This window comes from Zalophus californianus, chromosome 8 (assembly GCF_009762305.2).
Source record: "Zalophus californianus isolate mZalCal1 chromosome 8, mZalCal1.pri.v2, whole genome shotgun sequence".
Classification (NCBI taxonomy): Eukaryota; Metazoa; Chordata; class Mammalia; order Carnivora; family Otariidae; genus Zalophus; species Zalophus californianus.
The window spans coordinates 89,646,333-89,934,690 of record NC_045602.1 but is presented as its reverse complement, the minus strand read 5'-3'; the positions used below and the strand labels follow the sequence as shown (position 1 = coordinate 89,934,690).

Genomic DNA, 288,358 nt, shown 5'->3' with positions numbered 1-288,358 from the left:
AGATACTCTCTGAACTATCTTTGCAATTCTTCCATAATCTAAAATTGTTCCAAAATAAAAGTTGTTCATGTACACACGTGTGAAAAAAGGGAAAAATAGGATGAGATATATGAAATAACTATTTTTAAAACTTGACCATCAAGCAGCAAAGACGCAGTGGCTGAAATAGGAAAGAAACTTGGTGCCAGGGGAGCGCGGCGCAGCCGCAGTGCAGGGGAGCCTGCGGACCAAAGCTCAGTGAGGACAGAGCAGTGCGGAGGCCAGGGGAGATCTGCAGCGTCCCCAGTCCTCAGCTGAGAGAGGCTAGGTAAACGTGTGTGGGAAAACTACCCAAAACCAGGCGGAGAGGGTGTTGCAGGCGCTCATGCAGGGCCAGGAGCCGTGCGTGCTCCCACTAGCCACCCTGGCAACCTCATAATTCACAGGGCACTGGACAGAGTGCTCAGAAGAACCTGGCCTCATTCACAGGGCGCCCTAGCCCGAGAGTAAAGGCACTCTTGTTCCCTCTAACAATGTTTGAAAGTGAAACCCAAATGTATCAAACTCTCTCTGAATAACTGAATTGTATCCAGAGAAAAACTCAAAAGCATTTACAGAAATACAAAAATATCTAGCACTCAATAAGGTAAAACTGGCAACCTACGACACCCAATCAAGAATTACCAAGCATGTAAAGAAGCAAGAAAACAGACCCATACGGGTATCAAAAAATATGAAATATTGAGTGATAAGTCTGGGGGTGGAAGGAAAGGTGGCAATGACCCAGACTCCGCTCCTGGTATCCTTGAGGAAACACACGAGGCATGTTCCTTGAGGCATCATGATAGAATTCAGGACAATCAGTGAGTCATCTTCAAGGGGAAGGATTAACTGAACGTCTTTAATGCACAAAGCAAGGCCAGATGCACAGGAAGTACCACGGGTAGGGCCTGAAGAACACTGTGTCAAGAGCGAAGGTGAGAAATGGAAGAGGGGGAGCATACTTCCACACGTGCACAGTAGAAACAGCCTTGCACACCCCACAAGTTTTCACCAGAGTGGAAGTGCGTGGGGAGGTGGGGCTGGGGCCAGTGAAGGGGGAGGCAGAGCAGGTGGAGGTCAAGGACCACCAATGACAAAAAGCTGTGAACTTGGAGTAGAATGAACTTGGCTGTGAGGTCTCCACACCCCATAAAAGCCCTTCTTCTGGCACAAGGTCATCACTGATCTGTCCACGCAGTCCTCTCCTCCTCCCTCCCTGCTCCACTGTTGGAAGAGAACCTACAGAGAGACATTGACAGGTGAGATTGTGAGTGTCCTTCTGTCATAATAGCTGAATTTTAAATAACTCAGAATTATCGACACAAAACAAACATGGGACTGTCTGTGCCTGTAGCAGGAGATAAAGACAGCTTTCATCCTGCCTGCACTCAAGCTGTCCCTGCTCCAGGAGAAGCATCCACAGTCCTGTTTCCTGCAGAGACTCAGGGCTCCCCATTTCCTGCCCAGCACCTGCTCTTCCCAGCTGCACTTCCTTCATGCAACAAGCTCATCTCCTGTGTGCAAGGCGCCCTTCCAGACCCCGCGGTAGGAAATAATTCAAGATCTGATCTTGGCCTCCCAGTATACGCAGCCTGGTTAGCTCAGGGCCTGGAAGAGCTAAGGAGGGATCCAGCCATTGAAGCCACTGGGGAAGGCCCCCACTGGCCCACTCATCCATGTCAATGGTCCTTGAGCCATTGACTGGGCTTGATGCTGATTCAGTGAGGAACAGGATGACACATACCTTAGGACAGGTAACATTTGCCCTGCACTTTGGATGATTTGGATGACTCTGGATGACTCTGTAGCTTGAACCACAATCTGTGATAAAAGTCAGCTGATCTTCAAGGGTCACCTGGCCTTGGCAGATTAGCACCAGCTGGGAGCTGCCCCCGCCCTGGACATCATGGGCACAGCAGCCTCATCCCAGAGATGCAGTTTGAGCTCAAGTAGCTTCCACAGGCACCCTGCCTGGTGACCTCTCACTGAGTCTCTCTACCTGAGGCATCACCCCTTCCCAGGGCCTGGGTTAGTCCCATCCAGAGCAGGAGGAAGGAAGATGAGCGGCCTCTGCCCACCAGTCAGGAGTCAGAGGGGCAGACTTGGAAGGGGCAGTTCTAGCAAGCCCAAAACTCAGTGACTTCAAGCAGTGGTGTAATTGCTCAGGATTCTGCAAGCTGAGCTGGGCAGTATCGGGTTTGGCCAGCAAACCTTGAGGCTGCAAATGAAAAGATCACTCCCGACCCCTTAGAAGGAGAGAGGAGAGGGCCTGGGGACCAGACGCCCTAGTGGTGACAGGTCCCAAGCCAGACTGTCTCCACCTGTATTGTGAATGTTATCCATACAACAGGGAGGAAGAAAAACAAGAAGGAATGCGAAGCTGTAATAATCAAGACAGGGACATACGGAGTATCATGGGACTAGAACAGGCTGTGCTTGTGACGGGCATGCAGACAGGGGGTATGTGGAGAGCGTGACCTCCAAAGATAAACGTTTCTCCTAAGTCAAGCATTTACTCCCTGGATGATCGCATGAGCCGCAAGGAGGATCAGGCTATTTTCAGCCCCGAAACTCCAAAGGAGGCCCAGTTATCCAGACACTCGTTCTTTGTTTTTCGACTAGTCTCATCTGGGGAGGCATGTGTTTATAAAATCTTATCTAGCCAGGCACTCTGAATTCCTAAGGAGCAGACCTGCTGGGCCTCAGTGGTCACTTGTGTGGCCACCCTCAGCTGAAAGACCAGCTGGGAACCGGACTCTGCTAGATGTTGAAACAGCTGGACCTCCTTCCTCCGCCAGTCTCAGGGCTCCCCCAGCACAAAAGCAGAGTCAGCCAGGCCTCCGTGCTTAGACCTGGAACTGGCAGTGTCATTTCCTTGGCAGTTTATTGGTTAAAGCAAGTCACAGGGCAGGGGACTACACGGGCCACGTATCCCAGCAGGCTTGGTTCATCGGGGACCCTAATGTTGCAGACTACCACAGAGCATGTCCCCAAATTTGCAGCACTCCCCTTCCCCTCCTCTCCATGAAGGCAGCCCATCCAACCCAGGCTCCCTCCTGGTCCCCCTCCAACATTTCCACTCTCCTTTGGAGAAGTTCTGTCCTCAACCTCAGGCCACTCGGGGGTGCTAATGCCCCACCTAGATCTCACCAGCCCTGTTCTCCCAGGACATAGTGGCTGTGGCCAGACTGGGCCTCTGGAATGGCTTTGTTCATCTCTGTCCATAGTGAGTCTCTTCTCCGCTGCACCCTCCTGGCTCCACCAACACCCACTGCCCCCCAGTGTCCCTCACAGAGGACAAGCTGCTGATCTCACTGGCCAGGCCTTTGCTAGGCCTCATTTACTAGAGGACAGGACCACCGGACTTTCAAAATCAACACCCTTGCCGGGCCTTGAGCTTTCCTGCTGCTGCCTGCCCATCTCATCCTCTCTGTCACCCCCACCCAGCAGGCCTGGCTGAGCAAACTGGTCCCAAGATTCACACTTGGCTCCAGAGGGAAGGTCAGCTTGGGCCGTCAGCGGAAGCGATGCCTGCAGCTCCTCATCCTGCAGACAGGCCCACACGCAGCTGGGAGCACGGCGTGCCTTTGTCTGCAGATGTGCCTGCAGAAGTCTTGCCGGGGGAGAGGCACTGGATTCTAACACTAGCTCATGCGACAGACATCTCACAGCTGATGTTTGAAAAATATTTTTCTGAAACAAGTTTTTTTTTGAGTTATAATTCACGTTACATGAAATCCACCCCCTGCAGGGCATCAAGGCTGTCTGAGGTCCAGCAGAGGCAGCTCCTCTTGAAAGGGGGACAACTCCGTGTTACTGGAGGTGAGTGCCTAGGCCTAGGCCCCGGTGTGGCCTGGGGAGCCCTGTGGGAGGGGGGCAGGGTGGTGCCTTGGGCTCCTTTTGTCTGGTAGTGCCCCCTGGGGAGTTGGTGACCAGCCCCAGTCACACAGACCAGAAGGAGGGACATCCTGCCTGGTGACCTGGCCACCCCTCCCAGCAGAGGGCACCGCTCCTTCCAGCCCAGGGACTGCCGAACAGCCTTTCTCCTCCATCCCTCCTCACTCCCTCTGCCCTCATTCCTGCTCCAGGAAGGCACAGAAGGCTTCACTGAGGCTCCCAAAGTTTTGCCCTTGGCTTTTGCAAAGGACCTCCCTGTGAAAATCTAGCTTGAGAACTGTGTTACCTTTTGCTTTCTTGAATAAAGGGCTTGGGTGAAGACTTTACTGGCTGACGTTTGCTTGTTAGAGTTCTAAATGTTTTATTTTTCATCTCATAGAATCGATTTATGCATTAGCTGGGGGCCTGGCAAGGAGAAAAAGAAAATGCCTGATATCTGGCCAAAAGTTCCCCTAGAACACCCCCGAACACCATCTCAATAGCCCCACCGCAGGGCTGCCCCCAAAGGTCCCACAGAGAACGAAGCAAGTTCCAGGTCTCATTTACAAGGTAATCCGAGGTCTCAACTGCTGCTCCTGCATTGGGCACCACCCCCACCTCCCAGTGTTCCTAGTGTTCTCCTCATTGCCCTCACACTGGCTCCTGCCTTCCTGTTCTGACACAGCTGGCCCTCTCTAGCTCTCCACGCTCCAAAATGCCCTCTCAAGGGCACTCTGAGCAGCGTCATTCAGGCGAGGATGTAATGACTGCCCAGCTTCCTGACTCCCATATATATTTGCCTTCTAAAAGGGGACTACTCTGGCCCCAGGCTTACCACACAAGCTTGTTTCTCCTCACTTCCAAGCCAGAAAATAAATTTAAAAGGGAATAAACCTGTTTCCACAAAAAGAATTGGAAGCAGACCATCAGTAAGCAGGCACGAGATTTCAATCAATTTCTGGGAGACAGAAAGCAGATGGAAATGCGTTGGTAGATGCAACAGAGGGTGGGGAGCTGCATCCCAAAATACAGGCGGATGGGGGTGAGCATGCCTGGAAGGACCCAGAGAGGCCTGGGCCCAACCATGTGGTGTGTGTGTGTGGGGGGGTCAATCTGAGAAGAGGAACCAGTCACACCCACAGGTGGGGGCGGGGGGGGTCTGGCTCCCTGCCCCTTAACCAGGAAGACCCATAAGGAACAGCTCCTATCAGGCCAGAACACATTGTGTTTTCTTTCCTTGGACGGAGAAGCCCCTGGGATAACAGAAAGCAGAGGGAAGCTCTTCCAAGTTGAGGTGACCACTCTCACCTCCTTTGCCTTGTCCTCTCTTCCTTGGGACCAATGACAAGCCAAAGAGGTTACACTATGAAGAAAGCAGCACTGACACCCAGAAACAGTACCCCCTGACTGGGGCCGTGGAGCTGGGGCTGCAGTCATCCGAGGCCACCTGCCACCACTGGGGCTCAGGAGGGACAGTCCAGCCCCGCCCAGCTGCTTCCTCAGGTCACGTGCCCAGGCCATGAGAGATGCCATGGGCGTCACAGAGCCCCTCAAACATGGCTGTAGTACTACAGTGTGACATGAACGAATAAAGCCAAGTGACAACAGAGTACTTTACAAGGACCAGAAACTTTCACCCCATCAGCTTCTTCCCCCACCACCACGGACACACACACACCCCTGGGGCCTGAAGATGCCTGTGACAATAGCAATCCCTTACATGGCACACCAACCTATCCCACAAGGTCTGCATGGCCACATAAATTCAATCCTCATTCCAGCTCCATGCAATAATGACCACCACTCTCCTCTTACAGAAAGGGAGACCTAAGCACAAAGCTGGGAGGTGGGGGAGCCTGGACTTGAACCCAAACAGTCTGCCTCCAGAGGCTGTCCTCACCCCTTGCTCTGCTGCCTCTCAAGAGCACATTGTTCACTATTTAATGTCCATGTTTTATACTAACATACAGTAAAAGTCATTGTTTTGGATTACAGTTCCATGAGTTTGGGCAACTGTACACAGTCATGGAACCACCTCAACAGTCAAGACTCAGAATAGTCCCATCACCTAAAAAACTCCCTCATGCAGCCATTTTGGGGTCAGCCCCAACCCCAGCCCCCACCCCTGGAAGCCACTGATTAGCTAGCTCTCTCTGTTTCACCATCAATACATTTTTAAGGACAAGCATGTTGGTGGCCGGGATTTTACCCCTTCCCACAGCCATTAGCCCTGGAGTCTGGGAGGTAACTTGAATAGAGACAGAGAACATGTGAGTGACAAAACCTTAGAATAGTTTTGGGCACATGACCACACAACAGAGTCAAACAAGGTGCTAGCCAAGCCCTGACTGAATAGAAAAACTACACAAAGATTCACTATGCCCCAGAGCATATGATTCCCCACATCTTCTTCCTTCCTTCCTGTCAAACGTGAACAGTGGTATCCACATGCAGAATGAAGTGGGACCCTTACCTCACACAGCTACAGAAATTAACTCAAAATGGATTCTGGACCCAAATGCAAAGCCTAAAGCTACAAAATCCTTAGAAGAAACATAAGGAGAAATCTTCACCACATGGATTTCATGATAATTTCTTAGATATGACATCAAAAACACAAGCAACACTAAGAATAACAAATAGCTAGGTTGGACTTAATAAAAAAAAAAAGCTTTTGTGCATCAAAGGGCCCAATCAACAAAATAAAAGGGCAACTCACAGAATGGGAGAAATATTTGCAAATTACATGCCTGATAAGAGATTAATATCCAAAAAATATAAAGAACTCCTATAACTCAACAAGAAAAATTTTTTTTTAAGATTTTACTTATTCATTTTAGAGAGAGAGCACGGGAGAGAGCATGAGTGGAGGAGGAGCAGAGGGAGAGGAAGAGAGAGAGAATCTCAAGCAGACTCTGCGCTGAGCACTGAGCCAGAGGCGGGGCTGGATCTCAGGACTCTGAGATCTATGACCTGAGCCGAGATCAAGAGTTAGATGCTCAACCTACTAAGCCACCCAGGCGCCCCAGGGAAAAAAAAAATTAATGAACAAAGGACTTGAATAGACATTGTCCTAAAGAAATTATACAGAGTCAATAAACAGAAAAGATGAAACGATGCTCAACAATGCTATCATTAGAGAAATGGAAATCAAAGCCACAATGTGATATCACTTCATACCCATTGGGATGTCTATTATTAAATAATTAATTTAAAGAAACAGAAAATAACAAGTGTCAGTGAGAACATGGGGAAACTGAGACATTTGTGCATTGCTGGTGGGAATATAAGATGGTGCAGCTGCTGTGGAAAACAGTCTGGCAGTTCCTCAAAAGATCAAAAATATGTAATCCAGGAATTCCACTTGTAAATGCATATGGATTCCATGTAATCCAGGAATTCCACTTGTAAGTGTATGTTTCCATATTTACATGCAATGTAATATTATTAAGCCACAAAAAGGAACAAGGTTCTGATCCATCTTACAACATGTATGTACCTCAAAAACACTATGCTAAGTGAAATAAACCAGACACAAAGGGACTAATATCTTATAGACTCCACTTATTCCATGGATCTGGAGGAGGCAGGTTTGTAGGGATAGAAAGTAGAGGACAAGTTGCCAGGAGCTGGGGGAGGAGAGTGGAGAGTCACTGCTGAGTGGTTACAGAGTTTCTGTTTGGGATGATGAAAGAATTGTAGGAATGGTGTAGAACTGTGAATGTGATTAATGCTGAATTGTACACTTAAAATGGTTAAAATGGCAAATTTTTAAAAAATATGTATTTATTTGACAGAGAGAGAAGAGAGCAGCAGAAGGAGAGGGAGAAGCAGGCTTCCTGCTGAGCAGGGAGCCCGACACAGGACTCAGTCCCAGGACCCCGGGATCATGACCTGAACCGAAGGCAGACACTCAACTGACTGAGCCACCCAGGTGCCCCAAAATGGCAAATTTTATGTTATTATATATTTTAGTAACTTTTTTAAATAACGTAATATACCAAAAAATAATTGAATTATAAATAAGTGAATTGTATGGTATGTAAATTGTATCTCAATAAAGCTATTTTAAAGGAGAGGAGGGGAGGGGAAAGGAGAGGAGAGCAAAACTTAGTGGTAACCACCACCTGACTTGAAAAATGGAGAAGGCTAATGCCCTTGACCTTTGGTGCTGGACACTTAGCATTTTGAAGCCATCAACATCTATTTTGTAACCAGATATAAAAATAGTCACCACCTTTCCGGCCCACAGCCTTGTTTACATGAGAACCAGGACCTGCACAAGTGTGAAGCCATGTTCGTGCAGCAGTCAAAGACCTAGGAAGGACAGGGGCTAAGGCAACTGCTCAGGCACCCGTAGGGTGCTGCAAAGCCTCACCTGTAGGAAGTGCTACAAAGGGTGGCAGCCAGTCTAAAGTTCTCTGTCCCCCTCCTTGCCAGCTCTGTTTCATAATCAATCGCAATACATGTGGTCAACATTATAAATCAAAGTACATATGCAAACCACCAACTTCATTATATTGTTACCAATCTACTTAAGGCATTCTATATGATGTATTGATTTTTTGAAGAGCAAAAGGGCCTCATTTCTTTACATGCACATTCTCTTCTGGACATTATCAACATTGCTTATGCACAGAGGTCAAACTGAATGAAAAATCTGGACCTGATATAATAAGCAATAAGGTCCATCGCGGGCTCTTGATTGGAATTGTCAGAGGAGGGAAGCAGAACCAGGAGATTATTCTAGTGGTCCTATGCAACACTGGACAACAGAGGCTGACCCAGCCAGAGCCCGATGTGGAAGTAAAACTGTGCCCATAGGATTAATGAGGTTCACTAGCAGAAAGATTAAGGCTTATTTTTCAGACAACTGTGTCTCCCTAATCAACTCTCAGTCTTTTTGGACCCCACTAACAAGCACACTTGCTGTGTCTGCAGAAGCCTGGACTCAAGGTCAACTGATATGATTCCAGCCTAGGAATAAGCAAGAACCTGCATTCCTTACCCTTACCCAAGATAACAAGCCCAAGACCCTATCCAGTTTATACAGGCTCTCAGAGCTTGCCCATAGCCCCTTCTCCTTGTCCTAAGATAACCTCCTGACACCAGGGGCTGAATTTTGCCTCGTTCTGATGTTGTCTCCACCCGAAGTGAATACGGGATGTATGTTATATACATGTTTGCTCAATGTGCATTTTCCATCTTATGAATGTAAGTTCAATGCCAATGATCATAAAAAAAAATGGACTCTCTCCCCCTTCAGGGAGGCAGACTCGAAGCTTGCCTCCTGTCTCCTCATTTAGCTGCCTCTCAAATAAACTCTTTCCTTGCCTGATGTTTCAGTGATTGGCATTGTTGCACATCGGGCAGATGGACTTGGTTTGGGTTACAGAATTGCTATTGCTGCATCATGTCCGCCATGGGCCCTGGAGCTCTCCGGAGGGACCTCATGGAAGCAACAGTGGCTGTAAATCATTAACTGGACCATTTCTACATGCCACACCCAGCTATCTCTCAGGTCAAACTGGGAAAACTGAGCCTTGGGGAAATTGAAACTCCTGAAGTCATCCAGTAGAGGCTGCAAAGCCTGGATACCAAAACTAAGGCCCTCTGACCTGAAGCCAGCACCTTTAACCACTGAGCACTACCTCCCCTGTGTACCCACTCCCTTACTGCATTAGTGTCCGCCACTGGTGTCAAACATCTCCAAATAGAAGTGATGAGGAGCAACGGATGAGTGACTGGAACACAGAACCCCTAGAACTCCGTTATAGCTCGACAGTATTTGTTAACATCCTTCCCAACTTGTGTATAAACAGGTAACTATTGCTCTCTTCTGCTGACTAGCACTTCTGTCATTGGAACTATCCAATCCATCATACTACCTCCCTCTCAGTAGCAAGAAGGTACATCCATGACCTCACCTGCAACTTGAAGTTCCCCCACTAAAATGGTGGGGGGTACTTCCCTGCCCCTTGCCTCTAGTGTGGCCAAGAGAATAAGGCAGAAGTGATGATATGCCAACTCCCAGCCAGGTCCCAAGAGGGCTTATGTGTTTCCACCTGCCCTCCTGTGGTGCTGCCAGGGCCAGGGGACCAAGTCCAGGCCAGCCTGCTGAGGAATCTGAGATCTGTGGAGCAGGGCTGCCCTGGCTTTGATCCCCCAGCTCCCAGCTGGCTGATCAGGCAGCAGATCTTTGAAGCATTGGTTACATGGCAACATTTGACAGGATCAGTGGTCTGCCTCGCTTGAGATGGGCACTCTGGTGTCATGCTTTCATCTCACAGCTGAGGAGGTTGAGGCTCAGAGGTGCCCAAGGTCATATGAGTTGCATGTGAAGGGGCTGATAATTAAATGTAGGTCATCAGACTTGAGGGACAGAGCACTTTGCCCTCTTCCTGCCATGCCAGAGCTCCTGAAATTACTTCTAAACCAATGGTTGTTTTTTCCACTGGAGCTTTCTCTTTCTGTTTCTCGGATTCTGTGCATCAAATCACCTGGCCCATTAAAAGCCAACACAGAGTGAAAACAGGGAAGCTCCGGAGATTGGATGGGGCTTTCTTCAAGGGAGGTGGCCATCAGCTCTGTCTATAGGATTGGCATTAAATTGTACTCTCTGGGGGCGCCTGAATGGCTCAGTTGGTTAAGCGACTGCCTTCAGCTCAGGTCATGATCCTGGAATCCTGGGATCGAGTCCCACATCGGGCTCCCAGCTCAGCAGGGAGTCTGCTTCTCCCTCTGACCCTCCCCCCCTCATGCTCTCTCTCTCATTCTCTCTCTCTCAAATAAATAAAATCTTTAAAAAAAATTGTACTCTCTGCATTAATAGGTCTTCATGGACATGTAGTTACTTGTGGTCTCCAGCTTCCCGCCTAAGCCCTGTTAACAAATATGTGAAAAATAGAGCTAACCCTTTTAAGATTTAACACCAGCTATGAACTCAATTCAAAACACATGATGAAGACATGTAGGACATTCTAAAAAAAAGTGTTTGACAGCTTGCTTCAGCTTAGGGACAGAGTCCTCTGTTATTTGTTTTTTTATACAGGCCAGGTTTAACTTTTATACTGCTAATATCACTAAATAATATCATGTGCCTTCACTTCTGAGAACTCAGGTCATTTTCAGGAGCCCAGTTCACAGGCACAAATCAGGTCTTGAAACATGGGCCAGTTCTCCCCTATGGACAGTTACCAACCTACTAAATTTCTGGATACAAGTGTGGCAAATAAAGTCAGTCAATAAACATTTCTCTTTTTCATGTCCAACAAATCTCACTGGTGTTTAGACAACAGTGGCCCAACCCTAATGTGGAGCAGGGAGGGTGGGCGACGGAGGGTGGAGGGGTTATAACTGTTCCAAGCAAACTTTGGAGCCCAGTTCCTTTTGTAGTGTTTTGTTCATGTATGGGCATACGACCTAGTCCTTCTGGCCATTAAGACATTAGGAGAAATTTTCTGTGGATTTTAAAGGAAGACATTTTTCCTCTGTGATGAAAAGAAAAGAGAGGCCAAGATTATCTATCATCTATCGATCTATCTAGCTCACCTCCCAGGTTTTCCACTTGCTCTTTGACTTTGAACATGATAATGTGGGGAGATAGTATGGGAAAACAAAGCCTGGAGCTTTGACAGCCATCTTGCAATCATGAGGCAAGAAGGCTGAAGACAAAAAGTCAACAGGATGTGGGTGGCAGAGAGGAAAGATGGAAAGAGCCTGAGTCCTAGATAACAATGATAAGCCTCTGAATCAGCCCTGGAACCATCTTCCTCCCTATTCCTTCTAATGTGAAATAATTATGTCACATTATTAAGCCACTACTAAACTGATGATCATCAATTCCTTGCAGTTGAAAGCAAACTGATACTTAGATGCAGCACCTTGTTTTATGAAGCTACCATAGTCTTGATTCCCAAACCTGAAAAGGACATTTTGATAATGGAAAAAAAATCCAGCAATATATCTGAAGGGTAATAGAATGTCCAAATTGGATTTATGAAAAGCAAGGTTAACCAATCATTTTAAAATCACTTACAGTATTTCACCACATTAACAGAATAAAAGAGAAAATGGAACCATTTCAATGGGTGTAGACAAGCATTTGATGAAACACCCACATGAGTGGTTGTGGTGGGACTGATCTGGATGAATGTTACATGGATGTGTTTACCACAAAAATTCATCAAGTTGTAACATGAACTAGACATTTTTTAATGTATGTTACACTCAATATGAGAAGCTTACCAAAGATTGATGGCCAAATTTTTCTCATAACAATCAAAGAAATTGACTAAGAAGTTAAAATCTTCCTACACAGAAAGCACCAGGCCCAGATGGTTTCGCAGTCAGGTGACAGAGCAGATGACAGAATCAGATGACAGATCTCTCCAATTACACTACCTTTCCAGAGCATGTAAGAAGAGCTTACTTCATGAAGGTGGTAAAACTTTGATACCAAACCCAAAGAACTTATAAGATAAGCTCACTCACAAACATAAATTCAAAATCCTAAGCAAATTTTAGAAACTTGAATATAATACTTAAAAACTGATAGCTTGGCAGTACACACCACAGTCCCACAGATCTGTCTGTTGCTTCAACAGTGTTTGGACAGACCAGACCCAGGGATGCCCCTTCTACCAGCCCCCAACCACCCTTCAACCTTGTTTCCAGTTGCAACCTTTGGATCCATTTTTTGGCCACCTTCTGCCTCCAGGACCAACCAACACCCTATTTTAAGCTTAGCTCCTTATTACCAATCAACCATGATCTCCCAGATTCATCAGAATTATTCCATCAAGGTAGAGGCTGCCATCAACTACCTGGTCAACATGCATAGGCAGGCCTCCTATACCTACCTCTCCCTGGGTTTCTATTTCAGCTAGGATGCTGAGTGTTTCTTAAAGATTCAAAACCAGTTCAGCAAGCTGCCCCACCCTCTGGCAGGATGTGCAGAAGCCATCCCAAGATGAATGGGGTAAAACCCTAGATGCCACAGAAGCTGCCCTGGTTCAGGAGAAGAATCTGAACCAGACTCTTTTGTATCTGCATGCCCTGGGTTCTGCCTGTGCAGACCCCCATGTCTGTGACTTCCTGGAGAACAAATTCCTAGATGAGGAGGTGAAACTCATCAAGAAGATGGGCGACCACCTGACTAACCTCTGCAGGCTGACTGAGGAAGTATTTCTTCAAAAGGCTCACCCTCAAGCATGACTAGGAGCCTCTGAAGCCCAGCAGCCTTTGAGGGGCCCCTCTGGGGTCTTGTGCCTGAGCCTCTCCCTACAGCCACTAGGCAGCTTTTTAACTACTCTGGAGCCCTCTCCCAAGCCATGGACCAAATGGAAACAATAAAGCTTTTTGCAGGGGAAAAACAAAAAACTGATAACTTGATCAAGTAGGGTTTATCTCAGAAATGCAAAGTTGGCTTAAAATTGTGGAATGTGGTTTATCACATAATATATTTTAAAAAGACATATCAAGATCATCAATAGATGCAGAAAAGGCCTTTGATAAAATTCAATACCTCATACAAGTTTAAACTTAACAAACATTCTGGGAAGATGGCAGAGTAGAAAGCACCAGGAATCTATATCCCCACAGAGACAGGAATTGCACTGGCAGAGTCCTCCGATGTAGCTATTTTGGAACTCTGGAGTCTATTGAAGGCTTAAAACTTCCAGAGGAAGGCTTGAGCAGTAAACTACGGTTAATTTTAGCCAATTTCAGCTTTTAGCACAGTAGCAGCTACCCATCCCCCACCCTCAGCCACATGGCAAACAAGATGTGCTCCTGGCACAGCTTGGACACACCTTGCAGGAACAAGAGCGGGCAAAAAGAACCCCGTCCTCCAAATATTGGGGATTGTGCTCTGATCACTGCTGCTTCTGTTCTCAGAAGTGCAGACAAAGAGGTAGGCCATCATTGTTGTACCTCCCCCACATTTACTGCAAGTCCTCCCCCATCTGGCAGAAGTAACTTCTAGGAATTTTAAAGGGCCGACACCTTTTCCCTGCCTTCATCTTTCTCTTTTTCCAATTTTAGGAGTCACACATTAAAAACTAGGACATTCAAAAGCAACTGCTTATACAGGGGAAATTAGAAAGTCACCGCACATGCCTAGGGAGACGTGAAGGCTCAGAAAAGACCTGAGAATACCTTAAGTTTATACCTCAATCTGATCTTAAGCACAGTCAGGCGACAGATTGGGCAAGAGATCAAAACTAAATAAATAAACAAAAACAAAACCCAGCAAACTCTGGGACAGGGAGAGAATCGGATTTCTGGAGTTGCCACATTATTAGATTCAAATGTCCAGTTTTCAACAAAAAAATCACAAGGCATAGAAATAAACAAAAAATTATGGATCATTCAAAGGAAAAAAAATAAACTAATTGTCCCTGAAGAAGACCTGCTGGCAGATATACTTGACAAAGACAACTATCTTAAAGATGCTCAAAGAACTAAAGAAAGATGTGGGCAAAGTCAAGAAAATAACGTCTTAACAAAGTGGAAATACCAATAAAGAAAGATACCAAAAAAGAAATTCCAGAACTGAAAAATACAAAACTTGAAATGAAAAATTTACTAGAGGAATTCGAAGGCAGATTCGAAGGCAGGCAGAAGAAAGAATCAGTGAATGGGACTTACTGAATCTGAGAAAAAGAAGAAAGGTGAACAGAGCCTAAAGGACTTGTGGGCACCAGCAAGCAGACCAGCATATGCAACTGTGGGAGTCCCAGAAGGAGAAAAGAGAGAGAAAGGGGCAGAGAGAATATTTGAAGAAATAATAGCCAAAAGCTTAACAAATCTGATGAAAGACATAAATATAAACACCCAAGAAGTTCAACAAATTTTGATAGGATGAACTCAAAGAGACCCACACCTAGATATTATAGTCAAACTTTCAAAAGTCAACAAGTATATTTTGAAAGCAGGAAGAGAACTGTGACTCATCACAAAGAGTCTTCAATAAGATTACCAGCATATTTGTTGTCAAATCTTTGCAGACCAGAAGGTAGTGAACTGATACAGTCAGAGTACTAAAAGAAAAATGTGGTCAACCAAGGATCCTATATCTGGCAAAACTGTCTTAGACCTGCCCTGCAAGAAACATTAAAGAAATCCTGCAGATTAAAATGAAAACACACTGAACAGTAACTCAAAGTCACATGAAGAAATAAAGATCTCTGTAAAGATATACCTGGGCAATTATAAAAGCCTGTACTATTGTACAGTGGGTAATAATATATAATAATAATATATAATATATATTAATAATATATAATGATATATATATTAATATATTATATATAATAATATATAATAATAATTCCAGTTTTTGTTTTCTACACAAAAACAATTATTAGTCTAAAAACTAATATCATCTTACCTTTGTAACTGCACATTTTGTTTACATGATATAAGAAACTAATGCATTAAAAAATATAGTACTTTACATTTTGGACACACAATGTATAAAGATGCAATTTGGGGAAATCAACAACTGAAAGAGTGAGGGTGGAAATGTTAAAGGACCTGAGTTTTATTGAAATTAAGCTGGTATAAATTCAAGTTAAATTGTTATAACTTTAGGATATTAGATGTAATCCCCATGGAAACCCCCAAGAAAGTAGCTGAAGAATATACACAAAGGAAATTGAAAAAGATATTTCTATGTGTCCCTACAAAAAAATCAGTGAAACACAAAAGAAAATAGTAATGCAGGAAATGATAGACAAACAAGCTATAAGGGATATAGAAAACAAATAACAAAATGACAGCAGTAAGTCCTTCCTAATCAATAATCACTTAAAATATAAATGGGTTAAAATCCCCAATCAAAAGACAGAGACTGACAGAATAGATTTTTTTTAAAACCTAACTATATGCTGTCTACAAAAGACTCACTTTAGACCCAGACACAAATAAGTTGAAAATGAAGGGACAGAAAATTATATTCCACACAAATAGTAATGAAATGAGAGCAGAGATCACTATACAATGTCAAACAAACCTCACACGCCATGCAAAATTGTTTTTTAAAAAAATTCTCTTTAAAATCAAAACATGACGAGAACATCTATGTACACAACTTCTATTTAACATCAAGTGGAGGTGTTTTGCCTTTAAAAAAATGCTTTTTAAATACGTAAGAATTAGAAAGGAGGAAACAAGTGTGTTATTTACAACTGATTTGTCTACATAGAAAACCCAAGAAAAAAGAGAAATGACAAGCAAATTATTAGAATTCAAGTTTAGCAGGGCTCTTAGATAAGAAGATCACATTCAAAAATCATTTGCATTTCTACAGCCCAGAAAAAGTTAGAAAAATAATTTTAAAAATAACAGTTACAACGTTAGAGATTAGTTAAATTTTTTAAAGGTACATAAGAATAAGTCTAAGAAAAGATATATGAGACTTTATGGGTGGGAAAATGCATGAAACTGATTTCCACTTTAAGTAAGTGGAAAACTATACATTGGAAGACCCAGTCTTGTCATGATGTCAGTCCTCCACACCCATCATCTGATGTGATGCAATCCAATCAAAATCTCTGTAAAATTGTTTGTGGAAATTGGGACGTTGATCCTAAAACGTGTATGGAAGGGCAAAGAACTTGGCAGAGCCCAGATGCTCCCGAGGGAGGAAGGCTCGAGGAAGGACTCACTCTTCTAGGTGTCAAGCTTATCATGAAGCCAGACTAGTTAGCACAGGATAAACAATAGACAACAGAAGAGACTGGAACCCAGAACCAAACTTCACATACATACAGCTTAACACACGGCGAGTGCGGCATTTCAGACCAGTGGGGAAAGGAGCCCAGAGCACCTGGTGAGTACCATGGAAAAGAGTGAACTGGATCACTACCTCATGGCATATACAAATCAGATGGATGAAGATTTAAATGTAAGATTATGATTTTAGGAGATGACATAAGGCATATCATTATGACTTTGTAGAAAAGTACAGTTCATTAAACAAGACATGAGATTTCAGACTGGTACACTGTGTTGTTATTGAAAACCATCCATCACCAGATGCCACACAAAGGTCAGAAAGAAGTCACATACCAGGAGAAGATTTGTAAGATAATATTTTTAAACAAAAAGAATTTAAAGCCACAATGTATACAGAACTAGTAAAAAAAATATGAAAAAATACAAACACCCTAATAGAAGAATAGAAAAAGACATAAATTTGCATTTCACTGAAGAGGAAACCCAAATGGTCAGTAAAACATGAAAATGTGCTTAACTGCATTACTAATTAGAAAAATGTAAACTAGAACCACAAAGAGTTACAATTCTACACCAACCATACTGAAGGAAAAAAGCCTTTAAATCTAACAATCCCAAGAATTGGCAAAAGTGGGGAGCTGAGGGGATGGGTGCTGGTGGAAAAAGTAACTGGTACAATCAATTTGGTTGTACTCTCAGCTAAGAAGGCTACGTGTTCTCTTCCCTTTGACTAGAAATTCTGTTTCCCAGAAATGCCCCAGACAGTCTCAGCTGTGCACACAGAGACCTCCCTTGGAACTCTGATTATGGAAATGGAAAACTGGAAACAGAATTGGGGAGTAAAGTATCACATGGTCACACAATGGGACGCTCCATGGCTGCTAAGCTAATGAACTTGAGTTACATGTATGAGTATGGATACTTTTGAAAATTAAATATTGAGTGAAGAACATTACAGGAAATTATGGCAAGTATAATATTCTCTATATAAGCTTTAAACACCAAAAAACTATTTTCCCAATTCCTAATAGTTGTACCCACTTGGAGGGTAGGGGTAGGAACACACACAAACGGCACGCAGCTGTACACATAATATTTTATCTTTTCTTTCTTTTTTATTGGAGTAGAGCTGACACACAATGTTACATTCGTTTCAGGTGTACAACATGGTGATTTGACAAGTGTATATGTTACGCTCACCACAGGTGAGCTACCATCCATCGCCATACAACACTATTACAATACCGCTTTCTATATTCCCTATACTATACCTTTTGTCCCCATGACTTATTTATTCCATAATTGGAAGTCTGTACCTCCTACTCCTCTTTACCTGTTTTACCCATGCCACCCATCCCTCTCCCCTCTGGCAACCAACAGTTTGTTCTCTGTTCTTATGGGTCTGTTTCTGCTCTTTGTTTGGTTTTTTTGTTCGTTTATTTATTAGCTTTGTTAGATTCCACGTGTAAGTGAAATTATAACGATGTTTGTCTTTCGGTCTGACTTATTTCACTTAGCCTACTACCCTCTAGGCCCAACCACTTTGTTGCAAATGGCATAATCTCCTTTTTATGGTTGAGTAATAGTCCATTGTGTGTGTGTACACACACACACACACACACACACACACACACACACACCACCACACCACACCACACCACATCTTCTTTATCTATTCATCAATCAGTGATCACTTGGGCAGCTTTCATACCCTGGCTATTGTAAATCATGCTGAAATAAACACTGGGGTGCATATATCTTTTCAAATTAGTATTTTAGTTTACTTTGAATAAATACCCAGTAGTGGAATACTGAACCATATGGTAGTTCTATTTTTAATTTTTTGAGAAACCTCCATAGTGGCTGCACCAGTCTGCATTCCCACCAACAGGGCATGAGGGTTCCTTTTTCTCCACAGCCTCAGCAACACTTGTTACTTCTTGTCTTTTTTATTCTAGTCATTCTGACAAGTGTAAGGTGCTGGTTTTTGTGGTTACCATCCTTTCATGTCTCTGTTGGCCATCTGTATGTCTTCTTTGGAAAAAAAATGTTTATTTGTGTCTTCTGCCCATTTTTTAATTTTCTTATTTGGTTTTTCATATTAAGTTGTAGAAGCTGTTTCCATATTTTGGATATTAACCTCTTATTAACATATTATTTGCAAATATCTCATACCATTCTTTAGGTTGACATTTAGTTTTGTTGATGGTTTCTTTAGCTATGATATTTTGTTTCTTTAAAAAATAAGTAATCTGTGGGGCGCCTGAGTGGCTCAGTCGCTGCCTTCGGCTCAGGTCATGATCCCAGGGTCCTGGGATCGAGTCCCGCATCGGGCTCCCTGCTCAGTGGGAAGCCTGCTTCTCCCTCTCCCACTCCCCCTGCTTGTGTTCCTGCTCTCGCTGTGTCTCTGTCAAATAAATAAATAAATTCTTTAAAAAGAAAATAAGTAGAGGCGCCTGGGTGGCTCAGCCGGTTAAGCGTCTGCCTTCAGCTCAGGTCATGATCCCAGGGTCCTGGGATCGAGCCCCACATCGGGCTCCCTGCTCAGCGGGAAGCCTGCTTCTCCCTCTCCCACCCCCCCTGCTTGTTTCTGCCCTCGCTAATTCTCTCTCTCTCTCTCTCTGTCAAAGAAATAAATAAAATCTTTAAAAAATAATAATAAAAAAATAAGTAATCTGAAACAAATAGGGTAAATGACATTCATTGGTTGAATCTGGGTGGCAGATGTACAGATTCTACTTCTTTTCTATACATTTGAAGTATTTCGTAATCTTAAAAATTTGTACCAGCTGTAAAGAATAAAATCTCAGTTAGTTTTGTAATCCCTCCAGAGTGGCTGATCCCTCTTCCCTAGAGCCAAAGACTGTCCCAAACATTATGAGCAAGAAACAAAATCCCCCAAAAGAAGGTGCCATGTTAGGACTAGGAAAAGCGGAAGTCAGCAGTGTAAAGCAGAATGACAGGAGGCAGGGGGGCGCATTCAGGCCCAACTCCCAGCAGACTTGCCAATTTTCACTCAGCTCTGAGAGTTTTAGGAACATGGTCAACCCTTCTAAATATAATGGTGTAAAAGCAGAAAGGGCATCCATGCAAGGAAAACCAGAGGGGTGCACTCATGAGTATGTTTATTGAAAGCTCCTGCTTCTCCCTCTAACCCTCCCCCCTCTCATGTACTCTCTCTCTCTCTCATTCTCGTTCTCTCAAATAAATAAATAAATCTTAAAAAAAAAGAAAGCACTGATAAAATGATGAACATGGGGGGTGTATACTTGTTACAAACTGATAAGCAAAAACACAATAGGCTCCAGAAGGATCCCTGCACTATGCCATCCTCTGAGGATAAGAAAATCATGGGGCTTGGCTCGTCTAACACTTCTGGGGTAAATTGCTGCCCCCTCTTGCCTGGCCTCCCACACTATATTCTCTCAAGTCTCTGTTCAGTGGCCCCAGCCGCAGCTCGGCAAGTCCTCACCTAGAGGGGTCACAGAGGTTGTCCAAGTCACCGGGTCAGAAAATGAAGAGTCCTGTGTTCAAATCCAGATACAGCTGATTCTAAAACCCATTTGTCTTCCACACTAAGCCTCTTTCTCCTGGCAGAGACCCGGAGTCTGGACCAGCCAGGAGGACCCTCAGTGACACAGGGTCCTTGGGGAACAGAACCCGCTCCCCCAGGCTGGGGAGCAACATCTTGGGGGCAGATTCCCTCCGGGGGGAAGCTGCTGCATAAACCCAGGCAGTCAGGAGTCATGCTCCCCCCGCCAGGCTGAAAATGGTCACCATCAAGCTACAGGAAAGAAGGCAGCCAAACCTCACGGATGCCACCTGCAATGAGGAAGGGGGCTCGGCACCCTGAGAGGAAATATTAGCAACAAAATAGCTCTAACTTCCCAGATTTAGGAGCTGTTTAATAGCTGTGCAATTAAGCCATTTTGAATTCTCCAGATTTTTTTTTTAAATAAAACCAACTGCCTCATTCCATTTTGTGGTGCTCTTATCCTCAAGCTGCCTGGAGTAGTTTTGGCAGTCTAATTATGTTTTCTGGGAAAATGTATTTTGCTGGAGGAAAAGACATTTTCAGCCCTGTTTATGAAGCCGTCCTGCACTTCACCTCCCGAGCTCATTCTCCCACAGGGGCAACCAAAAGAGTCCCCCTCGCCTGTGGCTAGAAGCTGCCAGAGGGGCTGCACAGTGCGTGCCCCTTGCTGGGGGTGAGGCCTTTTGCTCTGGCAGCCAACTCAGCCTGCCTATTCTCATCTCCTGCTTGTTCAACTCTGAAAACCGCCAGCTTCCCTTTTGCAAGTTCATTCCTTGCTCCTCCTTCGAGATCAGGGGCTATGTGAAGGCCTCTGGGGAGAGAAAGCAGGTCTGCCTGCCCAGCCAAGGGCACAGGTCTTCCCCCAACCCAGAAGTGGGAAAACAGGCATCCTAGAAGCTGAGAAGAGGCTTTAGAGTAAGCAGCCTGATATATTTATCCTTGACAAGGACAAGATTTTCCCAGAGAGCCAGTATTCTAGTTGAAAATAGTTAAATTCTTCCATGGAACATTTTTCCTAATAAAACATAGTTTTGCAAGTTCTAGAGCAGACATTTAAGTAGACATGAACTCCCTCCCCATCTCACACCTTAGCACCACGAGAACCTGCAGCACATAGTTCAGCTGGATTTTCTCAATTCTTCTCTAGTCCCTGGTACTCAAATGTGGTCAACAGACCAGCAGTGTGGGCCCCAGAAGCTGGTTAGAAGTACACACTCTCAGGCCTAGCCCAGAGGCCAGAATCTGCATGTTAGCAAGTCCCAGGGGAGTTAGATCAAGATGAGTGATTTTTACATCTCCTAAAGTTGAACATCCACATAGCCACAAAACCACTTACCTTCAATTTACCCTCAGGGTTGAGTCTCCTCTTCCACCTACTACATTGTCTACTCCTACCCACCTCATGGAGTTGTTGCAAAGTAACTGAATTTTGTACAGTGCTCAGTTTTGAAATGAGGACTAGGAGGATACATACCAACATCTTAACAGGGATTTTCTCTGGGTGGTGAATGATTTCTCTTTTCTTATTTGATCTAAATTTTAGTTTTTAAATTTCATGCCCTGAACGCTTTTCTTCTGTCACTACAATAAGAAGGATAGTTTATTTTAAAAGCAAGTAAGTGTGAACGTCAACTAACAGAGCATGAGAAATGGTAAATTCCTTATGGATGACCTGTTGCATTCAGCACCTGTGTAAAGAGCTGGGTCCCAGAGCCGCCTGCCCAGTTTCCCCACCTGGTAAGTGGTGACCTGGTCCCAGCTCCAGGGCCTCCTGGCCTCCGGCACACTGCTGTTCCCTGAGCTCTGGAACCCTTGAGCAGAAGCACGTCCAGGTACCCTGCTTCCATCAGCACCAGCGCTGTGGTCAAGCCAGCCCCTCCATCCCTTAGAGAGACATACTTGGCCCAAGCCACAGGCTGGCAGTTGCCGCGGTGGCCCTTCCCGCAGGAGAGCTACTCAGATGTCTTCACAAGTGCGTCCTGCGGAGTGTGGAGCCCAAGCGCTCACCACACTTAAGTGCAGGAGCAACTCTGAGAAGGAAAGGAAGCCCTGTCCCCCAGCCTGTGTCGGAAGAGCGAGCTGGCTGGGGATGGGATGTGAGCAAAGCTGGCTGAGAAAGGCTGAGCAGATTGCAAACCTCGAAAACAAACGCTGGTCTAAAGCCATGGGTCTCACAAGCATAGCTGCACATTAAATCAGCTGGGAGCTGTTCAAAGTCCTAGCAGCCAGGGCACATCCCCCTCTCCAACCAATCAAACCAGGATCTCTGGGCTGGGGCCCTGGCTTCAGTGGTTTTCTCAATGCCCAGGTGATCCCGGTGTGCAGCTTAGGCTGACAACCAGGGTCAGCCACATTTTTTCTGTAAAGGACCAGATAGTAAAGATTTTAGTGTTGTGAGCCACATGGGCTCTGTCACAACCACTCTGCGGTTGAAGAGTGAAAGTGGCAGCAGATGACCATGAACGAGCGGGTATGGCTGTGATCCAATAAAACTTTATTTACAAAATAGCCTCAGCCTGGGCTCCCGTGGGGTGTCAGTCAGTTAAGCGTCTGACCTTTGATTTCAGCTCAGGTCATGATCTCACAGCTGTGAGATGGAACCCCACCCCACGTAGGGCTCCATGCTGGGCATGGAGCCTGCTTAAGAGCCTCTCTCTCCCTCGCCCTGTGCCCCACCCCCATGCCTCCCCACTTTCTCTCTCCCTCTCTCTACAAAAAAAAAAAAAAAAAAAGGGCAGCCTCAGCCAGATTTGGTCCCAAGGACCCAGCCCACCATTGGTTCACAGCAGAGGTTTTCAAACTTGAGGAGGGCTCATCAGCATCCCCAGGAGAGCTGGACCCATTCTCACCCTGTCTGATTCAGTTGGCCTGGGGTAGGCCCAGAATTCACATTTCTGACCCGTTCCTCTGAGCTGCTGATGCTGGTCTGAGAAGCACTGGTCAACAGCCACTGTAAAGTGTATTTGACCCCAGAACCCACTCCACGATGGCAGAATGCCGACCACTCCCATAACGCTTGCCTTCAGGGAGCCACTTGGGAGGTGCTGGGGAATGGGCTGCCCTACATGATCCATTCCAGCTACCCCTCCATCCAGCCGCCTGTCTCCACAAGTGCTCCACTGGGCCAGTGAGGGGCTTGGCAAGAGAAGGAAGCCCTGGCAGCTCCCCTCAGCTGATGCCCGTAGCCTGTCCTGGGCCAGCCCCAGAAAGAATTTGTTCCATCTGAAATGAGTCCTCTCTACCCATTCGACTCAAACCAGCCCGTTTCCGGCCTGTCTGCTGGAAGGTCCGCGGGGCAGCCCTCGCCAGCCGGCAGCTCCCCGTCCTGAACTGCCTGCCAACCGGACACCCCGAGATGCCCGTCCCCCTACCCTTCACTCTCCAATACCTCCAGATGTTTTTAGAAAACAGCTTTATCTCACGGGTGGGAGTGAGAGGAAAGACCCCATAACGAGCTCACACAACATCAGCAACAGCCAAATTCAACAGGAACGATACTCAGGGGCTAGTGAGCCAACAAAGGTTTTTAAAGACTTGATTTAAAGTTATTTAAAGACAGTATTTCTTTAAAGCAGCAAAGTTGAAAGAAAGTACAGAGATTTTCCGAATACACCCTGCACCACACATACACAGCCTCCCCCGCAAAGGGTTTGCCTCATGGTTTTGTACATTCTCCGGTTTGGGACAAAGGGAAAATGACACACAGCCATCATTACAGCATCACACGGAGAGTTACACTGCCTTCACCGTCCTCTGTGCTGCTCCATTCGTCCCTCCTTCCCCGTCCCACCCTGGGCGACCACCGACCCTCTTCCTGTCTCCATAGTTTTGCCTTTTCCAGGATGTCGTATAGTTGGAATCACACAGCATGTAGCCTTTAGATTGATTTCTTTCACTGAATAATATGCATCTGAGCTTCCTCCGTGTCTTTTCATGGCTTGATAGCTCATTTCTTTTTATTGCTGAATAATATTTCATCGTCTGAATGCACCACAGTTTATTTATCTGCTCACCTACTGAAGGACATCCTGGCTGCTTCTAAGTTTTGACAATGATGAATAAAGTTGCTCTAAACATCCACATGCAAGTTTTTGTGCAGACATCAGTTTTTCACTTCTTTGGGTAAATACCAAGAAGCACAATTGATCATATGGTAGAAATATTTCTAGTTTTGCAAGAAACTGCCAAACTGTCTTCCAAGGTGGCTGCAGCATTTTGCATTCCCACCAGCCATGAGTGAGAGTTCCTGTTGCTCTATGTCCTCGTCAGCACTTGGTGCTGTCTGTCTATTGGGTTTTGACCATTCTAATAGGAGTGTAGTAGCATCCCATTGTTGTCTTCATTTGCATTTCCTTGATGAGTATAATGTGGTGCATCTTTTCATATACTTGTTTGGCATCAGTACATCTTCTTCAGTGAGGTATCTGTTGGCCCATTTTTTAATTGGGCTATTTGTTGTCTTGAGTTGGAAGAGCTCTTTGAATATTTGGGATAGCATCTTATATCAGATGTGTTGTTTGCAAATATTTTCTCCTAGTCTGTGGGTTCTCTTCTCATTCTCTTGATGGGGTCTTCCACAGAGCAGAAGTTTCTAATTTTAATGAAATCCACCTTATCAATTCTTTCTTTCATGGGTCACATCTTTGGTGTTGTATCTAGGAAGTCATCATCAGACCCAGGGTCATCTGGGTTTTCTATGGTAACTTCTAGGATTTTTATAGTTTTCATTTTACGTTTGGGCCTGTGATTCATTTTCAGTTAACTTTTGTGAAGGGCATAAGGTCTGTGTCTAGATTTATTCATTTGCATATTGATGTTCTGTTGTTCCAGCACTGGTTGCTAAAGAGACCGTCTTTGCCTCATTGCATTGCCTTTGCCCCTTTGTCAAAGACCCACTGACTATATTTATGAGGGTCCATTTCTGGGGTCTCTATTCTGTTGCATTGATCTATTTGTCTTATCTTTCTCCAAGCCAGTGAACGTTTGTCCTCAGTAGTCCTCCTTCTGAGCAGCCCTGATTCAAGGAGCCAGATCAGCCCCATCCCACCCACCTCCACGACTGTGGCAGAGGCAGCCCCCCCTGCACAGTTGGTTCTCACAGGTGTAACATGGAGTCTGGGATGTCCACAGAACCAGCTCCCAGAAAGGCAGCCCCCGTTGCCATCTCAAGTTGAAACAGGAACATCTTCGCTCAAAATCTGGGAACATTTACATGAACTCTGAGCTCTAAAAGCCCCCTCCTTTCAGTCAGTAACTCCTCTGATGTAGAGAAGTTCTTGGCTGTTAAAACAAGTTGGTCCCTCGGAAGGAGGGCATTCCCAGGGAGTCCAGCTATCAGGAACCGCATGCCGGCTGCTCTGAGGGCAGGGAGCTTCTGGCACATTCTCATCCACCTGCAGGTCAGCCACCCCCAGGTCCTGTGGATTCCTTGAGAACAGACCCTAGCACAGATAAGCCCTAGAGAAGTTACTGATAGGATCTCAATGGTCTCCTACTTTGTTACGACATAGGGGCTGGCTTTACACATAAGGAAACTGAAGCTGAAGCACATCCTGAGTAGTTGGCAGGCCTGAGTTTCACCCATTCCTCTTGTGAGACTCTAGACCCACAGATGCCCGTCGCTTTTTGGAGCACTCAGTAGGTGCTCAGTAAACAGCGGTAGAGCAGACGGCCAAGGAATGGATGAAGCATGCTTGGCTTCACCGCAAAACCCATTTTCTGCCAGTGAACTTTGCTTCCAGCCAGCCCAACAGGAGAGCTTCAGATCCTTGGAAGAGTGGACTCCCTGCTCACCTCCCTGCATTGTGGTCTGTTTCTTCCTTGTGTGTGGGAGCCAGTCCTCCGTGCACAGGCTGCCAGGCCCTGGACATGATGGCTCTCAGCAGGCAGCTATGTGGCCCCAGTGCATCAACACGAGGCAGGTGCTGGATCACACCAACCCCCACGTTCCTGAAGAGGCTCTGCAACAAGACAGAAGGGCAGAACAATATCAAAAGCCACAAGCCTCCAAGACTTGTGGCAGCAATTAGGAACACCTGTCTTCTCGCATGACTTCAGCTGATCCATAATGACTCCAGGGCAGCTGGTCCAGCAAGGTAATGAAGGGCCACCAAAGTGTCACCTCCCCACCTTGCAGAAGCATTTTCCCTTCTGACAGCCAGGCCTTTGCTGTCTCAGGCCCGGCTCAGACCCTGGGGACATCTCCTGCCTTGCGTGGCCTGGTACAGATTCCCTTTTCCACTCTCATTATGTTCTCAGTTTGCCAGGTCCTTGTCCTGAAAAGGGTCCCCTGGAAGACAGTGCAGTTCCTCATTTTATGGAGCCCTTCTCCAGATCCCTGATGTCCCCACGGCCCAGCAACAGCTTTCTGAGCTTGAGAAAAGCTGAGCTAGCTGGAGCGGAGAGCAGAGGGGGAGGGGAGTGAGCAGCCACACAGAGAACAGAAGAGAGAAAGGGCAGCAGCCTCAGACATGTGGCCCACTCTGGCCCGTTCGTGGGATGTCCCAAAGGTCAGAGTGGGGGCTGGGGCGACCTCAGGGGTCTCTGCACAGTTGAGATGTAGCTCGCAGGAAGTAACACCCCCGAGCAGCCATTTTGGACAAAACACTGTGGTTTTCTTTTACCTAGAAGCATCAAAAGCCGGTGTCCTGCCGACTTCTTCCTCCTAGCAGTGGTTCTCAGCCCTTGGCTACACACTGGGATCACCTGGCCAGCCCAGGCCCACCCAGGGGGCCTGCTGTGGCCGCTCAGGATGTAGCCCAGACTTGAAAGCCACTGGCGCAGGGCTCTCCCCCTGTGCCTGTGGGAATGCGCACCCAAGTGTAAGGGGTGGTGAAAGTGCACTAGTGAAGGCTTTGTGGGGAGACGGTGAGGGGTGAGGTGAGGGAGTGAAGATGTGTGCTGGAAGGTGGGTCAGAAACAGGGACTGGAAAGGCTGGGGTGCTGGATGATACCCACTCGTGTGGAAAATAACAGCATATCTTAGGCTGTGTAGACAAGTCCTCTGCATCCAAGACCCCACGTGTGGAGATGGCCAGGCAAGCACCTACCAGCCAGACCTTCGCATGGATTACAACAATAACCTCAAGATAAAATGCAACATCAACCACCAGAGGCACTAGGAAGCCACCTGCTGCAGGCAGATGCCAGCCAGGCACTGATGCTTGGAGGAAGAGAGATGCACGGCAACTTTCCATGCCCACAGCTGCCATCGGGCCAGGCCCCCTGCCCGCACCAGGAGTGACAGCAACTCCACAGCAAGTGCATGGAAGGCTGGGGGACAGCGTCAGTGCGTCCACAACCCCAGGAGTCTCAGAAAGGAGAGGGCCAGAGGGCAGAGCCCGGTTCCGTGCATGCCATCTGATCCCCCCAAGCCTAACCCTCAGCCCCCTTCTCTGCTTCTTGGGTCTTCCTTGCAAAGCCCGCCATCTTTGTTCTCATTCACGGGCACCCACATTCACACTGTACACAAAACATGCACCGATGCAAACATGCTACCTGCACTCACACGCACCGCACACGCACTGCACGCGCCATACACACCACACACAAGCAGATACAGATAGACCTACTCCCTGAGGCCCCCGTGTCTCTAGCTGACTCTACTAAAGGTGTAGAGAAAAGGAGAAGACTTACATTTCAGAGCAAGGTGACTTGGCACCTCATGTCAGGAAAGCACTCGGTGCTTCACCCAGCTCTGTCTCCTGCCTCACTCAGTTGGCACCACCCTCTCTCAAATCCCCTGACTCTTCCAAGGTCAAGGCTGTTCCTTGTGCAGTGTGGTTTAGAACCTCTCCATCTTCCCCTTCCAACCCACATGTTGGAGCCTTCACTTCCGCCTCAAAGTCCTCCCCGCCCTCATCCCCTGGGAAAGGAACTGCATCGAGCCAGCGCTGGGAAGAGGCTCAGCACCTCTGCAAGCCCTTCTCAGAGTGCTCAGGGCCCGTACTGGGTACGCTGCATGAGGGAGCCCACAGAGAGGCCACACAGGGAAAGAGGCAGCTGCTGGCCAGCCCCGCTGCTCCCTCCAGCCCTGTCCCACTGAGTCGCAGAGTGGTCTGGGGCCAGACCCACCCCCCAGAGCCCACCCAGGGCCTGAGAGGGAAGCGCAGTGGGTGATGGTCGCTGTTTGGGCCACTACACTCAGGATGGTGGGTTACACTGCAATAGGCCATCTCAATACCTGCAGCCTGTTCCAGGTCTCCACAGCCCTGCACAGATGTCTCTGGGAGCACAGGTAATGCTTCCTTTGACCTCACATTTCCAAAAAACAGTCAACAGTTGAAAGAAAGGGAGAAAGGGAGGGCGGGAGGGACAAAGGCAACCAGGCAGTCAGGTAAAAAGAGAAGAGAAAGTTCACTGAACTGGAGAAACTCCCAGCCACTTGCATTTGGGAAGACCTTGTCCAAAAGCCAGCCACGTCATAAGCCCGTCTCTCCTTCAGGTACCCAAAGGCCTCGAGGGCCCAATGTAGGCCAGGTACCCCTCCTCCTCACCCATTTTGGAGCAGCACCGTCCTGGGGAAGTGAAGGTCAGCTGGGTCCTGCTCAGGTCCCACACCCACTACCTCAGGCTGATGGTAATGTCCCCCTTGACCACCAGGGCAGGACATCACTGCCCAGATACCCATAGCAGACCTTCCCAGTCACCTGTAGCACCAGCCCCTGCATCTGCTGACCATCTCTGCTTCCTGGGTCTTCCCGTCCAAGGCCCGCCATCTTTGTTCTCATTTATAAGCACGCACAGCAGAGGGGTGGTTGCTGCCTGAGATATGGGTCCCTGCTCCACAGAGTCACAGCTCTTTATCTGTGTGTCCCCTTCACAAATGATGTAAACTAAATCCTGCACAACGGGCACATGAACGTGGCCTCTTGTGTAAAGGTCCCAGGTCCCAAGTCCCCAAAGCAAAAGCACAGTGGTGCCTATTCTCATCTATAATGTATATTTGATTAAAACTCACTCACCCGGGATGCACCCAAAGATTTGTGCACAAAGATGTTCATCACAGAGCTATTTATCTATATGAAAACTTACAAACAATGGGCTATACAAATGAGTTACATGCAAGAAATTACTTTGTAGTATAAAAATTATGCTTTCACATGAAAACTCATTGAAGCTACAGGTTTATGGTATGTGCATTCTTCTGTGTATATTATACTTCAATAAAAATTAAACTTTTAAAGAATATTTAATGACTTGGATAAATAGAAACAATATAATGATAAATAAGGGACAATTGCATATACAATGTGAGCCACATTTTAAATATATATAAAATGCTTAAATATACATATAAACAAGTGTGTGTGTTTGTTTATTACTGAAAGAAAACCACAGAAATATTATGAGAGATCTGTGGATAGTGAGACTATACACAAGTTTTCTTATATTCATTATACTCTGTGGTATAACAATTCAGATTTTCTACATAAAATATTATCACTTAACTAGATGGATAGATGATAGAGAAAGGGAGAGAGAGATGACAGATAGATGATATACACAGGATGGAATACTATTCAACCTTAAAAGGAAGGGAATGCTGCCATTTGTGATAGAGTGGGTGGATCTTGGGACGCCTGGGTGGCTCAGTCAGTTAAGCATCTGCCTTCGGCTCAGGTCATGATCCCAGGGTCCTGGGATCGAGTCCCGCATCAGGCTCATTGCTCAGCGGGGAGCCTGCTTCTCCCTCTCCCTCTGCCTGCCACTCCCCCTGTTTGTGCTCTCTCTCTCTCTGACAAATAAATAAATAAAATCTTAAAAAAAAAAAAGAGTGGGTGGACGTTGAGTGTTCTAAGCCAAATGAAATAAGTCAGAGAAAGACAAATACCATATGATTTCACTTGTATGTGGAGTTTAAAAAAAAAAAAAACATACAAAAAGAGATCAGACATGTGGTTGCTGGAGGTGGGGGCAATGGGGAAACAGATGAAGGGGGTCAAAGTTACAAATTTCCGGTAATAAGATATGTAAGTAGTGTGGATGTAACGTACAACATGAGGACTATAGTTAACACTGCTGTTGGTATATTTGAAAGTGACTAAGGTCACAAATCCTAAAAATTCTCATAACAAGGAAAATACATTTTTTTCTTGTTTTTTTTTTCTTTTTCTTTTTCTTTTCTTTCTTTCTTTCTTTTTTTTTTTGCATCTGTATAAGATGATAGGTGTTAACTGAACTAATCGTGGTCCTCACTCCACGACACAGGTAAGTTGGGTCACTTCACAACACACATACACCTTTTACATACATTTACACAGTGCTGCGTGTCAACTACGTCTCAATAACACTGAAAGAAAAAAAAATTCTGTGGTTTGGTTTTCTCTGCAGTTCTTCAACAGTTCTCCAGAGTCGAGGAGGAGGAGTAAAGTGCTCAAAGGGCCGAGCCTCCTGTCCCCAGACCTCCACTTGCCTTTGGCCAGCCCATGCTAGCTCACAGTCTGCTTGCTTCTGTGTGACCGGGGCGGCATGGCCCTGCCCTGGACACCTGCCCGCTGTCTTCTAAGGGCCCGTCCCCTCCACAGGGCTCAGACACCCTGCTAGTAGCTGGCTGGAATAGCCCGGCACTGGGGTGGGCCGTGTGCTACCATAGAGGCCAGGAGCCCGGCTCTCCAGCAACTAATCCAGCGATGAGGACAAAGGCTCAGCAACCAGCTCAGCCTCCATGCAGGGAGGTTCAGATTCAATCAAGATGCATTTGATCCATGCCAGGATCAGTTCTCAAAAAAGAAAATGCATTCAGAACACTTGGACCCAATTCCTACAAAGCCGGCTGTGGTAACAATTTTATCTAGAAACTATGACACTGAATCCCCAGGGAGCTCGCCCTCGGGCATGCCGCATAGCAAGCAGGGCTCGAGGCCTGGAGGAAATCACACATGAAAAATAAGTAATCGAGAACCGAGGATCTCCTGGGAGTTGTTTGAAACACGTCTGAAACATATCATTTGAGAAATGACAAGATGAAGAGCAAGAGAGAACACTGGAGAGAAGAGGGGAAGAATTAAAAAAAAAAATTTCTGAACAGAAAAAAAAGTCATGCAGATAAATTTTAAAGATTAGTTTTTAAAATGAGTTAGTAGAAAAGCATGGTTGGGCTGAGGTGAGATAAGAGTTTTATTACCCACAAGGCTGCAAAATGAGTTAAGCAACGGCACCCAGAGCTTGTAGACACAGGGACACAGACCCTCACCCATAGCTTGTGAATTCCTACAGCTTTTTGGGGAAGAAATCTGCAGTTGCTGTTAAGTTTCAAAATACACGTACTCCATGACCCAACGATCTCACTGTTGGAATTTATCCCACAGGGAAACAGCAACAGGCTTTGCAGAGCTGTACCCTCGGCGTGTTCGTTGGCTTGCTTGTGTGCTTGCCTCGAGCGTCGTTTGAGGCAGCCAGATGCCGGAAACAACCCGAAGGTCCAGCAGAAGACAGAAACGAAACTCGTTAAAAAGAGAAGTAGTCAAATCAGCAGTGGCATATTCATTCTCTGGAATATTTAGCAACCAAAGAGAATGGCTCAGATCTCTGCCTATGGCTTCCGTGGATCAACTCACGTACAGTTTTGTCTTTGTTTATTGCAACACTTTATTTTGTCCTTGATTTCCATTTCCTATGTCTGTGTTTTAATATAAATATTTCTAAAGAGGCACAGTCTTGAACATAATTTAAAATGACGTAACAAAATGGTCTGAGGAAAAAAAAAAACACGTGTTTTTGTTTTTGATGTTTTTGCATCAGAAACATCAGGGGCCATCCCTGGAGTGGATCCGACATGCAGAGGCCCACCAGGGTCCTGGCTGCGTCCATTCTCAGCCCGGGGTCAGTCTTGGCTGCATAAGTGCTAACTGTGGTTTCACTCTTCATGCAGTGCACATGTTTTAGATGTGCTTCAGGGTGCATGTCAAATTTCACAATAAATGAATTTTAGCACTGCATGTGAAATCGGTTTCCCAAATCATAAAATATAAGTCATAATTCAGTTTTTCCTGGCACAGTGTAAAAAAATGGCAAAATCTTCATCAAAATAGGGAAAAATAAAGTGCATTATCTGGCAGAGAAATCTACCAAACATTTGGGCCCCCAGCAACCCTTTCAGTTCTGTGATACCTATGCTAGCCTTAGTCTTTCTTTTTTAAATTTTTGACCCCTTTTACCCATTTCTCTCACCCATCCCTCACCTCCAGCAACCACCAATCTGTTCTCTGCATCTATGAGCTTGATTTTCCTTTCTTTTTCCTTTTAGATTTTACATATAAGTGAAATCAGACAGCATTTGTTTTCTCTGCCTTATTTCACTTAGCATTAGGGTCCATCCATGTTGTTGCCAATGGCAAGATTTCCTTCTTCGTGGCTGAGTAATATTCCATTGTATATCTATGCCATATCTTCTTTATCCACTCATCTATCAATGCACCCTTGGGTTGCTCCCATGTCTTGGCTATTGTGAATAATGCTACAGTGAGCATGGGAAGACAGAAAGCTCTTTGAGTTAGTGTTTTCATTTTCTTTAGGTAAGTACCCAGAAGTGGAATTACGGGGTCATATGGTAGTTCTATTTTTAATTTTTTGAGGAAACTCAACAGTGGCACACCAATTTACAGTCCCACCAACAGTGCACAGGGATCCCCTTTTCTCCACATCCTCGCCAACACTTGTTATATCTTGTCCTTTTTGTAATGGCCGTTCTGACAGGTCTTTTCATGTACCTGTTGGTCAGTGTACTGTTAAATGAGAAGAATAGTTTCCTGGGTCCATAGTGTGCTCCCATTTAAGGAAAAAAAAAAATCTCATGCATATGTATATGTTTGTAGGAGCATGGGAAGATGCATAGGAAGCTGCCAACACAGGTTACTTGGGGTGAGGAGTGTGTGTGTGTGTGTGTGTGTGTGTGTGTGCGCGCACACTAGTGATGAGAATAATTTAAAATCCTAAAGTTACAATCCCAGCTCCAAGAGTCTAATTACACCTCAATCACAAAAGTAGAATTAAAAATTAAAAACTTTAGCTTATGAAGACAGCATTTAGATAATGAAAAGACAAGCCACAGACTAGGAAAAACTATGCACTATGCATATGTGATAAATGATTTATATCCAGAATATATAAAGAAATACAAATCAATAATAAAAAGACAATCCAATTTTAAAATGAGCAAAAAACATGAACAAATGCTTCACAAAGTAAGATGCATGGAATAATAAGTATATGGAAAGATGCTCAACGCCATTAGTTATCGGAAAAATGCAAATTATAACCATAGTGAGATGCTGTTCTGCACCCACCAATGGCTAAAATTAAAAAGGCTGACAGTATCAAGTGCTCACAAAGATGTAGAGCACCAGGAACCCATGCACCCTTCTTAGGAGTGAACAATGGTACAGCCACTTTGGAAAACAGTCTGGCAGTTTTTTTATGAATCTAAACATACACCTACCCAATGATTCAACAATGCTCCCCCCAAGGGAAATGAAAACATAAGTCCACATAATGAACAAATTATACAAGAACATCTATAGTAGCATTTTTCATGACAGCAAAACCTGGAAAAAAAGTCTTTATACATCAACAAGTAAATGAACAAACAAAACATGGTCTGCAGGCATCCGGGTGGCTCAGTTGGTTAAGCGTCTGCCTTCGGCTCAGGTCATGATCCCAGGGCCCTGGGATCGAGCCCCACATCGGGCTCCCTGCTCCTACCCCAGAGGCCAGGCCCGCACAGACTCCAGCCCACAAAACCAATGGAAGTCAGCTGCTCCACATCCACTGTGGCCACAAAGATGCCCCCCACACCTGGCCTTCTAAGGGGCAAGATTCCTGCCCACACTTTCAAATGGAGGAAAGGGGGCATCCTGAAGAAGGGGTGACATATGCTGCACCCAGCTTCCAAGTGATGGTCGGGACGTGAACTCAAGTCCTGGACACCACATCTGTGCTCTCAAGGCCACCACCAAGGTCGTATGTCCAAGCTCAGACCCTCACATTTCTGATGCAGCAAAACTGATTAAAACTTCAGGGGGCCCTCCTGTATGGAACATGCTGGATCACTAGTTGGTGCGAACACACCCTGAATGCGCGTGTTAATCACTATCTTGAGAACGTAGGGGCCCTGTCCTCCCTCTATATTCCCATCAAGCAGAATGTGCAGAAGAATGGTTTTTTCAGCATTCAAGGTTACGGGCTCCCAAGGATGGCCAACCCGGAGTGTCTCCCTTGTAACGAAGAGTGTCCAGGCGGCAGGCTTGGATCTCCTTGGAGGGCTGGCCCTGTAAGGAGGGAGGGGCTGCAGAGAGTCACTAGGCTCAGTTGCTGTACTATACAGGCTGGCTGCATATAGGTGCTTTGTCCAGCTGGCCACTCCCGGGCTCTCTGTAGGTAAGCTCCCCCACTAGACTATGTCTCAATTACTGTCTCTGGGACTTTTCTCTGGGCTCATGGAAGCATTACCCACCCACCCTAGTCTGCTAGGGTGCACACCCTCACCCAGAGAAGAACAATCCTCTATTATCCCCTCTGATGGAGAGGCACTGCCCTCCAGCTGGAGCACATAACAATTTAATCCACTCCAGCCACCACGCAGAGCTCCTGCCTTCATTACCTCGGCCCCAAACATCCAAGTAAATTAGTCACGGGGAAGGCTGCGGGCTGCAGAAGGTAATAAAACATATTGACACTGGCAAGAGTTAATTAAAGCTTTCACAAGAATTCGTTCAAGAAGGGCTTTTGAGTTCAAGCCAAACCCCAAAAGCATGGGGAAATTAATGAAATTCACACCCATCCCCAGCCTGGCCATCTAGGTGGGTACTGATAAGCCATTGACAATTAACACAAGTTTACTCCTTCTTAAATAACTTAATTTGCAAAAGCGTACTGTGAAAGACAGCATCCCCAGTCTGCAGACAGAGGCAAAGGCAGTCTTAGAGATACACACTTGTTTTTTTTTTACAGAACATTTTCGCTTTGGGCAGAGAGGAAATAAATAAAAGCAAAGTAAGTTCATTGGGTGCACCGGTTCATTAAGGTCGAATGATGATGCCTCTCCCTGGGGGCATGGCCAGACCCCCATCTCAGACAGTCAGTGGGGCCAATGAACACCCAGGTAGAGAGGAGAGCCAGGGAAGCCACTAGGAGGACCTGATCCAGCAGCTGCAGACACGCAGCCTGCACGGGGACCACACACAGGACTGGAGCAAGTTGCCACAGGTAAGGCGCCTGCCCCACCCCCCTGCAACCAGCTGTATTCAGGGCCACCAGGAGAGGGATGGGGTGGCCTCCCTTGGGGTAAAGACTGGGGCACTCTCAGACCAGAAGCATGTTTCCAGACCCAGGGGTCTGGAAAGGGACAGGGACACCCAAGACTGTCTACACGGTTATTTTACGATTAACTATACCTCCAAGTGGCTGTGTAAGCTTAGACCAGCAATTCTCAAAGTGGGGGCCTAGACAACCTGTGTCAGGCATACTTGGGAGCTTGCAAGAAATGCACATGCACAGACCCTGCCAGCCACCTCCTGAACAGGAAGCCCTGAAGGAGTGCCCAGCCTCCGGGTTCTAACAACTCCAGGGAGTTCTGACTCTCTGTTCTTCTCAGTGTCTTTCTTCTGAATAGTCACACCTGGAAGGGCCTGCCATTGGGCCCCTGGCACAGAAGGGGACTTGGTGACAGCCAGAGTAGTTGTAATGGGGAATTGTAACAGGTAGTGAGTTTCCTATCTCCAGGGGAATTTAAACAGAAGCCAAACAGTCATTGGGCAGAGTGGAGTCCCCAGGATTTAACATCCACTGAAGCATGGCTTACTTTTGTGCTGCACAAAAACAGTAAGACAAACTGATGGATGGACAGATCATAAAGCAAATGTAGAAAAAGTTAATTGTGGAATGAATTAGGGGGTGGGCATTTGTCCAACATTTCTGAAAAATTTTATAATAAAATGTTGTGGGAAGAAATCAAGCGAAGAACTTCATGTAATAACCATCCTTTGATCCTGGCCTATGGTTCTCTGACACTGAGTCCTACCACACACACAGTGTCGTGTGCGTGTGGTAGGACTCAGCCAGCCGGAGGGTCGGATAAGTACCAGAGGCAGATTCCCCTGCAAGAGCAGAGATCACTAAAGATGGGATGAAGGTGAGGGAAGGGGTAAAACCAACCCCTAAATTCTCCCACACGAAGGGGGCTTGTTCAAGAAGGACCAAATCAGAGTCCAGGAATTGCAATCTGGAGACTTTTTACAAGAACCACAGAAACTAATGGTAGGAGGAAAGCCACTGATATGTTATCCGTGGTTCCATGTCAACATCAAGCCAAATGAATGACACCCGGGAGTTACAGATGCCTGAGGGAAGATACACCCAGGGCACATAATTAATGCAGTAATACATGAGTCACCAGACGCAGAGGGTGACTGAGGCAGAGATGCCATCTCCATCATTTAAGTCAGCAATCATTCCATGAAAAATGCCGAGAGTAAACACGGAGGCCAATCAGGGCCATGGGGCAGGTGTGTCCAGGGGGTGGTCAGCCTGAGAACCGTGTGGAGACACAGCTGTGCATGAGGGTCTACCTGGATCCCCAGGAGCTTTTAAAATGCTCATCCTCTTGGGGCGCCTGGGTGGCTCAGTCAGTTAAGCACCTGACTTTGGCTTAGGTCATGATCCGGGGGTCCCGGGGTCAAGCCCCGCATCAGGCTCCCTGCTGAGCAGAGAGCCTCCTTCTCCCTCTCCTTCTGCTGCTCCCCCTGCTTGTTCTGTCTCTCATAAATAAATTTTTAAAATCTTAAAAAATAAAATAAAATAAAATAAAATGCTCATCCCCAGCTCCACACCCAGGTCCACAGAATGGGGGTTCACTGAGAAGCAAATAGGCTGCATTTTCACCAAGTTTGCAGGGCTACTTTGATAGGCAGCCATCATAAGAACAAAGAATCACCCTGAAAGTTACCTGTGCCAGAAGCAGGTGCTCTTGGGGTCCCACCCACATCCCAGTGCCTCAGTGCTGACAGAAGGGGACTGCAGGCACCAAATCTGCCCTGAGTACTCTCTTACCCATCCTGAAACAGCCCTCAGACCATGACCCTGCAGCTTCCTGTCCCTCCAGAACACTGGCTCGGAGACCCCCAGATGCCCCATGAGAACCTGCTCATTAGCCCACCCTGAATGCTGTGTCCCCACCCCACTCTTCCAGCCATGTCTCCTGGTATGGAAATAGGACCACCCAATTGAGAACAAGCAAAACCTACTTTTTCAGAACTTATGATGGCAAGGGAGGTGAGCCACCACCTCCTGCATGTGGCAGAGACTGGGACATAAGCCAGGGAGAGGGAGAGCTTTATGACGGGAGGAAGGGAAGGTTTCAGGTTGGTCTGGGGACACTGCACGGCAGGCAGACGATTAGATAGGGCATCCCATGGGACTGGTTAGGGAAGCATATTTGCTTTCTTCTCTGGTTGATGGTAAGTTGGGTACAGAGTAGCTGGCAGTTATTGACCAAGTCTGACCGTTGGGCCAATTGCTACAGAGGTTGTGCTGGGCTTGCTGGGCTGGTGTTGCAAGCTGTGGGTCAGAATGCTATTGTCACTGACAGTCTGGCCGCTGTCTGTCTCTCCCTGCTACCGCCTCCCTGCTATGCTGGGTACACCCCAACCTGTGTCTCCGGGTCTGTTCCAGGGACTTAGCATGGGATCTTCCCTGAAAGAGAAGGACGAAGGCTGACTGGCTTGTGAGACAGCTGAGCTGGGGGCATGCCCCCAAGGCCTCCGCAGCTCATGGCCTGCCACCTCACGGGCCATGAGCATGCTCATCCAGGCGGGGATCAGCCCTAAGGTTGGCAACAACACACAGAGGTCTTCCTCTTCCTGACATACGGGGCTCACAGGGCAATGCCCCCAGAGATGCCCAGGCCCTGACCGTGAGACCAGTTTGCGGATGTGATTAAGGACAGTGGGGTGGGGGTGGGGGTTGTCCTGGTTAGCCAGGTGACCCATCAGTATAATCACATAAATCCCTAAAGGGCAGAGAACCTGGCTTTGGTCAGAGAGATGTGAAGAGGGAAGACAGGTCAGAGAGTTGCCTTCCCCCGGCAGTCAGCAGTCCCCATGTCCCTGGGATGGCACTGGGCTCTGGACACCGAGGCATCCTGCCTTGTGCCTTTTCCTCCCTCATCCTCTCTGGTGCCAACCTCGTCCAGGCGCCCAGCGTTCCAACTCCAAACTCCTGGAGCGGAGGCTTCCCCGGTAGTCCTTGCACATGAGAGCCCCATTCAAGGGGCTGCAGCTCATGGGGGCATCTCAGCAGGGCAGGTGGGTGACGATTTAGGGTGAACACACCATCAACCTCCACACGGCCCTTGGCTCTCCCAGTGCCAGGTCATAGGTCACACTGCTGTCACTCTTCTGCAGGGTGAGGCTTGAAGGGCCTTGCTGGTGACTCTAAAACAAGGTTCACTCTCAACACCACCACTCGTTCCCCTGGGCTCAGGCAGCTCCAAGAATGACCCAAAGGTCCAGGACCGCATGATGAGGCCTGGACTGGCCTCCACTGTCCCCAGCTGGAGCCACAGGGAAGCGGCATGACTGCCCTAACAAGGAGCACCCCAACACCTGCATGCCATGCCCTTGCTGGTGTTCCTCCTTTCCTTCCATGAGAGCTCCTACCTAATCATCAGAACCCAACTTCAATATCCCTTCTACGGAACAGTGCAGCCCACCTGTTAACGGATGAGTTCCCTGGGGAGCAAATGAGCCGGCACTGGGTGAGCAGGAGCCTGGTGGGGAGTGAGGGCAGCTGGAACTCAGGAGCAGCGACGGGCGTGCAGAGATGTCCTGCCATGAACCAAGGGGATGCAGGCTGCCCCTGGGAAAGGGTGCGACCCTGGCAAGGTGGCTCTCTTCAGCCAAGGACGACCCTCCCAGGGCTGGGGAAGTGAGTAGCCAGCAGTGGCCTGTGCCCACGGAGCAGCCCAAGCAGAGCGAGCATCTCACCCCTGCTCTTGCTGGGCAGTGCTGGCTATCCCAGCGACACGTTCTCCCCTGCAGGTGAGCTCCTTAGGACCAAGCCTGGGCCTTGCACACCTTCAGGACAGGCACAGATGGCGCTGCAGACAGAGCTCTGGTCTCCAGACCTCCAGCTGGATCTGACTGAGGGCATGCTGCCTGCTTCAGAATGCTCACACCTAGTCACCATCAGAGTGACACAGCCCAGTGAAGAGTCCAGTCCCCACATGGTGAGCATGTAGCAGGGCTTCTAGGGACACTTACCCATAAAACATAAGGGTGAGAGGAGCAAAGGAAACACCCCCCGTCCTGTCAGTACCAGGTTCTGCTCCTGCTCTGGTGACCAAGCCAGAGCCCTGCGGCTGGCCAGAGTGGGCAGCTGATGAGGCTGGCCCACCAGGGCTCTGAGCTCTGGAACCCCAAGCTGAGAGCGCCCCCATTCCACACAGGAGAACCATGTGGAAAGAGCTAGCAACTCTGTCCAACGAAGCTCACCAGGCTACAGACAGGTAAGGGCTGCCCGATTTGGCAAGTAAAATACAGAACACCCAGTTAAATTTGAATTCCAGATAATGAATAATTTTTAGTCCAAGCATGTCCCACGCCATATTTAGGATACACTTTTACTAATAATTCATTTGTTGTTCCTCTGAAATTCAAATTTAGCTTGGTGCCCTGTATTTTAACTGGCAACCTTAGGTAATAGGACATGCCAGGCCTTTAAGTCACCTCCATGCAGAGGCCACAGCACTGGCCACAGGGAAGGCAGGTTGTGTCCAGCCTCCAAGAACCAAGTCCACTTCAGTACGCTGAAAATGGACCATGCTTGTGCACCTGAATTCAGTTCCACCCTTTGATCTGGGCTTCCGTCCCCACTGGAAAGTTCCTCAGTTCTCCTGGTAAAAATCAGCTTCTGCACACCCCCCGGACTGGCTGGTCACTGGCAAGCACATACCCTTGATACTGACCCAGACACAAACCTGCTTCCCATCTGTGTCAGCGGGGGCCCTTCCATGTTGAGAGGGAAAAAAACCTTAAAATCCAACATGAATGGTCTTACATGGTAAGGGATTTTATACGAACTCACAACTGGAAGATCTAGCAGTAGGTGATCTTCAGGGTGGGTTTGATTCAGGGGCCGCCATGGCTGAATCTCTACAATTCTCCCCTCTTGAGTCTTCCTCCTCAGCCTGCCCTCGTGTAGCAAGACACCTTCTAGCTCTGGGGGCTACACACTGCTTTATTCATCCACGGGAGAAGGAGGGAAGGAAGGAGAGGGAGCAGGACGGAGGAATGAGAGAGAGCTATTCCTCCCCCAATTACAAAGGGAGTCCTTCAGTGGACTCTAATGGAGGTTCCTTCAGTCACTTGCCCACCTGAACCAAATGAGTTGGCATGGGCCAATCAGAACCCACTCCGTGAGTGGGATGGTGTTAGCCTCTCCCAAACCCCCTGTCTACAAGGCCAGCATGCTGACTTCCCCACTGCCCAGCCCTGGCCACGTCTACCATGATGGCAACAGGCGGCACCTTCACTGGGTAGATAAAGTCAGGGAGACAGGGTCCCTTTCGAAGAGGTTTAGACCTGAATCTTTTCTGGACCCACCTGCAGCAGACAACTCGCCCACATCAATGTATCCCCTCCCACATGCTTTTCTTATGATGTGACAGTGACACTGTCTCACTGAGACTCAGGTTTGTTTCCTATCCTCTGAATCTAGATGGCCTGTGGTTACGGCGGAAGGAACACCGTGCTCATTTCTTGGATCACAGCACCAGCATGTGGATAAAATTCTCCTCACACTCCCAACAGCCCTGGAGAAAAGTGTACACTGCATTCTCTGTGAACGGAGAAATACAAAGACAAAAAACTGTCTTGTGGCCTCACCACACAGATAACCACCGATCACTCTAAAAAAGGAAAGTACTAGCAGAACATAAGGGTATCAGAAACAAACAAACAAAAAGAAAAAAAAAAACAACAAAAAAGAACTTAAAGGTACCGGAAGTCCATCAGCTAACCCTCTCCAGGGGCACCCAGTTTTTGTTTCTGCGGTACAAAACGGCCTCTCACGCGCACTACACACCGAGACTCCTGAGGCCACCACTCCCTGCTCTTCGAGGCCTTGTGACTCTCCGGCTAACCGTCACCCTGAATGGTGTAGCGGCCCCAGCTGCCCCACTGCCTCAGTGCACTGGGCCACCATCAGAGACCCGCACCACCAAACTGATGTCTGTAGGCTGACCAGGGCTCAGCAGTCACCCCCGCCCCTCCCATTGGGGCCCAGCAAGGACCCAGAAGCCGGAGCTCCACTGCCAGGGCCTGGGCCACAGCTCTGCAGAACTTCCGGCAACTTGTCACCCTCCCTGGGCCTCAGTTTCTTCAATCCACAGTGACGGGACAGGGATGAAGTGAAGAAGCAGTCATAACATGCTGGGAAAGTACCTAGCACATAGTGAATGCTGGCAACACACTCCCTCTCACTGTTATCATTTCTATCACTAATTAATGGAGCCCTGGGACCCACTGTGCCCGAGACAGGCAGCGCATAAGGCAAGGAAGCTCAGGATTTGGAAACAGCAGGGTGGTTCAGATGTCCCTTTGGCTTCTCAGCTGTGTGGCCAGGCAGCTGGAGACAGCACAGTGTTAGAACTGGATGGTTCCGGTCACCTGAGCCCCTGGGCACAAACACAAGCTGGGTCCGGGACAGGCATTCAGCCATGAAGCCAGTACCCCCCCCAACCCCCAGGATCCCCTACCCCACCCCTCAGAGCTCCACTCTGGAGCCAGGTCTGCCCTCCCAGGATCCTGGCCTGCACCGTGGGACTTTCCCTCTCCCACCTCGCTACTCACTCCCCAAGCCCCTGCATCCCCCTCACCTTCAGCCTCTCCTCCATGAGGCCGGACCTCCCAGAATCCCAGCACCCAGGGTGAAGGCCATGGACTGACAGAGGACACTGGGTGCAAGAACAGAAAGTTGTCTTTTCCCAGGATTAAATGCAGTTGCTCAGGTCACAGGGTGTAAAAATCTGAGCCCAGAATCCACCCAAACTGGCCTTCTGACTCCACACTCATTCTCACCTCCGTGGAAACAAACAGATGTGCCAAGGAACATCAGATGTCAGATCTTGAAAGTACCCCAAAGGGGCCTGCCGGCTCTTCCTTCTGGACAAGGCTGTGGCCTTCAACTGTGTCCTCTAGAATGCCAGGACTCTGAAATGTTCCCAGAACCCAGTGTAGTGTCCCTGTGTTGCTGAGCAGGTGAATCTGCAAGTAGCCTCCTCTTGTGGGAAGAGCATTGTGGACGGTCCTGCTAACCTTAAAAATAAAAGCCACTTATCTTAACAGCAAAACTACATTTATTCAGGAATAGCAGAGAATTACAACTTGGGACATGCAAGCTACTGCAAGACCACAGACAAGTCCAATGAAGCAGAGGAGCATTATTTTATGGAGAAGAAGGAGGAAGTCAGGAGTGGTTATTTGGAACCAAAGTCTACCGGAGAGAAGCAAGAGTTCAGGGTGATGACAATTTCTTACTGGCTGACTTGTAGGGGTAGTAGATTTCTTGCAGGAGATGCAGTGAATCTCTTCTCCCTACTGGGGCCTGTAACTGATGATTTTTTTCCTGCTGAAGACTCTTCTGTTGGGGGTCTATAACTGACAACTCTTCCTGTAATTGGTGTTGAGTGGTAGGGCTCCCCCTTCCAGCTTCCCCACCCCACTTTAGTGAGGTTTCCTTTATTGATTTTCACAGTCCAGACCTCAGGTTGAGCCTCAGAGCTGGTGCCAGGCCCAGCACTGGAATAAGCACACTGTGCGACCCTAGGCAAGTGACTTTCCCTCTCTGAACCTCAGTCTTCTCATCTGTAAAGTGGGGACACTGATACCCATCTTAAAGACAATACCCATCTTATGAAGGCAATTCACAGAGCCAATTTGCTAATGTGCATGCAGGCGGTGATCAACAAACAGAAGCTCTTTTGATTATTTCCATCCACTCAACACACCAAAACCCCAGGCACTCTCAGACCTTTCCTGCCTCTGCCTGGCACCCCTGCTCTCCATAGCTCTGGATCAGCTGACCTGCCAGAGTGTAGGGAGAAGGCCACTCAGCTACCGGTCTGGCAGCCACGGGCAAACAAACCTTTGCCATGTTTTTCAAGGGATGTGGCTTTTATGACCTTGTAAGTGCCAGGAGCCATTGTCTCCTTATCCTCCCGCAGATTCTACGAGGTGTGTGTTGTGTTGCCGCTGGTCTGTAGGTGAGATACAGGCCTCAAGGGCTCCCTTCACACCTGCTGAGGTTGGACCCTCACAAACCACAAAGAGCCCAGCTTGTGCCTTTTGTGCACATGAGATTCTCAAGGCTCAGAGAGCCTGAAGTCATTTTTTTAGGACATTCTCCCTCCCTTAAGGAGGCCAGCAGCCAGGCTGGGAAGCCCACATAGGTAGGAACTGAGGCTGGCCAACAAGCACATGAGCTTACAAGGGGATCCTTCCCCAGTTGAGCCCTCAAATGGGATTCAGCCCCAGTTGGCACCTGCATTGTAGCCTGGGGAAGCCCTGAAGCAGAGAACCCAGCTAAGCTGTGCCCGATCCTGACCTGCAATTATCATGAGACAGTAAATGTGTGTTTCAAGCTGCAAAGTTTGTCGTTGTTTGTTTGTTTAAGATTTTATTTATTTATTTGACAGAGAGAGAGAGATCACGAACACAAGCATGGGGAGTGGGAGAGGGAGAAGCAGGCTTCCTGCCTGAGCAGGGAGCCCGACACAGGGCTCGATCCCAGGACCCTGGGATCATGACCTGAGCCGAAGGCAGACTGCTAACAACTAAGCCACCAAGGTGTCACTGTCATTGTTTGTTTTAGATAACTAATCCAATAACTAGAGGCATGTCATAGGATTTTGCTTGCAAACTGCAAAGGGAGCCGCAGTGGAGGTAACAAGCCACACACCCTGAGAGCAGGGTTCACACCGTCTGTGCTGAGATGTACCCCTCTGCAGTAAATTCAATGTGTTTGAATTGGCCATGAGGCTGCCAGCTGTGTCCCACGTGGCAGGAAGGACGGATGTCAGAGAGTCAGGGAAACCCAGCCACCCAGGGGCCATGCCACCTAAGCTTCCCCTCCCTCTTCTTATCCCAATGGGAGGCAAGGAAGAGCTCCCAAGAGATCCTGGGAGAGAGGGACCCAAACCTAGGTCCTCCACCAATGTCTGTACTTCCTCACATTAGACAGACACACTTCCTGCCCACCCAGCCAAAGATCCGAGGCTCCCCAGCTGTGCAGGCTGGGCCTGAGAAGTCCCGGCTCAGAGGTTCTAGCAAAACTAGATTCCAATTCTGCTTCATGCCCAGCAGAGGGATGGATCTGGGGCCATGGCCGCATCTGCTCGGGAGGAAGAGCACACGGCCTGGGTTTCAGCAAGTCAGGCTTCCCTGGCCGGCCCCATGTCCCTCCCACATCCATTCACCCCAGGGAACTCATGTAGGAGCTCTGCTTATGTGTTGGTGGACAAAGCTGTGTTCTTCACATGGCGGGATGATGCATGGTCAAGGCCAGCAGTGGATGTCATATGGAGGCCAGACAATGTCATGTGTGCCACTGAGACAAGAAGACAGGAGGTGGGACAAAATGGGTTCAATCAGTGCTTTCCAGACTTTAGGGGCCAAAAATTCTCCTTGAGAGCTTGTGAAAACAGAATCCTGGGCCCCACTCACAGGGAATCCGATTCAGAAGGTCTGGGGTGGGGCCTGAGCATCTGCATTTCCCTCAAGTTCCCAGGGACTCCAGTTCCAGGGACCGCACTTCCAGCAGCAAGGAGCGGAAGGACGGATGAATGATCACCCCTGCATCAGTCCTGGCAGGCCTTGGATGGGACAGAAATAGTGCAGGTAACACACACACACCCACACACAAGCACGTGCACACAGAGACACGTATGTACAAAAGCCTTTCGTCCAGACTCACAGAAACACACATGGACACACACACATATGAACATACAGACACATAAGCACAGAGACACAGGCATACAAATGATACACACTTACTCACAGACACAGACATCTGTAGGCACAGACATGTACACAAATGGATCAGTCAGGGTTCTCCAGAGAAAGAGAACCGATAGGGTGTGTGTGGGGATGGGGGGTGTGTCCATGTGTGTAAAGAGATTTATTATAAGGAATTGGCCCATATGATTATGGAGGCTGGAAAATGCAGACCCAGAAAAGCTGGTGGTATAAGTTCCAGTCGAAATCTAAGTCCTAAGACAGGAGAAGACTAATGCCCCAGTTTGAAGACAATCACACAAATAGAAAATTCTTTCTTCTTCAGCCTTCCTTCCTACTCAAGCCTTCAACTGTTTAGACAAGGCCCACCACAGTGTGGAGGGCAATTATTCAGTCTACCGGTTCAAAAGCTAATCACATCCAGAAACACCCTCAGAGGCACACGCAGAAATAATGTTTAACTAAATATCTGGGCCAATATCTGTGACCCAGTCGACACATAAAATGAACCATCACAACATATACACACAAGCACACACTCAAGCAGACTTATACACAAATGCACATAAGCACACTACATACTCTCCTTTTGTGCACAGTCAGAACACACTTATGTGCATTCCTACTCCAACATATGCAAAAACTGAAACAAAGGCAGGCTCATGGACACACACACATACACACAGTGAATAGATGCAGACATACACATTTACACACATGCACAAATACACACACACAATTTTCCCCCAGAGGACCCTGAAACGATGCTGCTGTAAAACAGCTCCTTCCTGCTGTGGCACTTTGTGATTTAACAGGGCCCCCTTGTGCTTTGCCTGAGGCACCAGGCTGGTGACCATCACCCACATTCACAGACAACAGGGCCGAGGCCCAGAGAAGATGCAGTAAACAGAGCAAGTCTCCAAACCACTCTGAGCTTCCCCCCGTGCTTCTGAAAGGGAGAATAACCCACAATACTAACAATAAGCAGTCGTGGTAACCTGCCACTAGAGTTGAGCAAAGACACCAATGCCACGACACCGCCTCTCCTCTAGCCCAGTCCCCTGCTGGGGATGAACACTGAACGTGGCACGTGTGGACAGGGCACAGAGCCTGGCGAGGAGATGCCACCCTGGGGCCCTTGTGTCGTGGCCACTGACAACCAGAGGGTGAGTGGCCAGGACCGACACAGCAGACCCAGCAGAACGTGGGGGCGCATACAGCAGCCCCCTACTTATTGAATGCTACCAGCTATGCGCTGTACCAAACATGCTTTGCTAATTACAGTTCTCATGACAAATCTCTGAGTAGCCAGGAACCTGGGAGGTCCCAAGAGTTTACATGGCTTGTCTGAGTCACACAAACCCAGATCTCCCTACCCAAAAGCCACTATGCCCCAGCAGGACCCTTCTGGGTAAGGCTCAGGCGTCTCCTTCCTCCTGCCAGGGTAGTCCTGAAGTCGGGGGTGGGGAGGGGCCCCTGCAGCTAAGACCATACAATATGCTCTATCCCAGCCCTGAGGATGTACACTGAGGAAGTCCCCAAACCTCGCCACAACCATGAGGGGGAAACTGAAGCACAGAGAGGCCTATCCCTCACCCAAGGTCACCCAGGTGTTAAAAGGCAGAGCCGAATTCAAACAAATTCAAGCCATGAGCTCCAGAGACCCCACTCTAACCGCTGGGCTGGGCATGTAAAGGGAAGCAAACCTCTGGGTCGCTGTCTGTTCTGGAACACCCCTGTTCTTTCTTCACCTTTGCCAGTGTGGAGCCAAAGTTGGGAAGAGATCAGCAAACACTGCTGTCTGCCAATTTCCAGGTGCAGAAATCACCCAGAGAGAGCATGTTTCCTGGCGATGTCCATTCTCTGAAATTTCAGTCTGCACCCGATTTTCCTGCCCACTTCCTAAGGGGAGATGCCCACTCACACAAACAGAGGACAGTCTCCTGCAGGGGGCCACTCAGAACGCTGGAATCATGGGCCTGAGAAGTGTGTCCTTTGGAAAAGGAAACCCAGATGATTCTGCTTTCGAAAATCCCTGCTGATTTTTTTTTAAAGATTTTATTTACTTATTTATTTACTTACTTACTTGAGAGAGTGAGCGAGACAGGGAGCACAAGCGGGGAGAGGGGCAGAGGGAGAAGGAGAAGCCGACTTCCGGCTGAGCAGGGAGCCCTATGCAAGCCCATCCCAGGATGGGGGACCATGACACCAGCCGAAGGCAGGCTCTTATTGTTGTTGTTGTTGTTGTTCAGCTAGCCACTGTATAGTACATAATTAGTTTTTTTATGTAGTGCTTAAGGATTCATTAGTTAAGTATAACACCCAATGCTCATCACAACAGGAAGGCAGACTCTTACCCGATTGAACCACACAGGCGCCTCCCTGCTAATTTTTTTAACGCGATGTCTCTTCCATGTATATTTCGAGAGTAGAAAATCGCAAAGGTTTTGTTACAGCTCTTATTTCTGCCTCCTCCCCTTGCAAATGATCTCTGTTTGGAAACTTTTATAAAGGAAGCGGTTTACTTTGTAGCCCATAAGTATTCAGGTGAGAAGCTTCTGGTCAAAATGATTCAGCAAGAAACCATCACCGCCCCCCGCACCCCCACCCGAGGCAGGCAGCCCCCACCCCCGCCCGGGGGCGGTTTGCGGGGCGGGGCCCCCCCTCTCAGCTCCCCAGCACTGCCCTCGGCCCCGGCCCGGCTGCCCCAACACACGCTGCCCTCCGCGCAGGCAGCCATGCGGCGGGTCGGGGTGCTGCTCGCCTTCTGCTGCCTGGTCCTGAGCACCACCGGGGGCCCTTCGCGAGGTAAGAGCAGGGTCTGCCCTGGGCCGCTTCATGACGGGGCTGCGGGGCTCCGGAGCTCTGGCCGCTCTCCGAGGCGAGGTCCCCTGATTGCCCGTCGGTGGCGGGCGCGCCCTGAGCTTCCCGCCCGGGTCCCCAAGGCACACTGCTGGCTTGGCAGCCCCGGGGGACCGCGCGGCGGCAGGGGCAGGCGGCTCCCATCCCAGCTGCAGCGGCCTTTGCGGGGTTCAGGGGTAGGGGGTCTGGGGCCTGCCTGTTGGGAGAGAGAAGCGCCCTCTGTCTCCGCCCCCTCCCCGTCCAGGGACTGATAACTGTGGGCCCAAGGGAGGCTCCCCCGTAGTCCCTGCAGGTACCAAGCTCTGGGATGCCCGGTGGAGGTTAAGCAGTTTCCATGTGATGCCTGCCTTTCCTGCCTGCCGCTTGCTGTCCTGTGAACTTGGCCCCCCGGGAGCCTAAGGATCAGACCCTTCCTGCCAGGCCAGCACTGGGGGAGAAGGGGAGGGAGGGCGCCGCCGCTGTGCTCCAGAAACTGAGGCAGGAGATTGGGTTACTTGCCCAACTTACACAGCCAGTGAGCACCTGTCCCGGCCAGAGCACAGAGCAGCAGGCCATGCCCTCCCATCACTGGACTCACAGGCCACGGCTGCTGGGGGAGACTTAGAGGTGGGCCACTGCAAGCTTGGCTGGGGGCAGGGGAGGGGGGCAGAGTGTGACATGGCAACCTCGTGGAGCTTCCCAGGAGAGATAACAGGTTGAGAAAGAAGGACTTTTGGGTTGCAACGGAACATAAAAGGGCTGAGGACACTGATGTGGCAATTTCCTAAGTCCTGAAGGGCTTAGGGAGGGAAGATGCCATGCGGCTCTGCATTTAGGTCAGTGCAGTTTAGTGTCTGGGCACGGGGAGGTCATGTGCCCAGAGGGCACCAGCATCAGGGGCCCTGTTGCCCCCCACTCCCTCCCAGGAAGGCACTGGAATCTGTTCTCAGGGGAGGGAAGGAAAAGGCTGTGGGAGCCATGGAGGCAGAGTCGGGGCTGGGCTGAGTTCCCGTCTGTTCAGCCACCAGACAGAGGTGCCTCCAAGCCCCTCTTTCTGAGGCCCTTGCTCGGGTCCTCATCTGTCAAATGAAGGAAGCACCAGAAGAGATTGCTTCGGAGGGGCAGTGGGGTGGGCTGGGAAGGCTACCGGTGTGGCACAGACTCGGAGCAGGGATGTGGGCAGGTGGCTGCCAAGCACCCCAGGCCCAGTGAGAATGCTTTCCATGGGCCGCCGCAGTCAGGCCTCTTCAAGGCCCAAGGGTGCTCAAGTTCTTTACGCATCTCCTGGCTGATGAGCCCCGGCTTAGGGAGGCTGCAGGTTCCACAGCTAGTGGGTTTGGGGAGTCTGTGGTACCCCACTCTCTGCATGTGAGTGTGGGCTCTGGACTTGCCAGCTGGCGCACAGGGGCAGACAGCAGGTCCGACAGGGGAGGGGCACGTGGCTTTGACGTGGGCATGGCCCGTGAGGACACGAACGGTCATCCAGCGCCACCTGTCTCTGAACTCCCCATGCAGTCCTGTTCCCGTCCCTGCTCTGTTCCGTGAGGAAACGGAGGCAAGCGGAAGGAACTTGGCAAAACAGTTGACAGTGAGTGTCAGTAATTAAATCCCAGTGCAGTTGTGACGGCAGGCTCCACATCTCTAAGGGGACCCTTCACTAAGGTTTTGAGAAGGAGTGTGCGTCTCTGTTCTGAGCATGCAGCTTCTTCCCCTGACTTGTCCCCGTGGGATGGGTACTAAGTGGGGGGCACAGGAAGACAGCGGTATCCCGACAAGAGGAGGCCGGGAAAGGGTGTCCTCAGCATGAGAGCTAAGAATGAGGGTTGGGGGGAGAGGAGGAAGGGTGTCCTATCCCTGTGGTTGTCACGTGCAGCCCCACCTGAGACCGCCCAGGGGCCAGAGTGAGGGTAGGGGGCCCCTCCACCAGCTGAGGGGTTAAAGGAGGAGGGGTGCTTCTCTTGCCCCCCAGGCAGGCCCCAGACCCCTACCCCTGGTGGCTGAACAGACGGGAACTCAGCCCAGCCCTGACTCTGCCTCCATGGCTCCCACAGCCTTTTCCTTCCCTCCCCTGAGAACAGATTCCAGTGCCTTCCTGGGAGGGAGTGGGGGGCAACGGGGCCCCTGATGCTGGTGCCCTCTGGGCACATGACCTCCCCGTGCCCAGACACTAAACTGCACTGACCTAAATGCGGAGCCCCATGGCATCTTCCCTCCCTAAGCCCTTCAGGACTTAGGAAATTGCCACATCAGTGTCCTCAGCCCTTTTATGTTCCGTTGCAACCCAAAAGTCCTTCTTTCTCAACCTGTTATCTCTCCTGGGAAGCTCCATGGGGTTGCCATGTCACACTCTGCCCCCTCCCCTGCCCCCAGCCAAGCTTGCAGTGGCCCATCTTCTCATTACAGGGCTTTATGATTAGTTGAACCTGGTTTAAACCCACCCTGCACTCCTCTGGGGCCTCAGTCTCTCTCCTGTAGAATGGGGATCTACACGCTGCCCGCAGGGTGGTAACAAGAAAGGAAGAGCTCTAACTTTCCTGCTCCCCAGACTTTGGCTGCACAGCACACACCCCAGAACCCCCGTCCCTGAGGACAGCCCAGGCCCCCTTTAGTGGGGGAGGGACTGACCCGCCCCCCTGGCCAGGGCCCCGGGCCACCAAGCCTGCACTGTCACCATCTGCTCAGCACCCGCCTGGTGGCTTCCATTCTTCCCTGAAGGAGAGGCCCTCTTTGGGATGTTTATTCTCCATGAGAAGCCTTAGATTTCTCTTAAAGAATCCTAAGAATAGATTTGACTTTCAACCTTTTTTTTAATTAAAAACGGAGCTTTTATTGTTTGTTTAGACAACTGCACTGATGAAGATTTACTGACTTGAAGCCTACATTTTAGGAAAACATGTAGTTAGATAAAAATAAACCAACTTCAGTATTTTCCCTAAACTTTTTGTAACATTACCAAAATCGCTTAGGAACTGACATCATGTGTTCCAAAAGAACAACGCATCTGAGGTTCAGCCTCACCTACTTCCACTTCCATTTTTTTTTTTTTTTAGAGAAAGAGAGCGGGGGGAGGGGGCGGGAAGGTGAGGAAGAGGAAGAGAATCTCAAGCAGAATCCCCCCTCTGCACAGAGCCCAACTCGGGGCTCGATCTCATGACCCTGAGATCATGGCCTGAGCTGAAACTAAGAGTCAGATGTTTAACCAACTAAGCCACGCAGACACCCCTCTTTCACTTCATTTTTAATTCTGTTCAATTTAAGCTAAATTGCATTTAATACATTTTATTTAAAAAACCATTAACACTGGTTACTAAGAGTGATTTCTAATTTGAGATACTAAGAGTGATAACTAATTTTTTTGTTATACTTTTCTGTATTTTTCAAATTTCCTACCCCAAATAGGTAGGATTATAACCAGAAAAAGCAATAAATGTAATTTATGCAAAGCAAAGAATAGAAGCCATATTGATCCACAGTGGGGAAAGGGGGGACCCTCTCCTCTCCGATGGCAGGAGCTTCGGTGCCTTCCTCTTCCTCTGCCAGCTAGACTACAGTGAGGAGCAGAAATTAAGCTTGCAGTTGTTTGCCCCAGTGGTTTTTGGTTTAAACTACAAATCACCCTTGACTTCGTGTGGCGCACAAGCTTAGGTGCTCGGGGGACGGCCCTCGGCCCGGCCCAGCCCCGCCCCCTCGCGTTAGGGTGTTTGTGTGCAGAGCCCACGAGGCCCCCCAGCACCACCGCCTGAGTCACAGCCACGTGGGCAGCTTGGGGAAATGCGGGTTCCAGGGCCGACCCAGCCCCACCAGCCCAGCTGCTGGCACTCCAGGAACGCAAGCAGCTTTCCTTATTTCTATCTTTGGAGGCTTTAAGCAAAAAGACTGTCCTAGGAGGGCTGGATTCTTGCAAAGGAGAATCCCAGTGCCGGTCGGGGACAGAGCTCGGAGGGAGACTCGGACCGGCAGATGGCCATAATCCTGTGCTGGGAAGGGTCCCAGCGGTATGTTGCTTTCATCGGGGCCAGGGGGCCAGGTCCATGGGGCTGCTAAAGCTTAGGGAGCCTTGCAGAGGAAATCATGAGCTTAGTCTTGACGCTTCAGCTTTGGGCCCAAGGAACCAGCTGGGGGAGACCCATTTGCCAGGTGAGGCCCTGCTTGGTCAGGCCGTGCTGGCCCTCCCCAGACCGCAAGATGCTGCCCCCCCCGCCCCAAGGTCACAGAATGCACAGAGACTCATGCCTTCTCTCCCCACTCTCAGGGCTCCTTCCGCTGCACCACACACAGGGGAGGGGAGACCACCCAGCCAGATGCCCCCCAACCCCGTCCTGGGTCTCGCACTCGGCAGGGGTCTCACGTACACAAGAGGCCATAGCAGGCGCGCAGCACCCAAGGCAGTTCCCCAGCCTAGCCAGCCCACTGGCCCTATCTAACCCGACCCCGCATACAAGGTAGTGGGTATTTCCCTCAGCCCCCTTCAGTCAGTCTCCATGCGTGGGGGACTCCTTGTCCTCAGTGGGATATCCCAGTGCAGCTTCTATTAAAGCTCCCATACTCTGTTGAATTCATGCTCCCAGCTTCCTCCCCTAAAGTTGAGATTTCTTCACGGGGGGACCAGATGGTATCTTGACTCCAGCAAAGCCTGCATGCATTGTCACCGTTATCTTTTACCACCCAAATATACTTGGATGTCTCGGGTCTGAGCTGGAGTTTGGCACTCAGGAGGTGGGCACAGGTCAGTACCCATCTTCCCACCTTACATGCTCAGCCCGGAAGCTTGGTTACCACTGCTGCTACCCACACACCCCGAGTCTCCACTTCCTGCTGCCTCAGCACCTCTGCCTCGTGCTAAACTCAGTCTCCCCAGACTGAACACAGATGCCTGCGCCACAGGTGCTCCCTGAGGTCACAGTAGAGGGAAGCGAGTGAAGTCTCAGGGCAGTGCAGTCCCCTGGGGTCCTCTGCAAGGACACGGTGTCCCTATTGGCACCCACCGCCACGACCACGTGGGGCTACTGAGCACCTGAAACGGGGCCATGCCACTGAGGAGCTGAACTTCACACTCTGTTTAATTTAGTTAATGAACTAAAACAGCTCAGCTCTGAATCATCTCTAGCAGGCTAACATTTCAGGAAAATCTGGGAGAACGTCTTCCTAAAGAGAAGCAGTTTACAAATCTAAAAACCCTCTTCCCCTTCTCCCCCCTCCCTCCCAGTTTAGATTTTTCCCCCAAAACTTCATTTTTTTTAAAGATTTTTTATTTATTTATTTGAGAGAGAAAGAATGAGAGAGCATGAGAGGGAGGAGGATCAGAGGGAGAAGCAGACTCCCTGCTGAGCAGGGAGCCTGATGGGATCCTGAGACTCCAGGATCATGACCTGAGCCGAAGGCAGTCGCTTAACCAACTGAGCCACCCAGGCACCCAAAACTTTTTCTTTTTTTAAGACTTTATTTATTTGAGAGAGAGAGAGAGCACAAGCAGGGAAGGGGCAGAGGGAGCGAGAGAAGCAGACTCCCCACTGAGTGGGGAGCCCAATGCAGGACTCAGTCCCAGGACCCTGAGATCATGACCTGAGCTGAAGTCAGACACATAATTAAGCCATCCAGGCGCCCCAACTTTTTATTTTTAGATGTTAGTTGTCCACTGTAGAAATGGACAGAAACCTAAATTCATCATGAGCCACCAACCAGAAAAGGCCACCACTCACTTGTTGCCATACGGAGCCTGTGGGGCTTTTTATGTTGCTCTTTTCTTTATAATAAAATCCAAAGTTTGTGACCCAAATGAGCACACACCTGTGCCGGGCCCGGCCTTGCCTCTCAGCCCTTCCCCACATGCCCTCCTTGCTTCGGCCATGCTGGGGCCGTGAGCTATCAAACACTTCTGCCCTCCGGCCCCTCTCACTTGCTCTCGGCGCCTCCATCCAGGTTTGTGCAGATGGCACAGCCTGCTGCTGCATCTGCTGTGGACAGACCCCTGCACAGCTCCTGCCTTGCTTCACCTGCTGCTCTGATGTTGGTCTTGCCTGTTTATTGACGGGATGTGAACTGCAGTGAACATAAGCTTCTGTACCCCCAGAGCCTGCAGGATGAGGAGGGCTCCAGAGGGGCCAGTGAGCGAGCCAGACGAAGGAATGAAGTCAGGTCCTTCTTCAGCAAGGGTCCTCGGGGCGTGGCCGGGCAATGCTTCTGTGGGGCCTGGGACCAGCGGACGTGGAAAGGAGAGGAGCGGCATGGGGGTCCCTGGTTCTGTCAGACACTGGGGGACCCAAGTGCCAGGGGAGAAGCCCCTCCCGTTGCTTACCCCATCTTTAATCCAAATATGGGCCGCCTCAGAATAGGAAGAGCATGGAAGGATGAAAGAAAGCCAGTCGTCCTCCCTCCACCAGGTGCCAGCTCTGCAGGCCTGACCCCTGTCCTCGGACTTGTACCCAGAAGGGCATGGCAGGAGGCAGCACATGAGGGGCATCGGGTGCGGATGGGCCAACCCAGGGCCTGGAAGCTGGGTGGATTCCGACAAGAATCACTGAGGGAGAGGACAGCAGCAGCGTCCGAGCAAGTGAGAAGGCAGGACATGCCTTCGGGCACTTCTCCATGGTCCACTTGTTGGGGACACACTGAGGGGCTGGGTCCAGATGGCGGTGGCCTCAAAGGCCAACTGAGGCACCTTCTACCCTCCGGGGCTGCGTCCTATCCAGAGGCTCTGCCCCCTGAAGACACGGTCAGGTTTTCTTTAACACATGCTAGAAACCACCCTGGGTTCCGAGAAAGCCTGTGCAGGCAGGTGCCGCGGGCCAGGACTACCTTCCATTCCTCACAGTACCATCCACCGTGCCTGGTCCTCAGCTCTGAGGGAGAAACCGCAAGAAGCACAACAAATGCTCTGTGGGGTGTGGGGTGGCTGGTTGAGAGGGTAGGTAGACGGCCAGGGGCCACACTGGGAGCAGACCGCAGAACCGAGGTGTGAGGTGCAACACTGGGCCCAAGGACCCTGCTCACAGCAATGTTCTTGTCTGGTTCTGTGCTTCTCTGTTTCAGATTTTTGTTCCCAGACCCTTAACCCAGATGTGAAGCCAGGATTTCCCAAAACAATAAACCCCCACGACCCAGGAGTCCTCCAAGCAGCCAGACACTGCGTTGAAAAGTTCAACAACTGTACAAATGACATCTTCTTGTTCAAGGAGTCCCACATCAGCAAAGCCCTGGTCCAGGTGAGGGTTGGGGACACCCCTAAGTGGCCAGGCTGCAGTGGCTTCTGTCTTACCAGGGGCTGACCAGCTAGTGCCCATCCATCTAGAGTGTGACCCCCAGCCGGGAGGCTGACAGCAGCGCCACAGGCAGCCCACGAGCAGCCACAGCCAGAGGCACCCAGGGCACAGCAAGAAAGCCCTGAGCCACCTCCTGTGAAAGCAAGCTCCTCCTGGGTGCAGCCACCAGGCAGGGGCCGACAGCACATCTGGAGCGGAACCCAGGAGGGCAGGGGTGGAACAGGCCACTGCAGCCGGGCATGAAGGCCATCCGCTGGCAGAAGCAGAAGGCCAGCCTGCAGGAACCACTAGACGGCCCATCAGAGCCCCCGCCCTGCCTCGCCCCACCCCGCCCCTTGCCCGCACCGCAGCCCCAAGGGACCTCTTGCCGTTCTCCATCTGGGCCGTGTCACTCGGAGAGCTTTGTCCAAACCACTGCTCCTTCCCCACACACAAACCCCAGGGGAAGATGGTGAGGTGGTCCCACTCGGACGCTAACAGTTTTTACGCATACTGGTAATGATTACCCGTGTCACAGGATTGTTGGAAATTCTTATAATCCTTATTCTTTTCGAAAATTGCAAACTTTTTTAAGAACAGCATATTTTTATGATTAGAAAGCATGTGGCAGAAAGGCAAGCTGGTGTCGGGTGGGCTTTAAAAGCCTATTTCCCATGGAAATAGCCCAAGGGTCATCTCTCTGGGGACTCCGCCCCAGGGGCCGTGGGGTCTTCCCAAGCCAGGCTTTCGCCTCCAGCGAAACACGGCAAGTTCCTGGTGCTCCTGCCAGTGCTCAAGGGCCTCTGGGAGGGGATAGATGACACTGGGGATGACTTTACTTCACCTCACTTCAATGAGGCTTCATTGAGAGACTGCAAGTGAGAAGGAACCGGTTGCTGCTGCATTCGCGTGAAAAAGGTCTATTTTGAAACTGGGGGGAAAAGCAACCACTGTTGGCATGCAGGGCGGGTCAGCACAGGCCGCAGGTGGGTGTTGGGCATGGAGGTGAGGCGCAGAGTTCTGGGCAGGAAGGAAATGTCCTCGGACAGACCCAGAGCCCCAGTCTCACCTGGGGACCGAGAACTGGCACCATGAGCAGGAATGATATGAGTGGGTAAGAAAGGAAGGGAGCGGCCTGGGTACAAGCGGCAGCTTCCCCCCGCCCCCAGCCCCCACACCGGAGTTCTCTGATGGGTCCCAGATGCTCAGCCCCTTTCCGGGAGCGAATCTGGGCATCCTTCCCCCTGGTCTCCATGCCGCCTCCTGCTGGTGAAGGAGCAGCCACCCTTCTGTCCTGGACAGAATAACACTGACCCGGCCCCTCTTTCCCGTAGATCGTGAAGGGCCTGAAGTACATGCTGCACATGAAGATTGGCAGAACTTCTTGCAAGAAGACCCAGCACCCTATTCTAGACAACTGTCACTTCCAGACCAACCATACCTTAAAAAGGGTAAAAACGAAGGGGTCTCACCTCCTCACACCTACTCACTGCTGTCCCAGCCCTCGCCCACTCCCCAGGGCTTTGGGAACCATCCCCTTCATCACCTCTCTGCCTGCAAGGTTCCAAATCTCAGTCCCAGCATCCGTGCAGTACCCAGAGACCTGGGAGAACACAGACGCAGGGCTCGCAAGAGAGCACCTCAAACCACTCCCCTGAGGAGCACAGCTCCAGGAAATAAACACCCTGGGCTTGGGGCAGGGGAGGTTAGAACAAAAGGAGCTTTCAAACAGTTCAGAAATCATATACACACATACACATGCAGGAGAGAGCAAATGTGACATCTAATTAATTTGCAAAAGAAAGTGAAAAGTATATATTCTTGAATCTCTCAATTCTGTAGATGTGAAATTTTTCAAAATAAAAACTTGGGGCAGGGGGAAAAAGTCCTAAGGAAGATGCGCACGCACCGCCCACTGCTGCAGGGAACCTCACCGCTACGGAGCCTGTCTGGGGTGCAGGCTCTGGGACGGGAGGGGGGGGGTCTCAGTGTGCCCTTCTTTGTTTCAGACTTTCAGTTGCTACACGGAAGTTTGGGTCATCCCCTGGCTCCAGAGGTTCGAGGTGCCCGTTCTCCGCTGTCGCTGACTTCAGCCTCTCAGCAACACTGCACTCCTGCTCTTTACTGCACGTGGTCACAGCCCCGCCCTGGCTGTCACAGGCCCTGGGACCTTCCGACGTAGTGGCTCACCAGTGAGCCAAAACGGAAGTGCCTGTGGGCTCATCACAGAGTAGCCAGGGTGGAAGAATGATACTGCCTGTGGTTAGAGTATGTATTTCTCATTTTCTTCTAATCTAACTAATTTTACCGATGCTCTGATGGTAATTATTCAGGTTCTGGACCCCTGAGTGAGCCCCCTCCGTCCCCTCCCACTTGATTACCTGGTGGTCCCACATCCAGCAATGAAAGCCCAAAGATCGTCCCTTTGACCAAATAATGGTTACAGCCTTGGGCAGGGGGACAAGTCAGCTATTGTGCATCTTGACATTTTGTGCATGAATAAAACTATGAATAAATATGAATAAAGAACTGACCATCTCAAAGCAACACCTGTTGCTTTAACCTGTTAAAGGGTCAGGAAGGTGAGGTGAACGTTGTGAGGGGTCCCTCTCACTGAGTGGTCTGATGAGTCTTAAGTGACTTCCAAAAAGCCCCTTGGAGGCTTCTCTGGCCTTTCACTGCCAGCTAAACTATACTGAAGACCAGAGGCCTGTGTCCACATCATGAACTGGCAGGGCAGGTAGCACCCCACTTTGGAGGGCACTCACCCTCTAGCTGGGCTTTCTTCTGACCAAGAGTCATACACCCAAGTTCTTGATGGACTTGATAATTCATAGGAAACAAAATCTGCATTAAATATGTATGACAATTTGGTATGCAGTTGTAAACTTGATCACCGTGTACAACCAAAATGAATTACCCTTTGGCTTCCTTCAGTGAGGGGAGAGCTTTAATTTCCAAATCCTCACTCATTTTTGCTGGCTCGCCTCCTTCTGGTCATTTAATTCAGGGACAGTGATAGCAACTATGCCACAAGACAATTTATTTGATGATTCTGAAGGCCACCCTTCCATCAAGATAAATAAGTCCACCCAGTGTTGTTGACACCATACATAAACAAGGTGCAGGAACACCAGGAGTCAAGAGCTTCAGACTCAGATGGGCCTCGGGACACAGCTGAAGGGGCAGGATGTTGCAGCAAATGAAGGTAGGAACCCATGCGAACTCCCAGTTGGTCCTCATGAACATCTAAATATGGCCCAGAGCACATGAAGGCCAGGCCTCTCCTGAAAATTATTACTTAGGCTTCCCGGCCTGTGGGCCCACCTGGCCTCATGGTCAGAAATGAGAATGCACACACAGGTGTGGGGGAGCAGCCTCACAGTACCTCTGCTCCGAGCTGAGTTGCATTTGAACCTCCTTCTGCCCAGCCAGGAGCCAGGGCTGACCTTACGTCTGGGGACAGAGAAGGAAGCCTCAAATCTGAATCTCCAAACTCTCAGGTTTCAACGCTAACCTATGCCCACAATTTTCGAAACATCATTTGGGGCCAGGTATTTAAAATCTCTTCCTATAAAGTAAACAGAAGTCTTAGAACTAAGACAGACCAGCTCTGGCAAAAGCCAGTTGACTGTGGGTCCCCCAATCTCAGGCTTCTGCAAACCTTCTCTACATGAGGACCTTAGGGCCTGAACTCTAGGCGACTTGAACTCTCTAATACGTCAGCTGTTTTATTATCCCCAATCTGCTTTATGTACTATACCTCACAGAAGACAATGCTTGACTTTAAATAACGCTTACACCAGCCGCAGCGGCCCCAGAAGGAAAGGGGCTGAGCCAGTGAGCCCGCGTGAAGCTACTCTGATTTCTGGAAGCCAAGAGCTCATGGGCCCTTGTCCTCCAGACACATCTGCCAACCACACTACTGCAGACGTCTGGCTACAGCTGCCTGGAGAGCAGGTCCTGTGGGCATGCTGCTTGTTCTAGCAGCCTAACTCTGCCCCTCACCCCCACCCCATGAAAGACTTCACTCTAGACCGAGCACAGCAAAGCCCGGCCTGGGAGGGGACTGGCCAGAGAGCCATTTGGTAGGATTCAAACAGATGAAACAAAACACCCACATGGAGATGGTGTAACTTACCATCGGTGGCGGACGTCAACCAGCGATGACGTGAAGTCTCATACTGCCACCCCAATTTTTTTAAGATTGTATTTATTTATTTGACAAAGACAGAGAACACAAGTAAGCAGAGCAGCAGGCAGAGGGAGAGGGAGAAGCAGGCTCCCCACTGAGGAAGGAGCCCCATGCAGGACTCAATCCCAGGACACTGGGATCGTGATCTGAAGGCAGCCGCTTAACTGACTGAGCCACCCAGGCACCCAGGCACCCCTTGCTGACCCAATTTTACCTGCGTTTTTAGACTCAGAGCTTTACTCTCAGAATGACTCTGACACAGAGGGAAGCTGTGACATCATCTAATGTTATTCTCACTGAGAAAATGTAAAGTACCCAGGATTCTAAGACATACCAGAATTAGGACCAAAGCGAAAAAAAACTCATTGTTCAAGGTCTCAAAAACTGAGCAAAACCAGTCAAAATTCTAACAGTCTTGCCCTGAGTGTTCTAGAGCTTTCCCTGGCCATGCCCCACACCTCCTCACTAGCTATACACAGACTCTCAGGGATTCAGCTCTACTGGCCCTGCTCCAGGTGTCTGCCCAGCCCAGCCCCTTTAGAGTACAGGTGGGTCCCAGCAGTGATGAGTGCCCCACCACTGTCATGGGGACCACCTGTGAAGCTTGAAACCATGATGATACCAGGCCATTCTGAAAGACTGGGAAGCCCAGAGGACTCTGATGTGCAGCCAAGGTCCAGCCCCTGGGCTGGGCAGTGACCACCACAGAGCCAGGTCCTGGGAACAGCACCCCGCCTCATCTCCCAGCTTCCCCAACAGATTCTGAAGTCAGACCATGGGTCCTGACTCAGCAGTGTGCTGGCACGGTGTGCCCAGTGAGTCTGGGCAAGTCCTCTCCACCCGCCCCCGCAAGCCTCAGTTCCCCCTATAAAAACACTATATCTCCTTCCATCAGTAAAACGTCAGTGTTCATGAAAACACTTTCTAAACTACAGACCACCCTGCAAATGCATGTTGATGATAAAAATCTCAAAACAGGGCTTCTGTCCTATGAAAGGCAGTACCTGAGTCCCAGTGGAGTTTTTGTAATAGATAATAAAGAAGTACACAATGAACGAATAGTTTGATTTAATTTTAAGAGCATGTTAGTAATTCACATTAGAGTAAATCTGCTTTATGTTCACAACAAAAGCATACCACATACTTAAACCTAATAAGGCTATATTTTGCACCTCACCATGGCAAATTACCAGCTAAAACACAGGAAATGACACGTTGAGACAGAAAGTCAACATCTAAATCAAAATCAAGACTCCTTTGCTGAAAACTGTGAAAAGCAATTTACCAGCTTCTTTGCATTGGTAAAAAGCAAGCACTAAAAAGTAAAGCCCTCTGTTCTCAAGAAGTCAACTTCTATACGCTCCACACATTTAAATTGTTTTTTATGGCAGAATGTATTCCTGTACAGCTGATATATGGGGTGCACCATCATCCATTAAAAAGTATTTAATAATCTATACTCAATTTTCTTTTCTCTAAAGTAACATAAATAACATTGAGTCATTTACCTAATACATTCTGGGTCACACCAACTGGACTGAAGCCAGTCTCTGACTGTCCTGCTGCCGCACATGAAGCCATCCCTGAGCACGCAACACAACAGATGAGCCAACCTCCAGATCCTGACCCTTTCCCCTAAAATGAGGCCAGGCCAGCGCAGGGCGGGGCTGCGGCTGGGAAAGGGAGCAAAGGGCTTGTCGCCAACCAGTGCGACACAACAAAAACGGTTTGTGTTTTACCACAGCTGTCGTTGCCTATTTAAAATATTTCCTTGTCAAGTTACTGAAAGTGATTCCAGACACACAAGGTCTTCTGTACTCTCATGAACTGCCAGGACGGAGAGGAACAGGTATCAACCCCATTCTGTAGGCTGGGGACAGGAACACAGTGTAAGAGCGACTTGCCCAAGGATGAAGCACTGCTGGGAGGTGGCAGCTGGAGGCGGCTGCCCTGGGAGGGGTGCGGAGCGAGCCAGATGGACTGCTGGTCCCTAAACAAGGTCCTGGCCAAAAGGATCCTCCTCTCAGCCTGCGATGGAATCAAACTCCAGTCACTGTTAACCTAATTCTATCAGAGAAGAAACTCCCACGCAACACCATCAGAAAAGGTTAATGAGCAGAAAGTCAATTTAATTATCATTACTACATGGGTCCCCCTGACAAAATTAGGACCAGTGTGTACACGCTTGTCAGGATATACAGCCATTTCGGGCTTGTGACACCCTAGCAAATGACACTAACATGTGCACTATTCATCTGCTGGTCTAGAGGTAAGGAACAAAGGGGTGTCAACAGGACTCCCCTAGATTCTGCCCTGTAGTACCCAGCTGCTGGATCATTCCATTGATGTGGTCTGTTCACAGAGAGAAGCCCCGCAGGTCCTCTCTGAGCTGCTGGGATCAACATGCTTCTACGCACTTTCCCAGGTCCTTGCCTTTAAATGGTTGATGGGGACTCAGGAGTCTTGAAAACCCTCTGGTTCAGAATGGGGCTGAACTGGCGCAGGCTGGGGAGTGTGAGCTATGGAAGGGACTGCACAGGATCCAGGGCCCACGGCCCACACAGCTCTGGAGAATATAGCTCTACCATTTACACAGCTCCACTCACTGGCCTCAACATACTTTTGCACTGAGCTCTCCTTGCCCTTCCTGTGCCCAACCTCCAGAGACTGGTATTAACCACATTTTATAGTAAAGATACTGAGGCTGGCAGGACAGCCAATAGCAAAAACAAGATCCCTGGACATCTCATCTACTGCTCTATCCACCAAACCCTGAGGCCTATTTTAAGTGTATGAAGACTCCTAAGTCCTAGAGAATAGAATCACTGTACTTAGGTTTTTTTAAGAGGAAATGGTTTAATATGGACTTATCTTCCCTGTGGCGTGTTATGCTTCCCTCTAGATGCAACGTCAAACCCAGGTGAGGGGTATCCCACAGGAGCCCAGACATCCAAAGGGTCTCACTGTCCACTTCCAATGTCCATGTCCAAGGACTGGCAGGTGCAGGTGAAAAGGGCTGTGTGCACAGAATCTCCTGGACCCGCCGGCGATGGTGCCCAGTGTGAGGACTCCTGGCACAGCCATGGTCAAGGCTGCTAAACAGACTGGAGGCTGAGTCTGCAGAGGAAGGGGGCCCTGAAGGAGCCCAGGTACAGGTGCCCGTCATGCTCGTGCACTTCGCTGATGTAGGAGGCCACCTGCCCATCAGGATCGTGCAAGCTTCTCCGGAAGGCCCCGCTGTCGCTGAGTTCTAGAACGAGGCTGTACCGTGGTACAAACTTCATCACAGTCTCCTGACTAAATAGCTGGGAGGGAAGCACAGTGTGAGCAGAGGTTAGCTTCTGACCAAGACAGTGGTATAAGCAGATCCGGAGTGCTAAAAACAAGACCACGGGCCCAAAATGGAGTCATTTATGCTCAGCTCCAAGTCACCAAACTGAGACCTAACTTACTTACAATTTGGGTTCGCCCAGAAATGGAATCTTAAGCCAGTCAATTACGAATCACCTGATCAGCACTAATGAGGTAATCTGCCTGCCACCCCATAAAGGAAAGTAGCCTGGTGATAACCAACCCGGGTTTTAGTCCAGTGTAACCTCCCTTGTTCCCGCTCCCTCCTGCCTATAAAAGTTTTTCATTTTTTACTGCTCCTCCAAGCTCATTTGTATCTGCTGGATTGGATTGATGCCACATCCCCTCCCCATCTTGTAAGGGCCCAGCTCTTCCAATGACAGGGAAGCTGCATAGAGCAGAGGCCAATTAAACCAGCTCACTGCCCCTGGCACAGGGCCTGTCACCTCGCAGGCCTCCCCCACTTCTGCCCCTGGGCAGAGCAGACCAAGGAGCCTCCTGTCACCTGCATCCAGGCAAGGCCAGCCTGGCACAAGGATGGCAGCCTTCCAACAGTCCTCACCACAGTACCCACCAGACCCAATGCAGGTGCCACTCTGAATGAGCTAGCTGAACCAAGAGAAAGGTTCATGGCTCCTCACATCTGAGGAAGACACGATACTGAAGCCAAGCCCACACTGACATGGACCCCAGGACATCGGGTTAAAACCAGCACAGTCTAAACCAGAATAAACGCCAAGCCCTCAGACTAGGTTTAAAATATTTCAGATGTGCGAGGTGAAAATGATGGAGATTTGAGAGCAGTTCATGTTAGAGGAAAGACCTGGACGGGTTAAATGAACATGTCCCTGCCCCCTAGGGCCCTGACAGCTCTGCTTGAGGCCAGTGTAGAGATAATCTCCACGCTGAGCAAGGGACACTCTAGGAGCCCCGTGGCTCAGCCAAGTCAAGGGCCACATGGGGCAACTGAAGGGTTTTAAGCAGAGAAACCAGAGAGTGAGATATGCAATTTCTGGCAGAGCAGGACACCAGGGAGGAAATGATGACAGTATGCTACTGCATGAAACCAGTGAGTGAAAATTAATAGGCAGATGTCTACCTTTTCATGTAGGGGGAAACAGCCAAACAACTGTAAATGTCCAATGAATAATGTCTCCTAGTCATTGGAAGGGTCCAAGCAGCCATACAAGTTGACTGTGTTCTAGAAAGTTGTATGGCAATCAAAGTTGATTAGAGCTTAAAATACTTCATAAGGCTTCCCACGGCCCATGAAATGCCACCTCACCACAGTGCCAGGTCCCCCCTTCTCTGCTCTCTCTATCTTATCCCTAAGGCCTCTCACCCCCTCTGCTGGGTTTAAGTTGCTTTCCCAGAAAGCTCTCAAATCTCCCCCCCAATTTCCAACCCCTGGTGCTGACCCTTCTCCACCCAGACTTTCTAACAGTTCTTCAAACTTGACAGACACCCTGGCTAAGGAGACAGGGCCATGGGCACCAGCTGCTGATCCTGAGACTCCTGCCCTCACGCCTAATCCCTTCTCTCCAGACCCTGCAAGCCCAGCACCAGAGGGTCTTATCATGTGCTACGGACGTACCACACCCACCCCAGGCTCTGCCCCACCACCTTTCCTGGCTGCTGCAGCCTCCACCACGCCAGGCTCTTCACAGCCCGTGGAGCCATGCTACAGGCTGCCCCCTACACGGCAGCTACGGTTGTCTCTTTAAAACTCTCTCTGTACTACATCATGCCCCTCCTGAACAATTCGTCAGGAAGCGGCTTGTAGGGCCCAGCAAGGTAGGTGTGTGCAGAGCCTGGAGCCACAGTGGCCCAGACCACGAGTCAGTCCAAGCAGGGTGAGGCAGAGTCCACACTGCGGGGTGGGCAGTGGCACAGAATAGGGCATCAGAGCCCAAGCAGGGCCTGGCACAGGCTGGAAGAGCCCAGGCAGAGTGAGGACAGTGTTTACCTGGGGACAGCTTGGCACAGGCATCCGAGCCTTTGAGGGGAAAGGCAGGAGTGTCACACGGTTGGGAGGAGGGAGAAGGCCCAGCGTGGGATGTCAGAGCCCTAGCAGGGGCTGTGTGATGGGGGACATGGCCACAGATTGGTGACATCCGGGGAATGTGATCAAACAGGTAAGAAGGGTAATAGGATCCAGGTGTTTCACTATCAGAGAAGGGAAGTGGAAGTGGAGAAAACTAGAATAAATCCTGTGGTATGGGACTGGAAGCCAAAATTCCAGTATTACTTAAGAGTTTTCAATTTAAATAAACAGATGATGAATAAATGAACACATGTGTAAACATGTATACATACACCGCCTATACAGTTGACCTTGAACAACACTGGTCTGAACTGCAGCAGGTTTACCTATATGTAAATTTTTTTTTAATAAATACAGTGCTGTAAATGTATTTTCTCTTCCTTATAATTTTGTTAATAATATTCTCTAGCTTACTTTATAAGAATATAGTATATAACACACATAACATACAAATTATGTGTTAATCAACTGTGTTATAGGTGAGGCTTCTGGTCAACAGTAGGCTGTTAGTAGTTAAGTCTTTGGGGACTCAAAGGTTATATGCAGATTTCTGACTGCACAGGGGCCAGTGCCCCTAACCCCCAAGTTGTTCAAGGGTCAAATGTATTTATCTACGTATGAATACACATGCAGATGTTCCCTGGCCTTGTCTGTTGAGGGGGACTAGGGCAATCACCTGCCAAAAGCCATGAGCACATGTAGCACCAGATCTCTTCTAGAAGGAACCCGGGCTCCTGGAGATGTCCATTACAGAGCTGGGGCATGATAAGCCTGAACAACGTGGGTTGCCACAAAGCCAGGAACTACTCCAAAAGCGGTAGGTACATGGGCAAAGGTCAAGGAGCCACAATAAGGGGCTCCCACTGGTCACAGCCAGACAATTTGAGCCTCAAAATAAATAATGGCAGTAAGAGACTATAAACCACTGAAAAAACTGGCAACCATGAGATCACACTGATGTTTACTTATTTAGAAAGTACCTCCCCACAAAATACTTAATTACAAATGGAAAAAGAGTGACTTCACCATGGAGAAGCCCGGCATTCACCACTGAACCAGGTGGCCAATGCTGCCGCCACCCATATGGGACAAGCTGACATCATGTGCCTCCTAACAGGACATACTGAGAACACAACTTCCATGGTCTTCCTGCCAGAGATGTATAACAAATCTAATCATGAGAAATGCCAGATGACCCACACAGAGGAACATTCTACAACAGAACTGACCTGTAATTGTCAAAAAGATCAAGACTGAGGAGCTGTTCCAGACCGAAGGAGAATAAAGAGACATGACAACTGAAGGCCACACCTCAGCCTGCGTCAAATCCGCGAGGGCAACTGCCCAAACCCTGATGATGACAGGGCATCAGGTCAGCAACTTACTTGCAAATAGTTCAGGGAAAGGAATTCTTTGTTACCCTCTTGCTACTTTTCTAAGTCTGATACTATCTCAAAACTAAAAATAAACAAAAATCCTCCAAGACTTCAATTACAGTTAGAATAAGATCTAGACTCTGTGGCATCTGCAAGGCCTATGGTCCTCTCCCACCGCTCTCGATCTGCCTCAGGAAGGTGTGGAGCTCTCCTGTGCCAGGAACCATGTCACTGCTCCAGCCCCTTCTCACACCTGTTGCCTCAGCTCTCTGAGCACACATTGCTTCCACAGTAATTTCTAAGCACCTACCATGTGCCAGATGCTGTTCTAGGTGCTGGGAACAAAGGAGCGAATGAAACATAACACCTGCTCTGATGGAGCATGTGTTCTGTCGGGGGGGCGGGGGGCAGACACACCACTACCACCACCGCTTCACTGTGGGAAAATGGACGTGTACAGAAAGAGAACACCTACTAAAGTCAGCTAAGGGCATTATACGCATATTTCTTTTATAATTTTTCAGCACCTAATGAAACAGAACGATGCTGTTATTCTTCCCACTTGAAAGATGGAGGAATTGAGGCAGAGAAACCACATCATCTGCCCAGGGTCCCACAACTGGCCTAGCCTTCCTCAAAACCCCTGTACAAAACAAAAACAAAGCAAAACAAAATAAAAAACAAAACCCTGTCCTTCCTCCTACTTCACCATTCTGCCTCCTCCTAGGTCACAGTGGGAACAAATGCTGGCTCTGGAGCCAATGAGGCAAAGAGGAGGAATGTATTATTTTTGAACAGACCAGGATTTTCCACAGTGACCCACAGAACTTGCAACAAAACTGAAGGCCATGGGCCAGCCTAACAGAGCAGGTGCCTACAGCCCCTCAGCAGGGCCCAGACACAGGGCCCAGCACTGTACAGACTCAGTAATTGCTGCCTGGTACCTTCCAGGGCCTTAACTTACAATTATTTTAATATATCTATTCACTATTCAATATCCAATCTCAGTTTCCAACATCTATTCAGCCTGTGAAATGGGGCTTGTTGGAAATGAAGATTTCTGCATGATGGAAGCACCCATATCAGCAGGTTCCTCATCCACAGTGCTAAACATGGGGAGCTACACTGAGGGCATTTCATGGAAGTCACTGGGGGAAAGGCTGTGTTAAGGGGTCTGTGGCTGGCCCTTGGTGAGGGTGGGTGATTTTTTTTTTGTAACGAAAAAGTTTGGTGTGCTAAGAGGTCAAAGGTCAGGATCCTATGGGGATGGGGGAGTATGACTGACAGGAAGGCTTCAGAAGGCAGGAGGAGCCAGGGTGGGATGAGGTCCGAGGAAAGTGCGTCTTGACGTGTGGCTGCAGGAAAGCATGCCTGATAACCATTTAAGGAGGAGCAGCAGTGTGGTCTGCAGGGGCCCCATCTGAAGGCCAAGTTGCAGGGTCTGTGGAGAGGGGAGAAGGCCTGAAACAGCCATCACAAAGGGGCAGGTGTGACTGATAGGACATGATGGTGAGGGTGATGGTAAAAATACCCAAACAAGGAAGCCAGAAGGGTAAAATCAAAGGGTTCAAGTGTTTCAATCTACATTTCAGGCTGAGGCAGAAAACTTGTATTAAAGAAATCACTAAAAGTGGGGTGCCTGGGTGGCTCAGCCAGTTAAGCGTCCAACTCTTGACTCTTGATTTCAGGTCGGGTCATGATCTCAGGGTCATGAGATTGAGCCCTGCGTCAGGCTCCACGCTGGGTGTGGAGCCTGCTTAAGATTCTCTCTCCCACTCTCTCTTCCTCTGTTCCTCTCCTCTGCTCACTCACACTTAAAAAAGTCACTAGAAGTAGTAAATATTATAAGTAGCACGAGAATTTTTAGAGCTCCAAAGGTCAAAACAATCGTAATTAGATGCATTTTCATTTTGTTTTTTGGAATTACAGTTTTCATAGTTACCTTAAAAATCATTCTTTTAATATAGGGTCTCTCGGATAAGAAATCCAACATAGAAAACCCAGGGTTGAAGCGAATGGTTGCCATGCTGACCCAGTACCCTCCAGAGCTGCTGGGTCGGATGTTGTCTGGAAATCCAGGCAGGTTCTCCACGAACAGATCAGCCCCTCCCTTCATCAGGCCCGACAGGTAGAATCTGAAAAATTCACCCAAGCAAGTGGTGAGCAGAGGTCCCCGAATGTAAGGAAAACTTTTAGCCAAGCACCAAAATGGGGTCCTAATCCCAACTGATTTACAACTGTAAACACGTCCACTGTGAAGGAAGACACCAGATGGTGAAAGGGGCTCTCACCAGCCCAGGGTACAGCTAGAAACAGTAGCAGGGAGCGGGCACCCCCGGTAGGGAAAGGGACCTAGGATGTGTGGTCAGCATTAAATCAAGACTCTCCCAGACCACAACTTTCAAGCAGGCTGAGATGGAGGAGAAAGAAAAAGCACCCCTGAATTTTACTGCTTCCATTATCACATAAAGGAGAAGGTGCCCTTCCCCATCTCCGATCATGTAGCTCGACACCTCCCAGCAACCTGGGCTTGGCCACAGTGAGCTCTGGCACACCCCCAAAACTCGGCAGGGGCCGCACGCACCTTCTTATCCTCGCCATTGTCATCTCGGCCACCAGGACAAAGTCCTCCGCGGGAGAAAGCTGCACTCCATTAGGGAACCGCAACTGGTCCAGTAAAACCTTCACTTCCTTGGTCTCCGTGTCATACTCTAGTAGGCTGTGGGGCGCCAACAGCAAACGCTCACGCGGGAGAGTCCGTGGCCCCTGCCACGTTGGAACCTCACTCCCTTCTGAGCCTCAGGCAGGGGGCCTGCAGAAGGGGATCCACCTCATGCTGCAGTGACAAGGCCCCTGGTGGTCCTCCGCCCAGACCTGACTCCAGGCTGGCCCCTGGGGGCCTTCCCATCCAGAGCAGACCCCAGGCATCCTCTTCCAGAGAAGCCCCCAGTCAGTTCTCTCACCAAGCCAGGAGCTGGCTCAGGACCAGGGAGGGCCCCCATGGCTCCAGCCTCAAAGAAGTCCTCCTTGGGAGGGATGACCTGAAACGGAGGCCAGCCTGGGAGATGTGACCCAGAGTGCCTAGACCACATGCTCAGATCGACTGGCCTGTTTAAATTTCATTTTTTCAAAGAGAAAGAGAGAACATCTTGTTCTGTTGTGTTGCATCCATCACCCATTTCCAGAAGTCATGAAATTCTATCTCAAAAGCTGCAATATCATGCTCAGAAACACTCCAATGACTCCCACAAATAAGCTCTGCCGAAGTCACCCTGCCTGACTGATGATCTCACCGAGCAGAAGATCTGAAATGAACACTCACCGCCCATCATCCGTTCCCTCCATGACCAGAAGCAGATAATCTCGTCTCTGCCATTTGCTGCTAGAATCCGTAAAATAAATCTTCCTCCCATCCTGAGTTATTGTAAGATCATTCACAAAGGACATTTTCCTCCCCTCAATGGGTGTCTCAGAGGAGATCAGCAGTTTCACTTCACCTGAGGTAGAAGAAAGCAAAGGTGAGGGAGGAAAGGAGGGAGGAAGAGAAGACCTGTTTTCATCTAAGTACTTGTATGTCAATAATTTCAAAGTCTCAATCAGCCTACCTGATTTAAAAGGAAAAACTAAAATGAGCTTCTCCATGTTATACGCTAGTAAATTTATTCCCTCTTCCAGTAAAAAACAGTGTTTTCCTTTCTTTTAGCTGTTAGGGGATTAATGTTTTTACACTGACTTCATTAACGGCAAAATCCCTCCTCTAAGGATAAGGACCTCTTCCTTTCACCAAGACCAAATGACTTTTAAAAATCTATTAAGAATCTTAGGTGAAAGGCAACTGTCTTTTGGTTTGCTTGAGAGAAATACAAAATGTTCCATTCATCCAGTGTTAAATACGCAAACAGTGACAGTGGTAAATTTAAAAACAGGAGAATTACCATTTATGGAGTGCTAAACTGTCTCCATGTACAATCTCATTTAAACCCTCACACGATTTCACAAGGCAGGCACTACCATCAGCTCGGTTTCATGGGTGAGTAACCTGTGCACAGAGAGGCTAAGGCACCTGCACAGTCACACAGCCAGCCATCAGCAGAGGGGGCCGCCCAGAGCCCCAGTCCACCACCCCCCATGATAACAAATTCCTGCACCATACGAATTCCTCTGCTGAAGCATGTACAGGGAGAAAAATGCGGGTAGGAAGCGGACAAAGAGCAAATGCACAGACAGAGAACAAACAGGAAGACAAGATAGAGACACAGGAAAATAAACAAAGAAAGAGGAGTTCTGACATTTTGAGGAACAGACCCTGTGGCTAAAACACAAACAGGAAATTAGGGGATTGACCAAATGGGGTCATGAGTTACACGACAGCTGATATGCACAGGCAATATTTCCAGGACGATTCAATGAATAAGAAAATATTAGAGTCTCCAGTAGATTGTATTGAACAAATTCTATTAAATCCACTTATGCACATATTGTTTAAAACATTTGAAATCATCACAGAAGGAAATAAGGCATTGTTACGTACGTTTCCAGGGATTTACTTCAAATAGTCCCTTATACGCATCAGCCACAAAAAGGGTTCCATTGGGCCCCACCCGGATGCCCAGGGGCCTCCCACAAGCAGGCTCATCATCTCGGGTTTCTAGGGAAACAAACGGAGAGGAAGCAGTGGCTGGTCCCAGATTCTACCTGTGCCTCCAAGTACCTCATCCATCCCTTCCTAAATATACATCGTGCTGTTCAGAACAAAAAAGGATATGGCATTAGAAACAGACCCATCCCCCAGTATTCCAGCCCCCTCAGAACTTATAACAACTGTCTGGTGTATCCAGAGGGACCATCTGAGAATATGGATCTGAACATATGAACAGCAACTGGTATCCAAGAATTGTGTTCATATTAGCATTCTGAGACTTGAACAGTTAACTCAGAGACATCATCAGGACCCAGGCCCCAACTCTAGAATTCCCTCAGGACCTCAGTAATCGTAAGTTTAATCCCAACTGCCTGACCTGAATACTCTGCCCATCTAGGGCCTTGGCAGTTTTCCCTCCACCTGGCTTAAAGGGAGAGCTACTATTTTATTCCTCAGTTTAATACTGTACCCTTTTTAAACCTGTGGCAATGCATATTTATTGCAGGTGTGTTCACTGCCGAGCTCTATATGCAGGGATGCTTCTGTAAGCTGCTTACTGCAGAGGTGTTTACAGTAGGGGTGCTTTCTGCAGGGTGCTCAGTGCAGGGTGCTTTCTGCAAGGTGCTTAGTGCAGGGTGCTTTCTGTGGGGTGCTTACTGCAGGGTGCTTACTATAGGGCACTTACTATAGGGCTACTTACTGCCAAAATATGGTGGAAAAGGCAGGTTAAAAAAACAAACGTAGAGTATGATTCCATCACAAAACCAGAGTACCCATGAACAGAAAGAGATCTGAAAAGCTATGCCCTAAAATGTTAAGTTATATCTGTGAAGGCTCTGAAGTGACTTTTACTTTCTCCTTTGTACCTTTGTACAATGAAAATGCATCATTTTTACAAAAGCATTCTAGCTATTAAAAAACAATAACTACTAAGAAACCTGTGGGCTACCAGGTTTTAAACAGTGAGATTCTTCTACTCTAATTTCCCGAAACCTGAGTGACATAAAGGTGTTTTCGCTCTGAATGACACTGCTGAAATGCCTGAGCAGGAAAGGTATTTCAGCGTGCAAGTAAACCAGAGCCAACTGCTCTTCCATTGCAGCACTCTGACAATGGCTATTAATCTTCTTCAAAGTGACCTCAAGGGTGAACAAGGGCTCCTATGGAATAGCAGGGGTGCAAGGCCCATAAGGTAACTGGCAGGTGCAGGGGCACTGCCTAGTTGGCAAGCTACACCTGCACAGTGACAATCAGGTACCATGAGGTCCAGGGACCACACGGCAAATGAAGAGCTGGTGGTAGCACTCAGGTCAGGCTCTGTCTGCCAAGTGGTCGGGGCTCTTCTTCTGCAAGGATGAACCTGACTTCTAGGGAAATTAAGCTCCACACAGCCATTCAGCACCTTTCTCAATGACCACAGACATATATCAGGGGGTGCTGTCACTGACTTACTGCATGGGCCTGAACCAAACTGGGCGATGGTCTCTATTTCACCATTTTCAAGTTTTACGATCCGGCCATCTGCCGTACCAGTAAACATCACATCTGTTTAAAAAAATAAAAAGGAATAAGAGAGTTACTAGATTAGCCTAAGAACTGTGATCATGCTGCCTTCTACAACAGAGGTGGCTTGTTTGTATTTTGCATCTCTAGAAAGAAAATGACAGGTTTGAAGATGAAGAAGTGATGTCTGAGTCCTTAAAAAGTCCTTAAAGCATGCAGTGATAAAACCATGGGGTCCTGGGGCACTGGCACATGGGCTTGAACCTGACATTGGAGCAAGGGTGCAGAAGACACCAGTCAGTGAAAAAAACTGTGAGGATTTTCCACTCTCAAAAAAGCACGGACTCTCGGGCTAACGCATAGCACTCAGGGACATGTGTTCATGTTTGCCTCAGGTCGATGTCTGCTGCTGACACTGATTATACCCAACTCAAGGGGAAGAACTGCTAAGAAGTCCCTTGGGATAAAACTAAAGCACATTAAGTGCTCAGTCCATCAGCACAAGTACTACCCTCAGAACAGCACAGAGACTAGTACGGCCCTGCACAAAGATGACACGCAAATTCGTGAAACATTCCACAAGTTTTGAATGTGTATGGGCAAACTCTAGGGCAACTACTAAAACAATTTTTTTAGAAAAAGTATAATTGATATGCTAAGCAAGAAGACAAAATGGAATCATATAAAATGGTCAATTAAAACTATAAAAGCTATACTTGTGGTGAATATAGCATAATGTATAAACTTGTCAAATCACTAAGTTGTACACCTGAAACTAACACTGTGTGTCAACTATACTAAAAAACAAAACACAAAATAAAAAACTATAAAAGGCAGAGAGTGAAGACAAAAATAGGAACAAAAAAACAAAGGCACAAATAGAAAACAGTAACAATTATGGTAAATATTAACCTATATCAATTATCACTTTAAACATCAATGGTCTAAATATACCATTAAAAAACAGAGACTCTCAGAGTAAATCAAAAAACATGACCCAACTACATTGTTGTCCATAGGAAACCCACTTTAAATATAAAGACACACACAGATTAAAAATAAAGGGATAGAAGAAGATATACCATGCCAACACTAATCAAAAGAAAGGGAGTAGCTATATTAATTTCAGAGCCAACTTCAGAGAAAAGAACATTATCAGAGATAAAGAAGAACATTACATATAGTAAGTGGTCAATCTTCCAAGAAGGCATAATAAGCTTTAATGTGTATGTGCCTGATAACAAATCATCAAACTCCATGAAGCAACGCTGATAGAAATGCAAGGAGAAATAGATAAATATAAGAGTTGAGGACTTAAGCATCTATCAGAAATGGACAAGTTCTAAAGACAGAAAATCAATAAGGACATAGTTGAACACAACAGCACCACTGATCAACTGGCTACAACTGACGTCTATCAATTGTTCAACCAAATACAGCAAAATGCACATTTTTCTCAAGCTCACATGGAACATTCTAAGCAAGACAGACCACAATCTGGGCCATAAAACATACCTTGTCAAATTTAAAAGAATAGAAATTATATATTGCTCTCAGACCACAGTGGATTTAAAATACAGATCAATACAGAAAGATGGCTGGAAAATCCTGAAATACTTAGAGATTAACACACTTCTAAATAACTCACAGGTCAAAGAAGAAATCTCAAGAGAAATTGAAGAACATTTTGAACTAAATAAAAATGAAAATACAACTTCTCAAAATCTGTGGGATGCAGTGAAAGCACTGCTTAGGGAGAAATTTATAGCATTGAATGCATATATTAGGAAAGAAGAAAGATCTAAAATCAATCATCTAAGTGCCCATCTTAGGAAAATAGAAAAAGAAGAGCAAAGTAAACCCAAGGTGAACAGAAGAAAGAAATAATAAATAAAAATTAGAGCAGATATCAATGAAATTGAAAAGAGGAATCAAAAGAGAAAAATCAACAAAACCAAAATATGGTTCTTTGAAAAGATCAATAAATGATAATCTATTAGCCAGGCTAACTAAGTTAAAAAGAAAGGAGATACAAACTACCAATATCAGAAATGAAAAACAGAACATCCCTACAGTCCCCATGACATAAAAGGATAATAAAGGAATATCATAAACAGCTCTATGTTCACAAATTTGATAACCTAGATGAAATAAACCAATATTTTGAAAAACACAATCAGCCAAAACTCACACAAGAAGAAATAGACTATTTGAATAGGCCTGTATCTATTGAAGAAATGAATCAATAACCAATAACCTTCCAAAACAGAAAAACCATAAGGCTTTCGCCAATGGGTTCAGTGATGAAGTCTACCAAACAATTAAGGAAGAAATGACACCAATTCCCTACAATCTCTTCCAGAAAATAAAAGAGGAGGGAATACTTCCTAACTTATTCTATGAAGCCAGCATTAGTCTAATGCCAAAACCAGACAGTCATTACAAAAACTATAGATCAAGATCTCTCATGAACACAAATGCAAAAATCCAGGGTGCCTGGGTGGCTCAGTTGGTTAAGCGTCTGCCTTCAGCCCAGGTCATGATCCCAGGGTCCTAGAATTAATAAGTGATTATGGCAATCATGCTCCTCCCTCCTGCCTCCTTCTCCATCTCCCTCTGCTCCTCCCTGCCCTACCCCACACCCCCTGCTTGTGCTCTCTCTCTCAAATAAATAAAATCTCTTTAAAAAATTATTAAAAAAAAGAAAAATTAAATTATCAGAACAGTCTAGATGAGATAGGAAATTTGAATAGACCAATACTAAGGGAGGATATTGTATACATTGTCAAAGATTAGAAAAGGCACAAGCAAGCACAAAATAGAAATTATAGCCCAACATCATTTATGAATTTAGATACAAAAATTCCAAATAAAACATTAACAAAGTCAAAAAAAAAAAAAAGAAAGAAAATACTTAGGTAATCCATAGTACCAAGAGGTTAGAGAAGAATCACATGATCATATCTACAGATGCAGAAAAGCATTTGACAAACTCCAACACCCATTCATGATAAAAACTTTCAGCAAATCAGGAATAGAAAGGCACTTGCTCAACTTGAAAATACCTACAGCTAACATCATAATTATTGGTGACAAACTTGCAAGCTGTCCCACTAAGATGAGGAACAAAAGCAAGAATGTCCCCCCCTCACCACTCCTTCACTATACTGTACTAGAAGTCCTGGCTAATGCAGTAAGAGAAGGAAATAAAAGGTATACTGATTGAGAAGGAAGAAATAAACCTTTGTTCACAGATGATATGACTGTCTATGTAGAAAATCCCAAAGAATCAACAACAACAAAAAAACTCCTAGAATTAATAAGTGATTATGGCAAGGTTTCAGGATACAAGGATAATATGCAAAAGTCAATTACTTCCCTATATACCAGCAATGAACAAGTAAAATTTAAAATTAAAAAGAGAACAGCATTTACATTAGCACCCAAAAAAATAAAATATTTAGGTCTAAATATAGCAAAATATGTACAAGATCTATATGAGAAAAACTATAAAACTCTGATGACAGAAATTAAAAAACTAAATAAATGGAAAGATATTCCAGGTTCATGGATAGGAACATTGAATATTGTGAAAAGGTCAGTTCTTCCCAACTTGATTCACAGATTCAAAGCAATCACGATCAAAATCCCAGCATTTTGTATATATCCTAAAACTGATTCTAATGTTCATATGGAGAAGCAAAAGAAGAAGAACAAAGCCAGAGGTATGACACTACTTGACTTCCAGACTTACCATAATGCTACAGTAACCAAGACATTGTGGTAATGGCAAAAAAATTAAGACAAATAGTTCCATGTAACAGAATAGAGTCCAGGAACAGACCCACATAAATTAGTCAACTGATGTTTCACAATACAATCTTACATAAAATACTGTAATATAATGAAGCAAAGATTGTATTTTCCCCAAATGGCGCTGAAACAATTGGACATCCACATGTAAAAATGAATCTAGACACAGACATTACACCCTTCCACAGCAGTTAACTCAAAATAGACCATAGACCTGAATATAAAACACAAAAGCATAAACTCCTAGAGGAGAACATAAGAAAATGTAGGTGACTTTGGGTGTGGTGATGACTTTTTAGATACAACAATAAAGGCATAATTGATGAACAAATAACTGTTAAGTTGGACTTCATTAAAATAAACTTCTGCTCTGTGAAAGACACTGTCAAGAGAATTAGAAAACAAGCAAATGAACCCAATTTTTAAAATGGCCAAAAGCCTTAGATACCTCACCACAGAAGATAGGCAAATAGAAAATAAGCATATGAAAAGATGCTCAACATTTTATGTCCATTAGGGAATTGCAAATTTAAACAATGAAATACCACTACACATCTCTTAGAATGGCCAAAAATCTAAAACACGGAGAACACCAAATGTTGATGAAGACGTAGAGCAAAAGGAACTCTCATTCATTGCTGGTCAGAATGCAAAATGGTGCAGCCATTTTGGAACACAGTCTGACGGTTTCTTACAAAACTAAATATATTCTTACAATCCAGCAACTGTGTTCCTTGGTATTTACCCAAATGAGTAGAAAACTAAGTCCACACAAAAACCTGCATGTGGATGTGTATAGCAGCCTTATTCACAATTGCCAAAATTTGGAAGTAACCAAGATGTCCTTCAGTAGGTAAATGGATTAACTGGTACATTCACACATGGAATATTACCCATCAACAAAAAGGAATGAGCTATGAAGCCATGAAAAGACATGTAGGAACCGTAAGTGCGTATTACTAAAGGAAGGAATACAATCTGAAAAGGCTACACGCTACGTGCTACATGATTCCAGGACATTCTGGAAAAGGCAAAACTATGGAGACAGTAGAAAGATCAGTGCTGCCACAGGTTGCAGGGTGGGTAGGGATAAACAGGTGGAGCACAGAGGATTTGGGGGGGATTTTTAGGGCAGTGAAACTACTCTGTATGATATGATAATGGTGGATACACATCATTCATACATTTGTCCAAACCTACAGAATATACAATACCAAGAGTAAGCCCTAAGGTAAACCATGGCCTCCAGTCATAATGACATGTCAAGGTAGGTTCATCTACCATGTTCCACTCCGGTGCTGGGTATTGATAATAGAAGAGGCTGTGTATATGTGCTGGGGGGGGGGGGGGGGGCAGTGTATATGATAAATCTCTGTTCCTTCCCCTCGATTTTGCTATGAATCTAAAATGTTCTAAGAATCGTGGAATACTACATCAAAAACTAATGATGTACTGTGGCTAATTGAACATAATAAAAAAAAGCTGTAAGAAATAAATTTTATTTAAAAAAATTAAAGTATGTTAATTGCTGATTATTCTCCCCTGCGCCCTCCTGAGGCCAGTGCCTCCAGCCCCCAGGACAACTTCCAAATGAAGCTGGGAAGCAGCGGCTCCCTGGAGGCCTCCCTGTGGTTCATACCTGCAGGGGGGTAACGGACCCCCACTGTGCCTAACCAGAAATGTCACAGAGAGAACCACCAACTCCTTTAAGAGAAAAAGGCAAACACCGGTGCCACAGAGCAATGAGGTGTCAGCCCAAGAGGAAAAGGGAGGGGACAAGAGAAATATTCTCTTTGAAAGATTACAGAAAAGATGACTTAACTCCTAGGAGTTCCAGTTTTAAATATCAATTTTGATTTTTCACCAAAAAAACAAAATTTGTTACATTAATAAATGTCAATGTCTTTTGAAGAGAAACTCGAGGTTCTACCATGAAAGGCCTATTGCTCTTACAAATTTGACTGCCAGCCAAACAAACCAACAGTTGAAGAAATGCACCAGATCTGGGTCCCACATCCAACAGCAGGGGAAAGAGAAGCGGTCGGTGCCACTGGGGGACCACCCCGCCCTGCCCATAGCAAAGCAGCACACGGGAGGCAGGAATCTACACTGCTCCACGGAAGCACACCACACGCAGAATGAAGGCGGCCTGCCACAGGAAGCTGCTCAGAAATCCTCACGCCATTCTCAGCTCTTCAGCTGCTCATTAACTGTGTCTTTTGATTCCTGAGCTTAATCTTCCTTCTCAAAGGCAGAAAATGCCCAGTGGCTAGAGACTCAAGAATTAGAACCAGACCCATGTCTAGTTCTTAGGTTTGGGCAAGTCTGAAGCAGATAGTTAAGTTACTCTTAAACATACCCACCAAAGTCAGCTTCAAACAAAACAAACAAAAAACAACAGTGGAAATACTGAGAATCATTTGTATTCTTTTTTTTTTTTAAGATTTTATTTAGTTGAGAGTGAGCAAGCATGAGCAGGGGGAGCAGCAGATAGAGAGAGAGAGAGAAAGGGAGAAGCAGACTCTCCACTGAGCAGGGAGCCCCACGCGGGGCTCAATCCCAGGCCCCTGGGATCATGACCTGAGCCGAAGGCAGACACCCAACCCCCAACCGACTGAGCCACCCAGGTGCCCCTCATTTGTATTCTTTTCAAAAATGGAATCTAGGCAAAGACAAACTGAATGAAGAAACAAATGTCCTATCAAGTAATACCTACCTTTGATAAATAAGCTAAACATCAGTATATTTTTCCTTTTTCCTTTCAATTTAATGGGCCCAACACTTTGACAGAATAAAGTGCTCCACACACATGAACTCAAAACCACCCAGCACTGAAATGACCTGTAACTCAGAGAGCTAAGGGGTCATGTCTGCAGCTGAGGAGGACAGCCAGGGCCCACCACCCAGGAGGAGCAGGGTGCATCAAGGCTGCTCTGGCAGAATCCCCCCTCAGGGAGCCTTGAAGTTCCAGGGCTTTACTCACCCCCAATATTTGCTATGGACTCTGGCCCAATAAGTTGATTTTCAAACAACCTTTCCGCCTGTTGTAACTTCGTATTTGGTTGCAGAACGCCAAGCAAGAGAGGGGGTTCTTTGAAGCTGTAAAATAATGCAATTATAGGGATTGGTCTATAAGAAATACATGAAGAAAGTGTTTACTGAGGACCTTCATGCATAACTCCCCATTCTTTGATAAAGAGGGCATGTTGCAACAACATCCTTAGTTGCCAAAAACACAAAGGTTAAAGAAAACACCATTCTAGGATATCAGAAAAGATCATAGTATAAAAAAAAATTAAAATATGATTATGGCTAATGCAAGAACTTTGTTAATCACCTGAGAGCATCTGGGGCCTCCACTTACCTGAGCTCCAGTCACAGTCCAATGCCCTTGGGACAGGATAGACCTCCTCCCACCCTCTGATTCACACGCCCCGGCATTTATTTTCCCAGTGCCTGCCCAGTCATTAAAATCCAATTGAGACAGAGGGGAGTAGTGCTGACATTTCACAGCTGATAGCCTTGCTTCCTACTTCACAGAGAAGACAGAAGGAATGAGAGGAGTTTGTCCTGGGGCTGGCACCACCAGTCCATCACCCAGCACAGGTGCACCCTGCCTCCCACCTGTCCCTCTCAGGGCCCAGCCTGGTCTCTCTCTATCCAGCTTCCACTGGGCCCTGGACCCTTCCCCCTAACAACAGACTCAGCTCCAGGGATCTTCCCTCTCTGCTGGTCCTTCACAGCCTTCAAATCCTGCTGGTGGCACCCTCAGAAGACATACATGGTCGAAGCTCTTCTCCCCATGTCCTCAGCTATCACCCTGGTCCAGGCCACCATCTTCTGGCCCCCACTTCCTCCCTTGTTCCCTACAGTGTATACCCTCAACCCAGCACCGTGCACCTTGTGAAATACAGTCAGATCACAGTGTTTGGTTCTCACAGCCCTGCAACGGCCCCATCTCAGCCAGAGCCTATGGCCTTGAGGGGCACCCTTTCCCCTGCAACCTGGCCAGTCACCTCTCTCAGGTCCTCTCCCCCTTGTTCACCCTGCCCTCCCCAGGACCCTCCCTGCTGGTTCCTGACCTAACAGGCACCTCACACCTGAAATCCTCAGTCCCAGCTCCTCTGTGCTTTGCCCTCTCCCTGAGGAGGATGGCTGCTCTGACCACCCAGTATAATACTCTAGACCTCCCCCCAAAACCCCTTACCCCACTCTATTTTTTTCTATAGCACTTAGCAGCTTCTCACTTCTCTGTTACATATATTGTCTGTCTATCCCCAATAGAACACATGGCCCATGAGATCAGGGAGTTGTGTTTTTCACTGCTGTATCTCAAGCACCTGACATACAGGAGGCTCCCGATGAACACTGCAGGAGGGAGGAAGAAGTGAAGGAGAGAGCGGAGCAGGAGAATATCTCCCAATTCCCTCCCTACCTTGCCCTGAAGCAAGGCAGTTTCCTAGCCAGCCCATCGGAGTGGGAGAACCAAGAGGGAAGGGGTGGTTGAGGCTGTGGAATGATGAAGAAGCTTCCCTGTCTTACCCAACCCCTCTCTTCCCAGCAGAGCACTTCACTTCCTACTGCCTCCTCTGAGTCAGGCATGTACTCAGGACACAGCACAATTTCCTCTGAATTAAACTCCCCCAACCCACCCTTTCACTCTACCCTGCCTCCCAATTATGGCTTTCACCTGCTTTAAAAAAAAAACACTCATGATTTAACTAGGAGTTAATAAAGTTATTAATAGTTATTAAGTTAATAAAGTTATTAGATAGGTACCTACCGAATAAAACGAGGAGTTTTATTTCCAAAGGAAGAGAGCAGGGCTGCAACCTGCATACTTTGGTGAGAAAAGCCTGGGTTATGGAGATAGACACAGCTGGGTTCGAATTCTGACCTTGGAAAGGTCAGCCCTCCCAAGATGCATGTGAAGACTGAACAACACAAACATGTACAGCCCAGGGATAGAGGACAACACACCTGATACTCAGCCACTCCCTTCTGCCCAGTCCTTGACCTTGCCTAATTCCCTATACAAAGGAAGTCCTCAAGAAATACTTGTAGCATCAACCTAATTAGTACATCATGCACCATCCCTGCCAACAAGCAGCCTGAGTATTATCTCAATAGGGAAGCAAGAAGAAAACTTACATGAGAAAATGCAAAGGACGGGCAAGAAAGGGCCCTGACTCCTGCAGCCTGAGCAGCAGAAACATCAAGGAAGAATGGCCTCAGGAAGGCCAGCCAGGCCACGTGGACCCTTGATAAAGCCCGTGAACTCATAAATTCTTATCAACTCCCTGTTAACTCCCAAGTCCTGCTAACTCATATTAAGTCCCATTAACTCCATGTATCAAATGTATCCTAGAAGAACTGACCAACAACTTCCAGAAATCAGGATGTCATATATGTCCTACCTACCACAGTCCACCGGTCTTCCAAACAAGCAAGAAAGAAGGTTGCCTTGCATGGCAGGTTTTTGACAAAGCCCTGCAACCTTCCCGGTGACTGCTCCCTAGAACTGAAATCAACTGTGTAATAATCCATTCTGGAGGGGTGTGTACCCGTCCTTATCTTTCTCTGTGATATCCTGGTGATTGCTAAGTGTGGTCTCAGCTCTCCTGGGAGGTCACGTACACCAGAGGTAGACTCTCTTGAGGCACTTCTGTCAGCCATCCTCCCACCCAGCCAGTTGGCCTGATCCTGTTCCCCAGCGCACCCACTGGTGGAGAGAACAGAGGTGCAGCAGAAGCTGGGAGCTCTGCTTTCCCATCATTGTCAATACCGCAACCACTTACTTGCTCCAGACAGTGCATTTCCCTTCCTTGCTCTTTTTGCTCTAAACAGTTTGAAAGAAGCCCTTTTTGCTGTTGTCATTAACTAACTAGATTATCCAGAAAGCCCCAGGTCAGTTTCTATTGGGGTGGGTTGAGCCACATCCTTCTACCTGTTGACAGGGATTAGCAAAAGAGAACCCCTGTCCCCCACAAAGTGTGCTGGGAGCCCCCCACCCAAGACAGGACACCCAGTATGCCCTTGGGCCTAGCTCAGCCAGAAAGACACATGGAGGGGTCCACTGACACATCAGGAATTAGAAGCCAACACTGTCATGGGTCTAGAATGCTCAGGCCTTCATCCAATCTCAATCTTATGCAAGCTAATTATGGTTTAACAGCACCTTGTACCTTTACTAATTCTAAATCCAACAACAAAAAGTTGTTCTTGTATACAAATGTCAATCTAAGGTCCGAACTGTGTCCTCTTTGTATCTTTGTATTCAGCTGGGTACCTACCTTAAGCATTCTAGATGCTGAATATATTCTCAGTGAATTGAGTCCAATATAAACTTGAGCCTGAAGTTTTTAAATTTACTTAAAATAAACTTTCAAAAGCTTCACCTCTCTAGAAAGTTTCAAGAGGAAAGGGGAATTTACTTATCAAACCAGATTGCACAACCCTTTTGGCATAAGCGCAACACTGATGTCATAAATCATCACACCATTAAGAGCCTGGCTCTGCATTACTAGAATTACAAACGTTAGTATATTTCACAGGGTCCCTAGTTATACACTATTTTTTTCAAGTTATAAGGGACCATATTCCTCATAGATGCCCACCAATGAGAGGTAACTTAGGAAAAATATTACTAATTACAAGGCTTTTGAAAAATCAGTACTTATAAAATTTAAACAAGTAACTTAAACTTAACCTTTGTGTGTGCTTTTCCCACTTCAAATGAATTCAACATAAGCTTCTCTTATTTGGGGTTTTTCTGGGTTTTATATGTCCTTTGTATAGTTTTGTTTTTGAAACCATATCATGAACAATACCATTCACATATGGTGTAACATCTGATTCCACACAAAACTCAGGCACTAAAGAAATCACAAATCTCTCTCCCTCTCTCCTAGTAGTTTACCTTTCAGATCGAATTGGTTTGTTACCCTAGACACTATCCCACCCTACCCTTGCCAAGCAAGCCCTCCCAAGAATGGCCATGACAACTTACCTGAGAGGCTGTGGGTCTATGGGAGAATCCAGCAGCAGCATGGCTCCAAGCAGGGGAATGGTGAGGGAGACAGCTAGCATCAAGAAGGTCACTCGGAACACACGGCCACTAAAGGAGCTGCAAGAGATGAAATACACAAAGGCGATCAGCAGAGGCTCAGCTGGGACAAGCTCAGCTGGTCTCAAAGCCTGTCAAGCAGGAGCAGGCCTCTAGCCTGGTCTCACCGTGAGACCACTGACCTCTGTGGCTTGTGATGAAACTTCAGGACTGTTTGCTAAGATTGGCAAACGTGTCTCTGTGCTTTTTTTTAATCTTCCAGCTGTGTGGGAAATGCTTACCAGTTATTTGCCAGATAGTCTGATAAGGGGTACCTTCAACCCTCTAGCGGAGTCTCAAAGAGGGCAAATTAAAGAACTGATAATCATAAAAATGGAAGAAAAGAGATGCAATGAAGTAATGCAAACACACTCATCTACAAAGACGTGTTTTCCAAAAGCCACTATTTCCTGGCACTTGGATTCAAAGCAGCAACACTCAGTACTGTGGGTCCCTAAGATTCACAGCTTTGGTAGATAAAAGAGACAGAGACAAATTCATGAAGCAAAGAGAATAAAAAACAACCTCCTGAGCATCCAATTCTCCAATCATTCTGCCAATCACACCACACCTTCAAGAATTCAAAGCAAATCCCAGCTCTCTGCCGGTAGAGGTCTGACAGATACTGACAGTTACTTACAAAGAATCTATACAATCACAATTCCAAGTCACCACTACTAAAGCCTTGGGAAGATCTAAAAGCTGCCTTGGGAATCTTGTGTGATGTTTTTGGACAAATGACCAATGGTAAGTAAAATATTTCTCAAACGATCCTCACATACGCCATTACTCATCTGGTAAACAAGCACATTTAGCCTCTTGCTACTTCATAGGATCATTATTTGCTTTAAGTGCATTCAGATTTATTATATACTTACATCAAGATTAACTTCAAACAAATAAAATCATGAGCTCCTAAGGTGGAGAATCTTTTTCTATCCAAAAAAAAAAAAAGCTGACTTAAAAAATATCAAGACTCACACTTAACAAACACTTCACTGAAGGGCAGTGTTTTGTTTGACTTTTGACAGGCTAGTCTTCTGCTGTATAAACCTGATTCCAGGTACAGTACATAAATGTAGGGGCCTAAGGGCCAGTCCTAACTTTCCCAACAGCCAGCTATGCCACTTCAGGCAGGTTTCTTCACACGAAGCCCACGGGCTCCCCACTATGAAACAGGGCTTTGTAACCTCAAAGTCCTGCCCAATTTGAACATGCATGATTTTAATAAATGAATATGGCAGAAAATGAAGCATCTGTTTCTACTGGGTTGAAATAAAAGGCAAGGGGAAAGAAAAACAGGAGGGAGGGAGAAGATTCTCCCCTAGTACCCCCAGAAAGGAGAGCAGTCCTGCCAACACCTTGATTTCAGCACAGTGAGAACTGTCCGGGACTGCTGACAGAACTGCAAGTTCATCCAATGGTGTTGTTTAAGCCATGAAGTATGTGGTCACTTGCCATGGCAGCCATGTAAAACTAAGGCAGTTTTCTAATTAAACTATTTTTGTGGCCTGGAAGTGGGGTGCTGCTGCAACAAATACCTAAACATGTGGAAGTGGCTTTGGAATCAAGCGGCAGGCAGAGGAAGGAAAAACGCTGAGAAGCAGGACAGAAAATCTTGTCCAGAGTTCCTTAAACAGACTTAGTAGGAAAACGGATGTTAAAGACTCTGCTAGCAAGGGCTCAGAAGGTAGTGAGGAGTGTGGTAGAGAAAACGTAATATCATCGCAGGGGATGCCTAAATCGTTGGGAACAGACGGACACTGAAGGCGCCGCTGGTAAGGGCTCTGAAGGATGTCAGGAACAGGTTATTGGAAACTGGAGGAGAGCAGATCCTTATTATACTGTGTCCTGCAGCAATGTGGAAAGCAGAACTTGTATATGATGAGCCAGGATGCTAAGGCCCTTTCCAAGCAGAGTGGAAGGTGCAGCCTGGTTTCTTCTTCTCCTTTCTCTTCCAGAGCAGGACAGCATAGGGAGCAGCAGTGAGCACTTCCTTTTGCCTTTGACATTTCCCCCTTTGGTAATGAGAACCCTATTCTGTGTCTATCTTCCTTCTAATAATCTTCCAAAAACAAAGTTTATTCCTAACTTCCTTCTCTTCACTCACACAGGGCTCAGAGCCCAAACTCTACCCAGGCAAAAATGCCAGGTCACCAGCCTTTCCTTCTTCTGCTACCTGGGAAAGGAGGTGGTCCATCCCACAGACCCGGCTGTGAGAGGCCAAGGGTGCCCAGGCTCCTGGAAGGGGACCCGCAGCCAGGAAAGGAAAATTCAGGCCAACCTCTACCTCCCAGCCCTGTCTCCAAACTCCAGGGCCACAGAGTCTTCTAATGCAACTGACCGATGCCAGCCAAGAGTGCAAGAGCACAGGGCATGAAAATGCACGTATGACATAGATCAGCTATGAACCCAACATGACAGCAGGCTGATGCAACCTGCTGAGAGGTCTGCACCAGGGGAAGGAGTAAAGGCCATAAAAAGAGGAATGATAAAGACAGTGACAATAAGAACATGCCATGCAACGTGCTTTATGTGGGTAGTGAGCTAGGTGGAACTAGGTCTCTCTCTAGTTTCCGAAGAGAAAAGTGGTCAGAGAAAGACAAGTGGGGCCGCCCACTGCCAGAACTGGAAAAGCACGACAGGGCCAGGTCTGACTCTAAGGCTGCAGTCACCATTACCACCACCACCTACCGGGGACAAGTGGATGGGGAGAGGGTGCCCAGACCTAGAGCCCTCAGAGCCGGGGTTGGAAAAACTCAGCACACCTTGATCGTGACATTATTCTGGACGTTTTGTATATGTGGGATCATACAATATGTGACCGCCATGAATGACTCCTTTCACTCGACATGTTTTGAGGATCATCCAGGCTGCAGTACGTATCAGTACGTCACTCCTTTTCACAGCTCAATACTACTCCATTGTAAGTATACACAGGCATACCTCATTTTACTGTGCTTCACGGACACTGCATATTTTTTTTACAAGTTGAAGGCTCAAGACTTCAGTGGAGGAGGTAATTGCTGATGTGGTAGAAACAGCAAGAGAACTAGAATCAGAAGCGAAGCCTGAAGATGTGGCTGAGTTGCTGCAACCTCATGATAAAACTTTCACAGATGAAGATTACTTCTTATAGATGAGCCAAGAAAGTGATTTCTTGAGATAGGATCTACTCCTGGCAAAGAGGCTGTGAAGATTCTTGGAATGACAACAGAAGAATGGGAATAGCACATAAACTTAGTTGATAAAGCAGTGGCAGATTCTGAGGGGATTCCAATTTTGAAAGAAGTTCTATCAGTGCTATCAGCAGCATCACCTGTTACAGAGAAACTGCTTGTGAAAGGAAGAGCCAATCGGTATGTCAAATTTGTCTTACTTTAAGAAACTGCCACAGCCACCCCAGCCTTCAGCAACCACCACCTGATCAGTCAGCAGCCACCAACATCGAGGCAAGACCAGCAGAAAGATGATGACTTGCTGAAAACTCAGATGATGGTTAGCATTTTCAGACAATAAAGTATTTTTAATTCAATGTAAAGGTATGTACATTGTTTTTCTAGACATAATGCTATTGTACGCTTAATAGATTACAGTATAGTATAAACACAACTTTTCTATGCACTGGGAAACCAAAAACTTCATCTGACTCATATTATTGAGATAAAAGTGGTCTGAAACGGAACATACAATTTCTCAGAGGTATGCCTGTATCACAGTTGGTTTATCCACTCATCCACTGACAGACATTCAGGTGAAAAGGGGAAATAAGGAGTTGATGCAGTTTTGGAATACAGGTGAGGTTCAGAGGGATGGAGTCTGGACCCGACAACCAAGAAAGAATTTTTCAGGCATCTTCGGTGCAAAATGGTGGTTTATTAAAGCATGGGGACAGGACCTGTGGGCAGAAAGAGCTGCTGCCCCGTGGTCTTGAGGAGTGGCTGATTATATACTCAGGAGCTGGGGAGGTGAGGACAAAGGGGGTGTCCAGAAGGACTGTCATATGCTAAAGACTCTCAGGGTACTGGAGGCCTGGTTGTTGTCAAGCCAAGGTTGTTTTTCCCTCTAATGAGGCACTAACATGAAGACAGTTGGGAGTTTCCTGGAGGAATGTTACATTCCTCCTATCACACGTCCTTGTCAATGGGCTTCAGGTTCAAAAGAAATTTAATTTTCTTTACATTTCCTTCTGCCTCAGACTCCCTTAATTTTATGGAGGGAAGGGTGATGTTAGGGCTTCAGGAAACTGAGTTATGGGTTTCCTGGAAGTTAGGCTATTGGTAAGAAAGCTTCTTCCTTGAAAATCACTAGGAAATACGTAAACTGAGGGAGACTCCTGTGCTGCAGGACTGTGATCTCTATCAGTTCACCATTTGTTTTTCCTTCAGGGCAGCCAGGAGTGTCTGAGGAATGTCACATATATCCCAAAGTGGGGGGGGTGGTGTGTAGGGTACCAGCTTCTGCTTTGTCTTCAGCTTGCCTTCTGTTCCCTCATCAGAGTGATTACTTAATAGGTACAAGATGTTTTATGGGGTGATGAAAAGGTTTTGAAACTAGGAAGTGTTGCCCAACACTAAATATCACTAAACTGTATACACTCTAAAGCAGTTAATTTTGTTATGTGAATTTCACCTCAATTTTTAAAAATGTTTAATAGTGATGAAAATGTTCTAAACTTAGATTGTGATTATTCCTTTGTGAATATACTGAAAACCACTGAATTGGACATTTTAAAATGGATGAATTTTATGGTATGTGAATTTTATCTTGTTTAAAAAAAAAAAGTCAATGACCCAACTACACAAACTGCCATTCTGAAGCTGGGACACTCAACTGATTTTAAGTGGCCTAAAGTCTTTTAACCCAAAAAAAATACAAAGTACCTATATGGTAAAGCAGGGCTGTTTACAAGTACAATTGACAGGAATGGCTGATTCCGTGGTTCTTTTAAAAGCAGAATCCCAAGAGAGACAAATGCAAAGGTGCATGGTGCGGCTGCATTGCACACATCATTCGGGTAAGGTCCAACAAGGAAGTCCATGTCCTTGAAAGGGGGCTGATGTAATCACTCTTCCCCCAGCCCAGCAGAAGTGCAGTCCCTTAGGGGAAACTGCATTGTAAAATCTTTCACCACTGAGCTGTCGTTAACAAAGGTGGTGACACTCTGGCCAAAGTGCTACTTTACCTTTTCCTTACCTAACACATCCTTCTCATTTGTCTAAGACTCCTATACTATAAACTCTCCTATACCACACTGTAGCTTACATTTTTTAATGTAAGGTAACTTTTTAATGTAAGGTTAACCTTTCACACAATAGCAAAAGGCTCCAGAAGAAAAAGTCCAGCCAGGACTGAAAGCAGGTGCTTCCAGCTAGAAAGACAGCTAGAAATTGGGAGCCAATACTTGCCAGAATTCTAGTGAATGCCCTCTTACAATCCAGTCTAAAAAGCTGAAGAAAAATTCAGAGGCCATCCAGTCAGTGCTCCCAAAGGTGGCCAGTCCCTGGACTGCCTACACCAGATGACTGGGGCAACTTTAAACAAGGCCCAGGAATTCTGATTGTGCAGGCCAGTGTGGGCCTGGGGACCCTTTTTCTCGTGCTCCCCAGTTGTTCCCGATGTGCTAGATACCCCCAACCTCGTCCAACTCCCCAACCGGTGGCAGATGTCCATCATCCCCCTGGCTGATCATGAGACACAGCCTCTACTGGAAAGTTCTATGGTCAAGTTTTACAAACACTTAAACTCCTTGAGCAGTGCTGTCCAACAGAACTCTCGGCAACGACAGAAACACAGCAACCACTAGCTACGTGTGGCAGCTGAGCACCTGGAATGGAGCTAGCATGTTATCTAAATGAGCCAAAGACGGCCACTGTGCATTGGCCCTACGTTGTTTGTTTCTTCACTGCAGGCTGAAACCCATTAGCTCAAAAGGCCCACTGGCACCAAACTCAAACTTTTACATACCTGGTTATTTTTAAAATAGCCAAACAAGCAAAGTTTTTGCCATTTAGAGTCTGCCTGCTTTGCATACTCTGTAAACTTCGCCACTGGCAATTACCCATTGATAAGACAGGGCCTGGAACTTTTAAGGCCCTGAGCTGCTGCCGCTGCTGCCCCTGGAGCTCTCTGACCCAGAGACTGACCTAGATAGAGGAGACCCCTCTTCTCCCCGCCTCACTCCCCTCCCCTTCTGGCCTGTGGCCCCCGGCTCCTGCCATGAGAGATTGCTCCCACATGCAAACCTGTCCAAGTGTCACCCAATAAAGCTCATGTGTGCCACTACCACCTCATAGTCATTTTTTTTCCTTGATCAGCCCCCCAAATCCCTCAAACTCCCTACACAGAGCGAATGAGGAACTGAATTTTTACTATTAGTCCAATTAATTTAAATAGCTACATATGGCAAGTAGCTAGCACATCAGACAGCACAGTTTTGGCTCATTTAATATTCCTTCACACACAGCATTTAATAATCAACTACACTCATGTGCCAGGTGCTATCCAAGGCCCTGAGAGGACAACAATTAAATAAAGTTTCCTGCCCTCTGCATATTCTAGTAAATAAGCAGATACCAGACAGTGACAAATACAATGAAGAAAAATACAGCAGGATCAGGATACAGGAGGAAGGGGAGGCTGGCCACACACACAGGGGTCAAAGCAGGTGACCTCTGAACAGAGACTTCAGTGAAGGTGGGGAAAAAAATCAAATACCTGGGGCAAAGCAATGCAAGCAGAGGTAACACAGTAGGACTCAACAAGAACTTGGCACGAGTGAAGAATACATTCTTTAAGGGGTTGTTTATCTTTAAGCCCCCATTCCCAAACCTTGGCCACAGAGACAGAATGGCCATGGCAGGCAGGCAGGCAGGCTGAGACATGGTGAGCGAGGGGAAGCTGCTGGAACAGGTCTGGCCCACAGCCAGGGGCAGATCCAACAGGCCCGGAAAGCCAGGGAAGTGCCGGCCAGTGTGCGGGGGCGGGGGGGGGGGGGGGGGATGTCCATGAAGGCTACAGTATAAAGCAGTTCCCTAATTCTTTTACTTGGGGGACGATGGCTGCTCGGGTCACCTCATGCAACACGTTCTAAGAAAGACACTTTCCCTTTGCTTGCACTGACTGGGCCCAGATGTGTGCCCTCGGGAGGAGCAAACCTTTGACCTCCCAGATGCCTGCAATCACACCACCCTTCATGGGCAAAGCATCCCCAGTCCTGTAGGAGTCCTTCAGATGGTGGGGCTTGCAGAACTTTCCTGGTTGTCTTAGAGTTTGTCAAAATTCCCCACAAGATGTGGTGCCCAGAGCTCAAAGCAAAGCTCTAGTCTAAACCATAACTGTCACTCCACAAAAACGGCTTTAATTGCCGTAACTGAAAAACCAGGAGATTTCACATAAAAATCTGGGTTTCCAGCTTCTCTTGAAGAAGCAGAGATCTATGAAACCTGTGAAAAGGCTACAGGGCAGGTGCACGGGGCTTTCCACTCTTCAGACAGACACACACGCTCCTCTTCTCCTGGCCCCACACCTGCTCCAGACCTTACAACATCAGGATTTTGTAAGAACTAAACCAAATGACGGATGCACGTGCAGTGCTAAGAACAGGGTCTGGAACAAGAAAAGTGCTCCATAAATGACAGGTAGCAGGAGTGCTGCTCTCCTGGAGACATCTGAGTCTGTGACTGTCTGGCAGTGGGACTTCTGTACCCAAGCTCTGGGCACATTTATTTTCGCCCAAGGTTCATTCCCGCAACCTCACAGTCACCTATAATTCTGCCTTTCCTCCAGGTTTGCCCCCTGCCTCACCTTAACTTAAACAAAGGACACTCCATTTATTCCTATCCATTTTCACTGACAAAGTGCTGCACATTCCCATCATATTCTCTTTCCCAATCTGTGCTGACACATCCAGGAAGGCCAGCAACTTCCCTTCCAGATGCAGTTTGGGAAATCAACTTGTTTGCTCCAATCCCTTGGAAGAGCCCAAAGTGATGCTCACCTCCTTGAGGACATCTGCACCCTGAAATTTCCTACATTTCTAAGGCCAAGAGAGCAATCATGTTGATACAAAGGAGTTGGCAATAACTGCTGGCTCAGCTTTGTTTTGCAAAATCCTCTGTAACTTCACCAGGCAAACCTAAAAGGTGTTCTCCACCCCCTTCTGCATATAGGACATCAGGGCCTTGAGTTCCAGACCGTGGAACAAGACTAATGACTCCATGAGATCAAAAACAACCTGTGATTTTGTGGAAAACTTATTAGCCACAGATCGATGGACCAGAGCCCCAGGTGTCAAGGTGACCCCTGAAACCTGAGAAAGTCAAATAGCAGCAAGCCCAGTCTTTAACTGATTGCACCTTGAATTTGTTGGTTTCTCACATTCCTTTAAACTGGGGCTCCCTGACTATATATGTCTTCATTCATTTTAGCATTGAAAATAAGTTAGAAACAAGTTAAGAGAGCCATTTGAAACACACACCCAAGGGGAGGGATGAGAAGAAAATGCTGATTCCTGACTCCTCATGACCACAACTTTATGATGGCCCCATCTGTCTCTCCACCTTGCCTTCCTTACTCTTCAGTCCTAAAAAGGGAAAAGGAAAATGAATGTAGTAGAGATTCTTATTTAGCTTAAAATCCTTTAGTTTATTGAAAAAGCAGCAGTTAAATTTCCAATATATTCACTCTTCAATCCTTAACAGTTATACAGAGACATTAAACAGCTATTCTCTCTTCCCAGACTGAACTATGTTCCAAAAGAGAAGGAATAGTATCAGTGTTACAATCCTCCTGATAGAGTTTGCAAAGCATTTGGAGAAACTGATGCCAAATAATAATAATTATAAATTTGCACTAGTATGTTAAAGTGATAGCCCATCTATATTCCACACTGAATAAAAGGACTTAATGACCACATTCCCCATTATAGCTTAAATACAGAAATTCAAGAACTTTGGCATAAAACCTTATTTCCAAAGCATAATTTTAAAAATATGCTTCTCAATCACTGTCCAGCTGCCAATGCTATCCGTATTCATTCATTTCTGCATCTCTTTTGACTCCATAACTCTAACTTTATATAAACCACTTCACTCACACAGACCTCAGTGACCTCAGAGGACAAACAGAGCTAACAACACATTTCATGTCAAAAGTCAGGAGATTAGCTAAGGTATCACTGGGTGTCCCTTCCACTAAAATCTACTGTCCTACTTCTGTTCTCTTGACTGAACAACATATCATTCAAGGTCTTCTTTTTCCTGCTTAGCTCATCTAAAGTTTACTCTATAGTTGTCAGATTTCTACTTCCTTCAGATTCCTTTAATTCACCCACTATATACAATGCTTTCTGCCGTACAGTGAACCCTCAAGTTTTAAGGTAAATCAAGAAGACAGTGAGGTACTAGAAATGACCACAAAAGAAATGAAAAATAGAACTGCATCAGAAAAATAAGAAAAACAACTACAGAGTTACAATAATAAATGTAGAAAAAGTGAAAACTCACTTTGAAAAAAGAGACCATTACAGATATATAGAAATGGGATCAAATACATAAGAGAAAGAGAAACACGGGAAAATAAGAACAATGTTCATGGACAGGGAAGTCAAGAAAATGTCTTAAATACACACAGTTTTGTAAAAGGCACAGTGGAAAAGAACAGCAGCAGATGATGATTCTGTAATATCCAATTCATCCTGCCATTAAGTGAGAGACCCCACAGAGAAACTGAGAAACAATGTAATTAAATCAGCCCCTCTGCCTTGCACTCAGGAGTGTCAGAGAAGCCCAACCAACAAATGCCCTCAGGTGTATCTATATGCCCTGGTTTTCAACACACTGCCCCTCAGAGCCACCGGCTCTTTCACTTCCCATGTAGAAGTGTGCGAGCAAGCCTTGTTTTCGTGGTTTCTGGTAGTAAAGCACTGTCAGTCCTTGCATGTCCATTCTAAAAGGCTCCTCAGTCATCAGCAGACCATGACTTAACAATATCCACAATCACTTGTCCTGGTTTGCACTGAAAGTCCTACGTCTTTGGAAACCTCTGAGTTTATTCAGCATATTACTGACATTTCCACCAGCCCCGGGAGTCAAATATTACCAAAATCTCTTCTCTGCAAATTGCCTTTCTAAAGCAAAACACTCCTCTCTGCTACAGCCCTCAGTCAAGTGTGGTCCTCTTATTATCATCAGTGAATACCCAGTCTGTTCCCACAGAAACTAGCCCTCATTATGTACCACACCCCTAGGCACACCGATAAATACTTCCAATATTTCTATCAACTTATAAGTCAATCAGTTCCACAACTTTGAGGTTGGTCTGCACAGGGCCTCTTGGTTCTCCCTAAAAATTCACAAGAGACTCAGGAGACAAAATTAAAGACAGAAGTTTAAGTATTATATTTTTAAATGTATGTTTAAGGATCCTGCTTCAGTTTTTAGCTAACAAAACATAGTATATGTAAATTCTGTAAGGTTCAGAGAAGCGAAGGCCAAAAATCAGAGATTTTTTTTATTAGGTAGGTATCAACTAGTTTCCTATGCTTCTCCGTCCCAATGAGGAAAAATGTGCAAGCCTAAATTCTCACAAAAGTTGATTAACAATGTCACTTCTTGTTCTCTACTTTTTCCTGAAAACCACAATGAAACTCATCACACAGCGAGAGGTGGGAAGGTGCAGAAGAGCAGGTGCAGAGAGGCCAGCTCTTCGCTGGAACACGAGGAGTGACCCAAGCATGCTTTTGGACTTCCTTTCAGCACAGTGAGAGCGGGGGACTGGGAAGACCTAGGACCGTGGCGAGGTGGCAAGGTGGTCCTCCCTCGGGGGATCGGGTACGCCAGCAGGAAAGATGGGGGGGAGGGGACGAGGGAGCTAGGGAAAGGCGAGGAAGCAACAGCTCTGTAAGCTGGGGAAGGAGTGAGGGGCAGAAAGGGGCAGATGCGGATTGAGGCGGTCTCGGGACCCCAAGAGCCAGGGAAATTGGCTGAAATTGGGCGCAGGGTGCACCCAAGCCTCAAGGACCTGGCAGGTGCATCCGCTTGGTCGGAGCCCGTTTCCTCCCCTATAAAACGAGTATTGCTCGGGGAATTAAATGGGATGGCGCCTGCGGCGCGCTTGGCAACGCATTTACCCAACTGCTGTTATTGCCGTCCCAGTGGTTAGGGAGGGTCGACCCGGCCATTCGCGGCCCACGGCCAGGGGCCCGGCCTACCTGCCGTCCTTGGCCTCGGGGGCCTGGCCATTGTCCGTGACGACCTGCGGCCGCAGCGGCCGCCGCTGCCGCAGCCCGTCCGCCTCGCTCATGGTGCGAGTGCCACAGCCCCTAACCCCGTCACTAACCGGGAGGGAGCAAGGCCGGCTCTGCGCCCGCCCGCCGCCCCGGCCCGCCCACATCCGGGCCCCGCCCTCGGCCCCGCCCCGACCGCGCGCGGAAGTGACGTCGCTGGCCCGCCCCTACTGGCAACTGGCACGGAGGCTCCTAGAGCGTGTCTGGGCGGCACTTCCCGGCGAGTGCGAGTGGGCGGACGCTCGGAGGGCCCTGAGCCAGTGCGGACGCTTCCGAGGCCCCGGAACGCGCGTGGTCTAACCCCGGGCTCGTCCAGCCCAGCGCCTGCGCTTCCTGCGTTCCTTTATTGCTGGCGGTGGGACCGCAGTAATCGTTAGGCGCATAATGGTGCAAATGGGCGGTGCTGGGCTGAGGTGTTGGCCGTTTGTGTGGGTAGAAGATGGCCCTGCTTGTTAAATGACAAAGACCCGGTTCGTATAGGCGGGGTAAAAAAAATAACGAGTTCGTACTGGAGGCCTACGAGGGCCGTAATGTCCACCTGAAAATCGTGACCCTTTACGAAACAGATCCTGTTAAGGGGAAAATTTGGGAAATATGCTGCCGTTTGGATTAAAGCCATTGAGTACTAAATCTTTTTGCTACAACCAAATATTTGACAAGGTTTGTGAAAGGGTTACCCTTAGAAGTAAAAGGGGGTATATAGAAATCATTAATTACAACAAATAAGGTCTAAGCACGAAGTGATCATTCATTTAACAGTATTTTAGTCAGCTAGGTATATTTCTAGGTGCTGGGAGGTGATGGTGAGCAAGCCACAGACAAGCTCGCTCACTTACTGAAATTAAACTAGTGAGAGATGACTTTAATCAGGTCATCATAAAGATAAATGTGAAATGTAAAAATTGCATTAAAGGGGAATAATATGATCTTGTGAGAGCATTTGATAGATTAAGAACCTGAGAAATGACTAGGATTTTGAGAAGAAACAGGATTTCCAGGCAGAGGAAACCAAATCCCATTACTGTGCATCATCTCTAGAAAAGGCATGTTCAAAATGAAGTATTAAGAATTAATTTCCTTATTGCACTTAAAGACTTCCCTGATCAAACATGTCATTGCCTTTCTTAGTGTTAGGTGGCAATAGAATCCCATATGACTGTTTAATAAGAGATGAAGAACCAGCATGAGCAAAGTCTGAAGAGTTCTCATATAAATCTAGTTCTGCAGGGATTACCATGCCTGGCAGAGATGTAATTAAGGCCTCGGCAATATTTTACTTCATTTCCTATCCAATACAACCAGTATAGCTGTTAGATCCAGGATAAAAGTTTAAACAGCACTGCATGATCTGGCCCCTTTCTTCCTGTCTGGATTTTCCCTCCTGCTGTGTTTCAGACACTCAGCATTGCTTGCTATTTCTAATTCTAAGCCTCCCTGCCTTTGTCCATATTATTCCTTCTTGTGAAAATGCTTTCCTTCACCACTTGGCCAAAACAACCTTTGTCATTTAGGACTCACTTCAAGTATCATTGCTGAAAACTCTTCCCCTATTGTGTCTAAGCCACTTTGAACATGCCCCAAGCATAAGATTTAGCTCGTTGCATTGGAATTATTTGTATTCCATGCCCAGCATTAAAGCCTACCAACCAAAAACAGCCAGGAACATACCTGTCAAAAGTAAGTAATAGTAATAAGAAGTTAGATTTATTGAACTTGTTGCAGCAAAGAAATTCGCCAGAAGGACCTGTGAGGCTCCTCAAAAATGGGGTTACAGAAGGTCCTTGAGGGGTTAGGGCTGGTGTTTGTAAAAGATGGTATTGGCAGCGATGGGCCAGAATTTGTAAACTAGGAGACTCATTGGGGGAGTCAGTGGTCTTACCTGGAACACATGAGTCCAAGTGAAGTTACTGGGAGATCAGCTTGTCTTATCTGGGAGCAAGTGGTCTGAATGAGCTAAATTAAAAGGTTTGAGTTTAGATTGTGTTGGGTGGCACAGTTTAGTACCGTTTTTCATGGTGAGATCCACATTGCTGGTTGTGGTTTGTTTCAGTTCTCTACCGAGGCTCTAGCCTAGCTGCCACCCAGTTATCAACAGGGAGATGGGATCAATGTAATTGGTTAGAACAGGTTTCTCAACCTCAGCACCACTGATATTCTGGGCCAGATAATTCTTTGCTGGGGATGGCAGGAAGAAGCTCTCCTGTGCATTGCACGATATTTAGCTGCATCCCTGGCCTCCACCCACTAGATGCCAATAGTATCCCACCTAGTCATGATAAGCAGTAATCTCTCCGGACACTGCCAAGTGTCCCCTGGGAGACCAAGATAGCCCCTGATTGCGAACCACTGGGTTAGGCCAACCAAAAGCGACCCCCACACACCCTGAGAGTGGGGATGAGGCCCATTTGCATTGAAACTCTGGCCCATGTGGAAGGCACTTATCTCAACAAATCAGGGCTCTGCCAGCAGGGAAGGAGAGGCAGTGATGCTGAGCAAGGAGCCAGTACTGTGCCTCACAGCTTAGACTGGAAATACTCCCTATTTCCAGGCCACTGCTTTTTCCCAATCCCATTCTGTTTCCATTTCTTTTGTAGATATCTCCTGAAAGCCTTTCAGGTGCTTAGCCAAGTGCTGTGACAAAACAAAGGTGAAATAAGGTGAGCCAACTTGCAGACATGTTATGATCTCAGAGGGGAGATAAGCATGATAACCGATCTAAAACAGTGCCACAGAGGAACCACACAGTGCGTTGGGGGCCACAGGGAACAAGTCCCATCAGGTAGCAGTGCCCAGAGAAGGTTTCATGGAAGAAGTAGAATTATGATGGCAGGTTGAAGGGATGGAAGAGGACACAAAACAGGCTTAAGAGGGAAGCGTGGGGTGGCCATGGATTGGTCAACAAGGGGATAACAATCAGGGTAGACTGCAAGGTTATGAGTAATCAAAGAAGAATCATCTAAAAGATGCTCTAAAGGGGTGAAGAAGAGCAGCAATAGACAGAGCGCTTCTCCCTGCCCCAAATCCAGGAAAGCAGGAGTGACCTGCTCCAAACAGAAGTTCAAGCTAAGTTGTTGTGTTGTGATAGGAAGTTCTGGTGTCAGCTCAGGTGGGAGAGTGGAGAGTGTAAAGTTAGAGAATGGAGACTAACTTGTTCAGAGTAGAAAAAGTATCCTAGAGATCATCCAGTTGCCAGACACAGACATTCACAAAAGCCCACTTAAGATGAGGGAGGGATTTATTGGAAGGTTATGGAGATAGCTCATGGAACTCCAACACAGAAAGTGCAGCCTGGCCTCACAGGGACTGGTACGAGGACCTGGAGAAACAGGAGCAGTACTCCTCTCAACCTCCCTCATACCTCACTGTGTTTTGCCTCTTCATCCCTGGTGATTCAGTGGCAAGCCTTGTTATGGGACTGTCCGTCTTCCTCTTTGCTGCCCTCTATTAGAGCTGGATACAGTGATACAGGCTAGAATCTGGCCTTGAGTTAAAAGCAGCAATCTAGGGTTTCTTTTGGCCTCTAGGAAAAGTTCCTGCTTTTCCAATAAAAAGGAGAGATAGTGTCCTGCCCTTACTTACCCTCCTCTGACTCCCAGAGTTATGCTTAGAATGGCAGTAGCATCTTGTGATGGTGGAAAATCACCCTGAGGTCTAAAAGACAACACACCAAGAAGAGAAAACCTAGGCTAACTCCTGCCAGCAACCATGTACCCCTGGGCTTCTGGGTTACATGAGGAAAGCCACCCCTTGTGCATCCAAGGCCTGGTCAGGTGAGCGGTTTGTGCTTGCATCTAAATGCGTCCTGATATGCCAGGGTTCTCTGGTTGAACATGCCCGTGGCAGGAAATTATTGCCTCAAGCCCAGCTCTCCGTGACCTCCTATTTCATGTATTCCACCAGCTAACTACAGTCTCTTTGTCCACAGTCCAGATTCCTGGACTGAGACTCTGATGCTCCCAACTTTGGTGAGGTGCCCAAGTCTGATTGCCGTGTTAGAGGACAGGGTCCCATGTTCCACTGAGCATTCAGGGTGGGGAGGACTGAGAGAGGAGACTAGGTGGCATAGGCATGAGCAGGGCAGGGCTGGCACACTGAATGATGTCTGCCCCAGTGAGAAGCAGGCAAGGGGAGAGGTGAGGATTAGAAATAAGCTGACTGGACAAAACTGCCTTAATTACCCTAATGAGGAGGATTCATAAGGTCAACCCTGACTTGGTAGGAAAAGGTGCTCATAGGAAAGACATTCACCAGTTGGCATCTGCATAGACCTAGACATTCATTATTGTTACCTCTGTTGAGAAGTGAGCTCATCTGCTCCATCGGTTCCTTGGGTAACTCGTGAATCACATTTCATTACATCCAGAAACCATTTCTTGAAAGCAACTAGTTATTTCCCTTTGGACGATTTCTGCTCTGCCTTTTTGAGCAAACGTATGCATATGTAAGTGTTTCCTTGGCTCAAGAATAAAGAGATGTGTGATTGGCTGAGGTGACATCTTCCTTGGGAAAGAATCAGCCCAAAATGAGGCTGTGCATCCAGAAGGCTGCTCAGCAGAAGTCTGGTCTACAGGAGCAAGGAGACTAGACAGTTACCCAGTTGGTGGCTCTTACCAAGAAAATCCCACCCTGTCTGCAAAAGAAGTTGGCAGGCCATCTATTCCAACAGACTGTAAACTCCTTGGTACTTACCAGTCTGTTGATGATGTCCTAGGTCAGCCAGCCCCAGCCTTCTTCCCCTTTGCTCTTTCTAGGTTTATTTAGACTTGGATTTTGGCCCTCTGGTTTCTCACCTCCTTGGCCATGGTTGGTACCTTTTGGTGCAGGCACCAGGGGCACTAACAAGCTCCTTCTCTGCTATTTGGAATAAAGACTGGTGCAGGCAGGAATTTCAGCTTCACATTTAGCAAAGGCCACTGTGAGGGAACTCCCTGGGGGTGCGCTTGGAGGGTCACAGCTTGCCTCTGGCATGGCTGATTAGGAATAAATTTGGGGGCATCCCCCCATCTCCCCATATCCTTAAGATAGGGAGAAGAAGAATCTGAGCAACTGAACAAGAGTGTAGAAACAGAGGCTTCTTTTTTTCTTACCCCTCTTTTCGTTCCAGAGAGCAAGGCAAGTGAGAACAAAAATGATACTCCGATACTTATAAACCAGGGCAGCAGGCAGGAGGGCTTTTTTGGAGACAGAAGCTCAGGGAGGTGAGCCTAGTGCAAGGAGCCACTTTTTCCTGAGTGCATCTGCAGGCTCCAGAGGAGAAAGTTAAGAGGCTGTGCAACATCTCAGACAGCTCGTTCTGAGTTGGGTCGGGGACACGCTGGTTAAGACACCCCCTGAAGCCCAGGAGACGGAGCAGCGGCTGTCGGTGCCGGCTGTCCCAGCGCCGCACCTGCTTGCATTGGTTTCCCTCCCTCCCTGTTTCACACCCCCATTCCTCACGCCTGTCCTGAGGGTCCCATTCCTAACTAAGCAAATCACCTACATGCAGGCCCTCATCTCAGGGTCTGCTTCCAGGACACTGGAGACTAAAGCAGTAAGAGATCTAGAAAATAGAAGGTGAGAAGTTCCTCAAAAAAGGAGACCAAATAGGCAAACACTATATTTGAGGAGATAATGATTGAGATACTTCCAAAACTGATTAAGATGGATATTGAGCTACAGATCCAAGAAGTGCCTCAGAGCCCATGCAGGATGAATAAAAACAAGTCAACAAAAGATAATACTACAAAAACCAAAGACAGTTGGTATTCACAGACCTAGAAATTATGTATTTATTTGGTTTAATCCTGTTATGCAGCAAAATTCCCAAACTGATGAAGGGAAAACTCACATAGCCCCAATTAGAGCTTCACTGAAAGTCAAATTGGCATTACCACCCCTTCCAAAAGCGCTGTCTCCAGGAAAGCTTCTTCTTGGCCTGGATTTAGGCTTCTTACCCCTATCCAAGATAACAGTTCATAGAGCTACCCAGATGTCAACAGTAAAGCACCTTAAAGAAATAATAATAAAATAATAAAAATAAAATGTGGTTGATATTCTTCAAAGCTCTTGCAGGAAGGGGCCACACATTTGGTCTGAGCTTGGGGGTCAAGCGTAGAGCCAGACAAGCTCCATCCACATCCCAGCTCTGCCTCTCCCCACCTCTTCTGTGAAGCTGGGATAACGGTGTCTGCCTCAGAAGGCCACACGAGGAGGAGATGGGGGGATGGAATCCAGAACCTTATCGGGGCCTCCCTGCACACAGTGCCCAGCAGTGTAATGTGACCATTACTGCTGTTCCCGATGTTGGGTATCCTGAGGGTGGTCGGTGCAGTGGGTGCAAGTCAGCTCTGCAACAACCAAGAGCTCATGTTAATTCCATGGCGAAGTCCCCTCTTTCCAGTCAGGCTGGGGAAACTGGGTGAGAATTCACACTCCCTTTTCTTTACCATGAACTCATTGCGGTGGGTAAAACAGGGGTCCAGGCTTTGTAGGAGCCGCCCAGACTGGGGCCTCTCACACCCAACTCCCGTGGCACCAGTTCAGTGTATTCTCTAAAATCAGCTTCTCCGTTCAGCGAAGGACACAGAAACCGATGTTCTCTCACGTCTAGAGAAAGGATAACCCTGGGTCAGGGAATGTCTCTCTCAGGCAAGCCTCTGCTGCTCACGGATGCAGTCTGTGACCCTGACATCGTTTTTGCTTCCTCATTCTAATGGGTGTTCCAGACCAGCGCCCACCACCAGAACTGTGTGTGATGGTGGGAATGTTGTTGTCCATGCTGTCCAATCTGGTAGCTACTGGCCATGTGGCTACTGAGCATGTGAACTGTGGCTACTGCCACTGTGGAATGGAATATTTTATTTTATTCCATTCCATTCTATTCTATATTGTTTTTTACTTACACCTAAAGAGCTACGTAGAACTAGTGTATTGGATAGCACAGCAATCTAGACACAGGTTTACCAAGCAACAGTCTGAGATGGGTGAGCTCTTAGTCTAGATTTCCTCCCTGTAATGGGTTTCCTCCCCAATGGACTATTAGGTGTTCTCTTTTGAATGAATAGGCCCCTTCCAGTTTTGTCCTTAGGATTATATTCAGCAACAACAGCATTATTTGATCAAAAACATCACCACAGGGAGAAGAGGATGAACAAAATAAAGCTTTATCTGAACTGCCCTGGTCACTATCCAAGTTTATATCCAAGCCACTTCATAAAAAGTGCCGTAACTACAAGCTGCCAGGTCCACCACACATGCCACATGTCTCTGTTGCTAAGCATGGCTTGTTGCTTAGCGACAGAGAACAGACCATCACTCAGTGTATCTGTGGGCTACAGCTAATGGCCACCCCGTTGGTGTCACAGGCATACTCACCTAATCAGAGAGAAGCAAGCATAGTTATGACCTACAGTAGGTGTTCAGTACCCCAGACACCACTTGAACACCTCCACGGCTGCAAGGCACCATATAACATGGAGTACAGATAAGGACGAATTTTCCCCGTTCCCAAGGACCCAGCTCAGCAGCTGCCTTCACCTGTACTCCATGCCATTGGCCCCTGAATGCTTAGCTAATAAATAAACACTTTGCAACCTAATGATTTATGTCATCTTGCTAGTGTTCAGATGACTTAAGGCATACTTAAAAGAGAGAGAGAGAGAGAGTTGATTCAGAGTTCCAAGTCTCATCCTTGGACCTCTGTGGTTCTTCCCAGACCAACCACAGAATGAAGGGCAAGCAGTTTTCAAGGACCCATTTCTAGCCAAATTAGGGCCCTAACGAGGAGTCACCTGAGTTTCCATGGGCTTCCCTCCCTGAACATCCCCACATATTTGGAGCATGTTGACCTCCTACCAAGAGGCATCCAAGGTGGAGAGGGAAGTCTTTCCATATCACAGCTTGGAGAAAAAGAGTACATGAGTGGTTCTAGAACTAAAATCAGAGCACATTCGTACCACCACTTCTTAAGAGTTAGGTTTTATTATACATAAACCAAGGGAAATAGAAATATATATCAAAAAAGGATGCTACGAGCTTGAAAGTTCTCAAGATAGCTGTATTTAGACAAAGGTACAAACATTTCCAATACAGATTCCCCAATATGCCAAACATTAAAAATGCACCCTCTGACCATCTCCACATTTCCCCATGAGCAGAGGCACAAAAGATTTTCATAACTCTAAATGTTACAAAGAGCGTGTACATGTAAATCCACATACTACATGTATGTATTTGTACATTCTTCCAAAATATAAAAGTATAAAAATAAAATATCTGCCTTTGTATCTAGAAACATCTGGGAAAACACATGATTGCTTCTACTTCTCAGTCATCTGAGCAGGCACACGTTACCAGGCTTTTCACCTTCCTGTGCTGTCAGGAGGTAACACAGAAATGGAGATGACAGTGACTTTTCATTCCAGGAAACCAAATTCAGGACAAGGGGAAGCAAATGCTAAGCATGTCTGATAGTACCTCTTCATGGGTTCTCAGCAGCAAGAAGGCAGGGTTTAGCACAGACTTCACACTGGGGCAGTATGGGTTATGCTCTGGGAGAGGACTGCTTCTGAGACAGCAGGAAATGACCACATCTGAGTGCTACATTCTGGAAGGATGGTTAGGGGTGTGGGCACTGGGTCTTGACCAGAGCCCATCACTGAGAGGCAGCTTGCTTGTCTTTGTACTTCTGGTAGGCACTCAGGATTTCCGTGATGACACTGGGGTCCTCCAGGGTGGTGGTGTCCCCCAGATCCTGAGCTCTGCCCATGATTATCTTCCTCAGGAGCCTCCGCATGACTTTTCCAGACCGAGTTTTTGGAAGACGCTTCACTACCTGGCAAGGAAGAGGTGCAGCATTCAAGTTTGTGTGGTACCCAGACTCCCAGCGGCATCCAATTTTGTTGGCATAAGAAGGGCTCTGCCCAGGGGATGAGAGCCTCGCTGGGGACTCAGGAATGAACACGACTGAGGTGCCAGGCCCACCCTAGAGAACATGGGGGCCTGTGGTCTCTGGTTTTATCTTCCCACAATCTAGACATAAACTGAAATCAACCCGAAGGATCAACCATACGTCAGGGGTTTTGCTGAAGTCCTTCTTCAGGCAGGGTCTGCTGGTACCCTGGTCTGCCTCACTGCTGATACCTCTGTCTCCCATTTGCTACATTTCTGAGGGCTCCCCAGTAGCAACAGAACCAAGCATATGCCATGGCAACTCATCTCCACCGACTGGCCTGGCCCAAGGTTGTTTTTTGCTGACATAAAAGGTAAGAGCTACTACTTTAGAGAAAAATGTTGTCTTGTTTAGTGTTTGAAAATTTAGCATTTAACTTTTCAAACAACCATGGTCCCCTTAATGTCAATAGCAGTATGTTAAGAGCTGTGTTTGGGGCTCTTTAACAGTTACCCATCTTTTGAAAGGGTTGAGTTCACCTAGGGGAGTTCGGGTTTCCCTGAAACTCTGGTCCAGGCCAAGAGCTTGACTTTGTATAAGACCAGGTGAGTCTGGGGCCATGCCTCCCTCAGAGGACCTCCTCTGAACCAAGGAAGGCTGTGGGGAAAATGTTAACAAAGAAAGGAGTGGAAACCTAATGGGGCTGGAAAGGTGGCCCCATTATTCCCCAGACCTGACTCCAACACAGACTCCCTCAGATAGGGGTCTGGCAGTGTCTCCCGCACTAACATCAGGAGATGTGTTCAGAAACCACATAGGGGCTAGGGAAAGCTGGTACTTTCTACATGTTTCTCTATTTAAACTCTCTAATTTTTAGAAGAAGGTAGAGACTTAAGACAAAATGAGAGGATGGAAGAATTTATCCCAAATGAAAGAACAAGATAAAGCCACAGCCAGAGGTCTAAGTGAGACAGATATAAGTAACATGCATGATGGAGAATTTAAAGTGACAATCATAAGGATACTCACTGGACTTGAAAGAAGAATAGAAGACTTCAATGAGAACCTTACCACAGAGATAAAAGAGTTAAAAAAGAATCAATGAGAGATGAAGAATGCAATACATGAAATTGGAAACAGGCCTGATACAATTAGCAGCAGACTGGAAGAAGCAAAGGAACAAATTAGTGACCTAGAAGATAAAATAATGGAAAATAATGAAGCTGAACAAAAGAGAAAGAATTAGGAAACATGAGAATAGACTTCAAGAACTCAGTGACTCCAACAAATGTAAAAACATTTGCATTATAGGAGTCCCAGAAGAAGAGAGACGAAAGGAGGCAGAAAATTTGTTTGAAGAAATAATAGCTGAAAACTTCCCTAATCTGGGGAAGGAAACAGACATCCAGATCTAGGGGGAACAGAGAACCCCCATCAACAAAAGCAGGCCAACACTAACATGTGGTAGTTAAACTTGCAAAATATAGTGATAGAGAAAAAAATCTTAAAAGCATCAAGAAAAAAGTCCTTAACTTACAAGGGAAGACCCCAAAGGCTAGCTGGAGATTTCTCCATAGAAACTTGGCATGCCAAAAGGGAGTAGCATGATATATATTCAAAGTGCTAAATGGGAACAATCTGTAGCCAAGAATACTCTATCCAGCAAGGCTGTCATTCAGAACAGAATAAGAGATAAAGAGTTTCCCAGACAAACAAAAACTAAAGGAGTTTGTGACCACTAACCCAGCCCTGCAGGAAATATTAAAAGGGACTCTTTTTTTAATTCTTTATTTAAATTCAATTTAGTTAATATATACTGTATTATTAGTTACACCAGGGTAGAATTTAGTGATTCATCAGTTTCATATAACACCCAGTGCTCATTACATCTCATGCCCTTCTTAATGCCCATCACCCAGTTACCCCATCCCCCACCCACCTCCCCTCCAACAACCCTCAGTTTGTTTCCTAGAGTTCAGTGTTTCTTACAGTTTGCCTCCCTATCCTCATCTTATATTTTTTCCTTCCCTTCCCCTAAGTTCATCTGTTTTGTTTCTTAAATTGAACATATGAGTGAAATCATGTGGTATTTGTCTTTATCCGACTGACTTATTTTGCATAACATAATACCCTCCAGTTCCATCCACATCAGTGCAAATGGTAAGATTTCATTCTTTTTGATGACTGAGTAATATTGCATTGTGTATAGATACCATTTCTTTATCCATTCATCTATAGATGGACACCTGGGCTCTTTCCATAATTTGGCTCTTGTGGACATTGCTGCTATAAACATCGGGGTGCACATGCCCCTTCAAATCAGTTTGTATCCTTTAGATAAATACATAGTAGTGCAATTGCTGGGTCATAGGGTAGTTCTATTTTTAACTTTAAAAGAGACTCTTTAAGTTCAAAGAAGAGACCAAATGTGACAAAGACAAAAAAGGATCAGAGAAAATCTCCAGACACAATGACAAAACAGGTCATGATCTCAGGCAGGGTCTTGGGATCAAGCCCAGCTTTGGGCTCCCCACTCAGTGGGGAGTCTGCTTCTCCCTCTCCCTCTGCCCCTCCCCCAACCCGTGCGTGTTCTCTCTCTCTCTCAAATAAATAAATAAAATCTTTAAAAAACAATAATAATTACTCTGAATTTAAACAGACTAAAAACTCCAATCAAAAGGCATATGGTGTCAGAATGGATAAAAAAACAAGACCCATCTATATGCTGCCAAAAAGAGACTCATTTGAGACCTAAAGACACCTGCAAATTGAAAGTGAGCAGTTGGAGAAACATTGTCATGCGAATGGATGTCAAAAGAAAGCTGGAGTAGCAATATTTATTTTGGACAAAATATATTTTAAAACAAAGACTGTAACAAGAGACAAAGAAGGACACTATATATAAAGGGGATAATCCAACAAGAAGATATAACAATCATAAATATTTATGCCAACAACATGGGAACACCCAAATATATATTAAAAAAATAACAAACATAAAGGACCTAATTGATAATAATACAATAATAATAGGTGACTTTAACATCCCACTTACACCAATAGACAGATCATCTAAACAGAAAATCAATAAGGAAACAATGGCTTTGAATGACACACTGGACCAGAGGGACTTAACAGATATATTCAGAACATTCCATCCAAAAATAAGATAATATCATGAAAAACTATATGCCAACAAACTGGACAACCTAGAAGAAATGGATAAATTCCTAGATACATATAAATTACCAAAATTGAAACAGGAAAAAATAGAAAACTTGAACAGACCAATAACCAGCAAAGAAATTGAGTCTGTAATCAAAAATCTCCCAACAAACAACAGTCCAGGCCCAGATGGCTTCACAGGCAAATTCTACCAAACACCTATTCTTCTCAAATCATTCCATAAAATAGAAAAGGAAGGAAAACTTCCAAATTAATTCTATGAAGCGAGCATTACCCTGATACCAAACCCAGAGAAAGACTCCACTAACCTTATTGTCCTACATCTTAGCCAGGCTGCAAGGGTGACCACTGTCCTCTGAGCTTCACCATGCCGCCCAAGGACAACAAGAAGAAAGATGCTGGAAAGTCAGCCAAAAATGATAAAGACCCAGTGAACAAATCCAGGAGTAAGGCCAGAAAGAAGGGGTCCAAAGGCAAAGTTTGGGACAAGCTCAATAACCTGGTCTTGTTTGACAAAGTGACATATGACAAACTCTGTAAGGAAGTTCCCAACTATAAGCTTATGACTCCAGGTGTTGTCTCTGGGAGACTGAAGATTCGAGGTTCCCTGGCCAGGGCAGTCCTTCAGGAGCTCCTTAGTAAAGGACTCATTAAAAACTGGTTTCAAAGCACAGAGCTCAAGTAATTTACACGAGAAACACCAAGGGTGGAGATGCCCCTGCTGCTGGTAAAGACGCATTAACAGATCCCCCCAACTGTACATTTGGGAAAATAAAACTTTATTAAATCCAAAAAGAAAAAAAGACTCCACTAAGAAAGAGAACTAAAGGCCAATATCCCTGATGAACACAGATGCAAAAATCCTCAATAAAATACTAGCAAATAATACATTTAAAAAATCATTCACCACAATCAAGTGGGATTTATTCCTGGGTTGCAAGGGTGGTACAATATTTGCAAATTAATGTGATACACCATATTAACAAAGAAAGGATAAAAGCCATATGATTTCAATAGGTGCAGAAAAAGCATCTGACAAAGTACAGGACATTCATGATAAAAAAAAACCCTCAACAAAGTAGGTTTAAAGGGAACACACCTCAACATTATAAAGACCACAAACAAAAAACTCACAGCTAACATCATCCTCAATGGGAAAAACCTGAGAGCTTTTCTTCTACAGTCAAGAACAAGACAGGGATGTCCATTCTCACCAGTGTTATTTAAGATAGTACCAGAAGTCCTAAGCATAGCAGTCAAACAAAAAGAAGTAAAAGGCATCCAAATCAGCAAGGAAGAAGTAAAATTTTCACTATTTGCAGATGACATGATACTCTGTGTAAAAAAACAAAGATTCCAACAAAAAACTGCTAGAACTAATACACAAATTCAGTAAAGTCACAGGATACAAAATCAACATACAGAAATCTGTTGCATTTCTAGACACCATAATGAAACAGCAGAAAGAGAAATTAAGGAATCAATCCCATTTACAATTGCACCAAAAACAGTAAGATACCTAGGACTAAACCTAACCAAAGAGGTAAAAGATCTGTACTGTGAAAACTATAAAACACTGATGAAAGAAACTGAAGATGAGAAATGGAAAGACATTCCATGCTCATGGATTGGAAGAACAAATATTGTTAAAATGTCTATACTACCCAAGCACTACACATTTAATGCAATTCCTATCAAATACCAACAGCATTTTTCACAGGAACTAGAACAAACAATTCTAAAATTTGTATGGAAACACAAAAGACCCCCAAATATCCAAAGAAACCTTGAAAAAGAAAAGCAAAGCTGGAAGCATCACAATTCCAGGCTTCAAGTTATATTACAAAGCTGTAGTGATCAAAACAGCATGGTACTGGCACAAAAGTAAACACATAGATGATTGGAACAGAATTGAAAACCCAGAAATGACCCACAACTATATGGTCAATTAATCTTTGACAGAGCAATAAAGAATATCCAATGGGAAAAAGACCATCTCTGCAACAAATGGTAATGGGAAAACTGGACAGCCACATGCAAAAGAATGAAACTGGACCACTTTCTTACACTAGACACAAACATAAATTCAAAATGGATTAAAGACCTAAATGTGAGACCTGAGACCATAAAAATCCAAAAGGAGAACACAGAGAGTAACCTCTTTGACATCAGCCATAGAACTTCTTTCTAGATAGATCTCCTGAGGCAAGGGAAACAAAAGCAAAAATAAACTATTGGGTCTTCATCAAAATAAAAAGCTTCTGCACAGTGGAGGAAACAATCAACAAAACTAAAAGGCAACCTACAGAATGAGAGAAGATGTTTTGCAAATGACATATCTGATAAAGGGTTAGTATCCAAAATCTATAAAGAGCTTATCAAACTCAACACCCAAAAAACAATCCAATTAAAAACTGGGCAGAAGACATGAATAGACATTTTTGCAAAGAAGACAATACAGATGGCCAGCAGACACATGAAAGGATGCTCAACATCACTCATCATCAGGGAAATACAAATCAACACTACAATGAGGTATCACCTGATACCGGTCAGAATGGCTAAACTCAACAACACAGGAAACAACAGATGTTGGCAAGGATGTGGAGAAAGGGGAACCCTCTTACACTGTTGGTGGGAATGCAAGCTGGTGCAGCCACTCTAGAAAACTGTATGAAGGTTCCTCAAAAGTTAAAAATAGAACTACCCTCTGATCCAGCAGTCACACTACTAGGTATTTACCCAAAGAATCCAAAAAACACTAATTCAAAGGGGTACATGCACTCCGATGTTTATAGCAGCATTACCTACAATAGCCAAATTATGGAAGGAGCCCAAGTGTCCATTGACTGATGAATGAATAAAGATGTGGTGTGTATATAGATATATATGTGTATATGTGTGTGTATATGTGTGTGTGTGTATACATACATAATCTCCAGTGGAGTATTATCCAACCATAAAAAAAGAATGAGGGCGCCTGGGTGGCTCAGTTGGTTAAGCGACTGCCTTCGACTCAGGTCATGATCCTGGAGTCCCGGGATCGAGTCCCGCATTGGACTCTCTGCTCAGCAGGGAGTCTGCTTCTCCCTCTGACCCTCTGACCCTCTTCCCTCTCGTGCTATCTCTCACTCTCTCTAATAAATAAAAAAATCTTAAAAAAAAAAAAGAATGAAATCTTACCACTGACAATAACATGGATGGAGCCAGAGAGTACAGTGCTAAGCAAAATAAGTCAGTCAGAGAAAGAAAAATACCATATGATTTCACTCATATGTGGAATTTAAGAAACAAAATATATGAGCAAAAGGGGAAAGAGAGAGAGATGCAAACCAAGAAACTCTTAATGATAGAGAACAAACTAATGGTTGCTAGAGGGGAGGTGGGCAAGAGATGGGTTAAGTAGGTGATGGAGATTAAGGAGTGCCCTGGTTATGATGAGCACTAGGTGATGTATATAAGTGTTGAATCACTCCCTTGTACATCTGAAACTAATATTACACTGTATGTTAATTAACTGGAATTTAAATAAAAACTTTTAAAAAATAAGTAAAATCTCTAATTTTCGTCACCACCCAGCCCTGCTCCTATAACTGGCCTCCACATGCCAAAGTAAGAGAGCACCTAATCCTGCCCAGCATGATCCTCTGAGTTGTGAAAACGTTTGCTGTGAGGTCTTCTGGCCTCCCCCTCTCTCTGCGGATGCAGCAACTCACCTTCCCCACCTACACCCCAGGCAACCGAACAGCTAACATCCATGTTGCTGCCGACGGAAGGGATCACTGTTGCTCATTACTTGGGGGAAGTAGAGAAGAAGGCTTACAACAAGCAGCACTGTCACACCTGAGGGCCAGGTGCCACTCACCAGAATCTGATCGGGCACGGCATACTTGGCAATCTTGGTGGCCACTGCTGATTTGAGCTCCTTCACCACCGCATCTGTGTCACCTGTGTTGTCCTTCAACACGATGAAGGCAAATGCAGCTGAAAGGAGTCAAAGGTTTGGGGTGTGTTCAACCACAAACCATCTCCAAGGCAGAGCATTGTACACAGTTATCATATATCTTAAGGATCTTTAAATCATACATTGGTGACCTGTAGCAGCTGCTTCCTTTAGTTGCAGCCTTAAAGATGCATTTCCATTTCATCCAAAGTGGAAAGTGATTTTTTTTTTCTCAAAGTGGAAGCGATTCTAACAGCTCCTATGAACATCCTAGTGAAGCCAACATGTAGATGAGAGCTCCCTTCGGCTCTGCTGTTGACTGGATGGGGATGTCACCTTGGAGGCATGAATTAACCTCTCCTACCACCCCTGTACCTGTGAAGTAGCCCATAATGTGGGCTCGCAGGAGCCACAGGAGACTGTCCACTCTTGAGACGTAGTGATGGGAACATGACAGGTGGCACTAATCTTGTGGGTACGTGTCCAACACAGTGGGCACTAGCCACAGGAGCTATTTAAATGTAAATGAAATTAAGGTTATCATGTAGTTCCTGGGTGGCATGAGCCCCCTGTAGCTTGTGGCGACTGTCCTGGACAGCACAGATGAAGAGCAAGCTCCGGCTTGGCTGGAAGCCCTGTTGGGCAGTGCTGGCCAACCAATATTTTAGCATAAACACTAAGTTTTGTTTGTCAATATCCTACCATGTTCCAGAAAGGATTAGCAGTGGTTCCCACAGGTTTCTACATTTCTTTTCAATCCACCCGGGATAATCTTGCATGTGTGGGACACAGATCCAATTCCATTGTTTCTCCACAAGAGCCATCCCAGCAGCCCTGCAGACAGTCTAGCTTCCCTCATGGACCTGCAGTGTCCCCTTGCATACATGAAGTTCCTATATATGTTCAGCCTGTGTATACCCGCACCAATCCCACCCCATCTTAATTAATTCTCCCCATGGCACATGCCACCTAACCTACTATATGTAGTTTCGTTATTGCTTGTGTTTATTGCTTATTGTCTGTCTCTCCCCTCTACTCCCTGACCCTCCAGCATATAAGCTCTATGAAGCAGGGAGTTTTGTTCCTCGCCAAGTCTGGGTCCTAATCAGACCAGACCAGACCTGACCATGGGCTCCCCTCAGTCAGACCACGTGCAAATCTAGGGAGTGGGAATACACAGGTACCCAACAGCTTTTGCTGTTGCTCGTGTGTTACCATCATATAGATGCTCAACTGTGTTAGAAATCAGAAAAACAGGGGCACCTGGGTGGCTCAGTTGTTAAGTGTCTGCCTTTGGCTCAGGTCATGATCCCAGGGTCTGGGATTGAGCCCCGAATCGGGCTCCCTGCTCCACGGGAAGCCTGCTTCTCCCTCTCCCACTCCCCCTGCTTGTGTTCCCTCTCTCGCTGTCTCTCTTTCTGTCAAAAAATAAAAAATCTTTAAAAGAAATCAGAAAAACGTCTATCACCATACCCATGATATGCACATTCCCCCCAGCTGCCTGACAGGCACTAAAAGGCCTACTGATCCCAGAGTTACTTGGGCTGCAGCTTCTGCTACAGGGACACAAGCTGACCCAAGGCCTCTGAATGTCACACGAGAGGACCTGACCCATCTCCGTCCCCTTTCTATCCCTGACTGCTCTCATGCATTTTCCAGTCTCCTTCTAAGGAAGGGGCAGCAGCCTCATGGACACATGCTTCTTACGGCAACTGAAAATGCTTTTTCAAGTATCTAAATAGGACGCCTCGGTGGCTCAGTTGGTTAAGCGTCTGTCACCACCTAATGTCTGCCTTCAGCTCAGGTCATGATGCCGGGGTCCTGGGATCGAGCCCCCGCATCAGCTCCCTGGTCTGCGGGAAGCCTGCTCCTCCCCCTGCTTGTGCTCTCTCGCTCTGTATCTCTGACAAACAAATAAAATCTTTAAAAAAGTGTTTAAATAAATGTTAAATTTTACAATGGGTTGATTTAGATAAGGTGTTTGAGTAAATAATGGAACTGTGGCACACAAATGTGACAGGAAGGCAGATGACACTGGGGCACGCAGAGACAGAGGATGGCCCTGACAGCAAGAGGCCAAGTGCCCTTCCCAGGCTGCTTGGTCAGGCGGTGGATGGCCTGCCCAGCAGTGCAGCACAGAGTCAGCGAGTGTGCAGGTCACACCAGGCCAAGTGAGTGTGGCCACGGTGCACTGGGCACTACAATACTCAGGTGACCTTGTTCCTTCCCAGACCCACCCACTTAGAAACTGGTGGACTTTGGAACAATGGGTGTCTTCAAATAAAGACGATTCTGATTATCATTCAGCATCTGCAGTGAGAACCACAGGTCAAATTCCTCCAAAAAGAATGCCAGAGCTGCACAAGGGCCCGCGCCAGGACCTGTGGACCAGCCCCTGTGGCAGGTGCATGGGGCACTGTGACCGAGCACGTGCAAGGAGACACTGTGAGCAGGACAGGGCATTTCGTGGGCACCCTCCATAACCAAGCTGCCACATGCATGTGGACAGAGGAGGAAACTCCCAAGCTCAGCAGGGGCCAAACAGGTCCTCGCTGCTTGTGGATGTGTGTCCTTAAAGGATGGCAGAGCTAGGACATTTCAAAAATCTGACCCTTGTCTAACATACATGCTATCGAGTCTCCTCACCCAAAACCTCCACATAGGACAGAAGAAAGCAACAGCCTGACCCATACAAAACCCCTACCACCCACTCCCGGAGTCAAATTCCTTTTACAGAGTGCCACAATGTGCATGAGACCAGGAATGAGAAGCACCTTTTGTGGGTGCTCACCTTCTCCTTTGATGTCATGAGGATAGCCAATGACAGCGGTCTCTGGCACGGCGGGGTGGCTAGCCTGTGCAGAACACAAGACAAAACATGCAGATGAACCGCCTGAGTCAGCACACAAGTAAATCCAAGGCCTTGTGGAGGTACCCAAGCAAAGGAGGCCCGACCATGCTCACCATCGCGTCCTCGATCTCTGCGGTCCCCAGCCTATGACCGCTGATGTTGATGACGTCATCCATCCGCCCTGTGATCTGGTAGTAGCCGCCTTCCGTCCGGTATGCCCCATCACCGGTGAAGTAGTGGCCTGCACCACAGCGGGGGAATTCAGCACCAATACCTCTGCACCAGGACCTGGTGGGGCTCCCATCCCTCCAGGAGGGACACAGCAAGACACACAGCCTGACCTCACTCTACGGAAGAAATCTCTGAAGCCCCAGCTCTGATGACTTCCTGCCTACCCGCCTTCCTGCCAACCCCTTGCAGAGACACTTCTCTAGATGGTGCCATCTGGCTGTGTGCTAGAGAAAGGGCAGTGGTTCCGAAACAGCAGAGTTCTGACCACGTCATGACTGCAAACGTCTGCAGAGTAGATGGTATACAAAGAGCACATCCAAGCATCCCCAAAAGTGAGGCTCATTCACAAGCTTGAGATAAAGATGACAGGTTCCAATAGGCACACTGTGTATATTATCTTCCAACCCAATGACATAAAGCAAACCGGGGAAAAAAAAAAGTAAGCCAGGAGAAAACTCACAGCCAGCCATCATGCCAGTTTTCCAGAGTGGTTTCTTCACTCTTCCTTCCTAGTAGCCTAAGGCGTGCACACCAAGGGCCAGGTGCTTCAGTCTCTGCTTGCAGCCCCACTTAAACCCCAGGGACTCTTCCCATTCCAGAGCCCAGGAAGGTCAGGAAGGTGAGGGGGAGGGGATAGGACTCCAACTCCAAAGTGTACACACTACACTCAGTCATCATTACCTTTAAAACGTTTCCTGAGCCTATGCTTCCCAAAGTGTATAAAAATGCATGACACAATCCACTTTAGCCAGCTCACCTGGGTAAGGCTTGAAGTAGGCCTCCATGAATCTCTGGTGGTCTCCGTAGATGGTCCTGGCCATGCCCGGCCAGGCCTGGGACAGGCACAGAGCCCCGGAGACGTTATTGCCCTCCATGACTTTTCCCTATGGACCCAGAGACACACGTGTGAGAGAACGCACAGATTCTGCTTTAGAAGCAAAGAACTAATGTTCTTTTGAGAAATGACAGAGGGGGGTGCCAGAGAAATACGTGAAAACAGAAATGTGAAAAATGACAAGCGTGCCCCAAAAGGAACTGCCTTTCTCCTCTGCAAGGAACCAGCCTAAGAGGGCTTCCTGGAGGACCCTGCGCTTACTCCACACATGGATTTCAACTGTGTGCCCTCGAGGAGACGCTGCAGTGAATGCTCACCCCTCTGCCACCTACTAGAGCCAGGCCCATGTGATGTGAGACAGGGGCAGAGGAGGCCAGGAAGGCAGACAGGAGCTCCACAGGGCATGCGTGCAGGAAGGGGATGCCTCCACAAGGCCCTTACCTTCTCGTCCATGAGCACCGGGACAATGCCAAAAAAGGGCCGCATTGCCATGCCAGGGAGGATCTCTGCCCCTTCTTCCGAGGGCCGTGGCGCGATGCAGATGCCACCCGTTTCTACAGGGAGAATAAGGAAGAAACGGAGGCTGGGCCCAGGGGCTACTGAGATGTTTATCTAGACATGCCATCAAAGGGTCTGTGATGGACACATAAGTGCTCTCCCAGGGTGGGAGATGGGTGTTTGTCCCTGCTTGGCCCCCAGTGACACAAAGATATCTTTCTGAGGCAAGACCAGACTCGGGTTCTGGTCCTCTCATCTGCAGAAACAAGATGTGGGCCCAAGACAGAGGGGTCAGTCCCAGGAGCTGGGGCACTCCACAGGGACAGGGGCTGCCTCCCCTCATCCTTGGCTCTGTGGAAAAGGACAGAGCCCACTCACTTACACAGGAAGACAGAGGAAATGAATTGCTTCTGGGCCAGTGCTCCTCCCCCCGCACACACAAACCCCAAACAATGAAAAGCAATGCCCACAATTCTGTTCTCAAGTATTTCTTTGGCACCTCTCTCTCTCAGCCTGCATGGAAATGCCTCAGGAGACTCAGTTGTAGAGAGTCTCCATCCTGAGCCTTCCCAAATGGAGAACAGAGCTATTTGCAACGCCTCACTTTCTGGCTTCTTGAAGAATGAGATCCCAGTTGGCTACATTCTTTACATCAGTGGTGGTCTCTTGCCGTGAACATCCTAATAAGTCAGATACCCCAGAGGAGAAAGGGCAAAGCAAAACAAAATGGCACAGAAAAAAAAAATGCCTTTCCCACTGAAATCTAAATTTAGACTCTGGTCCCCTGCAGTGGGGCCCATCTGCATCAGGTGTACTTGTGTTGGGCATGTGGCCCCCTACAGGGAAAATGAACGTTTAGCTAAGCACCTACTACCTGTCAGGCCTTGGACAACATAGAGCAGTTGTATCACCTCTCTCCATCCCCGTTGGGGCCTGTAGTGGAGTATCCCCACTTAACAAACGAGGAACCCAAGGCTCGGGGAAGTCATACACATCCCGAGTCTTCCAGCTGCGAGCCAGCAGCCCGGCTCGGCCTCTCACTCCAGACACCGGGTTTTCCAGCCACCACACGTGCCCAGGGGCTGAGGCCTTAGTGGTGTTGGATAGCAATGACAGAGCCTCACTCACACTTGACCCTCCAAGACTTAGGCTCGGCCACAGGTCCCCATGTGCTGTCGTGTACCGCGATTGAGCCTGGTGCCAGGTTCCAAAGGCGTGCCCAGACCCCTTCTCCTCAGGGACTCTCACCTGTCTGCCACCACGTGTCCACCAGCGTGCATCTGCTGTCCCCCACCACCTTGTGGAGCCACTCCCAAGCCTCGAAGTTGATCGGTTCTCCCACTGAAACCACATGCAAAAGGAAAAACAGTATAATAGACCTCAAGAAACCTGAAACCAAAAAGGATAGGTTTCTACAGGGAAAACAGCTCTGTAATTTTCCTAAAGGATATAAGAGGAAACTTGAAAAAAACACAGTAAGATTCATCACATTTATGGCGGCCCCAGAATACAAATTACAACAAGGCATTTGAACCATCAGGTCAAGAATTAAAAAGTTGGCAAGAATGTGGGAGAGGAAACCTTAAATAGGCTTAACCGACTGAGCCTACCAGGTACCCCTCATTTAAAAAAATTATTTTTTTTCTTTTTTTTTTCCAATTTTGCTCAGTAGCTTTCTATTTTTTTATTATGTTCAATTAGTCAACATATAATACATCATTAGTTTTTGATGTAGTATTCCACGATTCATTAGTTGCATATAACATCCATATGTATAATGCCACGTATATGAACTGTCCAGAATAAGCAAATCGATATAGACAGAAAGTAGATTCATGGCTGCCTTAGAGCTGGGGTAGGGGTAGAGAGAAGTTGGAGAAGATGGGGGGTGACTGCTAATGGGTTCAGGGTTTCTTTTAAGAGTGCTGTAAACACTAAAAATGAGTAAGGGCCAGGTAGGGAGAGATAGGTAGGGGTTACATGACCAGGCTCACCAAAAACCCCAGAAATGCTAAGGCATAAGGAAACCAGAAATAAGGGAACAGAACCAGACCACCTCGTTTGTCTTAAACATCAGAGATGAGATATTCAAAAGAGAGGTAATCATGGTGCTATCAGCAGTGATGTCAAGATTTCAGTTCCCTGGTCACTTTTCTATAAAACACTGACCATAAAAGACCTCAGTGGCAACCCGTTCGGGACCCTCGCACTCTAGAGAGCTTTTTTCTTTCCTTCCTGTTCTCACCTTCACTTAATAAACTTTCAACTTCACTTCAAAAAAAAATAAAAAATAAAAGAATGTCGGAGAAACAACACACTACTGGAGTGTAATTTGATATGCAACTGGGAGCAACGGATGTGTCTCTTAATATTTAGCAGTGCATACACCTGATATGACTACTCTGGAAACTGTTTGTGGTGGGATCTACTAAAGCTAAACCTCTGTTTCTCTTATTGTCAAGAACATCACTCCTGGCGTATAACCTACAGATAAGAACGCATAGGTGGGGGCGCCTGGGTGGCTCAGTTGGTTAAGCAACTGCCTTCGGCTCAGGTCATGATCCTGGAGTCCCGGGATCGAGTCCCGCATCGGGCTCCCTGCTCAGCAGGGGGTCTGCTTCTCCCTCTGACCCTCCTCCCTCTTGTGCTCTCTCTCTCTCATTCTCTGTCAAATAAATAAATAAAATCTTAAAAAAAAAAAAAAAAAAAAGAACGCATAGGTGCTCACACACAAGGATGATCACAGCAGTTAAAAACCAGAACTGCCATCAAGAGGGCGATGGAGAAATAAACTGTGGTACATCCACGTGCTACACAGCAGAAGAGCAAGCCAACCGCCGCCACACTCGGCAGGGCAGGCCCTGCAATTGCTAGTTCAACAGCAAGCATATCAATCCATGCTGAGAGCAGTCACACGGTGGTTGGGGCTGGGGGTTACTGACTGGGAGGGGTTGTAAGGGAAACCTCTGGGGTCTGGAAATTTCTATGGCTTGATCTGGGTGGTGGTTTTAGATACATGTACATAGTTGGTGGTTGAAAAACACGGGGGTTAGGGGTGTGAGCGTCCCATGCCGTCAAAAATCTGAGTATAGCTTCGACTCCTGCTGTTGACCAGAAGCCTCACCGATAACATAAACAGTCAGTGACCCCGTATTCTGTATGTTGTATATATTATATGCTGTATTCTTACAACAAAGTAAGCTAAAGATAATATATTGGGGCGCCCGGGTGGCTCAGTCATTCAGCGTCTGCCTCCAGCTCAGGTCATGGTCCCAGGGTCCTGGAATCGAGCCCGGCACAGGGCTCCCTGCTCGGCAGGAAGCCTGCTTCTCCCTCTCCCACTCCCCCTGCTTGTGTTCCCTCTTGCTGCCTCTCTCTCTGTCAAATAAATAAAATCTCTTAAAAAAAAGATAAGAAAATCATAAAGAAAATACATTTACAGTCCTGTACTGCATTTATTGAAAAAAGTCCATGTATAAGTAGGGCCCACGCAGTTCAAACCCATGTTGTTCAAAGGCCAACCGTATGCATATGTAACAACTGCTACGTACATACATATACATGCACACAGACACACACAAATGTGCTGTACCCTATGACCATACAGCCCAGCTTGTGTCTACCTACCATGACCTCAATTTTGTGCCCCCCCAAGATCTCGTATGTTGAAATCTCAACCCCCAAAGATGATAGTATTGGGAGGTAAGGCCTTTGGGAAGTCATGAAGCTCTCAGGAATGGGATTAGTGCTCTTATAAGACAGACCACACAGAGCTCCCTCCTCCCTTCAACCATGAGGACCCAGGGAAAAGGCACCATTTATGAACCCAGGAAGAGGGCCCTCACCAGAAGACAATCATGCTAGCACCCTGAACTTGGGACTTCCCAGCCCCCACAACAGTGAGAAATAAATTCGTGTTGTTTATAAGCCACCTAATCAGTGGTGCAGCCCCAATGGCTAAGCTGCTACCCTCATGAAACAGCCATACAAGACTGGCACTCAGCCAGAATTGGCCAGCTTAGGCATACTGCTGCTGAAACAGTGAAATACCCTCATGCTGGTTGCCTCTTGCTCAGGACCACCCATGATGCAGCAACAAACCAACGCCTGACCTGGCCAGGGGCTCCCATGCTGGTCACATGGGTGCTGGGTGTTATGTGCACTGACCCTGCGCTCACCCACACCCACAAGGAGGTAAGAAGCTACCATGAGATACACCAAGAAACTGCCCACAGCCCGGCTCTCCAACCACAGGGGCAAGACTACCGGACCACACCCACAGCAACCCCCACTTGAGGGTAAAATCAAGTTCTCAAACACAGAGCAGAGCCATATGGAAACCTGCATGCTCCTGAGTTAAAATATACACTAGGAAGATAGCACAGGGTGATCACGGTCACATTAAAGCAGATATCCTGGAACCACGCTGTGTCTCTCACAAGAACATAACTATGCAGACAGCCTCAGAAGGGACACAAGCAGCAGGGTCACCTGGAGCAGCACTCATGGAGGACGTCAGCTTGCATGACCATGTTGTGTTTTTTTTCCCCAACAAGAGGAGAGCTAGGTGTCACTTGTGAAATTAAAAGTTAAAAAAAAAACGTAATGCAAATCTTGGGGTTAAAGTCCTGAGGAAGCTGGATTCTGCTGACTGGTAGGATTAAATCAAGTCAATGCACCCCCAGCCTGGTGTGCTGCGAGGGCTAATCCAGCTGTCTGGAAGTAGCCTGAGTGGCTGGAACCACAGTGGGGGACAGCACCACCTGGGCCCTGGCCGAGCATGCAGCTTACTGGTCCATGCTTCCCCCATGCGAGGAGATGCCCGGTGCTGTTTACCTGCCTGTTGGCACTGCTTATTGACAACCAGGTCCCAGGGAAACCCCTGTAGGACTCTGCTGTCAGTGCTGGTTACATGGCAGGAATGTGCCAAGACCAGTAAAATACACAGAGCCTGAAGAAGGCTCCATGTGTGCTCCCTGGTGCAGAGCCTGGTCCAGGAGAGGAAGTGGGTCTAGTCACTTATGGAGTGAGGACCCCAGAAGCCTGTCTGGCTGAGGGGATGCCTGGCTGAGGCAGCTTTGAGCTAGGACACGCTCCCCTACTCTAATGCAGCGGCTGGGCACCTCCTTCTAAAGCACTCAGAGCATATGCCTTGTCACTGGGGTTCCTATGAGTCTTCCTTAGCAGCTGAATCCCTTGAACGCATCTGGAAAATCAAACCTCCCATCACCACTAACCTGACCTAACTCCTGAGCCCACTTAGGTGGCCTACAGATGGCACCTGGAGGATCTGAGCTTCTGTGGCCCTCCATTTGCCCTTGGTCCCCAAGCACTGCCTGGCCCAGAGTGCAGGAGCACCTCACGGCCCCTGAGCTGGAGGACAGGTCTTCTCCAACCACATGGCTCCCTTCAGGACATGCTGGCTTCACCCTCCACAGCTGAAACATGCCAAGAGAGGCATCTCAGACTTACCACCACCTAGAAGGGAGCCAAAACTCTTTCTGCTGACCCCACCTGGAAAATTCAAAGTACTTGGTCATCCAGACACCAACTGACCCCAAGCATAAGGCAGGTCCTGAGCAGGGGGGAGCTGGGCACATGAAAACACATCTCCCAGGCAAGGACACAGGTTGTCCTGGGTGGGAAGCCGCACCGCTGGGTAGCATCTGCCCTGGAGATGCTAGCATCCGGGTACTGAGCCCTCAGCGCAGCATCTGGGCCTTCTGCTCCTGGGCCTGCCACTCAGCTTCACAGTGAGCAGTCAACCCTCACTTACCCTCACTGACCCACACCAGGGTGCTGAGACACAGAGGGCTATGACTTTGGGGAGCCCACCACCCAGTGAAACAGTCAGTATGAGAACAGATATCCAAGAACAGAATACAGATCTGTCTGAGAGCAGAGAGCCTGAGATCCAGAGCTGCCGGGAACTCTACGGGAGAAGGTGCACAAAGAAGGACCTCAAAAGAAGGATGGAATCCTCAGAGGTGGGGAGGGGCAGCAAGGCATCACAGGCAAGGGGAACAGAGTGAACCAGGGCCTAGGACCCATAACAGCGCTGCACAAGTAAGTCACTGATGAGTGACATGCACGTCTGAGCTCTCTTCCCCACGGTCGGAGCTCTCTTCCCCATGGACGCATTTGGCAGCAAGCCACATCCCTCGTGGTACCTGCCCCACATGCCTCCACCATGAGAAACCACCAAGCAGATCCAAGTATTCACCCAAGGAGCACAGAGAGCTCCCCCGCCCCTGTTTTCCCCACTGACATGTGTAGGGGCAGAAATGAAATGAATCAGAGAAAGGAGACAGAAAGGGCATGGGTACCTTCCACCCGACCCGTATCACCTGAACTAACCCCACATCACCTTTCCAAAGTGCTTTCATGTGACTTGGCAACATCTATCAAAATCATAAGTGGAGATAATCTTTGATCTCGCAACCCTCTGCCTTGGAAATATCTACAGCAAGAACAGCACACAAGCACAGTGTGTTTATCACAGTCCTTGGGGCTCGTTGGCACCCAGCAGAGGGGAGCACCTTCGTGAATCATGGCCAACTCCTCCCGCACCGCAATCCCATGCAGCCACTAAAGAAGGGCTCGAGCCACTTTACCAGGTTTTCATAATAAAGATGAAGCACAGAACTCAGGCACAGAAACGTCTGGAATGTTGTGCCCCAGACCATGATCAGCCGGGGCCTCCGGAAAGCTCCTTACAGGCAGGGACATCTGCTTCCTATTCAGCCTGGCACTGTTTGAATTCACTACAGACACAGCTTTCATGATTAAAACCATCCTGAAGCCTGCACTGGCTCTGCCCCATGGCGGGCCACTCACCTGACCCCAGGGTCCTCAGGGAAGAGCGGTCATACTTCTTCACCCAGGAGTCGCCGTATTTCAACAGCAGCCGGACAGCCGTCGGGGCCCCATAGAACTGACTGATCTTTAACCTCTGCACCGTCTCCCAGTATCGACCTACAGAAGGGCCCAAGTTCAGTGTCAGCCTGAGCCCATCAGACATTAACTTATTTAGAAATCAGTCAACAGTTACCGTGCACTGGATACATGCAAACACCTGTGTTCACAGAAATGGAATCCCAACACCCATCAATGGGATGGGTAAGGAGCCCTCTGAGAAGGGGTCCCTGGGGCAATCACCTCCCAGCACACCCCACATCCAGGGCTGGTGCATCTGGCAACAGCCTTCACCTGGCTCTGGACAGCTGCATTCACATGGCATATGCCAGAGCATACAGCAAGGATCGATTCAAAGGGATATCACTGAATTTTAAAAATACCCCGTGTCGCACTAACATAGAACTTTTGTTCAGTCACACTTAAATGATCTCTAAGGGGGTGACTGGTGCTTCCCCTGGGACAGTGGCAGCCGCCAGTGAGGGAGCCCTTGGGAGCAGGGCAATTTTCCAGCATGCACCCACCTGGTTCCCCACAAACCCCCACAAATTGCCACCACAGCTCTACACACGGAGTGAGCGGAGCTTCGAGGGGTGAAGGGCCGTGCCTGAGATCACACCTAAGATGCCCTACACATTCTTCCTAGAGTGCATCTAGCCCTTCAGGAGGCTGGAGAGAAGCAGGGGAGGTGACAAGAAGTTCCACACGCATCACTGTTAGCGGCAGGGAAGGTTTGGCAAGAGCCTCCAGGCAGAGCCACCACCGTTTGGCTGCATTACAACAAATACTTGGGGTTTTGTGCTGCCTTGGAGGAAGATGCCAAGGTGAGCAAGATGTGGGTCCTCAAAGCGATCTCCATTCATGGAAGTGGCTCCAGGCCACAGGCAACGCTCTCTGATAGACAGCCCCGAAGGCACAGGCACAGAGCTGGAGAAAGTTCCCTCTGTCTGGGGTAACAGGAGGTTGGCAGTTGGCCTGGGTGGTTGAGGAAGGGCTGGATCTGGTCAGGTGGCCAGAGAGGAGGGAGGGACAGTGCTAAGGAGATGGCCCAAGGCACCCAGTTTGCTAGGGGGAAAGGAACGCTGGAGTGGGTTGTCCTGTGATGGCTTCCAGTGACAAATCTATTGCTTATCTGATCCTACTGCAGACACCACCCTTGGGCCCAGCCCACCTGGCAGGCGAAGGCTCAGCAGCTACGCCACAGGACCACAAGGACCGACAGCCAGCCCAGAACAAGGGCCTCTACTCCACCCTCCTGTTAACCTCTCCTCCTCCTCAAGCTCCCTCCTGGGGACCCTGTACGCGTCCCCAGACCTCACCAGCATCGGGGTAAACTGGAGTGCTCTCAAAAAGGACGCTGGTTGCTCCATTACACAGGGGTCCATACACCACATAGCTGTGTCCTGTGATCCAGCCGATGTCGGCCACACAGCCAAAGACGTCACCTGGCCGGTAGTCAAACACAAGCTGCAGAAACAGAAGAGGCCGTCAGAAGCCTGTCACCCCACATTCCCACAGGTCACTAACAGTGTTCTATAAATGCAAAACACAGCTACTCCTAAGGCCACCAAGAGCCGGAAGAACAAGAGCACTGCTGGGGCTCCATGCAGCTACAGCAGTGACGAGACGGAGTTACAGCTACACACAATGCACGGGCTCTTACAGGTGACGGTGCAAGAAGCCGGACCCCAGGCGTGTACTGCAGGCGCCCCAACCAGCCAAAACTGGTCTGTGTGCTGGAGCTCGTGCAAGGGCCTACCTGCTGGGGGGCTTTCTGCTTGGGGGCGTTTCAGGGCCCTCAGGAGCTGAAGACACCCCACGTCTGGTGCAGGTGGGGGCCACGTGTGCATCCAGAGGTCAAACCTCATCTAGTTGTATGTCTAAAATAAGGGCACCCTTCTGCATTAAGTCATACCACAATCTTTTTAGATCCTTTAAAAATTGCACAGAAATAAAGCCAAAAAGACCAAGAAACGTCTCACGCATCATCAGCTTCTGCAAGCCTCAGCAGAAGGACACAGGTCAGGACATGTGTCTCCTGCATTCTCACCACAGGGTCCAACCTGAGCCTGATGTGCCTCTGGATCCAAATGCCCCTTTGCAGGAAACACAGAGGGCAAAGGGAAAAACTACTAAGTGCCACAACAAAGTGTTAAGGAAATGGAAGGGACAGAGGAGAACCAACAGGTTAAAACAGGCTTAAAAGACATCTCAAAGAAATATCAGTGGACAAGAGTAAGCTACGGGATCAGGGGATGCATGCTGGGTGACAAAGCTAGAGGAGGGGAAACACGGGACAGTGACGCCATCAAAGTCGGGATACAGGGAGGGGCTATGTTCGGACAGGCAGGAAGGGCTTCTGTGACCCAAGTAGGATTTGCCTTTTAATAATTCATCAAGCCACACACCTGATTTGGATGCTTTTCTGGATCCTACTTTGTATTCTGTTTTTCAATAAGAAGATTTTCTTTTAAATCTTTGGGTGAATGGCCCAGTTTCTTGCTGCCCCAGATGAACGCTGAGACTCTTCAGGAGTCCGCATATAGCACAGTGGTCTGGAGACAGCCAGAGCCCTGTGAAGCTGTGACCCAATAGGGAGGGAGGACTCTTTCAAGGAGGACTGCGCTTTTGCTGCACTGGAGAATCAGGACGCTGACACCCGAAGTCCCACAGCATTCTGGGACTGAAAGGATTTTTAGTACAACTTTGGACCCAAACTGCCAGTGCTTCAATGGGGCTGCAGATTTCTCTCCCTGCATTTAACGGGAGCAAGTGCAGGGGTCCAGCCACACTCCAAAGGGCCCAGGAGGCAACCAGCGCCCTGAGCCCACTGCACACCTCCAAAATCTGCTCACACCCCAATCATCCCTTCCGAGCCAACTGTCCTTTTCCCTGAAGAACCCACGGTCCTAACGTCCCCTACATGGGTGCATGCTTTCATCTACAGAAGGCTGGAAGCTTCTATTCCTAATGCTTCAAAAAAAAAAATCTCTTATTGAAGAAAAATTCAAAAGATACCTATACCCTGACTTCTTTTGTTCATGTAGACTGGGTCCTGGTAACACTTTGAAAACACAAAAAAGAATCTCTCACCACATTTACAGCCTCCCTAATGTTAGCTTTATTGTAAAGTGGTGGAAACAATTTGATCTACTCTGTGAAGTTCTTGGTATTTGGTCTTAGTAGTTATACTTTCCAAAGTGTTTTTTCTTTTTTTAAGATTTTATTTGTTTGACAGAGAGAGACACAGCAAGAGAGGGAACACAAGCAGGGGGAGTGGGAGAGGGAGAAGCAGGCCTCCTGCCGAGCAGGGAACCTGATGCGGGGCTCGATCCCAGGACCCTGGGATCACGACCCGAGCAGAAGGCAGACGCTTAACCATCTGAGCCACCCAGGTGCCCCTCCAAAGTGTTTTTATTTACATGATGTGTCAATCTGTGCAGCACCGGCACCAAGAGCTGAGGAAGAGTGGGGTTGGGTTTTCCAGAGGAGAACACTGAGGTCAAGAAAGGTTCTGCGGCATGCTCAAGGTCACCCAGCAAGCAGCAGACAACTGTTTTAATATGGATTTGGGCTCAAGTAATACCTTGTCTGCTCAGCCTGTTCTGTACCACATCCGTCTTGCTGGCTCACTTTCAACATTGTTAGTCCTAGGTGTGTGGCTGCCAGTGGGACCGGCACATTACCACTCAGAGACTGCATCTTGTGCAGCATGCATGCCCGCTACCTGCCTCCCGGCACCTGCTGCTCGCCACACTCATGTCATGAGATTCGCCACCTGTGTGACCAAGCCGGCTCTGGACTTCACGGGGACTGGGAGGCTCTCTCCAGCCCCTGGCGAGGAATGCGGTCAGCACAGAGGAAGGGGGCCAAGGCAGGAAAGACACCACCGCCCAGGACCAATGTCCAAGCCCTTCTTGGATGAGCCTGGGCTTGCTGGTCACCTGGCCAGCCACTTCCCTTTGCTGCCGGTACCAGCTAGAGCAGAGTTTCACCTATGACAACAGTCAGGTCCATAAACACTATCTTGAAACTAAATCCTACCTGGGAAGTGTCAACCATTCCTCAAGTGACCAGGGATGCCAATTAAACCACAAGCCCCCCAACCCACCCACATTCAAATAAGTCCTGATTTTTAAGTGCATTTATTAAAATAAAAACATGCCATACCATCTGCTTTATAGGCCCTAAAGGGTGGTCCACTGTAATACAATTTCCATACACTGAACTTAGGTTTCCTTAGAAAAGTAAATCTTTTTCTAATTTTACTTTTAAAATGTGGCCCCAGTGAGCAGAGGCCACAATACCTTTAGGAGCATTTGAAAATGTTTTACTTTCTTTTAACACCAAGGGAAAAAAAAAATCTATTAAGTAGAAGTAGACATTTTAATATGTAAGGCCTAAGCACCTGGGCCCCTGAGCACCAGAACGCAGCTCTGCCAGGGAGCACGTCGGACCTGGGGAGAACCTGACTCTTCCAGAGCAAACAGATGGCATGGATGCAGGGGCAAAGGGGCTAAAGGCCAGCAGTGAGCCTCAGATTAGAGATCTGGACTCTCCCGACGAACACAGAAACTCGGCCCCCACACCCACCTACTCACGGAGTCAGGGCCACAACTCAGAGCACCCTGCCCCTGAACACAGTAGGAGAAACACTAGCCCCTCACGCATAAGGGCACTAGGTTACAGCAGGAATTCTAGCCCTAATCCGGCTCTGCGGGCCCCCTGCCCAGAGCCCAGACACGGAGGCGCAGCACCTCACACCCTTAGCCTCCCCCACCAAGGCGCATACCCGGTGTGTCAGGGCGGCATATAGCAGGTAGCCCGCCTGAGTGTGGACGAGTCCCTTGGGCGTCCCAGTGCTCCCCGAAGTGTACAGCAAGAAGAGCATGTCCTCGCTGCCCATGCTCTCTGGGGCGCACACAGGGTCCTCCTTGGCCATTTCCTGTAAGGGAGAAGACATAAACAGCCCCATCCAGGGCAGTTACCCTCTGCCCCCATTCACCCTTCCTGAGAACACCTCTCACCCAACAGCTACAGGACTTAGCGGACTGGGTCCAGTTCGCCCTCTCTACCCCACCCTAGTTCCACTCCAAATGCAGAGAGAACACAAAGGGAAGGATCCAATCATTTCTGTTACACTGTTTCAGTACGTTTATGGTATTTGAGTTCCATCTTCCCAACCACCATATAAATCCATCAGATACCACGGGGGAACCGTGAGCACCTCCAGGGGACCTAGGTTGAGAACCACAGTCTGATAAGACTCAGTCCCTGTTAACCCAATAATTACCCCTCCTCCTCCAACTGTACAAAGTGAGGCAAACGCACCTGCTCGAGGGGGATGTCCCGATGGCCCATGTGGACCTTGTTGTCCGTCCTGTGAGCCACCAGGACATGCTGGATGGTCGGACAGTGCTTCACGGCTTCATCCACGATCTTCTTCAGCTCTACCACGCGCCCTCCCCGGAGTCCTTGGTTGAGGGTGATGACCACCTTGCACTTGGCTAATGGAGACAAACAGAGATTTCTGGTCAGTTTCCTTCCCACTCTGACCCTCACGGCGCAGGCTGACAGCCACACAGTTCAGGCCTGAACGTGTGATCAACAAAGTCCGTTCTTGAGCAAAAGAGTCCACAAAATGTGGGGGCTCTGCCTGCTTTGCAATCTTTGTGCTCAGCGCAGAAGTGCCGGACCTTTTCTCAGCCCTGAAGGGGAGACTACCACCAGTCCCTGCCACCTGCCTTGGGAGCATTCCCAGGTGAGAGGCCGTCACACCATCCTCAGCCACAGCCACCGTGGTGGCAAAGCAACACCACGATGCAGAGACCAAGAAAGCTGGGCAGCTGGAGATCAAGCCCCAACATGTCCTGTGTGGCCCCTGCCCTGTCCAGGCTCAAGAAGCTTCACTGCCCCAAAAACAGAGGCCACATCCACAGTGGGGGCCAGGGAGCTAGAGGCCCCCACCCTTGTCTTTAGCAGATGGCCTGCCAGGCTCCACATCTGCTCTTCAACAACCTGGCTAGGCTCGGCCAAGCCCAGGGCAATCCTGGGAAGACCCAAGCTTCCACAGTAGACTGAGAGTGAGGCCCTGAGCAGGGAACTGGATACAGACACAAACTGGGCCTCAGAACCATAGGCAAAGGAATGAGCCCCCACATCGTGCCCCAACCTGGGATGACCCAGAGGAATCAAGGCTGCAGTGGGCTATTCTCTTAACTGGCCCCTAAAGAAGAGCCCAGAACAAATACCCAGTTGTAGTACTGACCGGCAGGATCCCACACATCCTCAGACCTTTTATCACTCTACACCAAGAACTTCTTCCAAAGCCACAGGCGGAAGTACTAAGGGATTGCCCCAACCCTAGCAGCCCTCCACGAATGACTCAAGGGTTAGAGTATAAATACCCCAACTTCCTCATCCCCCAGAGGCCGAGCCCCATATGGGACTGAGTTCCAGGCATCCGCTGTGGAAGCTGGTCTAGTGGATTCCTCTTCCCAGCCCCACTCCCCAGCACCCTACAGCAGTTTCCAGGATCACCTCCCAAATGAACTGGCTACCCCTGAACTCTCATTTCAGGGTCTACTTCTGTGGGAGCCCTGACAGAGGCACCCATCTCCTTCAGCTTTTCAGTCTGAGAAGTGCCTTCTAGTAACACACTCATTCTTTCTTCATCCCAAGGGCCCTAGAGATGGCATGACCTTGAGAGTCACCTAAGAATTCTCTCAGCCCTTGGCTGGGTCACCCAAAGATCAGAGAGGTACTCTAAAGGGCTTGAGGCACCCAGGGCAGTGTCATCCAACTCTGCACACCAGGGGACCCCAGCTTCCCACTCTTTGCTCCTCAGCCCTGGCCATCAGTCACCCTAGGGAAACGAAACCAGTTGAGTGGAGTCTGTCAGAGACTGCCCTGGCCTACATCCCAGGTGCTGGGATTGGTCCAGGTAAACTCCCTGTGGTGCAGGAAGGGAGATGATCCAGCAGGTAGAAAGAGCCTGGCTTCAAGAGGATGAGAGACAAAGAAAGCTCAGGACATCCCCCCACCCAGGGGGAAAGCAGTGGCCCCAGTCCATCTCGGGTGTTTGAACTGCTTTATGTGGATTATAGCCCCTCCACAACCTCCCATGGCACATGCCTTGCTCCTGGCTCTCATTTGTCCAAGTCTTCCCACCCAAGCAGTTCTCTAGGGCAGGAACCTGCATACACATGCCCAGTCCCTAGGAGGTGCTTGGAGAGCATGTCTCACTCTGTGGTTCCCCCCATAGCTGGGTGACAGGTACAGGGTGTGTGCACAACATTGGGGCACAGGCCAGATCAGCATGACACTTTACTGGGAAGTTTTGATTTTACCTCCATGGTTTTTGAGCAGGTATTAGCATCTGTTTCATTTTTTATTGCTCCCATAGCCAATTACCACAAACGTAGTGGTTCAGAAAACCCGTATTTTAGCTCACAGTTCTCTAGTCCAGGTGAGCATGGTAGGGTTCTTTTCTTGAAGTCTCATGCCCAAAATCAAGGTAGGAGGGAGCAGAGCTCTTATCTGGAGGATCTGGAGGAGAGTCTGCTTCTGGCTATTCACGGTGTTGGCAGAACTCAGCTCCATATAACTTCAGGACTGAGGACCCCATTTCCCCATTTCCCTTGCTGTCAGCCAAGGGTCGGTCTCAGCTTTAGAGCGACCTACAATGTCCCCTGGCTTGTGACCGCCTTTATCATCAAAGCCAGCAAACGCAGATCAAGTCCTTCTCATGCTCTGACCTCCCATTCTGCACATGTCCTCTGCCTCCAGCCAGAGAAAGTTCTCTGCTTTCCAGGGCTTATGTGATTACATTAGGCCCACCTGGGGATAATCTCCCCATTGTAATGTTCATCCCATCTGCCAAACCCCTTTGATGTGTAAAGTAACATATTACCATGTTTTGGGGATTAGGGTGTGGACATCTGTGGGGGCCATTATTTGCCCCCCAACCCACAGTCTCTCAGGATCATTCTCCTGCCCTCCACCCTCCCCACCATACTACCCTCTCTCTCCACTCCTCACACAGCCTAAAGAGGGAAGGTAAAAGGAAGAGGAGTGGTCAGAGCCTGGAGGCCAGGCCAGGGGACAGAAATTCTAGAATAGATCATAGTGACTGAGGTGGCCACCTAGCTCCTGGTGAGACCCTGGTGGCCATGCTCACAATCCCACCCTCTCCCTCCCAGTGATGGATTAAAGAGAGTTGCAAATTCTTTCACCTGGTCTCGTACTACTTCTCAAGGAGAAATAGGGTCTTGATGTCCCCCCCACCACCTTGAATTCAGAATGGCCAGACTGGTTGGACGAATGGAGTATGGTAAAAATGACACTATGTGTATTCGTGACCTGGCCTTTAGGGCAACTGGCACTTTCTACTTCCATCTTCTTGGAACCATGAGCCGCCATGTAACAAGTCTGACTGCCTGAGGTTGCCCGAGCTGGTCATGCAAACAGGCCACATGAAAGAGATGCTTCACAGCCCCCAACCATGCAAGCCAACCCAGCTTGTATCCCAGATATCATGGAGCAGATAATCCCATGATAGCCCACTAAGATAACCCACTAAGCCCATCTGATCCCTGCCCCCACAGAATCATGAAATATAATAATAAAATTTATTGTTTTAAGCACTAAGTTTCTGAGCAGTTTGTTACAAAGCAATAAATAACCAAAACACCCCCCTCATTGACCAAAGAGGATGCAAACACCTGTCCCAACAGTCTTGCCCGTGGAAACTGACACCTGAATAGCTGGATGTGGAGGTTATAGGTGTTGGGTAAGAACCTCTTAATAGCAAAGTTTTAGAGAAAATTATAGCAGTTTCCTCTGCTGAGGGCCTCAGAGCTGACCTGGCCCCTGCCCTTCTGTGGCCTTGTTGTTTAGGATTTCTGAAGTTCTGGGACCTACTCCAGCACCCACCGACTAAATCTCCAGAGCTTTTGCTTATTTTAAAGAACCTTAACAGAAATAGAAACTTGGCAACCATGATTATATCAAGAGAGGAAAGGAGGAACCTAGTTTAATGTTTTTTGTTTTTTTTTTTTAAGATTTTTATTTATTTGAGGGAGCGAGACAGAGATAGTGACAGAGCTAGCAAGTGAGAGCAGGAGCAGGGAGGAGAGGGAGAAGCAGGCCCCCCGCTGAGCAGGGAGCCTGATGCAGGGCTCGATTCCAGGACCCTGAGATCATGACCTGAGCCGAAGGCAGACACTTAGCCGAATGAGCCACCCAGGCGCCCCAGCCGAGTATAATGTTAAAAACATGAACTCTGGTGGCAGAATGTCTGAGTTCAAATCCTGACTCTGTCACTAATCAGCAATGTGACCTTAGGCAAGTCATTTAACCTCTCTGTGCCTCAGTTTCCTCATCCTTCCTCATCCTCAAAAACAGTAGCCTCCCAACAAAGAAAAGCCCAGCACAAGATGGTAACACCGGTGAATTCTACCAAACATTCAAAGACAAATTAATATCAAGCTTCCTCAAACTTTGCCCAAACACTATAGAGGAGGAAACACTTTCTAACTAATTCTATGTGGCCAGCATTACCCTGATACCAAAGCCAGACAAACACATCACAAGAAAAATAACAAAACTGCAGACCAATACCCTTTATGAATAGTGATGCAAAAATCCTCGACAAAATGCTAACAAACTATATCCAGCAGCATATTAACAGGATTACACATCATGACCAAGTGGGATTTATTCCTGGAGTGCAAGAGTGGTTTGACACATGAAAATCAAGGACAGATATACAGATCATTGGAACAGAATACAGAACTCAGAAATAAGCCCTCACATAGATGGCAAATTAGTTTTGACAAAGTGCCAAGGCCCTTCAATGAGGGGGGAAAAAAGTCTCTTCAACAAATGGTGCTGGTAGCACTGGATAACCTCAGCAAAAGAATGAAGTTGAACCTCACACCATATACAAAAATTAACTCAAAATGAATCAGAGACCTAAATGTAAAAGCTAAGACTATAAAACTCTTAGAAGAAAACATAGAGGCAAATCTTCATGACACTGGACTTGGCAATGGATTCTTAAATACTATACCAAAACCACAAGCAACAGAAGACAAAATGGATGACCCAGACTTCATCACGATTAAAAACTTTTGTGCATCATAGGACACTATTGAGAGAGTGAAAAGACACTCCACAGAATGGGAGAAAGTAATTACAAATGATAAATCTAATAAAGGTCTAGCCTCCAGAACATAGAGATAACTCTTAAACTCCACCAACAAATAGACCAACAACCAATTAAAAAATGGATAAAGGGCTTATATAGCCATTTCTCCAAAGAAGACATACAAACAGAGAAACACACGAAAAGATGCTCAATGAGGCAAATCAAACCCACAATGAAATACCACTTCATACCCACTAGGATGGCTATAAATTTTTAGGTGAAATAACAAGTGTTGATGAGGATTCAGAGAAATTGGGACCCTCATACATTGCTGGTGGGAATGTGAAACAGAGCAGCAACTTTGGAAAACAGCCTGCAGTTCCTCACTAAGTTAAATAGAGACTTACCATGTGTGCCAGCAATGCCACGCTTAGATAAGATGGTCATAATAGTAATAAAAAATGGGGGAAGGGAAAATAGTGAGAATATTATCACCTATCATATTTATGAAGACTAACTTATTAAATTAAAGGAGATGACTTTTGCAAAGTGCTTAGAACAGTATCTGGCACATAGTAGGTGCTACAGAGTTTAGAGAGAGAAGGAGAAATGAGTGACAGCACCAACCCTTGAAAGTAGAAGGAGACATAGAAAAGGAGTGTGAGGGCTTCTCAGCCCTTCCTAAAGAAGGTGGTCAGCCAGGGTCTGAGAACTCTGCTCTTTAGCTCTGTTCACTACACAAAGGCAAGTCTTTGGTGCGACACAAAGAACTCCCAGTGGCCCCCGTAAGCATCCTTCTTGGTGAGCCAGCTCAGGGGACTCTAGGATCTCACTGAGTATGTGTCAGACCTCGAAGACATGGGGTCATTCCCATACCAGAAAAAAGAGGGAGACAATATTGTTCTGGATACTGTTCAGGAGACTCTGACCTACCTGCAGACAGAAATCCTTTAAGACGAACCCCAAGCCCCCACACCTTCCTCATGTTGGAAGGCTTCCAGCTCTTGACCTGTGAGACATTCCCCATACATCCCCAGCCTCATCTCACCCTACAGGGTTCTTCCCTCCACCACAGTCATGCCAGCCCCCTCCAAGCCCCCACACCAAGCAGCTGGGACCTATGCTGTTCCCTCCACCTGGAATCTTCCTTTCCTTCTTCACCTGATTAATCCAATGCCGTCAGATCTCAGCTCACAGAACAAATGCTCATTCAGCCATGTTCTTGTCCCTGGTGGTATCTGTCATTTGTCTCTGTGATTTTTATTAATGTCTGTCTCCACTCCAAGTCCCTGATGGCCAGGCCCCAAGGAACAAAGGCCAGGGGCTTCCAGGTTTCTCCCTCCCTGCCATATGCTCACCATCATTGATCCTCCCAGCCAAGGACTCCGCACTGAAGCCAGCAAAGACAACGGTGTGGACGGCTCCAATCCTGGCACAGGCCAGCATTGCAGCCACAGCCAGTGGGGAAACAGGCATGTAGATGGCCACACGGTCCCCTCGTCGGATCCCATGTCTCTTCAGCGTGTTGGCCAGGCGGCACGTGGTCTCCAGCAGTTCCCTAAATTACAAGGAAAAGAAGGCCACAGAGATGGGGGAGGGCCAAAACAGTATTTGGGGTGGCATAATTCTGCAAACAGCAAGTACCGTATACCCAGCCACGGCCCGGCTCATGCAACAGATCCCCAACTCTGTGCAGCCACAGTAAGTGGGAGGGAAGGCTGGCCGCAGGACGACCACCCCGCCCCCGCAACCCCGAGGCAGGGAGGGCAGGCACTGAGAGCACCGCCTCCTTCTGCGTGCAAGGCACTGAATGGGCGTGGCACATTGAAGACGCTGGGGCAGCCATACCCCACCCCCTCCCACCTCTCCTGTCCACGTGACCCTCCTTCCACTCCAGGACTAACCACGAGGTTCCGCCTGTCAATCAGAATGCAGCATCTCCCTGGAGAAGAGGACTGGCTTAAGGATTGGCACGTGACCCAATCCAGCCCAATCAGAGTCAATGACCATCAACTCCGGAAACTCCCAGGTACTCCCTACAGGTGCCCACTTGTCTGGACTGGAGCAGGAAGTGGAGAAAAACAACTTGAGGAACTTGGGGACCTTGACGTTCCATTCCGTGTTGTTCCAGCAGCTGGTCAGCTGACCCTGGACTATGCAAATAGCCAATCATTTTACCATTTTTGCTGTGACTTGATTTTAATTTGTTAATCACAGAACTAACACGGAAAGACAGAGTAAGCGGGAGCCAACCAACCAAACCACACCCGCGCTCTGCATCGCTCCAACAGGTCCGAGTGGGGCAGCGCCGACTTCTGCAGGCCCTGGCAGCCAGAGACCAGACTTCCTAGCTCTGCAAGGCCCCTTACAAGCGTGTGTGCCTACTTCCCTTCTGTTCAAAGGGCCGTCAAGGAAAGGACTCTGAAGAAAGGCCAAGCTCAGCAAGAGGCTGCCTAGAAACACCAGGGGAGTGAAAATGAACACTCCCCATTTCAGGGAGAGACTTCAAGGGGGCCTTTGGTTCTTCCCAAAGCCATCCAGCAAGACCTGATGAGAACCAGATCATAATTCCTTCACCTCGCGACCAGTGACTCATGCCCAGGCCGGCTCTGGCATGCCTCTTCTACAGGATTTCATCTCCTCCGTAAAGTTTTCAGGAGGACAAAGACACCATTCGGTGGTGCCCCACCCACCCCTTGCCTAAGTTTATGATGAAAGAAAGAGCACTTCCCAACAGTCCCCAATACCAAACTCCCCAAATCCAGAACCTGGAAACATCCATACTAATCCAGGGAAGGAGCCTGGGACAGCCTGTGACTATTGAAGAGGCAGCTATGATCAGCGATGCAGGAGAGTAAACTCAAATCCAGTGGAGGCACCATTTTCATAGCTAAGGATTTAAGCCCCTGGGCAGTGCTCAGGGAGGTGGAGGCTTGAATGTGTGTTACACATCAATGGTGATGAAATTCAGTCCTTATTCTGTAGCCCAAAGGCAGTAGTCAGAAGTCAAGAAACAATGTTAACTGTCTAGACAGAGCAGCCTGGGTTAGTTTTCTATAGTAGCTGCATTAAGCATGGCAGCTTACCTTTCTCAACCGCCATGTGATCATCTGAGAAACAGCATGTGCCACGCACCTTGTGTACCTGTCACAAATGTTAGTGAGAAGCATCACCCATCCAGGACCCTGCCAAACCTTCAGTAGGTATTATCTTTCTCATCAGATCTCTTTGTCATCATTTTCTAAAATTCTAAAAATCTAAATTCTAAAAATCATTTCTAAAATCACATAATGGGTGAATTCCTAAGATGTTAAAAATTCCATCCAGACACTGTGGGGATGAGATGTGGGGATCACAGCTCTGACTAGAGAGATGAAGGCACATTCATGAGAGTGTGAAGGGCATTTATCACCTCAGCTTGGTGCTACAGTCTCTGAGGGCAGCAGGTAGAACTTTCTGGACAGGTTGGCTGTGGTGAGAAGGAGCAAGGGAGCAGCGGCAGGAGTTGCCCCCCTATTGCAGGACAGTTGAGCTATGGCCCTGGAGGAGGGTCTGGAGACCAAGCTGAGGCAGCCCATGGGTTCCCTGGAGGATCCAGAGGCATCAACATGGGCTGCACCTGGAGCTGCGTCCAGTGGGTCCCAGACTCTTGCTGCTACATCCAGAGGAGCAGTTTCTGATAAAGAATTTGATCTGGGTAAATCTCCAAGCACATTCCCCTTCTTATCCACTCTGCCAAGGCCATAAACCTCAAAATCAAAGGGCTCCTTGAAGGTCAGATGGTACAGTCTCCCTTGGGGTCCAGAAATCTTGTTGCCACATTCTTGCCCACAGTGGTCCAGCCTCTGCTTATGCATCATACTGCTGGAAATCACACCTCACAGGGCTCTCTCTTGCTTTGTCATTTTAGTAGAGAAACAGCCATCCTAAAATTGGACCAAGTTCTGCAGCTATACAAACTCCACACATTGGTCCTAGCTCAGCTCCTTAAAGCTGAATAAATCTGTCATTCAATGACAGCTCTTCAAATTTCTCAATACCCTCCCGTACCCCAGGAAGTCTTTCTTTTCCCGGTTCTGTCGTCCGGCCGTCCATGACCCCACTTACTCTCTGTAAGTATACCTCCGGGTTACCAGATGGACCCCCACATTCTCACGGCTTCTGTCCAGAGCAGAATGTGGGCACTGAGACCCTTGACCTCAACTCTACATTTAATAATGTAAATTAAGAACACGTTGATTTCCTCCACACTTTTGCCATTGGAAAATACGGTCAGCAAACCTAGGTCTTCAAATTACTGAAAAAGAAACATATTCGAGTGATCCTATCACTCCACATATTCAAAAACTGCTCAAAAGCATGTTCTTGGATATTTGTCACTTCTCAAAGACTCCCACAAACTGAAATGCTACTATTTCTATATCAAAAAGATAATGCTGCCACTCGGAGGCTGGTGCTTTGGGCTGTCACTGCAGGAAATACTGGCTTCCTTGTGCCAGACAGGGTATTCCCGAGGGATGGCAGCTTGCAGCTTTCTGAGAAAAGATCTCACTGAGGTGAGTTAGTATGTTTTCACGTGCAAAGAGAAAAGTAACATTTGTTATTCCAGGACTGAGCAAGATTCTAAGTTTGTCTGCAATGTAGACTCTTCAGGGCCAAACCTTCAATATGAACATATACAAATAATGTGCACAAATACATAAATTTGGCATGGTGTTAATGGTGCTTAATACCAGTAAAATGCTGACTGGCCTTGGGGGAAGGAAGAAGACTTTCTATAGCCAACTATTAGGCATCAGCCCGGAATAATGTTTATCCAATGCTAAAGACATAATCTGACCTCAGGTATCTGTAACCAACATGACACTTGCCAATGTCTCAGCCAGTATAAAGGCCCCTGGCCCAGTTCAGTCCAAAATAGGACACAGCTGGAAATAGAGTTCAGAAGAAAGACAAGAATAAATACACTGGTATTTATTTATTTATCTATATTCTAATTAAAGCTATTTTTTCATGGTTATTGTTTGAAAGTATTTTTACCTCCTAGCCATTTCCCAGTGACAGTCCAGGGAAGTAAGATAAGCCGTGTGTGTGTGCGTGCGTGTGTGTGTGTGTGTGTGTGTGTGTGGTATTTAAGAAATAAACAAATTGGGAATGCATGATCGTTCACTTCCTACAATTATTCCGGCTCTTAGTGTTCATTAAATAAATACTTACCACCTTCATTGTCCATCTACCCCACTAAGTACAAGCTCTACTTGGGCAGGGATTTGGGGGTTATTGCCTTCTTCCTAGGGCCTACAACTGAGCCTAGTTCATAGAAGGCTCGATAAATATTTGTTGAATGAGTGGGAACAGCAGATAAGCGAGAAATGACAAGAACTCTCGCAGGTGCAGGACTCCTCAGGCCTGTGCTTTCACCATGAGCGCCTGTCCACTCTGCAGATGCCTTCCATCTCCCTGCACAGAGAGAGGGCAAGGCTGGCCATCACATCAGCATCACACAGGCAGGAAAATGTCCTATCCCTTTGGCAACAAATGAGAGGGACCACTCCCACTGATAAAGCACCCACAGCTACTTTCCTCTTCGTTTTCTTCCTCCAATAAGGGAAATGAACCCAGGTAATCATGTCGATATTGTGTATATAAGGCCTGTGACAGACACAAAGTCTTTCAGAGTCCCTGCTCTCCTCCAAGCCCAGGTGCTGACAGAGAGGAGGGGTCAACTCCAGGATCTGGATGCAGAACTTGAAAGGGCACTCAGCTTGCTTTTCTGCAGTTCAGTATTTTCTTCAGCAAGCCACTTCTGGAAGATGAAGTGGTGAGAGAAGAAAAAGAAGCAGAACAAAGCAGGAGGGCCCCTTTCTCATACGGGGCTTACATGGAGGGCCAGGCAGGGCACGTCGACAGCTCATGAATTATGTCTCAGAACCAGGCCTAGGGACAAACTCCTTCCCTCCGGACAGACTCCTCTGACCCTGACATTACTTTAGCCACTAAATCTGATTTAATGGTAATAAAATTTGCTCACTCTGCTACTCACAACCACTGGGAATAGAGGTCCAGGAAATTCAGCTGAATGGGTTCATATATCAAGTGTGAATTCCTTATACGTCATTATTTGATTTCATGACCATGACCTTTAGCGAAGAGAAGCTGCAATGGAATATAAAGCAGTAGCCACACTTAAAGATGAACAATTCCCGAAGTTGCTATTTGCCAAGGAAGGCCCCAGACACGGGGTTTTCAAGAAAAATAGCTTAATTGCCACCGGTGACACTAAGTCAGCTCGTGAAACTGAAGTCACTACGGCTGCATGTTTTCTACCTTCCTCACAGAAGACACGTGCATCTTCAGGGCGCCTGGCTGGCTCAAGCAGTTAAGCATCTGACTCTTGATTTCGGCTCAGGTCATGATCTCAGGGTTGTGAGATGGAGCCCCATATCAGGGTCTGCATCCAGCGGGGAATCTGCTTGAGGATTCTCTCTCTCCCTTTCCCTATGGCTCCTCCCTCACCCCAAATAAATAAATAAATAAATAAATAGAATGAAGGTAAGTGTATTTTCCTTGAGTCTATGCTATAGTTTATGCAAAGTACTGGACCTGGAAAGTTTATCTCAGGAGAGTGTACCATTGGAAACCAAACTACATCTGATCAGAGACAGGTTCCCACCCTAGTTTCCTGTATACCTGGGGCCTTGACAGTCCCATCTGCAGCAGCCGAATAACAGGGCCCACTACCAAGGCGTTGGTGAGACTGCTGTGGTCTGAGGTATGTGTTCCCAAGTTCCTACATGGAAATCCTACCCCCAAAGATGATGGTTTAGGAGCTGGGGCATTTGGGAGGTGGTTAGGTCATGAGGGTGGCACCCTCAGGAATGGGGTCAGTGCTCTTATAGAAGAGATTCCACAGAGCTCCCTTGCCTTTCCCACCAGGTGAGGACAGAGCAAGAGGGCAATGGCTATAACCCTAGGAAGAGGGTCCTCAGCAGAATGTGACCATGCGGCTGCCTTGATCTTGGACTACTTGGACTGTGAGAAATAAGTTTCTGTTGTTTATAAGATACCCAGGATATGATGTTTTGTTACAGCAGCCCCAACAGGCTAAGACAAGGACCATATATGAAGTCAAGGCATCCTACAAACAGTAGCTATAATTATGTTGGAAAAAGGAAATCAGCATCAATCAGTGGTTCTTCAAGTGCCTCTTTACAGGAGGAAGAATGAAAATGCCAGTTTGCTTTGGTGTAAGTCACTGTGATTGGCTCAGGGTGAACGGGCCCCAGGTGTATTCCAATGCCTTGTGTGAAGCCTTCACCTGCATAGCCCACCTGCTGCGTGCTCCCACAGCAGGTGTTGAAGGTGTTGACGGGAAGACCTCACCTTGAGGGGGCCAGCGGATCTGAGAAGGATGCATCATGCACAGCAGGCGTTGCCTCTGGCCTGCAAGTTGCAAGCACTTAGCCCATGGCCATTGGTTCCGAGACGCTGGAGATGCCATGCTCTGAGCACCCCACCTGTCTGTCACCCACCGTGTCTCCACCATATCCACCAGCCATCCCACCTTCTCCAACCACACTTGCCACCCACTGTGAGTACAGGGAACCTCCTCTCCATGACCAGCCATGACCACTTTCTGGTTCCTTCCCCAACCCCCTCATGTTGGCATCCTCCTGCCTACCCGTACCCCCATTCACATTCCCTTCCCATGGAACAACAGTAACAGCTATTCAGCAAATGTCCTGTGCCCAGGACTACTCTGACTGCACATACATATTTACCCCTCACAAAAGCTCTTGGTATGAGCTGCCATTCCCCCCACCCCACCTCCATTTCTCAGATAAGGAAGCTAAGGCAAACAGAACTTAACTGACTTCCCGAAAGGGTCAGGGCAGGATTCAAACCGCAGCCTGGCTCTGTGGGTCCTGCTCTTAAGCAGTTCCCCCCAAAGCTCCCAACATCAGGACAGCTGGTTTTCCATGGCAAAGCTTCCCAAATTTCATGATTTCTGCCACCCACCAACTCTGTTGTTATTTATGTAACATTTAGGGGAGAGTAGTTTTTTTTTTTTCAAGAAGTACTTTAAAATTTAATTCCTTTTTCATAAGACAATAAAAAGGCTAAACGAGAAATAATTTTTCAATATCAGTATTGCAATGTAATATGTATAACCAGATACTTCAAGCCATGTAACAAATGCTGACTTTCTTTCTCCTGGAATATAAATAGGATTCCAGGCTTACTCTCTTCAGTAACAAGAATTTAAGTGAAATTTTTTCAAAGCTCTACAAAAAAAAAACAAACAAAAAAACGTACTCTTTATTGTCACCTTCTGTAATGTTGTTTTGCATTCTGGTTTTTGGCATCAGAAGACTGTAACTTTGTGTTAGCACTATAATCCACAATAAATTCTCTGTAAGCTTTGAAAGAGAATATCAATTCTAGTCTGATATCACTGGTTAGTACCATACTGTACATAGATCCATATAAGTTAAACAGGAATGATCCTTCTAAAAATGCTAAGTATGAGGAAGAGGGCTTAAATACTTAAGAAGTAAAGATCAAGGACTGCCATGATCAAGCTACATACTGAAAAAGCATCAACAGATTATAAGAGGGCAACATGATTTTCATTTTTAAGTTCAATGAAAATTGCCTATGTTCAGTTTTTACTCTTAAACACAAGTGGCTTATAGAATACCAGGGCTGCCAGCCCCAACAAAGACAGGAACACAGAAAGGATGACCTTATCCAACCTCAGTATTATTTTTGTACTGAGGTGTATAAAATCCATCCACTGCTTCAGCAACCGTAGGAGGGAGCAAGCCTAAGAGATGAAAACATTTACACCTTTTGGTTAAATTATACTATTGCTTTATAAAAATATGAGGTTCAACATTTGTTTATTTAAAAACAGAGCACTAAACAATTTCCAATGAAGTAACCTAGCTGATAGCTAAAATGTATACAGAATCCTTAAGACTGTAACATGGCAAGGAGTTCTTTTGCATTATGTATATTCAAGTGATGGTGTTGTAATTCAAACTGAACATCTTGATAAAACAAGAAATGGGAGAAATAAAAATTGATTTCTGAATGGGTAGTTTCTTTTTTAATGTACATTCATCTTTAAGAATAAACTAAAATCTCCGAACTTGAGGCTGACCTTGTTCAAAAGGAAAATTAGCAAGAGAAGTGTTCAAAGCTGGCTCACCATAGTTACATGGAGCCTTTATTGTAATCAGGATGGAGGAGAACAGGAGAGAAGCGGGGGTGGGGGTGGGGGTGGGGGTGGCCTTTTCCTTCATGAGTCCATGTTTGACTGCACATTCAGGACCACCTGCCCAAGGATATGCCTCACTAGACGTATCCAGGTCAAACAACTCACCCTAAGTCTTTCTCTCCTACTCTGACAAAACCCTACATGCTGTCAGCCTCTAGAAAAACCCCTGTGGAATGGAGGTAACGGTCAGACTTGAAAAAAGCTCTGTCCTCATTAATGCCTGATTTCCCCTCAGACCTCAGCACTTGGCCTCCAGAAAAGAAGTCGTTCCTTTCCAGACCCAGAGCCCAGCTCCTGACACTGAGGAAGCTGGCAGCCCCGGACAAGAGTGTGCTGGTAGACTCCAGTCCTGGACACCAGCCCGGAAAACAGCTGGTGCCCTGGCAGGACACCCACCCACTGGCAGGCCAGGCTTGTTTACTTCCCAGAGAAAGCCACAGAAGTGATGTCCTTTCCCTGGTGGAATCTGGAACAGGATGTAGATTTTAACTTTCTAAAAACATTCCCTTTTCCCTGGTTTAAAAAAAAAAAAAAGTCACTAGATGTTTTATAGGTGCCACCACAGGTTGACCTGTCCCAGTGTGGCCTGGTGAGTCTTCCCACAGTGCTCCACGTGAGTCCACTGGGCAGCAGGGGCAACAACAGGACACAGCGGCCAGCTTCAGACCATACACGAGTTGGGTGTTGCTCTATTTCCAGGCTTCACTGTGAGTCCACAGAACGTTCCAAATTAGCATGCAGAGGAAAGTAAGCAAGGAGACACAGCCACCCCGGTGGGAATCCGGGGGCCACAAGAATTTGGTACAACTGCCTCAGGCCCCAAGTTGATTTCCTTGCCTCTGGCAGCAGCTTGGAGAAACTGTTAATAAGAACAGGGGGCCCATGAAACGCACTATTGTGCTGCCAAATGTCTAACAACCAATTTTCCCACAGGGAAAAAAGCCCTGATTTATAGCATTTGCCAATCATTGTGATGTATGAATATTCCCCCTGTGGAGGATTTCCAGCTACCAACATGACTCACTGACCAAGAGGAGCCCCTGTGACAGCAGAGGCAACCTCATGAGCCCTCAGCACCCCAAAAGCTTCCTGTGACCCCCATTGAGGCTGTCCTTAAAGGTTACTTCAACTGTTTCCTTCATAAAAACAACAATTTTTATTTACTTAACTCATTTTACTTAATAATCATGCATTTAATAAACAAATAATTGCTAATAGAAATTTAAATTGTTCATTTGGAAGGAAGGAGAGGAGCAAAATGCACACCCTTTTCATTCCACTCAAGCTGTCTCCTTTTCCAGGCCACAGGACCCCCCCCCCCCCCCGGGTTTAAGGTGCTGCATTCTGTGTGAGTTCAGAAACTGGGTTTCCTGTGGCTCTCCCCCCACCCCCAAGCACATGCACTCCATGGCAGCCCTATCACCAGGGCCACTGCAGGTGGCTGTGCAACTCAGCTCTACTCAAAGGCACCTGCCCCAGGACGCTGGAGTACACACCAGGCCTCGTACCCCTGCTGAGGGGTGCCCTTTTGCCGTTCCACAAAAGCACCCCCCATTTGCACCAGCTGGTAACATGCCAAAGACCTCCTCATGTAGAACCTTAGACTAGAAAACTGTCCCACAATTTAGTCATAGGAGACTACTTTTTTGGAAAACGGTCTGGCCTGCAGTGAATCCACATCTAAACCGGCCTACATTGGTGAACGGACTGAGTGAGTGACAGGGTAATGATAAGAGCCTATGAGTTAGAGCAGACCTTGAACAGCTGTGGTGCACACAGGAGTGACTCTGAGGGTTTTGTCACCTACACTAGAAGGAAGGACCACCAGGCCCCACCTGAGCGGCCTGGGATCTGGGCAGTTAGAGGCCTGGTCTTCATACTGTTATAGTCAACCACCCAGGAATCAAGCAGAATCTGGGTCCACAAACCCACCCTGGATAGACCTGCCTGCAGTCACCATGCCATTCTCTCAGTCGGAATGCACCCCAGAATGCACCCGCCACCTCAGACACCTCACATCTGGGCTTCTGTGTGCAACTCAGGTTGCACCAGGCAGCCGCACGTGGGGAGCAGTTGCAAGGTGGGTTGTGCTTTGCTGCAGCTCAGGAGGAACCGGGGATTTCCTGTAGAGATTCCACTCGCTGGAAAGATGTCAAGAGAAAGCTGAGCAGCTGAGCTGGCAAAACAGTGGTTTCCTGGCACAGTGTTGTTTTTTGAGAACTCAGCAATCTCTGTGGGGTCTCCATTCTGATTGTGCTGGAGTGGGTGCTGGGAGTCCACCCAAAGGCTCTGTAAGCACTCTGTGTCAGCTCCCTTTCTGCTTAAAAGAGTGGCACTGCCTTCCCTTTTCTACAGCTGAATCCTGACAGATACGCTCCCTCTGACGGGGGCAGCAGCTCTTATTACTGGAGATGTGTTTTCAAATAAAGTTCCCTGATCCCCTGAGGAGATCCTGACTCAGCAGGGCTGAGTTTATTGTTGGAAACTTCCCCAGGGGACTCGGGCACACCTTCAGATGCTACCAGAGTGACACATGACTGATGTGTGGAGACCACATGGAATTCAAATTCCACGTCCTTGTTGCTTCATTAACTCAGTCAAGCAGAATCAGCAGGGAGAATGGGGATGTGTTGGTCCAAATGAGTCACCTTAACTGTCAAAGGCTCGAAAAACCTCAGTCCAGGCTTTCAGAGGAAGTTTATCTGGATTTGTTGGGAAATTGTCAAGCCTCTCACCCAACCACACCCACTGCTATTACCACATTCAGATCAGGTGGAAGACAGTCCTGGGGAGGGCCCGCACAAAGGATGAAGGATGAGGGAGTACCAGGTCAGGCAGCCCCTCTCTGAGAAGTTGCCAGCACCCGCCTGTCACCCCTTCCTCTGGCACCCACGGCGTCCCCGACCCTGGCCTCGAAGGTGCTCCAAGGCCCAGAGCGCCCATTTAGCACTCTGCTTCCTGCTCCTCACTGTCCCACGGTCACAGCAGGACTCCACAGCCCTTGGCCCTGTCTTCTTCTGCAGCTGACCCTTGTCCCTCTTCAAGGCCACCTAGAGCCTGCTGGCACTGATGAGCCTCCTCCTCCCCAGCTGATATTAGCACTGAATGTGTGTCTGCTTAAGCAGGAAGTGGGGACAGACAACGGGCACACAGGGTCCTGGTCAGTAAAAGGCTATTGTCTGCACACAGCAGAGTTTACCCTCTGCACACAGCACCAGGAACCACCAGGAACCACCAGGTGTCTGGCCTGGCACCCAGTTAGTGCTGCCAAGCAGCAGGGGTCCCATTCACACTGTCACCTCCTCCCTCTCAGATTCCTCAGTGCATTGGCAAGAGCCAGACAAAGCTAAACTCAAACCCCATTTCTGACCTTTCCAGCTGGGTAAGCTTGAGGACACCAGAAGCTCGCTGGGCTTTAAAACCAAGTATGACCATGAATGTGAGCTACGAGCGTCAGAGTCAGCTCCTGCCAAGTCAGCCAGGGGCTGCCCCCAGACAGCAGGGTAGGTATGACTTCTGGAGGACAGAGGGCTGGGACACCCCGTTCCCAGCCTGGTATGCAGGATGGTCACCAGGAACCTTCCCAGGAGTTGTTGCTGGTGCCCTCTGTTCCAGGTAGGCAGGGGACAGAAGGGTCCAGCCTGGCCGTCATTGGAGGCTGGATGCGGGCTGAGCATGGGAAGGGGTCGCCCAGGGCACACCCACATGCCACCCACCCACTGGGCCCCGCCCCAGACTGGGTGCCCCGACGCCAGCACTGCGTGGGCCACCCTCCTGGGGACTGTCATGCGCAGTAGCATGCGTGCCTGCCAGCCAGGAGGGCTGTGCATCCTCACCCGCCCCAGGGACCCAGCCTGCCGGGGGCCCACTCCCTTCTAGCTGTGCAAAGATTTTCAACTCTGCATCAGACAGCACGTCTAACCTCATAGTGACACTTTCTTTTGGTGTCCACCTAGCATAAGAGGAGGAAATGGGCACTTGCGGGGAGAGGGGGCAGGAACAAAGATGCGCCCCCTCCCCCCCGAGCCTGGGCCTGGTGTGCACTTCTGGACAGGTGAGAAGGTTCAACCATTGCCGTCTGTACCCACAGTGCTACCCTTATGGGAACCAACATGGGGCAGGGCTGCGTGACACCACAGCGCTACCCACAGTGAAGCTATGAGTCAGGCTTATCCCACTGTCTGGAGCCTCCGGAAGCAGAAAGGGAAAAAACAGGAACAACAACGCCTAGTCCTAGAAGGCTCCTCTCCAAGCTGTGGCAGGGAGCTTGTCCCCACTCCTCAGGAGCAGGCGTTGAGCCCCTCCCCAGCCCCACACTTCAGGTACCTGCTCCCCTCCCCCACTCTCACCCCAGGGCCTGCACTGTGCCCTCACCAGGCTGTGCCCCTCCACCTCCCACAACCCCCAGCCATCCCCCCATAGCCCCTGCATGCAGAAGAGGGTCCACGAAAACGAGGATCCAGCTCTAAGGAAGGTGTTTGCTTCTGTGTGCTCCTAGAAGTAAACCTCTGCCACTGTTTGCCCCCAGAAAATTCTCACAAGGGTCCCCATCCAGGAGGTTTCCCTGGCCATAGACACTTTCGGAGCGGATCATTCCTGCTACAGTCCCAAGATTTGGCCATTCTAAAATATGAAATTCCAAGAGACTTAGCTGATCCAAAAGATCACACACACATTTACCCCTCACAGCAGCTGTCGTATGAGCTGCCATCCCACCCCCCCCACCTCCATTTCTCAGATAAGGAAGCTAAGACAAACAGAACTTAACTGACTTCCCGAAAGGGTCAAGGCAGGATTCAAACCCTGGCCTGGCTCCAAGGGTCCTGCTCTTAAGCAGTTCCCCCCAAAGCCCCCAGCATCTGGACCCAAAGTCTTAAGGAAAGGTAAGTGTATAATCCAAGTGACCCAGGGTTCCCAACCAGTTCCCGGCAGTCGGCATGCAGATTCCCAACCAAGTGTTGCAATCAGAGTTACTCAGAGGTCAGCAGGGGAAAGAGTGTGCCAGGGCACCTCCCTCCTCTTAGTCAGGGAAGTCAGGACACTGCACATGAGCCCAGGGCCTCTGGCCTCTCCTCCCCCCACCCAGGGGAGCCCACGGAGCAAACTGACTTTGCCCTGAGTGAGAGATGTCTCTTGCCATGGGAAAGCTCACCGATCATGGGGCTGTTTTACACCAAAGCACCCCGCCCATCAACCTCATTAGGCCCATTAAGGATCCTTCCTTTCAGTTGCCCTGTTTATTTTAATAAAGGAGTTTGCGCATTAAAATAATTAATTTGGGGCCGAGGAGAAGAGCAAGGAACAAGGGTCAGACCCACGAGAAGGGGGAGGGTCTGCTTTTTAGCTGACTAGAGATTGTTCTCCGGAGGTGAAGTCCCTGCTCTGAAAACACCACCCCACCAGCTCCCGGCCCCAGCAGCCACCTTCCCTCACCAGATCCCGAAGCCTCGTCTTCCCAGACCCTGTTCTGGGCTTTTATCCCCCAGGTGCTGCTCCACACTTGGCCATCGGGCAGAGAGGCATGTTTCCATTTTGCAGATGAGGAAACAGAGGGCCAGAAAGGTGGAATGACTTCCTCAGGGTCACGCACAGCCAGAAGCCAGAGCAGACATGGAACACAGCCCTCCACTTCCCCCCTCCCTGGTCCCTCTCCCTACAGCACACCCACCTGCCATTGCTTCTCTGTCTTCCTCATCACACCCCACCTCCTGTGCCTCTCAAAAGCCAACCCGCCTCAGAACTTCCCTAGAGCCTTCTCCAACCGGGTGTCCATGTTGAGACTCCCCAGTTCCTACTGCTGGCACCCACAGGGGCCCTCCTTTCTGGGACACCCAGGGCCAAGGAAACAAAGAAGCCTCTGTGGGAGGTGTCTCTAGGCTGTAGGCCTGCCCCAGCTCCAGGTGTGTTGGTCAAGCTGCCCCAGAGAGACGGGTACCCCAAAGGGCAAGACCCCATTTTGTATTCTCTGTGGGCCTTCCACATGAGGCACCGGTCGCGTAGAGGCTCGATAACACCCAGTGCCTGGCCCCAGCATGCCCAGGAAGGAAGCCGGCCCCTCTATGCCCACCCAGGTCTTCTGAGGCAGGCAGGGTGAAGGAGGCCTGACAGCCCCTCTGCTCCTCTGGACAGGGGTTCCTCACGATGCACACCTCCCGCCAGAAAGAAAACGGAATAGCCACGGAAATCACCCCCTCCAGGGGCTTGACCCACAGTGAAAACCATACTCAGTTTATGCTGGGGGCACATCTAAGACAACAGGTTCCCATTATAGTGCAGCCTGTGTGCGTCGGGCTCTATTGCACTATGCTGGTTGCGACTACCACACGGAGCCATGCCTGCTAGGGCTGGAACTGTGCTGGTCTCATCTGGTCCCTCATTTTACAGCTGGGGACACTGAGGCCCAGAGTTACAGACCTCGAGGTCACAGAGCTGGCCAGGGCTCAAATTTGGTCTTCGGCTTAAGTTCTGAGTTCAAGTTCAAGTTCAGACCTCTGGAGCACTCAGACAAAAGATGAGCTGAGCCTTGGTAAATACTCTAAGGAAGACACCCACAGCCTGCTGTCACCTGTTTCAGGGCACCCACATACACCCCAGAGGCTGAGACCAGCCATGGGGCCTCCGTCTGCTCCACTCCACGTCCTGTGTCCGTACCCAGCTTGTAAATCCCTAGCCCAAACCTCCAGGTTCCAGGCAGACAGCAGTCTAGAACCCTCAGAATCTCCCCAGCACCCCACCACCAACTTCTGAGGACAGAGATTTGTGTTTTTCCACATCCTCATCCCCAAGGGCCTTTAGAATCTGTCTACTTGAAGTAGAGGTGAAGGACAATCTTCTAGAAATGCACTGTGCTGGAAAAGCACATGTGGATAGCTGGAAGGAGCAGCACCCAGGGTGCTATCTGGCTGCACAGCCTCAGGGAGCCACCCAGTTTAACTGTGCCCCTGCCTGGCCTCTGCAGCCCCTGCCCTCGCAGGCCTCAGGGGACGCAGGAGGGGCCCAGGGCTTGCGGTCTGCTTGTTCCCTAGGATAGAACAGCTTCCTCAGGCCGGCTCTGAACATAACCTCTCTGGGCAGAGGTAGGCTAGAAATTGGGCTGAGGCAGCTCTCTGACCCTGGTTCCAGCCTAAGGTCACAGGCTGCCCTCTGCTTGACAGAGCCACGGCTGTTGATCTCTCCTCCTCCCAGAGCCCCATGGCCAGCATAGGGCCCACCTGCACTGCTCCTTGGGACCGGTGCCAACTGATGTCACAGAGGGAAGGAACTGGTGGGGTAGGCGAGGACATGGGGCTTCCCCAGTGTTCCCAAAGCCAATCCTGCCCGGCCTCCCCCACCCAAGGGAGGTGAGGTTAGAAATATGTGCCAGTATTCAGAACAGTGGGGTCTACCCACCAGCAACACAAGGCACATCTCCCAGAACAGGTGGCAGGGCCCTCATGGCAGGCCCCCACTGCCACCCGAGAGAACATTTCCAGGATGGATCCCAAACACAAAGAGCAAGTTGTAGAGACGTGCCTTGAAAACGAGCATGCTTAAAATGTATGTGTGTGAGCACACAACCATGTGTGCACCACATGTGTGTGCATTTGTGTGCATGGGTGTCTGCCCAGACATGGGGCGAGTAGTGGAGATTCTGGTGAGCAGGATGGAGGTGTCACTAGGGTCACTAGGCAGGAGTTGTTGGTCCCCATTACAAGCTCTACAATGATTCTCCAGGAACGTGACTCCTCAAAAACATTCAGCAGCCCCAGGAGGGAGAGATCTACTCCTCTCTCTGAGCCCCCTCCTTAGCTCTAAGATAAGGCTTTGACAACCTATTTGGGAAAAAAATCAGCACAGTGGTTGCTTGGGGAGGGTAGGGATAGTGACTGAGAAGGGGCATGGGAACCCTCTGGGACAGTGGTCATTATTCTGTATCTCGATAAGGATTTGAGTTACACAGGTGTACACATTGATCAAAACTCAGCAAATGTACACTTGTGTATTTCATGGGATACAAATTTCACATCAAAAGAGAGAAAATAAGCACACAATGAACTCTAGTTAATGCTATGCTGCCGAAATGCATCCAAAACATAAGATGGACCGACCCATGGAGGTTATCCCATGGGATAACCCATGGGATTTATCCCATAAATCACATGGGATAAAAACCAGCATTGTGAAATGTTAAGGGTAGAATCTAGGTGTCTATGTCCCTTACCTGGGGCTGTTCTGGTACCATGGAACTAGAGCAGTTCTGAGCTTTAACACACTGGTGCATTCCTGATAGTTCCCCCCTGGCTTACATTCAACCACACATCTCAGCAGGCCAGTTCAAGCCCAGCCCTCGGACCACCTAACGCTGCTGACCACTAACTCGGTGTGCACATGGGGGATGTCCAGCCAAGGGGGGCCTGGGGTCCAGGCACATCTGAGGCAGTGACAGAAGGAAAATGGTCCATCACTGGACCAGCTTATTTGCAGCATCCTGGCGGTAAGCCCATCTACCCCCCACCCACAGAGTCTTAATCTTTTACTAAAGAATTAAACATAAATCCAGTTGGGCCCATAATAGTAATGAATGGTGAAGACAGTTTGTTTGTTAGAGCCATGTTCCCCGAACTCAAGTGTGCCCAGGGGCCTGGAGATCTGCCTCAGTTGTCGGAGTGGTGCCCAAGGCTCCCAGGGCCAATGCTGCTGGTTGGTGGGCTACCCAGAGGCAAGAGGCTTATCTGTAGGGGCCAGTGGGGGGACAGGTCAGCAAACAATGCAGACACTGCTAAAGGGCGTGACAGCCGAGGGCTGTTGATGGGGGATGGGTAAGGTGGTGCCCACAGGGAGCTGCAGCAGATTAACATCACTTTGCTGCATCCAAAAGTCAACTTGAGTACAATTTCACCAGCTTTAGTGAATTTAGTCTGTGATAAAACCTGAGTCTGAGAAACAAACCAACCTAGGGGTGCCCAATAGCCCCCAAGTCACCCAAGTGACAGGTCACCAACAGTCACTGTTGCTCTCAGGCCCCCTGCTTCCCTGAACAGTCCTCTTACCATGCCCCCCTCATTCCCACTGCCCCAGCCACATGCACCTTCTCTCTGTTCCCAGGACCTCTGCACTTATTCACAGTCCTGGAAGGGCCTGGGAATTCTTCCTCCAACCTTGGCCGCTCCTTCTTGGCAACAGTGTCTTGGCTCTGATGTCACCTCCTCAGAGAGGACTGCCCTGACTATTCAGTCTAAAGTGACCAGCCAGCCACACCCTACCATGCATCTGGGGACTGTTGGTTACTATGACATACCCCAGCCTGTCCTGACTGATAATGGTGGCACTCAGTGAAACTTGTTGAATGATGGGACAAGAAAAGTCGCAAGCTGTCCACCAGGAGAATGAGCATTACTTGATGGCAGGGAGGGGTGGTGTTGGTGATAAAGGACGTACAACTCAGGTTCGTGGTGGGTCTGAGATAGCATAGTAAAGGCAAGTTTAGGCTTAACCAAAGGAGGTTTTTACCCCCAGGGAAGGGGAAAACCACTGGCCTGCAGGGACAAACCACAGAGATCCCTGAGCAAGGCAGTTCCAGCAAGAGGCAGTGCCTTAGAAAGCCGGGTTACTGTTCCCAGATGTCTGGCTCCTTCAAACCCTGACATGCACACGACAACCAGAAAGGTGCTTGACACATGGAATGTGTGAAGAACTTATCTAAAGAATCAAAGAACACAAATGTCAGGAAGACCCCCTTTAAATGGCTTGATTTTATTTATGGTCCCCCTCTCAGAGCACTGGAAGAAAAAGGCTGAGTAGGCTGATTTGTTTATTCCAGCATATATTTTATTCACTTTGCACTCATGGTTACTCTCCTGGGACCAGAGAACATTTCCAAAGCTGAAACATGCCCTTTGATACAAAGATGACCTCCACCTAGAAACAGACAGAAGCATACAGGACTGTGCCAAAAGCCTCCTCATACCTTGAATATTCATCACATTTGTGTCCAAAGACCTAGATCCTTCCTTGGGAACCTAAAGGCACCAAGTATTGCCAAGGTGAACAGGAAGGGCAGCCCTCCTCCAAGCTGGGCAGTCTTGCTCCTGCTAATAGCGCAGCAGAGGTGTTTGGTGCTGGGGTCTACCACAAACAGAGACGGAAAAGCCCAGGAGACCCTGCCGGGCACTGAGATGTTGTCAGGGGACACACAGTACCTGTACGTGATCCTCACTTCAGTTCCAGGCTCATCCCGCTCCCAGATCAAAGCGACACTCTCCGGGGACTTCTGAACATGCTGATCCAAGCAGTTGACTGCACAAAAACAGTTTTATAGATGTTACACTTGGTGCTTTTAAAGTTAGATAAGAGGGGGGTTTGATTTGCCATGGCTTGTGCTATTCTCCACTGAGGTGGACCCTACCCTCCTCAAAGGCAAGGCTTCTACCTCCTTGCAAGCAGAGTGATTGCTAGAGCCAGCAAAACAAGACAACCTGTACACAAATAGCATCTCACAGGTGCAGGGTGATCCCTTGTGAACAGTCTGAAGTAGGTGCTTCACACCTGTGGTCCCAACCCTGGCCACATGTGGGCGTCACCCAGGACAGCCCCAGGGACCCTGACTCAATTGGCCCTGTGGTTTTCAAGACTCCCTGGGTTGTTCTAACATGCAGCTGGGACTGAGCACTACAACCTGAGATGTTGGAAAGAATGCTTAATGCAAACAGCCTGTCCCTGACTCAGTACACAGTACATGCGGTAGTCTCTGGAATCTGCTGGAGGTGCAATCCAGGGCAAGGACTCATATCCCCTCTCAGATGTCCAGCCAGCACCCTACAAACCAGCCTCTGCTCCAACAAGTGATGAAATGATGGGGAAATGCCATGCTGGTTTTCCGGAAGACTCTGCTTCCCGCCCTCTCTGTTACCCAAGCTCAGATCACATGACTGCCTGCAAAAACAGGTCAGTTCTGACAATTTACTATAAACCTGAAGAATAGTAGGATCAGGTAATTTGCTAACATTCTGTTCATTACTCTTGATTTCAAGGTGAGCTTCGATCTGATAGGTTCATGCTGGTGCTCCTTTCTATCAGCCCTCACAGCCAGATCTCATTACTCACTTCCCTTCAGCCGGAGAAACAATGACCGAAAATAGCTTTTGGAGCCAGCAGCCATCTGCCCACCTGGTCTTCAAGGGTCACCCCCAATGTCCAGGCATATAAATTTTTTCTTTCTTTTTTTTTTTGAATGCAGTTACTTATCTTCTCCAATCTCCTCCCGAAGCATTATCTACCATGTTTAATCACAGGACTATAATAGGAATCAAATAAAAGACCAAAGCTGAAGTGCTACTGTATGAATGCAAGCACCATGCAATGTGCTACAGGGACTTCAGTAATATTTCTTGATGGAGTAACTGTCTTGACAAAAGTTATGAGAGACCATACCCATAAAAGATCATGTGATTCTCATAATTCTTGAGAGGGTGAGCCCACGTGAAAATATTTATATACTTTAGCTGTTGCATGTGAATTACATTTTTTCCCTCTTGGGTTATTTTATCTATCATTTACTCTTATAATAAAAAATTTCATTTGGGGGCACCCTAGGTGGCTCAGTTAGTTAAAGCGTCTGCTTTCAGCTCAGGTCATGATCCCAGGGTCCTGGGATCCAGCCCCACATGGGGCTCCCTGCTCAGCAGGGAGTCTGCTTCTCCCTCTGCCTCTGCCTCTGCTCCTACCCTTGCTTGTGCTCTCTCTCTCTCAAATAAACAAATAAAATCTTAAAAAAATTTTATTTGAGGGTGCCTGGGTAGCTCCGTTGGTTAAGCGACTGCCTTTGGCTCAGGTCATGATCCTGGAGTCCCGGGATTGAGTCCCGCATCAGGCTCCCTGCTCAGCAGGGAGTCTGCTTCTCCCTCTGACCCTCCCCCCTCTCATGTTGTCTCTCTCTATCTCATTCTCTCTCTCAAATAAATAAAATCTTTAAAAAAATTTTTTTTAATTTTATTTGAACTTTCTGGCTCCTAACAGACATAGAAGTTATACCTCCAAAAATTTAATAAATAAAGATAGATGTCATCAGGAAGAATTATTAATACTAATACTACTTACTGATACCGGAAAGTTCTTTGAATTAGTAGAAAAACAGAAGAAAAGAAATGCCATAAAAATAGAGGATAGAAAATACAAGAAGTCAAATTGAGAAAGAGGTTGGTGGCAAAACCTGGATTTACACAATAAACCTGATATAAGTGCGTGTGTGTGTGTGTGTGTATCAGTTCAAAATTTAGAAATCAAGAGTTTTCACACTAAAACCACAGATTTCTGGCTTCTCTTGAGCAACCAGCAGATGAGGCCACATCCTGCCTGGAAGCTGAAGCAGTGACCACCCCCCAGTAGGGCCAGGCCCTTTCTCCCTCCCACCCCCAATTTCCCCACTCCCACCCCCAGCCCACCACCCACAACACCCCACTCCTGCTGCCTGGCCGTGGAGGACCTAAGTGATGGACTGGGAAGAGGTGACCCTGGGCAGGTCACAACAAGCCTGGAAGTGCCCAGCTGAGAACCCACAGACTGAGTTACAGGTGTGCACTGCGTGGGGTAGGTGGTCCAGCTGGAGGAGCGTGCTGCTCCCACCTGCGCACGAATGCTCACTGGCCCCTGGCTGCTTTAGGCATCACACATGAGTTGGTTAGAGGAGTAAACCCTCAGCTTCATCCTAAACCTGCTTCTATCCAAGAAGCCTGCTCTACCTTCTCCCACTCTGAGTTTGACCCTTGGAGTCACCCTGAAAAGTGGACAGCCCAGGGGTAGCCTGGGAAACAGTTTCCAGGTGCTCTGAGTGGTCCAGTGACCTGCCTAAGGCCACAGCCAGAAAGCAGCAGTAAGGGCCTCAAATCACACATGACACCTCACCCAGGGTTCATCTCCCCACATTGTCTATTCCCACAGCAGCCAGGGCACCCCCTGAATGATTGCCCAGCTTTGAGCCAAGACCCTCACAGCCTCGGACCCCAGCAGGGCATCCTGCACCTGGTTTATGCCAAGCAGGAAGGCAGAGCTGCAGAAAGTAACAGAGGAACACCGGCCACAGGCTGGACTGGGTATCCAGGGTGTGGATGGGTGGCCAGTGTGACCAGCCATGTATCTCTGTCTTTCTGGGGCTGAAGGATGGCAGGAATCCAGGCAGGTCAGCACGGAGCCCCAAGTACAGTGTCCCCTACGTGCCTCCCCCGGCACATAGGAAGTGCTCAACAAGCAGCCACTAAGGCTCCATGTGATTTAACCTCCCCCCCACCAATCATGTTGAGTCTAGTGAGCTCCTTCCTGCCTCAGGGCCTTTGCACTATTTCTCCGTGCCTGGGGGACACTGTCCTACTGTCCACACTGCTGCCCCTCACCTGGTGCCCACACTCCTGTAGGTCTGCCCTGCACATTTCCACTCTCACTGAGCACTTCCCATCCCGTGGACCTCATGCCTCCCTCTCACCGTTCCTGAGGTGTTACACTTGCTGCCCCTCTGCAGACAGGGACCCAATGTCCTGTCCATATTTGTGCGTGTGCGTGTGCAGCCTAACCCAGAGCACAGGGCAGAGAAGCACCACGGCTCTGAATGGTGGACGGACCATTCACGTCCTCGAGCTGGAGGGCGACACTGGAGTCTAAATGACTCCAGGTTGGCTCTGTGCCTGGGGAGGGAACAGATCTCTTCTTGTCTTAGTGGCTTCATCTCTCAAGGTCTCTTTCTAGTCTAAATTAGCGCTTCTGAATCCCCCAGAACCCCCAGAGGGCTTGTTAGCACAGAGATGGTGCCCACCCCCCCCCGGCCGTCTCTGACAGAGCAGGTCTGGGTGGGCATGTGCATCTTCGCCTCTAGTGAGATTCCACGTACTGCTAGTGCTGCTGGTCCAGGACCTCCCCTATGCTCCAACAGACAGACGCATGTGCTTACAACTACACACATTCTATCCCAGATTTGGGGTGGGGGGACTTGCTTCTTCCTTGGGGGACAGAAGTAATTAAAGACTTTCTGTAAGACATCTGGCCAGACTTTGCTACATAGCAGCCTGGATCGTAGGGAAAAACCACACGCTGGAGTCTGGACCCTGTCCAACCACCTGCTAACCACAGACAGTGCACTGCTTATCTAATTTAAATCTCACTTCCCTCATCCGTTGTGGGAGTGATGGCTCCTGACTCAGAGACATGGTAGGAATGAGATGCTTTGTGGGTTTCCTGCATGAGGTCAGATGGTGCTACTGTGTTCCCAAGGGAAACAGCATTACAGCCACCACGGACGATACTCAGATGACACAAGCATGTACACAAAGCACAGTGCAGGGCCTAGGGTGACAGTGGCCCTAAAATGCCATGTATGTGTTGGCTTTTAACACGTGGGCATGGTTCCCACTATTGCCTCAACTGCAGGGAGGAAAAGAAAGAAAGGAGGGAGGGTGGAAGGAAGGAAATTCTTCCTTCTCCACATTTGAAAACAAAGCCTCCACCCAAAGAACTGGGCAGTGGGACAAGAAAATTCCATTTCTAAGAACAAGCGGTTAAGGACCTAGTACGATTTAAGGCTCAGTTCAAACCCCACCTCCTACTGCAAGCCTTTTCCAACTTCCCAACACACAGTGACCTCTTGCTCCCTATTACTTGGTGGCTCACACCATTTAGTGCTTAATTACCTGCCCAGTGGTCCCCACTCTGGGACACAATGCTACCTTTGCTAAATCCTCCCTTATCCAGGTCACAAATCCCTGAGGACAGGGACCATGTCCCTAAGATTCCTTTATCATGGGGTTGGGGTGGAGGGGATGATATCAGAATTCTCCCCTTAGCAGCTATAAAAAACCTTGAGGAAGTGCCCCAGTGTGGATTTGCTTGCTCACTGATTTGTGGTTCATCTCTTGGAAGAATGCAGGCTCCGTGGCATTTCCGTACTGTTCATCACTATACATGAATTGGAGTCTTCATTTCCACATCTGTACAATGGACCACCAATCACTTCACATCAGTGTCATGAGGATGAGGTGAGATGAGGCTCCATCATATTCCTAAGAACACATCTGCACCCTGGGCCTAACACAAATCTGCAAACAGTTAAGCAAATGTCTGCTGATGGTTCATGGGTATTGAGGTTTTTTTTTTTTTTTAAGATATTATTTATTTTATTTGAGAAAGAGAGAGAGAGAGCACGAGCGGGTGGAGGGGCAGAGGGAGAAACAGACTCCCTGCTGAGTGTGGAGCCAGATGCATGTGTAGTGCTTGATCCCAGGACCCTGAGATTAGGACCTGAGCTGAAATCAAGGGTCAGATGCTTAATTGACTGAGCCAGCCAAGTGCCCCTGAGTTTTGTTTTTTAAAAAAGATTATAGTAAGATTATCATTTCCATTATAAAGATGACATACACTTATGTAGGAATTTTCAAAAACTCTTGTCAGTCATTTAAATACATCTCTTCCCCGGAGCAAGATGGCGGAGGAGTAGGAGACCTGAATTTCATCTGGTCTCAGGAATTCAGCTGAATAGGGATCAAACCATTCTGAACACCTATGAACTCAACAGGAGATCGAAGAGGAGAGTAGCAACAACTCTCTGAACAGAGAAGCGACCACTTACTGGAAGGTAGGACGTGCGGAGAAGTGAATCCTAGGTGATATTCGGGAGGATAGACGGCGGGGGAGGGGGCCTCCGTCGGCCGCTTCGGGCAAGTGATAGAGCCGTGGAGCACAAAATCAGACCTTTTAGAAGTCGGCTCCACTGAGGCACGTCACTCCAGGGGCTAAGCTGGGAGTGGAACCCTCTCTGGGACAGTGTGGTCTCAGGACCCTCGGGGTCACAGAAAGACCGGGGGTGCCTGAGTGCAGCAGAGCTCCAAGGTATCGGAGCGGGGAAGCCGGCTGCAGAGACAGAGCCGAGGCGCGGGCTCTCAGCTCGGGGTGGCCATAAACTGTGATCCATGGCACATTCGAGCCACTGCTCCTCCAGCAGGGACCAAAAAGCGGCAGAGCCGGGGAGACTCCCCTTCCTCCCTCAGGAGGAGCGGCGCGGGAGCGCACCGCAGGGATCTGCTGGGTTTGGAGACTCCACACGGGGTCGGGTGCCAGAGACAGAAACGCTCGGTCACAGGCCAGGTGAGCACGGAGTGCGGCCGGAGACCGGGGAGATGGGAGTGACTGACTGCTTTTCTCTGGGGGCGCACTGAGGAGCGGGGCCTCAAGTTCTCAGCTCCCCAGGGCAGAGATTGGGAGGCCACCATTTTCACCCTAGTCCTCCAAAGCTGTACCGAGAGCTTGCAGGGAACAAAAGCTCCTGAGACCAAACCCCAGCAGATTGCTTAGCGTGGACGCCTCCGGCAAAGACATTTGGGAACCACAGCAACAGGCCCCTCCCCCAGAAGATCAGCACGAACAGCCAGCAAGCCAAGACCAAGTTGATCGATCAACAAGAATGGGAGAACTCCAGCGCTAGGGGAATACTGCACATAGAATTCATGGCTTTTTTACCATGATTCATTAGTTTTTCAAAGTTAATTTTTTAACTGGTTTTTTTTTTTTGGATTTTTCTTTTTCCCTTTTTCAACCAACATCTTATCAATCCCTTTTTAAAAAAAAACATTTTTTATTTTTCATTTTTAGAGTCAAATTTTATCCCTTCAAAGTAGTTACCCTTATTTTTGGCATATATATATATATATATATATATATATATATATATATATATAAGTTGTTGTCTCTTTAAAATTTTGAGATACAGTTTCTTCTAACAGATCAAAATATACCCTAAATCACTAGTGTATGGCTTTGTTCTACTCTCCTGCCTGATCAAATTCTCTTTTTTTTTCTTTTTTTTTAAATCTTCTTTCTTTTTTCAAACAACTTCTTATCAATTCCTTTTATAAAATCTTTCATAATTTTCATCTTTACAGTAATCTTCCATCCCTTCATTGTATCAACCCTTATTTTGTACATATATAAGTCTTTCTTCCTTTAAAATTTTAGGAGACACTTTCTTCTAACAGACCAAAATATGCCCAAATCTAGTGTGTGGCACTGATCTATGCACTAGCCTGATCATATTAGATCATATTCTGTTTTATTTTGTTTTGTTTTGTTCTGTTTTTGTTTGTTTTTATCTTTTTCTTTTTCTTTTTTTTTCCCTTTCTTTTTTCTTTCTTTCCCTTTCTTTTCCCCTGGTTTCAGGTCTTTTCTCATTTGTATAGAGTATATTTGCTGGGGACATTGTTAAACTGTTAGCATTTTGTTCTCTCATTCATCTATTCTCCTCTGGACAAAATGAAAAGAAGAAAAAAATCACCTCAGCAAAAAGAACAAGAGGTAGTACCCTCTGCCAGGGACCTACTCAATACGGACATTAGTACGATGTCGGACCTAGAGTTCAGAATCATGACTTTAAAGATACTAGCTGGGCTTGAAAAAAGCATGGAAGTTATTAGAGAAACCCTTTCTGGAGAAATAAAAGAACTAAAATCTAAACAAGTCGAAATCAAAAAGGCTATTAATGAGGTGCAATCAAAAATGGGGGCACTAACTGCTAGGATAAATGAGGCAAAAGAGAGAATCAGTGATATAGAAGACCAAATGATGGAAAATAAAGAGGCTGAGAAAAAGAGATAAGCAACTACAGGATCACGAGGGCAGAATTCGAGAGATAAGTGATAAGACGAAACAACATTAGAATAATTGGGATCCCAGAAGAAGAAGAAAGAGAGAGAGGGGCAGAAGGTATATTGGAGCAAATTCTAACATAGAACTTCCCTAATGTGGGGAAGGAAACAGGCATTAAAATCCAGGAGGCACAGAGAACCCCTCTCAAAATCAATAAAAATAGGTCAACACCCCAACATCCAATAGTAAAACTTATGAGTCTCAGAGACAAAGAGAAAATCCTGAAAGCAGCTCGGGAGAAGAGATATGTAACCTACAATGGTAGAAACATTACATTGGCAACAGACCTATCCACAGAGACCTGGCAGGCCAGAAAGGACTGGCATGATATCCTCAGAGCACTAAATGAGACAAATAAGCAGCCAAGAATACTATATCCAGCTAGGCTGTCATTGAAAATAGAAGGAGAGATAAAAAGCTTCCAGGACAAACAAAAACCAAAGGAATTTGAAAACACGAAACCAGCCCTACAAGAAATATTGAAAGGGGTCCTCTAAGCAAAGAGAGAGCCTAAAAGCAGCATAGACCAGTAAGGAACAGAGACAATATATAGTAACAGTCACCTTACAGGCAATACAATGGCAATAAATTCATACCTTTCAATAGTTACCCTGAATGTAAATGGGCTCAGTGCCCCAATCAAAAGACACAGGCTATCAGATTGAATTAAAAAACAAGACCCATCAATATGCTGTCTGCAAGAGACCCATTTTAGACCCAAAGAAACACCTAGATTGAAAGTGAGGGGGTGGAAAACCATTTACCATGCTAATGGACACCAAAAGAAAGCTGGGGTGGCAAACCTTATATCAGACAAATTAGATTTTAAAACAAAGACTGTAATAAGAGATGAAGAAGGACACTATATCCTATTTAAAGGGTCTATCCAACAAGAAGATCTAACAACTGTAAATAATCTATGCCCCTAATGTGGGAGCAGCCAATTATATAAGACAATTAATAACAAAAGCAAAGAAACACATTGACAACAATACAATAATAGTGGGGGACTTTAACACCCCCTCACTGAAATGGACAGATCATCTAAGCAAAAGATCAACAAGGAAATAAAGACTTTAAATGAAACACTGGACCAAATGGACTTCACAGACATATTCAGAACATTCCATCCCAAAGCAACAGAATACACATTCTTCTCTAGTGCCCATGGAACATTCTCCAGAATTGATCACATCCTAGGTCACAAATCAGGTCTCAACCGGTACCAAAAGACTGGGATTATTCCCTGCATATTTTCAGACCACAATGCTTTGAAACTAGAACTCAATCACAAGAGGAAAGTCAGAAAGAACTCAAATACATGGAGGCTAAAGAGCATCCTACTAAAGAATGAATGGGTCAACCAAGAAATTAAAGAAGAATTAAAAAATTCATGGAAACCAATGAAATTGAAAACACAACTGTTCAAAATCTTTGGGATACAGCAAAGGCAGTCCTGAGAGGAAAAGATATAGCAATACAAGCCATTCTCAAGAAACAAGAAAGGTCTCAAATATACAACCTAACCCTACACCTAAAGGAGCTAGAGAAAAAAACAGCAAATAAAGCCTAAACACAGCAGGAGAAGAGAAACAATAAAGATCAGAGCAGAAATCAATGAACTAGAAACCAGAAGAACAGTAGAACAGATCAATGAAACTAGGAGCTGGTTCTTTGAAAGGATGAAACAGATTGATAAACCCCTGGCCAGACTTATCAAAAAGAAAAGAGAAATGACCCAAATCAACAAAATCATGAATGAAAGAGGAGAGATCACAACCAACACCAAAGAAATACAAACAATTATAAGAACATATTATGAGCAACTCTGTGCCAGCAAATTAGATAACCTGGAAGAAATGAGTGCATTCCTAGAGATGTATCAGCTACCAAATTGAACCAGGAAGAAAGAGAAAACCTGAACAGACCTCTAACCACTAAGGAAATTGAAGCAGTCATCAAAAATCTCCCAAGAAACAAAAGCCCAGGGCCAGATGGCTTCCCAGGGGAATTCTATCAGATGTTTAAAGAAGAATTAATACCTATTCTCCTAAAATTGTTCCAAAAAATAGATATGGAAGGAAAACTTCCAAACACATTTTATGAGGCCACCATTACCTTGATCCCCAAACCAGACAAAGACCCCATCAAAAAGGAGAATTACAGACCAATATTCTTGATGAACATGGATGCCAAAATTCTCACCAAAATACTAGCCAATAGGATCCAACAGTACATTAAAAGGATTATTCACCATAATCAAGTGGGATTTATCCCTGGGCTGCAAGGTTGGTTCAACATCCACAAATCAATCAACGTGATACAATACATTAACAAAAGAAAGAACAAGAATCATATGATCCTCTCAATAGATGCAGAAAAAGCATTTGACAAAGTACAGCATCCTTTCTTGATCAAAACTCTTCAGAGTATAGGGATAGAGGGTACATACCTCAATATCATAAAAGCATCTATGAAAAACCTACAGTGAATATCATTCTCAATGCGGAAAGGCTGAGAGCTTTTCCCCTAAGGTCAGGAATGCGGCAGGGATGTCCACTCTCACCACTGCTATTCAACATAGTATTAGAAGTCCTAGCCACAGCAATCAGACAACAAAAAGAAATCAAAGGCATCCAAATCGGCAAAGAGGATTCAAACTCTCACTCTTGGCAGATGATATGATACTGTACGTGGAAAACCCAAAAGACTCCACCCCAAACCTGCTAGAACTCATACAGGAATTCAGTAAGTAGCAGGATATAAAATCAATGCACAGAAATCAGTGGCATTCCTATACACCAACAAGACAGAAGAAAGAGAAATTAAGGAGTCGATCCCATTTACAATTGCACCCAAAACCATAAGATACCTAGGAATAAATTTAACCAAAGAGGCAAAGGATCTGTACTCAGAAAACTAGAAAATACTCATGAAAGAAATTGAGGAAGACACAAAGAAATGGAAAAATGTTCTATTCTCATGGATTGGAAGAACAAACATTGTGAAGATGTCAATGCTACCTAGAGCAATCTACACATTCAATGCAATCCCCATCAAAATACCATCCACGTTTTTCAAAGAAATGGAAAAATCATCCTAAAATTTGTATGGAACCAGGAGAGACCCCAAATAGCCAGAGGAATATTGAAAAAGAAAGGCAAAGCTGGCGGCATCACAATTCCAGACTTCCAGCTCTATTACAAAGCTGTCATCATCAAGACAGTATGGTACTGGCACAAAAACAGACACATAGATCAATGGAACAGATTAGAGAGCCCAGAAATGGACTCTCAACTCTATGGTCAACTAATCTTTGACAAAGAAGGAAAGAATGTCCAAGGGAAAAAAGACAGTCTCTTCAACAAATGGTGTTGGGAAAATTGGACAGCCACATGCAGAAGAATGAGACTGGACCATTTCCTTACACTACACACGAAAATACACTCCAAATGGTTGAAAGACCTAAACATGAGACAGGAGTCCATCAAAATCCTAAAGGAGAACACAGGTAGCAACCTCTTCGACCTCAGCCATAGTAACTTCTTCCTAGAAACATCGCCAAAGCCAAGGGAAGCAAGGGCAAAAATGAACTATTGGGATTTCATCAAGATAAAAAGCTTTTGCACAGCCAAAGAAACAGCCAACAAAACCAAAAGACAACCGACAGAATGGGAGGAGATATTTGCAAATGACATATCAGATAAAGGGCTAGTATCCAAAATCTATAAAGAACTTATCAAACTCAACACCCAAAGAACAAATAATCCAAGCAAGAAATGGGCAGAAGACATGAACAGACATTTTTCCAAAGAAGACATCCAAATGGCCAACAGACACATGAAAAAGTGCTCAACATTGCTCGGCATCAGGGAAATCCAAATCAAAACCTCAATGAGATACCACCTCACACCAGTCAGAGTGGCGAAACTTAACAAGTCAGGAAACGACAGATGTTGGCAGGGATGCGGAGAAAGAGGAACCCTCCTACACTGTGGGTGGGAATGCCAGCTGGTGCAATCACTCTGGAAAACAGTATGGAGGTTCCTCAAACAGTTCAAAATAGAGCTACCCTATGACCCAGCAATTGCACTACTGGGTATTTACCCCAAAGATACAAATGTGGGGATCCGAAGGGGTACGTGCACCCCAATGTTTATAGCAGCAATGTCCACAATAGCCAAACTGTGGAAAGAGCCAAGATGTCCATTGACAGATGAGTGGCTAAAGAAGATGTGGTATATATACACAATGGAATATTATACAGCCATCAAAAGGAATGAGATCTCACCATTTGCAATGACGTGGATGGAACTGGAGGGTGTTATGCTGAGTGAAATAAGTCAGAGAAAGACATGTATCATATGACCTCACTGATATGAGGAATTCTTAATCTCATGAAACAAACTGAGGGTTGCTGGAGTGGTAGAGGGTGGGAGGGATGGGGTGGCTGGGTGATAGACATTGGGGAGGGTATGTGCTATGGTGAGCGCTGTGAATTGTGCAAGACTGTTGAATCACAGATCTGTACTTCTGAAAAAAATAATGCAATATATGTTAAGAAAAAAAAAAGAAGAAGAAGATAGCAGGAGGGGAAGAATGAAAGGGAGTGAGTCGGAGGGGGTGACAAACCATGAGAGACGATGGACTCTGAAAAACAAACTGAGGGTTCTAGAGGGGAGGGGGGGGAAGGGTTAGCCTGGTGATGGGTATTAAAGAGGGCACATTCTGCGTGGAGCACTGGGTGTTATACACAAACAATGAATCATGGAACACTACATCAAAAACAAATGATGTAATGTATGGTGATTAACATAACAATAAAAAATTTTAAAAAAAAACATCTCTTCCCCTTCCCAACTTTAAGTGAACCCACATAGGGAAATTCAATTTTAATCAAAAGAAATGAGGGAGTTAATATTCACCAAGGGATTCACAATGGGTTTTCTTTAAATAGAAAATCTCCCTGGCACATTTTAAGAAATTACATCAGTCACAAATTGTATTTGCCAACTTTCCAGAAGCATCTGCTATTTAAAGTAAGTCGTGCATCTTACAACTGGGAAGAATTCAGTCTGTTTAGGAGGACCCTCCTAAGACCAGGGGTTATATTTCCATATTTAGACTACCTTGAAAGACTTTAAAAAAGTCATTTCAATCACTGAGAGAAACATGAAGCGCAGAAATGCAGCATCTTGCCACTCTCAGTGTGTCTGCCTTCTGAATTATGGGAGGTGCAACCAGAAAGAGGAGGAAAGTACAGCAAAATGGTTTCCATAGCTTCAATTCATGCTCCAAAAAGTATCCAGAAATCTCTGCCCTCAATGGTCAAGTAAAAATAGTTTTTCTACACCCTTGCTTAAAAGTAAGAAAACTTTTTTTTTTTAATCTGACTCAGAATTTGGTCTTTGAAAACAGAATTTGGGGGTGCCTGAGTGGCTCAGTTGGTTAATCGTCGGCCTTGGCTCAGGTCATGATCCTAGCATCCTGGGATCGACAGGAGTCATGCTCCCTGCTCAATGGGGAGTCTGCTTCTCCCTCAGCCCCTCCCCGCCAAATAAATAAATAAAATATTTTTTAAAAAAAGAAAGAAAAAATTTAGTTGTGAGTTTTGAAAGCAACACATGTCATTAACCTCCAGTTCTGCATTCTCAACTTCCTGACATCCTGAGCTTATGTGCAACAAAGCACAAACTTTTACCCACTGAGCCCTGGGAAAGACAGCCAAATTTCAAAAGACTGTTAAGAACCCTTTTTAGATACTAACACTTTATCAGCTATGTGATTTGCAAATATCAGAGGGGAGGGGATGGGAGATGGGTGAAATAGGTGGAGGGGACTAAGGGTACATTCTCTTGATGAGTACTGAGTAACATAGAATTGTTAAATCACTATATTGTACATCTGAAACTAATATAACACTGTATGCTAACTATACAGGAATTAAAATAAAAAACCTAATTTAAAAAAAGTATCCTTTTTAGATCTTGGTTTTCCAAAGAACCTTCTGCAAAGCCGTTTTACATAAATGTAATAGAAGCAACTGGAGGCTCTACCTGCCCTGCCAGGGGGCCTCTGATACCATGACTCCACCTGGTGACCTGGCTATCCCAGAGCTCCAGGATGGACTTTGAGAGCCATGTTGGCCACCTGCATGCCTTCCTAGCCTGCTTCGCACTTATCCAAGACTGATCATATGCAAATCCATGTGGTCCTGTTCAGAGGAAACAGAGTTCTAGTAACACTGCTGAAGGCCAAGTTCAGGGTCACAGGCTTCCCCATGATTCATTAATAAATAACAAAAGTTAGTGACTAGGTGCAAGTAATGTTTTACAAGCGTTTTCTCATTTGATGCTAGCAACAGGCCGAGATGTCCCCAGGTCATACACTGCTGGTCAGAAGAAGCCAAGCAGCTTGGCTCTGAGTCTTGGTCTGAGTATTGGTCTCTGAGACCTCTGGTTGCCCATGTCCCCCGGCCCAGTGACATGCTGTGACAAGCCCTGTGTAGGTGCTTCAGACCACAGTTCCAGCTGAGCCCAGTCTACAGTCATCCCAACCCAGGCCCCAGACTTTGGAGTGAGAAGCAGGGCAGGTGCAACAGCCCCAGATAGCCTTCAGGAGCAGAAACAAGCCATCCCCTAGGGCTTGCCCATCAGGCCCTGTCCAAAGTCCTGACCCACAGAATCCCAGAGATTAATAATATGGTTGCTGCTTTATGCCACTAAGCTTGGGGTGGTTGGATATGTAACACTAGCAACTAGAACAGAATTCGGTTACACACTATCCTTACTTTACAGATGAGGAGATGCATGCAAAGAGCAGTAAGGGGAAAGCAAGGATTCAAACCTAGGTGTGACTCTAGACACATCCTAGACCACTAACTGTACTGCATCACCCATGTACCATTTTTGTTGGCTTAAAAGAGTCATCTCCAGGACGCTAATCCCAATCCTACCCATCTTAGAAGTGCCTTCATCTGCACTGGTCTGGGATTTACAAGTCAGTTGTTCTCCACCTTGAATGTGCATCCGGAGCACCGGGAGGACTTGTTAAAAACACAGATGTGGGGCCTGGGTGGCTCAGTCGGTTGAGCATCCAACTTTTGATTTTGGCTCAGGGTTGTAAGATCAAGCACTGTGTCGAGCTCCACACTCACTGTGGAGTCTGCTTGTACCTCTCCCTCTCCCTCTCATGTTCTCTCTCTCTCTCAAATAAATAAAATCTTAAAAAAAGAAAAACAAAGAAAGATGGCAGAGTCCCACTCCCAGGGTTTCTGATATTGACAGTCTAGGATGGGTCTGAAAACTTGTGTTTCTAAAAAGTTCCCAGATGATGCTAATGCTGCTAGTGTGGGGACCTCACCTTGAGAACTGCTAGTGCAGATCCTCTTGAAAGAGTAATGGCAGTTTTGAGAGCAATACTTCTTTGGAACAAGCCATCATTGTGCTGACTACAAATCAGGCCAAAACACCCCCCATCCATCCCACAACTTTTTCAGTGGCTCCCAGGGCAGCTCCGGCCTGGCCTGGCCCTTTTCCATACCAGCACCTCTGTGGTTTGCAGACACTGGCAAAGGGCAGAGATATTCCTGATAGATGAGTGGGTGGGCATATGCACTAGAGGTAGGAAGCTGCAAAAAGCTGTCTTTCTACACAACAGTTTTCTGAAGCTCAGCTGCTGGCTATGTAGCCATAAAGAAGAAATAAGCAAAGGAAGAAGAAGCAGAAGAATTGCTTGCTGACCACACCCGGCCCTGACTGAGTGAGGTTCACCAGGCCCTTGGCGCCTGCCCCATGAGGTCTGTCCCCACTGTCTTATCAAAGAGTGAGAGGTGGCAAGTGCACACAAGCCAGCCAGGAATGTTCACGGTGGCCTCAGTCTTCCCACATCCAGAAGAAGCCTCAAGGAGCTGCACTTTCTATGTGCCTTCCTGCTGTGAGTTGCTCTCCTCCCCTTCAAAGGCACATTCCATCAACTCCACAAAACTAAAGGTTTGGTTTTCTTCCCACTAGTTCAAGGACACATGCTGCTGACTCAATTTTAGAGAAAACACTTATCTAGTAAGTGACTCATGTTGATTAAACCAGCAAAGTAATATACAATACGAAAAAAACATATATCTGGTCCAAAGTTCCCTTAAGCTTCTTTGTTTGAAAGTTAACTGCAACACACTATCCATAATTTTATGGCTATTTCTGAACATAATAAATTAAGTTCACTACTACTTACTGATCACCGCTAAATGCTGGGCTGGTCCATACCTTCTGGCACTGTGTCCTCACAACCAGACTAGCAGGTGGGCATTATCGCCCACGGTTTATATGCGGGGAGACTGGAATTCAGAGGAGTAGAAAAACTGGGCCAGTACATGGTGGAGATGTGCCAGACAGCAGATCCTACCTAGAAGTTCAGCCATGAAGATCTGCAGGTCCTTTCCTTCAACACCTTGTAGACCCCATCCAACTCCACAGTCTGGGACAGCAGGCAGCCCTTCTGAGGCGGCACCTGACTGCAAGTCCCATCCTGCCCTGGGAGACCAACCCCAGGCCCTCCCTGCCTGGCCGTTACTGCCTCCAGTCTCCAGTCCCTGGACCTTCTCCCCTTGTGGCGTCAGGGTACAGTGTACCCACTCCCCATTCCAAATCTTAAGGAAACACAAGTGGATTCAATCTCAGCAGATACTGGAGGATTGACTGGCTGGTGGAGCTGGTTTCTGGGATCTCAATTGCCACCAGGTCTAAAGTAAGCCCTGGGTCTTCGGAGGCGGGACGCAGCTTAAACTGTCAATTGGGAGACACCCATCCCTTCCTTCCCGCCCACAAGCCCGGAGCAAGGAGATAACTGATTCCTACTGCTGGCGGAGTTTTTTTCCTCCCCCGCTGCCTGCCACTCGATTTGTTTACATGGGCAGTATCTCCCCAAGCAACTCTCTGGGCACCGCAACTGGAGGTGACAAGTCAGCCGCTTTTCGTTTTTGCCTCTCCCAGGGACAGAAGTGGGGAAGTCCCGGCCGACACCTGCGAGCCCCGCGCCCTCCACCCCAGCCTGGCCCAGGGGTAGCCCGCAGCAGTGCTGGCGCACTTCGCAGTGCAGTGGAACCCCGCAGCTGAACTCTGGAGAGAGTCGATTGAGGAGCCGCTCTGGGGCAAGGCCAACGACTGGGCGACTCGAGCTGACGCCGGGCCGGGTCTCTGCAGGCGGGGGCCGCAGCCGGGAAGGTGGGGTCTGGGCGCGGGGTGGCAGCGGCCGGGGCTGGAGCGTCCGGGGCCGGATGCGATGGGGGCGGGGGCGGCGAGGCGCCACGGTTGAGAGCGCGACAAGCAGAAGCCTGGAAGTGGGGCCTCCCGGGGGGCCGTGACCCGCCAGGCCGGGAACGGCTGTTAAGTGCCCTCGGGACTCGTGAGCTGGGGGCGCCCTGGATCCTCCACAGCCCACTCACCAGACACGTTTAATTGGCCTCCCAGAAACCAGCCGATCTTGCCACTGCTGAAGTCACAGTCCCAGACGGTGTGGTAGGGGGTGTCCCACACGAGCGTGTCCCGCGCCAGCGGCCCCCAGAAAGCAGCCGGATCCCGGGCCGCCTGTGCGCTCTGCGCCTGGTACGAACCCGGCTGCGCGGCGGCGGCGGCGGGGGCGCTCACCCCGCGCAGCTCCCGCACCGGCTGTCCCGAGCGCCCGCACAGGCTGCCCAGGAGCCGCCCCGCGCTGCGGCCCAGGCCACGCGCCGCCGCCATCTCGCCAGACGCCCGGAGACACTCGGAGCCCCAAGCGGGTGCTGCGATCCCGGGGCGCCCCTTAATGTCTCCGCGGGCCCCGCCCCGTCTCCTCCCTCTGGCCACCACCCACTCCTTCTGGCGCCTGTGCCGTAGGAAGCTGCCTCCCGCAGCCTGCCCCGAACCCCACCCCTTCTTCTCCTGCCTTAGAGAAGAGGTGCGCGGAGGAATAGGGGGCGTCGGGGAGCGCGGCCGGAAGGTTCCCGCGGAGCTGCGGTGCGCCCACCTTGTCTTTGCTTTCCGGTCCTGACGCCGGGCGTCGGGCTGTTTTGGTTTCAGTTTGTGGGTCTTGGAGACCCAACAGCTGAGCCGAGCAAAAACAAAACAAAAACAAAAACAAAAACTAGCGACACGTGCGTCGCGGGACGCAGGCTCCGGGCCCCTGGCGCCTGAACCGTGTGCTATGGGAAGGAGGCGGCGCAGAATGTAAGCGACTGGTGGAGGGAAGCGCTCAGGTGGGTCTGAGGGACCGCCGAAGTTAGGTCCTTTCAGCATTTCAGAGGCTGAAGTCAAAATATCAATCCTTTGGTAGGCCCTTGAGAGTGAGCCACCTTGCCAGGCCGACCTGTACCCCCACCCTCCAACACACACATAAGTGGCCACCGTGGGCCAAACGGGCTGGTTAGTTGTCCTCAGGCCACGATGTTGGTCTGGGGTCTGATGCTCAAACCCTTGCCCAAGGTCTGATGCTCTTAGCAGCCAGCTGCCAGCCTCAGGTCCCTCGGGAGTCACCGCGGGGCGGGGGCGGGTATAAGCGTAGCAAATGCACAACTTGCCTTGGCTGATTTGGAAACATAGGGGTTTCTCCCATTGCTCCAGCATCTGTGGCCTGGGCTCAGACCCTGGCTTTTCTAGCTCTGTGACTTTGGGCAAGTTTCTTAAACTCTCTGTGCCTCATTTTCCTTTCCTAGAAAATAGGAGTAATATCTCTTTCCCCAGGGCAGAAGTCAAGATTAAATGCAGTAAGATCTGTGGAAAGTCTGGCCTGGAATAGGCACACGGGAAGCTCAGTAGTGGAGGCGGTGTTGTCGGGAAACTCATGGAATCTTGTCTCAACCAGATTCTTAAATATTTCAACACCCAAGATGTAAAAGCATAATGAAGAAGGCAAACAGAGGAGAAAGAGGATTTTTAGAAAACTGGTTGGTTGAGTTCTTTGCGTTTGGGAAAGAGTCCTTCCTGTTAGCTGTAGGATCTGCAGAGGGAAAGACCTGGCAGAGGAGAATATTTCCGAGGAGCTTCCACTGGAAGTCAGCTCCAGGCCCTGCTGTGTGTGCATGTGTGTGTGTGTGTGTGTGTGTGTGTGTGTGTGTGTGTGTGAGAGAGAGAGAGAGAGAGAGAGAGAGAGAGAGAGAGATGCCTGCCTCCTGCCAGAGAAAAGGGGATTTTAAGGCTGGTGAAGAGTGAAATAGCTATAACAGTACGCATGTGTCTTGCTCTGTGCCAAGCACATTTTTTACTTAGTTTAAAAATTATCTACAACTATCAAGTCCCACCAATGACCAACCCCCTGGTGGAACAGATGAGGAAACTGAGCCCAAAGAAATAAACAGGCTTACTGAAGAGCACACAGTGTGCCTGTGGAAGAGCAGCACTGACACCCAGCACTCTCGCTCCCATCTCAGTAGCTGCTTCCCCATGTGGCCTGAATCTTCATTTTTAACAGAAAATATAAAATTGTCAATGAAGATTATAACTGTGGCAGGGGGTTCCAAGACTGCCACCAACACTTCATCCCCTGTGTATAGGGGATAGTGTGCTGCCCCATTGAGAGAGGAGCCTGTCCCCCACCTCTTGAATGCAGGCTGGTGGATGGCTTTGATGCTGGACCGAAGGAGGCATCCCGCTCAGACAGACCCAGATCTAGGCCCCAGCTGCAGCTCCAGCTTTCTTGGAACTCAGCTGTGGTGCTGTAAGGGAGCCGATGTAGCCTTCCAGAGGAAGAAGCCTCACGATTACAATGAGAAAAGTACATAGAATTGACTCAACTTTAAAACAACGAAGTACAGAGGCACATGCATGACGCAGTTGGTTAAGCATCGGACTCTTAGTTTCAGCTCAGGTTGTGATCTCAGGGTCATGAGATTGAGCCCTGTATTGGGCTTCCAGCTCAGCACAGAGTCTTCTTAGGCCTCTCTCTTCTTCGCCCTCTGCCCCTCCCCCCCCAAATAAACAAATATATAAATAAACCTTTAAAAAATAAAGGAGTACATAGTTCTTGTTTCCTTCAGGTTGGGTAAAGAGAAGTAATTATGTGTACATAAAGCATTTCAGAATTCAGGTGGTACAGAATTGCGCTTCCTGTAGCCCATTACACAAGAGATGACCTGGGAAGCTTCCTCCTGAGTGTCATAGCCCTGGGGTCCCCGAGGCCAAGGCCATCATTTCTGCCTCCAGGAAGCATATCTCCCAGAACTAGAATAAAGTGGAGCCACTGTCCACCTGCCCCAGCCATATCCACAGGGCTGCTTCCATGGGGCCCCAGTGGTACTGAGAGAACAGCAGACCATCCAGGCAGTGCTGGTCACATTTTCTTCCCAACAGGCCCCTTAGCATTGAAAACTGTACATTGGCAGGTGCAGAAGTAGGGAGGCCTGGAAGGTTTCCCATGGGAAGCTGGGGTTTACTTTACATCTTAGGTCTGATGTTCATGTTGGAGGGTATAGCCCACCAATACCCCCTTTGCCATTTGCCTTCTTAGGTCCAACCACCTACATTACTCAGAGCACTTGGGTGCTCCTAGAAACAGTTTTGTTGATAACGGACCTGGGAGAACTGCCTGCCCCAGTCAGCAAGACCTAGCACTAACTCACCAAATCTGTAAAGTCACGTGCCTCCACAAAAACCTTCAAAGTTCTCTGCTTACCCACTCTGTATCGCTTCCTTTCCTGTTCTCTTCATTCTGCACTTCTCTTCAATGACATGCAAAGGTTATCTGTGGAGCCACTCCTGTGTGCACAACCCAGTGCAAAGGGCTGACAGCTTGACAAGGATGAACCAAACACAACCCCTGAGCTCAAGATTACCACGGGGGCGGGGGCGGGGGTGGGCAGAGGCAGAGAGACAGCAGCTCAAATGACTTGAAATGCAAAACAAAACCAAAACCAAAATTCCATAACAGGAGCCTTGAAGCAGGTCGGAAGGAGGAGAACACTTGGTTGTCTGGGAGTCTGGGAGTGCTTTCAGAAGGGTGTCAGGGAAACCTTCCCCCCAGGTTCCCACTTCCCAGTGTTGCCATGACCTCAGCGGTAGTGACCCATGGGGAGGTTTGTATCCATCCACTTCGGCAGTGGGGGCTCAATGATTCCCATTCAGCTGCAAGACAACTTTTGTCTCCCATCTTGTAACACTGCGCACCAGATCCCTGTGGATGAATTGCCCCACCCCATGCCCTGCAGGGTTAACCCAGCAATGCACAGCAACCACAGGGTGGGAGGGCTCACCACCAAAGAGCAAGACAAGAGGTGAAAACCAAGATCAACTCCAGGATGTCTCCAACAGAGACATCCCCTCTGTCTCAGCTCACACTCTGACTGATGCAGTCAGGAGCACTGTTTGTGGTTTTCTTTAAAGCTGGCCCAATTAAAACTGGCTTTATCCTGGACAGAAGTGCAACCAGAGATTGATGGTCTGATGGGTTTCTGGTCTAGCAGCTTCTGAGAATGGCAGCCAGTTCTGCCTGGGAAGGTTTGTATTTCAACTTGGATGAAACAAAAAATTGAGGGGGTGGAAAACTAGAGAGGGTTCTCAGCTCACCCTTGGAGTTCCCTTTGAGATCAAATGGTGACTCAGTGGGGAGGTAACAGGAGGAGGAAGAGGCTTATACTCCAGAGGGCAAAGTGGAAGAGACAGCCAAGTCCAACACTGTTCAGAGAAGCCAACTCCCAAGCTAGGACAGTCATCCTGATCAGTGTGTGGATTTCCCGCATGTGCCAGAAAGGCCCAATGGCCACTTTTCCTCATGGTTCATCTGGTGGGTTCATCCTCCGGCAGAGACCTGCAGAGATGAGTCTCCACTCACTCCTAGTCAAAGGTCCTAATGCCCATCAGCAGCCCACCCTGTCCCTTTCATAGTCTTAGTGCTGTGGGTATCCTTGCTGAGACACTTGTTCATGCAGTGATCACCCTGGATGCTTGGGTCCTCCATCGCAAGAGTCTACAGGGGAGGAAGGGAAACCAGGGAGCAGTCTTTGGGCAGGTCTGAGCTGTCAGTCCCCTTTTTTCCTGCTCCAAGAAAGCAAAAGAAGCTGAAACCATTCTTGCTCTCTTTGCCTGTGGCCTCAGCAATGCTTCCATGGGCTCCCCAGCCTCTCAACTCAATCAACCCAAATGTGAGGGTTTACATTCAGGCACAACTTTGAGACAAAGACCGTGGCAGGAAAGGGGTCAGCCATGTGCTGGCCACCTGGGGTGGACACTGCTTTCCCTGGGGCCAGTCCCTGCTGGTCCCAAAGACAGATTAAACAGGGTCCCAACCCTGAAAGCACCACCTGAAAATCCAGGAAGACGTGTAGTATTCGATTGGATCAGAAAATCGGTGATAGAAAATATAAATCTAGCATCACCAAATTTGACAGCAGTTTTGAGAAATTTAAAGCTGGCCAACACTGCCACCTGGTGATGGATTCTACATTTAAGTTTTTTTTCCCCATCATATTGTCTTTAATCCCTGTCCCCCAACTCACCCATTCCCTCCACCCACCTCCCTCCCCTCTGGTAACCATCAGTTTGTTCTCTATAATTAAGAGTCTGTTTCTTGGTTTCTCTCTCTCTCTCTCCTTTGCTTGTTTGTTTTGTTTCTTAAAGTCCACGTATGAAAAAGAAAGTCCACATATGAGTGAAATTATGTGGTATTTGTCTTTCTCTGATTGACATAATTCATTTAGCATAATACTCTCTGGATCCATCTATTTGTTGCAAATGGCAATATTTCATTCTTTTTTCTGGGAAGTTTACATTTAATGTTAAAGTTACTTCCTATCTTGTCTGGGAAACCTAATGTTTGTACTACAGGACAGATCAACCAGAAGAACACAATACATTCCTTGAAATCATATCACCATCAAAGGAAGTCCAAGAGCGTTTCCTGAATAATGAGATCCTTTGAAATAGTCTTTGTCTCTTTAGTGAGTTCATGAACAAAGATTGATTGTGTCCAAGGAAATGTGGCAGTCCTGAACTCAAGGGACAGACACTCTGGTGAAGGAGATGAGACATCTGTTATATATGGCAGGGAGACAGAGAAAGAGAGAGAGAGATCAAGGTGATGGACGGGGTATATGAAATAATTTATTCAAAATTCTGATAAAATGGGGAGTGATAGGCTTCATGTCTTGGTCCATTTGGGCTGCTATAACAAGTACGACCAACTGGATGACTTCAACAGAAGTTAATTTCTCCTTGTTCTGGAGGCGCTGGCAGATCCAATATCTGGTGGGAGAACCCTCGTCCTGGCTCTTAGACAGCCTTCATTTTACTATGTCCTCACATGGTGGGAGGGGCAAGCGAGCTCTCAGGGGTCTCTTTTACAAGGGCACTAAACCCCATCATGTGGGCTCCACCCTCATGACCTCAGCATCTCCCCAGTCACCGCGTCCTAATGCCAGCACACCGGGGTTAGGATCTCAACACACGAGTTTTGGAGGCATACAAACATTTGGTCTATAACACCATGGTTGAAGAAAAATCCTGAGGAGGAGCCCCTAGCAGATGGGAGACAAATGGTGAAATTTGGAGAAAAAACTACAGCCCAAACACACACACAGTTTGTTTTTAGAAATCAGAAATAAGTCTAGAAAACTAGAAATAGAGAAATAACTATAAATCATTGGTGAAGGAAATGGAACAAAATTTGATCAATCAAAAAAAAAAAGCTGAAATGAGTAAGATGGGAAAGGAATAAGCAAGAATGGTAAGTTAGAAAATATAAAACAAGATCAAGGGATTTATGTCCAAACATTGTATCAGTAGTAGCTATAATTAATCTAATTTCCCCCATTAAATAGAAATTGTAGCATAGAGTTAAAAGGATAGAAAATTTGGGAAAGAAGGTGTAAGACATGGGGTGTGGAACACACACACACACACACACACACACACATTTGAAGTTCCAGAGGAGATGATGAGAAGAGTCAATATTCAGTGAGTTAAAAGCTGCACATTTTCCAGAATTAATGAAAGACATACTCAGCCTCTAAAGTGCACAAAGTCTAAGCCACTTAAATAAAATGAAATCAACACCTACACATCATAGTAAAACTGTCAGAAACCAAAGAGAAGACAAGCAGCAGGTCATAAAAACAGAAAGAAAAGGTAGATCACCTACACAGGAAGGGTGATTAGACTGACAGCGGCACAGGTGGTATATCTTTAAACTATTATAGGAAAATAATTGTCAACTGTGAATAGTGTAGCTAGTGAAATCATTTTTCAAGAACAAGTGCAAAGTACAAAACAAAAACTAATAGAATTCTCTACTTTACTCCCTCATTAATGAATTCCTTCAGGAGGAAAAGAAATTAGCCCCAAATGAAGATCTGAAAGGCAAGAGGAGGGTAAGCAAGAAAATTGTTGCACTTGTGGGTAAACCAAAACAAACATTAGCAATATAATTTTAACAGCAATGTGTACATGGTGGAGTTAACAGAGATGGAAACAAAATCCTGAACAACGGGAGTGTAGAAGTGGATGGGAGTAGCATCCTATAATCCTTCCCCTGGTTGGGAGAGTTTTAAATTTAAATAAATATGACTGTTACAATTTCTAGACTAACCACAAATAGAAATATAACTTCTAATCTAGTAGCAGGGAAAATAAAATAAGAAAATCTGAGCAATCTGAGATATGGATAGAAAAGAGAAACAAATTTAAAAGAAAGAAAAGGTGGAAAATGTTTTTAAACATACATAAAAATAAATTAGTGAAAATAGATTCCAAAAGGTCAATAATTATATTCTATGTAAATGGAGTAAATTCTCTTGTTAAAGACAAATATTGTTGGAATGGATAAAAAAAATTCCAACTAGATATTTTTTCAAGCCATATACCTCAACCTAAAAATGTAAATATATGGAATATTGATACTGAAAGCATGGAAAATATTCACCAAATAAATATGAATTAAATATTGGACAAAATTGACTATAATTCAAAATAGGAGGGGAGATAAATAGGGAAATTATATATGGTAAGTGATCACCAGGAAAATCCAGTAATTCTTAACTTGTGTACACCTAAAAATACAATTCGAAAAGCAGAAAGTAAAAATTGACAGAAATACAAGAAGAAACTAACAAATTGACCCTCATAATTTTCAGGCCATGTATACACAATCCCAAAAACCATCTCATAAAAATTGGGACAGTGACTGGACATCATTTAGATTTACAAAAATGGTTGTTTGGTTGGATTCAAGCTTTATTTACAAAACTGAATTCAGTAAAGCCAGTCTGTGTGCAGATGGAATTTTTAGATCGTAAGAGCTCCTTCAGATTCCACTATACTTCTGTCATGGCTACGATGTGGCCCCATCCCACCCCACTTGAGACCCTTGAGGACTTGTGAGCACATGGCTTGGCTTGGGAAGACATCCAGGGAAAGGAGACGAGTGGTGGCAGAGGAGCAGGAGAGAGAAAAAGAAGGAGGGAACGCCACAGCAAGGGTCCATTCTCCAGCTGGTCACCCCTGTGGGCCACTGGGGCTGGGCTCCACCAAGACATTCGGCTGCTTTGTGGAATGCACGTGAGTTTTGCCCATAACAGGGGCAAATCCTTCACAAAGATTCCACCCCCCCACCGGTCATGTGTTGTGACTCTTTGCACTTTCAAGTCTCACAGGTGAAAGTACCAGGTGAACTCCCAAAAGGATCCATACCTCAATGTCCAAGGAGCCCAGGTGGAAAGCAAGAGACATTCCATGCAGCGGCCAGATTTGCAAAGCCAGTTGATGCAGCCAGAGTAAGAGATGTTCAAGAAGATGTGATGTGGGTCACAGGAGTATCTCAATCAGAAATTTCTTTAAGGACTCTTCATTGTATTACTTGGTAAAAGAAATGGATTTCTTTTCCCCCACACCCCCCACACCCCTCACACACACACATGAACACACTTCCTTGCAATATTCATTTTTATGGAATTCCAACCCCTCCACATGCTCCCTACACGTGATAAAGAGATCCCAGAATCTCCCCACCTCCCACACTCAGCTACAACCCTAGTGCCTTCGTTCAGGATTTAATGCAACTTTAGTCATTATATAAAACTGACAGTGTGTTGAAGAGGGAAAGAGAAAAAGAGGTAGTGCTGGTGGCCTTAGGTGGAAGGGGGTGAAAAAGAAGTCCTAAAATGGTAAATGAGGCTGAACCACAGACCAGCAAGGTGGCCAACAGGACAATTATGTGAACAGAAACATTTCAAAGATCAGCAGTCAATGAGAAGACTGCCACAGCTGGTGATGTAGAGGGCGAGTTGGAAAGATAAAGGTAGAACAAAAGAAATTCCTTCACATAAAAATGTTCAAGCTGTGAATTTAGATTGGTACTAAGCTAAAAGCAAGGCAAAAGCATATCAATGTGTTTGCCAACAGGTGGCACCAGTGTGTAAACTTGTGGTGTCTGTTTTTTTTGCCTTTTTCTTTCTTCCTCTTTCTTTCTTTCTTTCTTTCTTTCTTTCTTTCTTTCTTTCTTTCTTTCTTTCTTTCTTTCTTTCTTTCTTTTGTTCTTTCTTTCTTTCTCTTTTTCTTTCTTTCTTTCTTTCTTTCTTTCTTTCTTTCTTCTTTTTCTTTCTTTCTTTCTTTCTTTCTTTCTTTCTTTCTTTCTTTCTTTCTTTCTTTCTTTCTTTCTTTCTCTTCCTTCCTTCCTTCTTTCCTTCCTTCCTTCCTTCCTTCCTTCCTTCCTTCCTTCCTTCTTTCCATCCTTCCTTTTGATGGAAGGAAGAGACAAAAGGCAGCCAGCCTTGGATGAACTTTTAAGGAGAGAGGGTGTCCAAAAAAGTGAGAATAGTGCTGTGGGTATCCACAGTTCCCTCCTAATAGATAACTGGTGTAGAAGTACTTCAGAGTGATGGACAAAGCCCTTTAATGTGGAGAGATGTTTCTGAAAGAGCAGCTTTCTACAACTGTATATTGGACCTAGATGTCATGGATACCATTTTACCCTCATCAACCAGGTGCCAAATGTGGGAAAGAATACAACAAACCTGGAAGATCTTTACCTTCATTCTAAGGTTGTTGAACCTTTGCATATCTGGGAGGCCTGCAAGTGGGGAGTCTGAAAGAGGGATCATCAGTGGTAATAAAGGGAAATTGGCATGCTTATTTAGGGAGAATAAAGCTGCATGAGAAATTGCCCAAAGGAGGAAAATTCAGCAGCATTAAAGGGTGTAGCTAAAGGTGATCATGCACCAAAACAGGGTTTGAAGCAGCTTGTGTGCTATCTGATAAAATCCCATAAATAGGGGCCCAGATGAACCAAAGTTAAAATTGGGAAATAGAGTATTTCACAACAATTCTTGGAGAGACATGTCTTCTTAGAGCTGCTAGGGAAATCGCTACACCCATTACAGACTCTTGTTCTCATTCCCAGAATTCTGAAAAACTTTGCAGCCCCTACTCAGTGTCCAAAGTAAGGCCAAAGAATCTCAAAAGCAATATCAAAACCAATGACCCAGAGTTCATTAGCTGCCATTATATGCCCAGCATGAGCTCAGCAATATGGAAATGCAGAGCAGAAAGTCTAAATCTCTCAACCTTCAAAGTACTTAAAATTTGAATTCCTAGGACACCACCTGCAAGAATTTCTAAATGCCTGAGTAGATGGGAAGTGATTTATTCTTCTAGACAGAAAGGATTCTTCCCCAGATCATACATAGCCTTGTCCACCAATTTGACCTCCTCAAAGGATTTGAGAAACAATTAGCATGCCCGCCTACCTCCAAAATATGTGCCTTCCAACATAAGTTTCCCTTATTTTAAAAAACTGTTGGGGACCTAGCCAGGTGGCTCACTGGCTTAATCAGTGGAGCATGTGGCTCTTGATCTCAGGGTTGTGAGTTCGAGCCCCATGTGGAGTATAGAGATTACTTAAAAATAAAATCTTTTAAAAATTATTAATCAAATAATCATATGTCCTTGTTAAAAACTCAAATAATGCAGGAGGTTGTATAGCAGGTAACAGGAGCCCCTGCCCTATCTCCCACACTCAGCCTTTCTACTCAGCCACCCTTCTAATCCTTTCAGCTGCTCATATCAGAGATATTCCTGTATAACCTCATCCTTAGGAAATACACACAGCTTTAAGAGACAAAGAAGCAGGTACAACCACAATGGAAAAGAATATGGAAGTTCTTTTAAAAATTAAAAATAGAACAACCATATGATCCAGCAATCCAACTTCTGGGGATAGATCCAAAGGAAATGAAATCAGTACCTTGTGGAGATATCTGCACTCCCATGGTTCACTGCAGTATTATTTACAATAGCCAAGACATGGAAACAACCTAAGTGTCTACTGACAGGTGAATGAATGGATAAAGAAAGTGAGATATATATATATAATTGATATATATATATGTAATAAATATATATAACATATATAATTTATGAATATATAATAGAATATTATTCAGCCATAAAAAGAAGCAAATCCTGCCATTTACAACAATATGGATGGACCTTGAGGATTTTATGCTAAGTGAAATAAGTCAGACAGACTGTTGGGGGAGGTCATCCAGAAGATATGACTGCCAGTTCACCCATGAGCTGGACCCTGATAATCAGAAGATCCTCACCCCCTCCTCTGTTCCTAGAACGTGCATTCCACTTTCCTTTCCCACTTCAAAGGCTTCCCTAAGGACACAAACTTGAGAAAGTGAATGTGGTCCTGAAACCATCTGGACAGTATATGTGACTGAACCCACTTAAGACCTCTGTAAAAACTTTTAAGATCTGGCAGGCAGGTGCAGAAATCTACTTATTTTGATGCCACCCAAGACAAGCCTTGTATGTAAGTTCCTTTTGCATATTAGAACTGCCCCCGCCAACCTGGAGTGCCTGCCTCTTTCTTCCATCTCTCCCTACCCTCCACATACAGTTGCATACAGTTTTCAGATTTCACCTAGGAAGCTCCCGAGGAGCTTGCAAACCAACAAAGAGAAAGACAAATACTATACAATCGCACTTATATGTGGAATCTGAAAACACGAAACCCATAGAAGCAGTAGAATGGTGATTGCCAGGGCAGAGGATGGAGGAAACGGGTAGATATTGGTCAAAAGGTACAAACTTTCAGTTACAAGATAAATTCTGGGGGATCTAAGGTACAGCATGGTGACCATAAGTTGTCAATACCACATTGCATACTTGAAAGTAGTTATGAGAGTAGCATTTTAATGTTCTCACCATAACAACAACAAATGGTAATGCTGTGAGGTGAAGGATGTGTTAACCCCCCTATTGCAGTAAACGTTTTGCAATATATACATGTATCAAATCATCAGATTGTACACCTTACACTTACACAGTGGTCTATGTCAATTATATCTCAATAAGGCCAGAAAAGAAGAGATAAAGGGGCAGATGATGTAAACAACTTCCTCTTAAATGGTTCAGAAATATATATACTGTGTGCAGATAGTTTATAATATTTATACTGCTAAACCAAAGTAAACAATAGTGATTTCCATGTCTTGTTCAGGTGTCATTTCTGAAAATATCTCCTGAGTTCATGAACGTTTCTCATGCATTGATGCGCTGCATCCTGCTGCTGAAGGCTAGCTGGGAGTGTGACATACTAGGAATCTTTCCAAATGGGCCTTGCTAAAATTGTGTTCTTTTTAAAATCTTCTTTTGAGCTTTTACAGTCACATTTCAGCCAGGAAACAATTTTGAGAGCTGGAAATGATTCAGTCCTGTTGTCAGTCTGTGGTCAGATCTCACTTTGACCTGTTGCATGATTTCAGTAAGGGTTTGAGAAGACTATGTGTAAAAAGCCTGCTTATTTCTTCATTATCAAACTGGCACTTTTGAGAACCAGACAGGAGACGTGGGCAGAGTACAGACTTTTCATCATAAAAAGTTTTCGCACTGTATTTTTAAGAGTTTTTGTCCAGTGTGAACTTAGCTCTAAATTGAAAACAGGTATTACTATTTTAATAATATTAACAAGTTTATTTTATTTTTACATACTAATTTTATGAGACTGAGAAAATATGAAAGAAGACCAAAAGTCTATCCTACTTTGTTCCTGGAACTCTTCCTAAATTTTGCTTACCCAGAACATTCCAATAGGTTGCTATTCCATTCTGTACTTAGTTGTTCCCATGTTGTTAAATAATGGTGATAAGTATTCTCATTTGAGTCTTAATAGGAATGCCAATAATAGTCATATAATAGCTAATTTTTTTTTGCTTTTTCTCTGCCATGCCAGAAACTGAGCTAAGTACATTGCTCATGTCCTCTTATCCAATCTTCTGAGGAAATGAGAATGTTTTATTACTATCCCCATTTTATGTTGAAAAAACTGAGAGATCAGAAAAGTCATGTTATGAAGGTAACACAGCCACCTCAAACACTGTACTTTTAAATATATGTATGTATGTACATATGCATTATAAAATACTAAGATGCTATTTTTTTGAAATAAGCATCCTTCTATTCCTACTTTTTAAGTTTTTTTTAAAGAAATAGGTACTTCTTGAATGAATGTTAAGACTCATTGAGTTTTTTGAGTTGTTAATAAAATGTTTAAATAATTTTCTTTCATGATATTAAATTCTCTTTGCATTCCTGGGGGAAGATCTTCTGTCTATAGTACAACTGTTTATGACTTTCTTGGTTAGTGATTTTTCAAATTTCATGCTTATTCTGGAATCATTGTTAGTAATATGTATTTTTCCAGAAAATGTGTCCATTTGTGGGAGATCTTTAAAACATATTAATATATTTTCCAGTCATGAATAGTATTTTCTTATATATTTGAAATGGTCTACATTACTGGTTCTGGTCCCTTTCTCTTTTGCCTCTTCCTGTTTTCTTTTCCTTTACAATATTACAGAGAAATGTGTCCACTATTTGTATATTTTTATATAAAATAAGTTGTTTATTTCATTTTCATTCTGCTTTACATATTTGTTTATTTCTACTTATATCTTTATTTCCATTTGTTTCGGGTTTTTTTACTCACCAACATTTCATTAATACCTTACTACATAAGTAAATATGCCGTTACCATTTTTAGCAGCTGCATAATATTTTATTCTATGAGTGTGATATATGTAAGTTGCACAGGTCACTAGCTCCCTCCCCCAAACTCAACCCTGGAGATGGAAGTGAGATGGAAGCAAGAATCTTAAAACCAGCTGTGAGGCAGAAGATGGTCCAGAACAAGCATGGCCACTTGGCTCAGAGCCTGGTCTGCTGTCTCTAGACAGGAAAGATAGAACATAATTGCTAGAGTTCTTCACCAATACCTGCTCTTTTGCCCTTTAGTCTCAGGATTCTGCAATGATCTCTATGAGCCAGAATGAATAAAAGAAGATAGTGCTCATGGTTCTCTGTTTCTACAGTAAGAATAGGTAACATTTACTTCTCACAATAGTAAGGAACTAGCTAGGATGGGAAAGATAGACCAGAGGAAGGAAGCTTCTCTTTTCTCATCCGGAGAGATGAGAAAAGCAGGCCCAGTCTGACTGCACCAATTTCCAGAGAAGGCCTCTCAAATGGGGGATCCCCACTTTCCTTCCCCTCTCTGGCTTCTTCATGAAGCTTCACATTTTTGTCTCATGTATCTAAGCTCTCTCTGAACTTGAACTCTAAAAGGTGAATTAGGGGGGAGCCTGGGTTGCTCAGTCGTTAAGAGTCTGCCTTTGGCTCAGTTCATGATCCCAGGGTCCTGGGATCGAGCCCCACATCGGGCTCCCTGCTCTGCGGGAAGCCTGCTTCTCCCTCTCCCACTCCCCCTGCTTGTGTTCCCTCTCTCTCTGTGTCTCTGTCAAATAAATAAATAAAATCTTTAAAATATAAATAAATAAATAAAAGGTGAATCAGGGGCACCCAGGTGGCTCAGTCAGTTAAGCAACCAACTCCTCATTTCCACTCAGGTCATGATCTCAGAGTCTGAGATCATGGGATTCTCTTCCTCTCCTTTTGCCCCTCCCTGCCCCCATTCTTGCATGCCACACACTCTCACACATGCGCATTCTCTCTCTCTCAAAATTAAATTAAATTAAATTAAATTAAAAAATAATAAAAGGTTAATTAGACCTGGCTGCCACACAGGGGGAGTTTACAAAGCTACACATGATACCTGCTACAGCCTGAAGATGTCCTGAGATTAAAAAGGGCCAAAGGGGCTGCAGGGGGGAGGAGATTTGTTAGGGGATCACTGATAGTGGAGTTGTGTACACATGTAACAGAAGGAGCACCCTGAGAAGCAAACAAACCGCACAACATTTATTCTTAAATAATAAATAAGTGGCAAAAGAAATACAGGAAAGGAAACATTCATGAAATCCAAGTTGCTAAAGTGCTTTCAAACTTAAATTTTAGAAGACCAAGAAGTCTTGTCTGACTTTAAACACTGCTTATAGATATTGAACAATTATTTAAACACGGTCCCATAATATTTCAGAAGGGAAGGGAAAGTATGGCTTTCTTTCTTGTTTATGAGTTCTGATATATACAGCCTATCAAATGACACTCAGGATAATACAAGAGTATTGCCTAACAAGAAAACTGAAATGCCCAAAGCCAAGTTTAAGGTAAAGATACTATAATTCATTCATATGTCCATATGGGGGTCTTTGCTATTTATAAAGACATCTGATTCTCTGGAGGTTAAATGAATTTCTATTTTCAAATTCAGAGTAAGAACATCAGACTTCACCTATCAATCTACACAGTATATTGAACCAAATCTCAAAATGAAGCCCAGCAGTAAATATGCTTTTTTGAACTTTAAATCCTCCCTCCTCAAGTTCTACAAAAAAAGAAGTAAAATTTTACATGAAATTAACTGGTTCAAGTGCCTTTAAGGAATGGTTTCCATTCTAGAGTGAAATGGGATTTTCCCTAAATCAACCCTTTGTCTTCTTAAAGCAAGTGGTTTTGCATTGTATCCTGACAATGGAAGAAGAAAATCCAGCTAAGAGTACTGGTTTTAGACAACTTTTGTCTTGTAGAAAATGCCATGAGGGATGAGCATATTGCCCAGCCTTTGAGGGTGGGGCCTGTGGGCCTCATCAGGCTCCCACCTTTTCTGGCTGGAGCCCCTCCAGCCCCGAGGAGTCTGAGCATCCTCGGCCACTGGTGCTCTGGTGTGCTTTCTTGGTCTCCTGCTGGGCAGAGCTGGAGAGATCAATGGCCACATCTTCCAAGCCGTTCTCAGGGCTGGCTTCATCTGAGCCTTTCTGGGATCCTGCCTGTCTTGGGCTAGAACCTTCCTGGAAGTGGTCTGAGTCCCCGAGTCCTGCCAGCTTTTCTTCATTTCCTGGTTTCCTTATCATCCCTGTGGATTTTTTATGCATCCCTTGCAAAAAAGGAAAAGAGAAAAAATAAAAATAGGTATCTCCAAATTCAGCAGTTTTGTAAATCTCTTCCTTGTCTTTGCTCTTTAAATCCCATTAGAAGTGCCCTCATCAGTGTCTGTCTCTGGGGCCTCTAGAGGAGCCAGGTAGGTAACTACCCCCATTAAGGGTAGAAGTCTGATGTTGGCCTGTGGAGTGCAGCCAGCAAAGGTATCCAAGTGATTTTTTTTTTTATTTAATTGTTGCCAATGTTTTAAAATCAGGAGATTTCACATTAAAAGCCAGACTTCCAGCTTCTCCGAAAGTAAGAATGTCTGGCAGCACTGGGCCCACTTTCTTATGTGGCCACAGGTCTGCAGATGCTAGTAAGCACCATAACCCCATACCTGGCCTGCTTGTGGAAGTTCAGAGGGGTGGACTTGGTTCCCTGCCCAAAATTCCCTCTGTCTTCAGTCTTTGAGGGCAAAGTCAAGGCCATATTTACAATTGTTATCCCTAGTCTCAGCATAGCAAATGAGGGGTAGGGGCTAAAAAAGTGTTTGCTAAACAAAAATCTCTCCCCACCAACCTAGAATTCCACCCCACCCACCCCCCCCCCCCCCACACACACACATGCACACACCTAACTCTTATCTCCTACCCTGCCCTGGGTGCTATCTTGTGACTCATTCCTCCAAGGTGTGATCCCTGCCCATTAGTCTCTGGTAACAGCAAACAGAAAACACCCAAAATGCCCAGCCCCAAAGCTTGGACCTCACCCATTAGACTGTTCTAGCACCAAAAGTCTAAGAGACAGAAAAGCAGGTTGTTAATGGCAGAACTAGGATCCAGACCCCGGACCCCCTGGCTCTGGTATGCAGGTTTCACTGCTTAGCACTGTCCTCATTCCTATTACCATGAGCTCTAAATTGTATGGTTTCCAAACACTGTAATAGGACACGACATTTTGGAAACATATTTCACATATTACAAGTATATCATTCTACTCTTAGAACCAAGGCCTGATGTGACCTTTCCACACACTGTCTACACAGTTCCAATGAAAAATAATTCTACTGACCATAGTTCAAGCCTTTGAATTATTTAAAATTAATGTGATATTCTGGGCCCAAATCTGAGTAAATGTACATTGACTGGCTTTGCAAATGGCTGCTCTTCAGGGAACCCTGCCCCTTCCCCCAGCATCTCTGGCCCTCTTGCTGGCTGCAGGGCCCTCTTCCTTACCCAAGAGCCAGGGTGCGCAGGAACCAACCAGGCCACCCTCGGTGGAGTTGAGGACGGAGTCTGGCAGCGGGATGCAGTGTCGTACCATGGCCCCATAAAGCCCGTACTCGGCCATCACGCTGCTCCCACCCCAGCGCTTCTCCCGTTTCCGCCACTTGGCCCTCCGGTTTTGAAACCAGACCTAATGTGAGGCAGGACAGGAAGAAGAAGAGCATATAGGAGGAGACACAGTAAAGAGGATGCTCCTAGGTGTCCCTGAGCAGGGGGTTCTAAAAACAGCCAACTAGTAGTTTTTAAGTCCCAGACCTTACAGGAGCTGTGTCTACTATTCACTCAAAACTCACAGGGACTCACTCATTATCCATCACTCAAACTGTGAGGATAATGTTCAACCAGTTTCCACTAAGGTTTTCCAGAGAGCCAGGAATGACAAAAATAAAATCAAAGTATTCTTTCTCACATCATGTAAAGAAGTGGACTACTATGTCTCCTGATTTTTCTCATTGATTGGAAACAGTTCATGCTTGCAATGGTCCCTTTTAATATAAAGTTGTTGGTTTGTTGGTGATATTTCTCCTGGAAAATATTATCTTAATAAAGAAACAATATGCAATATTGATTAGCTGTTAAAGAGTTAATGGCACATCTTCTGACCTGGAGAAATGTCCAAGATGTGTTGTCAAGCAAAGAGGCTAAGAAGTATAACACAATATCTTTTTGTAAAAACAAAGAGCAAAATTCCATGTGTATAAGTGTACATATATCTATAGGTACATACATACAAACATATTCAGTGCCAAATATATATGACACAGAGATGGTGTGCAGAAATGTTACAATAGGCTATTTATGTTGGTTTCTCTCAGGGAATGATAGTCAAAGAGATGATTGATAGATAGATGACAGATAGATAGATACAGTTATAGATAGATATAACTATATATATAGTTTTTAGTTGCAGCACACATTATTGTGTAATTTTAAGGAATTAATTAATAAAAGGAAAAAATTATTCAGGTTACAGAGGATGTCTTCTTAGAATAAGCATACAGAACAGCTCTAGCATTTTGGTACCTGCAGCTAAGTAAGCCTCAGTTTGTGTGTCAAGGGAAATGTGTTGGGTTGTTTAGAGGTGGCTGCGTGTATATGAGAAAAACATGTTCTCTGTGATGTCTTTGGGAAAGAGAAAAGGGACCCCAGACACCTGTATTCGGTCTTCCGGGAGCTCAGTTTTCACAGCCAGCATTTCCCGGGCATACACATCAGGGTAGTGGGCCTCGCTGAATGCCTTCTCCAACTCTTCCAGCTGGTGGGCAGTGAAAACAGTCCTGTAGAGAGACCCAAAGCACACGCATGAGTGCATGTCTACAGGAGACTGCCAGGCTTCCCAGATGTAGAAGACCCTGTGCCTGCCTTTCCACACCCTAAAAGGCCACCTCATGATAACTGGATATCCCACCTCTGAATGATTAGCCTCTGGAAAGTCCAGAAGTTTGGTTCAAACAAAACAGAGTTCTTTAGTATATTTTTCCTCCTCAATGAATTCAAGAAGATCTACTTTAAAGATCCACAAAATTGTGTCTTTAAAATGTTACAAAGATTATCCTGCAGCCTCCTGTGAATAGCAGAATTATGTTCTCAAACGGCTACTATGTGTCAACCAGGAGGCCCCAGGGCCTGCCATAATGCAGCCCCATAGATTCTCAGATTCTGCGTCCTGAGTAAAGGGCCAGGGAAGACAGCCCGGTCGTATACCTGTGCCGCCTCTTCTTCCTCTTGCCAGGTGTGGGGGACACTTTCAGGCCACTCCTGTCTTCAGATGGGCTGTCCTCATCTGTTAGCACAGGAGAAAGAGATTTTAAAGGTGAACACATTACCTTTTATTAAAAAAAAAAAAAAAGTTTTTAAAGGTGAGCATATTTTTCAGGGCACCTGGGTGGCACAGTCTGTCAAGACCCCCACTCTTGGTTTCAGCTCAGGTCATGATCTCAGGGTTATGAGACTGAGCCCCAAGTTAGGCTCCACGCTGAATGTGGAGTCTGCTTGAGATTCTCTCTCCTTCATCCCCCACTTGTACGTGCGCACTCTCACTCAAATAAATAAATAAATAAATCTTTAAAAATATATATTTTTCACTTTCTCCTCTGGATTCTAATATGGGGACTGAAGTTATGATTCTGCTGGTGTATGTGAGTATTTAATAATACACTTTAGCATTGTTAGCACTTACTATATTCTAGGCACTCTGCTTAGCACTGTCCATGCATTATCACAGTTATTCTTCATAAAATAAAAGAACTCCAAGGTAGCTGCTATTATTGTCCTATTTTTACAGATGAGGAAGCTGAGATGTGGGGAGATTAAGTAACTTCCCCAATTTCACACAGGTTGTACATGGTGAAGTTGGGATTCAAACCCCAGACTGTGTGAAGCTGCTTGGCTGTTAATGGAGTTCTCTACCCCCTCTTAGCTCCCAACTCCCAAATTCATCCACTTCCTTCTACCTCTAATCCTCTTCTTAACCCATACACCAACACACCAACATTTCTAAGCAGGGGCGGGGATTGAGGTTTGACATCAGAACCCTTGTCAGGACTTCACTCCCTGCCTTGCTGTACCAATTCTGAATCTCTGGAAGTGGGGTCCAGGAAACTCACTCTTGACAAAATTTAGCCATATTTTGCCTTTCATTTTATCAGTGTTCACAGAAGAAAGAACTCAACCTATGAAGGCAGTTTCTGGATTTTTAGTGAAATTTATAATAGAAGGATTTGTTTTATCTTACAGAGAGACTTATGAATCGTTTTTTAAAAGCAGAATGAGGGCGCCTGGGTGGCTCAGTCGTTGAGCGTCTGCCTTCAGCTCAGGTCATGATCCCAGGGTCCTGGGATCGAGTCCCGCATCGGGTTCCCTCCTTGGTGGGAGGCCTGCTCTCCCTCTCCCACTCCCACTGCTTGTGTTCCTGCTCTCGCTGTCTCTGTCTCTGTCAAATAAATAAATAAAATCTTTAAAGAAAAAAAAGCAGAATGAAAGTTTGCTTGCCTGCTGATCTGGCATGTTTACTTTTATTATTTTGTCTTTTTTATCAGTGGATACTCAGTGTACTCTTTTTGCCTTGGCTGCCTGGATGCTCAACTCTAGGTTCTACTATATAGTTTCTCTCAGTCCACGTTTTCTTGTATAATTTTCCGTTTTCTTCCACCCACACCCCAGACCTCTCAATTTTTTTGCCTCTGCTCTTTATAGAATTTCATGGCCTCCTTGTCTTTCCCCATATTCCGCCTCAACTTCTTTGAGGAAATAGCTTGGCTCGGAACAAAATGCTGAGCATAGAACAACGAAATTGGCGAGGTTACTTCCTTTCTCGCGTGTGGGGAAGAGGGAAGGCAGCGCGAGGTGAAAAACGCGGTACCTAGACTCCCTTTTCAGCACCCCAGAAGGCGGACAGTTCCAGGCCTCCAGGCCTCGCGCTCTTCAATCTTTCCAATCCAGCAAACCTTTGAGCGCCTGCAGGGTACTGGGTTCTGTGCTGGTGATGAACAAGCACACCCAGGTCTCACTGACCTCTGCGGTTCGCAGAGGCCGAGAGGCGCCGGGCGCTGGGGAAAAACCTTCAGGAAACCGCTGCTTGGTTGCCGAGACCCCCAGGGTAGGTCCAGAACCTGGTGGTGGTGATATCCGCTGTGCTGCGGGACCAAATCCCGGAGAAGAGGCAGGGATTTGGGGAGAGGCAAGGGGCGGGGAGCGAGGTTGCGAGAATACTCCTCCCCCGACGGGGCCACGCTCTGGGGTCCCGACTTCCCTTAGATCCGGGATGCTGGGAATAGGGGGCTCAGTGAGGCGATGCTGAGTTACCCCTGCATGGCCCCAAGCCGGAGGAAACAGAGGCAAGACCCGGATGGGCTGGCCTGATTACCGGACGTCGGGACGCTCTCGCTGCTCTTCTGGCTGCTGAGCTGGGGCTGTGGACGACCTGGGGCTTGCTGGGCAGCGGGTTCAGGCGCTCCGGGTGGCAGGAACGGCACGTCGGCTAGGAGCAGGCAGGGCGCCCGAGCAGCCACAGGAGGCTGCACGCCGAAGCCGCAGAGAAGGCCGAGCCCCAGTGGGAGGGCCCCGCGCGCGAGGCAGGAGCCCCCAAGACCCGGACCCGTGCAGGGTGCGGCCGGGGAGGCCTCACAACCAGATCCTGGCCCGGGGCCGGCAGGTGCAGGCACCTCAGCCTCCAGGCCCAGCAGGTCGGTGATGGCGAAGCCGCGGGGGCGCGAGCCGCTAGGGGAGCCGCCAGGCACCAGCGCCCTGCTCCTGGAGCGCCCGTCGGAAAGTGCGTCCCGGTAGGTCATTGCTTCTCAGTCGCCGAGGCTTGACCTTCTCTAGGTCACGTTTGCAGAGTGGGCGCAGCTCAGAGGACGCTTTATACTACCGGACAGCCCGTCGGGCGCGGAGGGCCAGGAGGGCTCCAATCAGTGGGGCGCGGACGCGTCATCGCCTCGGACCCCGCGAAATGGGGACGCCACCAGTTTCCCTCCCCTCGGTCGCCGCCCTCCCAGCTGCAGTCCCCTCAATCACCTCCTTCTCTCTCTTCTACAGCTGTCCTCCTGACCACTCCCCAGCCGATCCCCCCCACGACCCCCCCTCATTCTGTGGGAGAAGAAAGTAGGAAGGGGACGATCCCGCTATCTGCCGGTTCCTCTAAAAGCCGCATATTCAGGCCCCGGTGTGGTTTTCCTTTCTCTAGGTGGAGGTACCGCTCACAGCTGCCCCAAAACCTCCTCCCAAGACCCAGTTGCCCATTAAGACCTAGGGCCTCGGGGTACCTGGCTGGTTCAGTCAGAGGAACATGAGACTCTGAATCTCGGGTTGTGAGTTTGAGTCCCACGTGAGGTGTAGAGATTACTTAAATAAATAAAATTTTTAAAAAATATTTTTTAAAAAGACCTAGGACCTCATTCCCAGCCACACTACCACCAATACGACACACGACACACGCCAGCCCTCCAACTCCACCGACGGAGCCTTCCCCGAAAATCTCCAAGGGGAAGGGAGTGGAAAGCGTTTCTTTAATCCACTCCCACTTCACCTCCAGCCAAAGCCACTCCCAGCTCCCTAAATGGCTCTAGCCAGGGCAAAACTCACACGAACTGGGGGAAGAAGTAGAGAGAGACAGATGTAGAGGGGACCGGAGAAGAGTGCCCGGTTTAGTAAACAAAAGTACTAGAGGTCCAGTGAAATTTGAATTTCAGATAAACAACGAATATTTGTGTATGTGTGTGTAAGAATATATCAGTATTTTATCTGGCGACTCTAAATTGGGTGTGTGGGGGGCGGTAAATAGGAACATAAGACCTGTCTACTAGGAGGCACCCCTCTTCGAGGAGGCAAATTAGTCAGATTTTAGGATTATTCAAAGAAAGCCTGATTGTCCTGTGAAACTTCCTGATTTGTTAAAGTTGGCGCCAAACAAAGCACGTGAGTAAACCACTCCTGGCTCACACAGCCAAAAATTTGAGTCCACCCAACCCCAGTCATTCGAAACCTTGAGCCCACCCTTACCAAACACAGAATCCTGGAAACAGAATCTCCTCAATGTCTCCCCTGAGGGCCAAGCAGTCTGAGGTCATCTAGCGAGAGAGGGGAAAACTCTGAGCCCACCGGGACGCGGCACGGTTCCCTGCGCGCGACGGAGAGGAGGCCGAGTCCTGAAAAGTGGGTCTATGGCTCGCTGCACCTTTGAGTGGGTCCCCTGTTAAACATGCAGATTAGAGGAGCTTCTGATAAAGATAATTACAACAGGCTGGCCATTAACTTTCCATTATTAAAGGAAGACCCAAATCTCCCCCCTCTCAAGCTGTTCCTAGTATTAGCAAAACAATAACTTTCCTTTGGAATAATTGTCATTTGAATCGCTGGGGGTCAGGGCCGGCTTTAGACGCCAGCGTCATTTTCGGCTCGGCCAGAAATTTCTCCCCAAATTCATCTCCGGTTTTAAAGGAAGGTGTTACTGACAGAGGACCCAGCCAAGGTGCTCTAGCTCTTTGCCCAGCAGAATAGTCGTTTGTAATTAAGAATTTGGGCCCAAAGTTTAGTAAGACACCTAACGATCCACACATTTTGAGACCAAGTCCGGGGTATAGACAGGCGGGACCATCCGCCCCAAGGTGGCTCAACCCGGGTCACGCGCAACGGGAGGGTCTAAGAGGCGGCTTCCCCTCTGGCACAGAAGCTCGCGCCGCACCTGCAGCCTGGAGTGCCACAAACGCCCCCCCCCCCCCCCCCCCCCCCGCCCCGCCTCGGATAGGGTCTTAGAGTCTCCCTCCGGAGGCAAGTGATTACCGAGAGGACAGACCTCAAGTGGATGGCCTGGAACCCAGAGGTATCAAAAGGCCAGGCGGTAGGAGCCCAACTTCGGTCACCCCACACAGTGACCTCCACACAGAGCAAAGAGCACACTGGTTAACAATCCCTTCGTAAGGATCTTACAAAACCTCTTTTGCAGATGAGAAAAACTGAGGCTTATTAACCCGGTCATACCAGACACGGATAGAAAAACCGGGAAAGCGAAGCTGAAAGAAAGCCGAAGAAGGAGCTGGAATTGCAACTCCAAGGGGACCTTGCAATTCCTGCGCAGGAGCGTCTCTAGAGCCTCCTCCCGCTCCCACTGCAGGAAGCGGCCCTCTGGACCAGGTTGGAGAGATAGATGATAGATTCGGGGTGTCTTCCTTTTTGCAGAGTGGCAGTGGCGGGAGCGCAGCGCCTGAGGACATTGTCACTGTCTCCTCCCCAGGGAGAAGCGCCTCCCCTAACCCCCCTTGCGGCTCTAATCTACGTCCTCACTCCCGCGCCTAGCTGCTGCGGCGGACCTTTGACTTGCTGGCGGAACTCTGCGGGATCCGCTCAAGAGGCCCCGCGCCGGGGAATGGGAACACAGCCACGCGAGCCGGACTAAGCGCCTGGCTCAACGTCCACCAAGGTGCGAGAGCGCTTCCAGTCGTTTAGGAGACTGGGAAAGGAGAGTACGAGCTGGTACCACCCCGAGCCCACCCTCATTCCGCGAGTCCCCTGGTGCCCTGGCAGGTGCGGAGTCTATGGGTGGGCGCAAGGGTTTGGTGAACTTTTCCGCGCCCTGGCTGGATGGAGGGTAGGCTCCTCCCAGCCCCCACCCTCGACAAACAAATCTGCGGCCAGGAGAAGAGCCCTCTGGAGCATCCCCGCCCTGACTTACCCCCAGAGTCGTTTTGGAACCCTAAATCCGTTAAGGGGTCCGGATCTGTCTTCATCAGCCAGGATTATCCGGGATTTAACTAATCAGTAAAGGTTTCTCCGCTCATTATTTTCCAAGAAAGGTTTCCATCCCCTCTCTGTGGCCAACCACGAATGTGTGCTCCATTTACTCTGGCCTCCCACGCGTTCCGGCTTGGCCCAGCGCGGGGCTAACACCGGACCCGGTGTGAGTGGCTCAACTGAGACGCGTCCTCGGCTTTTAGGGAGCCTCCCCTGGCCAGGCTGGCAGCATTAAAATACAATAGGAGTACGGGTGAATAAAATGCATCTCCATGTGAGTGCACAAACAAGCCCTATGGCTCTATTCCTCTTCTGGTTTTCTTCCTGCCTCTCTGGCTACTCCTCGGTTGCGTTTGTGCCCCCCTCCCCCTTAAAGGCTGTGTAGATACTGTTCTGCCCTCTCTACCATCTCCTGCCCTGACCATTCTGCCTGCACACCTGCCCACCCTGAACGTCTTCGCCTGGCGACTTTCTCTGGTCTCCAGAGGCCACTTTGCCCACTAACCAGAGCTGTCAAGGATTAAAACACCCTGAGAAGCAAGCCCTGGATCACCTGCCCCAGGTCTAGAGTGGAATAACTCAGGCATGCATTCTATTCTGCTTCCCAGAGGTCCCCAGCAGGGTGTGCCCCGGTTACTTGCTAATTATCATATCCAAACTGCTTTCTTCCTAAGTGCTGTGAGTGCCCCACCCAGACTCCTGTTCTTGGACTCTGGCACCTCCCTCCAGCTGCTGTGAATGTAGGCTGCTAACAGCTCACCATTGCCCATAATGAGAATTGACCCTGCTGACAAAAGACTTTAACCTACACGCCCCCCATCCACACATTCAGAATGTTTGACTGACTTATATTAGACACAATACAAGGCTACCCCTTGCCTCCAGAGGGACAATTCCCTAGAGCTAGTTCTGCTTCAAACCTCTTTCTGCTCAAGGATCAGGCCAAGGCTCAGCTAGACCTATGAGCACACTCTTGCCCAGCTCCTCCCGCTTCTCTGACTTCCCTAATCCCTGAGACCTCTTCAGCCTCTTCCCCAATAAAGCTCATACATCCATATTCTCTCTCCAGCTCTGCTTCTAGGAACCTGTTCCCACCTTATTTCCCTGCTTCCCTATGGTGTTGCCCAAAAGCATCTCCCAAATAAATGACTTATCCTGGAGTGCTTGACTCAGAGCCCACCTCTGGAGAAACCCAAACTCACACATCCTATTTCTCAGGCTCCCCTGGGCACCATTCTCTCTCCCTCACGTGACATCCCATGATTCAGTCATCATCTGCCTGCCAAGGACTCCCAAATCTGTCTCCAGCGTGGGATGTGCTCCTGCAGTTCAGGCTTACATCAGTGGCCTCCTGGACTTCCGTCCCAGTGTCCCAGGAGTACCACAGGACAGTCCCATCAGCACAGAATGCAACATCTGCCCCTCATGTCTGCATCTCCCCAAGCCTTCTTCAGCTCCACCCCAGGGACCCAAACAGAGCCCTCCCCACCAGGTCTACCTCCAATTACAAAAAATAACACGAGTAACAACAAGGGCTGACATCTCTTGGATTCTTACTATGGGCAGCTAATATTACATATGCCTTATCAAAAGGATCGCATTTCATCCTGACCACAACTCTAAGGGTGGATGCTATTGTTGTCTATGTCTTTCAGGTAAAGAAACAAAGATTGGGGGGGGTAAGTAATCACATAAGTTACCCAAGGTCACCCCACTACCAAGTGGCAGAGCCAGATTTGAACGCAAACACTGTGAGACTAATGCATGGTTCTGCACCACTAGCTAGCCTGCATCCGTCTTCAAGTTCTCTCCCTGCCCATTGCCCCACAATGGGTCTGGCCAAGTGAGCACTTGCTGGAGGGAAATGTATTTGTCAGTCTACGGCTACTCAGTATCCAAACAACTCTTAAGGTCCCCTGCAAGAGGTGCTCTCTTTGTGTGGGATAAGGGGTGGATGCTTTCTCTTCCCACTTTCTGGCAGTTCAGTTATAACCTGGGAGTCCTGGGGCCAGTGCAAAGGGCCAGGTATGTAGTCCTTCCCAGATTCCCCTCACCCCAGTGGAAAAATCTCTTCCACACTCTTGCAGTACTTGATGCTCCTTATGCCATCTTGTCTTACCCTTCAGTTCTTTTGTATCTGTCTTCATCCTTCCATCAGCTTCAGGTGCCCAGGATCAAGTCTCACTCATAATCACATCCCAGAAAAATGCTCCTTATCTTCCAAGACAATGCATTTCTTCATGTGGCTTCTGGATTGGTCTCCTCACATTGGACTAGTGGTTCTCAAAGTGTGGTCTTCAGACCAGCAGGACCAGCATCACCTGGGAACTGGTAGAAAGACAGACCCTGGACCCCACCCAGACTTACTGAATGGAAACTGGGGCTGGGACCCAGCAATCAGTGTTTACGAGCTCTCCAGGGGACTCCACTGCCCCTTCAAGTTTGAGAATCAGGGTCTTCTAGCAATGTTTCATGAACCATGTGTCCTTCTTTGTTTAACAAATATGGTCTGAGCATACAGACCTCATGCTCTGAGGAGCTATGGGGAATGCTTAAGTTCAAGGGTAGGATAACAGTTAACAGCCAGATGTGAACTAAAGGAACCAGTAAATAGGGGCACCAAAAAAAGGAAGAGAAAAACTTTTATTTAAAACGTCTGTATATTAAAAAATATGTTAATAATAAAACTAATAGCCTCCATCAGTGGAGCACTGGCTGTGTGCCAGGTGCTATGCTAAGTGCTTTATATGTATCAATGTATCAATTCATTTAATACGTGCAAAAACCCTGAGGAGGGAAGTCTTTGTGGATGAGAAAACCAAGGCACAGAGCTGTAACTAGTCTGGCAGGCAGTGGAGAAGTCAGGATTTACTGTCAGCCTTGAAGCAGCAAAGTGATAATGGGGAAAATGAAAATGTTCCTCACACTTGTCTGTGGTTCAGGATTGTTTTTGTTTTGATTTCTATGAGCCTGAGGCCTGTAAAAGATTTAATCTGGCACATCTCCAATTGCCATCAATTGATGGTGCTGTGGGTTTGAGGCAGATTTCTGTGAGAGGCTCCTATGCCCATGGTTGGTCTTTAGGTTCTGAGATAATAGGGAAATCCCCCTCTCTTGCTTAGCCTTTCCTTCAATTTAGCTCATCAAAAAGCTCATGGCCACTCTCCTTAATTCCCATCTGTAAGTCAAACGAACTCCAAGACCAAATTAAACTCAGGAGAGAGCATAGCATCCAGCACCTGAGCTGGGATCCCCAGGGCAAAGAGAAGACATGACCGAAGGTGTGCGTGGCCTCCCCAAGTGGGAGGAAGAGACTCTGGCAGGTGTGTTGTTTGGGCATGGAATGCAGTGAAAGGGTAATGGCATAGATCATGTCAACCAAAAGGTCATGGGAAGGGGACACTAAGGGCAGGCAGGAGCTGTTGAAGAGTTTCATTTCCAGCATTAAACAAGCATTAGGTCATCTACTGGTGGAGAAAACTCTCTGGCAGCAAATGATAATGTACTTGTAATGGATTTGTAATGAGGTAAATATGTGATCACCATCCAGGTCCACACCTAGGCTGATGCTCTGGGTGAAGGTAAGAACGGCTCTGCCAGGGAGGGATGACTGCAGTTTCCACCAGCTCCAGGGGGCCTCTCCTAGGACACAGACACTTCCCATTTGAAGGAGGTCCTCGCTCCTGCGACAGTGCTTAGCTCTGTCAGCTCTCTTGGAGATACCTGCCACATTTGTAATTATTCATTTGTCCACAGGATTACTGCAATTTGCCTATACCCTTACCAGATGCTATAGCTGGCACTGTCTGAGGGCTGCCCACCAGTCCCCAACATCACCTGCAGCATCTGTGGACAGTTCCCAAACACACCAACAGCATCCTGCCTCAGCACCTGCAACTCTGCCTGATGATGTTCTCAGGCCCTAGGAGTGCAGTGGCCAGGCTGGGATCCAGGGAGGCAATGGCCGCAGCAACAACCTTCCAAGGATGACTGGGAGGTGGTGGTAATACCAAAGCATCTTTGTCAAATGGAGCAACAAGACTGGGGGCATTCTGCATGGTCACTCCAAAGGTCCCATCAGGATTGAGCCCCAGCAAACCCCACTCATTACCACAGACTTCCTTGTGTCCTCCCCCTCTCCCCTACCAGAGCTGCCTTGTTTCACCTTCCAGATAAACTATTTCATCTCAGTCCCTGTCTCAGGGTCTGCTCTGGGGACCCAAACCTGGATAGTGAATAAGCTCCACAAAAGCAGGTTTGGGCAGGCCTGGCAGCACCATATACTGGGTGCCTGGCACATGGCTGGCACAGAGTGAGTGCTTCCAGAAGGTCTGCAGAGTAAAAGAATCCAAGGATATGATGCATATGAACCATGTGTCTGTTGCCAAAACCAGCTCCTCCCCATCTACTCAGCACTCTTTCTCAAGAGTCCCCTCCCCGAATGCTAAAGGCCTGGTCCCCAAGGAAGATGGGCTGAAAGCACATCTCCATGGCAACTTTGGCACTTGGGGCAGAAAGGAGCCCAACATTGGAACTTATAGCCCAGCCCTGGGACTGGTCATCCTGCCTAGTGCCTCTTTTCACAGAGCTGTTGTGTTCACTGCTGCCAACCAAGGTTTTGAAATGTGTGGCACCAAGCCACCAACCACCCTACAACTGTATTTTCATTTGTGCTAGGTTTTTGCCTATGAGGCTAAAGGAAGTGGCATAGAGGCTGGGGTGGGTATGGGACTTGTGGTGATCCAGGCCCGAGGCAGGATGGGGCTGGAGCAAGCCATCTGTGCTCTGTCAGCCTGGACAAAGGACTACAACATGTCTGTTTGATTATTGAATCTTACTCGTTCTAGCTCACTCCCCCTAAACACACTAATTAACCAGACATCCTCAAGTCAACTAGAGAAATTCTTATTAAAGAGGAGAGGAGGAAGCATAAAAAGGAGAAGGTATGACAGTGAAACCCACCACCACCACCCCTGGCAGACACGGGCTGCCATATGATTTAAATCAGCCCCTACTGAACACAACAAAGATGTCAATGTGCATCTCCCCAGAGAGAGAGGAAGTGGCAAACACTGAGACGTTTTATTCTTTACACCACCATTATAGCCAAGGCTTTCATCTGCAAAGGGGGGGAAGTATTTGGAGATGGTTTGTGTTCTTGGTCCTCTCACGCTTGGAGAGACTTTCATCTCATGTTCCTCACATGCTGGGAGCTCACTGGTGATTCTCCAGCCTGGGGTCTCCTGTATTTCAATTTTTCTGGAAATTATCAGATTTTATCCTTTTTAATATTGCTCCTCCATTCCTTCTAGGTTGTCCTTTCTGAGCTCCAGTCACTCTTTGGCTGGGCTTTCTCAGTTTCTCCTCCATGACTCTTAAGCCTCTTTCATGTCTTCTGTCCTCCAATCGTTTTGCTACAGCTCTAACTTGACATTCCCTAACCTCTTTTCAATTGTGCCTAATCTACTTTGTAATCAGTCCATTGTGTTTTAAGTTTAAGACTGTATTTTTTATTTCTGTCTGATTTAAACCCACTCATTTTAGAGTCACCATCAGTGTTCAGTATCTGAAGCATTTAGAGGTCAAATTCTGTCATTTGTTCTTTCCGCTGGCTCCTGCTCACAGTAGTTTTGTTTTTATTTTTATTTTTATTAAGACTTTAGGTTTTTTAGAGCAGTTTTAGATTCACAGAGAAATTGAGCAGAAGTACACAGAGTTCCCATATACCCCCTGCCCCCCCCACATGCACAGCCTCTCCAACTATCAACATCCCCCCCATTCAATGAACCTACACCAACAAATCATTATCACCCAAAGTCCATAGTTTACATTTAGTTCACTCTTCATGTTGTACATTCCGTGGGTTTGGACAAATGTATAATGACATGTATCCACCATTCCAGTATCATATAGAGTATTTTCACTGCCCTAAGAATCCTCTCAGCTGCACCTGTTCATCCCTCCCTCCCTCTAAGTCCTAGTAACCACTGATTTTACTGTTTCCATAATTTTTCCTTTTCCAGAATATCATATAGTTGGAATTGTATGTTATGTAGCCCCTTTAAATTGGCTTCATTCACTTAGTAATATGCTCTTAAGTTTCTTCCATGTCTTTTCATGGCTTGACAGTTCATTTCTTTTTTGTGCTGAATAATTCTCCATTGTCTGGAGGTACCATAGTTTACTTATCCATTCACCTCCGGAATGATATCATAGTTGCATCCAAGTTTTAGCAATTATGAATGAAGCTGCTATAAACATCTATGTGCAGGTTTTTGTATAGACATAAGTTTTCAATTCCTTTGCATAAATATTAACAAGTGCAATTGCTGGATCTTACGGTGAAAGTATTTTTAGTTCTCTAAGAAACCACCAAACTGTCTTCCAAAATGATTGAACCATTCTACATTCCCAGCAGCAATGAATGGCAGTTCCTAAGGCTCCACATTGTCACCAGGATCATCAGTGTAACAGCAGTGTTGTCCGTGTACTGGATTTTGGCCATTCTAACAGCTATGTAGTGGTATCTCACCATTGATTTAATCTGCATTGCCTTGATGACATATGATGTCATATGATTTTTTCACATGCTTATTTCACATCTATATATCTTCTTCGGTGAGGTGTCTGTCTTTGGCCTATTTCTTAATCAGATTGTTTTCTTATTGTTGAGATTTAAGAGTTCTTTGTACATTTTGAGTAAGTCTTTTATCAGATGTTTGTTTTGCAAATATTTTATCACTGTTTGTGGTTTGTCTTCTCATTCTCCTGACATTGTGTTTCACAGAGCAGAAGTTTCTAATTCTAATGAATTATATCTTTCATGGATAATACCTTTGTATTTAAATAGTCATCACCATACCCAAGGTCATCTAGGGTTTCTCCTCTGTTATCTTCCAAAAGTTTTATAATTTGTATTTTATATTTAGCTCTATGATCCATCTTGAGTTACTTTTTGTGAAGGATGTAAGGTGAGGGCCTAGATATTTTTTTGCATATTGATCTCCAGTTATTCCAGCACCATTTGTTGAAGGGATTATCTTTGCTCCATTGTATCACCTTCACTCTTTTGTCAATGATCAGTTAACTGTATCTATGAGGATCTATTTCTGGGCTTTCTTTCATGAAATTGATCTATTTGTTTATTCTTTTGACAATACCAAATTGTCTTGATTACTGTAGCTTTATGGTGAGTCTTGAAGTCAGGGAGTTCCAGTCCTCCAATTTTGTTCTTCTGCATCGATACTAAGTTGGCCATTCTTGGTCTTTTGCCTCTCCATATAAACTATAGAACAACCCTGTTGATATTCAAAAAATAATGCTGGTATTTTTATTGTGACTACAATGAATCAATAGAGAAATTTGGGAAGAACTGACATCATGACACTATTAAGTCTTCCTATCCGTGAACACGAAATTTCTCTCCATTTGTTTAATTCTTCTTTAATTTCATTTATCAGAGTCTTCTTTTTATCCTCATATAAATCTTGTACATATTTTATTAGATTTATACCTAAGTATTTCATTTTGGTGATGCTAATGTAAATGATACTATGCTTTTAATTTCAAATTCTAATTGTTCATTGCTGGTACATAAAAAACAATTGATTGTTGAATTTTAACCTTATATTCTGCAACCTTGCTATAATTACTTTTTAGTTCCAGGAAATTTTTTTTCTGATTCTTTTGTTTGCTACATATATAATCATGTCATCTGGGAACAAAGGTGGTTTTCTTTGCAATCTGTATGCCTTTTATTTCCTTTTCTTGTCTTAATGCTTTAGCAAGGATTTTTAGTACAATGCTGAAAAGGTGTGGTGAGTGGGGACATCCTTGCCTTATTCCAGATCTTAGTGGAAAAGCTTCTAGTATCTCACCATTAAGTATGATATTACCCTGAACTCTGACAACATAACACAGAGAATGAGCCTCAGTCAGGCTAGGCAAGTTCCCCAAACGCTACCCCCCCATAATGCAGATGAGTCACATTGGGCTGCATGATGGGTGTGCCTGAGATCCAGCCACCCCAAACAAAGACCAAGCTGCAAGAGTGCAATCCCCATAGGCAAGCAGTTTGAACCATGCTCTCCTTGAACCAGGCTGAGGGAGAGCCCCAAACCCCACATTCTCTGGGGAGTAACCATAGCCCTATCACACCTGGCAGACACATGCAGCACACACAGGGATGGCAGCCAGGGAACACTGCACTTTTGGGCCACATGGAGCAGCCTCTATGCAAGACCACTCCTTCAGGACTGAGGGAAGTAGCTGTTTTGCCTAATATATATAGATAAAAAACAGGCAAAATGAGGAGAAAGAGGAATATATTTCAAGCCAAAGAACAAGGCAAATCCCCAGAAAAAGACCTTAAGGAAATGGAGATAAGCAACCTATGTCTTAAAGAGTTCAAAGTATTGGTCATAAAGATTCTCACTGATATCAAGAGAAGAATGAATGAAAACAGTGAGAACTTCAACAAAGAGATAGAAAATATAAGAAAATATGAAACAAGTTATAACAAGTGAAAAATAACTAGAGGAGTTCAACAGCAGAATGGATGAATTAACACAAATCAGTGAGCTGGAAGACAAAGCAATGTAAAATATCCAGACAGAACAGCAAAATAAAAAAATTTTTTTAAAAAGTTAAAAGAAGTAAGGATTCCTTAAAGGACCTCAGACACAACATTAGATGGAATAATGTTCACATTATACAGGTCCCAGCAGGAGAAGAGAAAGTGAAAGGGCCGGAAAAATTTGAAGACATAATGTCTGAAAACTTTCCTAATCTGGGGAAGGAAACACACATACAGGTCCATGAATCCCAGAGAGTTTCAAATAAGATAAACACAAAAAGAAGTACACCAAGAAATATTATCATTAGAATGGTAAAAGGTAAGGATAAAGAGAGAATCTTAAAGCAGCAAGAGGAAAGCAACAAATTATATACAAGGAAAACACCATAAGGCTATCAGCAGGTTTATAAGCAGAAACTTTTCAAGCCAGAAGTAAGTGGCATAACATATTTAAGTGCCCAATGGAAAAACTGTCAACCAGGAATTCTCTACCCACAAAGACTGTCATTCAGAATTGAGGGAGAAATCAAGAGTTTTCCAGATAACAAAAGCTAAAGGAATTCATCACCACTAAAGCAGCCTCACAAGAAACATTAAAGGAACTTCTCTAAGCTGAAAAGAAAAGGAACTAATGAATAATAAGAAAACATAAAAAGTAAAAGTCTCACTGGAAAAGGTAAACAAAAAAATAAAGGTTGGGGGGAGGAGCAAGATGAAAGAGGAGTGGAAACCTAAATTTCGTCTGGTCCCAGGAATTCAGCTAGATAGGGATCAAACCATTCTGAACACCTATGAACTCAACAGGGCTCTCTGAACAGAAAAGCGACCACTTTCTGGAAGGTAGGACGTGAGGAGAAGTGAATCCGAGGCGATATTTGGGAAGATAGACGGTGGGGGAGGGGGGGGCTCCGTCATCTGCTACTGGCAAGTGATAGAGCTGTGGAGCACAAAATCGGAACTTTTAGCAGTTGGCTCCGCTGAGGGATATCACTGCAGTGGCTAAGCAGGGGGTGGAACCCTCTCTGGGACAGTGTGGTCTCAGGACCCTCGGGGGTCACAGAAAGACTGGGGGTGTCTGAGTGCGGCAGAGCTCCCAGGTGTCAGAGCCGGGAAGCTGGCTGCAGAGACTGAGCTGACGTGCGGGCTCTCAGCTTGGGGTTGCCATAAACCGTGATCTGCAGCACAGTCGGGCCACTGCTCTCCCAGCAGGGACCCAACAAGCGGGAGATCTGGGGAAACTCCCCTTGCTCCCGTGAGAGGAGCAGCACAGGAGCGCACCACAGGGATGTGCTGGGTTTGGAGACTGCACATGGGGTTGTATGCCAGAGATAGAAACACGCAGTCACAGGCTGGGTGAGCACAGAGTGCAGCCGGAGACGGGGGAGACGAGGGCTCTCGGGGGGCTCACTGAGGAGTGGGGCCCCAAGTTCTCAGGTCCTTCAGGCGAGAGATTGGGAGGCCACCATTCTCACGATCCTCCAAAGACGTAGGGAAAGCTTGCAGGGAACAAAAGCTTCCGAGAGCAAACCCGAGGAGGTTACTTAGCTCGGACAGGCAAGGGCGGGGACAATTCTGCCTCCCGCAAAGACATTTTGGAACCATGGCAACAGGCCCCTCCCCCAGAAGATCAGCAAGAACAGCCAGCCAAGTCCAAGTTTACCGATCAATGAGAATGGCAGAACGCCAATGCTAGGGGAATACTACACATAGAATTCATGTCTTTTTTCCCATGACTCTTCAGTCTTCAAATATAACTTTTTTTTAACTTTCTTCTTTATTTTTGGAAATTTTCATTTTTGCTTTGTCAACCAACATCTTATCAATCCTTTTTTAAAAAATCTTTTTTATTTTTCATTTTTAGAGTCATATTCTATCCCTTCATAGTAGTTAACCTTATTTTTGAGATATATATATAAGTTGTTCTCCTTAAAATTTTGGGATACAGTTTCTTCTAACAAACCAAAATATACCCTAAATCTCTAATGTCTGGTTTTGTTCTAGTCTCCTGCCTGATCACATTCTCTCCCTTTTTTTTTTTTAAATCCTCTTCTTTCTTTCTTCAACCAACTTCTTATCTATCAATTCCTTTTATAAAATCTTTTATAATTTTCATCTTTAGAGTCATATTCTATCCCTTCATCATATTAACCCTTATATTTGTACATATGTAAGTTTTTCATTCTTTAAAATTATGGGAGGCACTTTCTTCTAACAGACCAAAATACGCCCAAAATCTAGTGTGTGGCACTGATCTATGCATCAGCCTGTCATATTTGATCATATTTTGGGGTTGGTTTTTTTTTTGTTTTTTTTATCTTTTTCTTTTTTTTTTCTTCTTTCTTTCTTTCCCTTTCTTTCTCCCTGCTTTCAAGTCTCTTCTGATTTGTTTAGTGTATATTTTTCTGCAGTTGTTGTTACCTTGTTAGCATTTTGATCTCTCATTCATCTATTGTCCTCTGGACAAAATGACAAGACGGAAAAATATCACCTCAAAAAAAAAAAGAAAGAAAAAGAGGCAGTACCGACTGCCAGGGACCTAAACAATAAGAACAATAGGAAGGTGTCGGAACTAGAGTTCAGAATGATGATTTTAAAGACACTAGCTGGGCTACAAAAAAGCATGGGAGATATGGAGAAAACCTTTCTGGAGAAATAAAACAACTAAAATCTAAACAAGTTGAAATCAAAAAGGCTATTAATGCAGTGCAATCAAAAATGGAGGCTCTAACTACCAAGATAATGAGGCAGAAGAGAGAATTAGTGATTTAGAAGACCAAATGATGGAAAATAAAGAAGCTGAGAAAAAGAAAGAAAAACAACTACTTGAACACGAGAGAAGAATTCGAGAGATAAGTGATACCACAAGATGAAACAATATTAGAATAATTGGGATCCCAGAAGAAGAAGAAAGAGAGAGAGGGGCACAAGGTATATTGGAGCAAATTATAGCAGAGAACTTTGATAACTTGGGGAAGGAAACAGGCATCAAAATCCAGGGGGCACAGAGAACCCCTCTCAAAATCAATAAAAATAGGTCAACACCCCGACATCCAATAGTAAAACTTACGAGTTTCAGAGACAAAGAGAAAATCCTGAAAGCAGCTCGGGATAAGAGATCTGTAACCTACAATGGTAGAAACATTAGACTGGCAACACATGTAACCACAGAGACCTGGCTGGCCACAAACAACTGGCATGATATATTCAGAGCAATAAATTAGAAAAATATGCAGCCAAGAATACTACATCCAGCTAGGCTGTCATTGAAAATAGAAGGAGAGATAAAAAGTTTCCAGGACAAGCCAAAACTAAGGGAATTTGCAAACATGAAACCAGCCCTACAAGAAATATTGAAAGGGGTCCTCTAAGCAAAGAGAGAGCCTAAAAGTAACATAGACCAGAAGGAACAGACAGTATACAGTAACAGTCATTTTACAGGCAATACAATGGCACTAAATTAATATCTTTCAATAGATACCCTGAATGAAAATGGGCTCAATGCCTCAATCAAAAGACACAGGCTATCAGGTTGGATAAAAAAACAAGACCCATCGATATGCTGTCTGCAAGACACTCATTTTAGACCCAAAGACACCCCCAGATTGAAAGTGAGGGGGAGGAAAACAATTTACCATGCTAATGCACACCAAAAGAAAGCTGGGGTGGCAATCCTCATATCAGACGAATTAGATTTTAAAACAAAGACTGTAATAAGAGATGAGGAAGGACACTATATCCTACTTAAAGGGTCTATCCAACAAGAAGATCTAACAATTGTAAATATCTATGTCCCAAACATGGGAGGAGCCAATTATATAAGGCAATTAATAACAAAAGAAAAGAAACACATTGACAACAATACAATAATAGTGGGGGACTTTAACACCCCCCTGACTGAAAAGGACAGATCATCTAAGCAAAAGATCAACAAGGAAATAAAGGATTTAAATGACACACTGGACCAAATGGACTTCACAGATATATTCAGAACATTCTAACCCAAAGCAACAGAATACACATTCTTCTCTAGTGCCCATGGAACATTCTCCAGAATTGATCACATCCTAGGTCACAAATCAGGTCTCAACCGGTACCAAAAGATTGGGATCATTCCCTGCATATTTTCAGACCACAATGCTTTGAAACTAGAACTCAATCACAAGAGGAAAGTCAGAAAGAACTCTAATACATGGAGTTTTCATGGAAACCAATTGGTTTCATGGAAACCAATAAAAATGAAAACACATTGTTCAAAATCTTTGGAATGCAGCAAAGGCAGTCCTAAGAAGAAAATATATAGCAATACAAGCCTTTCTCAAGAAACAAGAAAGGTCTCAAATATACAAACTAACCTACACCTATAGGAGCTAGAGAAAAAAGAGCAAATAAAGCCTAAACCCAGCAGGAAAAGAGAAATAATAAAGATCAGAGCAGAAAGCAATGAACTAGAAACCAAAGGAACAGTAGAACAGATCAACGAAACTAGGAGCTGGTTCTTTGAAAGAATTAACAAGATTGATAAACCCCTGGCCAGTCTTATCAAAAAGAAAAGAGAAAGGACCGAAATCAACAAAATCATGAATGAAAGAGGAGAGATCACAACCAACACCAAAGAAATACAAACAATTATAAGAACATATGATGAGCAACTCTATGCCAGCAAATTAGATAATCTGGAAGAATGGATACAATCCTAGAGATGTATCAACTACCAAAACTGAACCAGGAAGAAAGAGATAACCTGAACAGACCTATAACCACTAAGGAAATTGAAGCAGTCATCAAAAATCTTCCAACAAACAAAAACACAGGGCCAGATGGCTTCCCAGGGGAATTCTACCAAACATTTAAAGAAGAATTAATACCTATCCTTCTGAAACTCTTCCAAAAAATAGAAATGGAAGGAAAACTTGCAAACACGTTTTATGAGGCCAGCATTACCTTGATCCCCAAACCAGACAAAGACCCCATCCAAAAGGAGAATTACAGACCAATATCGGTGATGAACATGGATACCAAAATTCTCACGAAAATACTAGCCAATAGGATCCAACAGTATATTAAAAGGATTATTCACCACAACCAAGTGGAATTTATCCCTGGCTGAAAAGTTGGCTCAACATCCGCAAATCAATCAATGTGATACAATACATTAATAAAAGAAAGAACAAAAACCATATGATCCTCTCAAGAGAAGCAGAAAAAAGCATTTGTCAAAGTAGAGCGTCCTTTCTTGATCAAAACTCTTCAGAGTGTAGGGATAGAGGGTACATATCTCAATATCAAAAAAGCCATCTATAAAAAGGATGGGCCAGAAAATTATTGGGCCATATATAAAAAACCAACAGCGAATATCATCCTCAAGGGGGAAAAACTGAGAGCAATCGCCCTAAGGTCAGGAACATGGCAGGGATGTCCACTATCACCACTGCTATTCAACATAGTATTAGAAGTCCTAGCCACAGCAATCAGACAACAAAAAGAAATAAAAGGCATCCAAATCAGCAAAGAAGAAGTCAAACTCTCACTCTTTGCAGATGATATGATACTGTATGTGGAAAACCCAAAAGACTCCACCCCAAAACTGCTAGAACTCATACAGGAATTCAGTCAAGTGGCAGGATATAAAATCAATGCACAGACATCAGTGGCATTCCTATACACCACCAACAAGACAGAAGAAAGAGAAATTAAGGAGTCGATCCCATTTACAATTGCACCCAAAATCATAAGATACCTAGAAATAAATCTAACCAAAGAGGCAAAGGATCTGTACCCAGAAAACAATAAAATACCCATGAAAGAAATTGAAGAAGACACAAAGAAATGGAAAAATGTTCCATGCTCATGGAGTGCAAGAACAAATATTATGAAGATGCCAATGCTACCTAGAGCAATCTACACATTCAATGCAATCCCCATCAAAATACCATCCACTTTTTTCAAAGAAATGGAACAAATAATCCTAAAATGTGTATGGAACCAGAAAAGACCCCGAATAGCCAGAGGAATGTTGAAAAAGCAAAGCACAGCTGGCGGCATCACAATTCTGGATTTCCAGCTCTATTACAAAGCTGTCATCATCAAGATAGTATGGTACTGGCACAAAAACAGACACATAGATCAATGGAACAGAATCGAGAGCCCAGAAATGGACCCTCAACTTTATGGTCAACTAATCTTCGACAAAGCAGGAAAGAATGTCCAGTGGAAAAAAGACAGTCTCTTCAACAAATGGTGTTGGGAAAATTGGACAGCCACATGCAGAACAATGAAACTGGACCATTTCCTAACACCACACACAAAAACAGACTCAAAATGGTTGAAAGACTTCAGTGTGAGACTGGAGTCCATCAAAATCCTAAAGGAGAACACAGGAGCAAAATCTTTGACCTCAGCTGCAGCAACTTCTTCCCAGAAACATCGCCAAAGGCAAGGGAAGCAAGGGCAAAAATGAACTATTGGGACTTCATCAAGATCAAAAGCTTTTGCAAAGCAAAAGAAACAGGCAACAAAACCAAAAGACAACCGAGAGAATGGGAGAAGATATTTGCAAATGACATATCAGATAAAGGGCTAGTATCCAAAATCTATAAAGAACTTCTTAAACTCAACACCCAAGGAACAAATGATCCAATCAAGAAATGGGCAAAAGACATGAACAGACATTTTTCCAAAGAAGACATCCAAATGGCCAACAGACACATGAAAAAGTGTTCAAAATTCCTCGGCATCAGGGAAATCCAAATCAAAACCTCAATGAGATACCACCCCACACCAGTCAGAATGGCTAAAATTAATAAGTCACAAAATGACAGATGTTGGCATGGATGCGGAGAAAGGGGAACCCTCCTACACTGTTGGTGGGGATGCAAGCCGGTGCAGCCCCTCTGGAAAACAGTATGGAAGTTCCTCAAAAAGTTGAAAATAGACCTAACATATTATCAAGCAATTGCACAACTGGGTATTTACCCCAAAGATACAAATGTAGGGATCCGAAGGGGTACGTGCTCCCCGATGTTTATAGCAGCAATGTCCACAATAGCCAAACTATGGAAAGAGCCTAGATGTTCCTCAACAGATAAATCGGTAAGGAAGATGTGGTATATATACAATGGAATACTATGCAGCCATCAAAAGGAAGGAAATCTTCCCATTTGTAACAACGTGGATGGAACTGGAGGGTATTAGGCTGAGTGAAATAAGTCAATCAGAGAAAGACATGTATCATACGACCTCACTGATATGAGGAATTCTTAATCTTAGGAATCAAACTGAGGGTTGCTGGAGTGGTGGGGGGTGGGAGGGATGGGGTGGCTGAGTGATAGACATTGGTGAGGGTATGTGCTATGGTGAGTGCTGTGAATTGTGTAAGACTGTTGAATCACAGACCTGTACCTCTGAAACAAATAATACATTATATGTTAAAAAAAGAAAGAAAGAAAGAAGATAGCAGGAAGGGAAGCATGAATGGGGGGAAATCAGAGGGGGAGATGAACCATGAGAGACTGTGGACTCTGTGAAACAAACTGAGGGTTCTAGTGGGGAGGGGGGTGGAGGCATGGGTTAGCCTGGTGATGGGTATTAAAGAGGGCACGTTCTTCATGGAGCCCTGGGTGTTATACGCAAACAGTGAATCATGGAACACTATATCAAAACTAATAATGTAATACATGGTGATTAACACAACATAATAAAATAAATAATGGTAGGGATAAACCACTTATAAAACAAGTATGATAGGTAAAAGAGAAATAAAATTAATTCCAAATACAATAATTAGTTAAGGATAAAAAAATAAAAAGATGTAAAATCTGTCATCAAATATATGGAAATGTACATGGGGTAAAAGTATAAAGCTTTCCAATATGTTCAAAAGTAGTTACTGTCAAAATAAATAAGAGACTGTTATATACATAATATATTATAAATGAACCTCATGATAAAAACAAAGAAAAAATTACATATAGTAAATACACACAAAAAGAGGCAAAGGATTCTAAACGTAAATAAAGAAAACAAACCACAAGTAAAGAAAGGAACAGAAAGGAACTACAAAAACAGCTAGAAAACAATTAACAAAATGGCAATAAGTACATACCTATCAATATTTACTTTAAATGTAAATGGGTTAATTTCTCTTATCAAAAGACAAAGGTTGGCTAAATATAAATTTTTTTAAATTTTTTATTGTTATGTTAATCACCATATATTACATCATTAGTTTTTGATGTAGTGTTCCATGATTCATTGCTTGTTCATAACACCCAGTACTCAATGCAGAATGTGCCCTCTTTAATACCCATCACCGGGCTAACTCATCCACCTCCCCTCCTCCCTTCTAGAACCCTCAGTTTGTTTTTCAGAGTCCATCATCTCTCATGGTTCGTCTCCCCCTCTGACTTACTCCCCTTCATTCTTCCTCTCCTGCTATCTTCTTCTTTTTCTTTTTTCTTAAAACATGTTGCATTGTTTCAGAAGTACAGATCTGTGATTCAACAGTCTTGCACAATTCACAGCGCTGACCGTAGCACATACCCTCCCCAATATCTATCACCCAGCCACCCCATCCCTCCCACCCCCAACCACTCCAGTAACACTCAGTTTGTTTCCTGAGATTAAGAATTCCTCATATCAGTGAGGTCATATGATACATGTCTTTCTCTGATTGACTTATTTCACTAAGCATAACACCCTCCAGTTCCATCCACGTCGTTGCAAATGGCAAGATCTCATTCCTTTTGATGGCTGCATAATATTCCATTGTGTATATATACCACCTCTTCTTTATCCATTCATCTGTCGATGGACATCTTGGCTCTTTCCACAGTTTGGCTATTGTTGCTATAAACATTGGGGTGCATGTACCCCTTCGGGTCCCTACATTTCTTTTTTGTGCTAAATAGCCAGTAGTGCAATTGCTGGATCGAATGGTAGCTCTAATTTCAACTGTTTGAGGAACCTCCATACTGTTTTCCAGAGTGGTTGCAACAGCTTGCATTCCCACCAACAGTGTAGGAAGCTTCCCCTTTCTCCACATCCCCGCCAACATCTGTCGTTCCCTGACTTGTTAATTTTAGCCATTCTGACGGGTGTGAGGTGGTATCTCATTGAGGTTTTGATTTGGATTTCCCTGATGCCGAGCGATGTTGAGCACTTTTCACGTGCCTGTTGGCCATTTGGATGTCTTCTTTGGAAAAATATCTGTTCATGTCTTCTGCCCATTTCTTGATTGGATTATTTGTTCTTTGGCTGTTGAGTTTGATAAGTTCTTTATAGATTTTGGATACTAGCCCTTTATCTGATAGGTCATTTGCAAATATTTTCTCCCATTCTGTCGGTTGTCTTTTGGTTTTGTGGACTGTTTCTTTTGCTGTGCAAAAGCTTTTTATCTCGATGAAATCCCAATAGTTCATTTTTGCCCTGGCTTCCCGTGCCTTTGGCGATGTTTCTAGGAAGAAGTTGCTGTGGCTGAGGTCGAAGAGGTTGCTACCAGTGTTCTCCTTTAGGATTTTGATGGACTCCTGTCTCAAGCTTAGGTCTTTCAACCATCTGGAGTCTATTTTTGTGTGTGGTGTAAGGAAATTGTCCAGTTTCATTGTTCTGCATGTGGCTGTCCATTTGTTGAAGAGACTGTCTTTTTTCCATTGGACATTCTTTCCTGCTTTATCAAAGATAAGTTGACCATAGAGTTGAGGGTCCATTTCTGGGCTCTCTATTCTGTTTCATTGATCTATGTGTCTGTTTTTGTGCCAGTATCATACTGTTTTGATGATGACAGCTTTGTAAGAGAGCTAGAAGTCCGGAATTGTGATGCCGCCAGCTTTGCTTTTCTTTTTTAATATTCCCCTGGCTATTCGGGGTCTCTTCTGGTTCCATACAAATTTTAGGATTATTTGTTCCATTTCTTTGAAAAAAGTGATGGTATTTTGATGGGGATGGCATTGAATATGTAAATTGCTCTAGGTAGCATTGACATCTTCACAATGTTGGTTCTCCCAATCCATAAGCATGGAACATTTTTCCATTTCTTTATGTCCTCTTCAATTTCTTTCATGAGTATTTTAAACTTTTCTGAGTACAGATCCTTTCCCTCTTTGGTTAAATTGATTCCTAAGTATCTTATGGTTTTGGGTGCAATTGTGAATGGGATCGACTACTTGATTTGTCTCTCTTCTGTCTGGTTGTTGGTGTATAGGAATGCCACTGATTTCTGTGCATTGATTTTATATCCTGCCACTTGACTGAATTCCTGTATGAGTTCCAGCAGTTTTGGGGTGGAGTCTTTTGGGTTTTCCACATACAGTATCATATCATCTGCAAAGAGTGAGAGTTTGACTTCCTCTTTGCCGATTTGGATGCCTTTTATTTCTTTTTGTTGTCTGATTGCTGTGGCTAGGACTTCTAATACTATGTTGAATAGCAGTGGTGATAGTGGACATCCCTGCCGCGTTCCTGACCTTAGGGGAAAAGATCTCAGCCTTTCCCCATTCAGAATGATATTCGCTGTAGGTTTTTCATAGATGGGTTTTATGATATTGAGGTATGTACCCTCTATCCCTATACTCTGAAGAGTTTTGATCAAGAAAGGATGCTGTACTTTGTGAACTGCTTTTTCTGCATCTATTGAGAGGATCATATGATTCTTGTTCTTTCTTTTGTTAATGTATTGTATCACGTTGATTGATTTGCAGATGTTGAACCAGCCTTGCAGCCCAGGGATAAATCCCACTTGGTGGGGTGAATAATCCTTTTAATGTACTGTTGGATCCTATTGGCTAGTATTTTGGTGAGAATTTTGGCATCCATGTTCATCAAGGATATTGGTCTGTAATTCTCCTTTTTGATGGGGTCTTTGTCCCGTTTTGGGATCAAGGTAATGCTGGCCTCATAAAATAAGTTCGGAAGTTCTCCTTCCATTTCTATTTTTTGGAACAGTTTCAGGAAAATAGGCATTAATTCTTCTTTAAATGTCTGATAGAATTCCCCCGGGAAGCCATCTGGCCCTGGGCTCTTGTTTCTTGGGAGATTTTTGATGACTGCTTCAATTTCCTTAGTGGTTATAGGTCTGTTCACGTTTTCTATTTCTTCCTGGTTCAATTTTGGTAGTTGATACATCTCTAGGAATGCACCCATTTCTTCCAGGTTATCTTATTTGTTGGCATAGATTTGCTCATAATATGTTCTTACAATTGTTGTATTTCTTTGGTGTTGGTGGTGATCTCTCCTCTTTCATTCATGATTTTGTTGATTTGGGTCATTTCTCTTTTCTTTTTGATCAGTCTGGCCAGGGGTTTATCAATCTTGTTAATTCTTTCAAAGAACCAGCTCCTAGTTTCGTTGATCTGTTCTACTGTTCTTTTGGTTTCTAGTTCATTGATTTCTGCTCTGATCTTTATGATTTCTCTTCTCCTGCTGGGTTTAGGCTTTATTTGCTGTTCTTTCTCCAGCTCCCTTAGGTGTAGAGTTAGGTTGTGTATTTGAGACCTTTCTTGTTTCCTGAGAAAGGCTTGTATTGCTATATACTTTCCTCTCAGGACTGCCTTTGCTCTATCCCAAAGATTTTGCACAGTTGTGTTTTCATTTTCATTAGTTTCTATGAAATTTTTTAATTCTTCTTTAATTTCCTGGTTGACCCATTTATTCTTTAGTAGGATGCTCTTTAGCCTCCATGCATTTGAGTTCTTTCCGACTTTCCTCTTGTGATTGAGTTCTAGTTTCAAAGCATTGTGGTCTGAAAATATGCAGGGAATGATCCCAAACTTTTGGTACCAGTTGAGACCTGATTTGTGACCTAGGATGTGATCAATTCTGGAGAATGTTCCATGGGCACTAGAGAAGAATGTGTATTCCGTTGCTTTGGGATGGAATGTTCTGAGTATGTCTGTGAGGTCCATTTGGTCCAGTGTGTCATTTAAAGTCTTTATTTCCTTGTTGATCTTTTGCTTAGATGGTCTGTCCATTTCAGCAGGGGGTGTTAAAGTCCCCCACTATTATTGTATTGTTGTCAATGTGTTTCTTTGCTTTTGTTATTAATTGCCTTATATAATTGGCTGCTCCCATGTTCGGGGCATAGATATTTACAATTGTTAGATCTTCTTGTTGGATAGACCCTTTAAGTAGGATATAGTGTCCTTCCTCACCTCTTATTACAGTCTTTGTTTTAAAATCTAGTTTGTCTGATATAAGGATTGCCACCCCAGCTTTCTTTTGGTGTCCATTAGCATGGTAAATGGTTTTCCACCCCCTCAGTTTCAATCTGGGGGTGTCTTTGGGTCTAAAATGAGTCTCTTGCAGACAGCATATGGATGGGTCTTGTTTTTTAATCCAATCTGATAGCCTGTGTCTTTTGATTGGGGCATTGAGCCCATTTATATTCAGGGTAACTATTGAACGGTCTGAATTTAGTGCCATTGTATTGCCCGTAAGGTGACTGTTACTGTATGTTGTCTGTGTTCCTTTCTGATCTTTGCTGCTTTTAGGCTCTCTCTTTGCTTAGAGGACCCCTTTCAATATTTCTTGGAGGGCTGGTTTCGTGTTTGCAAATTCCTTTAGTTTTTGTTTGTTCTGGAAGCTTTTTACCTCTCCTTCTATTTTCAATGACAGCCTAGCTGGATATAGTATTCTTGGTTGCATATTTTTCTCCTTTAGTGCTCTGAAGATATCTTGCCAGTCCTTTCTGGCCTGCCAGGTCTCTGTGGATAGGTCTGTTGCCAATGTATTGTTTCTACCATTTCAGGTTACATATCCCTTCTCCCGAGCTGCTTTCAGGATTTTCTCTTTGTCTCTGAGACTCGTAAGTTTTACTATTACATGTCGGGGTGTTGACCTATTATTATTGATTTTGAGAGGGGTTCTCTGTGCCTCCTGGATTTTGATGCCTGTTTCCTTCTTCACATTAGGGAAGTTCTCTGCTATTATTTGCTCCAGTATACCTTCTGCCCCCCCCTTCTTCTTCTGGGATCCCAATTATTCTAATGTTGTTTCGTCTTATCGAATCACTTATCTCTCGAATTCTGCCCTCGTGATCCTGTAGTTGTTTCTCCCTCTTTTTCTCAGCTTCTTTATTTTCCATCATTTGGTCTTCTATATCGCTGATTCTCTCTTCTGCCTCATTTATCCTAGCAGTTAGTGCCCCCATTTTTGATTGCACCTCATCAATAGCCTTTTTGATTTCGACTTGGTTAGATTTTAGTTCTTTTATTTCTCCAGAAAGCGTTTCTCTAATAACTTCCACACTTTTTTCAAGCCCAGCTAGTATCTTTAAAGTCATGATTCTGAACTCTAGGTCCGACATCGTACTAATGTCCGTATTGAGTAGGTCCCTGGCTGACGGTACTACCACTTGTTCTTTTTGCTGAGGTGATTTTTTTCGTCTTGTCATTTTGTCCAGAGGAGAATAGATGAATGAGAGAACAAAATGCTAACAGGTTTACAATGTCCCCAGCAAATATACTGTATACAAATCAGAAAAGACCTGAAGCCAGGGGAAAAGAAAGGGAAAGAAAGAAAAAAGAAAGAGAAAAAAAAAAGAAAAAAAGATAAAAACAGAACAATACAGAAAAAGCAGAATATGATCAAATATGATCAGGCTAGTGCATAGATCAGTGCCACACACCAGATTTTGGGCGTATTTTAGTCTGTTAGAAAAAGTGCCTCCTAAAATTTTAAAGGAAGAAAAACTTATATGTACAACATAAGGGTTTATACAATGAAGGGATGGAAGATGACTGTAAAGATGAAAATTATAAAAGATTTTATAAAAGGACTTGATAAGATAAGAAGTTGTTTGGAAAAAGAAAGAAGAAGATTTAAGAAGAAAAAAAAAGGAAAAAGGAAGAGAATGTGATCAGGTAGGAGACTAGAACAAAGCCATATACTAGTGATTTGGGGTATATTTTGATCTGTTAGAAGAAACTGTATCTCAAAATTTTAAAGAGAGAAGAACTTATATATATATGCCAAAAATAAGGGTAACTACTATGAAGGGATAAAATATGACTCTAAAAATGAAAAATAAAAAATGATTTTTTTAAAAAATGGATTGATAAGATGTTGGTTGAAAAGGGGAAAAAGAAAAATAAAAAAAAATCAGTTAACAAAAATTAACTTTGATGAACTAATGAATCATGGTAAAAAAAAAAGCCATGAATTCTATGTGTAGTATTCCCCTAGCGCTGGAGTTCTCCCGTTCTCCTTGATCGGTAAAGTTGGTCTTGGCTTACTGGCTGTTCGTGCTGATCTTCTGGGGGAGGGGCCTGTTGCTGTGGTTTCCAAATATCTTTGCAGGAGGCTGAATTGCCCCGCCCTTGTCAGTCGGGGCTAAGGAAGCTGCTCGGGTTTGCTCTCAGGAGCTTTTGTTCCCTGCAAGCTCTCAGTACAGCTTGGAGGACCAGGGCAAAAATGGTGGCCTCCCAATCTCCACCCGGAGGAGCTGAGAACTCGGGGCCCCGCTCCTCAGTGTGCCCCCAGAGAAAAGCAGTCACTCCCTTGTCCTTGGTCTCTGGCCGCACTCCGTGCTCACCCGGCCTGTGACCAAGCATTGCTATCTCTGGCACCCGACCCCGTGTGGAGTCTCCAAACACAGCAGATCCCTGTGGTGCGTTTCTGCGCCGCTCCTCCCCAGGAAGGAAGGGGAGTCTCCCCAGCTCTGCCGCTTGTTGGGTCCCTGCTGGAGGAGCAGTGGCCCGACGGGGCTGCGGATCACAGTTTATGGCAACCCCGAGCTGAGAGCCCGTGACTCGGCTCCGTCTCTGCAGCCGGCTTCCCTGCTCCGATACCTGGGAGCTCTGCTGCACTCAGGCACCCCCAGTCTTTCTGTGACCCCGAGGGTCCTGAGACCACACTGTCCCGGGAGGATTCCACCCCTGCTTAGCCACTGCAGTGTCGTCCCTCAGCAGAGCCGACTTCTAAAATGTCCAATTTTGTGCTCCGCAGCTCTATCACTTGCCAGAAGCGGCCAGCGGAGGCCCCTCCCCCGCCATCTATCCTCCGGAATATCGCCTTGGATTCACTTCTCCGCACGTCCTTCCAGTATGTGGTCGCTTCTCTGTTCAGAGAGTTGTTGCTACTCTCCTCTTCGATCTCCTGTTGAGTTCGTAGGTGTTCAGAATGGTTTGATCCCTATTCAGCTGAATTCCTGAGACCAGATGAAATCTAGGTCTCCTCCTCCTCTCCTACTCCTCCGCCATCTTGCTCCTAAATATAAATTTTTTAATTAACCTTTTAATTGTAAAGAATTCCATCCCAAAGCAACAGAATACATATTCTTCTCTAGTGCCCATGGAACATTCTCCAGAATTGATCACATCCTAGGTCACAAATCAGGTCTCAACCGGTACCAAAAGATTGGGATCATTCCCTGCATGTTTTCAGACCACAATGATTTGAAACTAGAACTCAATCACAAGAGGAAAGTCGGAAAGAACTCAAATGCATGGAGGCTAAAGACAAGTATCACATGATCTCACTGATATGAGAAATTTCAGAAACAAGACAGAGGATCATAGGGGAAGGGAGGGAAAAATGGAACAAGATAAAACCAGAGAGGGAGACAAACCATAGGAAACTCTTAATCTCAGGAAAAAAACTGAGAGTTGCTGGAGTGGAAGGTGTGGGAGGGATGGGGTGGCTGGGTGATGGACATTGGGGAGGGTATGCACTGTGGTGAGTGCTAGGAATTCTGTAAGACTGATGAATCACAGACCTGTATCCCTGAAACAAATACATTATATGTTAATAATAATAAAAAAAGAAGAAGAACAAAGCTGTAGGTATCATAATCCCAGATTTCACACTGAACTACAAAGCTATAGTAATCCAAACAGTATGATCCTGGCACAAAGACAGAAATATAGATAATAAGAAAGCCTAGAAATAAGCCCATACTTAATCTATGACAAAGAGGCAAGAACATACGATGGAAAAAAGACAGTCCCTTCAATAAATGATGTTGGGGAAATGGGTCAGCTATATACAGAAGAATAAAAAAAAAATAAACAAAAATGTTCATCATCATTAGCCATCCAGGAAATTTAAATCAAAACCACATTGAGATACCACCTTACAGCAGTTAGAATGGCAAAAATTGACAAGGCAAGAAACAACAAATGTTGGAGAGGTTGTGCAGAAAAGGGAACCCTCTTACACCGTTGGTGGGAATGCAAGTTGGTACAGCCACTTTGGAAAACAGTGTGGAGGTGCCTCAAAAAATTAAAAATAGAGCTACCCTATGACCCAGCAATTGCACTCCCAGGTATTTACCCCAAAGACACAGATGTAGTGAAAAGAAGGGCCATATGCACCCCAATGTTCATAGCAGCAATGTCCACAATAGCCAAACTGTGGAAAGAGCTGAGATGCCCTTCAACAGATGAATGGATAAAGAAGATGTGGTCCGTATATGCAATGGAATATTACTCAGCCATCAGAAAGGATGAATACCCAACTTTTACATCAACAGGGATGGTACTGGAGGAGATTATGCTAAGTGAAATAAGTCAAGCAGAGAAAGTCAATTATCAAATGGTTTCACTTATTTGTGGAACATAAAGAATAGCATGGAGGACATTAGGAGAAGGAAGGGAAAAATGAAGGGGGGGAATTGGAGGGAGAGATGAACCATGAGAGACTACGGACTCTGAGAAACAATCTGAGGGTTCTAGAGAAGAGGAGGGTGGGGGGATGGGTTAGCCCAGTGATGGGTATTAAGGAGGGGAAGTACTGCATGGAGCACTGGGTATTATATGAAAACAATGAATCCTGGATCATTACATCAAAAACTAATGATGTATGGTGACTAACATAACATAATACAATAAAAAAAAACAGATGAATGGATAAAGAAGAAATGGTATAGATATACAATGGAATATTATGCAGACATCAAAAAAACAAACTCTTGCCATTTGCAATGACGTGGATGGAACTAGAGGGTATTATGCTAAGTGAAATAAGTCAATCAGAGAAAGACAAGTATCATATGATCTTACTGATATGAGGAATTTAAGAAACAAGACAGAGGATCATAGGGGAAGGGAGGGAAAAATGAAACAAGATGAAGCCAGAGAGGGAGACAAACCAAAAGAGACTCTTAATGTCAGGAAACAAACTGAGGGTTGCTGGAGTGGTGGGGGGTTAGACGGATGGGGTGGCTGGGTGATGGACATTGGGGAGGGTATTTGCTATGGTGAGCGCTGTGAATTGTGTAAGACTGATGAATCACAGACCTGTACCTCTGAAACAAATAATACATTATATGTTAAAAAAAAAAGAAGAAGAAGAAGAAGAAGAAGATAGTAGGAAGGGAAAAATGAAGGGGGAGAAATCAGAGGGGAGGACAAACCATGAGAGACTATGGACTCTGAGAAACAATCTGAGGGTTCTAGAGAAGAGGAGGGTGGGGGGATGGGTTAGCCCAGTGATGGGTATTAAGGAGGGCACATATTGCAAGGAGCACTGGCTGTTATATGCAAACAATGAATCATGAAACACTACATCAAAAACTAATGATGGAATGTATGGTGACTAACATAATAAAATAAAATTTAAAATAAAATAAAATAAACAAATAAGACAATATCAAACTGAAAAACCTTTGCACAACAAAGAAATCCATCAACAAAATGAAAAGACAAGTTACTGAATGGCAAAAGATATTTGCAAGCAATATATGTGGTAAGATGTTAATATCCCAAATATGTAAAGAGTCCATACAACTCAATAACAAAACAACAATCCAATTTAAAAATGGGCAGAGGATCTGAATAGACAGTTTCCCAAAGAAGACATACAGATGACCAACAGGCACATGAAATGATGCTCTAATCACTAATCATCAGGAAAGGCAAATCAACACCACAGTGGAATAACACCTGACACCTTTTAAAATGTCTATTATCAAAAACAGAAGAAATAACAAGTGTAAGCAAGGATGTGAAGAAAAGAGAAATTTCGTGCACTGTTAGTGGGAATGTTAATTTGAGTGGCCACCTTGGAAAACAGGATGAAGTTTCCTCAAAAAATTGAAAACAGAACTATCATACAATCCAGCACTTATTAATACAACTTTGGGTTATCTATACAGAGAAAACAAAAACACTAATTTGAAAAGATATATGTACTGCTATGTTCACTGCAGCATTATTTACAATAGACAAAATGAGTGTCCATCAATAGATAAATGGATAAAGAAGATGTAATATACATGTAATATATATACAAACATACCTAAACACTTACATATATATTGCAACAACATGGATGGACCTAGGGGTATCATGCTAAGTGAAATAAATCAGACAGAGAAGGACATACTACATGATTTCATTTTTATGTGGAATCTAAAAAACAAAGCAAATGAACAAACAAAAGAAAACAGAAACAAACAAAGAACAAATCAGTGGTTATCAAGGGGGGGAGGGGGAAGAAGGGTAAGACAAAATAGGTGAAAGGAATTAAGAGGTACAAACTTTTAGTTATAAAATAAATAAATCATGAGAGTGTAATATAGAGCCTAGGGAATATAGTCAAAAATATTACAATAATTTTCTGTGGTAATCATTTTGTAATGTATAAAAATATGAAATCAGTATGTTGTACACTTGAAACTAATATAATATTATATATCAATTAGAATTAAATAACAAGTATGATGATACCTGTAGGCTTTTTTTTAAATTTTTTTATTATGTTAATCACCATATATTACATAATTTGTTTTGGTGTAGTGTTCCATGATTCATTGTTTGTTCATAACACCCAGTGCTCCATGCAGAATGTGCCCTCCTCGATACCCATTACCAGGCTAAACCATCCCCCCACCCTCCTCCCCTCCAGAAACCTCAGTTTGTTTTTCAGAGTCCATCATCTCTCCTGCTTCGTCTCCCCCTCTGACTTACTCCCCTTCATTCTTCCTCTCCTGCTGTCTTCTTCTTTTTCTTTTTTCTTAAAATATGTTGCGTTATTTGTTTCAGAAGTACAGATCTGTGATTCAACAGTCTTACACAATTCACAGCACTCACCGTAGCACATATCTTCCCCAATGTCCATCACCCAGCCACCCCATCCCTCCCACCCCCGATCACTCCAGCAACCCTCAGATTGTTCCTGAGATTAAGAATTCCTCATATCAGTGAGGTCATATGATACATGTCTTTCTCTGATTGACTTATTTCACTCAGCATAACACCCTCCAGTTCCATTCACATCGTTGCAAATGGCAAGATCTCATTCTTTTGATGGCTGCATAATATTCCATTGTGTATATATACCACCTCTTCTTTATCCATTCATCTGTCGATGGACATCTTGGCTCTTTCCACAGTTTGGCTATTGTGGACATTGCTGCTATAAACATTGGGGTGCACGTACCCCTTCGGGTCCCTACATTTGTATCTTTGGGGTAAATACCCAGTAGTGCAATTGCTGGATCGAATGGTAGCTCTAATTTCAACTGTTTGAGGAACCTCCATACTGTTTTCCAGAGGGCTTGCACCAGCTTGCATTCCCACCAATAGTGTAGGAGGGTTCCCCTTTCTCCACATCCCCGCCAACAACTGTCATTCCCTGACTTGTTAATTTTAGCCATTCTGACGGGTGTGAGGTGGTATCTCATTGAGGTTTTGATTTGGATTTCCCTGATGCCGAGCGATGTTGAGCACTTTTTCATGTGCCTGTTGGCCATTTGGATGTCTTCTTTGGAAAAATGTCTGTTCATGTCTTCTGCCCATTTCTTGATTGGATTATTTGTTCTTTGGCTGTTGAGTTTGATAAGTTCTTTATAGATTTTGGATACTAGCCCTTTATCTGATATGTCATTTGCAAATATTTTCTCCCATTCTGTCGGTTGTCTTTTGGTTTTGTGGACTGTTTCTTTTGCTGTGCAAAAGCTTTTTATCTTGATGAAATCCCAATAGTTCATTTTTGCCCTGGCTTCCTGTGCCTTTCGTGATGTTTCTAGGAAGAAGTTGCTGTGGCTGAGGTCGAAGAGGTTGCTACCAGTGTTCTCCTTTAGGAATTGGATGGACTCCTGTCTCACGTTTAGGTCTTTCAACCATTTGGAGTCTATTTTTGTGTGTGGTGTAAGGAAATGGTCCAGTTTCATTCTTCTGCATGTGGCTGTCCAATTTACCCAACACCATTTGTTGAAGAGACTATCTTTTTTCCACTGGACATTCTTTCCTGCTTTGTCAAAGATAAGTTGACCATAGAGTTGAGGGTCCATTTCTGGGCTCTCAATTCCGTTCCATTGATCTATGTGTCTGTTTTTGTGCCGGTACCATACTGTCTTGATGATGACAGCTTTGTAAGAGAGCTTGAAGTCCGGAATTGTGATGCCGCCAGCTTTGCTTTTCTTTTTCAATATTCCTCTGGCTATTCGGGGTCTCTTCTGGTTCCATACAAATTTTAGGATTATTTGTTCCATTTCTTTGAAAAAAGTGGATGGTATTTTGATGGGGATTGCATTGAATGTGTAGATTGCTCTAGGTAGCATTGACATCTTCACAATGTTGGTTCTTCCAATCCATGAGCATGGAACGTTTTTCCATTTCTTTCTGTCTTCTTCAATTTCTTTCCTGAGTATTTTATAGTTTTCTGAGTACAGATCCTTTGCCTCTTTGGTTAAATTTATTCCTAGGTATCTTATGGTTTTGGGTGCAATTGTGAATGGGATCGACTCCTTGATTAGTCTCTCTTCTGTCTGGTTTTGGTGTATAGGAATGCCACTGATTTCTGTGCATTGATTTTATAGCCTGCTACTTGACTGAATTCCTGTATGAGTTCTAGCAGTCTTGGGGTGGAGTCTTTTGGGTTTTCCACATACAGTATCATATCATCTGCAAAGAGTGAGAGTTTGACTTCCTCTTTGCCGATTTGGATGCCTTTGATTTCTTTTTGTTGTCTGATTGCTGTGGCTAGGACTTCTAATACTATGTTGAATAGCAGTGGTGATAGTGGACATCCCTGCCGCGTTCCTGACCTTAGGGGAAAAGCTCTCAGCTTTTCCCCATTCAGAATGATATTCGCTGTAGGTTTTTCGTAGATGGCTTTTATGATATTTAGGTATGTACCCTCTATCCCTATACTCTGAAGAGTTTTGATCAAGAAAGGATGCTGTACTTTGTGAACTGCTTTTTCTGCATCTATTGAGAGGATCATATGTTTCTTGTTCTTTCTTTTGTTAATGTATTGTATCACGTTGATTGATTTGCGGATGTTGAAACAGACTTGCAACCCAGGGATAAATTCCACTTGGTCGTGGTGAATAATCCTTTTAATGTACTGTTGGATCCTATTGCCTAGTATTTTGGTGAGAATTTTGGCATCCATGTTCATCAAGGATATTGGTTTGTAATTCTCCTTTTTGATGGGATCTTTGTCTGGTTTTGGGATCAAGGTAATGGTGGCCTCAAAAATGAATTTGGAAGGTTTCCTTCCATTTCTATTTTTTGGAACAGTTTCAGGAGAATAGGTATTAATTCTTCTTTAAATGTCTGATAGAATTCCCCTGGGAAGCCATCTGGCCCTGGGCTTTTGTTTCTTGGGAGATTTTTGATGACTGCTTCAATTTCCTTAGTGGTTATAGGTCTGTTCAGGTTTTCTATTTCTTCCTGGTTCAGTTTTGGTAGTTGATACATCTCTAGGAATGCACCCATTTCTTCCAGGTTATCTAATTTGCTGGCATAGAGTTGCTCATAATATGTTCTTATAGTTGTTTGTATTTCTTTGGTATTGGTGGTGATCTCTCCTCTTTCATTCATAATTTTGTTGATTTGGGTCATTTCTATTTTCTTTTTGATCAGTCTGGCCAGGGGTTTATCAATCTGGTAAATTCTTTCAAAGAACCAGCTCCTAGTTTCGTTGATCTGTTCTACTGTTCTTTTGGTTTCTAGTTCATTGATTTCTGCTCTGATCTTTATGATTTCTCTTCTCCTGCTGGGTGTAGGCTTTATTTGCTGTTCTTTCTCCAGCTCCCTTAGGTGTAGAGTTAGGTTGTGTATTTGAGACCTTTCTTGTTTCCTGAGAAAGGCTTGTATTGCTATATACTTTCCTCTCAGGACTGCCTTTGCTGTATCCCAAAGATTTTGGACAGTTGTGTTTTCATTTTCATTGGTTTCCATGAATTTTTTTAATTCTTCTTTAATTTCCTGGTTGACCCATTCATTCTTTAGTAGGATGCTCTTTAGCCTCCATGCATTTGAGTTCTTTCCGACATTCCTCTTGTGATTGAGTTCTAGTTTCAAAGCATTGTGGTCTGAAAATATGCAGGGAATGATCCCAATCTTTTGGTACCGGTTGAGACCTGATTTGTGACCTAGGATGTGATCAATTCTGGAGAATGTTCCATGGGCACTTGAGAAGAATGTGTATTCCGTTGCTTTGGGATGGAATGTTCTGAATATGTCTGTGAAGTCCATTGGGTCCAGTGTGTCATTTAAAGTCTTTATTTCCTTGTTGATCTTTTGCTTAGATGATCTGTCCATTTCAGTCAGGGGAGTGTTAAAGTCCCCCACTATTACTGTATTGTTGTCAATGTGTTTCTTTGCTTTTGTTATTAATTGCCTTATATAATTGGCTGCTCCCATGTTTGGGGCATAGATATTTACAATTGTTAGATCTTCTTGTTGGATAGACCCTTTAAGTAGGATATAGTGTCCTTCCTCATCTCTTATTACAGTCTTTGTTTTAAAATCTAGTTTGTCTGATATAAGGATTGCCACCCAGCTTTCTTTTGGTGTCCATTAGCATGGTAAATGGTTTTCCACCCCCTCACTTTCAATCTGGGAGTGTCTTTGGGTCTAAAATGAGTCTCTTGCAGACAGCATATGGATGAGTCTTGTTTTTTAATCCAATCTGATAGCCTGTGTCTTTTGATTGGGGCATTGAGCCCATTTACATTCAGGGTAACTATTGAAAGGTATGAATTTAGTGCCATTGTATTGCCTGTAAGGTGACTGTTACTCTATGTTGTCTGTGTTCCTTTCTGATCTTTGCTGCTTTTAGGCTCTCTCTTTGCTTAGAGGACCCCTTTCAATATTTCTTGGAGGGCTGGTTTCATGTTTGCAAATTCCTTTAGTTTTTGTTTGTTCTGGAAGCTTTTGATCTCTCCTTCTATTTTCAATGACAGCCTAGCTGGATATAGTAATCTTGGCTGCATATTTTTCTCCTTTAGTGCTCTGAAGATACCTTGCCAGTCCTTTCTGGCCTGCCAGGTCTTTGTGGATAGGTCTGTTGCCAATCTAATGTTTCTACCATTGTAGGTTACATATTTCTTCTCCCGAGCTGCTTTCAGGATTTTCTCTTTGTCTCTGAGACTTGTAAGTTTTACTATTGGATGTCGGGGTGTTGACCTATTTTTATTGATTTTGAGAGGGGTTCTCTGTGCCTCCTGGATTTTGATGCCTGTTTCCTTCCTCACATTAGGGAAGTTCTCTGCTATTATTTGCTCCAATATACCTTCTGCCCCTCTCTCTCTTTCTTCTTCTTCTGGGATCCCAATTATTCTAATGTTGTTTCATCTTATCGAATCACTTATCTCTCGAATTCTGCCCTCGTGATCCTATAGTTGTTTCTCCCTCTTTTTCTCAGCCTCTTTACTTTCCATCACTTGGTCTGCTATATCACTGATTCTCTCTTTTGCCTCATTTATCCTAGCAGTTAGTGCCCCCATTTTTGATTGCACCTCATCAATATCCTTTTTGATTTCGACTTGGTTAGATTTTAGTTCTTTATTTCTCCAGAAAGGTTTTCTCTAATAACTTCCACGCTTTTTTCAAGCCCAGCTAGTATCTTTAAAGTCACGATTCTGAACTCTAGGTCCGACATCGTACTAATGTCTGTCTTGAGTAGGTCCCTGGCTGACGGTACTTCCTCTTGTTCTTTTTGCTGAGGTGATTTTTTTCGTCTTGTCATTTTGTCCAGAGGAGAATAGATGAATGAGAGAACAAAATGCTAACAGGTTTACAACGTCCCCAGCAAATATACTGTATACAAATCAGAAAAGACCTGAAACCAGGGGAAAAGAAAGGGAAAGAAAGGAAAAAGAAAGAGAAAAAAAAGATAAAAATAGATAAAAACAAAAACAGAACAATACAAAAAAAGCAGAATGTGATCAAATATGATCAGGTTAGTGCATAGATCAGTGCCACACACTAGATTTTGGGCATTTTTTGGTCTGTTAGAAAAAAGTGCCTCCTAAAATTTTAAAGGAAGAAAGACATATATGTACAAAATAAGGGTTGATACAATGAAGGGATAGAAGATGATTGTAAAGATGAAAATTATAAAAGATTTTATAAAAGGACTTGATAAGATAAGAAGTTGTTTGAAAAAAGAAAGAAGATTTAAAAAAAAAAAAAGGGAGAGAATGTGATCAGGCAGGAGACTAGAACAGAACCATACACTAGTGATTTAGGGTATATTTTTATCTGTTAGAAGAAACTGTATCTCAAAATTTTAAAGAGAGAACAACTTATATATATATGCCAAAAATAAGGGTAACTACTATGAAGTGATAAAATATGACTCTTCCAGTAAGTGGTCGCTTCTCTGTTCAGAGAGTTGTTGCTATTCTCCTCTTTGATCTCCTGTTGAGTTCGTAGGTGTTCAGAATGGTTTGATCCCTATTCAGCTGAATTCCTGAGACCAGACGAAATCTAGGTCTCCTACTCCTCCGCCATCTTGCTCCGCCTATCTGTAGGCTTTTATAAGTATTCTTTATCAAGTTGACAAAATTCCCTTCTATTCCTAATTTACTGAGAGTTTTTATCATAAATGGGTATTGGATTCTCTCATATATTTTTCTGCCTCTATTGATATAATCATGTGATTTTTTAAAGATTTTATTTATTTACTTGTCAGAGAGAGAGAGCACAAGCAGGGGGAGCAGCAGGCAGAAGGAGAAGCAGACTCTCAGCTGAGCAAGGAGCCTTATGCAGGGGCCGATCCCAGGACCCTGGGATCATGGCCTGAACAAAGGCAGACACCCAACCAACTGAGCCACCCAGGAACCCCATGATCATGTGATTTTTCATTTTAGTCTGCTGATTTGATGGATTACATTAATTGATTTTCAAATGTTAAACCAGCCTGAATTCCTGGGATAAATCTTACTTGGTCATGATGTATAATTATTTATATAAATTGCTGGAACTGATTTGCTAGTATTTTGATAAGGATTTTTGCATCTACGTTCATTAGAGGGACCGTAGTTTTCCTTTCTTGTAATGTCTTTATCTGGTTATGGTATTAGAATAATGCTGGCCTGACAATCCAACAAGAAGATCTAACAATTATATATAAGAGAGACCAAAAGTGACAGAATAAAGAATGAGTTAGGAAGTATTTCCTCTGTTTCTGTACCTTCTAAAAGAAATTGTAGAGAATTAGGGAGCACCTGGTTGGCTCAGTCTGTTAAGCCTCTGACTCTTGATTTCATCTCAGGTCATGAACTCAAGGTCATGGACTCAAGTCCTGTGTCAGGCTCTGTGCTGAGCACAGAGTCTGCTTAAGATTCTCTCCGTCTCCCCCGCCACCTCTCCCTGCCCCGCTCAAAATCTCTCTCTCTCTCTAAAAAAATAAATAAATAAATAAAATATTTTTAAATAAATTATTTTTTAAAAAGAAATTGTAGAGAATTGGTATAATCTCTTCCTTAAGTGTGTGGTAGAATTCACCAGTGAATGCATCTGGGACTGGTTCTTTTTGACCTAAAAGATTATTATTATTGATTGGATTTCTTTAATAGATATAGATCTATTCAGATTGTCTATTTCTTCTTGTATGAGTTTTGGCAGATTTTGTATATGGAAATCCTCTTTACTTTCTGCTCAACTTTTAAAAATAATTTTTATTTTTATTTTATTTTTTTTAAGATTTTATTGATTTATTTGAGAGAGAGAGAATGAAAGAGAGAGAAAGCACATGAGATGGGGGGAGGGTCAGAGGGAGAAACAGACTCCCTGCCAAGCAGGGAGCCCGATGCGGGACTTGATCCAGGGACTCCAGGATCATGACCTGAGCCGAAGGCAGTCGCTTAACCAACTGAGCCACCCAGGCGCCCTAAAAATAATTTTTAAAATGAAGTCTTATTATTGATGTTAGCAAGCTCCACGAAGGAGATTTTGTCATTTTTAGTCCCTGGAAATTCCCCTTAAATGTTGACAGACAAGGTTTGACTCTAGATGGACATTTATTATATCTTATTCAGTATTTCTAAGGAAGGTTGTGAGTTTAATCAGTTCACAATTATGGCCAAAAATGGAAATCAAATACTTTCCTTCAGAAAAATTTTCAAGGCTCTTCTGGTTGCAAGTGTCAAAAACAACTTGAATCCAGAGATTGGAAAGATGGCAGAGTAGGGGGACCCTGAGCTCACCCTACCCCACATTTTTAACTAGATATCATCCACATCCAAGTCAACAAACTGGAGAGCAGTCCAAAGACTGGAAAAACAAACTCCACAACTAAGTATGGAGAAGAACCTGCAGCTCAAAGTTTATAAAGGTCAGAAAGGCAAGAAGGATCTGTGTGTGCAGAGAGGGCAGAGAAACAGGCCCTTGCACTAGGGAGTCACACCAGGAAGATTAATCCCCATAATCTGTAGCTTTAAAAACCAGAGGGGTTGAATTCAATGAGTTTATATAACAAGTGGACATGGAGATTTAAAAGTCTATTGACTCAGTATTGGGCAGGCCAGGAGGTCAAGTGATAGCTGGGATGCTGCCTTTAAAGAGAAAGCAGCCTGAGCAGCCAGGCAACAAAAAACAGCAGTTTGCACAATGCAGGGGACAAATGGGGGACAGATCTGTTCATACTGATTTTGAAACATGTTGGGGACTTCTCTGAAAACGAGGGAGCTAGCAGGTGCCATTTTCCTCCCCTGCCTGTGAGTGGTGGGGCTGCCCAGACATTTGCTGCCTGACCACAGAGAGCAAGCACAGCTCGCATTGGTAGGGAGTCAGTGCAGAAGACTGCACTGAAAAGAAAAGTGACTCAGACACAACAGCAGGGCATATACAATACAGAGGATACTTTCCTGAAGTGCCAGGTTCTGATGAACAGGGGACACTAACACTGCAGGGCACCCCAGAACTTCTTCTTCATAAAGTCACTACTTTCAAGAACAGAAGACACAGCTGACTTTCCTAACATGAAGAAACAGACACAGAGAGGCAGACAAAATGAGGAGACAGAGAAATTTATCCCAAATAAAAGAACAGTACAAGGACACAGCCAGAGATCTAAGTGAAACAGATATAAATCATATACCTGATGGAAAATTTAAAGCAATGATCATAAGGATACTTAATGGATTTGAGAAAAGAGTGGAAGGCATGAGTAAGACCCTTAACACAGAGATAAGGAATAACAGAGCAGAGATAAAGGGCTCAGTAAACAAAATGAGAAAACACACTTGATGAAATGAAGGATGGAAGAATCAGAGGAATGAATTAGTGACCTAGAAGATAGAGTAATGGAGAGTAATCCAGATGAACAAAAAAGAGAAAAAAGAATTACACAAAATGAAAACAGAGAATTTAGTATCTCGATCAAACATAATAACATTCATATTATAGGAGTCCCAGAAGAAGAAGAGAGAGAAAATAGGGCAGAAAATTTATCTGAAGAAATAATAGCTGGTAACTTCCTTATTTTGGGGAAGGAAACAGATATCCAGATCCAGGAGGCACAGAGAACTCCCAACAAAATTTTTAAAAAGCAAACCAACACCAAGACATATTGTAATCAAACTTGCAAAATATAGTGATAAAGGAAACAAATCTTAAAGGTGGCAAGACAAAAGAAGTCATTAACTTACAAGGGAAAATCCATAAAGCTAGCAGGAGATTTTTCAACAGAACTTTGCAAGCAAGAAGAGAGTGGCATGGTATATTTGAAGCACAGAATGGGAAAAAATCTGCAGCCAACAATACTCTATTCTGCAGGGCTATCACTCAGAATAGAAGGAGGAATAAAGAGTTTCCCAGACAAAGAAAAACTAAAGGAGTTCATGACTACTAAATCAGCCCTGCAAGAAATATTAAAGGGACTCTGAATGGAAAGGAGAGACCAAAAGTGACAGAATAAAGGTAGGAAACACAAAGCAGTGAAAATGAATATTTCTGTAAAAAATAAGTCAAGGAACTCAAGAAAAAGATGTAAAATATAATGACATATACCTAAAATGTGGGGGAGGAGAGGAGAAAAAATGGGTTTCAAACTTAAATGACCATCAACTTAATGTAGATTGCTATATGCAGAAGAGGTTATACACAAATCGAATGGTAATCATATGTCAAAAACCATTAATAAATATGTAAAGAATAAAGGGGAAAAAATCCAAATATATCACTAAAAAACCCCAGCAAACCATGAAAGAAAGAAAGACATGAAAGGATCAGAGAAAATTGTCAGAAACAATCACAAAACAAGTAATAAAATGACAAGAAATACATATCTATCAACAAATACTTCAAATGTAAATGGACTAAAAATTCCAATCAAAAGACTTGGGGTGACAGAGTGGATAAAAATACAAGACCCATCTATATGGTGCCTACAAGAGACTCATTTCAGACTTAAAGCCATCTGCAGATTGAAAGTAAGGGGATGGAGAAACATCTATAATGCAAATGAATTCAAAAGAAAGTCAGAGTGGTTAGTAATGCTTATTTTGGACAAAATAGACTTTAAAAGAAAGACTGTAACAAAAGACAAAGAAGAACACTACAAAATCATAAAGTGGACAATCCAACAAGAAGATCTAACAATTATATATAATTATGCACCAAATGTAGGAGCACCCAAATACATAAAAAAGTTAATAACAAAGATAAAAGAACTAATTGATAATAACACAATAAAAGTAGGGGACCTTAACACCCCACTTATATCAATGGACAGATCATCTAAACAGAAAATTAACAAGGAAACAATGGCATTGAATGACACCTGGAACAGATGGACTTAACAGATATATTCAGAACATTCCACTCTAAAACAACAGAATGCACATTCTTTGAAAGTGTACATGAGACTTTTCCAGGATAGATCACATATTAACCCACAAAACCAGCCTCAACAAATTCAAGAAGATTGAAATCAGACCATCTTTTCTGACCACAACATTATGAAACTAGAAATCAACCACAGGAAAATATCTAGAAAGAGCATAAATACATGGACATTAAATAACATGCTGCTAAACAATGAGTAGGTCAACCAGGAAATCAAAGAAGAAATTAAAAACTACATGGAAACAAATGAAAATGAAAACACAACAGTCCAAAAACTTTGGGCTACAGCAAAAGAGATTCTAAGAGGAAAGTATCTAGCAATACAGGCCTACCTCAAGGAGCAAGAAAAATCTCAAATGAACAACCTAACCTAGCACTTAAAGGAGCCAAAAAAAATTAAACAAAACCTAAAATCAGCAGAAGGAAGGAAATAATAAAGATTAGAGCATAGATAAATGATTTAGAAAGTTTAAAAAAAATAGAACAGATCAATGAAACCAGGAGTTGGCTCTTTGAAAAAATTAATAAAATTGATAAACCTCTAGCCAGCCAAAAAGAAAAAAGAAAGGATCCAAATAAATAAAATCATGAATGAGAGAGGAGAAATAACAATGAAAACCACAGAAATACAAACAATATTATAAGAGAATATCATTAAAAACTATATGCCAACAAATTGGACAACTGGAAGAAATAGACAAATTCCTGTAAACATTTAAACTACCAAAACTGAAAGAGGAAGAAATATAAAATTTGAACAGACCAATAACAAGCAAAGAAGTTGAATCAGTAATCAAAAATCTCCCAACAAACAAAAGTCCAGGGCCAGATAACTTCACAGGCAAATTCTTCCAAACATTTAAAAAATTAATACCTCATCTTCTCAAACTATTCCAAAAAATAGAAAAGGGAGAAAACTTCCAAATTCATTCTTTGAGGCCAGCCAACATTACCCTGATACCAAAACCAGGTAAAAACTCCATTAAAAAAGAGAACTGCAGGCCAATATCCCTGATGAACATGGATTCAAAAATTCTCAGTAAAATACTAGGAAACAAAATCCAACAACACATTTAAAAAATTATTCATCATGATCAAGTGGGATTTATTCCTGGGTTGTAAAGGTAGTTCAGTATTTTCAAATCAGTCAATTTGATACACCACATTAATAAAAGAAATAAACTATTGGGATCCTCTCAATAGATGCAGAAAAAGCACTTGACAAAGTAAAATATCCATTCATGATAAAAACCCTCAACAATGTAGGATTAGAAGGAACATACCTCAATATAATGAAAAAATCCACAGTTAATATCATCTTCAACAGGGAAAAACTGAGAGGTTTTTCTCTACAGTCAAGAACAAAACAGGGATGTCCATTCTCACCACTGTTATTTAACACGGCACTGTATGTCCTAGTCTTAGCAATCAGACAACAGAAAGAAATAAAAAACATCCAAGTCAGCAAGGGAGAAGTAAAATTTTCACTATTTGCAGATGACATAATACTCTATATAGAAAGCCAAAAGACTCCATCAAAAAACTACTAGAACTGATAAACAATTTCAGTAAAGTCACAGGATAAAAATCAATATTCAGAAATCTTTTACATTTCTATACACCAATAATGAAGCAGCAGAAAGAAAAATTAAGGAATCAATCCTGTTTACAATTGCACCAAAAACCATAAGATACCTAGGAATAAATCTGACCAAAGAGGTGAAAGAACTATACTCTGAAAACTATAAAACACTGAGGAAAGAAATTGAAGATGACACAAAGAAATGGAAAGACATCCCATGCTCATGGATTGGAAGAACAAATATCGTTAAAATATCTATACTGCCCAAAGCAATTGACACATTTAATGCATTTCCTATCAAAATACCAACATCTTTCACAGAGCTATAGTAAACAATTCTAAAATTTGTATGGAACCACAAAAGATCTTGAATAGCCAAAGCAATCTCGAAAAAGAAAAAGCAAAGCTAGAGGCCTCACAGTTCCTGGACTTCAAGCTATATTACAAAGCTGTAGTGATCAAAACAGTATGGTGCTTCCACAAAAACAGACACATAGATCAATGGAACAAAATAGAAAACCTATAAATGAGCCCACAACTATGTGGCAAGTTAATCTTTGACAAAGCAGGAAAGAATATCCAATGGGGAAAAGATTATCTCTTCAACAAATGGAATTAGGAAAACTGGACAGCAACATGCAAAAGAGTGAACTGGACCAATTTCTTACATCATACATAATCATAAACTCAAAATTGATTAAAGACCTAAGTGTGGGGTGCCTGAGTGGCTCAGTCGGTTAATTGTCAGCCTTCAGCTCAGGTCATGACCCCAGGGTCCTGGGATTGAGTCCTGCATTGGGTTCCTTGCTCGGCAGGGAGTCTGCTTCTCCCCTGACTGCCGTTCCCCCACTGCTTGTACTGTCTCTCTCTTTCTGTGTCAAATAAATAAATAAAATCTTAAAAAAAAAACCTAAGTGTGAGACCTAAAACCATAAAAATTCTAGAGAGGAACATAGGCAGCAACCTCTTTGACAATGGCAGTAGCAACTTCTTTCTAGATATGTCTCCTGAGGCAAGGGAAACAAAAACAAAAATAAACTATTGGGACTTCATCAAAATAAAAAGCTTCTACACAGGGAAGGAAACAATCAACAAAAGGAAATGGCAACCTACGGAATGGGGGAAGATATTTGTAAATGACATATCCGATAAAGGGCTAGTATCCAAAATACATAAAGAACTTACAAAATGCAACACCCACAAAACAGTCCAATTAAAAACTCGGGTAGAAGACATGAGTAGACATTTCTCCAAAGAAAACATACAGATGGCCAACGGACATATGAAAAAAATGCTCATCCTCACTTACCACCAGGGAAGTGCAAATCAAGACCACAATGAGATATCACCTCACACTTGTCAGAATAGCTAAAATCAACAACACAAAAAACAACAGAAATTGGCAAGGATGAGGAGAAAGGGGAACCCTCTTACACTGTTGATAGGAAGCAAACTGGTGTAGGCACTGTGGAAAATGGTATGGAAAATCCTCAAAAAGCTAAAAATAGAACTACCCTACAATCCAGTAATCACACTGCTGGGTATTTACCCAAGAATACAAGAACACTAATTTAAAGAGATTCATGCATCTTTATGTTTACAGCAGCATTATTTACAATAGCTAAGAAGCAGCCCAAATGTCCATTAATAGATGAATGGATGAAGAAGATGTGATATATATATGTCATGAAATACTATTTGGCCATAATAAAGAATGAAATCTTGCCATTCACAATGAAACGGTTGGGTTCAGAGAGTATAATGCTAAGTGAAATAAGTCAGTGAGAGAAAGACAAATACCATATGATTTCAGTCATATGTGGAATTTAAGAAAACAAACAAGCAAAGGGGAAATGAGAGATTGAAATCAAGAAACAGACTCTTAACTATAGAGAACAAGCTGATGGTTATCAGAAGGGAGGTGGGTGGGGGACGGGTTAAATAGGTGATGGGGATTAAGGAGTGCACTGGTTGTGATGAGCACCAGGTGATGTTAAATCACTATATTGTACACCTGAAACTATTATAACACTGTATGTTAACTAACGGGAATTCAAACAAAAACTAAAAAAAGTCACCTGAGTTGAATTATAACAATTATTATTAATGTACAATTGAACAGTACACCATAAATATACTTTTTAAAAGAACCATTGAATATTGAAACCAGTTTTATTGGAAATATATCTTTTATTGAAATAGAACTTTTCTCAATTACTTCATGTATGCATGAGTGAATACTGCCTGATGCTAGCCTGGGACATCATCCATTTCATCATATTTCTCATTTTTTATGTATGGAGCATTGAGATCACCAGTTTATGTAAAGAAGTGGATGGGACTAGAAGCAATTTCTTCAGAGCAACATCACTCAATTATTTGAACCCCTTTCTGATTCCATGCCCCAAATCTCACTTTCTATTGATTATCTATTAACTGACAATCTAATCAGGTACTCTTTCAATTTGTTAAAAAAAAAACTGACAAATTTATTTCTTATCCAGTCATTGGGATCTTTCGCTTTTTCATTTTCAAAAAAGCATAACCAATTTACTTAGACCTACCAAATGATTGTCAATTGTACCTATTATCCTTTTGCTTACAGACACCTCAATTATTACCATCCACTAAGATCTGTAACTTGTTTAAGGAACAAAACTATGAAATTGAGGTAAGATTGGAAAATGTGCATTTTAGAAATGTTCCAGCAGTACTGAACAAAACTAATATATTCGATCAATTTCCATGTTATATGTTATTTTACAGTGCTTGAAAATAAAATGCCTGACAGACAGAAAGAGAGACAGATACATGTATAATATATACATATAAGAATTGACTTTACAATAATGTTTCTGACAGATTTAGCATAGTCTCTCCATATCTGAGAGGGAGGACCTAATCCTACTCAAATGAAGCCTGTTTTCTCAAATTCAGGGGATTCCTAGATTATGTTGTAGGAGGATGTTTATCCTGCACATGCATGCGGTATATGTTCCGCTGGTAGGAGAGCATTATAATCTGGGCTTACAGCAGGGGCGTGAATGACTGCTTCTAAGTGCGTTATTTACAGAGCATTCCACATTGCACTCCCTCATCAGTGAAACAGAAGAGAAATGTCTCATGAGTGACAGCAGGAGACTTGTGGCAAAATAAAATGTATTTGTATTTTTTTTTCTATTTCATGGATTTCCAGTATCCAACATTTTTTTTGTCAAAAGTCAATGAAGATATTTTTCCTACAAATCTAGATGAATGTTCTAAAAAATACATAAATTAGGAACTTATTTCTAACATATTTTACATGCAAATAGAATATAATAATCAGTCAGAAGGAAAGGTGAAAATTTTCACCTCCTTTAACATTAAAATGTGCAGCTGAGATACAGGCCACACCTCCTGCTTTCCCCATAACTAAGAAGGCTGGGGGTGAAGAACTGACATGCTTCTAGCACACTCGTATTTTCCAAGATGGTTTTTGTAAATGTTAAATATTCTGATTCTAAGGAAGTATGGTAGGAATATCAGTGCTCACCCAGATGCTTTTGCTGGGCTGGTGCCACCAATTCCCCACTGCTGTGGGAGTTGATGGGTGTGGGCTCACTGGGGTAATCTTCCCTGGGGATCTTCCTGAGCCTGGCAGAGCCACTTTGCCCCCAAATGCCTGAGGACAAACTTCCTCTCAGGAACAGCCACTGGTTGACTGAACAGGTCCTCAGGCATAGCCACATCCTCAAAATGGGATTCACTGTGGTACAACGGTGCTCTGTGTCCTTGCTTAGCTCCTTCTCCTACCCTGTCCCACTTCATCACTTTCTGAGAGCTCTCCCTCAAAAAACCACAGGAACAAATCCCATCTCAGACTCTGATTCCATAAAACTTACCTATGCCAAGTGGCTACAGAAGGATGGGCTCCAAGACTGTGATAAGTACATGAATGTAACTCATAGAACTGTTCATTAAACAAGATGGATCTCATGGAACAGAATAAAGAACCCAGAAATGGATCCACACCTATATGGTAAACTAATAGTTGACAAAGCAGGAAAGAATATCCAATGGCAAAGAGACAGTCCCTTTAACAAATGGTGTTGGGAAAATTGGACAGCAACATGCAGAAGAATGAAACTGGACCACTTTCTAACACCATACACAAAAATAAATTCAAAATGGATGAAAGACCTAAATGTGAGACAGGAAACTATCAAAATCCTAGAGAAGAACACAGGCAGAAATCTCTTTATCCTCAGCTATAGCAACTTATTAGACATGTTGCTGGAAACAAGGGAAACAAAAGCAAAAATGAACATTGGGACTTCATCAAGATAAAAAGCTTCTGCACAGGTAAGGAAACAATCAATAAAACTAAAAGGCAGCCTAGGAATTGGAAAAGATATTTGCAAATGATATATCTGATAAAGGGATAGTATCCAAAATACATAAAGAACTTACAAAATGCAACCCCCCAAAACAAACAATCCAGTTAAGAAATGGGCAGAAGACAGGAATAGACACTTTTCCAAAGAAGATATCCAGATGGCTTATAGGCACATGAAAAGATGCTCAACATCACTCATCAGAGAAATACAAATCAAAACTACAACGAGATACCACCTTACAACTGTCAGAATGGCTGAAATTAACCACACAAGAAACAACAGATTTTGGTGAGGATGAGGAGAAAGGGGAACCCTCTTGCCCTGTTGGTGGGAATGCAAACTGCTACAGCCACTCTGGAGAACAGTTTGGAGGTTCCTCAAAATGTTAAAAATAGAACTACTCTATGACTCAGCAATTGCACTACTAGGTATTTACCCATAGGATACAAAAATACAGATTTAAAGGAGTACATTCACCCCAATGTTTATAGCAGAATTATCAACAATAGCCAAAGTATGCAAAGAGGCCAAATGTCCATTTACTGATGAATGGATAAAGAAGATACGGTATACATATGATTTCACTCATATGTGACATTTAAGAAACAAAACAGATGAGCATAAGGGAAGTGGAAGAAAAATAAAACAAGATGAAAACAGAGATGGAGACAAACCATAAGAGACTCTTAACTATAGGAAATAAACTGAAGGTTGCTAGGGGAGGTGGGTGGGGGGATGGGGTAATTGGGTGATGGGCATTAAGGAGGATACTTGATGTAATGAGCACTGGGTGTTATATGTAACTGATGAATCACTACATTCTACTCCTGAAACTAATAATAATAATAATAAAGAATATATGGTATAATATATAATAGAATATTATTTGGCCATCAAAAAGAATGAAATCTTGCCATTTGCAACAATGTGGATGGAGCTAGAATGTATCATGCTAAGTGAAAATAAGTCAATCAGAGAAAGACAATTATCATATGATCTCACTCATGTGGAATTTAAGTAAGAAAACAGATGAACATATGGGAAGGGGGAAATGGAAAAAAGGAGAGAGGGAAACAAACTATAAGGACTCTTAACAATAGAGAGCAAACAGGGTTGATGGAAGGAGGTTGGTGGGAGATGGGCTGGATGAATGATGGTTATTAAAGAGGGCACTTGTGATTGTGGAGCAAGATGGCGGGGGAGTAGGATACCTAGATTTCGTTTGGTCTCAGGAATTCAGCTGAATAGGGATCAAACCATTCTGAACACCTACGAACTCGACAGGAGATCAAAGAGGAGAGTAGCAACAACTATCTGAACAGAAAAGCGACCACTTTCCGGAAGGTAGGACATGCGGAGAAGTGAATCCGAGGCGATATTTGGGAGGATAGACGGCGGGGGAGGGGCCTCCGCCGGCCGCTTCTGGCAAGTGATAGAGTCGCGGACCACAAAATCGGAACTGTTAGAAGTCGGCTCCGCTGAGGGACATCGCTGCAGTGGCTAAGCAGGGGTAGAATCCTCCCGGGACAGTGTGGTCTCAGGACCCTCGGGGTCACAGAAAGACCGGGGGTGCCTGAGTGCGCCAGAGCTCCCAGGTATCGGAGCGGGGAAGCCGGCTGCAGAGACGGAACTGAGGCGCGGGCTCTCAGCTTGGGGTTGCCATAAACTGTGATCCGCAGCCCAGTCGGGCCACTGCTCCTCCAGCAGGGACCCAACAGGCGGCAGATCCGGGGAGATTCCCCTTCCTTCCTGGGGAGGAGCGGCGCGGGAACGCACTGCAGGGTTATGCTGGCTTTGGAGACTCCACACGGGGTCGGGTGCCAGAGAGAGCAACGCTCGGTCACAGGCCGGTGAGCACGGAGAGCGGCCGGAGACCGGACACAAGGGAGTGACTGCTTTTCTCTGTGGGCGCACTGAGGAGCGGGGCCCCGAGTTCTCAGCTCCTCCGGGTGGAGATTGGGAGGCCACGATTTTTGCCTTGGTCCTCCAAGGCTATACGGAGAGCTTGCAGGGAACAAAAGCTCCTGAGAGCAAACCCGAGCAGATTGCTTAGCGTGGACCGACAAGGGCGGGGCAATTCAGCCTCCGGCAAAGACATTTGGAAACCACAGCAACAGGCCCCTCCCCCAGAAGATCAGCACGAACAGCCAACAAGCCAAGACCAAGTTTACTGATCAAGGAGAACGGGAGAACTCCAGCGCTAGGGGAATACTGCACATAGAATTCATGGCTTTTTTTTACCATGATTCATTAGTTCATCAAAGTTAATTTTTGTTAACTGTTTTATTTTCTTTTTCCCTTTTTCAACCAACATCTTATCAATCTCTTTTAAAAAGAAAAACATTTTTTATTTTTCATTTTTAGAGTCATATTTTATCCCTTCATAGTAGTTACCCTTATTTTTGGCATATATATATAAGGTGTTCTCTCTTTAAAATTCTGAGATGCAGTTTCTTCTAACAGATCAAAATATACCCTAAATCACTAGTGTATGGCTCTGTTCTAGTCTCCTGACTGATCACATTCTCTCCCTTTTTTCTTTTTCTTTTTTTTTAAATCTTTCTTTTTTCAAACAACTTCTTATCTTATCAAGTCCTTTTATAAAATCTTTTATAATTTTCCTCTTTACAGTCATCTTCTATCCCTTCATTGTATCAACCCTTATTTTGTACATATATGTCTTTCTTCCTTTAAAATTTTAGGAGGCACTTTTTTCTAACAGACCAAAATACGCCCAAAATCGAGTGTATGGCACTGATCTATGCACTAGCCTGATCATATTTGATCACATTCTGCTTTTTTTGTATTGTTCTGTTTTTGTTTTTATCTTTTTTTCTTTCTCTTTCTTTTTTCTTTCTTTCCCTTTCTTTTCCCCTGGTTTCAGGTCTTTTCTGATTTGTATACAGTATATTTGCTGGGGACGTTGTAAACCTGTTAGCATTTTGTTCTCTCATTCATCTGTTCTCCTCTGGACAAAATGACAAGACGAAAAAAATCACCTCAGCAAAAAGAACAAGAGGAAGTACCGTCAGCCAGGGACCTACTCAATACAGCCATTAGTACGATGTCGGACCTAGAGTTCAGAATCGTGACTTTAAAGATACTAGCTGGGCTTGAAAAAAGCGTGGAAGTTATTAGAGAAACCCTTTCTGGAGAAATAAAAGAACTAAAATCTAACCAAGTCGAAATCAAAAAGGATATTGATGAAGTGCAATCAAAAATGGGGGCACTAACTGCTAGGATAAATGAGGCAGAAGAGAGAATCAGTGATATAGCAGACCAAATGATGGAAAATAAAGAGGCTGAGAAAAAGAGGGAGAAACAACTACAGGATCACGAGGGCAGAATTCGAGAGATAAGTGATACGATAAGATGAAACAACATTAGAATAATTGGGATCCCAGAAGAAGAAGAAAGAGAGAGAGGGGCAGAAGGTATATTGGAGCAAATTATAGCAGAGAACTTCCCTAATGTGAGGAAGGAAACAGGCATCAAAATCCAGGAGGCACAGAGAACCGCTCTCAAAATCAATAATAATAGGTCAACACCCCGACATCTTAGTCGGGGTGTTTTAATAGTAAAACTTACGAGTCTCAGAGACAAAGAGAAAATCCTGAAAGCAGCTCGGGAGAAGAGATATGTAACCTACAATGGTAGAAACATTACATTGGCAACAGACCTATCCACAGAGACCTGGCAGGCCAGAAAGGACTGGCAAGGTATCTTCAGAGCACTAAAGGAGAAAAATATGCAGCCAAGAATACTATATCCAGCTAGGCTGTCATTGAAAATAGAAGGAGAGGTAAAAAGCTTCCAGAACAAACAAAAACTAAAGGAATTTGCAAACACGAAACCAGCCCTCCAAGAAATATTGAAAGGGGTCCTCTAAGCAAAGAGAGAGCCTAAAAGCAGCAAAGATCAGAAAGGAACACAGACAACATACAGTGACAATCACCTTACAGGCAATACAATGGCACTAAATTCATACCTTTCAATAGTTACCCTGAATGTAAATGGGCTCAATGCCCCAATCAAAAGACACAGGCTATCAGATTGGATTAAAAAACAAGACCCATCCATATGCTGTCTGCAAGAGACTCATTTTAGACCCAAAGACACCCCCATTGAAACTGAGGGGGTGGAAAACCATTTACCATGCTAATGGACACCAAAAGAAACCTGGGGTGGCAATCCTTATATCAGACAAACTAGATTTTAAAACAAAGACTGTAATAAGAGATGAGGGAGGACACTATATCTTACTTAAAGGGTCTATCCAACAAGAAGATCTAACAATTGTAAATATCTATGCCCCAAACATGGGAGCAGCCAATTATATAAGGCAATTAATAACAAAAGCAAAGAAACACATTGACAACAATACAATAATAGTGGGGGACTTTAACACTCCCCTGACTGAAATGGACAGATCATCTAAGCAAAAGATCAACAAGGAAATAAAGACTTTAATGACACACTGGACCCAATGGACTTCACAGACATATTCAGAACATTCCATCCCAAAGCAACGGAATACACATTCTTCTCAAGTGCCCATGGAACATTCTCCAGAATTGATCACATCCTAGGTCACAAATCAGGTCTCAACCGGTACCAAAAGATTGGGATCATTCCCTGCGTATTTTCAGACCACAATGCTTTGAAACTAGAACTCAATCACAAGAGGAATGTCGGAAAGAACTCAAATGCATGGAGGCTAAAGAGCATCCTACTAAAGAATGAATGGGTCAACCAGGAAATTAAAGAAGAATTAAAAAAATTCATGGAAACCAATGAAAATGAAAACACAACTGTCCAAAATCTTTGGGATACAGCAAAGGCAGTCCTGAGAGGAAAGTATATAGCAATACAAGCCATTCTCAAGAAACAAGAAAGGTCTCAAATACACAACCTAACGCTACACCTAAAGGAGCTGGAGAAAGAACAGCAAATAAAGCCTAAACCCAGCAGGAGAAGAGAAATCATAAAGATCAGAGCAGAAATCAATGAACTAGAAGCCAAAAGAACAGTAGAACAGATCAACGAAACTAGGAGCTGGTTCTTTGAAAGAATTAACAAGATTGATAAACCCCTGGCCAGACTGATCAAAAAGAAAACAGAAATGACCCAAATCAACAAAATCATGAATGAAAGAGGAGAGATCACAACCAACACCAAAGAAATACAAACAATTATAAGAACATATTATGAGCAACTCTATGCCAGCAAATTAGATAACCTGGAAGAAATGGGTGCATTCCTAGAGATGTATCAACTACCAAAACTGAACCAGGAAGAAATAGAAAACCTGAACAGACCTATAACCACTAAGGAAATTGAAGCAGTCATCAAAAATCTCCCAAGAAACAAAAGCCCAGGGCCAGATGGCTTCCCAGGGGAATTCTATCAGACATTTAAAGAAGAATTAATACCTATTCTCCTGAAACTGTTCCAAAAGATAGAAATGGAAGGAAAACTTCCAAATTCATTTTATGAGGCCACCATTACCTTGATCCCCAAACCAGACAAAGACCCCATCAAAAAGGAGAATTACAGACCAATATCCTTGATGAACATGGATACAAAAATTCTCACCAAAATACTAGGCAATAGGATCCAACAGTATATTAAAAGGATTATTCACCACGACCAAGTGGGATTTATCCCTGGGTTGCAAGTCTGTTTCAACATCCGCAAATCAATCAACGTGATACAATACATTAACAAAAGAAAGAACAAGAAACATATGATCCTCTCAATAGATGCAGAAAAAGCATTTGGCAAAGTACAGCATCCTTTCTTGATCAAAACTCTTCAGAGTATAGGGATAGAGGGTACATACCTCAATATCATAAAAGCCATCTACGAAATCCTACAGCGAATATCATTCTCAATGGGGAAAAGCTGAGAGCTTTTCCCCTAAGGTCAGGAACGCGGCAGGGATGTCCACTCTCACCACTGCTATTCAACATAGTATTAGAAGTCCTAGCCACAGCAATCAGACAACAAAAAGAAATCAAAGGCATCCAAATCGGCAAAGAGGAAGTCAGACTCTCACTCTTTGCAGATGATATGATACTGTATGTGGAAAACCCAAAAGACTCCACCCCAAGACTGCTAGAACTCATACAGGAATTCAGTCAAGTAGCAGGCTATAAAATCAATGCACAGAAATCAGTGGCATTCCTATACACCAACAACCAGACAGAAGAGAGACAAATCAAGGAGTCGATCCCATTCACAATTGCACCCAAAACCATAAGATACCTCGGAATAAATTTAACCAAAGAGGCAAAGGATCTGTACTCAGAAAACTATAAAATACTCAGGAAAGAAATTGAAGTAGACAGAAAGAAATGGAAAAACGTTCCATGCTCATGGATTGGAAGAACCAACATTGTGAAGATGTCAATGCTACCTAGAGCAATGTACACATTCAATGCAATCCCCATCAAAATACCATCCACTTTTTTCAAAGAAATGGAACAAATAATCCTAAAATTTGTATGGAACCAGAAGAGACCCTGAATAGCCAGAGGAATATTGAAAAAGAAAAGCAAAGCTGGCGGCATCACAATTCCGGACTTCCAGCTCTCTTACAAAGCTGTCATCATCAAGACAGTATGGTACTGGCACAAAAACAGACACATAGATCAATGGAACAGAATCGAGAGCCCAGAAATGAACCCTCAACTCTATGGTCAACTTATCTTTGACAAAGCAGGAAAGAATGTCCAATGGAAAAAAGACAGTCTCTTCAACAAATGGTGTTGGGAAAATTGGACAGCCACATGCAGAAGAATGAAACTGGACCATTTCCTTACACCACACACAAAAATAGACTCCAAATGGTTGAAAGACCTAAACATGAGACAGGAGTCCATCCAAATCCTAAAGGAGAACACAGGTAGCAACCTCTTCGACCTCAGCCGCAGCAACTTCTTCCTAGAAACATCATCAAAGGCACGGGAAGCCAGGGCGAAAATGAACTATTGGGATTTCATCAAGATAAAAAGCTTTTGCACAGCAAAAGAAACAGGCAACAAAACCAAAAGACAACTGACAGAATGGGAGAAAATATTTGCAAATGACATATCAGATAAAGGGCTAGTATCCAAAATCTACAAAGAACTTATCAAACTCAACACCCAAAGAACAAATAATCCAATCAAGAAATGGACAGAAAACATGAACAGACATTTTTCCAAAGAAGACATCCAAACGGCCAACAGGCACATGAAAAATTGCTCAACATCGCTCGGCATCAGGGAAATCCAAATCAAAACCTCAATGAGATACCACCTCACACCAGTCAGAATGGCCTAAATTAACAGGTCAGGGAACGACAGATGTTGGCGGGGATGTGGAGAAAGGGGACCCTCCTACACTGTTGGTGGGAATGCAAGCTGGTGCAACCCCTCTGGAAAACAGTATGGCGGTTCCTCAAACAGTTGAAATTAGAGCTACCATTCGATCCAGCAATTGCACTACTGGGTATTTACCCCAAAGATACAAATGTAGGGACCCGAAGGGGTACGTGCACCCCAGTGTTTATAGCAGCAATGTCCACAATAGCCAAACTGTGGAAAGAGCCAAGATGTCCATCAACAGATGAATGGCTAAAGAAGAAGTGGTATATATACACAATGGAATATTATGCAGCCATCAAAAGGAATGAGATCTTGCCATTTGCAACGATGTGGATGGAACTGGAGGGTGTTATGCTTAGTGAAATAAGTCAATCAGAGAAAGACATGTGTCATATGACCTCACTGATATGAGGAATTCTTAATCTCAGGAACAATCTGAGGGTTGCTGGAGTGGTCGGGGGTGGGAGGGATGGGGTGGCTGGGTGATAGACATTGGGGAGGGTATGTGCTACGGTGAGCGCTGTGAATTGTGCAAGACTGTTGAATCACAGATCTGTACTTCTGAAACAAATAACGCAACATATTTTAAGAAAAAAGAAAAAGAAGAAGATAGCAGGAGAGGAAGAATGAAGGGGAGTAAGTCAGAGGGGGAGATGAACCATGAGAGATGATGGACTCTGAAAAACAAACTGAGGGTTCTAGAGGGGAGGAGCGTAGGGGGATGGGTTAGCCTGGTGATGGGTATTAAAGAGGGCACATTCTGCATGGAGCACTGGGTGTTATGAACAAACAATGAATCATGGAACACTACACCAAAACAAATGATGCAATATATGGTGATTAACATAACAATAAAAAATTTAAAAAAATAAAGAGGGCACTTGTTATGATGAACACTGGGTGTTATATGTAAATGATGAGTCACTGAATTCTACTCTAGAAACTTATATTACACTGTATGTTAACTAACTAAAATTTAAATAAAAAATAAAATAAACAGGATGGATCACACTGCATTTCAATTTTACCTTAATAAGCCTGCCTTGAAAAAAAAAAAAAAGAGGGTGCCTGGGTGGCTCAATTGGTTGAGCGACTGCCTTCGGCTCAGGTCATGATCCTGGAGTCCCAGGATCGAGTCCTGCATCAGACTCCTTACTCAGCGGGGAGTCTGCTTCTCCCTCTGACCTTCCCCCCTCTCATGTACTCTCTCTCTCTCATTCTCTCTCTCAAATAAATAAATAAAATCTTTAAAAAAAAAAGATGACCTTCCATGGAAAAATAGTTACTATTGCAAGAACAAATGATCTCTGTTTATAATATGTTAACCAAGGAAAATTTTCAGAAAAGCAAGAGGGGAAGCATGACAAAGGATCCCCTTCCTCCCTTTAAAATATTCTCTGGGCCTTCTACTGTGCAGCATCTCACAAGGAGAAGACTGAGCTAAGGGCCGGGTTATTCCATGGTGTCCCAAGTGCTGATCAAGGGGTGAGTACATGATTAAATTCTTCCTTGTTGGCGGGGGGAGATACAGGCCTCCAGTTATGGAATGAATAAGTCACGGAATAAAAAGCAAAACAGAAGGAATATAGTCAATGATATTGTAATAACAATGTAATGGGACAGACAGTAGCTATACTTGTGGTGAGCAGAGCATAATGTATAAACTTGTCAAATCACTAAGTTTTACACCTGAAACTAATGCCACAGTGTGTGTCAACTATACTCAAATCAAAATAAAAAATAAAAGAATAAATGTCACACTTGCAATGGCTAGTAATGACAACAACAAAAATCTTTCTCTTAGGAGAAAAGAAGGAAGCAAGAGATGGAAAGGAAGAGAAAGGAAGAAAAAGCTGGACCCAGAGCTGCATCCCCCACTGACAGAGGAGGTCTTCTAGGCACTCCTGCTAATCTGTGACAAAGTCGGGCCTGCATAGATGAGCAGATAAAAAAGAAGAGGTATGCAATGGAATATTACTCAGCCATCAAAAAATGAAATTTTACCATTTGCAATGACATGGATGGAATTAGAGGGTATTATGCTAAATGAAATAAGTCAATCAAAGAAAGACAATTATCATATGATTTCCCTCATAGGTGGAATTTAAGAAACAAAAGAGAGGATTATAGGGGAAGGGAGGAAAAAATAAAAAGACAAAATCAGAGAGGGAGACAAACCAGGGTTGCCAGAGGGGAGGTGGGTAGGCGGATGGGGTAACTGGGTGATGGACATTAAGGAGGGCACACGATGTAATGAGAACTGGGTGTTATAAGCAATTGATGAATCAGTGAAGTCTACCTCTGAAACTAATAATACACTATATGTTAATTAATTGAATTTAAATAAAATTAAATTTTTAAAAATTGAGGTTGTAATTCCTGTTCTGCCTTTCAAAAGAGCACTGCTCAAAGCTCTAAAGGCTTTCCTCTGCCTGACTGTGCTGTGTTCACAGGGTCAGCGTGTGATTCTTTGGGGTCTGGTTTGGTTTTCCTCTTGTTTATTTCCACTTAACAGCTGCATGTAAATAGAAAGTCCTCCTCAATGAAGGATTTGCCTGGGATTTCTGTAATAAAATATAAGGATTTGCAACAAACGCTGGAAGAACCCTCTGCAAAAGTGGTATTTTTCAAGTGATTATGAGGCCCAGAACATATTGTAATACCAAGGCTGCAAGCCTGCCCTCCCTGTTGAGGGCAGTAACATATGTGCCCTGTTAATGTCCAATGATTAAATGTCACTGCAGAAGCACCTCCTCCTGTATGAGGCTCCTTGCTCCCCCCCAACCCATAACCTGCTCCTTTCTTCCTGAAGCCAGGGCTACCACTTGTCAAAAAACCCACACTTCCGTGAAAATTGCAGGCCTTCTCCAGGGGTGAACCCACATGTTCCTCCTTGTCTCCAAGCGAGCACAGAGGACCCTTTGGGACAAACAGTACCATTGCTACCAACTGAAAATAAAAGCCAGTGTGGACATATCCTCTGGTGGGAGCGGCTACCGGTGAGGAAAGCAATAGACAAAAAGTTTATGAGGATGGTGACTAGTCCCATCCTGAGAATTTATCCTAAGGAGATAATTTAACAGAAGAAAAGATGCTCAACATCACTAACTGAAGTTAAAACCACAATGAGATATCACACCTGTTAGGATGACTTCTGTAAAAAAAGACGAGATAACAAATGTTGGTGAGGATATATAGAAAAGGGAGCCCTTACACATTGAAAATTGCACATAAATTGGTACAGTCATTATGGAAAACAAAAAGGCAGTTTCTCAAAAAACTAAAAATTGAACTACCATGTGATCCAACAATGCCACTCCTGGGTCTACATCCAAAGGAATTGAAATCAGGATCTCAAAGAGATACCTCACTCCCGTGTTCATTGCAGCATTATTCACAAGAGCCCTGTTAAGTGAAGATAAACAATCTAAATGTCATTCAGTAGATGCTTGGATAAAGAAGACATGGCATATATATATACATGGAATATTTTTCAGCCATGAGAAAGAAGGAAATCTTGCCATTTGTGACAATTGTGTGACTAAAACTGGAGGTCATTATACTAAGTGAGATAAGTCAGAGTCAGACTATATAATCTCACTTATATTTTCAATCTGAAAAAAACTAAACTTGTAAAGAGAGAATAGAATGGCTGGGGAAACTGGGGAGGTATTATTTAAGGGTATAAACTTGTTTATATAAGGGTATGTAATGCAATCATAGTAATTATAGTCAACATACTGTCATAAACTCAAAGTTGCTAGGAGGCTAGATCTTAACTATTCTCAAGACAAAAAAGAAATGACAATTATGTCACGTGATAAGAGTATTTACTAACACTACTGTAGTAATCATATTGCAATATATAAACATATCACACCAACACACTGTACACCTCAGATGTCTATAATGTTATGTTAGTTATATCTCAGGTTTTTTAAAGATTTTATTTATTTATTTGAGAAAGAGAGAATGAGAGATAGAGAGCACGAGAGGGAAGAGGGTCAGAGGGAGAAGCAGACTCCCTGCTGAGCAGGGAGTCCAATGTGGGACTCGATCCTGGGACTCCAGGATCATGACCTGAGCCGAAGGCAGTCGCTTAACCAACTGAGCCACCCAGGCGCCCCTATATCTCAGTTTTTTAAATGAAAAAAATTTTAAAAGAAATAAAAGGCTCTATTTACATGGATGTCCATTTAAGCATTTGCTAAATAGCAAAAAACTGAGAACAGCTTAAAATATCCCCTTAAGGCTGATAAATAAATAATGATAAATTTGTTTGATTGGTTATGATGTGACCATTAACACAGGAATTATTGACACTTGGTTAACAGTGGTAAATTGAGCAGCAGCTTTCGTCCTCATTCCTTCCCCAAATTCTGCCAAATGAAAGTAAAGGGGAGATGACATATAAACCTACAAAAGCAAATGGGATAGGAGATAACAGTAGACAGGAAAGGTCAACAAAAACTCAAAGATAGACAGTAAACAGGGGATGGTGCTCAGGAAGCAGAGCAGGAAATGCCTGAGGGCCTGTGCAGGAACACCAATGAAATGTGGACCATCATGTGCCACAGGGAACCAGAAAGCTTCCAGAATTGGAGACCCAAGTACCAGGGTGGGTAGGATGAGTCCTGGGGCTAAAAGCAGGGGAAGTCTGTTGGAAGAAGTAGACTCCCAGAGAACCATCCCTTTTCACCACAGGACCATTCCTCTCCCTGCCTTCCAGAAGCCAGGGCTCTTTCTCTGGAGAAATTGACCCAGAAAGGCTCCATTAGTGGAGACATCGATCACAGTGGAGGGCAGGACTGAGGCACCAGAGGGAAAGCGACAACCCTCAGAAAAAGTTGTGAGACCCCCCTGGCCAGAACATTAGGTTGGTATCTAATTACCTGCAGGGGAAGCTAACAGTCAACAAGCAGTGCTACCACACAGAGGTAAAACAAACACAATTACATAAACACTCTCTTCCCACACATATTCACACTCACATATCTACACCCATACTCACACACTCTCTCACACACCCACACACCACACCACACCCTACACAGAACTTCCATATGCTTTATGGTTACTCCTCTTTTTTTTAAGATTTTGCTTATTTATTTGAGACAGAGAGAGAGCATGAGCAGGGGAGGGGGGCTGAGGGAAAGGGAACACCAGACTCCCCGCTGAGCAGGGAGCCTGATGTGGGGCTCAATCCGGACCCTGGGATCAGGACCTGAGTCAAAAGCAGATGCTTAACTGATTAAGCCACACAGGCACCCCTGTAGTTACTCTTTCTTAAATGTGAAGGGGTAGCTGAGGAAAGCCCCAAAAACAAATAATCAAAAGTTGAGGAAACCCAGTGGAAGTAGAGGAAGTATGAAACAGAAAGCATTAAAAGAACCATCATTAATATCCTCAAAGAGATGAAAGATATTTTTATCTATGAAACTAGCAGACTGTTTTTTTTTTTTTAAGATTTTTTTATTTATTTAACAAAGATAGAGAGAGAGCACAAGTAGGCAGAGCAGCAGACAGAAGGAGAGGGAGAAGCTGGCGCTCCGCCGAGCAGGGAGCCTGATACGGGGCCTGATCCCAGGACCCTGGGATCATGACCTGAGCCGAAGGCAGCCGCTTAACCAACTGAGCCACCCAGGCTCCCCCAGACTGTTTTTTTTTTTTTTTTTTTTTAAGGAACAATTAGAAAGTAAGAATGATCTCCTGGAAATTAAAAATGTGATAGCCAGGGGCGCCTGGGTGGCTCAGTCATTAAGCATCTGCCTTCAGCTCAGGTCATGATACTGAGGTCCTGGGATCGAGCCCTGCATCGGGCTTCCTGCTCAGCGGGAAGCCTGCTTCTCCCTCTCCCACTCCCCCTGCTTGTGTTCCCTCTCTCGTTATGTCTCTCCCTGTCAAATAAATAAATAAAATCTTTTTTAAAAATAAAAATGTGACAGCCAAAACAAAAATAATTCAGTAGCAGGAGTTTAAGATAAAGTTAAAGACATGTCTCAGAAAGCAAGTGGAGACATCACTTAACATCAGGGAAATACAAATTGAAACCACGAGATACCACCTTACACATGTGAGAATGACAGGAATCAAGGCAGGAATCAACAAATGTTGGTGAGGATGTGGAGAAAGGGGAACCCTCTTACACTGTTGGTGGGAATTCAAGCTGGTACAGCCACTCTGGAAAATGGAGTTTCCTCAAGACATTAAAAATAGAGCTACCATAAGACCCAGCAATTGCACTACTGGGTATTTACCCCAAAGATATAGATGTAGTGAAAAGAAGGGCACATCCACCCCCATATTCATAGTAGCAATGTCCACAATAGCCAAACTATGAAAGGATCCCAGATGTCCTTCAACAGATGAATAAATAAAGAAGATGTGGTTCATATATACAATGGAATATTACTCAGCCATCAGAAAGGATGAATACTTACTATTTGCATTGACATGGATGGAACTGGAGGGGATTATGCTAAGTTAAATAAGTCAAGCAGAGAAAGACAATTATCATATGGTTTCACTCATATGTGGCATATAAGGAATAGAGCAGAGGACCATAGGGGAAGGGAGGGAAAACTGAATGGGAAGAAATCAGAGAGGGAGACAAACCATGAGAGACCCTTGACTCTGGGAAACAAACTGAAGGTTGTGGACAGGGAGGTGGGTGGAGGGATAGGATAACTGGGTGATAAGCATTAAGGAGGGCACATGATATGATGAGCACTGGGTGTTATATGCAACTAATGAATCATTGAACACTCCATCAAAAACTAATGATGTACTATATGTTGGCTATTGAACCTAATTTAAAAAAAAGAAAGAAAGCAAGTGTAGAGAGACAAGGAGATGAACAATATGATAAAAAAAATGTAAGAAAATTAGGGAATCACTTCAGGGATATAACACATGGCTGATGAGAGTTCTAGAAAGGGAGTCCAAGGGGAGAAATGGAGAGAATTACCAAAGAACACAAGAAAATGTCCCAGAAAAAAAGAATTTGTCTCTTGATCAAAAGGCCTACCAGACACCCAGAAATAGAAATGACTGGGGGCCTAACTTCACAGCACATTATTAAGAAATTACAAGATACCAAGGACAAAGAAAAGATCCCAAGTCTTCAGAGAGGAAAAAACAAGTCAAATACCAACAGTGAGAAATCAGAAAAGATTTCCCAACACAATGCTGGAAACTTGCTTTCACAATTCTGAAGTAAAATTACTTCCAATCTAGAATTTTATCCACAGCTAAATTGTCAATCAATTGGGAAGTAATGTGTAATGTGAAAATTAGGGCATTTTCAGACCTATAAAACACAAAAATATTATTTTGACTCATCTTCCCAGATGAAGCCACTGGAAAAAGCATTCAATTAAAATGAAGGCCACAAACCAAGAAAAAGGAAAATATGGGATCCAGGAGACAGGGTTACACAAGAGAGAAGATAAAGAAACCCCCGGGATTTTGAAGAGATTCCAAAATGATGTCTTTGAAGATCCCAGGCTGAAGAGACAATTGGAGGGCTCCAGGAGATATATTTGTAGGGAAAATAAATCAGTAGATCAGTAATATTATCTGATATACTTGGCAGCATAAAAACAAACAAACAAACACGATGTGATAGCAGCCTGTCAGAGATTGGGGGAATAATTAGTGCGGTTCTCAGGAAACAAAACAAATTATAAAAGAGGCAATAATTAACTCCAGGAAAACAAGAAGATCTACAAGAAATGAGATGTAATTATAGTACACTATAAAGTCCTAATAATGTAAAGAGAAACAGTTTAACAAAAATTAAAAGGAGGAAGCGAGAAAGAGAAAAAGAAGAAAGCAGAGAAGATAGCAAAGTCCTAATATAGCATAATCTCTGAAATGGTTGTATCAGGAAATGGCTATATAAACATGTTATTTAGTAATAAGGAAATAAATTCTAGAAAGAACTAAAAAGATTGAAAGTTGTTGCCTCTGAAAGAACAGTGGGAAAGGAGGGTGGGATTTAGTGAGGTATCTTAGCCCAGTTTTCCCCCAAAGCAGATTCTGAAACAGGCATTTGGTACAAGTAGTTTATTTAGGAGATGAATCCAGGAAATACTGGCAGGCAAAGAGGGGAAGTGGGACAAGGAAAGGAGGGAAGCCAATACATGATGAATTAATGATCATGTTGCCACTGTGGACAACTGAGACTCAATCCTCCCAGAAACCTCTGAGAGACTGTGTAGAACATACCTCAGGATTGTCTCAACTCATCCCTCCACTAGTTGAGGGCTGCTCCTGGAGGCACTAACTCCCTGGAACATTGTGCCTGCTCCATGCAGACACCAAGCACTCTCCTATGGCCAGATAATACTTTCAAGCAAACAAACACAGGTGCTGAAGGTAGGCAGTCATCAGCATGTCCACTAAGACTTCAGATAACATCTGAGGTGGACAAAGTGGGTAGCTATGGAGCACCAAAAATGTTGCTACCTGGACCAAAGTACTATTATACTTTATAAGCTACCAGTGGTCTTTGAGGTTTTAAAATACATTGAGGGTCTCTAAAATAATCTCTAGTCAACCAGCAGATATCCTCTATTTCCTCTGCTGTGATGCCCAATGCACACTGAATGCTTGTAGTTACTTTCAAAAATGACTTCATACTTCCATTCCCACTAATCAATTAGTGTGCTTATGCAGTAGGGGTTGTTACCAAAGCGGTCTATGCCACTCGTACTTGTTTGCATTATGCAACTTAGCTAAATAATTTGTAACAAATGAAATAGGAATAATATGTAAACCAAAAAGATCTGAATGCAAAAAAAATTACTTTAAAAATATATGTGGGGAACATTAAATAAGACAAATAAAAAACAACATTAGGGAGAAATTGTAAAAATCTGGAAAAGCTACTTTGATTTCTGCTTCTAGAAGTATGGTAACATAAGTATCCTGAAAAACCTTCCTCTCTTTGCCCTGATCTGGAAAGAAAAAATTAGAATCCCCTGATAATTGAACATGTGGGTCTGGTAATCTTACACTGCCCTAGCTGTAAGAGTAACCTGGCCAAGCCCATGAGATTAAAATAATTGCAGTAAAATTAAATTAAATCATTTCAAGGTTGGTTGTGCTCACTGGTACCCAATCATCTGGGTACCAGATGGAAAGTGCCAATTAGAAATGTCACTGGAAACTGCCAATCATCTCCGGAGAGAAACACTCTTAATCTACTCTACTAAGAATTCTTACAGTTCAATTTCAGATAATATCTCAAAATGAAGTAAGAGAGAAAGTAAGGATCAGACTTAGACAACATACCCCAAGACTTTAAGTGTTGGAATTATTAAATATAATCTATAAAATTGTCATATATGAAAAGTTGAAAGATATAAATAGTGATATTAAAAAAATAAGCAAGTCCGAAAATACTATCAAAACTGAACAATGCCAAAAAATTTTCTTTAATGAACATAGCTTTAAAATGAAACTTCTGGGCAACTGAGTGGCTCAGTAGGTTAAGGGTCTGCCTTCAGCTCAGCTCATGATCTCAAAGTCCTGGGATTGAGTACCACATCTGGCTCTGTTCAGCAGGGAGCCCGCTTCTCCCTCTCCCTCTGCCTGCTGCTCTGCCTGCTTGTGCTCTCTCTATCTCTCTCTGTCAAATAAATAAATAATAAATAAAATTGCCAGTCCCTAAAGTAATAATCTCATTGTCTCACTGAAGAAATAGTGAATGGGAAGGAAAAAAATGAAGCAAATACAGATTTCAGCATGGAAAATAAATGCTATAGAAAATATGAAAGAGAGATAACAAAGATAGAAGAACTAACTTGTGTCTAATCAGTTTCTGAAGGTGATAATAGAGACATGAGAGAGAGGAAGTATTTGCCGTGATGATTCCTAAGAATTTTCCAGAATTAAGAAAAGACTTGAATCCCACAGATACAAACGGACAATATTTACCAAGAAGGATAAAACAAAGAGACAAAAAGAAGATCTTAAAAAGCAAGTAGAGGAGGAGCAAGATGGCAGAGGAGTAGGAGACCAAAATTTCGTCTGGTCCCAGTAATTCAGCTGAATAGGGATAAAACCATTCTTAACACCTATGAACTCAACAGGAGATCGAAGAAAAGAATAGCAGCAACTCTCTGAAGAGAAAAGCGACGACTTTCTGGAAGGTAGGACGTGAAGAGAAGTGAATCTGAGGCAATATTTGGGAAGATAGATGGTGGGGGAGGGGACCTCTGTCAGCCACTACCAGCAATTGTTAGAGCAGCAGAGCACAAAATCAGAACTTTTAGAAGTTGAGGGACGTCGCTCCAATGGCTAAGCAGGGGGTGGAACACTTGCTGGGACAGTGTGGTCTCAGGACCCTCGGGGTCACAGAAAGACCGGGGGTGCCTGAGTGTGGCAGAGCTCCCAGGTATCCGAGTGGGTAAGCCGGCTGCACAGATGGAGCTGAGGAGTGGGCTCACAGCTCGGGGTTGCCATAAACTGTGATCCATGGCAGAGTTGGGCCACAGCTCTTCCAGCAGGGACCCCACAAGTGGCAGATCTGGGGAGACTTCCCTTCCTCCCCCGGGAGGAGTGGCATAGAAGTGCACCACAGGGATCTGCTGGGTTTGGAAACTCCACACAGGGTCGTGGACCAGAGATAGAAACGCTCTGTCACAGGCCGGGTGAGCACGGAGTGTGGTCAGAGACTGGGGAGAGAGGCATGACTGACTGCTTTTCTCTGGGGGCTCACTGAGGAGTGGGGCCCCAAGTTCTCAGCTCCTCCAGGGCGGAGATTGGGAGGCTGTCATTTTCACTCTCTTCCTCCAAAGCTGTATGGAAAGCTTGCAGGGAACAAAAGCTCCCGAGAGCAAACCCGAGCAGATTACTCAGCCTGGACCGGAAAGGGCGGGGCAATTCCGCTTCTGGCAAAGACATTTGGGAACCAAGGCAACAGGCCCCTCCCCCAGAAGATCAGCAAGAACAGCCAGCCAAGACCAAGTTTACTGATCAATGAGAACGGCAGAACTCCAGTGCTAGGGGAATACTGCACATAGAATTCATGGCTTCTTACCCATGATTATTTAGTCTTTCAAAGTTAATTTTTTAAACTATTTCTTTCAATTTTTCTTTTCCCCTTCTTCAACCAACATCTTATCAATCCCTTTTTTAAAAATCTTTTTTATTTTTCATTTTTAGAGTTATATTCTATCCCTTCATAGTACTCAACCTTACTTTTATATATATATATATATATATATATATATATATGTATATATATATATATATATATATATATATATATATATATATATATATATATATATAAGTTGCTCTCTCTTTAAAATTTTGGGATACAGTTTCTTCAAACAGACCAAAATATACCCTAAATCTCTAATGTATGGCTTTGTTCTAGTCTCCTGCCTGATCACATCCTCTCCCTTTTTTTTTAAATCCTCTTCTTTCTTTATTCAACCAACTTCTTATCTTATCAATTCCTTTTATAAAATCTTTATATTTTCATCTTTAGAGTCATATTCCATCCCTTCATCATATTTACCCTTATTTTTGTAGATATATAAGTTTTTCATTCTTTAAAATTAGGGGAGGCACTTTCTTCTAACAGACCAAAATACATGCAAAATCTACTGTATGGCACTGATCTATACACCAGCCTGATCATATTTGATTATATTTTGGATTTTTTGTGGTTTTTTTATCTTTCTTTTTCTTTCTTTCCCCTGCTTTTCCCCCAGTTTCAGGTCTCTTCTGATTTGTTTAGTGTATATTTTTCTGGGTTCGTCGTTAACCTGTTAGCATTTTGTACTCTCATTCATCTATTGTCCTCTGGACAAAGTAACAAGACGGAAAAAATCACCTCAAAAAAAAAAGAACAGGAGGTAGTACCGACCTCCAGGGACCTAATCAATGTGGACATTAGTAAGATGTCAGAGCTAAAGTTCAGAATGATGATTTTAAATCATCATTTAAAAAAGCTTGAAGATATTTAAAAAGCCTTGAAAAAAGCATGGAAGATATTAAAGAAACCCTTTCTGGAGAAATAAAAGAACTAAAATCTAACCAAGTCAAAATCACAAAGGCTATTATGAGGTGCAATAAAAAATGGAGGCTCCAACTGCCAGGATAAATGATGCAGAAGAGAGAATTAGTGATTTAGAAGACCAAATGATGGAAAATAAAGAACCTGAGAAAAAGAGATAAACAACTACTGGATCATGAGGGCAGAATTCGAGAGATAAGTGATATCATAAATGAAACAATATTAGAATAATTGGGACCCCAGAAGAAGAAGAAAGAGAGAGAGGGGCAGAAGGTATATTGGAGCAAACGACAGCAGAGAGCATCCCTAATTTGGGGAAGGAAACAGGCATCAAAATCCAGGAGGCACAGAGAACCCCTCTCAAAATCAATAAAAATAGGTCCACACCCCAACATCTAATAGTAAAACTTACGAGTCTCAGAGACAAAGAGAAAATCCTGAAAGCAGCTCGGGATAAGAGATCTGTAACCTACAATGGTAGAAACATTAGACTGGCGACAGACCTATCCACACAGACCTGGCTGGCCAGAAATGACTGGCATGATATATTCAGAGCATTAAATCAGAAAAATATGCAGCCAAGAATACTATATCCAGCTAGGCTGTCATTGAAAATAGGAGATATAAAAAGCTTCCAAGACAAGCAAAAACTAAGGGAATTTGCAAACACAAAACTGCCCTACAAGAAATATTGAAAGGGGTCCTCTAACCAAAGAGAGAGCCTAAAAGTAACATAGACCAGAAAGGAACACAGACAATATACAGTAACAGTCACCTTACAGGCAATACAATGCCACTAAATTCGTATTCAGTTACACTGAATGTAAATGGGCTAAATGCCCCCAATCAATGGACACAGGGTATCAGATTGCATAAAAAAAAAAAAAATCGATATGCTGTCTGCAAGAGACTCATTTTAGACCCAAAGACACCCCAGATTGAAAGTGAGGGGGTGGAAAACCATTTACCATGCTAATAGACACCAAAAGAAAGCTGGGGTGGCAATCCCTATATCAGACAAATTAGATTTTAAACCAAAGACTGTAATAAGAGATGAGGAAGGACACCATATCATACTTAAAGGGTTTATCCAACAAGAAGATCTAACAATTATAAATATCTATGTCCCTAACATGGGAGGAGCCAATTATATAAGGCAATTTTAATTATAACTTATTATATTTATATAAATATAAATGTAATAAAAATTAATAACAAAAGAAAAGAAACACATTGACAAAAATACAATAATAGTGGGGGACTTTAACACCCCCTCACTGAAATGGACAGATCATCTAAGCAAAAGATCAACAAGGAAATAAAGACTTTAAATGACACACTGGACCAAATGGACTTCACAGACATATTCAGAACATTCCATCCCAAAGCAACAGAATACACATTCTTCTCTAGTGCCCATGGAACATTCTCCAGAATTGATCACATCCTAGGTCACGAATCAGGTCTCAACCGGTACCAAAAGATTGGGATCATTCCCTGCATATTTTCAGACCACAATGCTTTGAAACTAGAACTCAATCACAAGAGGAAAGTCAGAAAGAACTCAAATACATGGAGGCTAAAGAGCATCCTACTAAAGAATGAATGGGTCAACCAGGAAATTAAGGAGAATTTAAAAAAACTCATGGAAACCAATAAAAATGAAAACACACTGTTCAAAATCTTTGGAATGCAGCAAAGGCAGTCATAAGAAGAAAGTATATAGCAATACAAGCCTTTCTCAAGAAACAAGAAAGTTCTCAAATACACAACCTAACCCTACACCTAAAGGAGCTAGGGAAAAAACAGCAAATAAAGCCTAAACCCAGCAGGAAAAGAGAAATAATAAAGATCAGAGCAGAAAGCGATGAACTAGAAACCAAAAGAACAGTAGAACAGATCAACGAAACTAGGAGCTGGTTCTTTGAAAGAATTAACAAGATTGATAAAGCCCTGGCCAGTCTTATCAAAAAGAAAAGAGAAAGGACCCAAATCAACAAAATCATGAAGGAAAGAGGAGAGATCACAACCAACACCAAAGAAATACAAACAATTATAAGAACATATGATGAGCAACTCTATGCCAGCAAATTAGATAATCTGGAAGAATGGATACAATCCTAGAGATGTATCAACTACCAAAACTGAACCAGGAAGAAAGAGATAACCTGAACAGACCTATAACCACTAAGGAAATTGAAGCAGTCATCAAAAATCTCCCAACAAACAAAAACCCAGGGCCAGATGGCTTCCCAGGGGAATTCTACCAAACATTTAGAGAATAATTAATACCTATCCTTCTGAAACTCTTCCAAAGAATAGAAATGGAAGGAAAACTTGCAAACACGTTTTATGAGGCCAGCATTACCTTGATCCCCAAACCAGACAAAGACCCCATCCAAAAGGAGAATTACAGACCAATATCCTTGATGAACATAGATGCCAAAATTCTCACCAAAATACTAGCCAATAGGATCCAACAGTACATTAAAAGGATTATTCACCATGACCAAGTGGCATTTATCCCTAGGCTGCAAAGTTGGTTCAACATCTGCAAATCAATCAATGTGATACAATACATTAATGAAAGAAAGAACAAGAACCATATGATCCTCTCGATAGACGCAGAAAAAGCATTTGACAAAGTAGAGCATCCTTTCTTGATCAAAACTCTTCAGAGTATAGGGAAAGAGGGTACATACCTCAATATCATAAAACCCATCTATGAAAAATTCACAGCAAATATCATTCCCAATGGGGAAAAACTGAGAGCTTTCCCCCTAAGGTCAGGAACACGGCAGGGATGTCCACTATCACCACTGCTATTCAACATAGTATTAGAAGTCCTAGCCACAGCAATCAGACAACAAAAAGAAATCAAAGGCATCCGAATCGGCAAAGAAGAATTCAAACTCTCACTCTTTGCAGATGATATGATACTTGATGTGGAAAACCCAAAAGTCTCCACCCCAAAACTGCTAGAACTCATACAGGAATTCAGTCAAGTGGCAGGATATAAAATCAATGCACAGACATCAGTGGCATTCCTATACACCACCACCAAGACAGAAGAAAGAGAAATTAAGGAGTTGATCCCATTTACAGTTGCACCCAAAACCATAAGATACCTAGGAATAAATCTAACCAAAGAGGCAAAGAATCTGTACTCAGAAAACTATAAAATACTCATGAAAGAAATTGAAGAAGACCCAAAAAATGGAAAAACGTTCCATGCTCATGGATTGGAAGAACAAATATTGTGAGGATGTCAATGCTACCTAGAGCAATCTACACATTCAGTGCAATCCCTACCAAAATACCATCCACTTTTTTCAAAGAAATGGAACAAATAATCCTAAAATTTGTATCAAACCAGAAAGGACCCTGAATAGCCAGCGGAATGTTGAAAAAGCAAAACACAGTCGGTGACATCATAATTCCGGACTTCAAGCTTTATTACAAAGCTGTGATCATCAAGACAGTATGGTACTGGCACAAAAACAGACACATAGATCAGTGGAACAGAATAGAGAGCCCAGAAATGGACCCTCAACTTTATGGTCAACTAATCTTCGACAAAGCAGGAAAGAATGTCCAATGGAAAAAAGACAGTCTCTTCAACAAATGGTGTTGGGAAAATTGGACAGTCACATGCAGAAGAATGAAACTGGACCATTTCCTTACACCACACACAAAAATAGACTCCAAATGGTTGAAAGACCTAAATGTGAGACAGGAGTCCATCAAAATCCTGAAGGAGAACACAGGTAGCAACCTCTTCGACCTCAGCCTCAGCAACTTCTTCCTAGAAACATCGCCAAAGGCAAGGGAAGCAAGAGCATAAATGAACTATTAGGACTTCATCAAGATAAAAAGGTTTTGCACAGCAAAAGAAACAGGCAACAAAACCAAAAGACAACCGACAGAATGGGAGAAGATATTTGCAAATGACATGTCTACTAAAGGGCTAGTTTCTAAAATTTATAAAGAACTTCTTAAACTCAACACCCAAGGAACAAATGATCCAATCAAGAAATGGGCAGAAGACATGAACAGACATTTTTCCAAAGAAGACATCCAAATGGCCAACAGACACATGAAAAAGTGCTCAACATCGCTCCGCATCAGGGCAATCCAAATCAAAACCTCAGTGAGATACCACCTCACACCAGTCAGAATGACTAAAATTAACAAGTCAGGAAATGACAGATGTTGGCAGGGATGCGGAGAAAGGGAAACTCTCCTACACTGTTGGTGGGACTGCAAGCTGGTGCAACCACTCTGGACAACAGTATGGAGGTTCCTCAAAAAGTTGAAAATAGAGCTACCCTATGACCCAGCAATTGCACTACTGGGTATTTACCCCAAAGATACAAATGTAGGGATCCGAAGGGGTACGTGCGCTCCGATGTTTATAGCAGCAATATTCACAATAGCCAAACTATGGAAAGAGTCAAGATGTCCATTGACAGACGAACGGATAAGGAAGATGTGGTGTATATATATATACAATGGAATATTATGCAGCCATCAAAAGGAATGAAATCTTGCCATTTGCAATGACGTGGATGGAATTGGAAGGTATTAAGCTGAGTGAAATAAGTCAATCAGAGAAAGACATGTATCATATGACCTCACTGATATGAGGAATTCTTAATCTCAGGAAACAAACTGAGGATTGCTGGAGTGGTGGTCGGGGGTGGGAGGGATGGGGTGGGTGAGTGATAGACATTGGTGAGGGTATGTGCTATGGTGAGCATGTGAATTGTATAAGACTGTTGAATCACAGACCTGTACCCCTGAAACAAATAACACATTATATGTTTAAAAAAAAAAAAAGGAAGATAGCAGGAGGGGAAGAACAAAGCAGTGGGAAACTGGATGGGGAGACAAACCATGAGAGACTGTGGACTCTGAGAAACAACCTGAGGGTTCTAGAGGGGAGGGGGGTGGGGGGATGGGTTAGCCTGGTGAAGGGTATTAATGAGGGCACGTTCTGCATGGAGCACTGGGTGTTATACACAAACAATGAATCATGGAACACTACATCAAAAACTAAAGATGTAATGTATGGTGATTAACATAACAATAATAAAAAATTGGGAAACAAAACCAAGTAGGGACAAAATAGAATTACCTACAAAAAAACCACAGTTAGGCTTCTCTATCACCACAATGGATGCCCAAATACAATGGAATGATATCTTCAAAAGCTGAGATAAAATAACTGTCACAGAAGAATCTAAATTGGAGGTCTCTCCCAGAATAAGTGTTATTATTAGAAAATTTTCATCTAAGTGACCCATATCTATGGGCCAGTAACCATCTAATTGCCTAACATCTTCTCTTATTGTCCTGTGAAATGCATTCCTTTTCTCTAAAATCCCAGAGTTCTCCTTAGTTTAGAATGACATATATACCTCATTTTGCCTGTCTTTGGAATTTCCATGACTATGTGATTTCCCCATATATATGCCTATTAAATTTGATTTTCTCCTATTAAAAAAAATAACTGTCCATTCTATCCAACTGATATAAATCTTTCACAAATGACATGATCTTATACGTAGAAAACACTTAAGATCACACATACACACGTACACACACACACAGCAAGATAAGAAATCCACACACAAAAGTCAGTTATGTTTCTATACACTAAAAATGAACATCTGAAAAGGAAATTAAGAAAAAAATTCATTTACAATAGCACCAAAAACTATAAAATACTTAGGGATAAACCTAACCAAGGAGATGAAGACTTTATAAACTGAAATCTACAAAACATTGCTGAGAGAAATGTAAGAACACGCCAATAAATGAAAAGACATCCTGTGTTCATGGGCTGGAAGACTTAATAGTGTTAAGATGTTCATACTACCCAGAAGGATCTATAGACTCAATGCAATCTCCATCAATATCCCAATAATATTTATGGCAGAAATAGAAATCCTAAAATTCATATAGAACATCAGGAGACTTGGAATAGTCAAAACAATCTTGAAAAAGAACAAAACTGGAAAGACTTATACTTCCCAATTTCAAAACTCACTGCAAGCTACAGTAACTGAACCACATGATACTCACATGAAGACAGACACAGAGATCAATGGAATAGAATAGCGAACCCAGCAATAAACCCTTGCATATATGGTCAAATGACCTTTGACAAGAGTGTCAAGGACGTTCAATGGGGAAAGAAGAGACTTTTCAACAAATGATATTGGGAAAATTGGATATCCATATACAATACAGTAAAGTTGGATCCTTATCTTATATCATAAAAAAAAATGAACTCAAAGTGGATTGAAGACCTCAAACTAAAAATCTTAGAAGAAAACATAGGCGGAAATCTTCAAGACACTGGATTTGGCAATAATTTCATGGATGTGACACCAAAAACACAGGCAAAATACATACAATTCCTAGCCAGGTTAACATGAAACCTCACACTGAAGGCCTATTCATTTATTCAGTTCATATTCCAATATCACTATCTGTGGCAACTGAATACTTGTTTCTTAAATTGTCAGTAAAGCAAATTTGATGTGAAACAAACTTGGACTCGTTTTTTAAATTAAAATATAGATGATACATAGTTAGATAAATTGCATAAGGACCAGGCAGGTGATAAGCAAAGTGAAACAGTATGAAAATGACAATGAGGCCTTCCCATCTATCATTTTCTAAACCCTCTTTGAGAGTGGCAAGTGTGCAATGAAATGTTCTTTTCCTCTTAGGTAACTACACATGTGCAGACACACAGCCTTAGTGTTGGGAATGGATAGGGTGTGGTGGGGACTGGGGTGAACCAGAACACACATGCCTCTTCCAAGGGGGGCACACTTCTCAGCTAAACAGTTCATGGCCACGTGGAAACAAGGGCCTGGAGTCTGTAGCTCTTCTGATCTCTCCATAAAAAGCAGAAATCCAGGCGCCTGGGTGGCTCAGTCGGTTAAGTGCCTTCGGCTCAGGTCATGATCTCAGGGTCCTGTGATCGAGCCCCACATCAGGCTCCCTGCTCGTAGGGGAGCCTGCTTCTCCCTCTCCCCCCTGCTCATGCTCTCTCTCTCTCTCTCTCAAATAAATAAATAAAATCTTTTTTTTAAAAAAAGCAGAAATCCATATTCTCATGTAAAATCAACCTATTTTTCATTGTAGCTCGAAGTTTTGTTTTAATACACTTTGTGCCAAACAAAACATTCTTGGAAACTGGATGGTAGCTAAGGGCTGCCTCTGGGAAAAGGCATCCCAACCAGGTGATATCTGAAAGATCATCCTGTATCACACACACCTGTATAGACACACACTCCTCTACTAAGATCACAGCAAAGCCCCATTTTATCAGTCAAGTGTCTGCTGAAAACCTCAGAATATTGTTGCCATCCTGTCATTGAAAACTTTGCACTGTACATTTTACAGGGGAGAATTTATACCTCCAAAAAATTGTTATGTTTTAAAAATCCAAACATGCTCAAATCTAACCCCAAAGTTGAAGAACTAGGTGTCTTTTGCCAACCACAGTCAGGCAACACCCAGGGCTTCAATCTTTCCTTCCTCCTATGTCACACTGTACACTGAGTTAATACTCAGTTCCCATTAATTATTGATTTTTTCCAGATAATACTTGTTAAAGAAGAATTAATACTATTGTTTAAGAACAAATACTACCCAAATGCTGTCTTTAGTGGGATTGTAATCAGCTTTACCCACTTTCCATCTAATCTGATTGAAGCAGATTTTGTACCAAGTCTTTTTTCTTTTTTTTAATTTTGTTGCTATTAAAAGGTCACCTATTTGGATCTGTCTGAAACTCTAAGTTCCTGGGATCAATTTATAATTATAAGTTCAATGGCCTAACCAGGGATTGAATTGCTATACTTTTAGTTAAAATAGGGGGGGGGGGAAGGGAAAGGGGGAAGGGAGAAAAGGACACATTTTCACATATAGTGGAATCTGTGGAGGAAATGTTGAGTGCTGCATTACTGAATATATTGTAGCCTATTTTCCCCAGCTCTGTGTTATAAGTCTGTTCATCATAATGCCTTTTGACCCTCTGCACTTACTCCATCATAATTATCCTTTAATACTCTTATAAATGAACTTTTAGCTTATCTTCCATTAATTCTCCAGAACAAGCAAAGCCATCTAAATAAAGTGTTTAACCCTTTTGTGGTCCTCCTGTTCATAGAGGCAAGAAGGAAATTCCCATCACACTCCCGTGTGGACATGAAGATGAGTTGCAGCCACCTGCCTCTCCTCCCAACCCCAAGCAGAAATTCACAACTTGTATGAGGAGTCCAGTGAATGTCAATGCAAAATGAACAAAACTTTTTAAAAATTTTAAAGAGAAAGGAAGTCTTATTCCAGCCCAATAAGGACAGCTTCCCAGGGTACACAATCTTCACAAAGAAGAGAATGCTCTGGGGAAGGAACGTTTGATTCAGGGTTATATATGTTTTTTACATTAAGAGTTATAAATCATCATGACAAGGGACATTCCAGAAAGTTACAGACTTTATCTTACGTTTTTAGTTATGTGCAAGGATGTAGGACTTGACTCTTATGGGAACAAGGGAGGTATTTTTGTTTATCTTATGTTTGGAATGCTCCTTTTTGCTTGTTTGGTTTTAAAAGCAGACATACACTGTGTGCTCAGGGCAGAAATAGAGGTCATGCTTTGAGGTTTTGCCAAGTCATTTTGACCATGGTAAATGTTAAAGTAAAGCCCAGAAGCAGGGCCCACAAACATTAAATGTTGGAAATTTTCTTTATCATGAGTAAGAAAGGCCTCCTGGCACCAGGTATGGGGAAGGCTAGATAGGACAGCTGAGAGCTGAGAGCTGGGATGTTCAGTTACAGAGCACAGCCCTAGGATCAGGGCCACTGCAGGGCTGCAGTGGCCTCAAGATGGGATATATTGGTCCATGGAGGGTGGAGACCTGCTCTTGCCTTCATAACATGTGGGGAAGTTCCAGTTTAGACTCCAAGCAACTCAGATGGTGGTAGGACAAAAGCTCTGGACCAGGCTGAGTTCCCACTCTGCAACTTGAGCTGTGCAACCCCCAGCAGCTGATGTGACCCCTCACAGCCTTCATCAGTGTCCTCATCTGTAAAATGAGAGCAGACTCGTGTATTCCATGGGTAGTGGAATTGAAGGAATGAGGTGTTAAGACATAAAACAATGAGCTCAAAATAGAGTCACTCATGCTTAGCTCCACATCACCAAACCAAGACCTAACCTAATTACAGCTTCAGCTCTCCCAGAAATGGAATCTTAAACCAGTCATTCAGGAATTGCCTGATCAGCACTAGCTGGGTATCTGCCTGACACAACCCTGCCATCCCCTACAGGAAAGTAACTTTGCAATAATCAACCTGCTTTTTGCCTCCCATAACTTCTTTGCTCTTGCTCCCTTCTTCCTAAAAGCCTTTCATTTTGTGCAGTTCCTCTGAGCTCCTTTTTATCTGCTGAATTGGATGCTGCCCTGTTCAAATTGATTTTTGCTCAAATAAACTCAAAACTTTTAATATGCCTCATTTATCTTTTAACACAGGGCAAGTAGAACATACTACCAGTAAGACTCACCAGCCAGACCCCCTCCATACCTGTACATGCTGAAGGTGCTTCCTCTATCAACAGAGAAAAAAGGTAGAGATAAAATAAAACAAAAGCACTTATTTGGGGTCTCAGAATTGCAATTTGGGGAGCACAGATAAGGGTAGCAACCCAAATTGCATCCCCCTAGGGAACAAAAGTAAGTCAAGGATTTTATTTTTATTATTTTTATTTACTTATTTGAGAGAGAACATGAGTGGGGGGGAGGAGCAGAGGGAGAAGCAGGCTCCCTGCTGAGCAGGGAACCTGATGCGAGGCTCGATCCCGGGACTCCAGGACCATGACCTGAGCCAAAGGCAGATGTTTAACTCTCTGAGCCACCGAGGTCCCCCAAGGCAAGGATTTTAAAAGACAAAAGGGAATGCTTGTATGTGTTGTTTACAAAGAATTTTAATTGGTGGTGGTGATAGAAAACTAATCTTGGCTAAATAGGATTGGTTGCTAAGGTTAACACTAAGCAAACTCTCACTGTAGCAAGTTGCAGGTGTTCCAGCACAGTCCCTGGAATATTTGCTGTTTGGCCCAGTTCAAAGTTCAAGGTTCTACACAGTGAGGATGTGCATGAGGCCCATTTCCTTAATGGCCTCCTGGCTCCACTTTAAAATCCCTTGATATAAGTGACTCCATTTCATTTTTCCTTTCACAGTGTGAACACCTGTAAGTTTGCCTTGGGTATTTTCTCCGGCCTAGGCACTTACCCAACTACTGGGAATGCCAGAGAGTTAATGGCCCTGGAAATAGCCCCCAACCAATGAGGGCAGGAGCTGATGGACAACTGCTCCAGCTTCCTGGCCCTTGGGTGGGATGACCCTGAGGTATTTTCTCATTGGTCCCCAGAGTTCCCCTCTGGGAAGAAGCTCTAGTCATTCACAATGGAATAACCCCCCCTGCCTTCCCCACTTCTCTGCTCCCTGGCTGGGGTTTCCTAGAATCACAAGCAACACTTAGCTGTGGCTGTTTTGTCCTGGCCCCATCTTCCCTTTCTCACAAACACTGAGCCCTGCAAGTTTCCTCCACTCTATTTTCCAGCTTCACATCTGGTTTTCATCTCCTATGCAACCACCGACCAACTGCCTTTGATCAACCCACTTTCCTTGGTCACCACCAAGTGAACTGCTCTGCTCACAGGAGGCTGAAAACATCTCCTACCACCTTATTTTGGTGGGCTTTCTCCAGGTAGGTGCAGCCATTATCTAACTGGTATCTACGCCATTTCAGCTCCAGAGCCCCCACTCTGTGCCTAACCCTCAGGAGTTGCCAAAAATGCCAGTCCACATCCCCTGCCCCCAGGGAGCTGGAGCAACCAGAATGGCTCAGAATGGTTGTCCTGGGCTGGGGTATACAGAAGCAGAGCCCAGACATGATCCACATGTGTGTAGTTCATTGGGAAGAAGCAGAGCAGGGAACAGAAAAAAGCAAGAATGTGATCTCAGATGAAATCTGGTTCCAGCCTGATCCCACAAGAGCTCTGGAGCCAGGACCATGCTATTGAGATAGGAGGCAGGGGCTTTGGCCCCCACCCCAGCCAGGCAGTCAGAGGCTACAAGCAACCAGGTGCCAGGGGGTAGAGGTAGCTGCTTCAGGCCAGGCAGCTTCAGCTCCCCAGAAGTTTCCAGGGGTAGGTAGCAGGACTGAGGCCCAAGCCCCCAGAGCAGCTGGAAGGACACACCCTCTGACCAGAAAAGGAGATCCCAGGGGGTCTGGGCAGGGCACCAAAAATATCTGCTACAATGATTTAAAGAGTAAGCAAGAGCTTGTCTGGGGATGCTGATGCCAAAGGTCTGGAAGGTTCCAGAAGATTCAAAAATATCAGATATCAAGATCAAAGCATGATCTAGCAAAGGAAAGTTTCTGATTCAACTGTTCTGTTCATATGAAAACTTTGCTTACAAAGAATTACATACAAATAAATTACATTTAATTATACAGTTAATGAACCCAATCCTATTGAAAGTGTTAAACTTCATGAAAGTAGGATTGTTCCAGGAAACCCCAAGCAGCTGTGACTACCTGAGTGCAAGATGCTTCCGTGGAGAACCTGGGAAATGTTCATGAGAGGGGCACCTGTCTGGAGGGCTGGGACATCAGTGATTTCTGCCTGCTGACCCCAGGAAGCCAACTACCCCAGCCAGGTAGGCCCTCCCTTTGATCATTGGCCACCACTCCTTCCCCTTGACAAACCGCAGAGAAACCACATTCTCTCCCACCTTGAACCCTGTGCACATTGTTCCCACCACTGGAGACACCCTCCTCTTTCTCACTGGCCAACCCCCTTGCATGGTTTTAGCCTCAGCCCAGAGTCCCCTCCTTGAGAAAGCCTCCTCCAGCCTAGCTGAGCTAGGCACCTTCCTCTGAGACCTCTTCTAACCAGAGATTCTCCTAAGCAGATGCTGTGGGAGCATGAACTCTCTGCCGGAAGTGGGGGGTGGGCAGGAGGAGGTGGCTGATGTGATGATAGAGAAAATGACGCCCATAGGCTTATGCTCTGTACAAGCTGTGTGCCCTTTGGACAGTTCACTCTACCTTTCTGAGCTCCAGTGTCCTTCTCTATAAAATAGAAATAATAAATGTGCCCTTTTTTGATATGCAGGCATACCTCCTTCTTTTGGGCTTTACTTTATTGCTCTTCACAGTTAATTAGATTTTTTACAAATTGAAGGTTTGTGGCAACCCTGAATCAAGCAAGTCTGTTGGCACCACTTTTCCAATAGCATTGCTGACTTTGCATCTGTGTCACATTTCGGTGACTCTAACAATATTTCAAACGTTTTAATTATTACTGTATTTATTATGGTGATCTGTGATCAGTGATTATACCTGCAGAAGGCTCAGATGATGGTTAGCATTTTTTAACAATAAAGCATTTTTAACTGAGGTATATACATTGCTTTTTTTAGACAAAATGCCCCCTGAACAGACTATAGTATAATGTAAACACAACTTTTATATGCACTAAGAAACCAAGAAATTCATTTGACTTTCTTTATTGCAGTGGTCTGGAACAGAATATTTGCAATATCTCCAACACATGCCTGTATACGGTTGTTGTTAGCGTGTTTAGCACAATGTCTGGGTGTTTAGCACAAGGTCTAGACCATATAAATGACTGGTAAACATCATAGAATAGATTAAAAATCACTAAAGGTACCCAAGAATCCCATTTGCAAATGCTAAAAATATAGAACTGAGAAGAAGAAAGTTGTTAAAAGTTTTATAAGTTATCAAGTTTTATAGCTCACGTATGTGTGTATGTCCTGGACTTTAGTTACTCAGCACTACAACCACCATCCTGCAATTATTTACTGTGTTTCATGCCATGCAGATAATGGCTAGAAGAAAGGGAGGAACCTAGGGAAAGAGATACTTGAGGGTCAGGTTAATGGTCCAAAGGCAACAGCATCTAAATCTGTCAAACAATGGTTACTGAACTAGGAAAGGAAAGCAAATGGAAAAGCATAGAATGGTAGTCAGATGGAAATGGTATGAGCTCCAACAATGTCTATCATATCATATCTGAAACCCTTCTTAAAGACACAATGAGATTCAACCTCTACAGGTGAAGAATTTGTTTTTTGTGTGTGGAATCAACACTGTTGCATAGATGATGGCCTTTGAAGGCTTCACAGAGAACCCTCTTTCCAGCTCAGCCCGGGTTCTCCACCCCACATCCTATTACTTGGGGCATTCCTATAGAAAATGGGGTGCAAAGAGCTGGCAGACACCTTGGAAAATCCAAACAAGTGATGACAAAGAGAAATAAAATTGGAAAATCCAGATTATAGTCCCAACCTTATGGTTCACTGTCCAGCCCTTCTCTGGCCTCCATTTTGATCACCAGTAAAGGGGAAGTTAAATTAGATAGATTTGTACCCTGTGTGTTTTAACTTTATTTTTGGAAAAGGAATAAATGCAGATGGTTCATGCTTAAAATTACAAAAGGATATTCTGTGATAATCTCCCTCCCACCCCAACCCCACTTGTGCATGTTTCCAGAGGTAGTTCATGCATTTACTAACAAATGCATGGGTCAGTTTATTCATACACACCTCCCACACCATGCATTTTTCACTCATGACACACCATGGATTGTGCCATGCCAGCTCACAAGTACATGTCATTTCTTTTTGTTTGGGGCAGCAGAGTCTTGCACTAGAGGGAGGCACTATAATTTTAGATAGCTTTCTGGCTCCCTTCTAGCTCTGAAAATCCAAGTCATCCATTGAAACTGGCTTGTCAGCCTGCCCAAAGTGGGCAACAGGAAATCTGCCACCCAGGAAGGCTCACCTCTCCGACCAGAAGATGCTCTAGGAAGGATCCCTCCTGTTCACCAGCCCCCTCCTCTCTTCAGACCTGGGACTGCCATTGTAGAGACTGGTGGCATGTTGGTGGCAAACCAGGCCTGAAAAAACTTTATCTCTACAGGTGTGCTAACACACAAGAAGAGGAGGCTTCCCTTACCAAACATTGGAACTCAGTGACTTGACCCCATAACACACTCAAACACATTCCAGAAAATGCCTGACCCCAAAGGACAGCCTCTGCCTTTCCCCAAAGCTTGTCTGGCCTCTTGTGCCAGAATAATTTCCCACCAGGCTGGTTCATCCCCTAGAAAAGAAAAAGAGAATTGAGTCCTGAAGACAAAAGAGTCTGTGTCCTCCTTGGAACCCCTCATCCAGCTACAAAGTTACATGACAGAGATGTGGCAGTCTACGGAATCCTGAGTCCCTGTGTCAAGTTCCTGACATAATATCCCAGAATTGTCCTTTATAGTTTTCTTTGTATTACATACCATGTGGAGGGAAAGTGGATGAAATGGATTTAATTTCACAAGAAAGATAATTTCATTTTGTGGTGTTTTTTTTTTTTCTTCATAAACTCTATGCAGTGTATCATTGCTCTTCAATCTACTATTTCATTTACCAACATGTCTTGGACATCATGCCATGCTTATGTATATAATAAACCTACTTCATTCTTTTTAACTGCAGTGTGGCTTTCCATACTGTGGATGTACCATGGTTGTAACCATTTGCCTAATGAGGGGGATTTAGGTTGTTTGCATTTTTCCTATTACTAACAATGATAAACTTTGTATTTGCATCTTCGTATATTTACTTTTATGTAGTTTATCATTTCTGAGTGTATATATATATATATATATATATATATAAATCTTCAGTTGTCAGTTCTTAATTTTACTGTGTTGTGATCAGTGTGACTTATATCATGGTTTCTACTTTTTTTATTTTGTTAACAATTTCTTTATGACTTAACCCATGCCTAATTTCTGTGACCATGCTGTGTATGGTTGAAAATAATGTATTCTCTGATGGGTCAACAAACCTATTATCTATCATATGAAGGATGTCATCTGTGTTATTCAAAAGTTCTGCTTATTTTTATCTTCTTTCTCTCTGTCAATTTTGAGAGATGTCCATCAAAAATCTCACACATGATGGTGAATTTACAAACTGATGGTTCCCAGAGGGCAGGGGTGGGGGAATGGGTGAAATAGGCAATGGGGTTTAAGGAGTGCACTTGTTGTGATGAGCACTGGGTGATGTATGGAAGTGTTGAATCACTATATTGAACAACTAAAATGAATATAACACTGTATATTAACTAACTGGAATTAAAATAAAACTTAAAAACAAATAACTTTCTCTTTGTATTATCCTGTTTTTATTCTAAATATAAAAGTCACTCAAGTTTATTCACCACCTGGTATGTATCAAACCCTGTGCTAAGAACCTTCCATACATTATGTTTTTTATAAATTTTTTATTGTTATGTTAATCACCATACATTACATCATTAGTTTTTGATGTAGTGTTCCATGATTCATTGTGCATAACACCCTGTGCTCCACGCAGAACGTGCCCTCTTTAATACCCATCACCAGGCTAACCCATCCCCCCACCCCTCTCCCCTCTAAAACCCTCAGTTTGTTTTTCAGAGTCCATCATCTCTCATGGTTCGTCTCCCCCTCTGATTCCACCCATTCATTCTTCCCCTCCTACTCTCTTCTTTTTTTTTTTTAACATATATGGCATTATTTGTTTCAGAGGTACAGATCTGTGATTTAACAGTCTTGCACAATTCGCATGTTCACCATAGCACATACCCTCCCCAATGTCTATCACCCAGCCACCCCATCCCTCCCACCCCACCCCCACTCCAGCAACCTTCAGTTTGTTTCCTGAGATTAAGAATTCCTCATATCAGTGAGGTCATATGATACATGTCTTTCTCTGATTGACTTAATTCACTCAGCATAACACCCTCCAATTCTATCCACGTCGTTGGAAATGGCAAGATCTCATTCCTTTGGATGGCTGCGTAATATTCCATTGTGTATATATACCACTTCTTCTTTAGCCATTCATCTGTCGATGGACATCTTGGCTCTTTCCACAGTTTGGCTATTGTGGACATTGCTGCTATAAACATTGGGGTGCACATACCCCTTCGGATCCCCACATTTGTATCCTTGGGGTAAATACCCAGTAGTGCAATTGCTGGGTCATAGGGTAGCTCTATTTTCAACTTTTTGAGGAACCTCCATACTGTTGTCCAGAGTGTTTGCACCAGCTTGCATTCCCACCAACAGTGTAGGAGGGTTCCCCTTTCTCCGCATCCCCAGCAACATCTGTCGTTTCCTTGTTAAGTTTAGCCATTCTGACAGGTGTGAGGTGGTATCTCATTGAGGTTTTGATTTGGATTTCCCTGATGCCGAGGAATGTTGAACACTTTTTCACGTGTCTGTTGGCCATTTGGATGTCTTCTTTGGAAAAATGTCTGTTCATGTCTTCTGCCCATTTCTTGATTGGATCATTTGTCCCTTGGGTGTTGAGTTTAAGAAGTTCTTTATAGATTTTGGATACTAGCCCTTTATCTGATATGTCATTTGCAAATATCTCCTCCCATTCTGTCGGTTGTCTTTTGGTTTTGTGGACTGTTTCTTTTGCTGTGCAAAACCTTTTTATCTTGATGAAGTCCCAATAGTTCATTTTTGCCCTTGCTTCCCTTGCCGTTGCGAAAGTTTCTAGGAAGAAGTTGCTGCGGCTGAGGTCGAAGAGGTTGCTGCCTGTGTTCTCCTTTAGGATTTTGATGGACTCCTACCTCACATTGAGGTCTTTCAACCATTTGGAGTCTATTTTTGTGTGTGGTGTAAGAAAATGGTCCAGTTTCATTCTTCTGCATGTGACTGTCCAATTTTCCCAACACCATTTGTTGAAGAGACTGTCTTTTTTCCCTTGGACATTCTTTCCTTCTTTGTCAAAGATTAGTTGACCATAGAGTTGAGAGTCCATTTCTAGGCTCTCTATTCTGTTCCACTGATCTATGTGTCTGTTTTTGTGCCAGTACCATACTGTCTTGATGATCACAGCTTTGTAATAAAGCTGGAAGTCCGGAACTGTGATGCCGCCAGCTTTGCTTTTCTTTTTCAACATTCCTCTGGCTTTTCGGGTCTCTTCTGGTTCCATACAAATTTTAGGATTATTTGTACCATTTCTTTGAAAAAGGTGGATGGTATTTTGATGGGGATTGCATTGAATGTGTAGATTGCTCTAGGTAGCACTGACATCTTCACAATGTTTACTCTTTCCAATCCATGAGCATGGAACGTTTTTCCATTTCCTTGTGTATTCCTCAATTTCTTTCATGGGTATTTTATAGTTTTCTGAGTACAGATTCTTTGCCTCTTTGGTTAGATTTATTCCTAGGTATCTTATGGTTTTGGGTGCAACTGTAAATGGGATCGACTCCTTAATTTCTCTTTCTTCTGTCTTGTTGGTGGTGTATAGGAATGCCACTGATGTCTGTGCATTGATTTTATATCCTGCCACCTGACTGAATTCCTGTATGAGTTCTAGCAGTTTTGGGGTGGAGTCTTTTGGGTTTTCCACATACAGTATCATATCATCTGCAAAGAGTGAGAGTTTGAATTCTTCTTTGCCGATTCGGATGCCTTTGATTTCTTTTTGTTGTCTGATTGCTGTGGCTAGTCCTTCTGATACTATGTTGAATAGCAGTGGTGATAGTGGACATCCCTGCCGTGTTCCTGACCTTAGGGGGAAAGCTCTCAGTTTTTCCCCATTGAGAATGATATTCGCTGTAGGTTTTTCATAGATGGCTTTTATGATATTGAGGTATGTACCCTCTATCCCTATACTCTGAAGAGTTTTGATCAAGAAAGGATGCTGTACTTTGTCAAATGCTTCTTCTGCAGCTATTGAGAGGATCATATGGTTCTTGTTCTTTCTTTCATTAATATATTGTGTCATGTTGATTGATTTGCGGATGTTGAACCAACGTGGTTCAGTTCTGGTAGTTGATACATCTCTAAGAATGCATCCATTTCTTCCAGGTTATCTAACTTGCTGGCATATAGTTGCTCATAATATGTTCTTAAAATTGTTTGTGTTTTGTTGGTGTTGGTGGTGATCTCTCCTCTTTCATTCATGATTTTGTTGATTTGGGTCATTTCTCTTTTCTTTTTGATCAGTCTGGCCATGGGTTTATCAATCTTGTTAATTCTTTCAAAGAACCAGCTCCTAGTTTTGTTGATCTGTTCTACTGTTCTTTTGGTTTCTAGTTCATTGCTTTCTGCTCTGATCTTTATTATTTCTCTTTTCCTGCTGGGTTTAGGCTTTATTTGCTGTTTTTTCTCTAGCTCCTTTAGGTGTAGGGCTAGGTTGTGTGTTTGAGAACTTTCTTGTTTCTTGAGAAAGTCTTGTATTGCTATATACTTTCCTCTTAGGACTGCCTTTGCTGCATTCCAAAGATTTTGGACAGTTGTGTTTTCATTTTCATTGGTTTCCATGATTTTTTTAACTTTTCTTTAATTTCCTGGTTGACCCATTCATTCTTTAGTAGGATGCTCTTTAGCCTCCTACTAGCCATTTGAGTACTTTCCGACTTTCCTCTTGTGATTGAGTTCTAGTTTCAAATCATTGTGGTCTGAAAATATGCAGAGAATGATCCCAGTCTTTTGGTACCAGTTGAGACCTGATTTGTGACCTAGGATGTGAGCTATTCTGGAGAATGTTCCATGGGCACTAGAGAAGAATGTGTATTCTGTTGCTTTGGGATGGAATGTTCTGAATATGTCTGTGAAGTCCATTTGGTCCAGTGTGTCATTTAAAGCCTTTATTTCCTTGTTGATCTTTTGCTTAGATGATCTGTCCTTTTCAGTCAGGGGGTGTTAAAGTCCCCCACTATTACTGTATTGTTGTCAATGTGTTTCTTTGCTTTTTTTATTGTCTTATATAATTGGCTGCTCCCATGTTAGGGACATAGATATTTACAATTGTTAGATCTTCTTGTTGGATAGACCCTTTAAGTAGGATAGAGTGTCCTCCCTCATCTCTTATTACAGTCTTTGGTTTAAAATCTAGTTTGTCTGATATAAGGATTGCCACCCCAGCTTTCTTTTAGTGTTCATTAGCATGGTAAATGGTTTTCCACCCCCTCAGTTTCAATCTGGGGGTTTCTTTGGGTCTAAAATGAGTCTCTTGCAGACAGCATATCGATGGGTCTTGCTTTTTTATCCAATCTGATAGCCTGTGTCTTATGATTGGGTCATTTAGCCCATTTACATTCAGAGTAACTATTGAAAGATAGGAATTTAGTGCCATTGTATTGCCTGTAAGGTGCCTGTTACTGTATATTGTCTGTGTTCCTTTCTGGTCTATGCTGCTTTTAGGCTCCCTCTTTGCTTAGAGGACCCCTTTCAGTATTTCTTGTAGGGCTGGTTTCGTGTTTGCAAATTCCTTTAGTTTTTGTTTTTCCTGGAAGCTTTTTATCTCTCCATTTTCAATGACAGCCTAGCGGGATATAGTATTCTTGGCTGCATATTTTTCTCCTTTAGTGCTCTGAATATATCATGCCAGTCCTTTCTGGCCTGCCAGGTCTCTGTGGATAGGTCTGTTGCCAGTCTAATGTTTCTACCGTTAGAGGTTACAGATCTCTTCTGCCGAGCTGCTTTCAGGATTTTGTCTTTGCCTCTGAGACTCGTAAGTTTTACTATTAGATGTCAGGGTTTTGACCTATTTTTATTGATTTTGAGAGCAGTTCTCTGTGCCTCCTGGATTTTCATGCCTGTTTCCTTCCCCACATTAGGGAAGTTCTCTGCTATAATTTGCTCCAATATACCTTCTGCCCCTCTCTCTCTTTCTTCTTCTTCTGGGATCCCAATTATTCTAATGTTGTTTCATCCTATGGTATTGCTTACCTCTCGAATTCTGCCCTTGTGATCCAGTAGTTGTTTATCTCTCTTTTTCTCAGCCTCTTTATTATCCATCATTTGGTCTTCTGTATCACTGATTCTCTCTTCTGCCTCATTTATCCTAGCAGTTAGTGCCCCCATTTTTTATTGCACCTCATTAATTGCTTTTTGATTTCGACTTGGTTAGATTTTAGTTCTTTTATTTCTCCAGAAAGGTTTTCTCTAATAACTTCCATGCTTTTTTCAAGCCCACCTAGTATCTTTAAAATCATGATTCTGAACTCTAGGTCCGACATCGTACTAATGTCCTTATTGAGTAGGTCCCTGGCAGACAGTACTACCTCTTGTTCTTTTTGTTGAGGTAATTTTTTTCTGTCTTGTCATTCTGTCCCGAGGAGAATACTAACAGGGTAACAACGTCCCCAGAAAATATGCTCTAAACAAATCAGAAAAGACCTGAAACCAGGGGAAAAGAAAGGGAAAGGAAAAAAAAAAGAAAAAGATAAAGATAAAAACAAACAAAAACAGAACAAAACAAAAAAAACAGAATATGATCAAATATGATCAGCCTGGTGCATAGATCAGTGCCACACTCTAGATTTTGGGTATATTTTGTTCTGTTAGAAAAAATTGCCTCCCAAAATTTTAAAGAAAGACTTATATATGTACAAAATAAGGGTTAATACAATGAAGGGATGGAATATGGCTGTAAAGATGAAAATTATAAAAAAATTTATAAAAGGAATTGATAAGTAATTGTTTGCTTTGAATGAGAGTGAAGATGGTGGCCTCCCAATCTCCCCTTGGAAGAGCCGAGAACTCAGGGCCCTGCTCCTCAGTGCACCCCCAAAGAAAAGCAGTCAATCACTCCCATCTCCCCGGTCTCCGGCCGCACTCCGTGCTCACCTGGCCTGTGACCGAGCATTTCTATCTCTGGCACCCGACCCCGTGTGGAGTCTCCAAACCCAGCAGATCCCTGTGGTGCACTCCCACACCGCTCCTTCTGGGGGAGGAAGGGGAGTCTCCCCGGATCTGCCGCTTGTTGGGTCCCTGCTGGAGGAGCAGTGGCCCAACTGTGTCACCGATCACGGTTTATGGCAACCCCGAGCTGAGAGCCCGCGCCTCGGCTCCGTCTCTGCAGCCGGCTTCACCACTCTGATACCTGGGAGCTCTGCTGCACTTAGGCACCCCCGGTCTTTCTATGACCCTGGGGGTCCTGAGACCACACTGTCCCTCGAGGGTTCCATCCCCCGCTTAGCCACTGGAGCGACATCCCTCAGCGGAGCCGACTTCTAAAAGTTCCGATTTTGTGCTCCGCGGCTCTATCACTTGCCAGAAGTGGCCGACGGAGGCCCCTCCCCCGCCGTCTATCCTCCCAAATATCGCCTTGGATTCACTTCTCCACACGTCCTACCTTCCAGTAAGTGGTCGCTTTTCTGTTCAGAGAGTTGTTGCTATTCTTTTCATCAATCTCCTGTTGAGTTCATAGGTGTTCAGAATGGTTTGATCCCTATCCAGCTGAATTCCTGAGACCAGATGAAATCCAGGTCTCCTACTCCTCTACCATCTTGCTCCACCCAACCCCCTTCCATACATTATTATCTCATCCCATCCTCACAGCCACCTAGGAGGAAGGCATTATTGTTATCCTTGTTTTTTAAGTAAGACATCCACGGCAAAGAAGGACTCTAGATCAGAAACCTAGAAAGTAGCGGAGTGCAGATTTAACCCTTACACATAGACTCCAAGATGCAAGTCTTACCACTTCAGCTACTTTTCTTCATTGAGCTTTGCCATTATTTTATACGGCACTGAGAGGGAACAAGCTACCAATTTCTATGACACACTGTTTTCTCACCAGAGAAGTTTTACGTTTATTGAAAGAGTTCTTTTAGACTTATTTGTAAATCATTTTTTATCATTTATTTCCCTTAAGTATATTTTAAAAAGGAAAACCTAAGTGAAATAGATTGGTTAAGGTGTTCCTAAGACTTGTTTTCCTTCAGGACCTGATACTTCTGAGTCACTGTTTGAGTTGAGGCCAGTGCTGTCCATGTGTTCCTGCACATCTCATCTTTTGTTCCCTGAGGAGCACTGGCGATTCGGGATTTCTTTCAAAGTGTGTCACTGTGGTCTCTGAGGTTTCCTTCCTAGGCTTTTGCATCCATTCTCATCAAAGCTGCTGCTTTTTGATGTGCTCCTGGAAGGTCTTCCCCAGTGGCTGTCACCTGGTTTGCTGACAGACAAGCCAAGGGTTGCTGTCACCCATCTGGCCATCGGGAGTAACAGGCCAGTTCTTGTGTTCCCAAGCAGTGACTACTTCCTGGCCAATAGCTCTTGGAAGACATTCTGATCATGGCACATCCTCATTTTGGAGATGGTAGAGATGAAAATATGTGTCTCAGACATACATTTCAACTCTGTAGTTAGATACATGAGGTTTGTGATCTGGGTGGCTTGTACATTTATGAGTATGAAATATGTCTTTTTCACTGCTTTCCAGGGGAACTTTAAGGGGAAAATATTATGTTAGAAATGCACCGAAGTTTGGTTTCAGTTTTGGTATTCAGCCTAAATCTGATGTCTGTACCTAAACCTGACACACGTGTAAACTGAAATGCAGACATGCAGTTAAGCAGACAACTCTTACATAAGTTTGTCCCCAAAGTGCATTAACAATGCTTTAAGCTCTCCTTCTGCTCTCCTGAGTCTCCCACAGCTAATCCTGCACCATGTCTAAGTCTGAATAGCGAATCTGGCAGAAGAAATATTTATGGAATGGGAAATCAGCCAATGAAAGTGCCAGGCCAATTGCCATAGAACAAATATGGCTAAGTTTCTGAGTGAATTAGGAATCACAGACATACGCTTTTTGGCTCTCACTCTTCAGCTGTGTGAGGGAGCAATGGTAGTGCAGGGTGATGCAGGTGATCTACTTCCCTCAGCAGACAGAAAGATGAAGACACTCACTGTTCATCAGTCAAGGCCTTGGAGCTGCTGTGTCTGCACTTTTACAAGCAATTCAGACCAGATGGGGAGTTGCCCTCAGATGGCCTATGGTCCCTTTGAATTGTGGAAAGGGTAACAGTGTTTACACCAGACTGGCAGGACCAGGGATACCACCAAGGAAGACTTACCTGCAGCAAGTCAAGGCAGATACCAGACTGTTTGGGTTCTTCATGATATTCCCAGTGCATAGCATGATCTAGGAGACAGGGGCAAAAAACAGACATGGCATGAAGAAGTGCCCTAGCCACCCTTGGATTGTTATATACATTCCTGCTGCCCATGTGCCCCGGATTGAGAGAAAGCCTCGAAAAGCTGTGATGGCCTGGATGACTGGGATTCATCAAGCAGGTCCATGAGTCCTGATTCTTTCAGTGGGAGAACTGGCAGCCGGGCAAGTGTTTTCAGAGCTTCCGAATGACTGGTACTCGAGCCTTCTATTTCAAGTCATTTGAGATCCACACTGCAATGGCACAGCCTCTCAATCCCTCTTCAGAGCACATGGAGTGTTTATCCTCAGTGATTGCAAGTAACAAAGACCACACAGCATTCGTGGGTAGGTACCTCAAATATTCAACATCCCCCAGCCTAGAAATTCTTGTGTCTGATCTAGTTTCTGCCACCTGGTCTGTCCACAGTAGAGATGACTAGATGAGGGCGTGGCCAAAATTAACAAGCTCTGGGAATGAATTGCAGAGAAGCAACCACTTTGTTGTTTCATTTCTTCCCACCCACCGGTGCCCAAATAGTGATTTCGCTGAGAAGAATGCCTCCATCATCACAGAGATGTCCAAGATCTATCCACAAATGTTTGAGTATGCACTGTCCCAGCCTGGTTCTGTGGTGGGTCACAATGAAGTGAGGAAAATGATCTCTGCCTCAAGGACAATATGCTAGAACATCAAAACTAAAAAAAAAAATACATAAACAACATTTTTTTAAAAAGCCAGAGTCACAATCATATTATTGAAGTAAAGTATAATAGTCATATGAAATCATAAATGCACAAGTCATAAAAGTACAGCTCTTTGAATTTTCACAAAATGATTACACCCAGATCAAGAAACAGGAAATTATTAGAACCCTAGAAGCACCCTCCTCCACCTGCTAAGGATACCACTCTTCTGACTTTTTCCACCACAGATTAATGTTGTCAGTTCCTAAACATTATATAACTGGAATCATACAATGTGACCTCTTTTCCTTTCTGGCTTCTTTCACTCATTACATTTGTGAGTTCATCTGTATTCATGTGGGTAGTTGTGGGTCATTCATTAAAGCTGTCACTGTATATTTTGCAATCTATTTGTCCAAATACTGGTGATGGGCATTTGAGTTTTCTCCAGTTTGGGACCTTTACAAATAGTGCTGCTGTGAAGCACAACAGTGAACACAGGCATACAAGTCTTTGCATAGCACCCAAGCAGAGGAATCACTGGGTAATGGAGGACATACATGGTCAGCTTTCATGGACACCTGCCCAAAGTGCTTCTCCCATTGTCCCATTAAATGATCCTTTGGCTTTGGATTTAAAGGACACTACCCCAATGGATGTGATGAAATACACACCCATTGAGCTCCTAATGTAACCAGCCATGTTCCCAGGCTGCATCTCCTTTCCTCCTCACAACAAGCCTTTGACAAGGCAGTGCTGGGAGTCATGGCTAACCACAAGATAGACTTCCATAGGGCTTGAGCAAAGTAAGACATTCATATGGTCAGAATACCCCTTTGGAAGGGGTACTTTTGAATACCCCATAGGAAGCCATTATATGTGGAAGACTTATATACCACCTTTCAGTAAACTTAACAACATAAAAGACCGTATGTCTAAGAATATTTGAATTCACTCAGGATGTTCCACTCACACTCAACAGTAACACAAGAGCTGAGAATAACCAAGGGGAAAGTGCCATCTCTGGGGCATGCAATCATTAGGTATAGTACTGATTGAATGGCCACCACTATTTAAATTGTTGTCTCTGATTATTTCTGTCTGCCTTCCTCTGTCCTCTCTCTCTCTCTCTCTCTCTGTCTGTCTGAAAATTTGTGTAACTGTATTTACAAAAGTCATATAATGTGACTCCATTTTGTCCTCTTCTTAAGGATGATACACTTCTAAGGCTCGGAAAGAGTAAGTAATTTGCCCAAGATCACACAATATTCAAATACAAGAAACTCTAATCCCACATGGCATGATCTTTTAGGCATGTAACCTCCCTTACAAAACAACTAGGATCATATTACAGGCATACTTCAGAGTTTTGCAGGTTTGATTCCAGAGCACTGCAATAAGGCAAATATCATAATATAGTCAAATGAATTTTTTATTTCCCAGTGCATGTAAAAGTTATGTTACACTATAATGTAGCCTATTAAGTGTGTAATAGTATTGTCTAAAAAAACAATATACATACCTTAATTTAAAAATACCTTAATGCTAACCATCACCTGAGTTTTCAACGAGTTGGAATCTTTTTGCTGGTGGAGTTTCATTTTTATCCTTTTACCTTTTTTGTTTTGTTTTTGAAGTAGTGTTCCATGATTCCTTGTTTGTGTATAACACACAGTGCTCCATGCAATACATGTCCTCCTTAATACCCATCACCGGGCTAACCCATCCCCCCACCCCCTCCCCTCTAAAACCCTCAGTTTGTTTCTTGGAGTCCATGGTCTCTCATGGTTTGTCTCCCCCTCCAATACCCACCCCCTTCAGGTTCTTGCCTCAAGTGTTGGCTGCTGACTGATCAGGGTGGTGGTTGCTAAAAGCTAAGGTGGCTATGGGAATTTCTTAAAAGATAAAAATGAAGTTTGCTGAATCAAATGAGTCTTCTTTTCACAAACAATTTTGCTGTAGCAGGGGATGCTATTTGATAGCATTTCATGCACAGTCGAACTTCTTTCACAATTGGAGTCAATCCTCTCAAACCTACTGCTGCTTTATCAACTATGTTTATGTGCTATTCTAAATCTTCCATTGTTATTTCAAAAATCTTCACAGCATCTTCACTAGGAGTAGATCCCATCTCAAGAAACCTCTTTCTTTGCTTATCCATGAGAAACAACTCCTCATCCATTAAAGTTTTATCATGAGATTGCAGTAACTCAGTCCCATCTTCAGGCTCCACTTCTGATTCTAGTTCTCTTCCTATTTCCACCATGTCTGCAGTTACTGCCTTGACTGAAGTCTTGAACCCCTGAAAATCATCCATAAGGGCTGGAATCAACTACTTCCAAATTCTAGTCCACGTTGATGTTTCAACCTCTTCCTGTGAATTGTGTTCTTAATGGCATCTAGAGTGGTGAATTTTTTCCAGAAGGCTTTCTATTTACTTTGCCCAGATCCATCAGAGGAATCACAATTTTATAGCAGCTGTAGCCTTACAAAGTATGTTTCTTAAATAATAAGACATGAAAGTCAAAATAACTCCTTAATCCATGGGCTGCAGAATGGTTGCTGTGTTAGCAGGCATGAAAACAAATTTAATCTTTGGGCACATGGGTGGCTCGGTCAGTTAAGCACCCAACTTGATTTTGGCTCAGGTCATGATCTCAGGGTTGTGAGACTGGGTGGGGCTGGGTGTGGAGCCTGCTTAAGATTCTCTCCCTCTCCCTCTGCCTCTCCCCTGCCTCTCTAAAAAACAAAACAAAACAAAAAACAAATAACAAAAGAAACCCACAAAAACATCATTAATCTCATTGGACATCCCATCAGAGCTCTTGGGTGGCCAGGTTCATTGTTAATGCATAGTAATATTTTGAGAGGAATCTTTTTTTCTGAGCAGTAGGTCTCAACAGTGGGCTGAAAATATTCAGTAAATCATGTTATAAACAGATGTACAGTCATCCAAGGTTTGTTGTTCCATTAGAGAGCAGAGGCAGAGTAGATTTAGCATAATTCTTAAAGGACCCTAGGGTTTTCAGGATGGTAAGTAAGCATTGGCTTAAGTCACCAGATGCATTAGCCCCTAACAAGAGATTTAGCCTGTCCTTTGAAGTTTTGAAGCCAGGCATTGATTTCTCCTCTCTAGCTATGAAAGTCTGAAATGACATCTTCTTCCAATAAAAGACTATTTTCATTTACATTGAAAATCTGTTGTTGAGCATAGCCACCTTCCTTAATTATCTTCACTAGATCTTCTGGATAACTTGCTGCAGTTTCTACATCATCAGTTGCTGCTTCACCTTGTACTGTTATGTTATAGAGATGGCTTCTTCCTTAAACCTCATGAACCAACCTCTGCTAGCTTAAAACTTGTCTTCTGCAGCTTCCTTACCTCTCTCAGCTTTCTCAGAATTGAAGAGAGTTAGGACCTTGCTTTGTATTAGGCTTTTGCTCAAGGGAATGTTATGGCTGGTTTGACCTTCTATCCAAACCACTGAAACCTTCTCCATATCAGCAATAAAGCTGTTTCACTTTCTTATCATTCATGTATTAACTGGAGTAGAACTTTTAATTCCCTCCAAGAACTTTTTCTTTGTATTCACTACTTGGCTAAGCATTTGGTGCAAGGCCAACTATTTGGCCTATCTCAGCTTTAGACCTACTTTCTTCACTAAGCTTAATCATTTCTAGCTTTTGATTTAAGGTGAGAGATTTGCAACTCTTCCTTTCACTTGAAAACTTAGAAGCCATTGTAGGGTTATCAATTGCCTAATTTCAATATTGTTGTGTCTCAGGGTACAGGGATACCCAAGAAGAGGGAGAGGGGTGGGAGATTGGCTGGTTGGTGGGGCAGTCAGAACGCAGACAAGATTTATCAGTCAAGTTCACCAACATACGGGCACAGTTCATAGACAAAACAATTACAACAGTAACATCAAAGATCACTGATCACAGATTATCACAGCAAATATAACAATTTAAAAACTTTAAAATATTGCAAAAATTACCAAAATGTGACACAGAGACACGAGGTGAGCAAATGCTCTTGGAAAAATGGTGCCTATAGACTTGCTCCACACAGGGTTGCCACAGACCTTTAATTTGTGAAAAACACAGTATCAGCAAAATGAAATAAAACAAAGTATGCTTGGGTGCCTGAGTGGCTCAGTCAGTTAAACGTCTGCTTTCAGCTCAGGGTCTTGGGATTGAGTCCCACACCAGGATCCCTGCTCAGCGGGGAGTCTGCTTCTCCCTCTCCAACCCCCCAGCTCACGTTCTCTCTATCTCTCTCTCACACCCTTGCTCTCACTCTTGCTCCCGCTCTCTCAAATAAATAAATCTTTAAAAAAAGTTTTAAAGATAAAAGAAAAAGCATGCCTGTATACAGCATATAAAGAGACTCTTAACTACCAGTAAGTCTCATATATGTGAGCAAATCCGTTGGACTCCAGAAAGATTTTTGTGAGATCTGCATAGAAATTCTTTGATATTTCAGTCTCATAATGAGTGAACACCTATTTCTCACCCATAAGGCTTTCCCCAATAAACTGAAAAGGTAGATTATACTCATCAGTGTCCAAAAAATTGTTAAACAATGGTTTGTTTGTGAAGATACACAGCTCACAACTTAACTTCTCTCATATGATTTATAGGTAAAAAGAACCACACATAATATTTACTATAATATTTATTACTGTCCAAGCAGTGGCTTTCCCCCCCAGCCAAAGCTGTAATTATCTACTATCTGGTCTGAGTAAACATGCACCTTTTAGTTCTGAACATGGAACTATGAGTAGGTTCTTTCTTGTCTGAGTGGGTCAGATGCCTGAATCTAGAAGAGTCACCTAGAAGTAAGCAAAAATGTCCCCTCATCCTCTCAGCCTCCCCAGAAGCTGAAGAGAGGAGCACAGAGGATTCCTTCCTAAGCTTTGCTGGACAAGGGCTCCTGCTGACTTTCTTGTCTAGGAGAGGGGGCATCCATTGTTCCTGGGAAGTGGTGTCCTCCCCTCTGGACAGTGGCATGGGGATGGCATTCCACCATTGTGTTTCAACAGTGTAAGTGCAATGGTATGAACCATGGAAAATATCCCAATATCTCCAGCAGCCCCAAAGAAAGGGTAGGGTTCAGTGGGCATGGTCTAGGGTCTTCTCACTGGAAGCATATTCAGGCCTTCAGGGGCTGGGTGACCTTCCAATTTACATTACTAAAAAATTAAAGACACTCTCACCTTTCAAACACAGAACTTGCACTTAAATCAAACTGTTAAAATACAATTAAGTTGCATAAGTCTGATTTTAATTTAAGACCTAAGTTCCTCAAATAGTTAGGGAACACTCTGTGGCCAATGGTGGGAATTTTGTTACCAACTGACATTTACTTGGAAAATCAAAGTCCCCAAAAATAACTGTGACAGGAAACCTTGCTAATATGTCATCACATGCAAAGATATGAGGAAGGCAGGTTGGAGTCAAGGAGCATTGATTGCCCCTATTCAACCTTTTCCTCTTACAAATTATTTTGCCTCCATGGATCATGTGACATTCTTTCTGTGTCTTTCAAGGCAAAGGAAACCATCTTATCAAGGCTTCTGTAGGCTTCACGTGCATGGGCAGGTCACTCAGTGTTTACTGCAACTTTAAGAAAATTTTTAATAGGAAAGGAATCTTCCTAAAAGCATTTTCTGATCGTTGTTAAAGAATTCAATCCCCTCTTTTAGCTTAGAGATAAATAAAGTCCTGATTACCAGAGCAAAGTACCTTGAGAATTTCAAATTTATTCCCCTGACGACATAATCCTCCTGCCAATGACTTGACCATGTGACATACACGCTCCTGTAATGCCCACGTGTTAATGTCAGGGAACAAAATCATAATCTGATCTGATTTGTTTTTTTTTTTTTTTTTTTTTGAGGAAGGAGAACATGAAACAACATAATGCAGCTACATAATCTTCGGACACAAAATAAGCTGTTTATCCGATTTTACATACACTCACAATTGCACCTCACTTTCAAAAAACTATAATTACTTTTTTAAATGATTCATTTTTTCTGATTATAAAAGTCTGCATGCCTATTGTAGGAAATATAGGAAATGAGAAAATAACAATCACCCTAAACCTATGATCCACAAATAAGCCCTGTTAACATTTTTGGTGTATTTCATTTAATACTTTTCAATGTATACATAACTTCACAACTCAGTATCATTGTTGACACAACTTGTACTGATTTTTTTTCACTTCACATCATTTATGTGCAATTTTAACTGTCATTAAAATATTTCAAAATCTGCAAAGATACATGACTAAGGTATTAACAGTGGTCACCTCTCTGTGATAGGAATACAATGTTTTTATTTTCTTATTTTATGTATTTTTATCTAAATTTTCTAATTTTTCTGGCATGCACATTTATTAGTACAAAGAGATTATTTTTAAAATCAAAAAGATTGTTTTCCGTTGCTATGCATATTCCATCTTACGGATACACTCTGGTTTATTTAATCTTTACAGAATGGCAGACATCTGTCCTTTCCAAGGTCTTGGGAGGGGTCCCAGCAACATGTTCACATGGTCATATGTTTTTGTAAAATCTGCCACAGTAAACTACTATAACTGCAGGCACTTGAGACTCCAACCTGCCTCCCTCACATCCTTGCATGGCGAGTGGCGCTGGGTGGTCAGACGCATTTGGGGGAAGTTGAGTTGGGGATACGTTTATGTGACTCACATCCCTCTAGTTGTAGCTAAGTTACTGCAGCCATCCTAGCATGAGGATGGCTTTTAGTAACATGCCTAATGTCATCAAATACATGGGGACTTAAGGGGCTTCTGGGAAGGGAGCAGCAGTGACAAAAGTTTTGAATCTCTTCAAAGTAATGAAAATAAATGGCAATTAGAAAGCAAAACCAAAAACACATGGACAAACTTACAACAAAACTAAATGATAAACTGTTTGCCCGGAAGCCCCCAACTAAAAGCAAGTAGGACAACCACTGTGTGGCCAGAGCCCTGCCTGGTCTCACCACTGTGTGTGTGTGGGGGGGGGGGCGGGGAGGAAAGGGAAATAAAGGAAACAGAGGACTTGGGAAGTAATTCAAAATGAAAGAAAATCATTTGAGAAATGAAGGCAAACTTCAAGGAACATAAGAGTAAATAAAACAACAGTTAATGTCTTGGAAGAAATAGGAGGATTTTTTTTTTTTAATCATAAGGAAATTTAAAAAGAGGCAAAAGGGATTTTTCTAGAAGTGACAAGTATGCAAAAAAGTCAGCATATGGGTAACAGGAATACCTGAAGAAAAAAACAAGAATAAAGAAACAGAACAAATTTTGAAATCTGTAATTGCAGAAAACTTTCCTGAAATATAGGGGTTAAAAGAGATTTGGCACTACATATTGAAAGAGAACAGTGCGCACCTGAGAATATCAATCCAGAATGATCAATACCAAGACATATCCTATTAAAAGTACTGAACTTTAAAGCCAAATAAATAATTCCTTTGGGCAGCTGGGCAAAAAGGGCATGACAGGACATAATATAAAAGGGACTGAAAATCAGATCACCATCAGTGTTGACAGCAATGCTCACTCCAAAAAGAACTGAAGAAATCTATTTAAGATGCAAAGCAAGAAGGGGTTCCTGGGTGGCTCAGTCATTTAGACAGTCGGCTCTTGATTTCGGCTCACATCACGATCTCAGAGCCCTGGGATCAAGCCCCACATTGAGCCCCAAGTCAAGCCCTGCGCTAAGCAAGGAGTCTGCTTGAGGATTCTCTCCCTTTCCTTCTGCCCCTCCTCCTGCCCCTGCTCTCTCTCTCTCTCTCTCTCTGTCTCTCAAATAAAATAAACGCATCTTTAAAAAAAAAAAAAAAAAAAGATGCAAAGCAAGAAAATGTGAGCCCAGGATTTTAAAACAGCCAAACTGATTTTAAATAAAAAGGTCATAATGCCAGGGGCTTTTCTGGGTATCTCGGGAATCTTCTCAGCCCACACCCAGAGAAAGCCAGGAAGCACCAGGGGAATCCTTCCTGATGAGAACAGTGAGTCTGAAATTCTCTCAACTGGCTGCTGAGGATCCTTGTTAATTAGCCATCTTCCTCCTTGTCTCTCTCCCTTGTACTTCCCAAGCCTGTTTAGGGAACCATACAAATGGAGAGACAAGTCCTGAAGGACTGAGTCCAGAGCACTTAGTACTTGCAATCCAAGGAGCTCATCTCAGTAAGTTCCATGAGGCTGCGTCTACACAGGAACATAGATGGACCTTGTTCAGGGAAAGAGGGTTAAGAAGGGTCAAAAGGAACCTTCATGCCCAGCCCAGATTGGCCTGGAGCCACCACCACAGAGTCTGACATCTGCTGGCGAGAATATGAGCCAAGATGGAATTCCCTGGAGAGGTGATGAGCCAAGCCAGGCAGGTGCTGGGAGGAGAGAGCCACATCAATACACTGGAACTAAGCGGTCTGTGGGGACGAAAATATGCCCTTTCTACAGAAACACTAGCATCCAGGGCAACCATCTCCAAATGCTTCCTGTTGCTGCCTATTTTCACAGGAGCACCCTTCCAACAACAAAAGAGTGCATCAAAGCACAAATACATAGGAAATCAATGACATTTGATTTGTGTTTAGAGGTCTTTGACAATTTCACTGCACTGGAGAGAATGCAGATGTCCTTGGCTCTTGTGAAGTCAGGTCTCATGTACCAGAAAGCCCCAAACCATCACTGTGTCTGCACAGTCACAGAAACAAAACAACCAACCTGGTTGTCAGCCAGCTTAGTTTAAGTTGGTAAACATACTTTTCAAAAGTTTGAAGTTGTGGGCGCCTGGATGGCTCAGTTGGTTAAGCGACTGCCTTCGGCTCAGGTCA

At 45.0% G+C, this 288,358-nt stretch overlaps 4 protein-coding genes, 1 non-coding gene and 1 pseudogene across 10 annotated transcripts; 3 read left to right on the top strand and 3 right to left on the bottom strand.

The window, feature by feature from the left end:
• Nucleotides 1-47,717: 47,717 nt before the first annotated feature.
• On the top strand, nucleotides 47,718-60,376 carry CST7 (cystatin F). 2 transcript variants are annotated; one of them, XM_027621628.2, is made up of 4 exons: nucleotides 47,719-47,991; nucleotides 55,054-55,226; nucleotides 56,597-56,713; nucleotides 57,272-60,376. In XM_027621628.2, exons 1-4 carry the CDS (start codon nucleotides 47,751-47,753, stop codon nucleotides 57,347-57,349), a joined length of 609 nt encoding a protein of 202 aa, XP_027477429.1. In that variant the 5' UTR covers nucleotides 47,719-47,750; the 3' UTR covers nucleotides 57,350-60,376. The 2 variants fall into 2 exon arrangements, with proteins under 2 accessions (XP_027477428.1, XP_027477429.1); XM_027621627.1 differs by lacking the exon at nucleotides 57,272-60,376 and having other exon boundaries at nucleotides 47,718-47,991; nucleotides 56,597-57,210.
• Nucleotides 60,377-60,519: 143 nt separating this feature from the next.
• Nucleotides 60,520-94,681, bottom strand: LOC113937391 (adipocyte plasma membrane associated protein). 3 transcript variants are annotated; one of them, XM_027621626.1, is made up of 10 exons: nucleotides 94,504-94,638; nucleotides 91,771-91,875; nucleotides 83,196-83,312; nucleotides 79,170-79,285; nucleotides 72,323-72,415; nucleotides 70,760-70,876; nucleotides 69,551-69,725; nucleotides 68,813-68,947; nucleotides 68,171-68,363; nucleotides 62,294-62,762 (listed from the first exon to the last, which is right to left on the bottom strand). In XM_027621626.1, the coding sequence occupies exons 3-10, from the start codon at nucleotides 83,273-83,275 to the stop codon at nucleotides 62,553-62,555; spliced, it is 1,119 nt and encodes a 372-aa protein (XP_027477427.1). In that variant the 5' UTR covers nucleotides 83,276-83,312; nucleotides 91,771-91,875; nucleotides 94,504-94,638; the 3' UTR covers nucleotides 62,294-62,552. The 3 variants fall into 3 exon arrangements, with proteins under 3 accessions (XP_027477425.1, XP_027477427.1, XP_027477426.1); XM_027621624.2 differs by lacking the exon at nucleotides 91,771-91,875 and having other exon boundaries at nucleotides 60,520-62,762; nucleotides 94,504-94,680; XM_027621625.2 differs by lacking the exons at nucleotides 72,323-72,415; nucleotides 91,771-91,875 and having other exon boundaries at nucleotides 94,504-94,681.
• LOC113938804 lies at nucleotides 72,857-72,959 on the top strand. The gene has a single exon (XR_003525006.1). It is a non-coding gene; the product is annotated as a U6 spliceosomal RNA (small nuclear RNA).
• Nucleotides 94,682-102,521: 7,840 nt separating the features above from the next.
• ACSS1 (acyl-CoA synthetase short chain family member 1) lies at nucleotides 102,522-168,808 on the bottom strand. Of its 3 annotated transcripts, XM_027620888.2 has the most exons (14): nucleotides 168,434-168,805; nucleotides 151,518-151,614; nucleotides 133,415-133,614; nucleotides 127,238-127,413; nucleotides 126,699-126,851; nucleotides 123,226-123,373; nucleotides 121,829-121,966; nucleotides 116,240-116,332; nucleotides 114,935-115,047; nucleotides 114,416-114,542; nucleotides 113,541-113,668; nucleotides 113,368-113,431; nucleotides 110,499-110,617; nucleotides 102,522-103,390 (listed from the first exon to the last, which is right to left on the bottom strand). In XM_027620888.2, exons 1-14 carry the CDS (start codon nucleotides 168,726-168,728, stop codon nucleotides 103,211-103,213), a joined length of 2,031 nt encoding a protein of 676 aa, XP_027476689.1. In that variant the 5' UTR covers nucleotides 168,729-168,805; the 3' UTR covers nucleotides 102,522-103,210. The 3 variants fall into 3 exon arrangements, with proteins under 3 accessions (XP_027476689.1, XP_027476688.1, XP_027476690.1); XM_027620887.2 differs by lacking the exon at nucleotides 110,499-110,617 and having other exon boundaries at nucleotides 168,434-168,808; XM_027620889.2 differs by lacking the exons at nucleotides 110,499-110,617; nucleotides 168,434-168,805 and adding an exon at nucleotides 167,395-167,548.
• On the top strand, nucleotides 106,893-107,434 carry LOC113937451 (annotated as a pseudogene).
• Nucleotides 168,809-184,000: 15,192 nt separating the features above from the next.
• Nucleotides 184,001-189,849, bottom strand: VSX1 (visual system homeobox 1). Its single transcript, XM_027624104.1, has 5 exons — nucleotides 189,426-189,849; nucleotides 187,265-187,343; nucleotides 186,714-186,837; nucleotides 185,510-185,690; nucleotides 184,001-184,287 (listed from the first exon to the last, which is right to left on the bottom strand). The coding sequence occupies exons 1-5, from the start codon at nucleotides 189,847-189,849 to the stop codon at nucleotides 184,001-184,003; spliced, it is 1,095 nt and encodes a 364-aa protein (XP_027479905.1).
• Between the last annotated feature and the right edge of the window lie 98,509 nt (nucleotides 189,850-288,358).

Coding starts and splice junctions, on each gene's coding strand:
- LOC113937391 (XM_027621624.2), bottom strand. CDS start 94,595: ATGAGCGAGGCGGACGGGCTGCGGCAGCGGCGGCCGCTGCGGCCGCAG. Junction 83,313..94,503: donor CCCGAGGCCAAGGACGGCAG/GTAGGCCGGGCC, acceptor CATCTCTTGCAG/CTCCTTTAGTGGCCGTGTGT. Junction 70,877..72,322: donor GTTTGGTTCAGGCCCATGCA/GTAAGTCAGTGA, acceptor TTGTTTCCCTAG/AAACCCGAGATGATGAGCCT.
- ACSS1 (XM_027620887.2), bottom strand. CDS start 168,728: ATGGCGGCGGCGCGTGGCCTGGGCCGCAGCGCGGGGCGGCTCCTGGGC. Junction 151,615..168,433: donor AGGCCAATTAAACGTGTCTG/GTGAGTGGGCTG, acceptor GTTTTTGTGCAG/TCAACTGCTTGGATCAGCAT. Junction 133,615..151,517: donor GAAGTGAGGATCACGTACAG/GTACTGTGTGTC, acceptor CTTGTAATTTAG/GGAACTGCTGGAGACCACGT.
- VSX1 (XM_027624104.1), bottom strand. CDS start 189,849: ATGACCTACCGGGACGCACTTTCCGACGGGCGCTCCAGGAGCAGGGCG. Junction 186,838..187,264: donor AGGAAGAAGAGGCGGCACAG/GTATACGACCGG, acceptor GTCTCTCTACAG/GACTGTTTTCACTGCCCACC. Junction 185,691..186,713: donor TCCCGGAAGACCGAATACAG/GTGTCTGGGGTC, acceptor GCCTCACATTAG/GTCTGGTTTCAAAACCGGAG.
- CST7 (XM_027621627.1), top strand. CDS start 47,751: ATGATTCAGCAAGAAACCATCACCGCCCCCCGCACCCCCACCCGAGGC. Junction 47,992..55,053: donor CACCGGGGGCCCTTCGCGAG/GTAAGAGCAGGG, acceptor TCTCTGTTTCAG/ATTTTTGTTCCCAGACCCTT. Junction 55,227..56,596: donor TCAGCAAAGCCCTGGTCCAG/GTGAGGGTTGGG, acceptor TCTTTCCCGTAG/ATCGTGAAGGGCCTGAAGTA.